Here is a 282753-nt window from a genome sequence, read left to right on the forward strand (position 1 = left end):
GGCTCCCAAGGAGCAGGGAGCCCGATGCGGGACTCGATCCCAGGACCCTGAGATCATGACCTGAGCCGAAGGCAGACGCTTAACCATCTGAGCCACCCAGGTGCCCCATAAATAAAATCTTTTAAAAAAATAAAATAATTTAAAATTAAAATGGATCAACAACCTAAATGTAAGAGCTAAAAACATACAGTTTTGGAGCTAAAACTCTTAGAAAACATAGGAATATCCTTGTGACCTTACATTAGGCATTGTTTTTTCAAACTATGACACCAATGCACAAGCGATTTAAAGAATAGATACTTTGGATTTCATCAAAATGAAAAGCTTTTGTGCTTCAAAGGACACTATCAGGAAAGTGAAAAGATGATCCCTGAATGGGAGAACATATTTGCAACTCACATATCTGATAAGGGATTAATATCCAGCATATATCCAGTATATATAATACCCAGTAACAATAAAAAGACAAGTAATCTGATTTTAAAATGGGCAAAGGAAATACACACTTCTCCAGAGAAGATACGCAAATGGAAAATAAGCATGTGAAAAGATGCTCAACATCATTAGCTGTCAGAGACATGCAAATCAAAACCACGCTGAGATACCACATCACACCCACTAGAATGGCTGTGATTCAAAAAGACCAACAATACCAAATGTAGACAAAGATGTGGAACAATTAGAACCCTCATCCATTGTTGCTGGGAGTGTAGAATAGTGCTGCTGCTATGGAAATAATTTGGCAAGGGACGCCTGGGTGGTGCAGGGGAATGAGATTGGTATCAGGGTCATAAGATCGAGCCCTGTGTGGGGCTCTGCGCTCAGCAGAGTCTGCGCATGACTCTCTCTCTCTCTCTCCCTGTGCCCCTCCCCTGCTCATGCTCTCTCCCTCTCTCTCTCAAATAAATAAATAAATCTTAGGGGCGCCTAGGTGGCTCAGTCGTTAAGCGTCTGCCTTCGGCTCAGGTCATGACCCCAGGGTCCTGGGATCGAGCCCCGCATGGGGCTCCCTGCTCCGCAGGAAGCCTGCTTCTCCCTTTCCCACTCCCCCTGTTTGTGTTCCCTCTCTTGCTTTGTCTCTCTCTGTCAAATAAATAAATAAAATGTAAAAATAAATAAATAAATAAATCTTAAAAAAAAGGGAAAGAATTTGGCAATTCCTCAAAAAGTTAAACATAGAGTTACCATATGACTCAGCAATTTGACGCCTAGATATATATCCAAGAGAAATGAAAACACATGCCCACAACAAAACTTGTATGGGCATGTTCATAGCAACAATATTCATAGTAGCAAAAGGATGGAAACAGTCCAAAAGTCTGTCAACTGATGAATGGATAAACATATTGTGATACACTCATTCCATGGACTATTATTTAGCCATAAAAAGGAATAAAGTACTGTTACATGGTATAACATGGATAAGCCTTGAAAATAAGATATGATTCCATTTATATGAAATGTCAGAATAGCCAAATTCAGAGGGGCAGAGAGTAGATTAGTGGCCACCAGGGATTGGAAGGAAGGGGGAGTAGGGCATGAGTGCTAATGGGTATAGGGCTTCCTCATGGGGTGATGCAATGTTCTGCATTAGACGGTGGTGATGGCAGCGCAACTTTGTGAATGTATTAAGAAACTGAATTATACACTTTAAAATTTAATTTGGGTGAATTTTGTGGTGAGTGAATTATATCTCAATTTTTTAAAAAGAACTCTGTAAGGTGACTATTATCTCTATTTTACATAAAAGGAAACTCATGTTCAGAGGCAACAAGTTATTCTAAGTTGCTGAATAAAATGTGAAAATTTGCCTTTGCACCTCCAAACCCTTAGCAGTTTGGTGTTGTATTTTCTTCTAGTCCTTTTTCAATGCACGGTGTGTGTGTGTGTGTGTGTGTGATATAAATATAAGTTGGGGCGCCTGGGTGGCTCAGACGGTTAAGCATCTGCCTTCAACCCAGGTCATGATCTCAGAGTCCTGGGATGGAGCCCTGAGTTGTGCCGGGCTCCATTCTCAGTGGGGAGTCTGCTTCTCCCTCTCCCTCTTCCTCTAACCATCCCCCCATCCCCGCTTGTGTGTTCGCGCGCCCTCTCTCTCTCTCTTTCTCTCAAATGAATAAATAAAATCTTAAAAAAAATAAATATAAGTCATCTTATGCTTATTGTTCTACACCGTGTTGGTTGTTTTTATTTTGTTTTGCTTTAGGAATCGGTCCATGAATGTATGGACTCTATACATAGAGAGACAGAGACAGAGACAAAGACAGAGGGACAGAGAGAATGAGAGAAAGGAGTCCTTAGTATTTCATAGAATGAACATGCCATAATTTAATTAATTCCTCTCTTGATGGATATTTCAGCCCATCTATTCTGTAAACATTGTGTTGATTCCCCAGAGTTTCATCTGTGTTGGCCCACCACTCTCCTCACTCCCATGCACTCTCCCTGGATTATCTCTCCTCCACTGGCATGTTACCCCCTAGCCAATGGGACCTACCTGGTACCTCTGTTTGACCTAGACAAGAGGACCCTGCCCTAGGTGATATACCTTAGCAGTCCCTGCATGTGCAAACATAGTGTAAATTAATTGAGGACTACCTAGGCACTATTATCATTCAGGATCCAGCACTCAGCAGAGGTACAGTGTGACCCATATCTTCAAACATCTTCTCTGCCAACTAGCACTGTTCAGGTCCTAGGGAAACACTTCTCCACATCGCTTGCCCTGTGTTCCCCAAATAAAAAGCAACTGCCTCCAGGTTTATGCTTCTGACAGTGGAGATGGATGCTGCTTCTGAGTTTGGAGGGGATTTGAGCAAGGTAAGTATTTAGACAATTTGTCAAATCCTTCTCAGACTGCATGAGTACAATAGGTTATTGCATAACAAAGCGTTTCCTGGTAGTGTGGAACATGATTTTCTTGCTTCTCTTCACATTCTAAATTGTGATTCTCTTGGTATTCACAATAGTTGCACAGAGTGCTGGAGGAACATTTTATAAATATTAAATAATATTAGTAATCATATATCCTATTATTTCATAGGATTATTTTAAATTTGTGTATATGTAGGTCTAGGCATAACATGTGTGAAGCTATGTAAATAACCCACCAGATGGCTTGTGGTAAATTGTTTGCAAAGATAGCTGCCAAGAATTCTTCCCGTCCTTGTCCACTCATGTCATTTCTCCCATCAGGAAGTGGAGTCTGGGTGCCTGGTGAGTTCGGTCAGTGGAGCATGTGACTCTTGCCCTCGGGGTTGTGAGTTCAAGCCCCATGTTGGGCATGGAGCCTAGTTAAAAAAAGGAAGTGGGGGTGCCTGGGTGGCTCAGTCAGTTAAGCGTTCAGCTCTTGATTTCAGCTCAGGTCAAGATCTCAGGGTTTTGAGATCAAGCCTTGCATCAGTCTCCGTGCTCAGCGCAGAGTCTGCTTGTCCCTCTCCCTCTGCTCTTCCCTGAGCTCGCACTCTCTCTCAAACAAAAAAAAAAAGTAAATAAAATCTTAAAAAAAAGGGGGGTGGTGGAGGGATGGGGTAACTGGGTGATGGACATTGGGGAGGGTATGGGTTGTAATGAGCTGGGTATTATATAAGACTGATGAATCACAGACCTGTACCCCTGAAACAAATAATACATTAAAAAAATAAATTAGAAAAAAAAAAAGGTGGAGTCTTTCTCTCCACTTGAATCTGGGATGACGTTATGACTCACTTTGACTAGTAGAACGGGGCAAAAGTGATGGTGTCGCTTCAGGAACTGGGCCTTAGACCTAGCAGCTTCTGCTTTCCTGTTTGGGATCCACCTGTCATGTAAGGAAGCTACATTCATTCAGACTGCTGAATGATGAGAAATCGAACCATTCCCTCAAAGGCCTCACATATGTGAATGAGATCATCTTAGATCCCCCAGCTCTAGCTGAGCCATCCCATGACTGCAGTCTCATGAATGAGCCCAAGAGAAACCAGTGGAAGAACCAGCTAGCCAATCCACAGAATGATGAGAAATTAAGAGATCATTATTTTTAGTTACTAAGTTTTGAGGTGCTTTGTCATGCCGCAAAAGGTAACTAAAACATGACTATTGCTACAGTTGATAATAATTCTATCTTGTTAAAAATATTCAATAAGATTTAAATTGTCAGAAAATTAAAACTTTCAACTTTAAGTAGTTTTGATTTAAATGGTTGATAGTAATTATAATTTGTCTTTTGCTTTTTAATTTTAATAGTTTTGAATAGTTTAGAAGAAAAGAACTTTGTAAAACTTACATGAATGATAATTTTTAAATTCTAATATTTCTTTGATTTACATTTCCAATGACAACTTATTTAAAATTTTGTGTACTTTAGGGACGCCTGGGTGGCTCAGTCAGTTAAGTGGCTGTCTTTGGCTCAGGTCATGATCCCGGGGTCCTGGGATCAAGTCCCGCATCAGGCTCCTTGCTCAGCAGGGGAGCCTGCTTCTCCCTCTCCCTCTGCTGCTCCCCCTGCTTGTGTTCCCTCTCTCTGACAAATAAATAAATAAAATCTTTAAAAAAAATTTTTTGTGTACTTTGAATACAGTTACATTTATTTTTTAACCCTTTGAATCACACTATCAGTTGCCTACAAATTATGTGAAAATCTTCATTATAAACATGATTGAAAATTGTGCTGAAATGAAGGCATGAAAAAGTAAATTTCATGGAGGAAATAAATAGCAATTCATGAATTGTGTGTATATTTTATGACTCATCCCAACTGCCAACCCATCAAGAGAACTCCCAAGGTGGCTTGGCCATTTTGCCAATGTTCAGTCATATAAAAGCCGTCGCTTTATGCATGTTTTGAACGTTTTTGTCATCATGAAGATATGTGTGTCAAGGTAAAAGGAGTCCAAGTATTTTAACAGTAAGTTAGTTTGACTTCTAACTTTTAAATATTTCGATCTATGCCCGTATGGTAACTTGTACTCTTGTCCTAGGCCCTGCAAATGTTAGGGGCAGGCCTGTCTCCGTCATGGCCTGTCCTTCAGCCACCTGACACACAGATTTGTCTCCTAGATAGCTCCCACTGGCTGCCGACAAGAACTTCAGTATCAGCTTGTCCAAAACTGAATTCACCATTTTCTCTACCAGACCTCCTCCCTCTTCTGGCGATTTCTCTGTCAGGCATCCAAGCTAGAGCCCTAGAAGGCATCCTGGGTTTCTTGACCCTGTCACTCTCCCTTTCCTTTCTGACTAATTCTCTCCGCTGCCCTAGTTTGGGCTGTGCGAGGCAACAGCACCTGGAGCAGTGCTGCTCGAGCTTCAGAGTTATCTGGAGCGTGTTCAAACCAAAGTGGCTGGGCTCTACCCCCAGAGTTTCAGATTCACTAGGTCTGGGGTGGGCCTTGATCATTTGCATTTTTAATAAGTTCCTGTTAGCTGTTGCTGCCGGTCCGGGGCTGTACTTGGAGAGCTAATGGCTTACAGGTTGATTTAAAATTTTACTCCTCTTATTTGCTGTGTGACCTTGGGTGAGTGAGTTTCTCCAGGCCTGTTTCTTGGTCTGTGTAATGGTGATAAAGGTCTTACCTTTGAGAGTTGAATTAAATGAGATAATACAGGTAAAGCACTTAATACAATAAGGCTGGACACGTGAGGGCTTAATGAAAGGTGGTTATTTAGGCCCTCTTCATCTTCTCCTGGACTCACTATGGGTCTTCTGCATCCCTTATCAAACTATCGGAATGATTCATCTCTAACTGACCACAATCTGTTCCGTTCTATTCATGCCTACCCAATAACATTTAAACATGTTCAAATTTCTTTCAATTTTTAAAAAACCCATAATCTGGCTTTGACTCCATTCCTTCCTTCAGCCACCCTATCTCTATCCTTTTCTTCACATCTAAGCATCTTGAAAAATTGTTTAGGATTGCCGTCCTTCTCTACTTCTTCCATTCAAACTCATTCCTTGGTGTATTATGGTCTGGCCTTTGCTTCCATAGTCCTCTAGGCCAGCTCTCTCTAAAATAACAAATGGCTTCCCCTCATCGCCAAATCTCCGGGATACTTGATCACTCTTTGACACCTAACACTGCTGACATATCTTCTGCAGGAGGCAGTTTGGAAAACGGATCCCAGTGATCTCCACCTCCGGCTATTCACTCCCTTTTGTAATGCCCTCCCCTGGTGTGTGGGCTGAGCCTGGGAACTTTGTTCAAATGAAGAGGGTAGGACAAGAGTGAGATGGGATGACATGGCACTTTTGAGGTTAAGTTATGAAAGACTTGCTTGCACTTTTCCTCTGAGTCTTCTTGCTCGTTTGCTCTGCTGAAGCAAGCTCCCAGGGTGGGCAGTAGTTGAGAAGGATCTGAGGCCCTCATCCTAATAGCTCTTAGAAAACTGAATCCCGCCAACGATTGGAACAGTTTGCTGACGGTTTGGAAGATGATCCCTTTCCAGTCAGCCCTTCAGATGAGACCACAGCCTTGCCTAACACCTTAGTTGCAGTCTTGTAAGATACCCTAAAACAGAAGACCCAGCTAAGCAGTGCCCAGATTTATGACCCACACAAAGAATGAGATATTTAACGTGCATTGTTTTAAGCCACCAAGTCTTAGGGTAATTGTTCCACAACAACAGATAACTACTATATCTTCTTTCTTCAAACTATTTTCCCACGGACTTTCACATCTCCTGGATTTCTTCCTCACTCCCTGGTTCCTCTTTCTCTCTCTGGTTCATGGGCTTTTCCGATGGTGCTGTCTCTCACCTCCTACTGTTTCTCAAAGTTCTCCTCTTTTCTACATAACGTTTTTTTGCCAGTGACACCCATTCAAATGCCATCTATAATCCAGTGACCCACTTTTGAGCACCAGGCCCATAAATGCAACTGCCTAAGTGTCATTCCCACCTGGGTGTTTGTCTCAAAGACACTTAGAATCAGCATGTCCCAAACTGAACTGGTTATTTCCCACCAAATCCCTCATCTTCCTGTGTTTCCTGCCTCGGTGAGTCACCATCCACCCAGTTGCTCAAACCAGAAAACTAAGAGTCATCTTTCATTTCTTTATTTAATAAACATTTTATGGGGCACCTACAATGTGCCAAGCAGTGTTACAGGCTCTAGGAGAGTTTATAATCTTGTGGGGAGACAGACAGTGAAGATAATAAATTATATACCATGTTAGAATGAGATGGATATCACAATAAATGCTTTTGGGGAAAACTGAGCAGGCAGAGCAAGGAATGTCATGGCGAGTGAATTGTGGTATTAGACGGGGTATTTTATTTATCATAGTATTTCTGGTATTAAATATAGTACCAGACATGCAGTAGTAATTTGGTTAATGAATAGGAGAACAAATATACAGGTTTCTCAAGGAAAGGAATGTCATTAACGCTCAGCACGGTGTCTGGCACATACTGGCCATTCAGAAAACATGGTTGGGTGACTGAAAGCAGCGAGGGCTGCTCCTTGCCCTAGTGACATTACTTTTTGTTTTGCTATTTGAGAGGTGGTCTCAGATTCCGGTCACACTATTCTCTCCTCTCTGCCCAGGAAGAGGTCATAAATGAGGTAAAATGTCTGTCTGTTGCCTAAGAAACTTTTGGTCCCTCTGGTGACAAGAGGATGGGGCTGGGAGGGAAAGCTACAGCACAGAGGGGATCTAGAGCCATATGCTTTCTCTTACTCAGGGTGAAGTAGCTATAAAGTCAATACTAAACATTTGAATTAATATTAAAATCCATACTCCATGCATGTTTTCAGTACATTTAATGTTATTATATACAGTCTCCCCACACTATCTGGAAGTGGGGCATTCCCTTGAAAACTTTTGTAAGCTGGAATAGCATAAAGCAAAGAAGCAATGACGATTAATGTATATGAAAAAAACTTTTGAGCATTCCCAGACCTAAAAACGACTTCTCTTGGGCCTTTCTGATGCGTTAGGACACATCTTGCTAACGGATGCCCAGAATAAGTTGAGATAAACACAGATGGTCATAGTTCAGAGCTGAGGCAGCTGGATGCTGAGATGCTGGGTGTAGTTCCCGGGGACGGAGCTTGGGGGTCACTCTCACTGCTTGGGGTGCATGCTGCCTCTCGGACAGCTCCCCAGCTCGCTGCAGAACAAACGCTGAACACTCTTTTCATTTTTGCCTTTTTTGATAAAAAGTGAGCATCCCCTTTGGATTTCTTTTGGTCACCGAAAACAGGTACTAATGTAGGTCTTTCATAAAAGTGAAGTGGCATAACATCAACCTTCAAAAAGCATGGATAATGGGGCACCTGGGTGGCTCAGTGCCCCACATCGGGCTCCCTGCTCAGCGGGAAGCCTGCTTCTCCCTCTCCCACTCCCCCTGCTTGTGTTCCCTCTCTCGCTGTGTCTCTCTTTGTCAAATAAATAAATAAAATCTTTAAAAAAAATAGCATGGATAATGACGCCATTATCCCTAATTTCTGAGATTCTACAACCTATGCAATTTTTAAGACTGATAGTAACAATGTTTCTTACAACAATGTGTGCCATACATAATAAAGGTTTTACAGCAACTAAATTCTACTCTAAGACTTTCTTATTCTTTTCTTTTCTTTTCTTTCTTGGCTCTACTATCTGGAATCTAGGGGACGATGGTATTTGGTATAAATGGAACTTCCAAATAAATTATATTTAATCTTATAAACAACCAAAATATTAAAAAACAAAAAACAAAAAAAAAAAAGGGAACTTTCCCAATACACTGCATACTTCCCTGGCTTTTGTAACAAAATGCCCCAAATATTAACAGTCCCATGCTGGCTAGGAGCTCTTCGATTGGACTCTAGGTTTTTGGATGCCATATCTGTCCGTGCTAGAGGTCTGGGGAGCACACATGCAGACTCAGATGATAGCGGGCCTGAGGCGAAACTGGTAATGACTTTAGCTGTGACATTGAAACATTTTCTTATGAACAGAACTAACCCCCAAATTGGCTGATTTCGGAGCTCTCCTCTTTCCCCATTTTTTCATAAGGGGAGAATGAAGCTTACTTAGCTATGTACTTTTCTTCAGGAAGTATAAAATTGTTGACTTTCTGCAATATCAGTTAGCGAATGAAAAGGTAACATAGCCTCCACCCCAGTACTTCATTCTTGTGTTCTTGTGACCTTGACTTGCAATCATGTCTTCCTTTGAATTCCTTCAAACCATAGTTACCTCAGAGCTGATGAACTTTAGGGCAACCCTGGACCTCTTTTACCTCTTTTGTTGAACCTTGCATGTGGGTTTGTAATCAACGTTTATAGAGAACATCGGTAGGCAGGAAAATGGTCACTTTTTGGGAAATGAACTCTTTCTTTGTGTTGGTCTCCACAATTGTTTAGCAACAGAGTAGGGTTGTTGTTGTTTTTTTAATGTACATTTATTCTTAACACATGGAACATATGGTATAAAGATTTTATGCTGAATAAATGATATTCATTAAGCCCCAAAAAAGGAAAAAAGAGGAATTTACATCAAGTTTTAGCTGCATTGTTTGAAATACATAGATGCAGATTTTATCACTGAAAAAAATCTCAGTTGTGTTTCTTCATCAGGAACTTCACCTGAACCTAGAGCTTTTTCACACCTCATTTAGAAAGAAAAGAAAAGAAAAGAAAAGAAAAGAAAAGAAAAGAAAAGAAAAACCCAGAAAAAAACCAAACTGTAAGTTGATTGTCTGCTGAGACAGCAAGGACTTTTTACAGAGACCCGTACAGCATTTCACCAAGAGGGGCGACGTCTGGAAAGAGATTAAATGGCTGTGTCTCACTTCCTGTAGGTCATCAACTTGTTAACATGTCATACTATAAAGGGGTAGCAGGGAGGGGGACCAAACGGTGGGGATCCAAGGTTGTGTGCAATGTACAACGTCATATGTATACATAGTGTAGGCATGGCAGCTACAAGTTAAAACCAGGTTTTTTTTTTTTAAGATTTTATTTATTTATTTGAGAGAGAGAGGGAGAGAGAGCGCGCTTGTGTGCATACAGAGCAGGAGGAGGGGCTGAGGGGGAGGGAGAGGGAAAGAATCTCAAGCAGACTCAGCACTGAGCGAGGAGCCCAGCTCCACCTCACCACCCTGAGATCAGGACCTGAGTGGAAACCAAGGGCCAGGTGCTCAACCACCCAGGTACCCCTAAAACCAGTTCTAAGAGGTGATTTTAGGGTTTTTCATATAGTCAAGGAGGAGAGAAAGGGGTCAGTGTGTTGTAGGTTCACACGTGATACCTCGGGGGGAAAGCCTTTTTTTTCTTCTCCAAGTTTAACTAAAAACATTTTAAAAAACTACAGCTTGCTGCTGACCCAGTGTTTTCTGTAGTTTCTATGTGAGACATTATCATTACAGTATGTTTATAGCACCAGGTGTTCAGTGCCCCACATGTGAAGGTCTACACTCAACTGCGCAGGCCCTCCAGGGAACAGGGTCTAGCAACGGGGTAGTTTTAATATTTTCTGGGAAGTCCAAAATTCTGACATGCTTTTTACTTAAATTATAAGAAAATAGCAAAAACAAGAAAGAAAACTTCATCTGGGCATTATATTGCACTATCTGGCAGTAATCAAATGTATGAAATCGTTGAAAGCTCTAGAATACTAAAAATTTCCAATTGCCCTTCTTTCTTTTTTATGAAAACCCACAGCTTTAATATATATGCATAGTTAACTTGTCTTCATTCTGCTTAAACTTTGAGAGAGAAGAGGTAGGAACTTGATTTACTGGGTATTGACTGAGTAGAAAATAGCAAGCATCTTCACAATAGACCAATTTCATCAGCCTTATAAGTAAAATTATTCAGGCAAAGATTATGCTCAGAAATAAATTCTTTGAATAATGTTACATATTTTCTCTGCAGCTTAATTGCTTAGTTTTTTCCTAGCTCCATCTAGCTATCATATAACCTTTTTATTCCCCATGCTAAACATTCTGTAAAATACTTTTCCACTTAAATCATTTTTGGGGGTACTTGTATAGTTTCTCTTTTCCCTTGCCTCAATCCACTTGTAGGAACTGACTTTTTTTCCCTATTAAATTTTGCTTTTAGGAAATTTGGTTCAGCACCATCCTTAAGTCCTTTTTAACAGTGACAACGACAATGACAAGAACAGGAATAATAACACCGATATTCCTCAGTTTACCATGGGATTAGGTCCTGATACACCCTTTGTAAGTTGACGATATCATAAATTGCAAATGCATTTAATGCACCCTACCTACTGAACATCATAGCTTAGCCTACCTTAAATGTTCTCGGAACACTTCCATTATTCTACAGCTGGGCAAAACCATGTAACACGACAGCTTAGTTTGTAGTAAGATGTTGACTATCTCATGTAATTCATTGAGTACTGTAGTGAAAGTGAAAAACAGAATGGTTGTATGGGTGTAGAATGGTTGTAAGCATACCTGTTGTTTACTCTCCTGGTCTTGTGCTTGACCGGGAGCCACTGACCAACATTGTGAGAGAGCATCACACTGCACACTGCTAGCCCAGGGAAAGATCAAACTGCACAATTCAAAGTTTGGTTTCTACTGAATACATATTGCTTTTGTACCACCATTAGGTTGAAAAATCATAAGCTGAACAATTGGAAGTCAGGGACCATCTGTAACTGCAACATATGGAACATTCAACTATGTGCCAGAAATTGTTCTAAATCCATGTATTAATACTTACTATTCTTTTTTTTTTTTAAAGATTTTATTTATTTATTTGAGAGAGAGAGAATGAGAGAGAGCACGAAAGGGAAGAGGGTCAGAGGGAGAAGCAGACTCCCTGCTGAGCAGGGAACCTGATGCGGGGCTCGATCCCAGGACCCTGGGATCATGACCTGAGCCGAAGGCAGTCGCTTAACCAACTGAGCCACCCAGGCGCCCCAATACTTACTATTCTTAACAACCCTAAGATGAAGTTGCTATTATTAGTCCCATTTTCTAGATGGGGCACTTGACAGCACAGAGAAGTAAAGTAACTAAGGTTGCAAAGGTAATAAATGGTAGAGGCAGGATTCAAACCCAGGAGGGTTTAGTTGCCATTGTGGACTTAACCACAAGGCTAACCTCTAGGTCCTAATAGAATACCTCATAATGTTGCTTTATTTTATTTTATTTTATTTTATTTATTTTATTTTATTTTTTTCCTTTCCCACTGATATGATTCTGCTACGAGGCCTTATTTTCATTCATTCTTGTGTTCTTTTCCATCTTGTCTTTTCTTTTTTAAAAGATTTTATTTATTTATTTATTTGACGGGGGAGCTGGGGGGGAAGACAGCGAGAGAGGGAACACAAGCAGGGGGAGTGGGAGAGGGAGAAGCAGGCTCCCCGCTGAGCAGGGAGCCTGATGTGGGGCTCGGTCCCAGGACCCTGGGATCACCACCCAAGCCGAAGGCAGATGCTTAATGACTGAACCACCCAGGCGCCCCTACATTTTCTTTACCTATTCATCTGTTGATGGGCACTTAATTTGTTTCCATATCTTGGTCATTAGTTTTAGAATATATTAATGATCTAGAAGTGTCCTTCAGTTCTGAGGCAGGAACTCAGGGGGAGGTGTCTCAGGAAAAGATGGCCCATAGGAACAGGAAAAGCCATGTTTCCCTGCGTCTAGTAGGAATGACAAGATGTAGTGGGGGGGCAGGCTCCTGTGGACCAGTCTCTGACAAAGCTATGGATTTGGAGCTTTGCAAAAAGAAGCCAAGTTTCCCCTTTAGGTAGAAGCAGCCTTGACAAAGCTCATGCTGCAGGCACCCACGTGGATAGAGAAGATAGTACGTCCACATACTCCTGAGCCTGAGAAGTCCAGGAAACTTGGAAGATGGTTGATATAGAAGGTTTGGAAGACCTGGTGAAGTCTTTGGGGACAAGAGATGGTACATTCCTCTCCTAAAGAAGCCAGAGGCACAAGACTGAAGAGGACCCTTTCCAGAACCAGAGGAAAGGAAGAAGGCCCTGGGAGGCACTGAGAATCAATCCCCTGTTGAGAGGCCTGTTGCCAGCCCTGTCTGGGTTAGTCCAGAGCAGACAAGATAGAATGATGGCTGTATGCTGAGTCTGACCCACAGACATGTTTTGTCTGACATGCTTTCCTGTTTTAAAGAAGTGGAATTAGTTGCCAACATTGATATTTGGGAGAGGTCACCCCAAAATTCAGATTCCTGATTTTGCTTAATTTCCTGATCTTCACATTCCCACTTGGAAATTATCAGCTGGAAATGAGTAGCGGCTGTGCCCTTCAGATTGGCGTGAGCTCTCTGGCTCTTCACAGTCCCTCCCACTGTCAATTGTCTTTGCATCTGGCCTGCTTCATCTATTCATGTTATCTGTTTGGCTTGTTGGGCATTGAAGTTTGCTACCTGTGGACTGTATCTGAGCAGCTTAGTCTAATGTAGATCATCTCCCAAAAGAAATTCCTAGGCCCACCTAACAGATGTTTCCTGGAGCTATCTCAAAAAGGGTGTCAAAAAGAGACATACACTATATAAGCTTAATATTTCAAGAAACTTTATAATTTACTCATGAGAGTTGTGTTTCTCTACAGCGATATGTGATGAAATCCTTCAACAAAAGGGGCCTGTGAGCTTGTTTAAAAGACTACCAAGGAAAGTAGGAGTTACAGAGATGCCTTATTCAGGAGCCAGTTTTGGGGAGAGAGAACTACATACCTATTAAAATAGTTAAAACATGGGGCGCCTGGGTGGTTCAGTCATTGAGCATCTGCCTTCGGCTCAGGTCATATTCCCAGGGTCCTGGGATTGAGCCCCACATCAGGCTCCCTGCTCAGTGAGGAGCCTACTTCTCCCTCTCCTTCTGCCTGCTGCTCTGCCTACTTGTGCTCACTATCTCTCTGTCAAATAAATAAATAAATAAAACCTTAAAAAAATAAAATAGTTAAAACGAAAAAGAGTGATAATACAAAGCCCTGGTGAGGATGGGGAGAAACTGGATCTCTCATACACTGTTAGTGGGAATGTAAAATGATATAGCTCCTCTGGGAAATAGTTTGGCAGTTTCTTAAAAAATTAAATACACACTTACCACACAACCCAACAATCATATTCTCAAGGCATTTATCCCGGGAAAATGAAAACTTAAGTTCACACAAAAACCTGTACACAAACGTTCATACCAGTTTTATTTGTAATGGCAAAAAAGTTGGAAACAACCCAACTGTACCTCACCCAGGGAATGAATGAACAAACCCTGGTACATACAATAGAGTACTAGACAGCCATAGAAAGGAATGAATGTTTGATACCTGCAACAATCTGGCTGGTCCTCAAGGGTATTATGTTTAGGTAAAAAACATCATTCTCAAAGGTTATATGCTGTATGATTCCATTTATATAACATCCTTGAAATGACAAAACTATAGAGATGAAAAACAGATTAGTGGTTACTAGGGGACAGGGATGGGATAGTGGGGTTGGGAGGGGAGATGGATTTGTGAATACAGGAAGATAGAGATAGCATGAGGGAGTTCTTTTGTGATGATGGAACAATTCTAGATCTTGGTTGTAGTGGTGGTTACACCAATCTATACATGGAATAAGACAGCATACACACACAGAAATGCAGGCTTAAAGAAAATGGTAAAAACTAAGTAAGTTCTGTAGTCTAGTTAAAGGTAATATACCATTGTCAATTTCCTGGTTTTGACATCTTACTAGAACTTTTTAAGATGTCACTATTAGGGGAGGCTGGGTGAAGGGTAAATGTGACTCTACTATTTTTGTAACTTCTTGTGAGTCTATAATTATTTCAAAACAAAATTTTTTAAAAAAAGGAATGTATGCTGAATGCCTAGGGCTGGCATTTGGGGAGGTGAGCAAGAGGAGCGTCGAGAAGTAACCTGGGGCTGAAAAATATTTCCAGAAGTTTAACCTACAGAAGCCTTAAACTTGGTCCCCATTATCACTCCTGACGTCATTACCTCTATGGTGCTTATTATTCGGCCCGTGTTAGGCAGTTGTTTCTCTACTGTTTCTGTTAAGGTGCTGAGCAGAGAACTAGAACTATTCCTAGGCAAACCAATCAATTTTAACCCACTGAGTGGAATCACCAGGTCTTCAATCCTTTTCAGTTATTAGTTTTCCTATTACCTAACATTCAGAGACTCTTTCTTGGCTGCCAGAGGTGTTTTATATTTTAACATCTGAATTCGATGCCATTGCAGATGCTAGAAGTTGCCAGAAGGCTGTCCTCCAGATAACAGTCTCTTGCTCTACCTTGTATCACTGTTTTGTTGCAATTAGCATTCAGATTATGCACTGTCATCTTATTAAAATGTGTATTTTTTAATGGAGAAAGCACATGGAGAGTTGGTTGTGGAACTGTGGCTTATCCATGCTCTTCTTAGTTACCTGTGTCTAAATTAAGCTGAACCTATGGGCCTTAGCTATTTCTAAACAGGCATCACGATTTACTAAGGTTAGTGCCTGGGGGAACATTAACCTTGCAGACACTAATCTAATTCAGTGCCATCACAAGTGCATAATGCGGGAGTTTGGAGTATCGCCAAAAAGCACTATTCAAATGAACATTCAGTTGGCAAGGGGTGGGAAGGTGGGCGTGGACAAGGGAAGGAGAACTCCAGAAATGGTTATATAGACACTGTAACGTCTTTCCTTTCCCTCTCCCCTCGAGGTTATGTTTAAGTATGCAGAGAGATGCTAAATAAATCTTCAGACTATTATGAAGAAATCGTGATTGTGTTTCATCCCAGGCTAAGTTTCTGATGCTCATAATCACTCAACATTCACTGAGCATCTTTTACGTTACATGACTGACCTTGTGCTAGGGTGGGGACACAAAGATGAGTAACTGTAAACCATCACCGCATGGGCACCTCAAGGCATCTAATAAATGTCAGTTGAATGAAGGCACCCTTAAAAAGAGGTCACAATTTGGCTAAGGTCACTTAAAGGGCCTCCAAGGGATGAGACAACCGTGCAATTCTAGGTCGGTATAGATCATTCCCAAGTCTCTACCATAAAGAGCTAGGTTTGGGCCCCAGGTGAAGCGAGAGGGAGAAACCTGTAAGACCTTGCGCAACAGGGTCCAGAAGAGTCTTTCTTTAGACTCACATCCTGCTTCTCAGTTTGCAGACACTAACAGGGTTTGCTGCTTTCAAGGGCCCAGGAGGGCCGTTTCCGGAAAAGATGGCACTTGGGGTGATAGAGGTCAACGACTGGAGGTGGCGGGGGAGAAGGAGGGTAGGAGAGAAGAAACGAAAAAGCCAGGAGATCCTGGCAGATAGGTCCTTCACCTAGGTCCCCGCCCCTTCCTTGTCCCCGGGCCTGAAACGCACCCGACCCCCGAGTCCTCCACTTCTCAGGGCGCTAGGCACTGAAGGCTTGACCCCCTGTCAAAGAGCTTTCCTCAGGGCCGATATTTCTCATATTGCTTTCCCCCAGGCCCGGCCCGGGGGATCAGCGGCTCGGGGCCAGCTTCCCCGGCCACGCTGCGCCAGTGACACGCAGGCGCCGGAATCGAAGCCACGCTGGGTCTTCCCAGCCTGGTCCCCGGGCCAGGGAGGGCCGGCGCCGCGGAGCGTTTCCCGTGTGCGAGGCTTCCCACAATGCACCGCGCCGGCTGTGGCGGCGACCGCGGCGGCGCTCTAGCCGCGGCATGTCTGCGTCTCGACTGCTCTGGGAGGAGGAAGAGAAGGAGGAAGAGGAGGAGGAGGAGGGGGAGGAAGAGGAGAAAGGCGCAGGGGTGGGAGCTGTTGCCGAAGCTGCCACAGCAAAAGTTCTCTCCCCTCCCCCCTTCCCCTCCTCTCAAGGCCCCTAGAAAGGTTGGAGCTGCCGCCGCTTGCAGTCGGTGACCGCGCGACTCGGCGCCCGCCCGCGGTAAAGCGCTGGGCCTGGCAGGCCCGGGCCCGGGGGAGGGCGGGGGAGGGGGAGGGGGCGGCGCGCGGGGGGAGCGCGCGGCGGTAACGGCCTGACCCCGGGGGGAGCGAGCCGTGGCGAGGCTGGGGGTGGCCAGGGGAGCGGCCGAGGCCGAGGGAAGCGCAGGAGCTGGCTGGGGAACGGGAGGAAGCAGGGCGCGGATGGTGGGTTGGGGGGTTGAGAAAGGATAATGACGGGGGTGGCGGAGGCGAGAAGGCGGCCTCCGAGGCCTGAGGCGGGTGTCAGAGGTAGGGAAGGAGGTGGGAGGTTTGCAGGGGGAGGCCGGAGGGTGCTGGGTGTGGGTGTGAAAAGGCTAGGGAGACACCAGTTCTCTGTCCGTCGTGCCTGGTGCAGTGCTTTATGCACCGCAGGCCTCAGTCACTGTTGCTGCCAGAGTGTGTTCTTTGGGAGAAGGGAAGGGCAGGGGTTGGAGAAAAGGGAATCCTTGCGGGAAACGTAGGGGGAGTGTGTGCAGGGAGCGGGAGGCCGGAGGGAAAGATGCCGGGTAGGTGGAGGAATGCAGAGGGTGGCTGTGGAGGAGTCTTGAGGAGTCCGGGGGGTGTTCATTGTGCAGATACATTGGGGATTTCGTTATGGAAGGAACTGAAGCGTTTCTAAGGAAAGGAAAGAAGGGATACAAGGAGTTTCCGCGAATAGAAAGGACCGCGTTTGAAGCCAGAGGAAGTGCTGAATACTAGAGACTATGAAGAGAATGCATGATAGAATAGACAGATGTAGTAGAATTAATAAATGTTGGCCCAAGGACTAAAGAGTTATTCCAGATGGGCCAGGATGGCCTAGTTCTGAACCTGTTTGGGCTCTTCTGTAGATGACATCTGGTAAGTGCGGTCCTGTAGTGGTTGGGGTCACTGAGAATTAGACCTTAGTCTGTAGTTTTGGTCTGAGACCTCTTAGACCTGCACCAGCGAATATGAGAATTTCTGAAACAGACGGTAAGAAAATGCCTGGCCTGCAGGGATCCCCTAAGCCATGAGTTTAGATTTTAGCAAATTTGAAGTATTGTCATTTATTAGAGGCCGGGTGAACACTAATGCTGGAATGGAAATTACTTGGCTTGGCGGTTTTCTTCACTACCCAGCTTATCTGGTCCAGGAGAACTGATGCCATATTATTCACCCTGGGTTGCAGTACACAGGGTTATAATTAATGGTGGGGGGAGTCCATGCACGGTGGCCTTTCTTTGGAGGCTCCATTTGGAGCTCAAATTAGTCAGACGGGATTGGTTCCGTAACTCTGGGGCTGGTGGGAGATCTTTTGCTATTCAGGGTTCCTGAATGTATACTCTCACTGAGGCATTGTGGTATTGAAGAAAATGCATCAGCCTGCAAAATGTGGGCCTGCAGAATGGAGGATCTAGAATATCTGTTTTGGTCTTAGGTTGCAAGGAGGTCAGGACTGGTTGTCTTGAGGTCTAGGGGAACCTGAAGAGACTGGATGATTCTAGAGCCAGGTTAGAGGGAATATTAGCATTTCCATATCAGGAAATGAACCAAGGCCTGTTGGATTTGCTGAGCTCCCACCAGACCAGATTTTCAGGAGGGAAATGTAGGCTAGAACCATACTCTTAAGATTTACCTGAAAATTATTCACTTTTTGTTATTAAGAAAGAATATTACAATGTACACATTGTAATATTAATTCAACTGAAGAGAGGGTAGTATAAAAAAATCTTTTTATGGAAGTAGAAGGTGGAGGGATTAATGGGGAAGATGGAAAGAAATTTGGGAGAGGGATGGAAAAACTCATTCATTTGTTTAGCAAATATATCTAAAGGAGGATGAGAATTTAGCATTAGAAATGAGAGGGGCTTTTATTAAAAAATTTTTAGTGGAAATAATCCAGGATTTTTTTTTTTCTTAATTTGGAAAACTTTTTATGTCAGTACACTTAGATTTACTCTTTCTTTTCAAGGGCTTCAGTATATTTCATAGTAGGATGTACGCATTTTTATTATCACAGAATGAGAGAGTCTTTTCTTTCCGCTCACCTGCACTATGTATTGTCACTTAATTTTTGTAGGTTTAATGGACTTAAATATAGTATGTCATTATTTTTCTTCCCTTTGAAATTGTATGAAATAACACATGTACATAATTAAAAAATAAAATTGTCCTGAGGGAGCTTATAACGAAAAGCAGTAGCCCCTGTCTCACCTGTCCATTGCAGTCCCACTTTCCAGAGGCTACTACTTGTAAGCATTAATTTTTGTAGTTCTTGCTTTTCTTCAGGTCTGCAGGTAATATACATGTACTGTTATTTCTTGATTGATTAAAATGACATTATGAAGGAGTCAGAAGACTTCTATGAATGGAAAGGGTTTGTGTCATTGGCGTTATCCCCATTCTCCTCCTTTCAAACCTTTGATAGTTATTATTTTAGCTTTTTTATTAGTTGTCTTTATATCTTTAAATAATATGCTTAAAGAGAAAGCATTTAAAATTAGACTGGAAATAAACTGGGTGAGAAGGTAAACGGAAGTTTAATGGATGGACCTGTAAGAAACACTAGGTTGTGGGAAACAACATCTTTGCAGCATAAGGGTTGCTGGTTAGAGAGAGGAGGAGTTGCTTGGCAATGATAGTTGTTCATCTTGGAAGTAGTTACCAGGTCAGTTGTGCAGTGTTCTTTGACAGTCTTCTGGAGAGTTTTAGAGTGGGGAATCTGGGAATGGATTAAAAGGACCCTTGACTGTTCATACCAGGCTTCTGTGGCAATTCTTATAAGAGTTTTTAGGAAGGAATGAATTGTTGTGGATAATGTGTTTCTTTTTTTGTGGAGGGAAGGAGGGATGGGGAAATGTGATAAAAGGGGGAAGAGGATGAAGGTCAGGGTATGATGGAGGTGGTGATAGATTTGTAGGAGGCTGAAGAAAGGGTAAAGAATTCTGAGGACATTTGGATATAGTTGATGTGAAGGAGATTTAAATTTACAGTGGTGAGACTGAGATTTGTGGCAGTTACAAGGAAATTTGTGTATTTAAGTCACTAATATGGTGGGAATGTGTGGAAAAAAGTAGGGTGCTCATATATTAGGATTGATTCGAAAAATACTGATTTTTGAAATTTGTGTATGAGGTTTAACATCACTGAGCCAGTAGACAGATGGGGAGAATAGAAAGAACTTGCTCCCTTTTTCGGAAGTCTTGTTTAAGTAACCTCACCTCTTGAGAATCTTTACTTTGAATAAGAACAGCGTTCACATGCAGATTATATACTGCTAAATCTTGTATTTGCTTTTGGGAATTATTCTTTGTTTTGCAAAGGGTGGCTAGACTGTAACCTACTCTGGAGCCAAGAGTTTCTTTAATCTCTGGGGAAATTCAAAACAGTTTGATTTTTAAGTGCTTAATAAATACCTGTTGAATGACTGATAGAAAGTAGTGTTCACTGTCAGTGATAATAGTGGGACTGTGTCAAATTGCTGAGTACTGTGGAAGTACTGTAGACAAAAATTGTGTGTGTGTGTGTGTGTGTGTTTGAGAGAGTGAGGGACAAAAGGGGTATCTGGTGAAGCCTTTGGATTTAAGGGAAGAAGACAGAATGGATTAGAATGGGACTGGAACAATCTTGCCAAAATATTGAAGGGGTGGGACCAAAGGTTCTCTTCTAATCTGAGGCTAGTTTAAGCTGAGTATATTATTATTGTTATTATTATTATTATTTTAGAGTTTATTATTTATTTTAGGGGGTGCCGGGGGGAGGGGGGACAGAGGGAGAGGGAGAGAGATAATCTTAAGGAGGCTTCATGTGGGGCTCGATCTCATGACCCTGAGATCATGACCTGAGCCAAAATCAAGAGTTGGACACTTAACTGACTGAGCCACCCAGGCACCTAAATCTGGGTAAATTTTAAATCTGGATCTAGAGTTGGTGGCTGGTTTAATTTGGATTTTCTTACCTAAATGACTGCTTAGAGATTTTTAGCTGTTTTAGGAATCTGTCTGATGTAATTCATTTTTGGCATGATAGTAAAAAAGCGTTAGGTGAAATTTCTTCCCTCAAGGAATTTATAGTATTTATATTTTTTTAGGGGGAAAAAGACAGTTATGAAGTAATTTAGTAACAGTTTAAGATTTCAGAAAGTTGATTTTTTAAAACCAATATCAAAAGTATACCTCCAGATGAGAATTTTTGTATTTTGGTAGTCATTTTCAGTAGTAGCATTCAGAACTTTTTTGGATCACCTTTTTTCTGAATTCCCTTCTGAGCCTCCAGCACATTCTGTACAATTTATCTGTTTATTAAGTACCTATTGTGTACTTTTGGGGGACTGGGCTTGTAAAGGTAGGTTAAACGTGGTCCCTATCTTCAGTGTTCATAATCCCTTCAGAATGGCAGAATTACAAATAGTATTAGGCATAATGTTATTCAGTAGTCTCATTGGTGACAAATCTTTTTAGTTTGAAAGATTTGATTTTTAGAAATGCTGAAGATCCGTCAATAACAAATAAGAGTGAATAAAGAATAGTTTTGGTTTAAATTCAGCTAGTCACAGAAATAGGAATGGTTTTCTTGGTTGACTTATTAACTGATTTTGGAAAACACTCCCCGTGATGAAGTCGGAAATATGTTGAACAGTGATGATAGCTTCACTTGTAGGTAGTCGAACACTAGATAAATGTTGGTTAAGTGCATCAGATGGTTGGGTGGATGCAGTGAATAAATGGATAAGTGGTAGCCTCCCAAGGTAACTATTTTAAAGAGGGCCTCACTGATTTTAACCAACTGAACCACCCAGGCGCCCCTAGGACCTCGCTGATTTTAATATGTAAATAAATTCTGGGTATATTTGTTAACAAACACTTTGATTACTGTGAACAAGGTGGTTTATGATTAAGATCCCAAATGAGTTTTATGGACAGTAAATGCTGTAGGAGTTCAGGGAATGGAGAAATGAATATTGGCTAAGGTTTGGGGAAAGGATTTAAGTGTACCATACTTTAGCTAGATATTTGAAAGGATTCCTTAGGGATCTCAGGAGAGGAACTAAATTGCTCCAAATTTCTCTTGCAGCCCTAGAATGAACCTAGAGTCTGGATCTATTTTTGTCTGAATGCTTTCTGCCTATTTCATTTTAGCTACTCCTACTGGTTTGTTCCTCTTCAAATTCTCCTTTGCTGGGTAGATTTTGAGCTCCTGGAACAACAGGGGGGGGGGTCTGTTTCCATCTATGTCTAGTGTAACTTTTAGTTTTTCCTTTTATGAGCCTGTACCCCACAAATTACTTGGTCTCTGTGAGTGAAGAGCATGAGTCAACTTGGCTCTGCTATCCTGGCATTTTCCTGCGTGCTTTTCTCAAAGCTGCTTTCTGAATTACAGAATAGAATAGTCAGAGAATTGAGGGCATATGCCTAGTAGACACATGCTTGTTGAATAAATGAATGAATGAGAAAGTATCAGATAATTTACAAGCTCTAAATGATCTATATGTTTCTGATTGTTTCAATTTATTTATTCATAACCTGCCTTTTTTCTGCAAAGGATTTATTGGGGCTGACAGAAATATGTATACTATAATATGAATTGAAATAAATGAAGTCTAGTTGAAGAGAAAATGAAAGAAAAATCTGTTTAAAGAATATAAGGTCTATTATTATGAATGCTAGAGAACTAGGAATAAAGTGGAAGATAACCAGATGGAGAAGGAAAGGTGTTATTCCACAGAAAGTATGATTCTGAAAGAAGAAAAAGATTATTGGTATATGGTAGGTTATGTTTAGTGGAAAGCAAGAGAAGATTGAAAGTGTAGAGGATTATTTGAAATGGTTATTTTGGGGAGGAAGATGGTAAGAATTCGAAGGATAATAGTAAACCAAAGTTTAGAATGTAGCAGAAATTATTTATGATGTGGATTTATAACAGTTTTCAGAGAATGATGGGGTGAGTTCTCTTTAGTCAACAGATGATGAACATTTGTTATATGTAAAAGCATTGTTAGATGTAGTTAGGAATCAATCCTTTGGGATTTATATTCTAGTATGAAGCTGGACTTGTGCACAAATAACTACACTATGATAACATATCTTAAGAAAAACGGAATGTTACTGAAGTTAAAAGGTAGGAGAAAACATTTGAGTAGGGGGAAACCTGGGACTACATTTAATGGCATGCAAGTGGCTTTTGAGCTAGTCTTTGAAGGGATGGATAGGATTCTGACTGGTAGAAATTACTGGAAAGAGAGCGTTCCAAGTTGAGGGATTAGCAAAAGCAAAGACTTGGAGGTGAGAAGCCAAGGATATGTGGGGAATAGTGAGTTAGTGTTTAATTTTTTTTTACTGTGATCCACAGTAAGAAATACATGTCACATCTTCAGCTAATATATGCATATTTGAATGTGTGTGTATATGTATAAAACAAGATACACCAATAACCATATCCCTTACCATGTTGGATGCACTCATATGTTTTCCATTCTGTTCTGTTTGGCAAAAAAAAAAAGATGGCTGTCACTCACAAACTGATTTCATGACTAACTAAATAATTGATCACAACTTGTAGTTTGGAACACAAAGAGAGTTCATGAATAGGGCATAATATGATAAAAGGTAGGAAGAGTCAGTGGGGTTGGATAGAAAATGGGTGGCCTTGAAAGCTAAGCTAAGTAGTTTGTGTTTGATATGATGTAGTGTTGTGCTTAGTAAGCAAACAGAAGCTGGGTTTTAGTTTTGGCCCTTCTATTTTACCTGTGCTATGATTATGGAGAGAATTACTTCCTTTCTGAGATTCCATTTTCTCATCAAGAAATTGATAATTATTGGGACTCCTGGGTGGCTCAGTTGGTTAAGCATCTGCTTTTGGCTCAGGTCATCATCCCGGGGTCCGGGGATTGAGTCCCGCTTCGGGCTCCCTGTTCACCAGGGACCCTGCTTCTCCCTGTGCCTGCCACTCCCCCTGCTTGTGCTCTCTCTCTCTGACAAATAAATAAATAAAATCTTAAAAAAAAAAAGAAATTGGTAATTATTATACCTTTTGGCAAGGGTTGAGGCTAGGATTTGAGGATTAAAGTATGTTAACATAGGATGAAAGTATGTTCACATATCATTAATGTATAGCTACTCAACTTTTTTGAGTAGAGAATGGAATAAAAGCCTGTATATTGAATACCTTAATCTGATGATAGCTGTACTGTACAAAGTAGATTGGCGGCAGTGTGTGGTAGAGTAAGATTGGGGGTGCTGACAAACCCAGTTAGGAGACTACTGGAGAAATTTAAGAAGGGCTTGGATTGTTTTGATAGCAGGATTAGAAATGAGGGGGTAGATTGTGATTGGATGGTGAAAGGAGGAAAGGAAATTTAGAGCTGTGGTAAGATTCAAAAGGCAGCAACTGAAATTGGAATACATGTTGGGGTAGTTTAGTGGGGTACATTAGGGTCAGTAGTTGCAGTTTCTTGCATATAGTAGGTCCTCAGTTATTTGAATGATTAAATACGTAAACTGAGGAAGAATTGCAAATGGAGACAGTAAGGGATAGGTTTGAGAAGGAGGGGTGAGATTGAAGGGTGCTTTTGAGGGACTGCAAGCATTTCTTCAGGGAATATTTTTGTATACTTACTGTGCACAATGTTCCATGGTAGGCAGTGTGAAGGATACATGTTTATATATGACACAGTTCATTTTTTTTAGGAGTTTATCCAGGGACAAAAATGTGTACACATCTGTTTATGACAGAAGTACTATGGCAGGTTCGACTTTGTAGAGAAGTTGGTGTGTAGCTTAGGCCTTGAAGGATGAATAGGATTATAGTAGGCAAATGGTGAGCGTTGGTATTCCAAAAAGAGGGAGTATGATATGAATGACAGAGAAGTTCCGGATGTGTTTAGGGGTTGGTGGTCTAGACTAGCTGGAATTTAGGGTTCATATTATGAATGGAGGGAAATAAGGCTGTAGAGGAAACATCTAAAAATCTAGACTAAATGGGTTTTAAAAAATTTATTGAGATATGACTTTATGTACATAAAGTGCTCAAAACTTGTTATAGATCAGTGAATTTTTGTAGGTAGACATTTATGTAACCACCATCCAGTTCAACATTTCTAACATGCCAGAAGGCTCCCTCATTTGTCACTTTCAAGTTGATGTTCCATTCAACAAAAAGTAATTAACCGTGACCCTTGAACAACATGGGTGTGAATCGCACAGATCCACTTACAAGTGGAATTTTTTTGATAATTACTGTGTTTTCTTTCTGATTTTCTTCATAACATTTTCTTTTCTCTAGCTTACTTTATTGTAAGAATGAAGTATATATTACATAAAACGTACAAAATATGTGTTAGTATACAGTTTGCTATCGGTAAGGCTTCTGGTCAACAGTAGGCTATTGGTAAAGTTTTTGGGAGTCGAAAGTTATACCTGGATTTTCTACCACTGCGGGGAGAGGTTGGCTCCGCAACCTCTGCGTTGTTCAAGGGTCAGCTGTACTATTCTGATCTCTAGCACAACAGGGTGGTTTTATGTTTTGAGTTTCTTACTAGTGGAATCATACATCTGTGTCTGGTTTCTTATGCTCAACACATGTCTGTGAGATTCGTCCATGATGCGTATAGCAGTAGTTCATTCTTTTTCATTTCTCTGTGGGATTCCATTATGAACATATCACAGTGTATTTGTTCATTTCACGATTGTTGGGCTGTTGGCAAGTTTCTATTTTTTGGAAGTCTAAGGACTTGACTCAGTATGCAGTGAGGAACCATTGATGAGTTTTGAGTGGGAAAATGAGATAATTTAAGAATACATATGTGGTGGCCTGTTTTTGTTATGTTGTTTTTGCAATGAAGAGAACCTAGGGACTAGGAGACAAGTCAGAAAGCTATGACAAGGGGCGCCTGTGTGGCTCAGTCGTTAAGCGTCTGCCTTCAGCTCAGGTCATGTTCCCAGGGTTGGGATCGAGCACCACATCAGGCTCCTTGCTCGGCGGGAAGCCTTCTTCTCCCTCTCCCACTCCCCCTGCTTGTGTTTCCTCTCTCACTGTGTCTCTCTCTGTCAAATAAATAAATAAAGTCTTAAAAAAAAAAAAAGAAAGAAAGAAAGCTATGACAAAAGTTTGAAGTATTGAGAGCCTAAGTTGCAGTGGTGGTAGTGGGAATAAAAGAAATGAGATACATAGAAGAAAGAATTGAGGGATTTGATGGCAAATGACTTTTGGAAAACTGGAGAAAAAGAAAAGGGAAACTCTGGGGGCTTTTCTTGGGTAACTTGAGAATGGTAGTGCCATTAATAAAAATTACTGGATCAGTTAGCAGAACTGTTTTGCTGGGGAAGAATAATTACTTTGGTTTTAAGACACATGACCAGTGTGTGGGACACCAATGGAAGTAGGCAAAGGGGAATTATTTAGCTAGATTTAGAAATACTGGATTCAGCTGAGGAAGGAGGTCTAATAGAGATTTGGGAATATGTACCTAGAGTTGATAATTGAAGCTACTAATTCTGGATTTGGTAGGGTGGTAATGGCAATGAAATTATTTGGACTGATAATTGAGGTATTAATTGAAGCAATAATTGAAGGATATAGGTAAAAAGAAATCATTATAGATTCTAGTTCCTAAGGAATAAATTAGATTGTAGCAGAGGGGGATGGTTTAAAGATTATTTTTGGGAGCTGAGGGTAGATATCCATATGAGGAATGAAAATGTAGAAGCAATGTTAAGGGATGAAATACCAAAGGGGAGAGAATTAGAGAAAGACAGAAATTGGGAAAATACCCATTATTTGGGCTAGGAAGAGGACCAGTACTTATTGGAGATAGAAGCAGCAACTAGAGAGACCACAGTAGAATCCTGTGGTACAGTGACATAAACCAAAAGAGGTAGTTCAGGTGTCATTACCAAAGAGGGGATAAGGATTGAGGTGGTGGGTCATATGATTTGGTACATAAAATTGTTTTTTGGTCTTCAGGAGAGCAGATCAGAGACCACAGTGCATGGGGGTAAAGGACTGAGTGGATTGGGAGAATATGGAAACATTGAATGTAGGAATTGTATTAAGTTTATTTTAAGAAGGAGGAACAGCTCTTTTTCCAAAACTGGAGGCAAGAAGTAACAGATGGATGAAGATACAGCCTTTTAGAAGCTGTAAAGAGGATTTGATTACAGGTGGAGAAGGTGTGATTTGAAGAAATTTTATGGAAGAGATTGAGGTTTTGATGGGATTAAAGATTTAAATCTGAAAATGACTTGGATTAGTCAACGAGATAGAGAATTGTATTTAGAATAAATCAGTTGTGGAAGACTTCATAGCTTTCTGGTGGTACTTAACACCCAGTGTGTGGGTGTGAAGAAAACAGATGGTGAAGATTGTCATTAGGGAGGTGCATGGTGAATATAATGGGAGGTCATGATATTCTGGAGAGGGCAATATTAAATGGCTGATGGACTGATTTAAATTGCATGGGGAAACTAGGGAAGCCAAAAGGAGGTAAAGAGCAGGTGTAGAACTATAAAGTAGTTGTTAAAAAAAAAAAAAAAAAAAGAGGTCTCTGAAGTTATAATCCTAGTGGTACAGCACTCTAATTGATGACCTATTTTCATTATATATGTGTGGGTGGCTGAAGTGCAGCTGAAGGTTTTAGGAGCTGAGAAAGGTCAGGGTGTAGAAAGTACTTCAACATCCTTGTTGAAGTTACTGAGAATAATGGCTGAATGTGGTACAAAGTAGAATTGAAGTCTTTGGGAAGGAAGGGGGGCGGTATTCTGGAACTTGGTAGATGTTGCAGATGGAATGGTTTAGTGAGTAATGTAGACTGCAAAGAGATTTTTTAGTAATAGGAGTGGCCCTTGGAGCAAGAAGCAGTTGGTCCTTTTAGCAAGCTGAAGGAGTAGGAGAATGGATAGCTAAGTCATGAGAGAAATAGGTTGTCCAGGAAAAGCCAAGCTTGAGATACCATGAAGGGGGGGTAGTCACAACAATCCAGGCAGGAGATGATAGTATCTGACTTATGGTGTGGGGATGGAGATAAACAGATTTGTTGCATTTACCCGTTTTTTAAATTCTTTATAAATTATACTTGCAAAATCCTAGCCATTCATATGCAAGGGAAAAAAAAGATAAGGTGGGGGAGGTATATATTAATATGAAAGGCAAAAGACATAGGGTAGTTTGTTGACAGTAGAACATGAATAAGCTGATAGAAGCTAGTAAAAGGGTAGAACAGAAATGAATGAGGAGGTTGGGGTTGACCTGAATAGGAATAAAGGTAAGAAGAAGAGGAGAGTTAAGTAACTTGTAGCAGAGAAAATATGGGGAAAACATAATGCTGTTTAGGAAATACCTAATGCCAGGAGCCTATTCCTTGTCTGCGCATAAGGACAGTCCTTGCCACCCATGATGTTATAAAAATGGTGCAGTATGCATTAAGTATTTGAAAAAATAGCATGATGATAGAGATACTGAAATCTTTTGACCTCTACATGAGTTCCTCAAAACCACATAAGTGTGTGGTGATAATTTGTATACGTAAAGAAAAAAAAACTGTGTGATAATTTGTATACATAAAGAGGTTCAGGTAAAAAGTGGGAAGAATGGGATGGGTGGTAGGAAGGGGATGTCCTAAGGAATCTAAAATGGCCTCTGTAGTTTTTTCTTTTCTTTTTTATCTATAATGACTTTTATCTCATATATTTCTTAGTGTTCTTAGGAGGCTGGTTGCTGTGTTTTCTCATTTCACTTATTACCTATATAGAGGTAAGTCCCAGATGCACAGTTCTAAATATGCTTTCCTGTCTTGTTTGTAGTTATCATTTATTGAACATGTCTAAAGGAGCTGTATTGCCAATTCCAAAAACAAAATATAGTTAAACTATTTGTTTCATTTTGATTTTTTTTTAAATCTCAGTGCTTGAAACCTTCATCGTTTTCCATTGATGATATTTAAGATCTAGACCAGGCCCTTTATTCTTTGGCTTTGTCTTTGCTCTCAAACTTTTGCTTGTCCAGTTGTGCAGAAGTGTTCATTTTTGTCAGTCTTTGTTGTCTGTCAACTTACCCCTTGTACTATCAAAGGCTTGACTCTCAGTGCTTACCTGACTGTGGTTTTTGAGATTCTCCATCAGTGCCTTGCTGTGGTCCCGGCAGCTGACATTTTAAACCAATACTCGCCCAATGCTGTGTTCTTCAGATCCTTTGTATTTGCATTATATTCCTTACATGATTAACTCATGCTTTCACCCTCTGAAGAAAGAATACTTCCTGATCCTGTTTTTGATGTTATCCATGTAACAGCATATTTAGTGGCAGTGAGAAAAATATGACAAGACACAAAATACATATTATTGGTGTTCCACCCAAGTGCAGCTTTATTCCAGAATCTATCTAGCCCCAGGTCATTCGTCACTTCCCCCCCCTCCCTTCTACATTTAGTCTACATTTAGTCAGTCACGAAATTTAATAATGAAGGACCTGTGGAGACCCAAAGTTTTGAAAAGCCTAAGAGGGACAAGGGAGGTCACTTTGCCCATCTCACATCTTTGCTGTAACCTGCCTGATTTGGTCTAGAGTTGTTTCCAGGACCTGCCTCTGACATAGCATGGCCTATTTGAGTGGGTTGTGTGGGTTAGATGAACCATGGATGTAAAGGAAGCTGTTGGGCATGATTGTAGTGGAAATGGTGAGAGAATGTTTTAATGGTAATTATATTAATTTAACAGATAAGTGACTTCACAAGATAGGGGTTGGATGCCTGAAAATCTTCGTTGGCATCAAGGAGTTTTCCTTTTAAATTTGAGAAGAGCCAATATCCAGGGGATTAGAATGAAATACACAAGTTGATGTTTTGTAGGGTCCTGTATATGTGTGTTTGTCAACATATGCACACCTGCATGTGTAGATATTAATGATAGACTTAATGTGTTAATTTGATTAGGTTCTATAATTAGAGTCTTTAGGGAAATGGTCTTGGTAGTCTTAAGAGTGATTCCAGTGAATTGGTAGAGAATGTTTGGAAAGGTCATTGTCAAATTACTGGGATTATGCTTGGGAAATGGATTTTTTCAGTGACTGTGGTGGCCTTTCTGGAATTGGTTCACAAAATTTGAGGGCAGTTTGAGGCCAATTTGTGTTAAGTTGGAGAGCCTTAGTTTGGAGGGAATGAGGGAACACACAAAATGCAGTTTTAGAAGGTTGTGAGTTGATTTGGTGGGAGTTGCTAACAAATTATAAGTTAATTGTGGAGCGGTTTTGAATAGGTAAGTGGGAGATGTTAATGGAAGGAATTTATAAGGAAGCTTGTTTATACTAGAAAAGTAAATTTCAAGAGTAAAATTGGAGAGATGGTTTAGGGAAGATTACTTTTTGGGGGAAATACAGCTCGTAGGGTAAAAACAGGAAGGTAAGGGAAAACTAAAACGAGTAAGTTAAGGTGTGGAGAATCAGAGTAAGCGGAAGGGTTAAGGAAGAGGTTACTGAAAATTTTTTATCGTGAGGAGTGTAGTGTTGGGTACTACTTTTGATTAGTGGTTCAGTCAGGGGAGGGGGCTCAAGCGTCCCTTGGTTTGTAGGGGTGGGGATAACTCAACGTAAGAGTTGCATTCTTGAGAAGCCGGGGCAGTCGCGAGCGGGGGGCCGGCTCGGACGGCCGCACGGGCGGGCTTTTGCCGGCGCGCCGCTGGGCGGTGGGCGGAGCAGCGGCGCGGGGCTGCGCGGTGGTGGGCCCAGAGCCGCCGCCGCCGCCGTCGCCGCCCCCCGCGAGCGCGGCCGAGCACAGTCGGGCGGGCGTTCGGCGCGGCGCTCCGCGCACCCGGGCCTCTCCGAGGGCGCTCCAGTAAGTGAGCAGGCCGCGCGGGCCGTGCAGTGGCGGCCGGGAGGAGGGGCTTTCCCGAGCGCCCCCAGCGGACCTCCGCACGCGGCTCGCACGGCTTCCTTTTGTTGTGTGTGTACGTGTGTGAGTGTGCGCGCGCGTGCGTGAGTGCGCCCTTGTGCAGGGAGGCGGCGGAGGAGCGCCGAGAAGCCGGGGCTTTGCCTGCTGGGGTGCCTCGGCGGGTGGCGGGGCCTCCCAACAGCCGTCTTCCGGGTCGGGGCCCGCCGCGCAGGCAGGGCCCCTGCTCCCAGCGAGATGGCAAACTTTGTGAGTGGCTTGTCGGCGGCCAACAAGTGTCTGCCTGTCAGCGGGGACTGCCGAATGTTAATTGACAACCCCCCCCTTCCCTCCTAATCCTGCTTTTTTCAAATGTTCTGTTGGACCGGGGTTTATTTACCGTCTTACGGTGTGCCGTAAGGTCAGACGGGTAATTTGGTATACTAGACAAATAGTTTTTTACTTGGTATCAAGAGCAAAAAGTGTACGCCAGGATCCGTATATTGGTTGCGCTAGTAAAACCTGCATGCTTAGTGGTAAGAACTGTCCTAAGGCCTCTCCGTAATTAGGCTATGGGGCGAACTTTTGCTCTCCAGACGTTGTGGAACACTTTTTACGGTGTCAGGAAAGAACTCCTTGTGTACTAGACTAACAGCTAGATGGAGTTAGGAAATGCAGAAGTTAAAGCCCTTCCCAAGAGCTTGAATTAAAAACAGCTTTTTTTTTTTTTTAACATAATGATGATTGTTTAGTTTGCATATAGAGTTTTGCAAAATTGGGCATGGCGTGATTTAAAAAAAGCAATTCTTACTAATTTAAAGGGGCAGTGGTAAAGGCACCACGCAGTTTTGAAATTTCAACTATGTTAAATGTTGCTATAAATAAAATCCTATTCAGATTTTTAGATTTAATATATCTAAAAATACGTTTGCAGTTGTCCTTTGGGTGCAGGAGGAAGTCCTGGGTTTCTCGTGCTTGTTTCTGGGCAGATTTTCAGTATTGTCAGCATGATACGGGTGTAGAACCTTAACCTGAGTGAATAATTTGCTTGAGATTACCAGTCTGTTTTGCAACTGGGAATAGACTCTGGGTCTCTTATTCCCAGTCTGGTGACCTATCCAAGAATAGACTAAGGAAACTGGGTATTTTTCTGTTTGGTGGAAAATATGGCTGAGTTGAGTTTGTAGTGAGTATTAAACAGCCAAAAAGTGAATGTGTGAACGTTTAATTTTCTGTTGCAACATTTAAATGTAGTTTCTCCACATGGTCTTTGGCCTTTCTTTGAATACAAAAGGGACTTTAGGGTATTCCTCAGTATTAACTTTTCATGGCATTTGTAGCACATTTACACTAGATTAAAATAGATGCTTATTGTAATTGTGTTTTTCATGTGGGTATTCTCTGTGGCTAGAGAATAGCAGATAACTTGAGAATGTTTAGCCTTCTCACAAATGCTAGGGAGAATAGGAATTATGTTAACTTCATTAATCTCTGATATAAAAACTTTTGGCTCTTTTTATTGAAAATGCTTAAAGAGGTACAGATGGAATACCTGTGGATTTTCTCCTCAGCTTTCTGTACTGTTATTCTCACTACTATTACTACTTAGCTACATACAACAATATTTGGTTAACATGTGTTTTGGTAGGCCTTTTAGAAAAGAGTACCTTTTCATAGTATATGATTTGCAGTTGAACTTTTTTGTTCATTTCTTAACCTTTCTTATGCCTTTCCTCCTATCACAAAAACAAAAACAGTTTCTTCCTCCTTCCCATCTCCAAAGAACCTGGACATTTTTATTTTAATACAGTAGTTCACCACCAGGGGTGATTTTGGCAATGTCTGGAGACATTTTTGGTTGCCATGCTAGGGGGTTCTGTTGGTATCTAGTGGGTAGATGCTAAACATCCTACAGTGCACATGATAACCCTACAACAAAGAATTATCCAGTGCAAAATGTCAGTAATGTTGATGTTGAGAAACCCCGACCTCATAATATTGAAAATAACATTCTCCCAAATAATTTAAATCTATAAAAGTTATTTATAATGTGATTGAAACATCTATCACATTGTTATGAAACTTTTTCCAGAGCTGTCATTAGAATGATCATGGGTCAAAAGTTATGAAGTATATTTTAGATCATCAGTACATAGGATTTTGGAGCTGCAAGATTAACAAGTTTAACTCTTTTAGTATGTAGATTAGGAAATGGAGTTTCAGAGAGATTGTGACTTACCCAAGTTCTTAGAGATAATGCAGAGCTCAGGTCTCTTGTTTCTACTATAATTTACTTAATTAAAATTAATTTTAGTACTGAGGGAAACAGTATTGGTCATTTTTGCTTGGTATACAAATACATTTAAATAACTGAATTAAAAAATAATTGCATGGTGAAAATCTCAGTATTTAATGAATTATTGTTACGTTTTCAGATTCCCATGTGTTTGTTGAATTCATCAGCATGGTTTTGTAACTTGTAAATTTGCAGCATCTGCTTTTTTTTTTGTTTTAAAGATTTTATTTATTTATTTGTCAGCATGAGAGAGAGGGAGAGAGAGAGAGAGCACAAGCAGGGGGAGCAGCAGGCAGAGGGAGAAGCAGGCTCCTGCCGAGCAAGGATGCGGGGCTCGATCCCAGGACCCTGGGACCATGTCCTGAGCCGAAGGCAGATGCTAAATGACTGAGCCACCCAGGCGCCCCAGCATCTGCTTTTTAAAAAAGTGTTTGAAAATTTAAAAAGACCACATGCAGTTTTTTTTTTTTTAAAGATTTTATTTATTTATTTGAGAGAGAGAATGAGATAGAGAGAGCATGAGAGGGGGGAGGGTCAGAGGGAGAAGCAGACTCCCTGCTGAGCAGGGAGCCTGATGCGGGACTCGATCCCAGGACTCCAGGATCATGACTTGAGCCGAAGGCAGTCGCTTAACCAACTGAGCCACCCAGGCGCCCGACCACATACAATTTTAAAACAAAACAATTCTAAGTTAATTATGATACATTAGGCAACATTGCAAATGCAGACCCAACTGGAATTGTTAAAACATCTTTGGGTGTCATGAATTGTGTGAAGATTGATCACCGTAAGGGTGAGTTATTGTGCTAATTGTAAACCTATTCTAGCAAGATCCTTTTGGTTTAATTGTAGAAAACGATATTGGAACTTTCAGGCGAAATTAATTGGGTGAAATAAAAAATGGGTATTTAAATGAAATATTTTCAAAGCAGTATATTGTCAGAGGAAGAAGTATCGGTGGGGTTCTTTTTATGTTTAAAATTTTTTTCGATAGTATTTTTTTATTTACTTTTTTAAAACGATTTTATTTATTTATTTGACAGAGAGACAGCAAAAGAGGGAACACAAGCAGGGCAAGTGGGAGAGGGAGAAGCAGGCTTCCCGCTGAGCAGGGAGCCCAATGCAGGGCTCGATCCCAGGAGCCTGGGATCATGACCTGAGCCGAAGGTAGACGCTTAATGACTGAGCCACTCAGGTGCCCCAATATTACTTTTTTTAAGTGAGTAAAACAAAAGAAGACAGGATTGTATGAGCAAAGATTTCTTTAAAAACTTTTAATAAAAAAATTTATAGAAAAAAATTTAAAATCCATATTAATGAAAAGAAAAAAATCAACTGGAGAAGCTGCTGTTAATATTTTGATATATGGCCTTCTTATATTTTCATTAACTTTTTAAAGATTTTATTTATTTATTTGACAGAGAGCGCACAAGCAGGAGGAGCTGCAGGCAGAGGGAGAAGCAGACTCCCTGCCGAGCATGGAGCCCAATGCAGGGGTTCAATCCCAGGACCCTGGGATCATGACCTGAGCTGAAGGCAGACGCTTAACTGACTGAGCCACCCAGGCGCCCCTTATTAACTTTTTATTATGGAAAAAATTAAATAAAAAATTGAATGGTATTATGAATCTCCATATAACTATGATCTAGCTTCAACAATCAGCAATTAATGGCCATTCTTGTTTCATCTATACCTCTACCCTGTTTCTCTCCTTTCATATTATTTGTTTAAAAACTTTATTTTGAAATATTATAGACTCACAGGAAGTTGCAAAATTAGTACAGTCCTGTGTATCCTTTACCCAGCTTCCCCCAGTGGTGACAAATTTTATAAAGCTCTAGTAAGACATCAAAACCAGGAAATTGACATTGGTACAGTACTCTTAACTGCCAGATTTATTCACTTTGTACCATTTGTTTAACCTGAATTCGTTTGTGTGTGTGTATGGTTCTTTGTAGTTTTCTCCCATATATTAGTTCATATAACTACCACCACAGTGAAGATACAGAATTGTTCCCTCACCACAAAGAAAACCCCTCTTGCTACTCCTTTATATTTGCATCCCACCCCAAGAGCCCTCCGTCTCATCACAGTCTTATTTTCCATCTCTGTAGTTTTGTCATTTCAAGAATGATATATTAATACATACTTCGTTGAATCAAAACTCATGTGTTGAAGGACTTTGAGTGTATTCACCATTTTGCTATTAAGAAATAAAGTGATTATGAACATTCACGTACAGGATTTTGTATACAGTTATGTACAGAGATAAATGCCCAAGAGTGAGCTTTTTAGGTTGTATGGCAAGGGCAAGTTTAGTTTTATAAGAGCACTCCAAACTGTTTTTCCAGAGTGGCTGTTCCATATTACATTCTCATCAGCCGTGTGTGAGAGAGCTACTTGTTCTGCATGTTCACCAACATTTGTTGTTACTATTTTGTGTTTTAGCTATTCTAATAGCTATACAGTGATACCTTATTGTAGCTTTAATTTGCATTTCCCTAATGGCTAATGATATTGAACACCTTCATATGTACTTTCTTGCTGTCTGTTCATGCCTTTTTCTCATTTTCTAATCAGAATATACGTATTTACTGTTACGTTTTTGAGAGTTCTTTATATATTCTAGATATAAGACTTTGTCAGATACATGGTTTGCAAACATTTTCTCAGTGTGTAGCTTATCTTTTCATCTTCTTCACAAGTTCCTTCACAGGGGAAATGTTTTTAATTTTGATGAAGTCTGGTTTCTTTTTTCTTTTCTTTTTTTTTTTTTAAGATTTTATTTATTTGACAGAGAGTGGGTGCACACGTGCATGCACAAGCAGGGGGAGCCGCAGACAGAGGGAGAAGCAGGCTCCCCGCTGAGCAAGGAGCCCGGAGCCCGATGTGGGGCTCGATCCCAGGACCCTGGGACCATGACCTGAGCCGAAGGCAGATGCTTAACCAACTGTGATCCACCCAGGCATCCCGAAGTCTGGTTTCTTTTATGGATCATGTTTTTGGTTCCAAGCCTAGGAACCCTTTTCTTTAGGTCCTGAAGGATGTCTCCTGTGTTTTCGTCTAAAGTTCTGTAATTTTATGTTTACATTAAATTCATGATCCATTTTGAGTTGTTATATAAAGTTGTGAGGTTTAGGTCAGACTTTTTTTGCCTTTGGATGCCCATTTGTTCTAGCACTGTTTGTTGAAAAGACTACCTTTCTTCCATGGAATTATATTATCTGTTGGGCATATTTATGTTGGTCTAGTTTTGGGTTCTCTCTTGCATTGATCTATGTGTCTGTCCCTCTGTCAGTACCACACTGTCTTGATTAATGTAACTGTAGGTTTTTAGTATATTCTTTAGGGTTTTATGTATGTAAGATGTCATCTGTAAATAGAGGTGCAGTTTATTGCTTCCTTTCCATTGTAAATGCTTTTTATTTAATTTTCTTGCCTAATTTTCCTTGTTAGAATGTCTAGTACAGTGTTGAATCAAAGAAGCGAGAGTAGGGGCACCTGGGTGGCTCAGTCAGTTAAGTGTCTTCCTTCGCTCAGGTCATGATCCCAGGGTCCTGGGATTGAGTCCCACTGGGCTCCTTGCTCAGCGGGGAGCCTGCTTCTCAGTCTGCCTGTTCTGCTTGCTGCAGCCCCTGCAGCCTCTCTCTCTCTCTGATAAATAAATAAAATCTTAAAAAAACAAACAAACAAGAGTGGACAGCTTTGTCTTGTTTCTGGTTGTAGGGGGAAAGCATTCAGTATTTCACCATTAAGTATAATGTTCGATTTTTTTGTAGATGGCCTTCATCAGGTTGAGGAAATTTTCTTCTATTCCTAATGTTTTGGGAGTTTTTATTGCTAAGGGGTTGGATTTTGTCATATGTTTTTCTTCCTCTGTTGAGGTGATCTACAAAAAGAATAAAGATTTTTGTCCTCTACTCTGTTGATAAGGGTGTATTATTTATATTACTTGATTTTCAGATGTTAATCCAATTTTGCATTTCTTTCTTTCTTTTTTTTTTAAAGAGAGTGAAAAAGTGTGAAAAAATGCATGTGTGCACAGTGGGAAGGCCAGAGTGAGGGAGAGAGAGACTCTTAAGCAGGCTCTGCACCCAGCGTGGGGCCGATCCCAGTTCCATGACCCGAGATCATGACCTGAGCTGAAACCAAGAGTTGGAGGTTCAACTGACTGAATCGCCCAAGTGGTCCAGTGATAACCTTTTAAAATCCTTATCTTGGTGATTTGTGTCTTCTCTGTTTCTATTAGTTAGTCATATTAGAGACTTAAAAATTTTGCTTCATTGATTTTCTCCATTTTCCTGTTTCAATTGCATTCATTTCTATTCCTTATTATTTCCTTCCTACTGCTTGCTTTGGGTTTATGTTTTTCTTTTTTCTTTTTTTATGTGTCTTGTGATAGGTAATTAGGTTATTGATTTGAGATCTTTCTTCATTTCTAATGTAAGCATTTAGTGCTATAAATTTCCTTCTAACTACTGCTTTAGCTGCATCTCACAAATTTTGACATGTGTTTTTATTTTCATTCATTTTTATGTATCTGTATGTTAATTTTTTCTTTGAGATTTCCTCTTTGACCCATGGACTTTTTAGAAGTGTTTCTCCCCCCCACCACCCCCCATTGTGTTACAAGGTTTTCCTGTTGTCATTCTGTTACTGTTTTCTAGTTTAGGTCCATTATGGTCACAGAATGCACTCTGAATTATTTTAATTCTTTTAAATTTGTTGAGGTCTGTTTTGTGGCTCAGGATATGGTCTTGGTAAAAGTTCCATGGGTATTCTGCTGTCATTGGGTGGAGTATTTTATATATAGTTGACACTTGAACCATGTTTGAATCGCGCTTGTCCACTTATATGTGGATTTTTTTACAGTACAGTACTGTAAATGTGTTTTCCTTATGATCTTCTCTAACATTTTCTTTTATCTAATTTTATGTAAAAATGCAGTATATAATACTCGTAATATATAAAATGTGTGTTGATGGATTGTTTATATTATCGGTAAGGCTTCTGGTCAACAAGTAGGCTTTAGTAGTGAAGATTTGGGGGCGTCAAGTTATACATGGAGTTTTGACTGTATGAGGGGGTTGTTCAGGGATCAACTGTGATATCAGTTAGATTCTGTTGGTTGTTTGTGTTATTAATATAGCCACTGTGCTTTTCTAAAAGATATTGTTATAGCTTTTTCATTCCTTTATTTTCAACATATGTTATCATATTTCTTGTTTGCAACATACAGTTGGGTCATTTAAAAAAATCTGCTCTGCCAGTCTGTCTTTTGATTATTTAGGCTATCTGCATATAAGGTAATTATTGATATGTCACCATTCATGTCTGCTGTTGTGTTTTTTTGGCTTGTTTTCTCTGGTTTTTGGATTTTACTTCTCTTTTGCCTTCCTGCAGATTACTGGAACAGTCTTTAGGATCCCATCTTTTGTAATGTGCAGAAGATCTATTTATAATGTTTTTGAGTCTGTCTTGGTGTAGTTTTTGCAGTGGTTGTTGTAGTTATTTTACAATATGCATATGTGATTTATAATAGTCTGTTGGTACCAATATTTTACAACTTCACCTGAAGTGTGTAAACTTCACTTCTATTTTACCCTTTACCTTCTCAACTTTTATTTAAAAAAAATTTTTTTTAAAGATTTTATTTCTTTATTTGACAGAGGGGTGGGGGCAGAGCGGGGAGAAGCAGGCTCCTCACTGAGCAGGGAGCCCAACATGGGGCTTGATCCCAGGACCCCAGGAACATGACCTGAGCTGAAGGTGGATGCTTAACCGGCTGAGCCACCTACCACCTATGCGCCCCACCTTCTCAACTTTTAAACATAATTGTCTTGGGTGTGAAATGGTGTTGCCATTTTTATTTCAGTCATCAAATATGATTTATAAAACTAATGATGGAAAAGATAATCTGTTGTGTATACCTATATTTCTTTTTTTCCTGTTGTTTGGAACGTTTTTGTCAGCCAGTCTTTATAAGTATGGCTGTTGGTGACACAGTCTTTTAGTTTTTCTTCTTTTGGGAATGCTTTTTAAAAATGGCCCCTTTGTTCCTTCTGTGGTCTGAATGTATTTCCCTAAAATTCATATGCTGAAATCCTATTGGGAGTTGGGTCCTTTGGGAGGTGATGAGGTCATGAGGGAGGAGCCCTCATGAATGAATTGGTGCTGTTATAAAAGAAGCCAGAGGAGCTCCCTTGCCCTTTTATGTCCTGTGAGGATACAAAGAGAAGTCTGTTACCTGGAAGAGAGCCCTCACCCAATCATACCGACATCCTGATTTTGGACTTTTAGCCTCCAGAACTGTGAGAAATAAATTTCTTTTGAGTATAAGCCACCCATTCTGTAGTATATGTTTTAGCAGTTTAAATGGATTGTTAAATGGATGTTTAATAATTCCTGAAGAATAGTTTCACTGGATATAGAATTCTTGGTTCGCAGTTCTTTATTTTTCTAGTATTCAAAAAATACTGTTGCCACTTTTCTTGGCCTCTCTGATTTCAGATGAGAGATCTGGTGTCATTTGAATTGTTGTTCCATTATAAGTAGTATGTTGTTTCTGTGTGCTGCCTTCCCAGTTTTTTGTTTTTAATTTTGAACATTTAATTGTGCTGTATCTTGGTGTAAATTTCATCGTGTTTATCCTGTCTTGGGTTTGCTCAGTTTTTTGGATCTGTAAGTTTGTATTTGCCACATTTGATCAGTTTTAAGCCATCATTTCTTCAAATACTCTTTCAGCACCTCTCCTTTCTTTCTGCAACTCCAGTGATACGAGTGTTGGACCTTTTGTTATCGGCCTATTGTTGCCCAGGACGTAATTTTTTTTCTGTTGTTCACATAGGGTGAGTTCTGTTTTTCTGTCCTCAAGTTCAATGATTCTCTTTCCTATCACCTCTATGTTTGTATTGCGTTTATCCAGTGAGTTCAAATTTTTCTGTTGTTGTATTTTTTTAGCTCTATAATTTTCTTTTGCTTCTTTTTTTAATATAAATTCTGTGTCTTTGCTGAGATTTTCCATTTTCTCACTTGTTTTGGGAAAATTTATAATTGATTGCTGAAACATTTTTATTATGGTTTTTAAAAATCCTTGTCAAATAATTCCAATGTCTGATTTCATCTCTGCATTGGCCTTAGTTGATGATCTTTCTCGCTCAATTTGTGACTTCTTGAGTCTTTTCTTTTTTATCTGTTAGGAGGCTCTGGGCCCCCTATTGATATTTTTATTTTAGCAGACAGACCCTATTTAGGTTTAGCGTACAGATTTTGGCTCACTTTTGTAGGCTGTGTTTCCATTGGTAGTTTAATTTTCAGAGCCTTTGTGGTCACCTTAATTTATCTGATGCTGCTGCTGGGCTCCCATTAAGTCCTTGCTGGTGCTGTCTGAGGGAGCAAAAGGGTTTTCCCCATGCTGGGCTTCTGGGTATCTCTAGATGGGAGGAGGGCATTGTGGTAGGATCCTCCTGCTGTTCATCCCATGCCTCCCCATTCTTCCCTGTCCCCCTGTCTTTGGATGAGGGAGGAGAGGCCTGGCCCAAACTGAGCTGCTTGCTCTGGTTGGATTCCTCAGCTTTGCCTACTTGTCTCTGTATCTCTAGGTGGAAAACAGTCTCAGGCCAGATGGGTAAGGAAAAATTTCTTCCCCTGTCTTTGTTGTTGGCTGGGCTTCCAGTTGGATTTCCCCCTTATACTGTAGAGGGACTCCACTTTAATTTGGGGGGAAGAATGTGACTGTCTGGTCTGCCTTCTGTTGCTAAGTTGGTGGTCGGGAAATGGCAGTCTGGGTTGCTTTTTTCTTTTGGGTGTGGGGACTAAAAGCACCCTGCTGCTCTTTTGTTTCTTGTCTTTTGGGCCCAAAGTGGGTCGCTGCCTTCTTACCATTTTCAGAGTTTTCCTCTGGTTGTCTCTTATATTATTTCCATGGTTTATAATTGTACTTAGTGAGGAGGAGCAGGGGAAAACAGATCTGCGCCATCTTGACTAGACAGGGAGTTTAAGTTCCTTAATTTTTGTGAACCTGCATGATCTCCAGTCAGGTTATATCAACTTTGAAAATAATGGTATATGGATATGTGTTTTGTGAAGTTTTAAGCACTATATAAATGCTTGCTTCGGTTATAAATCAGAGTATCAGACACCTAAGTTTTGGGGAAGTCTGTCCTAACCAGTTTAAGAGGGTGCCAGGGAATAGATACATGCTATTTTACTGGGCATCTGTCACATAAACAGAATTTTGTTATGTAGTTAATTAAAATGAGGTTATAAATTCTGAGTATTTTCTTCAGAGATGTGTTTGTTTAATAAATTATTTGCACTGAAGATGTTTAAGTACATTATAGTATTTTAATATTAATATTTTTCAAAACAGTACTGAAAGTTTTGCATTATGCAGCCAATTTAAACTGTTTCTAATTCATAGATTGAAAAGAGCAGATAAAATGTCTTGTCCTGCCTTTATAGTTCCTAGTTTTTTAATTGAGAATAAATTGGCCCAAATAAGAAAACGCCCATTCTACATTAGTGAAAGCTTGTGTTTCTAAATGATGAGTTCACTTGCTAATTTGACTTTTCCTGTTTAGAAAAAAAGTCTCACAAACATACTTCATGAATTGTTCAAACTTAATATAGTTACTGCAATTATGTTCACTAGGCTCCTTTGCAGACACTTTTTGAGGTATTCTCTGAATGACACTGATGGCAAATCTCAGTTTCCTAATCAGATTAAAAACCATTTGTTTTATGTGTGGGCATACCTCTACATTGTGCTGGTGTCTAGTTTAACTCTGGGCATGCATTCTAAACAGAAGAGGTAAGAATGATTGTGGTATTGAATAAGATGAAAATTGTCAAAAGATGAACTGGCTTTTTGTGGACCATTTGTATGTTTTTAAATGAGAGTTGTTAATGATATTTCATATGAGAAGTAATAATTCCAGTTTCTTCTTATCTTTGACCTTTAATAATATTTTAACATTATGTTTTTGTTCACAAAGAATTGACACTTTAAAAAATCAATGTAAATAAACTAATTTTTAAGTGGGTATTATAATTTTTTAGGGTTTCCTTAGTTATTAGAGTGGGATAATTTTTGTGTTAAATTAGGTGAATTTAATTTTCTCTATTTACATGGTAACTATCATAGATAACATTTTAATTTAAAATTTTATGTTCATTGATATTATACTTCAAATATTATATATGTACATATATATATAATTTTTTTGACTCCCAGGACATTGTTAAGAGTAGCGTTAAATATATTTTTAACTTGGGAAGGACTTGCATACTTAACCCCTTGAACCTCAGAGATAAACAATAATACCTGCCTAGGTAATTATAGGGGGTCAGGTGAAATGTGACAAGTGAAAGCAGGTTGTATACCACAAAGTACTTTATCAGAGTATGCTTGTATCATCTTTGAGGAGATTATTTGAAAATTTGCACGATCTTGATCATCATAGTATAAAATATTAATTTACAAATTAATGTGTATTCAGTAAAAATTTATGTACAAGTAAAAGTAAAGCAGCTTTCCCTTGAGTTTATTGGCTTACTGATCTTTTCTAAGAGAGAGAGTGCATGTGCACATGCGCGGGCGGTGGAGGGGCTAAGGTGGGGGGAGAGAATCCCAAGCGGGCTCCACGCCCAGCATGGAACCTGACACAGCGCTGGATCTCAGGATCCTGAGATCACCACCCTGAGATCACGACCAGAGCCAAAACCAAAGTTGGATGCTTAACTGACCAAGAGTGGCTTACCAATTTTAGAAATGAATTTCTGTTAGTAAATTTGGGGAAGGATTACATAGTTGCTTGATAGTTTGTCATAGTTTTTGGGAGGTGTCTCTCCTCAACAGGTAATTTAGGTTGAAAGGTTCAATATCTTTAGCAGTTTAGAGTCTAAGGAGTTTATAAAAATGCTTGTGGTGGGGCGCCTGGGTGGCTCAGTTGGTTAAGCGACTGCCTTTGGCTCAGGTCATGATCCTGGAGTTCCTGGATCAAGTCCCGCATCGGGCTCCCTGCTCAGTGGGGAGTCTGCTTCTCCCTCTGACCCTCCCCCCTCTCATTTACTCCCTCTCTCTCATTCTCTCTCTCTCAAATAAAAATAAATAAAATCTTTAAAAAAAAAAATGCTTGTGGTGGACAGTTGGTTTCTTGTTCGACAAACGTTTGTTGTTTAGGTGATTTGAAAAGGTCAAGGGCAGGTGAAAATTTTCAGTTCGTGGTTTTATTTCACTCACTTTGGTCAGTTTTCTTTTAAGAATTTGATTACTCCTTCGTAGGATTTTCATTTTCAACTAAGTGGATTAGCTACATTAATTGCAAAGTTTATAAGATTTTGGCCTGATGTTTGTTGAGAGTAGAAATGGAAAATAGTTCTAGAAAGACCTGGGCAGAGTAATTTCTGGGGTGGTTGGTTTGAATTTGTTGGGCTGTCATTCCTGCTTGGGAAAGATCTGGTCATGAAAAATATACTGTTAGACCGTCATTCACATAGAGTTCTAACAACTTTAATTTTTAATACAGCTCGTGTAAATTAAAGAACACCTATGTCTGTGCTTTGTTACTGTGTAGAAATTCTAACCATATTCATAGAAATCTTTTGCCTGGAACAAGTCCCCCCCACCCCAGACATTTAGAAAGCATCATTAACTTACAAAAGTAAAAACTAATGTAATACTAGAACTTGACTAACCTTAAAATGTGATCTAGTTAAAAGATACTAAAGGACTTTAAAAGATGCTAAAGTATTTTTTGTTTCAGATTCTTAAACCATATGTACTATTATATATTTTATTGCTTTGTGCTTTTCTTGATTACATTTAAAGGGCAAGAGGTAGTAGCCTTTTTTGGTAGTGCTTATGGAAGCATCAGTAGTTGAAATTTTGTAAGCATACACATTAGTGAAACTAAAAATGAGGTTTTAAAAGAGATAATTAACCAAGAATTATTGTTTTTCTCAATCAGCTTTCCTAGAATGGTTGTATTTGGAAGTAACATTAAGGTGCATGATATAATGTAATACTTATAAAACAGCTAAGTTTTGATTAGATTTTCTTATATTTTTATTGTCTTAGAAATTCATATTGACAATTTTTGTGGGGGTTTCTTATCTGGATTTTGATCATTAATTCATAAAACCTCATCTTTTGCAATCTTCTCTAGGCAAAGATGACAGTTGAAACAATTTGGTAGGCTGAAATACACCAAGCAAACAACATACAGATATACTTTGAAAATACTTGAGGTAGAAGTTGCCTAGGTTCGTAGAACTAAACATGGAGCATGTGAAATATTTGAAAAAAATTAGTTTCTTCTGATCTGCTGTAAAGTGCATGCAGCTTTTGTAGCTTTTCTAACAGTACTTCTGAAATTCGCTATTAGAACTCAACAAAGACTAGAAATTAGATAGGATTAAACGGTTTTTTACATTGCTAAGAATTATTTTTTCTATTTGATACAATGTTTCATAAATCTTATAGTAAATTCATCAGTAGGTTGAATCTCTTTATTGTTAAGGCCTTCAAGCCTTTTTAGGGAAATTTCCCAAGCTGAAGGGTAATGTTGCCAAAAACCTCACTAGGCTGGTTTGATATCAGGTTCTGCTGTTTCATTAGGTTAATGTGACTTTTCTAGATGCTTTAGTTTTGTTATCTGTGATTCTGTAATTGAGATAGTGTTGTGTGGTGGTTAAGCTTCTGGAGTTTGATTTCTCTGTTAAAGATAAGCTTTATATAATCATTTAAAAAATACTAAATATCTACAATGGGCAAGGCACTGTTTTAGGCACTTAAGATACATCATTGAACAAAACAAAATTTCTGCCCTTGTGGAGTTTATAGTTGGGAGTTAGAAAAACCTTAAACATCATAAACAAATAGATTACATAGTATGTTGAGAGGTGGTCCTACTATGCAAAATGTGTAACAGATTAAAGGGGGATTGGGTGAGTGTATGTATTTTAAATTGCATGGCAGGAAAAAAGCCTTTTAAATAAGATGATGATTGAGCGAAGACTTGAAGTAGGTAAAGGATTTACTTAGGATTATCTTTTGGAGGAAGTGTACCAGGCCTAGAACAGCCCGTACAATAGGCCTGAAGGCAGTAGCATGCTGGAAGATCTAGGGAGATAAGGAGGTCTGGCTAGTGAGGCTTATGTGGAGTGAGCAATGGGGAGAGTATAGAAGATGAGGTCTGAATGGTGGTGGTGGTGGTGGTGGTGAGGAGAGCATAGCACAACAGATTGTGGAGGGCCTCGCAGACCATTATAGGGACTTTGGTTCTGCCACTTACTAGTTTTATAACCTTTGGTAAGTTATTTAACCCTTCAGTTTTCTCTCATAAAATGTGAGTAATAATAGTACCAATCTCATAAGTTTGTTGTTTGGATTAAGTGAGTTAATAACTGCAAAGTCCTAGGAACACTACTGAGCAAAGTCTGAACCATATATTCATTGCATTTTTAAATGTGGAATCAACATTAAAAGATTACTTCTTTTTCATTTAGTAGCAAAGGAAGAATTGATTGCTCTCTGCTTTTTTAAACAGATTTTTAATATTTTACTTATTTACTTATTTAGAGAGCATGAGTGGTGGGAGGGGCAGAGTGAGATGAAGAGAGAGAGATCCAAGCAGACTCTGCTGAGTGTGGAGACCAATACTGGGCTTGATCCACCACCCTGAGATTACGACCTGAACCGAAATCAAGAATTGAATGCTTAACTGTTGCCTGAGCTACCCAGCAGCCTGTGATTCCTCTCTGCTTTGACTTTTTTCTATAATAAATTGCTTCAACTTCAGTTATAGCCCTTATCACATTATGTTATTATTACAAACATTATTTGTTATGTGTGTACTTACCATCTTTGCTAAATTATGAACTCCTGTGGGCAGAGGCCATGATGTTTTATGCATGTCTTAGGAATCTTAGGTAGCATGTCGTACATGCATATCAGGTGATCAGAGTGTTGACTTAGTTAATAACAAAAATGTTGGCTTAATGAATCAACCCACCTGCTGGGGTGTGTGTGTGTGTGTGTGTGTGTATGTGTATGAATTTTGCCAGTCTTTCAAAACTGAATAATGGAAGGACAATAGCTAATGGTCCCTGCAAAATATTTCATTTATTTTCTTTCTGTGCCATAGTTATTAAAATTGGTAATGGTAGAAAATCACAGTTATTAAATAAGTGTGAGGTAAATTAGAAGTCCATATTTACAGTGTAGTATGGATCTATTAACATCTGTCTTTGATGAAAGATAAGTATCTTTATTGACAGCAAAGCATAATACTCCTGCCTTAAAACATATTTTTAGTTTTAATTTCACTGTTTATATCTGCACAAGTGGTATAATGAGGGAATATTTAGCCAGCAAAATCTTAAGTCAGAGGAATTGCTAAGAAGGAATATTCACTAACTCCTGATGTGAGGGAGTGAAGCAGGGAAAAAGGAAAATCATAACTGACCTTTGGGTGGTTGTCCAAGTAACTTTATACCTCTCTTTTTGTACTTACAGGGTCTTAGTTTCCAGCTTGGTAGGTTCTTTTCTTCTCATTGTTGGGGGAGAGGAGTGGGAGAGAAGGAGGAAGGATAGAGACTTGGAAGGAGAAGTGAATTGGTAGATGATGCTAAATGAATTTAGGGTTCCAGAGACAGAGACTTTGTGGCAGGTGAGTTAGAGGGAATTGTGTTTCCATGGTAGAGGAAAGGTGGTGATGGGAATGATATTCCGAAATTTCTGTTTACAGATTTAGACCTTGAGGTTATATTATTTTAAGCATGCGGGGGTGTGTGTGTGGGGGGGGGGTCATGTTTCCTTTTCCTTCTTGCTTTACTGTTTTTTTTTGTTTCATTCTCCTTTAACATGTCTAGTTAATGTTCTTTGATGTATGAGAGCCTTAATTTAGGGCTTTCAATAAGAAGTGATGCAAGAAGATGAGTAGGCTTTTTGTGAAAATGTTTTCAACAGAATATTAACATTTCGAAAATATTTGTCCAGGGCGCCTGGGTGGCTCAGTTGGTTAAGCGACTGCCTTCGGCTCAGGTCATGATCCTGGAGTCCCGGGATCGAGTCTCCCTCTGACCCTCCTCCCTCTCATGCTCTCTGTCTCTCATTCTCTCTGTCTCAAATAAATAAATAAAATCTTAAAAAAGAAAATATTTGTCCAGTCTGTAGATTTTATCATATTCTGTGATGACATATGTAATAATGTCTTGATTGTGAAGTAAATATACCCAATCAACTTTGTAAGACTCCTAAAATATATAATTTGAAGACATTTTTATTTCCTGTGTATAGACTTTGCTGTGCTTTTTCTGTTCAACTTTACAATATAGCTTTAGAAATTCTAAAAGTTGAACATAGTGGATGAAGAACATAGATTAGTGAATAGCAGTATAGTGCAAATACAGTGTTGCTCTACTTGTTTTTAATAATGTCTACCACAATAGTATAGTTTTATGACAAATACATATTCAAAAATTGTTTTACGTAATTGAGAAGGTGGCATATATGCTCTTCTGAATTCTTGGAAACAAAACTTTGAGGCAGGCAATTAAGAGCTTAGTAGACATAAAATTTTTAAAATAGAGTTTTTAGTTTGTAACTATTTTAGCAACAAAACTGACTGGCTGAGGGACTAGAAAATGCTGTAGTGTTTGTGATCCCTAGATAAAATTATGTAAATACAACTTTGAATTAATATATTGGTTATTTTCTAAAGATTTAAAGTTATTTAATTGTTTTGCTTTTCATTTATAGCTTTTATTGATTTGCATATTTATTGAGCCCTAAAAATGTGTTAGGGCTGCTATATAAATGCTTTATTATTTCTGAATAGAAAATTATATTTGGCTTATTCTTTGTTTCTAATAAAATTTCAGCTTTCAGTCTTCATTACCTCCATTTCATATGGCAGAAAAAAATACTACAGTTACATAAAAGAAATTGTATGTGTCCAATATCGATGCAATATCAGTGCAGGATATTAACTTTCTATATTAGTCTCTGTTAAAAGGTTTATTACAGCATAACATTTAAAAATATATATAGTCTGTTCTAGTATTTATTTATTTATTTTTTAAAGATTTTATTTATTTATTTGAGACAGAGAGAATGAGAGAGAGAGAGAGAGCACATGAGAGGGGGGAGGGTCAGAGGGAGAAGCAGGCTCCCTGCCGAGCAGAGAGCCCGATGCGGGACTCGATCCAGGGACTCCAGGATCATGACCTGAGCCGAAGGCAGTCGCTTAACCAACTGAGCCACCCAGGTGCCCTAGTCTGTTCTAGTATTATTAAATACCTTTGCCTTGAAATTTTTAAATGCTTAATGTTTTTATGTTTTTAAAAACTATATTAATGTAGTTAGACTTTTGAGCTGAGGGAAATGTTACTTTGGGGTTTCATCAGGAAATCATACTCTGAATAATGTAGAGTAGCAACATAAGATTTTAATGAAACACATTTTGTGTTTATTTTCTTGTTTTTAATTTTTTTAAAGATTTTATTTATTTTAAAGAAAGAGCATGCACAAGAGGGGGGAGGGGCAAAGGGAGAGGGAGCGAGAGAGAGAGAATCTCAAGCAGACTCCCCGATGAGTGCAGAGCCCAACGAAAGGCTCAATCGCACGACCCCGAGATCATGACCTGAGTCAAAATCAAGAGTCAGACGCTTAACTGATTGAGCCACCAACCCACCCCTACTTTCTTTAAGTTATTTAAGATGATTCTGGGTTATTGCCGAGATTTTAAAGAAGGTAATTCTGGGTTATTGCCCAGATTTTAAAGAAATCTTAATCCTCAACTAGAAATTAAATTAGAAAAAGTCCAGTTAGTGTCTCCTCATTTCCTTGGGATATCATTTACTACTAATTTTATTTAATCTAACAGTATCTACCATGGAGAGAATATTGTTAGATTTGGCATATTTGGATATCACTATATTACTTGACTTTAAGAACATGTCTAATCCTGGTTCTTTTGGGGGATAACCTGTATTTTTGTACTTTTATAAGATAGAGGGGAGGAATTGGGAGCTTGGAAATTGCGCCAAGTAATCTGATAGGATGGACATTTGCCTGACATATTTTATAGAGGTAATCCAACACTGTTTTACTCAGTCTTTAATTTTTACCTGTGATAGATGCCCATGCACTTGTGTATGAACTGCACTGATGCACTGACCACAACAGTTGGATAGTACTTTGTATCTGTTGGATGATCTCTTTTCCTTTTATGCCTACTAACAGATAAGCATGAATTATACTTATCCATATATATATATATGGTGTTGCTCTATAGAGATAATGAATATCTACATTGAAAGAGTTAATGTTACTAGTTTTATAGGATGTAGATCTTTTCTCACTTAACTAGATTACTTGCATGTCTCTTTTAGGCCCCAGTTCCCTTATTTTGGGAAGATAGATGATTCTTTTCTTTTTGGCTTATGTTAGTACATATGTTAGGTCTATGCTTTTATCCTTCAAACAAGTGAAAGAAAGTTAAATATTTAACAGTTTTCAGGGTATTTACATATCTGTTAATGGCACATATTCTGATGTCAGTTGTTAATGATCATAAAAATTCTAAAGTTTTTCATAAATTTTGTTTTGAGAATTCCTTAAAAATGAGGATGTGAAAATAATATAGTGGCCATATTTTAAGATTTCCTTCTTTTTCCATATTTTTTGGTAATTGTCATGTTCAGCATTTATCATTCCTTATCCAGGTTTATTGCAAGAGGATACACACTTAGGCAGTAGAGAATGTTAAAAGGTTTAAAAAAAAAGGCTCTCCCCTTTCCTATTCATGGTTAACATTTGTGCGTATGTGTGTATCCTGTCAGGCATTTTCTATATATATGCAGACATATGTATACCTGTATTTACATATTCTTTACACAAATGAGATCACACCATACATATTACTTAGCAACATGTCTTTTTTGTTGTTAACTTCTATATTTTTGCATATCATTCCTTCTCATTTCATTCTGTGTAGTATTCCAGTATTTGGATATACCATAATTATATTAACTACTAACTTATTTATGGATATTTAGGTTTTTAGTTTTTTTTGCTATAATAAGTGGTAATATGGTGAAAAATCTTGGGCATGTCTTTGCATATATTTTTAAATATATCTGCAGTATAAGGGGCACCTGGGTGGGTCAGTCAGTTAAGCATCTGACTGTAGATTCTGGCTCAGGTCATGATCTCAGGGTCATGAGATCGAACCCTACATCGGCTCCACATGTAAAGTCTGCTTAAGATTCTCTCCCTCTCACTCTGCCCTTCCCTCCCAATTCCTGTGCGTGCATGAAAACAAAACAAAATAAAATAAATCTGCAGGATAAATTCGTAAGGGAAAAATTGTTGGGCCTAGGAGTGTGTACATTTAATAATTAGGTAGATATATTGCCTAACTAAAACATTATCCCAGTATCGGTAGTCTAGGAAAATGGGAATCTCTGTCTCTGTGACAACACGAGCTAATGTCAAACTTCTTAATATTTTTCAGCATTTTGTTGTTTAGTATTGCTTTCCAAAATTTCATTATGAGTGAGCTTGAGCATTTTCCCACTATTATTGGCCATATGTATATTTTCAGTGATCTCTTTGGTCATGTGCTGAGCCCCTAGCCATTTGTTAGGCAGATTATTCTCACTGATTTTTTTTTCCTTATCCTTTGATTTTGTTTTTGCCTTTATAGAAGTTTTAATTTTTATGATTGAATTTAGTGATCTTTTCCTTTATGGCTGGGGATGGGGGGGTTTCTGTGTAAAGTTTAAAAGCTCTTCGACATTGGTTATAGGACTCTTTTCTCTCTGTTGTCACATCTTGAATTATATGAATCCCTGGTTTGTCATAGTTTGACATTATTATTTTCTTTCTTAGTAACCCATAAAATAGCCATGTATCTTAAGATTGGTCGTTTTAGATTCAGTGAACTATGGTACTTGAAAAAGAGTTATACAGGTTTTCTATTACTTTTTATGGTTTAAATTGCTTAAAATCTTGATGTATGTTGAATATATTTGGTATAAACAGTAGATGTAGAGCTCTAGCTTTACGTTTTTTTCTGGCTGGCTAACTGGTTGTCCCCATTCCAATTATTGAATGTTGCATTTCTTTTCTACCTATTTGAAATGCCACATTTATCATATACGGAATTTCCATGTTTTTGAAGGGCATGTGTCTGAAATAATTTCTGTTCAGTTCATCTGCTTGCCTCTTTGTATACTGATAGTATTAAGAGAATTCAGTAAAGGAACTGGTTATAAAATTAATATACACAAATAATTTTTTTATACAAACAATAGGCATTAGGACTAATATTATGGAAGAAAAAGTATACATTCAGAATAACTAAAAATATAAAATGCCTGGGGACAGGCTACTTGAAGAAAATTTTGAAACTCTACTGAGGGATAAGAAAAAAAATTTGAATCAGTTCAGATTTTTGGTAGGAAGTCATAATACAAAGCCGTCATTTCTTTTTTTTTTTTAAGATTTTATTTATTTATGTGACAGAGAGAGACACAGCGAGAGAGGGAACACAAGCAGGGGGAGTGGGAAGAGGGAGAAGCAGGCTTCCCACCAAGCAGGAGGGAGCCCGATGTGGGGCTTGATCCCAGGACCCTGGGATCATGACCTGAGCCGAAGGCAGACGCCTAACAACTGAGCCACGCAGGCGCCCCCAGCCATCATTTCACTATAAAAATAAAATTGATTTTTGTTTATTGATTTAATATTTTATGATCTTGCTGAACTTATTTCTTGTGACCTTGCTGAACTCACTTATTAGTTTTCTTCCAGTTTGTTGAGACTTTTTATTGTGAATAGGTGTTGAATTTTTTCAGATGCTTTTTTTTCTATGTCTCTTGAGACAACCATGTGGTTTTTGTCCTGTATTCTCATAATATAGTGTATTACCTTATTTGATTTTCAGATGTTAAACCACCTTTGCATCCATGGGATGTATCCTACTTAATCATGGTGTATAGACCTTTTTAAATGTTGCTAGATTCAGTTTGCTAATATTTTGTAAGGATTTTTATATCTAATTTTATAATTGTAGACATTGCTGAGTAGTTTCATGTGATGTCTTTGACTTTGGTATCAGAGAAACTCTGGCTTCATGGATTGAATTGCAGAATGTACCGTCTTCCTCTGTTTTGTGAAGGAGTTTGTGAAGGATTGGTATTCTTTGAATTTTTGATGGAATTCATCAGTGAAGCCATTTAGGCCTGTTCTTTTCTTTGTGGGAAATTAAAAAATACTAATTCAGTTTGTTTATTTGTTATATTCAGATTTTTCTATTTCCTCTTTAGTCAGTTTTGATAATACATGTCTTTTTAGGAATTTGTCCATTTTATAAAAGTTGTGTAATTTGTTGGCATAAATTTGTTAGGATGTTTCTTCCTTTATAATTCTTAAATTTTTTTTAAGGTGTAATTAACATATAACTTGTATTAGTTTCAGTTGTAGAACTCTTAATTTTTGTGGGGTCAGTGTTACCATCCCCTTTTTCATACCTATTTTTTTGTAATTTGTCTTTTTTCTCTTTGTTCTTAGTTTGCCTAAAAGTTTGTCAGTTTTAAAAGAACCAGGTTTTTCTCTAATTTTCTGTTTTGTAGTTCGTTAATTTCTGCTCTGATCTTTATTATTCCCTTTTGTCTGCTTACTTTAGGGTTTAGTTTGTTCTTTTTCTGTTTTATTAAGTGGAGGCCTACGTTATTGATTTGAGAATTTTTTCCCCAAATATATAAAGTTATAAACTTCTTTCTAAGTACTTTTTTAGCTACATTTATGTTTTTTATTTTTTATTTATTTTTTTAAAGATTTTATTTATTTATTTGGCAGAGAGAGAGACAGCAAGAGAGGGAACACAAGCAGGAGGAGTGGGGGAGGGAGAAGCAGGCTTCCCGCTGAGCAGGGAGCCCGATGCGGGCTTGATCCCAGGACCCTGGGATCATGACCTGAGCCAAAGGCAGACGTTTAAAGACTGAGCCACTGAAGCCGCCTTCATTCTTACGTTTTTTAAAGATGTTGAGAGAAGAAATGAGAAAAATATATAGAGTCCTTTAGTTTAACTCACATATTTTCTATTTCTGGTGCTCTTCTTTTTTTCCTGTGTATTTGAATCTGTTGTCTTTTCCTGAAAGCTTGATGGATTTCCTTTAGTATTTCTTGTTAGGCAGGTTTGCTAGCAAAAACGTCTCTAAGCCTTTTTTGTCGGAGACTCTTTATTATGCCTTTATTATTGGAGGATAATTCTTTTGTCTTCTTGGTTGACAGCTTTTTTCTTTCAGCACTTTGTCATTCCACTGTCTTCTGGCCTCTGTTATTTCTGACTGAAAGTCAGCTGTTAATCATGTTGGGTCCCTGCACATGCTGAGTGATTTTTCTCTTTGTGCTTGCATTATTTTCTCTTTGTGTTTGCTTTCACCAGTTTGACTATGATGTGTCTAAGTGTGGGCCTTTTTGTATTTATCCTACTTGAGATTCATTGAGTTCCTAAGGCCTGTAGATTTGATTCCTTTTTACTAAAATATGGGAAGTTTTGGCTGGTATTTTATTAAAAAAATTTTTTTCCCTGTCCTTTCTGTCCTCTCCTTCTGGGACTCCAGAAGTGTTAATAAATTGGTCTCCAAAGCTCTGTTCAATATTCTTCAACTTATTTTCTCTCTCTTTTTAAGATTTTACTTATTTGACAGAGAGACAGCAAGAGAGAGGGAACACACGCAGGGGGAGTGGGAGAGGGAGAACCAGGCTTGCCGCTGAGCAGGGAGCCCAATGTGGGGCTCGATCCCAGGACCCTGGGATCATGACCCGAGCTGAAGGCACATGCTTAACGACTGAGCCACCCAGGCACCCCTCTCTATTCTTTAGATTGGATAATTTCAGTAGATAGTCTTCAAGGTCATTGATTTTCTGCCATTTTGAATCTGTCATTGAGCCCTGCTAGTAAATATTTTGTTTTAGTTACTGTTAAACTTCAGAGTTTCCAATGTGGTTCTTTTATGTAATTTCTGTACATTTATTGAGAATCTGTTATTTGTTGATTATTTTCATAATTAAAAAAATTTAAAATATGTGTTCTTTTCACATATCTGAAATAGATGTTTTGAAATCTTGTTTGCTTAAACCAACATCTGGGCATACTCTGGAAACTGTAGTGACTGCTATTTTCTGTTAATATTTAGATCACATTTTTCATTTTTTTGTAATCTTGTAATTTATTGTTGCAAACTAGGCCTTTATTTGGGAGAGGGGGAGAGTAAGAGAGAGCATAGGTGGGGAGAGGAGCAGAGGGACAGGGACAAGCAGACTCTGCTCTAAGCATGGAGCCCAACATGGGGCTTGATACCATGACCCTGAGATCATGTCCTGAGCTGAAAGCAAGAGTCAGATGCTTAACCCACTGAGCCACCCAGGTGCCCTAGGGATCTAATATTTTTAATGACTTATGGTAGGAAATTCCATAAACTCTTGAGTTTGTTAACTAATGCTCAGAAATACTGTTAGATTTGTTGTGTATAGCTTATGTTCTTCATTTTTATTTTTGTTATTTGGATATGGTATATCATCTTCCTGTGATTCATGGTTGATTATACTCATTGTCAGCTTTTCCTGTCAAAGGTGACCTGACTGATTGAGATTCTATATCTAAGTATTTAATGGGATTTTTACAACTGAAATTGTTTTTATTGTAAATAAATACATATTCTGTACATGACTAGTTCTGTTTGTTATTTGTAAGGCCTGGTATTGTGTTTGCTTCCCTCTTCACTTCATAGACTTTGCAAAGCAGATATGAATAGTACTATTAAGTGGTTTCTTAATCTTTGCTTTCTCTTTTCTAGCTTTTTAGGTCTGTAACCCTCTGAATTTCCCTCAGCATCACATATCTCTAAAGCTGTAGACTCCAGATTTAGTCAAATTATTCTTTAAAAAAATTTTTTTAAAAGATTAATTTAGAGAGAGAGCGAGAGAGCATGGGTGTGTGCATGAGTGGGGGGAGGGGCAGAGGGCGAGAGAAGCAGATTCCTCGCTGACTGTGGAGCCCGATGCAGGGCTCGATCCCAGGACCCCGAGATCATGACCTGAGCTGAAATCAAGAGTTGGCCACTTATCTGACTGAGCGACCCAGGTGCCCCTAGGCAAATTATTTTTTATAAGGCCAGGGTTATTTCACAGTTACTACTTACCACTATTTTATCTTCCTGGTTTCAGACTTAAAAGCAAGTCATTGTACTGGTCATTCAGGCATAGCTTCCTATTTGCAAAGAATGATCACTTGATTATTCATACCAGTTTCCATGTTGTATTTGTACAGTATCTTTTCCCTTCATAAGTAATGTTTTTGTTGTGTGTTTTTCTTTTCTTTTTTTTTTTTTGTAGGACTTGGATGGCATAAGTGATTAAAGTGGTGTTGAGGGTCTCTGAAGCTTACGAAAGGTAGAAACTCAACCATGATTTCTTTTTCAACTCTACAGCATTCCCTTCCTTGAAGTCTTCATTTTTACCTTAGTCTCAGGTAACGTCAACACTTGTTTTTCATAATCATGAATAAATTAATATTTTCAAATATGAAACCATTTTTGGGTGATAGAATTTCATGTTGATTTTTGTATTATAGTTTGTTTTGATGTTTGTATCTGTTAGAAACTTAGGATTTTAATCTTTTTTCTTGAGAAAACAGTGTTAAGAGAAAACTGAGGAGTAATAATATTTTATATTTTAAGTTTAGCACAGAAAAATATGGGTAGCTTATTATGTAATCTTAAGTGAAATTTAAGTGGGAAGATGTTTTTCTCTTTTAACCCTTTTTTCAGCAGGGTATTGTATTTTTTACCCACTTATCATTAACACATACAAACCCATGTTACATTTTTCAGAATTTCTATGGAAACTGTTTTCATACGTGGGAAAACTAGTTAAACCTGTTAATCAAATTTAATGGTGTTTGGCATATAATTTATAAAATATGAAAAAAACATACTAGTTACTGTACTTTGTATGTACTGTATGTTTGCCTAATCATTTATATTAGAGATATTCGTTAAAATATAGACGTGGCCATGGTGGCAGAGGCTTTAAAGGTAGAAATACATTATTTGAAAAGTCCATGTAAACAGTCTTGAGATTTTATAGAGGCTCTAGAATCATCATACCCTGGACATCTTTGTCTTGCTCTGCTGTTCTTAACAGGTGGCTTCTCCCTTGTGGTCCCAGTAGGTTACCATTATGTCTGTCAACAGGAAGAAGGAAGGACATTTTCCTTCCCTTTAAGAGGAGTTATGTATATCATTTCTACTTATATTCCAGTGGTTATAACATTGTCACATGACCACAATCAGCTGTAAAGGAGGCTGGGAAATGAGTCTTACCTAGGTAGCCATGTGTCTCACTTAATATTTTATTATTAGGCAAGAAGGAGAGAACCGATTGGTGGGGGGAGAAGGGGGAATTTGTTGTTTGTTATATTAGGGTTTGTGTCAGATTTACTTTCCATTAACTAGTTTGGATTAGCATTAAAATACAATTTTTATTATCCAAGACATTAACTCTTGGCCTGGGACATACTTTGGAAATTGTGCTTATTTGCATTCTGAGACAGTTCAAGTTTTGTGACTAGTCATCTTGTTTTTTTTTTTTTTTTTTTTTTTTTTTTGACTAAACACTGCTGGTCTTGATAAGATAGAATAAGGTATTAGAAGTTAGAATTGACTTGAGATAATTCCTCATTTTGTTTCACTGCCATTAGGGTGAAATGATTTGTCTATTATTATTATTTTTTTAAATTTTGTTTATTTATTTGACAGAGACACAGCAAGAGAGGGAACATAAGCAGAGGGAGTGGGAGAGGGAGAAGCAGGCTTCCCACTGAGCAGGGAGCCCGACTGGGGGCTCGATCCCAGGACTCTGGGATCATGACCTGAGCTGAAGGCAGACCCTTAACAACTGAGCCACCCGGGCGTCCCTGTCTATTATTTTAGACTCTAAAACAATTGGGTGGGGGCCTTGGATGGGAGGATCTTTCCAGATACACATAGAGCTAAAAGATCTGTAACTAGCTCCTTCTAATTCTAAAGAGTCTGTTATTCTAAATGTTTAGATAAGATCAGAACAACTTAATCTCAGGGACATTATACACTTCAAATAGTTCTTTTTAGATGGAAAGTATGTCATCATACATTGTATTTTATGGTTCTTGTCCTGTTGTAAATACTGTATTTTGAAACAAGTATCAAATATTATATATTCTATTATAGAATTTATTAAAGGGTTAGAAACTAGTTGTCAGTTTTCCACCATATTTTATGTCAACATATTTTAACCTTGGTACCCTTTTTAAGAGACTTGAATAACAGTTTTGATAAATTTATGTACTTGTATACAGCATTTATAGTAGTCCTGTTGACTTAAGTTTTATTACTGAATAGTGTAAGACATTATGGGTGTTTTTGGTATTGAAGGTGAAATTACATCCTTAGTTCTGTACTGAACAAATAGGGTTTGTATTATTAAAGTGAGAGCATTTATCTAAGTTTAAAAAATGTTGATATTAATAGTTAGCAGTTCTCTGTTCTGAAACAAGTTTTGGTTACTCTGTAGTACATATTAAAAATAACTTAGGTGTTTAATGTTCATAGTGTATAGGGAAGTTTGTTTTAAGAAGTGTTTTTGATGCTCCTTTTATTATACAAGACTGTAGAAAATTCATAGTTTCCTCACAGAATAAGTATTTTTAACATTAATGTTTGAATTGTTGATATTGGCATAAGATGTGATGTATGAAACAACTAGATCCAGCAGAATGTAGGGTTCTGTTTTGTTTGGATCTTTTTTTTTTTTTATCCCCCTCCCCCTTTTTCAATATAAATTACAGCTGTTTCTTAAACAGTATGAGTTGCCAAAAATTTGATGTTTTAATATTTATAGATACCACTATTTTCTTGTTGTCCCATTGTTTTGGAAGACTTTGGTGTTGAGTATTTGGAATACAGAATATGCTTAGATTCTGCTTTATTTGAGGGGGATGCAGGCATATAGAGATGCCTGTTAATTTTGACTTAATATTTACAAATTTTCTGTGGTTAAAAAAGGGTCAGATGTTTTTCTTGTTATATTGTATAAAATGATGGATCTTAGCCTATACTTTCTCTTATTTAATGTCTTTAACTGTTGCTAGCAATGATCAGAAAGACCATTTTGTCCAGTTGCCATCATTATAAATGATGCTCCTATTGGAATGTTTTGAATTAGTAGTAATTTAAAAATCATCAAGGAGCGTAGTTTACAAGATATACTTTATAGGTGCAAAATGGTAGTTATACAAAGGTATATCTGAAGGGGTTTCTGAATGTGGAATATGTCTAGACAAGAAGTAGACTTTGTTTTTAAATTAGCGATGAAGCATTGTTTGCATAGATAAAACTATTCTTTTGAAGGATGAAAGAGAATAGGAAACTTCTTAAGAATTACCAGTGGCAAATTAATTCCATATTGATCATGGTTTGCTTTGTCTAACCAGTTGATCTTGAGGCTGACTGATATTTGTGTTTCCAATGCTGATATTTTTTAAGGTGTAATTTCTTACTCGTACATGGGTTAGAAATGTTAATATCCAAATTAATATAACTGGCATCCTCCAGACAACAAGGAGTTTGCTGAAAATGCTTTGGGTCAGAAGTAATTTGTAAAACCTAGCTTTTCTGTTTCAGAATAGGTTCCTTTGAGTACTTTTCTTCTACATTCAGGTGAGGTTTATAGGTTGAATGGATTCTGGTACAAGGCAGGGTATTGTTGATTTGGGAGAATATTTTGAGTTGGAAATTATTCTTTTTATAGAAAAGAATGATGTTTAATTCTTAAGCTTGCCCACTATAATCTGTTTTGACTCATAATGTTGGAACCTCTACATTGTTCAATAAAAGTTGGTGGAAAATAATATACAACCAAACTAAATAAATAAAACAGAAAAGCAGTATCTTTAAGTGAGAAATATTTCTTTCATGTTTGAATGCAAGATTTAATTAAAGGTGATAAAGTGGCAGATGAATATTTGTGTACGTTCTGAAGGGGAACTAGGTGCTTTCAAAAATTTTGGAGGATTACGGCAGAAGTCTTCCAGATCTGTTTTCACCTTAAAATGTAGAGCCCTCTTTTCTTTGATACAGGTATATCTTTAGAACCACTCCTATATTAGCCACATTTAGGATTATTTTGTTTGATTTCCAAGTGAAAATGGTGAGGTAAAAGAGGAAGGGAGTTTCCTGAAGTAACTTGGTAAAGGTTTGAAGAAAGAATGGAAGGATTAAGACCGTGTATGTAAGCCTATGAAAAAAAGAATAACAGGAGAAATTTACTAAGGTGTGAGTAATGGGTGGAAGTGGGAAAATAGCAAATGTAGGAAGTGTCCATTCCTTCCAAAGGAGAAAAAGGGATTTTGTGTCACAGAGTTCTCCTGTGGTACCATGTGGTGGGAGTAGCCAGCTAAGTAGACTTGGATTGCTTTACCAAGCCAAGCAGTGGTGACAGAGTGGCCTCAGAGTAGGTGAGTGAGAAGAGGAGGAGTTCTGTGAGTTCTTAATGTGTTCAGATCCTTTTTCAAGATGGGAAGGTTTAGTATAGTGAGGCAAAAAGTGCACTAAACCAGCTAAGCCCATTTTGAAATCCCTCCTAGTGTACCTCATAGCTATGACTTGGGGTAAACCCCAGTTTCTTTATCTGTTAAATGGGGATATACTGTTATTGTCTTGAGTGTTACTATATGTGTTAAGTGATGTAACATATATAAATGTACCCAGCAGTGTCTTACAGCTAGTAGGTCCTCAACACATATTAGTTGTTCTTCCTCTCCAGGTTATGATAATCTCTGAACTTTATAATATAGACCCAAACCTATTAATAAATTTGGAAAGATATTTTCCTTATTAATTGCATAGAACTCCCTTAAAAAAATCAGTGGGCACTTTAAGTGCCTTGTAGAGTTGATTAAAAATGAGTAGTAGTGGCCAGCTTGTCCATATGTTATGCTTCTGTCAACTTTGTCTTCTGAAAGCAAGCCCAAACAGTCCCCTCAGTTTAGAAATAATTAACACAAATGCTTGTATTAAAAGCGCATGTGTTTAATTCCTTATTGAAAACCCTGACTCAAAGCTTATTTACTCCATTTCATCTTATAAATCTATAAAGCTTACTTTTTAATTGCTTGCACACATTTGATTAGAAGCATTAAATTAGAAGGTGATGACAAGGAGAGTCAGCTGTCCCTTCTGGAAGACAGGAGAAAGTGATGGCTAATAATTTATGTTCTCTTTGAGTAGAGCATTGCCATTAGGCTTAAATGACTAGGGGTTACCTAACTGGCCACAATTTGAATTACTTTTACACAGCTGAACCAAACATTTTTCAGTAGGAAAGGCTGGTAAGAAGTGTGTGGGAATCATTGAATGGAGCAGGAAACTGTATTGTGGCCCCCTAAATATCCCTGTTGCTGTACCTGTCAGCTTTTTTGACAGAGAGAGATGGAGATGAGGGAAGAATAAAGCTTGGAAAGGGGGAAAAGAATGCAGTTTGAAGTAATCTGCTAAAGGGAGATTTAGGAGAAATTGCCCCGAGGTGGGCTGGCTTCTTCCTTCTTTTCACTCTTTTGCTATGTTCTAGTTTTTAATGATTTGTGTTCTGGGTAACTCTAAATTTCAGAAGAAAGAGAGCTATCCCTTTAGCTGAATTAGCCCTAGGACATCATTGTCCATCTTGTCTCAGCTTTTTTTTTTTTTTAAAGATTTTATTTATTTGAGAGAGAGAGAATGAGAGACAGAGAGCATGAGAGGCAGGAGGGTCAGAGGGAGAAGCAGACTCCCTGCCGAGCAGGGAGTCCGATGCGGGACTTGATCCAGGGACTCCAGGATCATGATCTGAGCCGAAGGCAGTCGCTTAACCAACTGAGCCACCCAGGTGCCCATCTTGTCTCAGCTCTTAACAGCTGTGATGTTTTAAACTCTGTCAGCTGCCCAGGGTCCCTTACAAAAGAATGTGTTGTCATAAGGAACTCAGGGTGACTGGTTGCTTATTACTCCACCTAGCCCTTCTTTTTCCCCAGTTGGACAGAGGCTACTGGGAACACAAATTAATTGTTTATTTCTTTTTTTCTTCTAAAGCAGGCTCTCGTGTAAGTGACATGATTTAAAGGAACTATTATTTCTTTCTTCCTCTCTGCTGTGTAATATCCCTAACACCTGAATTTCCATTAATTGTATAGATGTTTGGGTCAAAAAGCATTAGTTTGCTTTTTGACATTAACAGGAAGAGACATTTAACTATTTGCATTTTACTTTATTTTTTTAAAGATTTTATTTATTTGACAGAGCACAAGCAGAGGGAGAGGGAGAAGCAGGCTCCCTGCTGAGCAAGGAGCCCATTGTGAGACTTGATCCCAGGACCTTGGGATCATGACCTGGGCCAAAGGCCGCCGCTTAACTGACTGAGTCACCCAGGCTTCCCTAACTATTCACATTTTAACATGGATTGATTATATCAGTTTCCTTTCTTTACTCCTGGCTGATCCTCCTTGGAAATAACTGAAACTAGAGAAGGGAAGTAGCCTATGTTAACTCTTGAGCATAGGACCTTTTGTTGTATTCGGGCTGTTGAATGTGCTGTGAAACACACGGGAGCTTTGACTGAGACCATGCAGGAGTTAGAAGGGGGAAAGTTAAAGATGATAAGTGCATGTTAAGAGAGTTTCAAGGACAATAAAAAATGGTCTTTCCTTATCATTTTTCGTGTAGCTTTGTCCTTTTTCCTTTTACTATATAGGCTTGGTGAAATTAATTTTATTGTTTGAGAACCTTATCTAATTTCTTGTCCAGCTTACTCTGCCCAGTTACTTGTTGAGATGTATGATACAAGTATGGCTCACTTTATTTGTCTGTGTATCTTCCTCTTGATTTTTTTCATGTAATGTATCTCTGAGAACTTCTCACCTGGCACGTACAGCGGCCTCATTCCTTTTAATGACTGTGTGTATTCCATTGTATGGTTGAATCATAATTAATTGAACAAGTCTTCTATCAGTGGATGCTTAGGTTGTTTCCAGTCTTTTCCCACTAAAGGGTTGTACCAGACATCCTTGTACGTACATCTTTGGTTAATTTTAATGAATTACTTTATAGGATTGTGTATATTCTTAGCAGTGAGGTTGCTGGGTCAAGGGTGCATGCAGTTTTCATTTTGATATTTCCAAGGCTTGCTTTAAACCCTTGTCAGAGCGGTGTTCACAGATACTGAAATCTGTATCTTGGTATTTTCTGGTATTTCAGGGAAGTTGTCTCAAAACAATTTCTCAGCTAGCCAATAACTCAAAATGTATGGATTAATTTGGGGTCATAGGAATAAAACCATACCTAAAAAAAAGGAAGAGAGATTCCTTTTTCTGTGTCTATGGCCTGTTTTCAAGCAAATTTTCAAAGAGGTCATATTTGTCTTACATTTAGTCTTTCCACTTCCTTTTCCATTTACTCCGTATGTATTGAGGTGTGTTAACTTCCTGTTCCAAGTCCCTCACCCTGGCACTTAATGTAAGCCTACCTTTTCTCCAAAATAGTCTCTATCCCTAGAATATTTTGACTTCCTCAGTACTTACTGTTTTAGCCTCACGTTAGGGATAAGGTTAGTAAAAATTATATTTTAATGTTTGTTTTCATATGTACATTTTATGTTAACAGTATTTTAGAGGTATAGTTTTAAATTGTATGCATATATTAGGATATACTATTTTAAGAAAATGATGAGATGCATGATCAAAAACAGTGGAGTTGGAGTTGGGGACCATTGCTTTAGGGAAATGTAGACCCTGTGTTGGGTTAACAAGTCAGCTTCAACTTTGGCTACTTTTTCTTTAAGTTTTGTCCTAGGTCAGTTTCTTTAAGTTGCCCTTTTAATGACTTCTACATCTCCCATATTCTTTAAAAGCTCCCCAGTTTTTTGTGTTTTATTTTTAATAACGATATAACAGCAGCTGTAGCAGCAATGAAAAATTGCAATAAAGGATGGCTTTGTGTAGACATAATTCCCTTTTAAATTAGGGGCTTTCCACATTCTTTAAGAAAACAGTAAATAGAAGAATATAATTGATTTGGTATGAACCTCCAAAGAAATGGCCAGAATAAGCAAATTTTAGCCCTGTAAGACTTAGGTCTCACTTACTTGTGGGATAGTTGATTTTCTAAGAAATGTGATAAATAGAATATTAGAAGAGAACAGTTATTTGGCAGTTTATTTAGAATCTTTGTCCTGTAGATTTTTTAAAAAGATTTTATTTATTTGTGAGAGAGAGAGAGCAAGCATGAGCGGGGGAGGGGGGCGAAGCAGACTCTCCACTGAGCAGAGAGCCTGATGTGGGTGGGGCTTGATCCAAGTTTGCTACTAAAGATTTTGAAAAGTAAAATCCGATTCTGGGTCCTTTGTTTTATGTGTTCTACACTGATAATACCTGGTACCAGGGAAGATAAGATTAGCAAGTATGAATTATATTTTTTGTGTTTTTTAACTTTGCTGTTTGTGTTTTTTTGAACTGTTCATTTAAGTACAAGTTTCTCAGTAAATGATAACCTTAGTAAATGAAAGAGTATTTAAATTTCGGTAGTGTGTTTGTTTGAATGTAACTGATCATTTATTTTACCTACTTGATTGATTTGGGAAGAGGTAACCAAACTGAAACATAGTTAATGCATTTACTACTTGTGGACCCTTCCCTTTGGGTAGGTTATGTATGTTAATTTTACACAGTCTTGAAATCTATTTTGAAAAACTTTGTACAAGTGCTTCCACCCTCTTTGAGATGAAATTTCTTTGATTTCATGATTGTTATGTTAGTTCCTAGAGTAACACAGTGGAATTTGAATTTATAACAAAGTTAGAAGGGCAGATTTAATATTGCCTGTCTTTTCTAAACAATGGAGTAAATAAGGTAATGTAATTATTTGATAGCATGTAGTTCTTATAACCTATTAAAGTTAATCATGCGCTGTTATTTAAGATTATATTAGTAATGGAAGTTTCACTTTTATTTCATTTTAACGCATTTAAAAACGTAAAAAATAAAATTTTATTATAGTAAGTTTTCAAATTAGAGATAAATATAAATATGGAGAAATGTAATTTAACCACCCAGTGGTAATGTTAATATTGTTAGCATTTTAGAAATCTGTACATTCAGACACACATTTCCTTTAATATATTGGGATATTCCCCCACATTTTCAGGTATTTTTCAAGAATATTTTTATTACTGCATACATTCTTTTTTGAGCTTCCAACAAACTTACTGAAGTATAATAACTGACAGAAACATGCACATATTGCAGATAAACAACTTGAAAACTTTACAAAGTGAGTACACCTGCGCAGTCAGCATTCAACTCAAGAAAAAATACTGCCAGCACCCGGACACCTCCCATTTCATACCTGTTATAAGCAGCAACCCCCACAGGGTAGCCACTATTCTATTTTATTTTTAAGAAAAACTGTGAGATATAATTTACATATAATAAAATTCACCCATTTTCAGTGTTCAATTCAGGGATTTTTAGTAAATTTACTGAGTTGTACAGCCATCAGTATAGTTTAAAACATATGTATGAATATATTTTAACCAGCTTTGTTTTATTGAATACATAGTGTATTACCATTTTTTTGTTAATGTAAACTTTACTCTGGTGATTTTTTATATATAACTTTCTATGCATTTTGTTTCATCGGGATAGGTTTCTTAAAGTATAATCACCAGTTCAAAGAATATGTGCATTTTTATGGCTTTTGTTGATACATAGTACCAGATTACATTTGAAAATAATTGAGCTGGGCGCCTGGGTGGCTCAGTTGGTTAAGCAACTGCCTTCGGCTCAGGTCATGATCCTGGAGTCCCTGGATCGAGTCCCTGGATCGAGTCCCGCATCGGGCTCCCTGCTCAGCAGGGAGTCTGCTTCTCCCTCTGACCCTCCCCCCTCTCATGTACTCGCTCTGTCTCATTCTCTCTCTCTCAAATAAATAAATAAAATCTTTAAAAAAAAAAAAAGAAAAAAAAGAAAATAATTGAGCTAATTTATTTTCCTATTGTTAGTAAATGAGTGTCTTTTTTTTTTTTTTTAACCTACCTCAACATTGGATGTATTTTTTTTTTTAAAGAGTCATACCAGTTTGGTGGATGAAATATAGTAGCTCTGTTTTAATGCTCATTTCTTTATTACTGTAAGTGACTATTCATTTTATATATATATATATTTTTTTTAGATATTTATTTATTTATTTATTTGACAGAGAGAGAAAGCACAAGTAGGCAGAGAGGCAGGCAGAGGGAGAGGGAGAAGCAGGCTCTCCACTGAGCAGGGAGCCCGATGTGGGGCTCGATCCCAGGACTCTGGGATCACGACCCGAGCCGAAGGCAGCCGCTCAACTGACTGATCCACCCAGGCGCCCCTCATTTTATATATTTTATATATGTAGTGATTTGCCTGATAGTGGTTTGTCAATTTATTTCTTAATGCACCTTTTTTATTTTTAAGACATTTTAATATATTACAAGATACGAATCCTTTGTTACAAATACTTTCCCCCAGTTTGCTTTATGTCATACTCATTTTTCATAATGAAATAGATTAAGATTTTATGCCTTAATGCCAAAAATGAAAATTTGTATTTTACTCTACTAGCCTTTGGAAACTTATCTTGGTAATTTTAAAATTGGAGATGATAATGAATTACATGAATAAAATTTTTCTGTTAAAGTGTGTACCTTTCATAATTGAAATTTTAAAAAGTATCAAGTAGACATATAAAACTAATTCATTATGCTTTGTTGCCAAACTTGGTCTTTCTAGGCAGTTATACTTAAGCATGAACATTGACGACAAACTGGAAGGATTATTTCTTAAATGTGGCGGCATAGACGAAATGCAGTCTTCCAGGGCAATGGTTGTAATGGGTGGAGTGTCTGGCCAGTCTACCGTGTCTGGGGAACTGCAGGAGTCGGTACTTCAAGACCGGAGTATGCCTCACCAGGAGATCCTTGCTGCAGATGAAGTGTTACAAGAAAGTGAAATGAGACAACAGGATATGATATCACATGATGAACTCATGGTCCATGAGGAGACAGTAAAAAATGATGAAGAGCAGATGGAAACACATGAAAGACTTCCTCAAGGACTACAGTATGCACTTAATGTCCCTGTAAGTAATTCCTTTATAAGATTAATATAACTTATAGTTAGAAACATAATTTTGTGTTAAGTAATACTTCAAGTCATTGAGGAAATTTTAGAAATTGTTTAAAGGCTTAAATAGTTCAAATGGGTGTTCTTGAATTGATATGCTGAATGTTGACAGAAATCACATTTGAAAAAGCAAAATTAAGTTTTTGTATTATATACATTTTAGAAACTTATCTTTTCCAGGATAAAATTTATTTCTCTGTCAGGATTACTGTGTATTAAATTTTAAGTGCTTCACTTTTAAAGATTTTGTTTTAACTTCTGGGTTTCCTTGAGGAGTAGAAAGATTGAATCTTGAGCATAACTAGAAAAAGATCAGACACTTTTGAGGGATTTTTCCTTCAAATTCTGTAACTTGGCAATTCCTGGTGCCTGTATTTTTTTCACTATCTTTTTAAAAGGTATATCAGCTCTTTAGTTTTTCCTTTTTATCTTAGATGTCGTGGTTTAATCACCTAAAGTATTATTTTGTGGGCATCCATAACTTTTTTGCCTTCTTGTGTTTTTATTTTTACCTGATGACCAGCAAAATCATAACCATAGTGTAATCTTCTTCTATTCTTTCTGTGATATTAAACCTGGATTTCTTTCAGTATATCTAATATACTGTGCTTTTTCTTTGCTTCAGAACCTTCATATATCCTGGTTATAATATTCCCCTCAGCCATACCCCCTCCCTGTTTTTTATCTAGTTAGTGGTTCATCATTATCATCAGCCTTCCCCTTCTATTTAGTCCAGGTTGAGTTCCTACAATAGGGACTTGTGGTTACTTGTTCAGTGTCTGTCTCTCTCATAGATTATAGGCTCTATGAGAGCATGAATTTTGTCTTATGTTCCATTGTATCCCCGGTATTGGCACATTGTGTGAATGAATGAATAATACTTATAGTTGTGTTCTAATACATGTGCTCACCAACTTTTATCTAGCCCATTGCAATAGCCTTGTCTTTTTTTAGCCTGTTCATGTGATGGATTATATGAATTGATTTTTGAATGGTGAACCACCCTTATATACCTACAATACATCCCACTTGGTTGTGGTGTATAATTCTTACTATGTATCGTTGGATTCAATTTGCTAATAAGTTGTTGAGGACTTTTGTATCTCTGTTCATGATACATATTGGTCTAGTTTTCTTGTAATACCTTCACATCTGATTTTGATATTAGAGTAATCCTGGTCTCGTAGAATGATCTAGGAGTATTCCTTTGCTTCTGACTTCTGGAAGAGACTGTAGAGAATTGGTATAATTTCTTCCATAAATGTATGATAGAATTCACCAGTGAGTACTTATGGTCTGCTACTTTATTTTTTGGAAGGTTATTAATTACTGACTCAATTTCCTTAATAGATGTAGGCCTGTTCAGATTGTTTATTTCTTTTGTGTGAGTTTTTACAGATTGTGTCTTTTAAGGAATTGGTCGCATTTCATCTAGATTATCAAATTTGTGAGCCTAGAGTTGTTCATAATATTCCTTTGTTATCCTTTTAATGTCCATTGTTGTTCAGCAGGTCTCTAGAACTGTTTCATCTTTCAAAACTGAATCTCTATGCCTATTGGACAACAATTCTCTGTTTTTCTCCAGACCCCAGTAGAGGCTTACTGATTTTACTGCTATTTTAAAAGAGTCAACTTTTGATTTTCTCTGTTGATTTCTAGTTTTCAATTTCACTGATTTCTGGTCTAATTTTTATGATTTCTTCTGTTATTTTGGATGAATTTTCTCTTGTTTTCTAGTTTTCTAAGGGGGAAGATTAGATGATTGATTTTAGATCTTTTCTAATATATGCATTCGATGCTATAAATTTCCCTCTAAGCACTGCTTTTACTGGATCCCACAGATTTTGATAAATTATATTTTTATTTTCATTCAATTCAGTATATCTTTTAATTTCTCCTCAGATTTCTTCTTTGATCCACATGTTATTTAGAAGTGTGTTGTTTAATCTCCAAGTGTTTGGGGATCTTGCAGCTATTTTCCTGTTATTAATTTCCAGATTAATTCTGTTGTGGTCTGAGAGCATATATCATATAATTTCTGTTCTTTCAAATTTGTTAAGGTGTGTTTTATGGCTCTGAAAGTGGTCTGTGAGTGCTCCATGTGAGCTTGAGAAGATTGCGTGTTTTCCTCTTGATGAAGTGGTCTATAGATTGCATTAGCCTTTTTAATAGGACTGACTGTCCTGTAAATATAGATTGACTTGTCCAATCTATATTTCATATAGTTTCTATAGTGATCTTTCTGAATGAGTTTTATATTTCTCACTCCCCTACGAAAACTTCTTCAGAGGTTCCTGTTGCTAAACAGCTAAAACACAGCCTAATGCAGAGGCAGAAAGAGCCTACATAATCAAAATCAGATCTCTTCTAACAACCCCTTAGACAGTAGTTCAACAGCTTCCCTCCCCCGTTTATACATGAAGTGTATCATATTACTTTATTTGCCCAGCTCCACTATGATTTTTTCTATTACTTCTGTATATGTTCTATACACTTGTAATATTCTTTGATTGGCAATCTACTTGTTTTTACTTCTCAGCTGAAAAGATTTCTCTTGTTTGATTTTCATTGTGATAACTAACATTTTGCATTTTTTTGCTTACAAGTCTATCAGGTCCCTTTTCCGGATCCTGCCTTCAACCTTTGTGTTCTCAATACCTGGGCTGTAGTAGGCAGTCCAATATTTTTTGAGTGAAAAAAACGTTTGTGTGTGTGTGTGTATATATATATATATATATATTTTTTTTTTTTTTTGAGGAAAATGTATGTGTATGTGTAAAGTGAATGCTCTCAGATGCTAAATTTAAAGTTCAGAGTTTAGACAACTGCATAGACTTGTATAACCCACAACCCATCAAGATACAGAATATTTCTGTCATCCTAGAAGGTTTCTATGTGTTTCTTCCTGATCAGTCCCTTTGAGAACTTTATGTAAATAGAATCATATGTAACTCTTGTGTGGGGCTTCTTTTGCTTAGCACAATGTTTTTGGTTTATCCATATTGGTTGAATGTATACATAAGTAGTTCATTCTTTTTTGTTGTTGGTTAATATTCTGTTGTGTTATTGTCCTAAAATCTGTTTATTCATTTCCCCTTTTACGGTCATGTTATCTCTAGTTTTCAACCTTTATGGATAAACCTGCTATGAGCTATGAACATTCTTTTTTTTTTTTTTTTTTTAAGATTTTATTTATTTATTTGAGAGAGAGAGAGAATGAGAGAGAGCACATGAGAGGGGGGAGGGTCAGACGGAGAAGCAGACTCCCTGCCGAGCAGGGAGCCCGATGCGGGACTCGATCCAGGGACTCCAGAATCATGACCTGAGCCGAAGGCAGTTGCTTAACCAACTGAGCCACCCAGGCGCCCAATTCTTGTACAAGTTTTTTTTCATTTCTTTTGGGTACTTCTTTATACAAGTTAAGCCATTTCTCTTGGGTTCTCATTTTATTTGATTGAGCTAGTGTCTATCTTTGCATCAGTATTACACTGTCTTGATTGCTGAATCTTGTATAGTAAATCTTGAAGTCAGGTAATATGGTCTTCCGATTTTGTTATTTTTCTTGCAAGACTGTTGTGACCATTTGAGGTTGTTTGTATTTTCATATAAAATACAGAATCAGCCTTTCAGTTTTTATAAAGAGAACCAGCTGGGATTTTATTGGAATTATATTAGTTCTACATATTGACTTGATAAAAATCAACATCTAAACAATAGTGGCTTCTAATCCATGAACATGATATATTGCTATATTTGTGTAGGTTTTCTATAATTTATCTTAGCCTTGTTCTTTTCAGTGTAGAGTTATTGGAAATATTTTAAGTTTATCCCTAAGTATTTCGTGTTTTGGATGTAATTGTAAATGGTATTTTGAAAAATTTCAATGTTTAATTGTTCATGACTAGTATATAGAAATGTAGTTGATTCTTTTTATATTGACCATGTGTCCTCTGACTGTTATGTATACATAAAAGTTCTAGTAGTTATTTTGTCGATTCCTTAAGTTTATTCACAGTCATATTGTCTGATCATATTGTTCATGCATTTTACATTTTCCTTTCCAGTATATATCTCTCCCTGCCCCCATGCCCCCACCCCCCACGGTATATATCTCTTCTTTTTCTTGTCTTATTGTATTGACTGGGGCCTTCAGTACAATGATGAATAGAGGTGGTAAGAGTAGACATCTTTGCTGTGTTCCTGATCTTTAGGGGACTCATTTAGTCCCATACACCATACATTACATCATTTAGTTTTTCACCATTAAGAATTATTTTAGCTGTAGATTTTTTATAGATGATCTTCATTACGTTGAAGAAATTTTCGTTCTAATTTGCTGAGACTTTTTTGAATAAATGAATTTGTACCTTCAAATGCTTTTTCTATGTCTATTAAGTGATAATGATTTTTTTCTCCTTATTATCTTAGTATGGTGAATGCTGTTGATTGATTTTCAAGTATTAAACCATCCTCATATTCCTGGGATAAACTGCACTTGGTCATGATGTGTCATCCTTTTTATACATTGCTAGATTCAGTTTATTAACTTTTTAAAATAATTTTTAAGTGTACATTTATGAGGGATATTAGTTTTCTTGCAATATCTTTGTTTTAGATGTATTAGCCTCCTAAATGAGTTAGGAAATATTTCCTACTGCATTTTCTGAAAGAGTTTGTGTAAGATTTGTACATCTCTACGTATTTGTTAGGCTTTACTACTAAAGCTAACCTGGGACTGTGTTTTCTTTGTGAGAAGTTTTAAATTCCAAGTTCAGTTTTTATTTATTTTTATATATATATTTTAAAGGTTTTATTTATTTGTTTGACAGCGAGAGAGGGAACACAAGCAGGGGGAGTGGGAGAGGGAGAAGCAGGCCTCCTGCCGAGCAGGGAGCCCGATGCGGGGCTCGATCCCAGAACCCCGGGATCATGGCCTGAGCCGAAGACAGTCGCTTAACTGACTGGGCCACCCAGGCGCCCCCCAAGTTCAATTTTTAAAACATATTTCAGGTTTCTCAGATTTTTAAATTTTTTTCTTGAATCCATTTTGATAAGTTGTATTTTTCAAGGAATTCATCCATTTCTTCTTGTTTAATTGAACAGAATTTTTCATAATTTTTAAATTTCTTTTTTTGTCTAAGGATCTATAATGATTTTTCTTTCTCATTCCTGATAGTGGTAGTTTGTCCTTCCCTTGACTAGTCTGGATAGTGGTTTATCAATTTTATTGGTCTCTTCAAAGAATCAGGTTTTGGTTTTATTGATTGTTACTATTGTGCATTTCAACTTTAACTCATCTTTATTATTTCCTTCCTTCTACTTACTTTATTTTTAATTTGCTCTTTTCCTAGCTTTTAAAAATTTTTTATTTTATTTTGTTATGTTAATCACCATACATTACATCATTAGTTTTTGATGTAGTGTTCCATGAGTCCTAGCTTTTAAAGTGGGAGGCCAGATGACTGTTACAGGCCATTCTTCATTTTTGATATACACATTTGGAGCTATAAGCTTCTCTTAACTTCCTTTGTGATTTCATTTTGACCCATGAATTAATTAGAAGTTTTTTGCTTAACTTCTAATATTTTGAAGTTTTCCAGGTATCTTTTTGTCATTGATATTTAATTATTGTGGTCAGAGAATGTGCAGTGTATGATTTCAGTCTTTTTAAATTCATTGAGACTTGTTTTAGGGCCCAGTATATGGTTAGTTGGTCCATGTTTTATACTCTCTTGAAAACAATGTGTATTTTGGAAGTTATTGGGTGGGTTATTTTATAAATGTCAATTAGGTCAAGTTGGCCTAGTTATGGTCTTTGACACTTTTTTTTTTAAGTTTTTATTTTAATTCTAGTTAGTTAACTAACATAGTTAATGCTAGTTTTGGTTATACAGTATACAGCACCATACATCACCTGGTGCTCATCAAAGTGCATTCCTCAATCCCTATCGTTTATTTAACCAGTTCTTCCACCCCCTGCCCTCTGGTAGCCATCTATAATTAAGCGTCTGTTTCTTGATTTGTCTTTCTCTCTCTTTTTTCCCCCCTTTGCTTATTTGTTTTGTTTCTTTAATTCCACATATCAGTGAAATCATGTGAAATCATTTGTCTTTCTCTGAGTTATTTTGCTTAGCATTATACTCTTCAGAATCATCCATGTTGTTGCAAATAGCAAGATTTCGTTCTTTTTTTGGCTGAATCATATTCCATCATGTATGTATACTACATCTTCTTTATCCATTCATCAGTTGATGGACACTAGGGCTGCTTCCATATATCGGCTATTGTAAATAATGCTGCAACAAACATGGGGGGGCATGTATCCCTTGGAATTAGTGCTTTTATATTCTTCAGGTAGATACCCAGTAGTGTGATTGCTGGATCATAGGGTAGTTCTATTTTTAGCTTTTTGAGGAACCTCCATACTGTTTTCCACAGTAGCTGCATCAGTTTGCATTCCCACCACTAGTTCATGAGTGTTCCTTTTTCTCCACATCCTCACCAACACTTGTTTCTTATATTGTTGGTTTTAGCCATTCTGATAGGTGTGAGGTGATAACTCATTGTAGTTTTGATTTGCATTTCCCTCGTGGTGAGTGATGCTGAATATCTTTTCATGTGTCTTGGACATCTGTATGTCTTTGGAGAAATGTCTTCTGCCTATTTTTTTATTGGATTATTTATTTTTTGAGTATTGAGTCTTCTAAGTTCTTATATATTTTGGATTGGTCTTTGACACTGATCCTTTACTGATCTAGTCTTCCAACAGTTAAAGTTTATTTGTAAAAAAGACCCAGTTGAAAACTACATATTGCATTAATTGACACGTCTCTTTAGTTTTCTTTAGTCTGCATTAGTTCCTCACTTTTAAAATTTTATGATTATACTTGAAGATTATAACTTTATTTTGTAGAATGTTTCTCAGTTTGGGTTTATCTGATTTTTCCTCTTAATGATAGTTAAATTACTATCTTTGGGAGGGATATCGCAAAAAGTGATGCTGTGTCTTCTCTGCATTGCATTCTAATAGGTGGCACATGATTTTTATCTGCCCCATTCTGATGGTTCACTTTGATAAGTTGATTAAGGTGATGTCTGGCAGGTTTTGTCACTGTAAAGTTAATCTCATTCCTCATCACACTTTTTAATTAATTTGTTTATTTATATCAGTATGGGCTTAGGAATTTTATTAACTGGGTTAAAATCTATTACTGTGATTGTTCTAATCCTTGACTTAAGATTTGGCCAATTGGATCCTCTGCAAGCTGACTTCTATGTTCTTTTGACATGTCCCATCAATCTTTTTAGCACATCCTTGCTTTCTGTCACAAGATTTTTAGGTCTGTCTGGTGTGTTTCTTGCCTCACCCCTGGAATCAGCCATTTCTCTAAGGAGGCCTAGTTCATTTTTGTGCAGAATGGCATTTAGAAGGCAAGACTGGGTGCCTAATGTGCTGCTCATTGCTGTTGAGGTATAGCTACTTTCAGGCCTGTCAGTGGACAAAGCCAGAGAATATATGTATGTATATAATTAAATACATTTATATGTATATATGTGCATCCACTTCTATCTGTAATTATCTCCATATCTTATCAGTATTATAAAACTATGAGTCACACTGATCCCTCCAATTATAGTCCATTACCACAGAGTACATTTTCATTTTCTCCCTTCTGTATTTTATAACTCCCTTCTTAAACAGTGAGAAATCTGGCTTTCTTTATCATTAGTGTATTTCCTTACTTGATCAGACCTCCCTCCCCCTCGTGCCATGTGTAAACCATTTGTCACCCCATCTTCCTGTGCAGATGCCCTCTTCCTCTACCAAGGCTCCTATACTGCATGGCAGTCCATACTTCCTCCCTGCATGTGCTTTCACAACTTGCACTGGACCTCATCACCATATGGAGCCCTCCTTATACACTGTGCTGGTCCACGCTCACACTTGGTATCCTTCTTACCCCACTTAGCCTCTGACACCTTGCTCCAGGCTGCCCTTCCCCTATAACGTAGATCCTTACGCTCCCTGGGTTCTGACACCTCACCCTTAGCTCTCTTCTGTGAAGAACCTCCTCACCCTGCTTACACTCTGACATCTTGCTTTGTGCAGCAGATGCCTGTTTATCTTGTCTGGGATCTCATACCCTGTTATGCTTCAGCTTATGCCTTTAGGAATGAATGGTTCATGGAGAGCGGGTAAATAGGGAGGGGCAGGAAGAGGAAGGGACAAAACTTATTATCCTTTTACTTTTGGTTAAACTTAATTTTGAAATTACATAGATTCATAGGAAGTTACAAAATTAGTAGAGAGGTCCCGTGTACCCTTCACCCAGTTTCCTCTAGTGATTAAATTCTACATAATTATAGTACAATGTCAAAATCAGGAAATTGACATTGCTATAATATGTCCAATGCTGTATACTTTATCACACATGTAGATATGTGTAACCACCACCACAATCAGGAGACAGAATGAATCCATCATGACAAAGATCTCTGTGGTGTGACCCCTTTGTAGTCACACCTCTTCTCCTACCTTTTCTAACCCCTGGCTATCCTACCCCTAGTTTATTTTCCACCTCTGTGTCTTTGTCATTTTGAGAATGTTTTATTAGTGGGCTCATACAGTATGTGGTCTTTAGAGGTTGACTTTTTTCATTTAACATAATGCCTTTGAGAGCCATCTGAGTTATTGTGTGTATTAGTAATTTGTTCCTTTTTATTATAGAATACTATTCTATGGTGTTGATGTACCACAGTTTAACCATTCACTTACTAAAGGACATTTTAGTTGTTTCTACATTTTGGATATTACAAATCTGCTATGAACATTCTTGCATAGGTTTTTGTGTGAGCATAGGTGTGTGATAAATACCTTGTCATACTCCCACCACCAGATACACACTTCTAACATTTTGGTATATATACTAATGTCCTTTTTTGATATGTATACCAGACATAGGATCATGTTGCTTTTTATTGACTGTTTTCATTTACCAGCATATTTTGAACTTTTCTTAACTTCTTATTCTTCTAATACTTATTAAATGTTTGTTTCATATTCCATATTTATGGATAATTTTAAATCAAGTCCTGCTACTCCTACTAGGTAATGATAAATTTGTCTCATACTATATACCAGAGGGCAGAATTTAGGATTTGTGTAACATTGCTCTGTAGTAGAACACAACAGACACAAATTATATCATTTTTTTCTTACTTAGGCATTCCCACTAATATGGCACAGTGGTGAAGGGTAAGTCTTGGGATCATGAATATATATTTTTGAATTAAAGAGAGGACATTGATCTAGAACAGTATGATCCAGGTCCCCAGAAGTAAGAAGACTTAAGTTACCAGGCCTTTCATCCTTTTTAGATTATGTGCTGAAGACTTTTAAAAATAGATATTGAGCATATTAATGATTTTCTTCTTTTATTTGCTCATTCATTTGGAAGCCACAAAGAACTTTTTCATATTAACTTCTTTTGTTAACTAAAAACTAGAGTTGAGTTTTAAGTTCTCTTAGATTGTTAAATAACAGTTTAGGTTCTATAGCCTCTGTAAACTCTCTAGTGTTTCGTGACAATTGAAGTAAAAGTTCCTCATTTGTGATAACTGCTGATTTTCGGAGTTTATCTTAACCTTATTCTAAATCAGTCACCCAAACTCAATGGCCCTACATTTTTGGCAGCAATCTCCAGGCCACCTTTTGAATGTCTACAGTTTACTCATTAGAACTTTGTTTTCTAATGTGTTAGAAACTTAAATTAAAATGAAATAAAACTAATTTTTCAGTTCTTAAGTCTCATTAGCCACATTTTAGGTGCTCAATAGCCACATGTAGTTACTGGCTTCTGTTTTGGACAGCAAAGATAAACAACATTTCTAACATTGCAGAAAGTTTTATTGGAAACACTGTGCTACAAAGCTTCATAACTCAGAAACAATTTATTTTAGAAATGTGAAAAAAGTATTTGGTTTATTCTTTTAATTCTTATATTTGTTTAGTAGGAATTGAGAAATCATAACTCTCTATGGGCTTTATTTTTCCAGTTTGATGGCAAGCATGTTGAAGAGTAAAGACATGTTTGTGTTGACAAATTGGAGCAAAATGTAATTCATAATGATATATATGCTACATTTGTTTTTTAGAAAACTGTTGGATTGTATCACTTGAGCAAAAGGATTTTATAAATTAGGAACTATAAAAAATGTTCTAGTCATATAATGATATAATAAAATGTGAAGTATTTCAGATATTCATAACTCCTGAAAAAATATACTTTAGCATTTTTGTAGCATTTTATTTTAGTCATGAATTTCTGTGCTATAAAACAGCATGAACAAAATTGTAGGAATACTTTCATGTATTTCTTATTTATGATAATTTTGTTCATGGCCTAGGAAACTCAAAATGTATTTGGCCATTGGCATAAGACCTTTATTTGGTTTTTTAGTTTTTAAATTTTCTTAAATCCTGTTACTAATTTAAGGAGGGCTGTATAGATATTTTCCCATATGCCTCTTGCTCTAGTCAGTAAAAACCTAACATGCTGATGCTAGCAATTTGAGTATATATCTTGTAATGGGTAACTTTTTCCCTTTTATTAAAAAAAGAGAAAAGAAAAAAATCAACCCTAACCCATTTCAGTGGTTTTAAGATATTTTTTATTTTTGCCACATATTTTGTACTCTGTTTTAATTCCAGAATTGGATTGCATTTATTGGTGACAAATGATCTTTCACAAGCATCCTGGAAGGTGACAAATCTGTTTGCCATTGTATTTATTTGCTTAAATAGTCATTGATAGGATATGTTTCTTTTTTTGGCTAACTCTCAGCTTGTTATCCCCATTACATTGTATACTTTAAAAAAAAAAAACAGAGCTATTTATAACTTGTAGCCAATTCTTAACTACCATTACATTTCTTTTAGAGTTCATCTGAGGGATTGAGAAGTAGTTTTGTTATGTTCATTGGCTTTTGGGGTCCTTGTCTTTTGAGGTGATTGCATTGGCTGTTATTAGGGCTCTATGTTTTAAAAAGGGTTTTTATTCTTCCCATTCAAATACTTTTTACTTCAGCATACTCTGGATATCTTTTTCAGAAATAGATCCATTAATTAAGCTTATTTTAAGGAGAAGAGATGGTAATTTGTATCAACTCAATTTTTTTTTTCTTAAACAAGATTTTATTCACATGCTATATAGACCTTAGAAAGTGCCATATTTGATAGGAATCAATATATGAGCAGAAAACCTGGCATAAGTAATCATGCTTCATAGTTTCTCCTGGTGTGAGTCATACTACTGCTTATTTATTATTTCAACTTACTTGATAAGCAGATGAGTCAAGGTATCTCTTTTAAGAGATTGTTTTAGGGCACCTGGGTGGCTCAGTCCGTTAAACGTCTGCTCAGGTCATGATCCTAGGGTCCTGCGGTTGAATCCCACATCAGGCTCCCTGCAGGCTCATCTGGGAGTCCTCATCTCCCTCTCCCTTCACTCCGCCCCCCCACCCCCCACCCCATGCTCACTCTTTCTCTCAAATAAAATCTTTAAAAAAAAAAGATTATTTCAGGGAGCTAACCCACAATGATCTATAGTTTTAGTATCCTTCCATGCTCTTAGAGTTGTTTGATTTAATTTATTTTCCCTTTATGTGGACATAAATTATTAATAGAAGATTTCTTTCTAGATGACTGTATTAACATAGCCAGTCTCCTAACACATTTAATTTAGTTCTGTGTGATCTTTGATGATCGACTGATCTGGAATTGTGAGGCAGTAGTACTGAATGAGCATTACACTCTCTTACTTAGGACAGTAGTACACAAACTGAAAATCATTATGGACAAGGGTATAGAGTCAGCCTAGCTAGATCAGTCTCAGAGATAACTACTTTGGTTTTTTCATAATGATATGATGTAGGTTATTATAAACAATTACATAGTCATTGTAAAGATTCAAATAGTTTAGAACAAAGTAAAAGGTAAAAATTGTTTCCACCACTTACCTACTTTAATTCCCAAAAGATACCTACTAATATTGATAGCCTTCTGGAAATTTTTAATTTATTAACAAATATGCAGAGTGTGTATGTGTATTTATTTCTATGTAATATGGTTTTAAGATCTATTATCTTATGAAAACATATGTTTTGTTTTCCATAGATTAGATGGTGCTATTTATATGCTTTTGAAATTAGCTATTTTCATTTAAAACACATCCTATAGAAATTTTGTAATTGCATATAAAACTTATTTTAATAACTGATTAAATGGTATGCCTTTAAGGCAGTATTGATGGATATTTATATTACTACTAGATTTGCTTGAATGAAGTAATAATGGTGAAAGGGTCATGCTTATATATATAGACATAGATGCCTATATATATGTGTATATATATATACACATATGTATATACATATATATATATGATCATGTTCCTTGTATTTATATCTATATATACCCACACATTTGTAACACTCTTTCTCTAGGTGTATGTCTTTTATTGAAATACAACATTTATACAGAAAAGTGCAGAAATTTTATGTGAGAAATTTTCTCAGAAGTGAACGTAATTGAGTAACCACTGCCCAGATCAAGGTATAGAACATTACTAGCATCTCAGAGGCCCTCCCCATCTTTTATCCATCTTAGTCACAACCCTTTTCTAATTCCTGAAGATAACAACACTTTTAGCATGGCCTAGTGGTTTTATCTGATTTTGTACTGATTATAAATAGAATCATGCACTCTGTAGTGTCTGATTTCTTTGGTTCAGATTGTGAGATATATTCACATTGTTGCATGTAATAGTTCATTCTTATTTCTTTTTTTTTTTTCAGTGATAGTTCTTTTTTTTTTATTCTTATGTTAATCCCCATACATTACATCATTAGTTTTAGATGAAGTGTTCCATGATTCATTGTTTGTGCACAACACCCAGTGCTCCATGCACATTCTTATTTCTATATAAGCATCAGTTGTGTAAATATATCAAAATGTATCCATTGTAGTATAATAGACATTTAGATTGTTTCAAGATGTGGGCTATTATGAAAAGTGCTGATGTGAATATTCTTGGATGTGTCTTTTGGTGCATGTACATACTCATTTTTGTTGGTTATGTACTTAGGATTGAATTTGCTAGATATACATATGGTCAGCTTTAGTAGGTACTGGCAAAAGCTTTTCTTAGTGGTTTTGCTAGTTTAGTCCATATCCTTGATATTTTGTATTGTCAGTCCTTTTAATTTTAGCCATTTTTGTTCGGTAGTAGTCTTGCACTGTGATTTTAGGTTTTTGTTTCACTGAAAACTAACAAAATTCAGTACTGTTTCACACTTACTGGCAATTTGGATATTATTTTTTTGTAAGGCACATGTTTATCTTTTGTCCATTTTTCTATTAGGTTTCTTTCTCTTACAGATTTGTAGTAGTTCTTTATCTGTTGGGGGTATATATAGAGATATATATACATCTATTTTTGTGTATATATCATCTTATCTATCTATATATCTATCTTTGTATATATATCTCATCTTTTCCACTCTGATTTGCCTTTTTACTCTTTTGATAAATAGAAGTTAATGTTAATAACATTCAATTTATAAGTCTTTTCCTTTTGGTTAGTGTTTTGTGTATCCTATTTAAGAATTCTTTGCCTACCCCAAAGTCACAAAGATACTTTGTTAACTTCTAGAAGCTTTATGGTTTTTCTCTCCCATTTAGATTAATAATCCATTTGGAATTGATTTTTGCTGATGATGTGAGATAGGGATCAAGGTTTATTTGATGGCTTTTTTTCCCACTCACCCATAGAAATTTTTTCAGTTTCACTTTGCTGGCTTAATGTTTTAGTTCTTAGAACAACTTAGTATGTTCAGATAATGATAAACAGGTTTTTCTTTGATTAATACTAGGGATTTATACTAACACTGGACTTAAGTATCTTTTTAAGATTATAAAGTAACACATACTTGTTGAGGAAATGTAAAAATTCTAAAACTGTAAAAAAGATAGCAAAAAATTGTTGTAATGTCACTATAGGATAATCACAACTAACATTTGGTTGTTAGCATTTTAGTGTTTCCTTTTTGTTTGTTTTTCTGTGTATGTATTTGTGTTTGTATAAAATTTGCTGCATATGTATTTGTGTGTTTGTATAAAATTGTAAAATATACCTATCTACATAATTATATATTTACCACTCAAACCATGAACATTTCATTATGTCATTAATATTATCCAAAACTAAGATTTTTTTATAACTGTATAATGTCAAATAGCTGTGTTGTAATTTATCTCAGTCTTTATTACTGGATGCTTAGACTGTTGGCACTTTTGTTTTTACTACCATAAAGAATGTTATGTTATATGTAGACATTGTTGCCATGTGAGATTATTTCTTCCGTATAGATTTCTTAAGACTCTTGATATATCCTGATCAATTTGTAGTCCGTAAAAGTTTACCAGTTATTCTTCCTGTAGTAGTGTAGGAGATTTCCTACTTAATATCTTCATAAATGATCTAGAGTAGGAGCTGGGAAATATAATTTCTAAATTTGTATATGATGTTGAAGGAAATAAAAACAAGTGGACTTGGTCTTGGGTTGGCAGTGGAGAAGAAAATTAAAAGATGTTTTTAAACAGGAGACTGAGGTAATATAGCATATTGAAAGGCAGGGAATTTGGAAGGAGGTTCTGAGGTGAAACACTGATTTAGATAATATGATGTCTAAGTGGAGATGTCCTGTAGAAATTGGTAACCCATCTGTAATTGTATGATAATTAATAACCATAAATATTTGTTTAGAACTTGAAAGTGTTCAAGGTGCTCTTGATGTAATCTCATTTGATTTTCTGTTGTGTATTAGCTGGATATTATTACTACCATGAGTAAGAGATGAAGAAATGATTATGATCATTAGTAGCATCAAGAATCTGTCTATCAACTGCTTTGTATTGTAGTTGATGCTTTACATATATAATCTCTTTTAACTCTGCAGAAATTCTGTGAGGATTATTTCCTCCATTGTATTGGTGAAGAAAGTTCCAAATGACTAAATTTTAGTTCAGCCTCAAACTGCTATTAATATTTTTTGGAATTAGGTTGTATTTCCTTTAACTCCCCACCTTTGCTTTTCATGTTTTTCCATACTTTTCCAGCTGGAAGTCAAATTCAGCCAGATAGTAATTGGAAGAGGTAGGATTGAAACTCAAGTCCTCTGCTTCACCTAAATATTGACAGTATTTTATCCACTTTGTTATTATTTATTTATTTAAGATTTTATTTATTTATTTATTTATTTATTTATTTATTTATTTATTTATCTATCTATCTATCTATCTATCAATCAGAGAGAGAGAGAGAGCGCGCGCATAAGCAGGGGGAGCGGCAGGCAGAGGGAGAAGCAGGCTTCCTGCTAAGCAAGGAGCCTGACGTGGGACTTGATCCCAGGACCCTGGGATCATGACCTGAGCCCAGGGCAGATGCTTAAACGACTGAGCCACCCAGGTGTCCCTCACTTTGTTATTTTTTAAATTATTTTCTCTCCCTTTCCTAGTAGCCATTCTAGAACGATTAGAAATTTTTTCCACATTCTGGCAGCAAGCAAACTGTAGTTCATATTTGGAAAAATAAAATGTTCGTGTAAAAAATTAATTTAAAATAAGCTTTAATAATTCAGATTTATTAAGAAGCTGTTATAGTAATGGAAATAACACTGGACTAAAAGATACAAGATCTTGATTTAAGTCCTAGTGTTGAAATATAGTAGCTTGGGTAAGACACTTCGCTGAAGTTTTAGTTTCCTTATTGGTAACATGAAGGTAGTAATTCACAGATCACAGCAGTTAAGATTTCAGTTGCTAGATTTGGAAGACTTGGGTTTAAATTTTGATTTCCTGTCTTAATTAATGGGATTTTAGACAAGTGACTTAACCTTTCTGGGCCTTAGTTTTCTTATTTTTAAAAGGGGATGAAAATAGTGTTGCTGTGAAACTGAGATGAACTGCAATAGACGGTATGAGTTAGGGAGCATGTACTGCCTGCCTCCCCCTTCCCCCATCCCGTAGCCTTAGCACCTAGGAACCTAGAACAGTGGACGGTGCCCAGCACCCAGTAAATGGTAGATGAATCTTTGTTTATCATGCTGAGGAGGAGAAACCACAAATTTATAGAAGACCATATAAATGGTAACTCTTTTAAAACAGCATTATTGAGGTATAACTGATATACAGAAGATCTGCACATATTGAATGTATACAATATGGTAAGTTTGGGATGCTAGGTATTTTTGTAGTTAGAAAAATCAAAATTTTCTTAACTTTTATTTTGTAATAATTTTAGATTTATAAAAAGGTTGTAGAAATAGTTTATAGAGTGCATATAAACCCATCACACAGCTTCCTCTCATATCAAAGTTTATTCAACCATAATACAGTTATCAAAACCAGGAACTTAATGTTGGTAAAACTGCAGACGTTATTAGAATTTCATTTGTTTATCCCCTAATGCCCTTTTTCTGTTCGAGGATTCAGTGTAAGATCCTACACTGCATTTAGTTTTTGCATCTTCTTAAGTCTCCTCCATTCTGAGGCAGTTCAATCTTTCCTTGTCTTCTATGACCTTGACATTTGATACTTGAAAAGTATTGGTCAGTTATTTTGTAGAATGTCTCTCAGAGTCTGATGTTTTCTCATGATTAGATTGAAGCTCTGCATTTTTGACAACCCCAAAGAAGTGGTGTTGGTACAAAATGTTGATATGTCTTATTACTGGTGATATTAACCTTGATTCTTTGTTTAGGTAGTATCTGCCAGTTTTCCCCACTATAAAGTCACTGTTTTTCCCTTTGTAGTTAACAGATATCTTTGAGTCTGTTTAAATATTTGATTTCTCCTCAAATTCCTACCTGCTGATTTTAGCATCCATTAGTGGACCCTGCCGATTGTAGTTATTAATGTGGTGTTTGCCTAATTGTGATTTTGTATTTTCCTCCTTCTTGCTGTATTTATGTTAATTGTAGTTATCTCTTCTCCCCTATTAATTTTTTCAGTTACTTCAATTTTTCTCAGCGTGGATATTCATTTTACTCTATGAGTTCCAATCCTGTACTGTCATTACTTACTTTGTTGCTAAAGTTGTTCCAGCTGTGCTGGTTTAGAGTTCCTCCAGACTTGTGTCCTTTGGACACGTACTCATCCTTTTTCTGGCTCTTTAGTTTCTGGTACTACAGGATATTGCAGGATCATTTTATATTTTCCCCTGGCCCAGCTCTGGAATCAGTCACTTCTCCAAGGAGCCCCAGTTCCTCTTATTTTGGTAATGATATTTAAGAACCTAAGTTCTGGGTGCTAGGTGTGTTAGATATCATTCCTCCTTGGTAATCTCAGTAGACAGAGCTAGGAAATACATGTATGTCTGCTAACTCATACATGCACACACATCTCTACTCATTTCTTTATGTTGGTAGAGTCCAGGTATCTCTATTAAAAGCGATTGAATGGAGAAGAGGAAGAGAACACAAAGTATACTTAAGATGTATCTAGGTCAGCAGCTCTCAAAATTTCTGGTCTTGCATGCAACCCTTCTAGTCTTAATAAATTTTGAATGCTCCTAACAACTCTTGCTTATGTTGGTTATATATATCATTATTTTATTTACCATTTTAGAAATTAAAACTTTATTAATTTGTAAATAACAAATCCCACTGCAAGTTAACATAGAACATACTTTTAAAAAATTATATTGGCAAATCGTTAGCTAACCTGTACCCACCAATTGCAGTATGTTTCTGCCTTCTAAGCAGAGGCTGTCTTTCTTTTTTAATTTATTTTTTTGTTGAAGTATAATTGGCACACAATCTCACATTGTATACCATTGTTTCAGGTGTACAACAAAGTGATTCTCGGCAGCTCTGTGTGTTATGCTGTGCTTAGCACAAGTGTAGCTACCATATGTCACCAGGCAACACTATTACAATACCATTGACTATAATCCCTGTGCTATATCTTCTATCCCTGTTACTAATTCATTCCATAACTGAAAGCCTGTACCTCCCACTCCTCTTGACCTATTTTGCCCATCCTCCCCCCCCCTTTCCTCTGGCAATCAGTCACCAGCTTGTCTCTGTATTTATGGATCTGTTTCTGCTTTTTTTGGTTTGTTTGTACATTTGTTTTTTAGATTCCACATAGAAGTGAAATCATATGGTATTTTTCTTTCTCTGTCTGATTTATTTCACTTAGCATAATATCCCATAGTTCTATCCATGTTGTTACAAATGGCACGATCTCATTCTTTTTTTATGGCTGAGTAATACTCCATTGTGCGTGCATGTAGTGCACATCTTTATCCATTTACCTAACATTGGACACTTAGGTTGCTTCCATATGTTGGCTGTTGTAAATAATGCTGCAATAAATATAGGGGTGCATATATCTATTTAAATTAGTGTTTTTGCTTTCTTTGGGTAAATAACCAGTGGTGGAATTACTGGATTGTAAGGTATTTTAGTTTTAATTTTTTTGAGGAGCCTCCATACTCTTTTCCACAGTGGCTGCACCAATTTATATTCCACCGACAGTGCATGAGGGTTTCTTTTTCTCCACATCCTCACCAACACTTGTTATTTCTTGTCTAAAGGTTCTAGCCAGTTTCATAGATGTGAGGTGATATTTATTTTTTTCATTGTGGTTTTGATTTGCATTTCCCTGATGATTAGGGAGCACCTTTTTTGTGTCTGTTGCCCATCTGTATGTCTTCATTGGAAAAATGTTTATTCAGGTCCTCTGCCCACATTTTAATTGGAGTATTTGTGGGGGGGGGGGTTGTTTTGTTTTTGGTATTGAGTTGTATAAGTTCTTTATATACTTTGGATATTAATCTCTTGTCAGATATATCTTGTGCAAATGTCTTCTCCCATTCAATAGGTTGCCTTTTCATGTTCTTGATGGTTTCTTTTCCTGTGCAAAAGCTTTTTATTTTGATGTAATCCTTATAGTTTATTTTTGCTTTTGTCCTTGACTGAGGAGATATATCTAGAAAAATGTTTCTTCGGCCAGCTGATGTCAAAGAGGTTGCTGCCTGTGTTTTTGTCTGGGGGTTTTATAGTATTAGCCCTCACATTTATATCTTTAATCCATTTTGAATTTATTTTTGTATATGGTGTGAGAAAGTGGTCCAGTTTCATTCTTTTGCATGTAGCTGCCTAGTTTTCCCAGCACTATTTATTAAAGAGACTGTTTCTCCATTGTATGTTATTTCCTCCTTAGTGATAGATCAATTAACCATATAATTGTGGTCTGATTTTTGGAGTGTCTTTTCTGTTCCACTGATCTATATGTGTCTGTTTTTGTGCCAGAACCGTACTATTTTAATTACTATAGCTTAGTAGTATATCTTGAAATCTGGGATTGTGATACCTCTGGCTTTGTTCTGCTTTCTCAAGATTGCTTTTGATACTATATGGGGTAGTTTTGGTTCCATATACATTTCAGTATTATATGTTCTAGTTCTGTGAAAAATAACATATAACATTTTTAATGAAATATAACCTTGTGCTCGCTTTGGCAGCACATATACTAAAATTGAAATATAACCTTGTTTTCTAAAACAAAAAATTTAGAGAGACTTTGTTTTACAGTTTTATTAATCTGTATATTACCTGGCTTACTGTAATATAACTGGATTCTCACATTCGCTAATACATTCACTCTGTGGTGACATCACATGTTAGCTTCTGAAAAATGCCACTATGTATTCATGAGAGGAGAGTGGGGAAAACCGTCATGATTATGGAAGCATTTCCAAGCTCATGGACAACCAAAAAGGGTGTCAGGGACCTTCATGATTTTATGGAAGTTGAAAGAATGGAATGTCCAGGTAGGATGGGGGGAGTCAGCACTGTCACAGATAAGATAACTTGATTTGAGCACTTCATCTACTTCATCTTATAGTTATCTAATTTATAAGTTGCTAGCGTAGCAGCCAAAATGCAGATTTATCATAAGAAATGTAGAGAAACAGACTAGAATATTTGCTGTGAAGTATGGATCCCTGAACCCTTCAAAATCAAAAGATAACTATGGACCTTGTCAAACCCTGACAAATGTAGCTACATTCAAAATTTTGAATGCAGTCGTGGGTCAGGCAGAAGGGAAGGTTATAGTTCATGAATCACACAAAGGCCTGTTCCGTCAGTGTGCTCCTTCCTCTCCTTGCCCTATTCTGTGACTTGGTGAGCTTGGAATTAGAAATATTCCTATTGACCAGCTACATTTAACTGTTCTTGCCAAAACTACCCTGGAAATACACACACACACTCTCTCTCTCTCTCTCTCTCTCGGTCTTAACTTTCTCTTTTCCAGACTCCAGGAATATTCCCCACTATTGCTAACATTCTTTCTTTAGGCAGTATGTTTACAGTACAGTTAATTGTGTTATATCTTTATTTTTATATTCAAACACTTGTTTTATTTAGTCACCTTGATTTTGTTTCCTAGATGCAATACTTTGAAACAGTTCCCTTCTAGTGATAAACACATCCTTTTTATATGACTGTGTGTACTACTTTTACTCTCAGGAATAACCATTTCTTTAAAATTTGGAGGCAGTTATTTTGTCAGTATTCTTATAAAAGAATTATTCTGTATAACAGATTATTCTTTGTAAAAGTTTGGCCATAAGAAGGAAATTGTTAGAAAAATTTTGGTTCATGAGAAATGATTTTATAGAGGAAATGTAAGTGTGCTTTTAGGCAGAGAAGATGTAGCTGGTAGAATAAGGAAGATTATTTTAGAAAGGCAGTGAAACAGATAGGTAGGAATTGAGTCAGTAGCACAGAGTAGAGAGGAAATTGAAAATTGGAAGGAACATATGGCTCTAGAAATAAAGAGGAGAGGTGGTAAGGACAGCTACTTCTGCCAAGTGACCTTTTCTTTTCTGTAAAGTGGATTCATACAGCATCTTGAAAGCTGAGCTGGGGAGAATATAATTGATACCATGGGCAACAAGGAGCTATTGTAGATTCCTCACTGGGGAGATGATAAGAAAACAGTTTTTTGTTTTTAAGATTTTATTTATTTGAGAGAGGGGGGAGAGAGAAAGAAGCGCACTCGTGCATGCACAGGACCAATGGGGAAGGGACAGAGAAGAGGGAGAAGCAGACTCCCTGCTGAGCAGGGAGCCCATTGCGGGCGGGGCTCAATCCCAGGACCCTGAGATCATGACCTGAGCTGAAGGCAGACGCTTAACTGACTGAGCCACCCAGGTGCTCCCAAAAAACAGTTTTATATTTTTTCATGGGAGAATATATGAGGGAGATGATAATGCCGTTAGGCAGCAAGGTTGATAAAGTTAATTAGAGTGAAATGGATTTTGCTGGATATGGATGTAGAATACTGAGAATGAAGAAAAGGAAGAGTCTAAAATAAACCTTCTTACCTGGGAGTTACGGGTAGAGGGTCGACTAAAATGTGCAACCCAAATGAAATACTTATTCATCATACACTATGTCTGGCAAATTTATTTTAGTACATTTCACATTTGTTATATCACTTATTAACATTATTAAGTCTGGAAGAAAGAAGTTGGGAAGGGTAGCAGGGTTGGAAGGAAAAAATAAAGGGATATGTATGATAAACCTGCAGCTCTGATTTTCTTATTTCATTCATGAAGCCTTTTGCGGTTATTTCCAATCTCATTAATTTTTCCTTTGATTCCTGCCCTTATTCCCTGTACCATTCATTTAGGTTGAACCTAACATGTACTATTACTTGAATTGCTAGGTGGTTTTTTTTGGTGGTTGTTGTTATGCATCAAAACTCCGCATGTACACTTTTAAGACCTTTAAAAAGGAGACCTTATATTTAGACTGTATTCTTGGTATTTAGAATTGTGCTCTGTACATATTAGAATTTTAGTAAATTTAAAGCTTTTGTTAAATTATTTTAGACTGAGTTTAGCACATTGCAGGCACTTAGTAGCTGTTGCACGAATAAATGAGTAAGGCTGTTATGGGAAATACCAAAGAAGAATATCTTACTTGCAGTTACCAAGATAAGATACATGTGCATGAAATAGTGAAATATAAAAGTAGGATAGTTTGTCTACTTTTGGGACAGAAATGAAATAAGTCTTAAAAGAGTAATTTTGGATTCTGGGCTCCCTTTATTAGTGATCATGGGAATCAAGGGAAGAGGTTTTTTTAATGTAGAGAGGCCTCTTTATATTTAAGGTCAGGAGAATGAAGTGAAAGAGATCAAAAATGAAGAAAACATCAGGATAATTAAGAGATATATTTTAGAAGTAGCAAGAAAGAACCAGCATGGGCTGTGGCAAGGGGTGAGGAGGTATGACATTATAGGTCTCTACCTCTTCTAAAGCTGTTGGGGAAGAAGTTAGAAGAGTATGGAAGGTAGATATAACATGGGAGTCATGCCTGACAGTTTCCCTAGTCTCAAAGTGAGAGATCTAGAGGGGGCTTCAGGTTTTAGGTGGAGAAATGCCTGGCTTTAGTAAGATCTTAGGAAAGGAAGGGTAGTTAGGCTGATTGATGGTTTAATGGTATTTCTGGGTCGGTAGTGAGAACAACATTGAAATTCAGGTATGTAGGCATGAAGTTGTATATGGGACATGGTGGAATGGTAAAGCTTAAGTGAGGAAGAAACCAGAGTCTTTGTTTTTTTAATCTGATTTATTTCCTAGTCTCTTGGTTTTCTTTTCTTTTTTTCAAAGATTTTATTTATTTGTCAGAGAGAGAGAACACAAGCAGAGGGAGACCAGCAGGCTCCCCGCTGAGCAAGGAGCCTCATGTGGGACTCGATCCCAGAACCCTGGGATCATGACCTGAGCCGAAGGCAGCTGCTTAACGGACTGAGCCACCCAGGCGCCCCTGAATATGTTTCAAAAATCCAGCAAACCAGTCTTTTCAAATATCATGTACCTGCAGATGCTGCTTTGATTAATTATACTTTGGTTTATTTTAGGTGAAAAATAACACTAAGAACTTGATTTTCTTGTAAAGACAGTTCTCAAGGAATGAAAAGACAATGTATAGATGAATTCTTGTCTCTTTTGTCATGATTAAGAGGTTTTCATGTTTTGGGGTGCCTGGGTGGCTCAGTCGGTTTCAGCATCTGATTCTTGTTCTCAGCTCCAGTCTTGATCTCAGGGTGATGAGTTCAGGCCCCATGTTGGGCTCCACGCTGGCCGTGGAGCCTACTTTAAAAAAAAAAGTTTTCATGTTTTTATAGATTATAGTTGTCTTCTTAAAGCCAAAGAAGACTTAAGTTTTCTCAGACTTTTTTGCAACTCACTCTTTCTAGCTGACTTACTATCATACCCATCCATCTCTTTATGATTTAGAGTTACCTCCATCTTTTCTAAGCACCTTAGGCTGGATCTGTGTACTTTAGTGTGTGGTTATGTTATATATAGAGGAGATTAATTTATTCCATTTATGGGTAATAAGCCTGTTGGTGCACTCCTGTGTGCCTGACATTCACAATGTTTTGATTCATTGATACTTCTGGGTTTGAGGCTGGGCTTTCATATGTTAAAAGTATGCCTTATATTTGAGAATGCTAGTACAAATACTTCTTTCCAGGGATGCCTGGGTGGCTCAGTCAATTAAGCGTCTGCCTTCTGCTCAGGTCATGATCCCAGGGTCCTGGGATCAAGTCCCACATTGGGCTCCATGTTCAGCGGGGAGCCTGCCTCTCCCTCTGCCTGCCGCTCCCCCTGCTTGTGTGCTCTCTCTCTGACAAATAAATAAATAAAACCTAAAAAAAAAACCAAAAAACACTTTCCATATATGTGGAAATAACTGAAAAGTTTAGATACATTTATTAATCTTTTTCACTGTTTACACATAAAGGCTCTTCCTTGGTTTGTGAATATCTGCTAATTGCAGAATTTGTGAATTTGTCTTATACTCTACTTGGCACTTTTGCTAAAAATAATTCCTCTGTTTCTTACTGCTGCATGCTAAATTTTCATGGTTTCTTTGCAATTTAGAAGCTGATGGAAATACTGGAACTACTTTTTGGTGCCCCTGCAAAATGGGACAGAGCAATTCAGCAGCTGCTTACATAGTCTGTAATCATCTCTGCTGTCTCATACCCAATCCAAGTTTTGTATTTCAGTACACATCACTTGAGAGGTGTTAACATGTCTGTATTCCAAAGCCTTGTTGGTGGTGATTTTACCATTTTATTTTATGTTCCAAATAATGATACCAAAAGAAGCCATAGGAAGGTTTGCTAGTACTATTCTATAACCTGATAGAAAGAATTATTAGCCTAGTAAATCATTTACATCCTGTTTTTGTGCCAAGATTCTTCTTGATTTGTGATTCTTATACTGCCTACACCTCAGGAATTTATGAAAGCTTCCAGTTCCTTATTTTGTCAGCCTGAAATCCCTGCCTTATGTTGCATTTTCCTCATGAACCCCTTCTACACAGCTGTCTTCCAACTTTACACTGTGAATCTGTAAGATGTTATAATGTTTTGCACCATTCTTTTTAGTGTATGTTTTGAAAAATGTAGCCACTACTACATGATACTTCCTGGATTGTTATTAAGGAGTTATTTATTTATTTTAGCTTATAAAGAACAGAGATTTATTTCTCACAGTTCTGGAGGCTGGAAATCTAGGATCAGGGTGTCAGCATGGTAGGGTGAGGGCCCTCTTCCAGATCGCAGACTTCTTGTTGTGTCATTACATGTTGGAAAGGTCACGGATGTTTAATGTGGTTCAGAACCTGTTGAGTTGAAAGGTTTTTTAGTTTTAAGATTCTTGTATTTTCATTTCAAGGATAGATGGAAAATGTACTATTAAAGAGCAGATGACTGAGTATCATCAGTTGTGATGAGAATTGGCACTACTATTACTGATCTAAGAACCTTCATGCGTTTCTATTTGTGTGTGTGGGGGGGTGGTTTTAGGACATGCATCTCATCTGTGAAAACAGAGATCTGAAGATGGGATAACATTTTGTAGTTTTTGTTTGTTGTGTAATTAGTATCCTGCCTTGTACATAACAGTGGCCTAACACTGTATGCAGTTCTATAAACATCTTTATTTGGTGATGGTTTTGTGTATAGGCCAGGAAAGTACAGGCTAAGCTAAGATATTGTCAGGGTGTTGAGTTTAAAGATAATTAAATTTTCATTTTTTGTCTTACCTTTCTTCTGACGTGATTACATTTTAGAATTTTGTGTTTCCTCATATTTTATAAATCAAGAGAAAGCCTACTGTGAAGTCTGAATACCCTTTTATTCCCCAATATTTTACTGATTTTTGGAATTTAAACCTCTTTTTGTGCTTTTAACTTCAGTATCAGTTTCCTTAAATGTGGGAGTGAAATTGATCTTACTTTGTCCTGACTTCTACTTTATTCTTTGGTCTTATAATCCTTTCCCATGATATCTTTAGTCTTCTTGTCCAGATAGATTTTTGTAAAATCTTAGTCTATTCCTTAGTTGATATACTCTTGACTCTTATTATTCTATTGCGTATTAATGAACTCTTCAATACACTGTTCTGCGCGCACATGCGTGCACACACACACACCATCATTTTGGAAGCACCTATATGTAGGTTGAGCAAAGGATTAAACATGTAATGGCTTTGTCACAATGGACTTTTTGTTTATTTCTAAAATTGGCTTTTTTTTTTAACAGATAAGTGTAAAGCAGGAAATTACTTTTACTGATGTATCTGAGCAACTGATGAGAGACAAAAAACAAATCAGAGAGCCAGTAGACTTACAGAAAAAGAAGAAACGGAAACAACGTTCTCCTGCAAAAGTAAGAGAATATATTAAGGCGGTGGTCCCTAACCTCCTAGTTCCAAACTGTTGGTTAATCTTATGGGCAGGAACCTGGCTGCTGGACCATAAGGCAAACATAAAAATCTCATGTGGCTTAGTAAAGTTGGAATGTTGTATCAGAATCGCCAGGAGGATGGGATGCATGTCTGCATGGAGGTGGCGGGCCATTGGTTTTAATTTTTCCACTTTTTTCACCATGTCTTTTTTCTAAAGACAAACTTTTCTTTTTCCACGTCTCTCTTTTCTGCCCTTGCTTCTCATTCATACTAGTTTTACTTATTTTAATATGATTTCAAGAAAATTCAACACCAGTTATTCACCAGGGAAAGGTTGTGGGATACCTGTACTAGAATGTAAGCTCCACGAGGGCAGGGACTTCATATTATTCACAGTTGTATCCCAAGAGCCTGCGATAGTAGGCATAATAGACCCTTAAGAAATACTTGATGGGTGAATGAATAGATTAGTAAATAAGTGACATACTAGTAGTAATTGCTGGCTTTTTTTCCTCTTTGGTATAGTAATAGTTGACTGTAGGTAGCATTTTGGTATTCCTAGGAAGTCTCTGAATTCTGAGCAGTATGTTTACATCTTTATAGTTATTTTTCATCTTTTGTTTTCCCTCATATAGTGAAGAAGGATTTTTTTTTAAAGTCATAATATAACATGACCTTTTAATTTTGATGGCTCCTTATTTTTACATTTGTGATTTAGATTATCATCATCATTATTTATATAATTAGTCTATTTTTGGACTCAGTGATGTGCTGAAGCCAGCTTGTATTGGCTTGCCAGAGCTGATTGCTAAATTTACAGGAATTTTGTAAGCCAGTGCTAAAATCATTAGTAACTTAAAATTAGCCATAGTGAGAATATTTATAACAAACACTTCCCACCACCTGACTCCTTACTCTGTTGGTAAGCATTAAGAACATACCACAGCTTTTGGGATATATATGTATAGCTACTATAGAAAAATTTGAAAAATAGAGACTAAAATAACCTGTAGTCATATTGCCAGAGATAGCTAACATAATTTTCTGCCATATTCCCTTTCTGTATTCAAATTTGTGTACATAGATTGATTGATTGAAAGTCCTGATTTTTTTTAACAGTGTGTAAGCAATTTTTACATTTAAAGTTATTAATGGTTTTTATAAAGATTTTATTAGCTGCATAATATATTATTTTTTGATGTATCACATTATATTCGGTGATTGCTGTATTGTTGGAAGTTGTGTTCTCTTTGCCTTTATTTTAAATCATGCTGCACTTAAAATATTTGTGTATAGATCTTCATGTGTTACTGAATCAGTCATCAGTCAGAGGGCATGAATTTTTCAAAAGTGTTCTTGACAGTGTGGCTCCTTCCAGAAATGTTGTACCAGTTACATTGCTACCTGTAGTGGACCTGAGGTGTGTCATGTCTGTTTGTACTTTCAAGTGTGAGACTTCATTTTCTGTAGCATAAGAGGGACATTTCATTATAGTTTAAATTTTAATTTCTTTAGTTACTGGCCATACTAAACTTTTTTTCTCCCATAATTATTGGCATTTTATATTTCATGTTTTGTGACGTCCCTCCCTGCCTTTCTCCTTCCCTTTGTTTTCTTGGGGTTAATTTTTTTCTCAGTGACTTATATGATACTTTTGTGTTGTTGTTTTTTTACATTAATGAATAAATCAAGTTTTTCATATATACAATACAAGGTTTTGAGAAAAAAATTATAATATTGTGATAGTGATTGTTACTTTGGATTTGCTGCTAATCTATGGGGAATAAAGTCTTTTAAAAAAAATGTACTACATTTTCCTTGGTATTTTATTGCCATTTTTTTTCTGGTACTATTCTTGAGTGTAATGTATCCTAAAATTCTGACTAAAACTGAGATTATTATCTTCTAGTAGGGTGTTATTTGGCATCTTTATTTGGTGCTATGTTCTAGGTGTTTCTAATACAGATCAGATTTTTAGAGGCTTTAAGCTATTTTGCTTGTCTAATTTGTAGATAAACTGATAATGTATTAAAATATTTCTAAGGGTATTATGTAAATATATATCTATGTAATGGCTAGATGAAAGATTTGGCCTATTTTAAGTATATTATATATAAGGAAATGTTTTGGGTCTTTTTAGGGAATTCCTAGGAGAGTGACATAACTAGAAATAATACATGGAAGATGAGGGTGTGAGACTAACAAAAACAGTTATTTTTAAACTTTCCTGACACATTAAATGTAACGGAGAATGGTGTGGACTGTTTTTAACACTGGTCTGCAGTCTCCAGATGAATGGTTTTTGTGTCTGGAGTATTAGAATTTGAGACAGAACCAGTGAGGTTTTTTTACATTTTCTCAAGCATGTTTTTAAAAATTAACACTTCATATTTTTCATTAAAGTAACTGTTTCTTCCTTTTTTGTAAGAAGAGAAAGAGAAGCTTATCTCATGTCTATAAATCAATGTATTGCTTGTTTTAAATTCCTTAAAAACAGTTTTAAGTTTCACAAAGAATTATAATTTATTATGCTGAGAAGACTCTACTCTCCCCCCAAATCTTTTCCAGATCTTGAATTTGCCATTATGAATATTTTGGGTGTGCGCCACCATTGTGTCATATTAGATTGGGGATCTATGCAGAAAATATAACTAACATGATAGACTTCTGGTTAAAATATTAGAGCTTACATATCCATATAAATAAATGTGACTCCTTTCAAGATCAGCTCTGTAGTGAGAAGTACTGTATTGTTATGTCATCTTTAGCTGCCATGGATTTTAAACAATAATTGCTTTCTAAGCCTCTGTCATATGGCAGAGGTAGATTTGATACTGAAAATGCCAAAATACATTTAGCAGCATGTCTGAAGAAGAGGATATAGTCAAGCTTGGGAATGTTGGCTAGGTCAAGTTATTTGGTGCTATCATGGATTAAGCTTGTTTATGAAAGTAAGTTTTCTACATAATAAAATCTTGTCCCTTTTAAATGTCAAATTTAATTTAATTTTAACAGCTTTGTCGGGGATCTTTAATGTGTTGTGTTCTTTTTAAGTATAGTGCATATGAACTATAATGTCTAGTCTAATGTCTGTCTATGTTGATGATGTAAACTTTTTTTTAAAAATCATATGAATTATAATGAAGCCCTTTGGAAGGACTGAGATATTAGAGCTTTCCCCGCCTCTTACCCTGAACGCTCCTGACTGGTAGACTTTAAGTGTTTTTTTGATGCTTATAATTGCTTCTTGTCTCATTCCTTAATGACATGCTATTCTTTTTTACATTGCTATACTTAGTTCCATCGCCCCTTTGAATCTCGCTTTGTTGTGGATTAGCACTATATGGAGAACTAAAGTTACCAGAAATGTGTGAAAAGTTTTAGTAAACTTAATTCGTTCTCCATGCATTCATGTCAGTGGGTTTCCTCCTGGCTCTCATTAGAGTCACCTATAGGGCTTTTCCAGTTATAAATACCCAGGCCCCAACCCTGGGGATTCTTATTGAGGGGATTTCCATTTATACTTTAAAAGAGTCCAGGGCGATTGTGATTTATGTTTACGCTTGAGAATCTCAAGTCTTAATACTAGAAACTTCTGGAATAAGAAGTAAGGAATGAGCTATTACCACTTGACTTTGATATTGACTTGTTAGGTGTATTAGGAGGTAACACAGAAGGTTTCTATGAGGATTATTGAGCCAAAGTCAACTCTTAAGATAATCTTTTTAAGAAAAGTATAATAATATTATCTTAATCCAGTATTGTATACATTGTATAGGTCTTTTCAAATGTCTCAGTGACTGAATGAGATAGAGCAGAGTACTTTTAATTCCTTACTTCTTATTCTGAAATGTATCTCCCTTTTCATCCCTCAGCAAACAGTTTAGATGCCTGTGATGTGCCAGCATCTCTTATCAGGTGCTGAAGAATGGAACTGTTTGTTTAATAGTTTAGGTGGTCCGAGTAGAAATTGATCATTCAAAGTTGTGCTGAACTCAGTAAGGATGAGAATATTCCACAGATCAAATAGATTGTAGATTATATAGAGAATCCTTTCTTAGCAATTTATTATACAGTATTGGTTTTCAGAAAAGATTTGTGACTTTGATATCAAAAAGATCTTAAATTATATAAATGAGGAAAACTTAATTAAAGGGAACAGAGAAATAGATATACCAGGCATGTGTCATACTTTCTCCTGTGTGTTGACTTGATTATGGAAGAAGTGGCTTTGAAGCTGAAGAACTGATTATAAGATGGGGAATGGAAGTAACAGAATAGTACTTAAGAGAAAAATGAAGATGAGTATTAGTAAAAGAATGTGTTAGTATTTCTTTCATTTATTTATTTATTTATTTAGATTTTATTTATTTGTCAGAGAAAGAGCACACCAACCAGGGGGGGAGTGGCAGGGAGAGGGAGAAGCTCCCCATCCTAGCAGGGAGCCTGATGCATGGGACTCAATCCCAGGACCCTGGGATCATGACCTGAGCCAAAGGCAGACGCTTAACCGACTGAGCCACCCAGGAGTCCCTAATATTTTATTTCTCTAATTTTCTCAGGAAGCTATGTGTTTTGGGTAAATAATTTTTCTCACAAAACTGAACCCTAACTTTAAAAAATATTTTGATGCAAACCTTTCTTTAAATATCACATACTTTTTTGCCTAATATTTAGGAAACCTAAGAGAAATGACCTTTTCTAAAGCTTAGGGTTATTATGCTGAACATTAGTTATTGTGCCATGCTTACAATACAGTGACTTTTGTGTTCTGGCACTGTCAAAAGCTTGTCATTTTAAAATGAAATTTGTAATGTATGAAGTCCAGTATGGACAGATAGTGAAAATTCTGAAGAATGAGAGTGACAGTGTGAGGGTGGGATATTAGAGGTAACTAGAAGGGTCAAGATGTTGTGCTGGTTATTGCTGTGGATGGTTATGGCTGTGTTATTTTGTTGTATATCTTTGGGATGGCACTATTCTGCTTCTGATTGGATTTGAAGAATAAAGAGAATTATAGAAGATCTCATTCTCCACCCCCCCCAGTTGCAGTGAACTGACTTACAATACAGGAGAAATTTAAATTATCTCTTCTATATTGTCTTTTGGGTTTTGGTAGTTTAGAAGATGCTTTAGGTTGATTTAAGAATATATGATAAAACCTATAATCATTACCTTAAAATAATTACAATTATTTTAAAATAATTTTAATAGTACATAACAGAATGGAGAAAATAATTTCTGCCTTTTAAGACAGCAAAACTTTTCCTCACTGAAGAGTGTTAGGTTGTTCAGTGGCAGTGACCTTTGAGGAATGAAAAATCTCTAAATTTAATAGAGCTTTGTTAGTGCTTTGCCTAATGAAAATTGATGTATTATTTAAGATAACCATCATATATAGTAGCTAGCTGGGAACAGATTTGGCTCAGAACAAAAAATAATGGACCATGAGATTAAGAAAGCAGATTAATTGAGTTCATTTGGTTTTGAAATTTTTTACTAAAAAATCTGTTTTAAATTTGTAAACAGTTAAGAAAATCAAGTATGTTAAGTATTGTTTAGACTGTTACTAATTTCACCACTCTTGATAAAGCCTTATTACTTGGTCTTTATAATATACCATATTTCTCCAAGAGTAGGAGTGACAGGAAGCAAGACAAATCAAATGGAGATACTATACCAGGCATTTTAGGATTTAAACCTTGAAATTTAAAATGTTTAGTTGTAATAGTGTTCATAAATTGAGGGGAAAAAGAAAAGCAGAAATATTTTATGGTACTAGTTAGAGTAGCAAGTGAGACTGCTAATCTCTAAGGCAGACACATTTAACTGGTAGATCACATTCTCCCAAAAGATCTTGAAAGGGTGTGAACAAGAACAGAAGCCATATCTATACCAAGGAAGAAAATTTTGCCTATATTAATGTGCAATTTCTTTTCCACTAAGGGCCTTTGTTCTTTAACATAGCCACGTCTCTGTGGCACTACTTAGTAACTTCGAAAAATTGAAAGGTATCACTTTTGGCAAAAATTTTTAAAGAGAATAAATTGGTGAGCCATGAGGATGTTTGGTATGGGTAGCAGTCAGCCATGTCATTAGACATTTATAGAGTCTAACTATGTTCCAGATACCATTTTGGGCACTGGGGTTATAGTGGTGAATAAAACAGACAAAATCACGTGGTTATATTGAAAACAGATTACAAATTGGAAGAGCCACTGGTGCTCATCTGAGGCAAGATGAATTTTACTCAGTGTCCTTTATACAAATATGTTTGTTATTCTGCCCCCCCCAAAAAAAACACAGAGAAAGAAATATTAAAATGTCCAAGAATTTGATTTTTCTGTCTTTGACCTTATAAATGTGCTAGATTTTTCAGTCTTCTTATTCACAAGCCAGTGTTAGCTGTTTCATCCATAAAATCCACCTTGAGTTAAGGCTTGAATGCACAGGGAAAGGCAGCATTACCTTCAGTGCCAGAAAACGATGACCTAGAACTCCTTAACTCTTCATAAAAGGGCTTTGTACAGTCAGGGACAACATCCGTTTCACATTAAGTAACTTGGGCCAGATTTGTTCCTTGCAGAGACTTCCCTTGCAGTTGCTATGCCACAGAAAGCTATTGAGCTGCCATGTGTTTTGGCACTTGGATCTTGTTATCAGCATATGTGGAAAAAATACCTGGTGCTATCTTGTTTTTAGTTCTGTTTTATATAAAATGTTTAACATCTTTTTGTTATTTGTTGTATGTTAGAAATATTTTGAATCTTCTTTGAAAAGATTTTGTGTTTTGTTTTGCATAGTGTTAACTTGCATATTATTTTGTGACTTGGAGGGGTCAAAAAATTTAAAGCAACTGGCCAGAGATGAAACTTTCTATTCTCACTGACTCTCATCAGGAAGCTGTGACACCCACTTCCATTCTTGTGCCAAATGTTTCTCTTTATGACTCTGGTGCATAGACTTTGAAGCATTGTTGACCACATTGGCAGTTTGCCCAGAACCCAAATATCCTGTATAATTTGCATAATAATTACCATTGCTTTACATACAGTACAGGCTGAGTTGTCTTCCAGAATTTAAAGTAAAAGAATGTTTTAAAAATTAAAGCCTTTTCCCCCTTACCTCTCCTGTTTTCTAGGTTTGAGAAGGGGGTCATAGCTGTGTGTTTACAGGCCCTAATCAGTTTCCACAGGCCTTTGTATTTTCTAAGATGTTTCCTAGATTTGTCTACCCTGTGTGGGACACAGTTTTGTAGCTCCTACACTGTATGCCCCCACTTTCAGTATTGTTTCCCTCTTACTTGCCATGCTCCTAGGGATCTGATCTCCTACTGGTTTTCTTTGCTTCTTATCTTCATGTCATATTCTGCCATGTCATTTCTAATCTCCTAAGTAATGAAAAAAAAAAAGATCATTTATTAAGATGAGCTTCTCTCCAACACTGTCCAGACCAGGCCCATAATATTCTCAACCTCAGGAAGCCCAGGAAGATATGATTTCTTTGTCACCTGTCTTCCTTCCCCATACCCACTCTTATTTATCCAACAGATGTTTTTAGGAATATGCTCAGTGACAGTTTAGTAGTCCTAGAATAAGTAACCTTAGAGATCCTAGAGTGAACCAGACTCCAAATTCTATGCTAGATGACTTAAAAACTTAGATTGCTCTTTTTCTCTGCTTTAACAAAAACAAGCAAGCAAGCAAGCAAGAACGAAAATGTAATAGGTAAGCATTTATGTGATTCAGAAAAGTATTTAAGTATAAACAATGTAGAGTCCCCCTCCCACTTTCTCCCCTCTACCCAGTTCCCCTGCCATCACAACCAAGGCTATGTGTGTTTCATGTGTATCCTTCTTAAATAGTTTTTATGCATATACAAATAAATATGTATCCTTCTATGTACTTTCTTATATATAAAAATTTGCAAAATTATGTACTGGATTCTAAACCTTGCATTTTTTACTTAATAAATCCTGGAGCTTTTTCCATATAGGTCTGTAGAGAGCTTTTCTCATTTTATTTTACAACCAGATAATATTAAGTTGCATTCACTTTCCATGATTTAACCAGTCCTATACTGATTGATATTTATGCCATGTCTGTCTAAAACATAAAACTTTCGTCCTGCATATGTGAGAATTTAAAATTGAAAATAAAGTTACACTCACCCTAGCAGAGAGCAGCACTTCAGGACTCTGTTAGACATCACCTTTGGAGAAGAGGGGACAGAGTGCTGAGATCTTACTTATACCAGCTTCCAAGGTTTTATTAGTGATTTTTACCATTCCGAGTCACATTGTACTTTGCTACAGTTAATCATAACCTTATTCTAACACCTTTTTCAAGATTAGGAAAGAAATTTTCATAATTTCTGGTGACCATTGTTTGCGTTAAAAGGCATTACCTTTTTTATAAGTTAGTATTATGTTTTTAAAACTTTTGTTTTTACCTTTTTTTTTTTTTAACTAGATCCTTACAATAAATGAGGATGGATCACTTGGTTTGAAAACCCCTAAATCTCACGTTTGTGAGCACTGCAATGCTGCCTTTAGAACGAACTATCACTTACAGAGACATGTCTTCATTCATACAGGTATTTCTTGAATTAAAATGGGCTTATGGCCATTATTATTGTTGTTGCTATTTTTACCTCGCATAAATGTCATTCGTTTCTAAGACTGTAGCTAACCTGGCATTTTAAATCAGAGATTTCCACAGGCCAGAATGTCAGAAGGAAACCAGCAAAAACTTTAAATGAGAAAACAATGAGCAATGATGTGTAAAATTAATTAGTCTTAATTGGACACTTACCTGGCTTATGTGTTCTTTTCAGCTAGAGAAACAATTAAATAATGTATTATTAAAAGCCTGTCAACATTTATTTTTCTCTGCAAGACATCCAGATGGAGTTTGAAATAAGAATTTATGAAATATGAGCTTCAAATATTAAAAAATGATATTAAAAATGATCACTAAGAACATGACATTATAGAGGGCAGACCTAAAGACTAATCACAGATCCTTGGGGAAACAGACTAGACACGTAGGTTAAATTAAAGGGTATGGGGTGGGGAAGATAGAGTAATAAGGTAGGTTTAATGAAGTAGGAAATAGAGTGTCCCAGAAGCTAAAAAAAGAGACAGTTCCAGGGAGGGTATGATCAGCAATGCCACAACCTTCAGAGAGGATAGAGAGGGGTAGAGAACTGAGAAGAAACCATTGGAATAAAATAGTAAAGAGATCACAAGTAGCTTTTAAGAAAGCAGAGTATAAGAGTTAAAGCACAAGTGGGTGGTGGAGAATTTGAGACATGAGGTAAACTACTCTCAAGGTATGATTGAAAAGGAAGGAGAGAAAGTAATAAGGTGGGAGTGTTTCAGGATTTCTGGGAAGTTTGTTTGCATAGAGCAGACCTCAAGAATACTTAGAGGTTCCAGCAGAGAAGGAATGATTGAAGAGTCCAGATTAAAAAAAAAGGAAAATGTTCGAAAGTTCTGAAGGTTCTGGAGAATATAATTGAAAGGGCATAAAGGGATAGTTAGCCATGGAGAACAGGGTGGGTGGATCTTCTTTCAGATAAAAAGAGAGAGGAGCTGTTTAAGACACACTAGATAACCCAGATCCTTTTTAGCCTCCTGATTTTTAAATTGTTTTGAATTGCTTTTTCTTTCTTCTTTGTTTCTCTCTCTCTCTCTCTCTCTCTCTCTCCCCCCCTCCCTCCCTCTCCCTCCCTCCCTTCCTTCCTTCCTTTTGGATATAGAGTGGATTTGATCTCATCTTTGTGTGATTGTGATAATGTGAATTTTATAATTGTGGGGGAAAAAATTGAGGAAATAAAATTCTTTTAAATTAATGAACAGTATAAAAATATTGTGTGGATAATTTGGAATTTTCCAGAATTTGGGCTTCTAAGATTTATCTTTCCTCAGAAATAGTAACTATAAACTGTGTTTTATCCAGTAACTAATTTGTGGATGTGAAATTATTTTAAGGCGAAAAACCATTTCAATGTAGTCAATGTGACATGCGTTTCATACAGAAGTACCTGCTACAGAGACATGAGAAGATTCATACTGGTGAGTGTTGCCACCCTTCCTATAGGGTCATTAAAATTACCATTCCAAATACAGGGAAGAATTTTTAACAAGTAGCAGCAACTTGTTGCCACTGTCATCAGTTTTGTTTCTTAAGAGTGTGTATCATATTTTTTCTTTGAATAAATCAGTCTTAACTGTTAAGACTTGGCTTTAATGTCCAAGCCCAATAAATTACTTTGAAATAGAGTTTCATAATAACTTAAAATTATTTGAAATGACAAAAGGAGATTTTTGTGAGATAGCGGTTTCCTAAGATGTTTAACAAGTTTAGGGTTAGGTAAAAGTATCATTCTTATTCATTAGTCTGGGGAAGAAACAAAGTGCCTGAGCCCTAAGATACAGATACCATTCTTTTTTCCCTTACTGTTTCATGTATATAGCTTACTAAATTAAGAGAGTTGTAATCCTGATAAATTGGAGACTTCCAGTTTTTCAGTTGTTAATGACTTAGAAACAAGTATTTCGGAAAATCACTTTAAAGGAACCCGTACCTTAAAAAGTTAAGTCTCTTTTTAAGCAAACATTTATTTGCTTTTATTTTATTTTATTTTTTGACAAATGTAAAACCAAGTGTTATATGTAACCTTGATTTAGTAGACTGTCACCTTTTGACTTTGATGTCTGTAAGCATGGTGAAAAGTGTTTCTTTAGAATTTATTTCTAGTGTTTTGCCTTTTTGTGATGGAATAAAAGCAGAGTTGGTGTATTTGTATCACTTTGATTCTTATATTTAAGTAGAATTGAGAGTGATGGTGATACTGAAAATATTGAAGTTCTTTTTTTTTTTTTTCTTAAAGATTTTATTTATTTGACAGAGAGAGGCACAGCGAGAGAGGGAGCACAAGCAGGGGGAGGGGCAGAGGGAGAAGCAGGCTTCCCGCCAAGCAGGGAGCCCAGTGCGGGGGCCCGATCCCAGGACCCTGGGACCATGACCCGAGCTGAAGGCAGACACCCGATGACTGAGCCACCCAGGTGCCCCCAAAATATTAAAGTTCTTCATATTTTTTCTATATTAAGTACTTAAGCAGGAACCTGCCCAATGTTATTTAGATGTGTTCTCATGGTACCTGCAGTACCTGTGAAAGGGGATCCTGGACAGTTTGTCCTATAAAAGAAGCAACTTCTTCTGCCTAATCATTTTCCTTTCTTTGTCCCTAACAAAGAAGCATGAATGTGGCTGGTCTCCTTAAATACAACTTCAACTGTGTAGCACATCTATGTGCTTTAAAGTTCTACTTTTCAAAGATGGTTACGCACAACAGCCATTTCAGTTTCTTAAGTAAACATTTATTCATCACTTCCAGATGGAGGGGAGTGTAATAGGCACTTTGGGAGAAAGAACAACTTATTGATCTTATGAGACTTACAGCTAAATTTTTATTTCTATACAGTAATAAAACCTGATCAGATAATGATAAAGTGGTTAAAATTTTTGTATGTTTTTAATACCTATTAGATTTTGATGATTTACTCATTCATTTAAAAAAATGTACTGAGCCTTCAGTATTTTTCAGGTATCAGAAATACAGAGATTAAAAAAGTAGTTTCCGTGGAATTTATATTCTAATGGGAGAGACATACATATAAACAAGCACAGCGTGATAAGTGTTGTAGAGTTTTGTACAACATGTTCTTGTGCCCTTGAGCAAGAGCCAGCTGTGTTAGCTGTTGAAGGTTACATAGGGAAGGCAACACAGGAAAACTGCAGCCGGCTTAGTTGAGAGAAACCATGTACGTGAGAGAGAGAGAGAGAGAGTGTATGTGTGTGTGTGTGTGTGTGTATCTGACAAGGATTTTTGAAACAGTACTTTCCCTTAATTGCACTCTGCTGTTTTCTGTTCTGTTTTAGTAAATTCTTTTTTAATGTGCTGGTCACAATTCTGTAATCTTACTGAAAAAATAACTGTGCTAAGCCAGGGGGGTATCTTGGATTTAAACACGTTATAATTGGTAGTTAATATTTAGAATTTACTAAGACCAGATATTGTGCTAAATATTTTGTTAAATATCTCATTTAGTTCTCACATTAATCTTGAAAGAGAGGAGCTATTACCATCCCCGTGTTTTAGATGAAGAAATAATACAAACACAAAAAGTTGAGAAACTCTTCTAAATTTATATATAATCTAATATACATATATGGTGGAGCTAAGATTCCAACCTAAGTCTGTGATTCCAGATACACATGTGAAATCATTAACTGCAAAATGAGACTAGAAGCATATAACAGTTATCTTTTGGCCGTTTTGAGTTTTTCTTGCTATGCCACTAAGTCATAACCGGGTTTAGTAATATGTAAAAGGAATGGAAGCAAGGGCTGCGGTTCTCATGATATAGAGAATACAGTTAGAACAAGAGAAGAAATTGAGAGGAACCAGGGCAAACCAGTCACTATGGTTCCTTAACAGAGAAAAGTTTCTTTTGAAGAGAGACTCACTTTTGCTTCACTGTTCACACTACCTCAATGCCCCAGGTGGAACTGATATAAAGGGAATTGATTTTCCTTCTTCATTTTCTTGGTTCCTTTTATGGATTCTTTCTGAAGACAGTAAGGTGTTTTTGTCTTATAACCAAGATACCTATAAGCTATACCTATCTGGGGGTATATATTTAGAACCACATATATGTTCTCCAACATTTATTATTCTGTCCCTTACTGTTCTTTCACGTTTTAAGTGGCTTTCATTTTTAGAGAGGTGGGTAATGCTCTACAGTTTGCCCATGTCAAGGCTTTCTCTCTGTACGTTCTTAGCTTAGAAGAATGCATCACATTAGTTAGGGCTGTAAAAGAGATTTTGCATATGTTTATCCATTTTTAAATTGTCAAGAAGGTAATGAGTCACGTATCAACTGATCCTCAATGGTCCTGTTGTGAGAAGAACTGCTAGTTCTTACAGGCTCCATTTTCCTTATAGCCTCCCTCATATTCTTTTAGGTCTCATTATACTGTCTCCTCCAGCCTCCCCAGCCCCCAGGCCTGTACTCTGCTCCATTTCCAACATGACTAAAAATCATTACCTGCTTGGCTACTCTTGCCACCAAAAGATAACTGTGACTTTTAAAAACCAAGAACCGAGCTTAATTTGGTTTTCAGATAGAAAATTTTAAAACTCAGCCTGGACAGGTTATCACTTAATTATGTTTCCAAAGTTTGGCTGAGCCCATGAAATATTATTTTGTGAGTACTTTTTCATCCAGAGGCTGATCCCTGAAATTTTGGTTAAAACTTTATCCCTTTAGCCTAAGGCACTGAGAAGGGTAAATATTCTTGAGACTGCTGTTTTTTTGGCAATTATGGGAGATTTCTATCTTTTTGTAAATGTATTATAGATCCTTATGGTATGTTTGGGGATGTGGGAGAGAAGGTGAAGACTTGAAGCCAAGGTTGAAGATGAAAATCTAATTGATCATTTTGTTTAGGGTCAGGTACATACCAGGGTTAAACATTGATTTTCAGTGGCAGATTTGATCAGGTGTTTTTATTTCATCTAAGGTGCCTTTTCCTTTACATCTTCAAAGGCATGTATAGACCACATGTTAGAATGACATATATCCAGTTGTGTTCTTTTCTAGTCACCTTGTCACCATTTTACCCTAAGAAAGTACCAGTCTTACTGCCATGGGACAGGAGGTGTGAGTTTGAGGAGTAAAGAACTTAATATAGTTTTCAATATTTTATTTTAATTTTATTTTAGTTCTCTAAATTCCTGTAAATAGTAAGCCACAGAATACCTATCTTGATATTCTGACTGTTTTAGCAAATTATGGTTGTATTTTATAGTGTGGCAGTTTTCACAAATTTTTTCATTTCATTAGTAAAAACTTATGAGCCATTTTGTATATAGGGAAAATTTTATAGAATGATCTTGCTCCCCAAAATGAAAAGTATTTTGAAAATAAACCAAATCATTCAGAGTTATGCATATTCATTAGTTTCTCCCCCCTCTTTTTAAAAAAGGCTTTAGTTTTTAATGCATACAATTCTATATATACAAATAGAGGAAGAAACACTGGAAAACCTTTACCCAAGTTAGCACTCTTTATGCCTAAAAATATGTTGATCTTCTTTTCCTCTTGACTATGACTTTTTTTCACAAGCATGTTAAAAAGCTAAACAATAGCATTTTTTTTTTTTTTAAACCAGTTGGGCTAGTGGAGTGGAGTAAGAATGTTGATTCACCCTTGACTAAGTTAGCTCAGCACTGTATTTCCTTCATTATAGTTGAGTTATTAATAAAACATAACAGTTTTCCTCTCATTATTTGAATCCCCAATCTATAGTTTATGAGCTTTAATGGAGAGGTCTTATTGAAAGAAAACGTTACAGACCTGGTTAGAGTGTATCTTATTGTGGAGATGGAGGAACTGAATACTGTTTGTGCTGCGGAGGATGTTGCCTGCACTAGTTGCTGCTGGCATTCTGATTGCTGAGCCAGATCGCGCTGGCATGGCCAGAGCTTGCCAAGAAAGATTAAGCAGGGAACTACAGATTGCTGTGACTGACATCCTCTGGTTTATTAACAAAGCATTCAGAAACCAGATATCTTTTTTCCTCTGCAAAACTGTTGATAATTCACACCAAAAGATTTGATTACACATAAAATACATATAAAAGCTTAACACTGTATAACAAAGTATCTCAGTAAAGATATAGAAGAAATCATACACCCTCACTTATGTGCGTGCACACACACACACAAAAACTGTGCCATACTTTTTTTGTTTTGGGGGATTGGAGAAGTCATTCTGAGAATCAACTCCATCTTGACATTATGCATTAGTACTGAAATAAAGAGAACAAGAGGCTATATAAAGGAAAGTTGCCTGGTTTTCAATTAAGTATATATGTTTTGTGTACATGACCTTTTCCTCAAATCCATAGAAAATGTTCTTTGTTAGTTCTTAGTGTCTGCAGTTTAAAAAAAAAAAAAATTATCATTTGTTTTGACGAGTCTCTAGTTTAACAAATGGGAATCTCTTGAAGTGGTTTCATTCTTATTTATGTATCATTGAATGAATGAACATGTGAGTGACATGACTCACAATTGGACACATTCTATACAAGTAGTACAGACAACCTGTGCTTTAGGTGTTCAGATGAAATAGACCAGTGAGGATTCAGATTGGTGGCTTCATGGAAGACATAGAACTTAAATGATCCTGTGAGGTTCGATTTAGACTTTGTAGTCCATGTGTTACATGGCAGTTAAGTGTCATCGTAGGAAGTATAGGTGGTAGAGCAGAAGCACAATGAAGCCAGGACCAGGAGAAAAATCTGGGGTGTACTGAAGTTGGGAATATTTGGGCAAGGATAGGTAAGCAGATATGCAGGTGATAAATTCAGGTACACAGAGAGAGTAGCTAGTTAAAAATCTGACAGATATCAGGACAGTTGCAGATGCTGGATAATATGATAGCAAGCAGTGTGTCATATATGCTAGGTTAAAAGAACCAGAAGGAGGCAGATACTTTGAAGTTAGTTAAAAAGCTAGAAATTCCTAAGAATTCAGTATCATCAACCTAATAATACTGTCAAATAAATTTGAGTACCTGTTCTGTCCAAGCACTGAATGAAACACAGTACATAAGTTATCTCACTTTACCCTCACAGTAGTCCTTCGAGGAGAGGGTACTATTTGTTATTCCCTTTTTTTTTTTTTTAACAGATAAGGAAACTAAAGGTAAAAATGATTAAGTACTTGCCCCAATGTGTGCAACTGGTTAACGACACAGTCCAGGTCTTCAAAGATCATGCCCTTAACCAGTATGCTATTGAAAGGGTAGATCAAGCACCCAGAAAATTTAGAGTTGGCAAAAACTTTTGTTTTTTTGTTTGTTTTGTTTTTCGAGAGGGAGAGAGAGGGCGGAGGGGAGAGGGAGAGAGAGAATCTTAAGCAGGAAATTCTTGATTGTTTTTTAAATCATTTTCAGTTACTTTATAAACTGTGGTTAGTCTAGAACAAGACAAGTTACTTTTTCACTTGTTAGTTTGCCTTCCTTTAATGTGTTTTTTTCCCTAACCCCCCGTACCCCCAATTATTTCACACTCTACGGATGATAAAGCATTAAGACAGTTGAATCTAGATCTGATGCTTTGGGGTTTTTTTTTTTTTACACGTTCTTTTGGAAAAATACCCAATTACTTCCTTGAATTCAAACACCTGGAGACCTTCAAGATTCTCCAATATTTGAAGCTGTCTTTTTGACAACTACTACTTATTATTCCAGAAGCCAGTTGAGTGGATGACCAACATTCATGCTTTTCACATCTTGAATTCATTAAGTTTTCAGATGTCTGGATTGGCTGACAAAACTTTTTTTTATTTGTTGATAAGTTTTTCATTTGACAGACTTCTAATGACACGTAGTTTCAGAATTCATATATTTATTTGGGCCTTTGGTGGAAGAGTGACTGGACTGTCTGGACACAGGATGAAGAAACAGGATTTAGATATTTAAGGCAATCTAAATTTACTTATCAAGGTCATTCATTCTTTTTTTTTTTGAGTACTTTTAAGATCCTTAGGTGTTATCTCTGAAGAGTTTCTGGTTTTCAAAAATTCTTAAGTGTTACTATCATTTTCAACTCTGATTTGAATTTTATGGAAGTGTTTTGACATTATTTGAAAGCAGCCACAGTAATAGTAACTGCTTCTCCCTATTTTATAACTTTGCTCTTCTGTAGATCTTTTGGAGAGAGTCGAACTTCATGATACTGTTAAGAAGCAACTGTCATAGGATTGACATCCTAATGTAGTTACTTATCTCCAGCTTCATCTCCTGTGCTGCTTTGATGCCGTTTGTGTTACTGATTATTGATGGAAGTACTTCCTAGTCTTTATTTCTTATAAGACTGTCTCTTGTCTCTTCCTCACAGCGTGTAAAGAAGCTGATAGACAGATTAACTAGAAGTTTATTGATTTCCCCCTCCCCCATATATTTTCATCTATCTGTAAATTCTTTACAGGGCTTAACTGATTCTTCTTTACCTACATTTCATTATCTATTTTGATTTTGACTTTCTAAGGGCACATAAAGAATAACTGCTGAGCAAGAACTTTCAGTGTGCATTTTTAATTATCCTAGAAAATATATTCAGTCAACTCTTAATTACCTTGGGGAATTGACTAAATTATAGATTTTTTTAAAGATTTTAGTTGTTTATATGAGAGAGGGTGTGAGTGAGCAGGTGGGGGGGGGCAGAAAGAGAGGGAGAAGCAGACTCCCCACTGAGCAGGGAGCCCAATGCAGGGCTCGATCCCAGGACTTTGGGATCATGACCAGAGCCGAAGGCAAACGCTTAACAACTGAGCCACCCAGGCGCCACGGATTAATTATTTAAAATTTAAAAAGACAAATACAATTGTGAAAAAAATAAAATGAATACTGGCACAAAAAGAGCATTACATATTGCTGTTGTTTGAAGTTGCATAGTATTCTATATATAGGCCTGTTACGCTTATATAATGGAAGAACTGTCTTCATCCTTAAAATTCAGTCAGGTATGTTCTTGTCTACATCACCTTTTAGTTCTGTATCATTGGATGGAGGGGAGGGACCTGGAGTCTGATCAGTGGTAACTCTATTATAGAGTTTTGAGGTCTAACTTTATCCCTGCAGAAAAATCTGCCTGTTAAGACATTTTATTTTTCTAATGTCAGATTTGGGAGGAAATGGAGGATGGACTCATGGGAACCTGGAACTGAAAGGTATTAATTTAAAATGTTAGGATTCAGTGAAAAATACAAAGGTTGCCCTTATGCAGAAGCCATGGGCATAAAAAATTAGGGACTGGGCAGGAGACATTTGAGGGGCCTTTATTAAGGAGGTGAGATGTTAAGCAGAAGTGGAGAACAGAATGATTTTTACAGGAAGAGGGGGTAGAGGTTACCTACCGAAAACATTGCCTGATGTTTCTGCTTAATCATTGAGACTTCTAGATTATTATTTAGTAGGAGAATTTGCTCAGCGGCTAACTGATGTATGTAGGTTTTTTATGATATTAAAAAGAATAAGATAGTAGCCAAGAAATAGACAATGGTAACAGACTATTTTAGCAGAATAATAGGATTTCTGGTCATTTCTTCCCTTGTATTTCATGTGATATTTTGTATTTCTAAGCTGTTACATTTGCTCTGCTTTTACATTTTGGATGAAAGTTCTTGAATGGTAAATATGTTCCTGAATATTGTGTATAAACAAAGTTTACATGAAATCATTACAGTGCTGAATTGAAAGTTGAAGCTATTGCTTCTATTAACAGTCTGGATTTATTTGCTCAGCATTGTTTGCGTTTTAGATTAATTAATTAGCTATTAAAGTTTTTGCCCCTGCAGGTAAGTAACTTATGAAACTAATGGCAATCTTTCTTTTTTCTCTCTCGTTGCAACAATTGCTTTTATAATGAGATTTCTTAGGAATACCACTGTCATACTCTGGCAAAGTAACGATGGCCTGAATTTATGAGCAAGACATTGACTAAAAATTGAATGAAATGGATATGAAGGATATTTTTTTTTTAAAGATTTTATTTATTTATCTGACAGAGAGCGAGCGAGAGCAGGAACACAAGCAGGGGGAGTGGGAGAGGGAGAAGCAGGCTTCCCACCTAGCAGAGAGCCCAGTGCGGGGCTCAATCCCAGGACCCTGGGATTATGACCTGAGCCGAAGGCAGACGTTTAACGACTGAGCCACCCAGGCGCCCCAGATATGAAGGATATTTTAAAGGATGATTAAGTATAGATGAAATTTAATAGCAGTTTAAACAGAAGCAACTAACAGTGAAAGTAGTAAAGGCTATTGGTTTTTAAATTTTTATTATGGTACCCTGGTTTTCAAATGAAACCCTACATGGAGCAATAGCAATAGTCAATTAGAAAACAAGGCAAGTGATTTCAAATGGTTTCCTTGGCTCTTGATGAGTTGACAGATGTTACCAATACTACCCAGTCGTTATTTATTCAAGGAGACCATGCCAAGTTGGAAGTGACTGAAGAATTAGCCATTGTGGAATAACTGTAGGCAAGAATATTTTCAAAATGGAATAATATGCTTTAAATGGTGGAATTACATGGTATGTGAATTAAATCTCAATAAAGATAGTTTAATTTCCTTAAAAAGAATACACGAGAAAACATTATTTCAGGATATAATACAAAGTGGAGTCCACTAAGATGTGTTAACACCTGATAATGGGAGAAGTATGTGTGGAGCAGAAAATAAGAAAATGTAAAGCATTTAAAGCTTATGGGCTATTCATTGTATTACATGAGCAATACTTTGTGGAAAACATTTGAATTTATTATGTGTCACTGAACCAATAGTATCAACAGCAATCTTCATTTGGTGTAATGGATTTAACCATTATTGCTCCCACGAATTTTCGTCTGAGACGTAAGTGAACATCCTGACTTACCCTACTGTATAGCAGTTTAATATGTTAGAATTGGTCAAGTTTCATTGGGAGTTTTTGAGTATAGAGCTGAGGTTTAAATTTTTCTGAATGAGAAGAACTACTCGCAACCACTATTTTATAGAACACTGGAAAATGGCTTTGGAAATTAGCTTTTACTGAAGACTTGAAAATGTTTCTTAGTTAATTAAACCTAATACTACGAGGGGAAAACAGTGCTTATAGTGAAACTTCTATTGTAAAGTTGTTTTGACAGCTGCTAATGTGGAATCATAAAATGCTGCTTTATACACTTCCCATGTTGTTACAAGTTACAACAAGAAGCAAAATCTCCCATTTCCACACACATATGGGGTAGATATGTTTTCCAGCCTCAAACTATATTTTCATCAGATTTTAGACCTTGATGTGAGTGCAAAAGAAATTTCCATATTTCATGACCGTTAAACGGTAATTCTACCTCCTCTTCAGTTGGAAGTAATTAATCTGCAATGTAATGGCGTGCAAAAGGCAAATATCAAGAAAAGAATCTAATAGAATTCTAGAAATGCCTTCCAAGTGATGAATGACACTTTAATTAAAATTATATTTTCCTGGATTAATGTCAGTATTTTGTGACAAAACAGTTTTAAAGAATATGTAAAATCTCATTACAGATAGATTAGCATTAGCAGATAAACATTTGTAATCAACTTTGACGATAGGGAACAACTAACTTTGAACCCCAATTCAGTGATATGCTACCTCCTCCCATAAAAAATAATTCCAGTCTTACCATTAATACATCTGTGTGGTCAAAGTTATATTCTATTATTCTGTTTTTCTGTTATTATTATTATATTATTATAAATTATATATTATATTATCATCATTATGTGTTGAATCTCATCAGTAAAAATATGTGGAAATTTTTCTCTTTTGTTATATGAGTATGTATGCAATATCCTTGATTTTACCTCTTTACCCACAAAGCTTAATATATTTACTATCTGGTTCTTTATAGACAAGTTTGCTGACTGCTATCAGAATTTATTCTTTGAATGTCCTACTCTCTCAGTTCTTAGACCTCTGCTTTGTGGATGATCTTGTCATTCATTCTACTTCACTCTTGGTCATACCTTAGGCTAATGGCTACCAAACCTTGATCTCTTCATGATTTCCAAGCATTGCCTCCTATCATTTCTGTTGATGCCTTCTTATACTTAGTTTTCAACAGTCTTTTGTCTCTACTAGGACCTACAATCCAGTGATTCTACCTCCCTTTCACTAGCATTCCTTTTCCTCATCTCTTTCCTTTCCAGTTTAAATTCTGTCCTCATTTATCATAATCACTCTCTTGATACACTCATGCTTTTTGCTCTCTCTCATACATAATACTCACTTGGCTAAATGACAACTTTGGGAAATTTAACTCCTTCCATCTCTGGAATAAAACAGAAAGCTGTGCTGAATTAGGGTCACCTTAAATGTTAAGCAGGGCCTTTAATATCTGCTGGAAAGCATATAGTTCCTTAGTCCATTCAGTCTACCACTCATCTAGATGGGATCCATATTTCAGCACATGGGCCAGTTCCATCTGCTGCCTGTTAATTGTAATTAAAATTGTATTAGAACGTAGTCATAGGCATTCTTTTTTTTTTTTTTTTTTTAAGAATTTTTATTTATTTGACGGAGAAATTGGGAGCAGAAGCAGGCAGAGTAGTAGGGAGAGGGAGAAACAGGCTTCCCGCTGAGCAAGGAGCCAGATGTGGGGCTCAGTCCCAGGACCCTGGGATCATGATCTGAGCCGAAGGCAGACGCTTAACCAACTGAGCCACCCAGGTGCCCCGTAGCTATATCCATTCTTTTATGGAATATCAGTGGGTGTTTTCTCCCTACAAGTAGCAGAGTTGAGTAGCTGTAACAGAGATTGTAGGACTCTCAAAGCCTAAAATATTTACTATCTGATCTTTTACAGAAAAAGCTTGCCTACCTTTCTCCCCAATGAATATTTCATGCCTTCTCCTTTTCATAAACCTCCAGCATTTCCTCCTACTCTCTCACTTCCAGCTGATTGCCTGATTCCTGTTTCATTGAGAAAATAAAAATAATCAAAGGAGAACTTCAGTTAGTTCCTAGTACCTATGTATTCATCAATTAGTTGGAAAGTTTTGATTTTTTGGAGGAGATGGGCTAATAATAGTGATTTATTTTATTTTGCAAAATAGCTGGGAATTTTTCTAATGTTTTGTATAGATACACATTTAAAGATGTTTAAATTTTCATTACCTTTTTCATCTTAAGGGAAATATGTTTTCTTGACTTCAGACTTCTTTTCATTATTTTAAACTAAGGTACAGTTTACATACAATGAGCTTTACTATTTTTAGTGTATATACAAATGTATAAACATACATTTGTGTAAGCACCACCACAATCAAGCTACAGAACAGGGAGTGCCTGGCTGGCTTAGTTGGTTAAATGTCCGACTCTTGATCTCAGTTCAGGTCTTGATCTCACAGTCATGAGTTCAAGCCCTGTGGTAGGCTCCACACTGGGCATGGAGCCTACTTAAAAAGGGAGGGGCGCCTGGGTGGGTCTGTTGGTTAAAGCATCCGACTGTTATTTTCACCTCAGGGTCGTGAGATCGAGACCCGTGTTGGGCTCCATGCTAGGTGTGGAGGCTGCTTAAGATTCTCTGTCTCCCTCTCCCTCTGCCCCCCGCCTTGTGCTCTCGCTCTCTAAAAAGAAAAACAGATATAGAACAGTTCCATCACTCCCCAAAATTCCCTCCATATCTTTTTGAGGTTAACTCCTCCCCAATTCCCATCCTTTGCCTCTTTCAGAATATTCTGTAAATTAAATCACATGGAAGGTAACCTTTGAGTCTGGCTTCTTCCACTTATCATAGTGCATTTGAGAGTCCTCGTTGTTGATGTATCAGTGTTTCATTCTTTATTTCTGAACATTATTCTGTTGTATGGATATACTGCAGTTGGTTCATGCGTTCTCCAGTTGAAGTATATTTGGGTTGTTTCTAGTTTTTGGTGCTTATGAATGAAACTACTGTAAACATTTGCTATAAAAATTTGCGTCAGCTTTTTTGTGAACATATTTTCACTTCACTTGGGAAACTACCTAGAAGTAGAATTGTGGATCATATCGTAAGTGTATGTTTAACTTTTATACCATTTTGTCTTTTATAGTAACTTATGAGCCTTCCATTTCATCTGTATCCTTGACAGCACTTGACATTGTCACATTTCTTTATTTTTTTTATTTTTATTTTTTAAAGATTTTATTTATTTATTTGACACAGAGAGAGACAGCGAGAGAGGGAACACAAGCAGGCGGAGTGGGAAAGGGAGAAGCAGGCTTCCCGCCGAGCAGGGAGCCCGATGTGGGGCTCTATCCCAGGACCCTAAGATCATGACCTGAGCCGAAGGCAGTCGCTTAACCAGCTGAGCCACCCAGGCGCCCCCCACATTTCTTTATTTTAGTTATTCTAACAGGTGTGGTTTTAACTTGCACTTCATTAAGGACCAAACATGTTGAGCATCTTTTCATGTGCTTATTTGCCATCTCTGTGCAAATACACATATTTGGGGGATGGTAAAGTGTCTCTTTGATTCTTTTGCCCATTAAAAAAATTGGATTGTTTGTTCTTATTGTGAGTTTTGAGTGTTCGTTATGTACTTATTTCAGATATGTGATATGTAGTTTTTTCTCCCATAAACTTGTTTTTTTGAATTAATAGAAAAATCTTTGTTTTCTTGAAAGACCTCTTGGTATTTTCCAAAATAATGTTACATTTAATTTCATTTTTATATACAATATTAACTTCATATTTCTAAGTGTAATATAAAATAAAAAGTAAAATGGCAATGATCTACATTAGTTATTTTTTGAAATATGCAGCAATCCAAACTAAAAATCTGGTAGAAATATTAGGCTTAATTTTTCTGCCTGTTAATATGGAACATAAGTTTTATTATATATTTCAAAGAATATTATGAATAACTTTTTGTATCTAGTAGATAATATAAGTGTTCTTACATAACCTCTATCATCTAAAAAAACTGGTTAAACTGTACTAATTTCACATTAGTGTTTAGTACCAGACTGAAGCACTAAAAGAATTTAATTTACATCATATGGAAAGTAAATTACTTTTGGAAAATATTTTTAACATGTAACTTATTTGTATTTATTCTAATTATATAGAATGCAATTTGTCAGATTCATGCTTTGCAGCAATTAAAGTGCTGTTACCACATTATGTATTAAATAAATGGCACAATCTCAGTAAGCAAAGATCCTCATTAGCAGTGAATAATCTAAAAATCTAAAAGTCCATAATGAAATTCATAGGGACTTGGTACTATTAGAACAGATTCTATAAAAAAATTTTAGAAGTACTATTGTAAAAGTATTGTAGTTGCTACTAAGTTTTAAAGCAGTCAGGCAGTTTGCTTGTCAACATTTTTTGAAAGTTAACAGGAAATAGGAAAGAGAAGCATTTCTTATTTTGAAAAGCCAGAATCTTGGGCTTGCTATAAAATAAACCCGTCTCAAATTGGCCTAACCTATTTGGGGATTTAAGTTATCAGCCCCTACACTAAGTGCTCAGAAGAAAGGGTGAACCCTCTTTAAAAGACATTAACATTAACATCATCCAGAACCTTTACAATTTTTCATACATAGTGTTTTGCATTCAGTGCATACCAAATGATAGGACAGAATCACAGAAAGGTAAGAAGAAAAATAGAGACAATAAAAACAGTCTCTTGGGTGGCTGAGATAATAAGAGTTATTTGAAAAGGACTTTAAGTTTTATTTATTTTTAAAGATTTTATTATTTATTTGACAGAGAGAGCACAAGCAGGCGGAGTGGCAGGCAGAGGGAGAAGGAAAGCAAGCTCTCTCCCTGCTGAGCAGAGAGCCCGATGTGGGACTTGATCCCAGGACCCTGAGATCATGACCTGAGCTGAAGGCAGACGCTTAACTGACTGAGCCACCCAGGCGCCTCAGGACTTTACATTTTAAACTGTAACTAATATGTTTTAAGAAAATCATAGAAAAGGTATAGAAAATAGGTAAAAAGATGGAGAATTTTACCAGAGAATAGCAGTCCATAAAAAAAGAAAACGAAAATTCTAGAACTGAAAAAATAATTGATATACAGACTATATATAAGATAGGCTTAATGGAAGAATAGAGATAATGAAAGAGGAGGTTAGTGAAATAGAAGATATCACTAGAAAATATCACAGAGAGGGGAAGAAAGACATGGGCTATAACCTTTTTCAGCTGGGATATAGAAAGCGCTAGTCATAATAGAAAAAATAGACAAATTGGGTTACATTAATTTTAAGACTTTCTGTTCATTAAAGACTCCATTAAGAAAGTGAAAACTATGCCTGACATGTACAGAATTCTTACTAGTCTATTATGGAAAAGACAAGCTAATAGAAGAGTGGGCAGAACTCTTAAGCAGTCACTTAACACACATAAAGGTTATCCAGATGATTAGTAAGCATGGGAAGGGGTACTCAGTTTCATTAGCCATAAGGAAAATTACTTAAGATTGTAATCTGATACCATTTGAACACACCCCAGAATGGCTAAAATGAAAAATACACACCGTACAAAGTACTTACAAGGATGTGGATCACTTGGAACTCTTATGTACTGCTGGCAGGTATGTAAATTGAGACATCCACTCTAGGAAACTATCTGCCAAGGCTGCAAATAGACAAACCCTAGGATCTGTCATTTTCACTCTTAGTGTTATGCTTATATAGTGTACATATATTAACCACGAGGCAAGTACAAGAATGTTAAAGCAGCATTGGTATTAATAGCCCAAAATTCCATCAAGGATTGGATCAATAAATCCCAAGTACACTCCTATGATGGAATACTAAACATGATACTGTGGATAAATCTTAAAAGCATAACGTTGAGTATAGCCAGACACAAAAGAATACGTATTGTATGACTCCCATTCATTTGAAGCTCATAAACAAGGCAAAATGAATTATGCTCTAGGAATCAAGATAGTGATTATTGATTGAGAGGGGGTAGAAGTGCTTCTGTACTCATAATATTCTGTTTCTTGGGTGGGTTGCTATTTACACAGGTGTGTTCACCTTGAGAAAATTCATTAAACTGAATTTATATATTTGTATGCTTTTGTGTAGGTATATTACATCTCATTAAATCTGTTTTTAGAATATGATTAGGGGGGTGCCTGGGTGGCTCAGTTGTTAAGTGTCTGCCTTTGGTCCTGGGATCAAGCCCCGCATCGGGCTCCCTGCTCCATGGGAAGCCTGCTTCTCCCTCTCCCACTCCCCCTGCTTGTGTTCCCTCTCTCGCTGTGTCTCTCTCTGTCAAAATACGTGAAAAAATATATATATATGATTAGGGTATTTTCTGAGTACTTTTTTGTATGCTTTAAGATTTCCATAACAGTTTATTAAAAGGCAAAAACTAATCTTTGGTGTTAGGAGTCTAGATAGTGGTTATCTTTTGAGAGTTTGGTGACCAGGTGAGGCTTCATGAGGTGCTTAGAAAATGCTAGTAATGTTCTATTTCTTGATTATGGGTACTGGTTAAATGAGTCAGTGGACTTTGTGAAAATTCAGTGAGCTTTGATTATGATTACTTTCTCTGTGACTTTTATACTCCGGTAAAAAGTTTGCTTGCTGAAAATAAGAAAGGAAGGAAGAAAAAAATAATGGGAAGAGTTAGATAAAATCGACTGGGTGTTGGTAATTATTAAAGCTGAGGGATGGGTACATAAGTCCTCTTTATATTCTTCTCTACTTTTTGTGTATGTTTGAAAATATAATAATAATTAACATAAACTATAGGGACAGACAGCAGATACTCGGTTGCCTGAGAAGGAGTAATGGAATGACAAAGAAGGGTGAGAGGAAGGGATTATACAGAGTAGCAGGAAACTTTGTGGTTTTAGATGAATTCATTGTCTTGATTGTGGTGATGCTTTCAGAGGTGTATTCCTTTGTAAAAACTTACCAAATAGCCAAATAGTGTGGAAAAAAAAACAACAAGAAAACCTAGGTTCCAACTCCTGTTCTTTTCCTGTAGTTTCCTGACACTGACAGACACTTAGTACTTGCTAAATGAATTGATGAATGCCTGGGGTGCAACTTGCTATATTATTGGTCCACAGTTTGGGATTGCTTTGAGATAAACCATGAGGTAGATGTATTTGTTGCCAAGATGGCTTTTCTGGAGATGAAAGAATGCCACCAGGGTTTGTTCCTAGGCCTGATTTATTAGTACTGTGACTTTGGGCAAAAGTTTCCTAGCCTGGCAAATGGGGATAATGTACTTAATTGACAAGAATAGAGTTGATTTAAGTGTAAGAGTGCCCAGCAAGTGTTTGGCACATAGTAGGTGCTCAATAAAATGTTAAGACTGAATACATAAATAAGACAGGTGTTCTAGGTTGAAATGCATTTAAGATGACACTTAAAAAAATAATGGAGTACTTGAGACAGACTACTTCATGCTATGTTCCTAGAATTGTGGTGCTTGTTTGTTGTCTTTATTTAATTGACGGCTGAAATCAGAAAAGACAGCTGCTTGAAATTTCACTAATTCTGAGTCACACTATATCTGAGTTTTTGCTTAAAAGTTCTGTTTATGCTCCTTGCCCACGTTAGAGAGCACCTATACCGTATTTCTCAAATGCATTGTAGATGAAATAAAAGTGTAGTTGCAGTTAATATGAAAAGGCAAATCATTTTATTGCAACAGAATAAGAGACAATTGTAAGGGTGGGCGAAAAGTCAAAAGACCCTGATTAGGGCTCAGATCAGGAAAACAGATTTTAGTGATGAAAAAAGTATATATATATATATTTTTAAAGATTTTATTTCAGAGAGAGAAGGAGAGAATGAGCGAGAGAGCACAAGCAGAGCAAGCAGCAGAGGGAGAGGGAGCAGCAGGCTTCCTGCTGAGCAAGGAGCCCGATGCGGGGCTGGATTCCAGGACCCTGGGATGATGACCTGGGCCGAAGGCAGACACTCAACCGACTGACCCACCCAGGCGTCCTGAAAAAAGTATATTTTTGAGAGAATGGTTCTTCATCTTTTGATACCATAGTTAATTTTTTTTTTTAAAGGGAAGAAAGCTGATGGGCATTTGTCCGGTCTTATATGAAGATAATACCATAAATAAGAAAGAAAATAAGCTGATGATAGGTTTCTTTCTTTTTATGCAGTGCAGTATATGGGATTCAATGTAGAGTCAGTTGATTTGGTAACCTCTTATGTGTTTAATGTAATCTTCATTGTTGATCTTTTATTCTAGAGCACTTGTTTTCAGGAGGTAGCTGGAAAATGGGGGTTTATATTAAGTTCAAAATCAGATTAACGTGTTTACAAAGTTAAGGTAGTGTTTACTTAGCTCACTGTTGTTTAAAATCTATTTTACGTTTTTAGATTTTTTTTTTTTTTAAGATTTATTTATTTTCGAGAGAGAGCATGAACAGGAGGGGCAGAGGGAGAGAGAATCTCAAGCAGACTCCGCACTGAGTGTGGAGGCTGACACAGGGCTCAATCCAAGACCCTGAGATCATGACCTGAGTTGAAACCAAGAGTCAGATGCTTAACTGACTGTGGCACCCAGGCACCCCACATTTTGAGATTCTAACTTAAATTTCCTTTTGGTATTTTAATTTTGATTTTGTACTGCCTACATGTCATCATTGGGACATCAATTACTTAGTTCTAATATGCTTAGATACTATTACAAGCTGTGTATTGGATGCACAGTATACAACTGATAGAAAAATAAGGTGTGGAAATTGCCATAATTGTATTGTGTTGTTTATTTTTAGAATTAGGACAGTGTTTGTTTGTTTTTCTCGTGATTCCTAGACCAACTCGTACTTAAATCTTTAAAATTGTGAATCGGGTCTGCCTGGGATGTTGCTCTTACTGGAGGTGATTGATTATTTTTCAGTGTTGTCTACTTAATAAGGCAGAAGTCTAAAACTTAAGTCAAAAAACAGCTCCCCACCTGTCATTTGCTGTTTCATCTTAAGGAAACTAGACTTAAAAAATTATAGTGCAAATGTATAATTTCATAGCTCCACAAAAGAAAAGAAGCCTAGAGGAGATGAAAGAACTTTTTCTTAATTTTCTTTTGTGGGGGAAGGTGATGACCCCAACTTGTTATTTTTTTAAAAGGGCAAACATTGATAATGTTTCTTTCTTTCTTTTTTTTTTTTAAAGAGAGAGCGCAAGAGCAGGGTTGTGGGGTAGCAGTTGGGGGGGGTGGGCAGGCTGAGGGAGGGAGAGAATCTTAAGCAGGCTCCATGTTCTCACGACCCTGAGATCGTGATCTGAGCTGAAATCAACAATAGTCCGATGCTTAAGCTTAACCGACTGAGCCACTCATGCACCCCTGCCAGTTTCTGAAGTTGAAAATGGCAGGAGTTGAAGTTTCTCCCTGACCTCCATTCTAGGGAAAGAAAGCCATTCTATTCTACTGCAAAGGTTGGTTTTAAAACTTTGCTACCAAGAAAAATTACTTTTTCTGTTAGTTAACTTAAGACTTCTGGTTTTTGTTTTTCTTTTTGTCAGTTTGATTTAACTGACATGTCTTCATGCTACTGTGGCAGCTTCACAGTTTTTATGTAATGACCTAATTTACACTTCATTGTTTGTAGTTTAGTCTCAGATTATTTCCTATAGAATATAGTTTCCGGCATAGTACAGGCAGCTCTGCATCATGCATGTCTGTTAGCGGCATTTTTCGAATAGCAGTTGCTCACTTCGTGTCCCTGTCATATTTTGGTAATTCTTGGAGTATTTCAGACTTTCTCATTATTATATTTGTTATGGTGATCAGTGATTACAATTTGCTGAAAGCTTAGATGATGGTTAGCGTTTTTTAGCAGTAATATGTTTTTAAATTAAGGGATGTGCTTTTTTTAGGCACAATGTTATTGCACACTTGATAGACTATAGTAGAGTATAAATACAGCTTTTATATGCACTGGAAAATTTAAAAATTCATTTGACTCATGTCATTGTGATATTTGCTTTATTGTGGTAGTCTGGAACTGAATCCTGCAGTATCTCTGAGGTATGCTCGTATATGCGTTCTTAGACTGATAAATGATCTTCATAACTTCCTAGAAGGACTGTATGCCAAAGATATATTTTCTAAATTCTCTAAAGTTTTAAGCAAATAACTGAGTATGTGATTACTAGCCCATGTATTTATTTCAATAATCCTCCATGTTTCCCTTTTCCAAAATCTATTGTCTAAGTTAAGGATTTTTTTTTTTTTAAACAAGTGATTTTATTATTTTTTAAAGATTTTATTTGAGAGAAACATAGAGCACAAGCAGGGAAGAGAGCGAGAAGCAGAGGCCTTCTTTGAGCAGGGAGCCCGATGTGGGGCTCGGTCCCAGGACCCCTGAGATCATGACCTGAGCCGAAGGCAGACGCTTAACTGACTGAGCCACCCAGGCGCCCCTAAATTAAGGATGTTTTAAACATTTGGGATATATAGTCCAGCCAGTGGGTTGTAACTGTACTCAATATGTAAATATAATGATAATCATTTATTTATTAGCCTCTTCATTTCTATTTTTAATAACTAACATTTATTGAGCTATGAAAGTGTACCAGGTTTCATTTTTAAATTAGTTCCCACAGGTTATCTCATTTAACGTTTGGTTCTGAGGTATGTTTTATTAATACTTTTACTTTACAGATAAGAATATCAAGTCTTAAGAGTTTAAATAACATGCTCAATTTCTCACAGTTAAGAAATGCTGAGGACCAGCATTAAAACCCAGCTGGTCTGGCTTTAGAACCTGTATTTTTAAGTACCTATAATGCTTCTCACAATAGTGCCAGATCTTTTTTGGTTAGTGTAATACTTATTATTGTTGTAAATTTTGTTATACCTACCCTTTTTTATGATTTACTAAAGATGGATGATTCCTTCTGTTGTCCAGTATGTATTACTAGATAGGCCGTGTGAACTTTGTCATAGGTCAAGTATTATCATAAGTATTTTTGACCTAGATTTTATGAAGACTTCATTATTAAAATAATTGCCGCTCTCATCTGATTAATCAGAACAGTAGATACCATTTCTAGAGTATATAGCACTTTGCAATTCACTATCATTAACAGAAGTGGTTTGGGGGAGGAATTTTAGGAGAAAATGATCCTAGAGGAGAGAAACATGATAGTTCTAGGAACTACAAAAAGGCCACTTTGATTAGAGCTCAGAAAGTAAAGGGAGGAATTGTGAAGAAAGATCAGACATGAGAGAAAGGCAGGACCCAGTTTTTGTGTTTTCTGTTTTTTTAATTCTAAGAACAGTGGAAGGCCAGGGATAGTATTTAAAGATGATTAGATTTACTTACATTAACAAAATCTGGAAGTGGTATGGAATTGTAAGGAGACGAGGGTGGATCCCAGAGAGACTGCTATTAGGAGGATATTATAGAATAGTCTAGTCCAGGGTATGATAGTGTCTTGAATTTGATTGATGACAGTGGGAAATGGAAAGAAGTGGGGAGATCTCGCAGGTATTTAGTAGATAGAAACCTTTTAATTAGTTGAATATGGAGAGGAGATGAAGAAAAGTTGTGTGGGCCTCTGGGTTGTGAAACTAGATGGATAGGAGTGCCATTCATTATAAATAAGAAATCTGGGGAAGGATTGGCTGGGGCTTGAAGATCACAGGTTTAGTGTGGGGTATGATTTATCTGAGATCCCCAAGTGTTATTGAAGTGGATTGTTTGTTCAGTACACAGCTTGGATATGTGGATTTGGAGGTCAGATTTGAGTATAATTAAAGCTATGGAAGTAGATGAGTTTCCCCTCTTGCCAAGGAAAAGAAAGAAAAAGCAAAAAACTTAAGAAGCCTTGAGGAACTAAAATATACCATGGTTGGAGGGAGGAAGGTGAGCTGGGAAGAGCACCAAGAAGGAATAGTCGGAGAAGCTGCAGGAGCATGGCTGCCATAGAAGTTAAGGGGAAAATGAGTTTAAAAAAAAAAAAGAAAGGGATCACTTGAGTTGAATGCTGTTGAGAGGTCTACTAAGGTAACTGAAAAGATTTGCAGGATGTGATGTGCAAGTACCATTTTGATGAAGTAAGTGCAAAAGCCAGATTGGAATATTTGAAGAGGAAGCAGCATAGTTGAAACTGCTAACAATCAGATTAGTATATCAAGCCACAGTGGGCTAGTTTATGCATAAAGACTATGTCCTTATCACTTGTATATAATTTGCCACAGTAATTACCCATATATTAGAGTAAGAATTCTTACCCGTAAGTAGCTCAATGTGAACAGTGTTAAAATTACTAGAGAGAAACATCACAGTAGGAAGAATTTGTGGTCTCAGTGGGTAACAGAAGAGAAACCCCAGGCTTCTTGGGTATTGGAGATTACCATTAGTGGAACACCTTGTTTTTTCCTCCCCATGTTACTGCTTTCCTGAATTTTAAGTAGTATTTACAAACTTCTTGTTATTTTTCAAGTAAGCTTTTCTTCTTGATCTTAAAATCACTCAAATGCTATATAGGTTTTCTTTTTAGTAGAGGGGCCCTGGCCCTCAAAGGGAAAAACAATAAAGGGATTTTCTTCTAAAGAAATTTCATTTAAGTGTTTATTTTTCTTAGTGAAATACGTATCAGTCATTTTATTTTTTGTTTTTATTCAAAAAAAAAAAAAACCCAAAGTACCAAAGTCAGGAATAAGATGTAGAGCACATTATCACTACTTTTTAATATAATGTTTGAGAATAGTAGCCAGCAAAAATACACAAAAATATTACAGGCAAAAAAACTATTTTTGCAACCAACATTATTTTATACTTGAAAAATCCGTGAGAGTCAACTGAAAAATTATTGCAAACTAATAAATTTAGTAAAGTAGAAAACCATATACTTTGTATACACCCACAGTAGAAGATAGAAGAAAACACCTTATTTATAGTATCAACAACAAGAAATATGGAAAATCCCATATGAAGAAATCATTAAAACACTGTTGAGGACAAGAAACCAAATTTGGGTAATTGGGAGGAGGGCATGTCCCCCTCCCTTTTTTGGTGAGAATGGTCAGCATCATAAAGGATATCTTTTTTGTAAGTTAACATAAACATTTCAGGCAGCACTCCCTTTCCCCCACCCCAAATACTAGACAAGATAATTCTGAAATAATATGGAAAGTGGGTAAACAAAACAAACTAGAAGAGCAATGATGGGGATTAGCTCTACCAGATGATAAAGTGTATAATAAAGTCATAAAACGTTTTCATTCTGGCTTATGATAGTCAGACCAGTGGAATAGAATAGAATTGAAGGTCTAGAAATAGACCCATGGAAATTATTAGCATATGATTTTGATGAAGACGTGATCACAAAAAGTAGAACTTCTCAGTAAATGGTGTTGGGAAAACTGATAGTCATCTGGACCTCAGGATGAACCCAAAATGTGTCAGATTTAATGTAAAAGATGAAACCGCAAATGGGTCTTGAAAATATGGGCAGATTCTCTACATCCATGCTATAACATTTGTGATTGTCTTTTTTATTTTAACTATCTTACTGGGTGTGAAGTGGTATCTCATTGTGGTCTTGATTTGCGTTACCCTAATGAGTAATAATGTTGAGCATCTTTTCATGTACTTATTGGCTATTTGCATATCTTCAGAGAAATGTCTATTCAGATCCATTGCCTATTCTTAGATTATTTGTCTCTTTAACGTAAGTGTTCATTTCATAAACTGGATGTACATACCTTGTCAGATATATAATTTGCAAATAATTTACCCCATTCCCTAGGCTATCTTTTCACTTAAAAAAAAATAACATGGAAGTTTATCATTTTCATCATGTTTAAGCATAGAATTTAGTGGCACGAAGTGCATTTACAGTATTGTGTGACCAAGTAAAACCTCTAACCATTAAACAGTGTAACTCCTTTCCTCCCTCTCCCAGTCTCCAGTAACCTCTATTCTACTTTTATCTCTCTGAATTTGCCTGCTCCAGGTACCTCATCTAAGTGGAATCATTCAGTATTTGTCCTTTTCATGTCTGGCTGCTTTCATTTAGCATAATTTCTTCAAGGCTCATCCATGTTGTAGCATGTATCAGAATTTTTATGACTGAATAATATATCATTGTATGTATATATCACATTTTATTTATGCATTCATCTGCTGATGGACACTGGGTTGTTTCCATCTTTTGGGTGTTGTGAATACTGCTTCTGTGAGCATTGGGGTACAAGTACCTGTTTGAGTGAGTCCCTGTTTTCTCTTGAGTATGTACATAGGAGTAGAATTGTTGGGTCATATAGTAGTAATTCTATGTTTAACATTTTGAGGAGCTGCCAGACTATTTCCCACAGCAGCTACCTTTCTTCCTTTTTACTTTCTTGATAGTGTTTTTTTTTTAAGATTTTATTTATTTGTTTGACAGAGAGAGCACAAGCAGGGGGAGTGGCAGGCAGAGGCAGAGGAGAAGCAGCCTCCCCGCAGAGCAGGGGGAGCCCGATGTGGGACTCAATCCCAGGACCCCGGGATCATGACCCGAGCCAAAGACAGTTGCTTAACCAACTGAGCCACCCAGGTGCTCAAAGAACAAACGTTTTTAATTTTTATGAACTACATTGTATTTTTTGTTTGGTTGGTTGGACTTTTGGTGTCATGTCTAAGAAATCATTGCCTAATCCAGGGTCAGGATATTTCTATGCTTGCTTCTAAATGTTTTATAGTTTTAGTTCTCACATTTAGGCCTATGATCTATTTTGAGTTAAGTTTTGTATATGGTTGAGGTGTAGGGGGTCCAACTCTGTTCTTTTACATGTGGGTATCAAATTTGCCCCAGCATCATTGTTGAAAAGAGTATTTTTCCCCCATTGAAGTGTATCGGCACCTATGTTGAAAATCAGTTGACCATAAATGTAAAGGTTTATTTCTGAACTCTCAATTCTGTTCTTTGATATATATGTCTATCCTTATGCCATTACCGCCTATCTTCCTAATTACTGTAGCTTTGTGGGTAGGTTTTGAAATTAGGAAGTGTGAGTCTTAGTTTTTCTTTTTCAAGATTGTTTTGGCTATTCTGTATCCCTTGCATTTCCAAATGAATTTTAGGATTAGGTTCTCAATTTCTGCTTTGAAATCTATAGATCTACTTGGAGAGTATGAACCATCTTAAACAATACTGAGTTTACTAGTCCATGAATATTATGCAGAATTAATTGAATTCTAATCAGTTCACTAATTTTCTCCTCTATCCTATACTACTTTTGAAAAATGACTGTAACTTCTGACCTTGATAAGCTCTATCATCTACATTCTCTATTTCAAAATATGGAAGTATTATTTACTTTTTTCTAAAATATAACCTGTACTCTCCCTTTTCATCGTAGGTCCTCTGAGATCTTGTTCTTTTGATTATTAACCATAATATTTCAGTTTAATCTAGTATTTCATTTCTCTTCTTCACTGGCTCCTTCCTTTCTGGCTTCAGATAAATCAGTTTCCCCATCCTTATCAATACTTGCTCTCTTGAATGGATTGCCTCCTAATTATTACTTCTCATCTCCTTTTCTTCATTTCTTTCACTCCCCAAATTTCTTAATAAGTGGTCTTCTTAAAAAAAGAAAAGAAAAGAAAAAGAAAGTTGCATTCTAAACAGAAAAAAAAAAAAAGTGTTTTTTTTTTACCAGCTTCCATTGCTTCATTAGTTATTCACTTACTAACCCTTTGGCCAAGTGCCTTAACTTTTCTGGACTTCAGTATTTTTTTGTGAAATAAGTGAATTGGTCTTGATTAATTATGTTAAGCTCTCATTCTAGCCTCTGAACCCCAGTATACAGACGTGGAACTATTCTGTCCTGAAATCTAGGTGGATGCTTAGAGCCATTTGCCACACCAACATCAGCCTTTGGGGTCTCTGTGGTTCTTTTAGCCCTAAAATTTGGTAACTCCATAGCAATTACAGAAGTCACTTTTTTTTTTTTTTTTTAAACAGAAGTTACATTCTTGAAAGTTTCAAGTAATTGTCACCAAATTAAATTCTCAGGCACCATTTCTCCTGGACATTTTATAGTAACTAAATTCTTAGTTTCTTTGTTATTTTCCACTACATTTTCTTTCTTTGGCTTTAATCACATACACAGTCTCTTTAAAAGTGTATTCACTTTAAATTCTAACACTTGCAAGAAGCTTTTCCAAATCATACCAGCTCAGTAACATTTTTCCCAGTAATAATCCACTGTAATAATCATTTATGCCATTCATTTGGCATTTAAAAATTGTACAAAGTATTTTGAGCTATGTAAAGATAATTTTGACTCAGATTTGGAGCAAGAGAAATGTGATCTAGTTGAATAGAGATGTACAAAATAATTACTGAGATGACAGTGATAGTAATGAGTGCTATAGAAGAGGCTCAGATGAAGTTCTGTGGAAATTTAGAAACGATACTTTTCCCCTGGAAGAGTAGGGCAAAGGATCCCAGAGGATATGGGTTGGGACTTGAAGGAAATGTGGCACCTTGAACACAAAGAGGTGGGCATTTTCTTTTTTTAATTTTATTTATTTCTTTTAGAGAGTTTATTGGGGGGTGGGGAGGGGTGGGCAGAGGGAGAGGAGAGAGAATCTCAAGCAGACTCCGCATTGAGCACGGAGCCCGCAGTGGGGCTCGATCCCACGGCCCTGAGATCATGACCTGAGCCGAAATCAAGAGTCGGATGCTCAACCGACTGAGTCACCCAGGTGCCCCTAGGTGGGCATTCTTGACTGAAGGAGCAGTGTGAATCTGCGGCAGAGGTAGAAAAGCACAAGATGGTAGGTATATTGATTTGCCTGGAAGAAAAGTTTTAAGAAGAGAGGTAGTGAGATCTAATGTTGTACAGGTAAACCAGAGCTGGACGTAGTTTTATTAGTTGTCTCTTTATAATGTGTGTATCTTGTTTTCCCAATAACATTATAAGCTCTGTGAAGCCAAGTAACGAATCTTACACTTTTAACCTCTACAGCAGGGCTATGGGTAGAGGGCAAGTATTCAGTAAGATTTTGTTGAATGTATGTAACGGTAGCTTCCCAGAAAAGTATTATTCAAGAGAACTTACTGTCACACCCTTCTGTTTACTGTGGTTTTATCAGTAAAAACTATTTTAGATCTCCACAGTAATGGTTCCTTATAGCTAATCAGTCCTTATGAAACTTTAAAAATAAAAAGGAGGGGATCGGGCAGGAGTTGTGTGTCTGATTAGCAGTACTCAGTTTGATTCATTCCCCAAAAGGACATGAGTAGTGCTGGTTTGAGTTGAGAAAAAGGATCAGTATAAACAAACCTTTTGAAACTTAGTCTCTAATTTAAGTTCTTTTTATGTTTTAATAAATTAGATTTTTAAGAATATTTCCTAGGATTCAGATTTCATTTAACCACAAATATTTGTTGAAAAGAAGTGAAGAATTGAAAAGGTGTACCCAGGAATTGTGTTGGACTATATATGGGTAACATTTTCTTTTTTCAAAAACTTTTCTCAAGTATTATTTGGTATGACTGAATAAAAAAGATAAAAAGCATCAGCTACTCTACTGAAACAGGTTCACATTGCTGTAAGTTCCTGGTACTCCTGGTCTCCTTGGATTGGAAAGAGTATGTTACGTACACACATAATAGAAAGGTAGGGAAATTGAGTATGCCTGCCTTCAGCCTTTTCTTTCCAATGGCATATGCCAATCTTTTATTTTTGTAGAGCAAAATATTTTTTGCAAATTAAATTGGAAGTTATATTTAATATAGGAGCAGAGTTTTTATCATTTAAAAAGAGCAAAGTATGACAGTTTTTAAGAGCCATTTATGTAGAGATTCTTGTAAAGTAATTCATTATTTTACAATATTTGTTTTGTTTTAAACTTTCTGTATCATGTACTAGGTGAAAAACCATTTCGCTGTGATGAATGTGGTATGAGATTCATACAAAAATATCACATGGAAAGGCATAAGAGAACTCATAGTGGAGAAAAACCTTACCAGTGTGAATACTGTTTACAGGTAAGGGGTGGTTTGAAATGTTTGTTTTTGGGGTTTTTTTTTTTTTTAAATCACTTTGTTGCAGTATGATTGATATTGAAATTCTTCTAATTAAATTATAAGATAATTCTATTAAACTAAATTAGAAAATGTTACTAGAACTGTTTGAAGAACTCCCAGCTGCTGCTGATTAGACTTACAATAGACACCTGGCTCAACAAATTAGTATGGAATTGCTTATATTATTATACTTCTATCTGTCTTTATATTAATTCCTTTTTTCTTTTCTTTTCTTGCTTGACGAAAAAACACAAATTAAAACAAAAAACTGACTGCCAAAATCTGAATTTGACAGTATTTTTCCAGAACAGATCGTGTATTGAAACATAAACGTATGTGCCATGAAAATCATGACAAAAAACTAAACAGATGTGCCATCAAAGGTGGCCTTCTGACATCTGAGGAAGATTCTGGCTTTTCTACATCACCAAAAGATAGCTCACTGCCAAAAAAGAAAAGGCAGAAAACTGAGAAAAAATCATCTGGGATGGACAAAGAGAGTGCTTTGGACAAATCTGACCTGAAGAAAGACAAAAATGATTACTTGCCTCTTTATTCTTCAAGTACTAAAGTAAAAGATGAGTATATGGTAGCGGAGTATGCTGTTGAAATGCCACATTCGTCAGTTGGGGGATCGCATTTAGAAGATGCATCAGGAGAAATACATCCACCTAAGTTGGTTCTCAAAAAAATTAACAGTAAGAGAAGTCTGAAACAGCCACTGGAGCAAAATCAAACAATTTCGCCTTTATCCACATATGAAGAGAGCAAAGTTTCAAAGTATGCTTTTGAACTTGTGGATAAACAAGCTTTACTGGACTCAGAAGGCAATGCTGACATCGATCAGGTTGATAATTTGCAGGAGGGGCCCAGTAAACCTGTGCACAGTAGCACTAATTATGATGATGCCATGCAGTTTTTGAAGAAGAAGCGGTATCTTCAAGCAGCAAGTAACAATAGTAGGGAATATGCGCTGAATGTGGGTACCATAGCTTCTCAGCCTTCCGTGACACAAGCGGCTGTGGCAAGTGTCATTGATGAAAGTACCACAGCGTCCATACTAGATTCACAGGCATTGAATGTGGAGATTAAGAGTAACCACGACAAAAATGTTATTCCAGATGAGGTACTGCAGACTCTCTTGGATCATTACTCCCACAAAGCCAATGGACAGCATGAGATATCATTCAGTGTTGCGGACACTGAGGTGACTTCTAGCATATCAATAAATTCTTCAGAAGTACCCGAGGTCACCCAGGCAGAGAATGTTGGATCAAGCTCCCAAGCATCCTCATCAGATAAAGCCAACATGTTGCAGGAATACTCAAAGTTTCTGCAGCAGGCTTTGGACAGAACTAGCCAAAATGATGCCTATTTGAATAGCCCGAGCCTTAACTTTGTGACTGATAACCAGACCCTTCCAAATCAGCCAGCATTCTCTTCCATAGACAAGCAAGTCTATGCAGCCATGCCCATCAACAGCTTTCGATCAGGAATGAATTCTCCACTAAGAACAACTCCAGATAAGTCCCACTTTGGACTAATAGTTGGTGATTCACAGCACTCGTTTCCCTTTTCAGGTGATGAGACAAACCATGCTTCTGCCACGTCAACACAGGACTTTTTGGATCAAGTGACTTCTCAGAAAAAAGCTGAGGCTCAGCCTGTCCACCAAGCTTACCAAATGAGCTCCTTCGAACAGCCCTTCCGTGCTCCGTATCATGGATCAAGAGCTGGAATAGCTACTCAGTTTAGCACTGCCAACGGACAGGTGAACCTCCGGGGACCAGGGACAAGTGCTGAATTTCCAGAATTCCCCTTGGTGAATGTAAATGATAACAGAGCTGGGATGACGTCTTCACCTGACGCCACAACCAGCCAGACGTTCGGCTAAGCAGATGTGTAAATAATACTGGCACTTTAGAACAGATTGATCAAGAGTGGGGTTACTCTGTGTAAAATGGAGTGCTGTACAGACTTAAGAGCAATGCGTTATAACAAGTTAAGCTGATAGGAATAGCACGATAATCCAATAACTGCATTTTGTTTGGTTAGTCAGCATTCTTTGAACTGCCTTACATGTTGTCACCTTTATAGAAGCAATGCATTACTTGTTTTAGAACAGAAACTTGCTATTCCACCTACACCGAGTTTAAAAGGAAAAAAAAGACTTTCGCACACTCGTTTCCTAACCGATAACGTTGTACATTCTGAGGAGATTAGTAATTGTGTGAAATTTACTCATACTGTTTCTAAGTTTTTCAGCATAGTCATTGCACTTCAGCAGGGAATCTGAGTATACTTTACAGACAGAGTGAACTTAAAAGTTTAAATGTCAAGAGATTATGGCTTAAATAAATTAGTGTGTCCTATAGGGGGGAAAAAAGAAACCAAGAAACCACCTTTTAAAAAGAATGATATGCCATATACCCTTGATTTTCATTTTGCATTATATTGACATGGTTTTTTTTTTTTTGAGAAAAAAAGTAATAAAAATCTGATAGTCTAAGACTCCACTATTTAAAGGCCTAATTACTTTTAAAATATGCATACTTTCAAAACTTTTACCAAAATACGTAACTGTTGAAGCATTCACTTCTCTATGGAAGTATGCATATTGGTGTCAGTTTCTTTGTACAGTTGTACTTAGATATTTTTTATGATTTTTCATGTGCAGGTATCAAGGTTTTGAAGTTTTAGTAAAAAGATATTCTGTAGATTACATTCCCAAGAACATAATGCTTACACAAAATGTATATTCCACGTTTTAAAGCTTAATTGTATTTTACTTTACATATACACTTCAGTTAACATAGAGCACTTAGAATCTATTTGGTATTTTTGATTTCTCAAAGTAAAAAAAAAAATTAGATTTTTAGGTTTGATATGGTTGTGTCATAATCATCTCATAATTGACTATTTTAATTTTTGGCAATAAAAGGAAATTGGGTATCTTTGGAACTGTAAAACCTGGTTTAATCCTTCTCTTTCTAGAATCTTGATAGATTGGATAATTAAACAGTATCCAGAGAAACTAAAGAAATGGGCATTTTAATTGCTTATTTTATCTTGAATTACTTTTTAATGAACACTGCTCATTACAATTTTACAAACCAAAAGTGTTTACTAATTCTAGTAACTACAATTTCTTTTTCAGCTAGATGAGTGATCGGAAACTTTTTGTTGCATTTCAAAATCTAAATAAACTACAGACTTTATCCTTATACCACGAATGTTTTTTTTTTTTATACTTTGTCTTAAAATAATACAGCATGGTACAATAAATAGTGCTTTTATATAAACACGTATATATACTTTTCTAAAAAATGACGGTTTGAGTTACACATGGACAGTTTTAATTTTTGGAAAATAACATTAGTTCTATTGATATTACTGTGCTCTTTAATTTGTTCCAACTTTTTATTTTAATTTCCAACAACTTTGTCACAATGCACATTCTGATGTAGCACCAGTGATAATCTAAAATTAATATCCTTGGAAGGTAAAACTTTACTGTTGCTAATTTCCACTTTAACTTTTATATTGGCCCTATAGATCTGCAGTCTTTATTTCAGTATAGAATGTTATACGTTTAAATTATTTTTTCTTTTATTTAATGTTATCCGAAGAGTGTTCTCATAAAGAAAGGGAACAAAGAAAATATCCACCCTTAACATCTTTTACATTTATTTTGAATATTTTGGTGTTTTATGATAATGAGTATAAATTATGTTTAATGTGGTTTCTCTGTACTTTGGTTATTAAGCTTTGCTTGAAATATTAATTTTCCTATTTGACAGCTTTCTTTGCTGCCAGATTTTTCAAGAATTTTAGACTTCTTTGAAGTAGATATTTAAGTTCTGCCATTATTGACTTTTAAGAATGGTGTGTGTTGTGTTACACATCACACAATTGCAAGAAGGCTTTGTTCAAGTGAGATGTTAAAGATGGAACTGTGCTCATCCTATTCAGGCATTTGTATTTTTCTCATACTACTATTTGATAATAGGCATTTATTTCCTGAGTTGGTTTTTTATTTTGAGCCTGATCAAAAATTTTGTTCTATTAACAGCTTTGATGTAGTTCTTGGTACAGTATACAGTTTGTTTGTTTTAACATCACCGGCACAGTTTTTAGAATGGGACTCTACTGCTGAGCAGTTAGGGTAAGCTAAGGAAGGAAGGCCTTTGCAAATGGTAGTTATGCAAGCAGAAATTCAGGTGTTGCATTCCTGTCTTCAACACATTTCTTTAAATCTACATAATGGCAGACTTTTCTACCACATTGTAAGCATTTTTGAGAAAAGTGATACTTCAGCATAACTTACTGACTCACCATTTAAGTTTAGTACTCATCGCTCTCTTAACTGTGAAATTCTAAATGCCTACCAGAGTTACCTTGTATTATCATCATATGATAAACATCTCAGCAGTTTGGGTTTCCCCACTTGGGTGTAGAAAGTTACTTCATTTCTATCCGGGCATTAATAGTAAAAGTAAGTAGCCTTTTGTGCTACTGTAGATCGGAATATTGAGGATATGAGATACCATTTTGCAATTTGTGTTTCTCATTTCTCTCAGTGAGCAAATTGTTCTATTAAAATATGCTCTTATGCCGTTGAACTTTTTGGTCTTTGTGAGTAAGGTATGCTTTTTTCACTTAGGACCTACTCTCACGTTTAAAGATTGGAAACAGATTGTGTTAGATGAGGTAATACCTGTTGAACATCTTCTAAAAGCCTTTTTTTTTTTTTTTAACATCTTATTGTACACATATTTCATTTGGTTCGGAATATTTGAGTGGCTCTTAAATCTTTTGGATCTACTTGCAGATCTTCTACTTGATACCGTAGAAACCCATCCTTTTAGCTCTGGCTAAGGACTATCAGTGGTCGGGTAATTTTCCCTTGCTGAGAGGCAAAAAAGGTCTTGTGCTCAGGGTAGGCTTTCATTTCCACAGGGGAGAGAAACTTGCAAAGTGCCAGCTAGATTAGATCTTTTGCCACTTCCTTCATTTTATCAATTTGAGTTTTTAAAGGGCTGTTAAAAAAAAAAAAAAAAAAGCCGGGAAACTTTAAAAGTAGGCATTACTGTAGTACTACATTTCTTAGACATAGAACATCTTAAACTAGAACTTGTTTTTTCACAGTATAATTACTTGAAGAAGCACTATTATAATCAATGAGAAACTTTTTGACACTGCAATTTAATTTAAACCTTTTCCGTTTCAAATTGCTTTATTTCAGGGAAATAATTTTCCAGTTGTTTTTGCTATATTCTGCAAATAAAACCGTATGTTTCCTTTTTTCACTTAAACTTTGGTAGGAAACAAAACTAAAGCAGACAAACATTTCTTGTTGTGTTTGTTGCTTTCTTTAATCCAATGGATAAAAAAGTAAAACCCTGTAAACATTATTTTATTTTTTTATGCAATACCATGCTGTAAATACGGTTCATCAAATAAGGATGTACCTATGATTGAATCTTTAATTCTGCACAGTTAGAGTTTATATATAAACGTGTCTTGACAATCAAGGACTTTTATGTGAGTCTTCCTTTATGATGTTTATTAATGTTATGCATTCCATTTGTTTTGAAGTGAGTACCAATGTGCTAATTTGTATTGTCTGAAAGTATGTAATGTTTTTACAGCTTGTTTTTAAGAATCTGTAAATATGTACAAACAAATCATAACTGCTTTATGTTAGAAGGCATATGATGTTGTACTGTATGTAAGCAATAATACATAGCAGTGCTAACTTTACAAGTAGCATCAGGAAAGTTCTAAAAACATTTCAGAGTTATTATCCTTATTTCATTTAATAATGATTATCTTTAATCAGTTTTTATAAGCAAATTCCATTGTTCCTCCTATTGGAACATAACACTGTTTACACAGCATAATTGAAGTTGCAGGGGAGACAGGCTAAATCTGACTTCATCTGTACTCACTTTCACTAAGCATTGAATGGCCTTACCACTCTTCTGCAAGATGGAGGAAGACCGCAAAACTTAGTGCCCATCACACTGAAGGAAGGGGGTGTGTTGTTTTGTTTTGTTTTTTTTCCTGCTTCTGTACTGCTACCTAACTTTGTGGTTTGCTTTGGATTTTAATATTTGTTTCTGTTTTAGATTCAAGCCCATTAAGTTTTGAGGTGACTTCAGCTCCATTGTGAAATAGTTCTCTTCATATTTCATAGCTACATTTCAATAATTCTAAACTACTTTCTACTTTGATTTTTAGATACTTATTTTTCGAGCTTGATTTCTCAGCTGATCAGATGAATTTATTCAACTTCAATACAAAGAAAGACAAACCTATTGTAGTTTGAATCGAGTAGATATTATACTGTACAGAACAGCTATTTGAACACACACATCACTGCTTTAGAAATAAAACCGCCAATTTATAAATGTATATGACCTACATTTTATAGGAGAAATGTTTTTAAATGCTAGTCATTTATATAATAATGTGCTTTGAAGGATTTGCTAGTCCACTTCTGTCACTTTTTAGTACACTGGTATCTTTTATATGTAATGTATGCTTTTTATTATTGTAGCAAAGCATTTCAGTAGAACGAATTTTGCAACAATATGGGGGAAATTTTTCATTGTTGGATTTGAATTATACTGGATTTTATCTGTGTAGTCTTGTCTTTATTTTAATGCTGTCTGGAAGGGAACTTGGTATCCAAATAAAGCAGGTAACCTCATTTTACTTCAAGGGCATACTGTGTAGTGCTGAATTTAATCTGGAAATCTGATGATTTTGAAAAGAAAAACACGTTTATAAAAATTGTACAGAAGAAATTAAATGTGTGATGGAAATCCTGATGGTGGAGCACGTTGAATTTTCTGATACATAGTGTTATTTTCCTGGGATCCCCTATGGCTTCTTTGTATTTCAACTAATAAAGGAAAAAACCCTGTCATTAAAACTGGTAGGATAATAGGATATTCTGATTATACAGTATTACTTTTCCTATCCCATTTTCTGACCCTTTCTCAGTCACTGTAAATTTTTATTTTCTATTTCCTATTGATAATTAAACATGTACATAATATAGACACTGTTGTGTAAAACTGAATGAATTGGGTTGTTATGCTTGAATGGGTAAATGGAAATATTATGGATACTGAGAATTCTTAATGTCAGAACAAATTTCCAGGAGAAAGGCATCATATGTCCTGGGAAGGTCACAGCAGCTGTTTCTTCAACTCCCTGGGTTATCTGTGTGAAAGAATCAACTCTAAACTCAGTATCTTCTACAAGTGGGTCTTTCCTTCCCCACCTCCCCCCAAATACATGAGCATTAAATTTCAAAATCTACTCAGGTGAAAATTGCTTTGCAATGGAACTTATCACATTGAAATTTTCACTGTTAAAGATACTTGTGATATTTTTAAATACAAACTTTCACATCAGTAGTCAGCAGCCTGACAATTGAAATCTGGTAAGTCAGTGTGTTTTAAAATATGTCTTACCCTCCAAATCGAATTGTTTTTAAACAGTCGGGAGGACTTGTTTGTTTGTTTAAATGCATTTTTTAATTGTCACTGTAAAAATAAAATCTTGCTTGACCCCATATTATGACATGAATGAATTGCTGAGCCTTTATAATACAATGGAAGCTCATTTCATGCATAGTTATGGAACATAGACATGTTCTTTAAACTGACGTATTCATTAAGTGGTTTAGTGAGTTTCACAGCTTCTGACATTGTCATGTAGTTAACCTTGCCACTTGGGGGTTTATAATACCATTTTATGTATTGTGATACTAAAGGAACCTGTTTTGTTTTATTTTTAATTGGATTATTAGACTATATTTGCAAATTCTGCATTTTAAATGTGGACACTTGGCTGTTTGAAAAATAAAAAAAAATACAGAATACAGTTTTATGAATAATTTTACTAGCTGAATTTTTCACAATATTCTGAACCAAATAACTTAAATGACAAATATTTAAAAACTGGTGCATAGATTTATATTAAAAAGATAAAAGGATGTCTATATGGAATTAACAGTTTTACACACAAATTGGGTAATAATTAGCAGGGCCTTGACGGTATGTAGTTTTGTGTAGAATGTATTAAGCAGTTCTAAAATTCAGGAGTCAAATGTATATCGGATGACTCTGATATTTGACACTTGAAATATGTTTAACATGGGGTTAAAAATTACATGATTTTTTTTCTTTATAGGTAAGATTCTTTTAACCCGTTATAGGTGGGGCTTGGGGTTTTTTGCCCCATTAGTGAAGATAGTTTTGTTTTTATCCATTTGCCACCTTGCCAGTCCCCTGTCTTGTGACCGGTGGGACACATTGTAAGAAAGCTGTCTGTGATCAGGAGTACAGTCCAGGTTCTTGGGACAAATATAAGCAAATTGGCCTTTGCAGAGAGATTAATCCTAGGACCCTGGCTTTATTAGCATGGTGCTTTAAGTAATGATACATAATACCACTGATAGTCTATTGATCCATTTCCTAGATCTCTGTTCTTGAATGATTAGAAATGGTAGGGAGAAGGGTGGGGAGATAACTCTACATGATGCTTCTACCTTTTCAAGATTACAAAAAAATGAAGTCACTTGAATTAATGCGTTGTCATTGAGTCTTACTTGACAATTTATCATGCACAAAAGGAGTATGAAGATTTTTATGACTATATGTTTGGATAGAAATTTAATTTTTTTTTTTCAGACTGCTGGCTATCCTGTCCCTCACCCTCACCCTCACCCTCACCCCCACCCCCACCCCCACCCGTGATCCTGATAAGGTATTAGGATAAATTATATCCATTTGGTGGATAAAAATCAATGGAGCAGAAAAGTTTAAGTGAACTGAAGGTAAAATTTTGGGTCTCAAAATTAGTTCTTTTTGTCATTTTTCTAATGTCTTTAAAAGGACATTTTATGCACACACCCATGCAGATGTATATGCGTATGTGTGAGAGCTAGCATGTGAAAAGTGGTACTGTAAGTGAGAATGACCATTTTCAAAGTGATTTTCTACTTTGAAAACTCAAAGTAGAAAAAACGGAAAACAAGTTTAGAAATGGACTTAAATGGTAAAATGGGGAACATTTTGAGTTTTTGCATCTTTACCCATTTATTCAGATGAACTTTTAAAATCATAACTTAATTTCCCCTAGCTTCTCCCATTCTTAATGAGATTCTGAAACTGATGCTTGTGTCAAGATGGTGAAGGGAGCTAAAGAAATGCATTATCTGTGATAGTAATTACGTTTCTAATGATGTGAATTCTTACTTGCTGGGGTCTAGTATTCATTGAGCATCGATCACCTGCTAAGTAACAAGCATTGTCCTGGATGCAAATAAGAGACGGTTGAGGATACTAACGTCTTTATTTGAGCATCTGAAAGGTATTTATAGTGGTATCAGTTGCAGGGTGCAGTGTTGTACTTTAGATTATGAAAGCAGATATTGAGTGTTAAGATGTGTTGGGTGTTGTACTGAGTAACATACCTCATTCCTCACCAAATGGGTAAGTAGATTAGGATAGATTTCTAGAAAACATAATTTTAATAAATTGCAGAAGATAGAAAATATATACAGGCCAATACAGTGGAAATAAAGAACATTGTTAAAAATATCCCCTAAAATACCAAACTTACGGATAAAATTCAAACCTGTACTGTGGAAATGAGACCATAGCCTTTGTTCAGAAGGAACTGACCTATTATTGGAGTGGGAGATAGGTGCTCTCTAGGGATTTTGCAAACCTGAGGGGTACCTACATCAAAGTAGGGAGTTGGAAATGGATGCTAGAGGATGCCTTTCTGGAAATAGAGCCAACCGAACCAGTGCTAGTTAGTCATTTGAGCACAATCTTCATGGAGTGGTATTAATACTAATTTAAATACATTGAAGTCCTACACTACTAGTCAGTACTCCCAGCTATGATTATGATACGCTTTATGTCAAATAACTTCCACTAACCCCTCATTATGATACTCTTTTCCTTGACTATTTTCTTCAGGGTGTTTGGTCCACAGTAAAATTTACCCTTAAACTTCTAATATGACAATTTTCCTTTGGTTCCTTATGGGAACTCCAGCACTGTCCTGCAACTTTTGTCATTGGCAACATGAGGGTTAAGACTGATTGCTAGAGCACAAAATTAAATGGCAGGAAGAGGATGCAACTGAGTTAACACATTCAGAACCACTCTTGGGTTTACTCACAAGAGACAGTTGCTGAGAGCAGTTGTCCCATGCAGTTTGCTGAGTTGGCCCTCATGAGTTGAGGGCAGATGATGGTACTCAAAGGCAGTGTAACCAGTGCTGCAAGGGACAGCTTTAAATGAACCTAGTGTGATCTTGTTGAGGATGATTGTGTGACGCAGGGCTGTAGGGTAGGGAGACTCCACCGGCCACACTGGCAGGTTAAGAAGCAGCAAAATGAGCAAGAGACTTAGAATCAAGAGACTTAAGTTGTGGCTCTCCCTTTGTGTAAGGTTGTTCAAGTCACCCTGAGCTTCAGTGTTTTGTCTGTAAGGTGGGGATTAAAGATTCCTTTCAGAATTGCTGTCAGTATCAAAGCATTTGAAATGATTTGTAAGCTGTAAAGCACTAAACATTTCCTAGTCATATTTTACAAGTGGGACAAAGGCAAGATAGAGCAGAATTGGACAAGGGTTTGGAAGCCTCATTTCATGTAAAGCAGATTTATTACATGTAATAAATTACTGACTTGCTGACAATATCATCTTTTCAAAAAATTGAAGGTAGGAGTGGGTTTGTCCGGATTTAATTGACCAGCAAGGGAAAACTAGTTAGTGAGGTGGAAGTGATTCCATTTTCAGAGACCCTGGAAGGGATGCAACATTTCGGAGAACAATGTATATTGTAGTGAATGTTAAAAAGTCAGTAGACTTGCAGGGTGGGGCAAGAGGGAGAAATCACACCCTACAAAAGTAGGAATGTATTGAACCACTCAATCCCAAGCTATTGGTTAATCAGGTACAGCAACCTATCTGCCCATGAGGCAGGTGAACACCATGGACAGTGAAGTTGAGATGCTGCAGCCAGCTTCCCCAGGCTGGAGGAGGGCATGTAGGTCTGTGTGTATGTGCTGAACCTGCTTGTTCATCTTTTTCTTTCACCACATTTTCTTTATTTTTCTTTCGCCATTTCTCTCCATTCTTTGCTACCTCCTTTGTTTTCTTCCTCCTGAAAGACTCTGGTATGTGCCACGGTGCGTATACACCAAATGGAAACAGCTGACTGATGGCATGTAATACCTGGCCTTTCATGCAAGTTAGGTTTATTTACTTCAAGTGATTTTAGTATTAATATTCCAGGAAAATTCAAAATTGTTCATCAAGAAAAGATTGTGGGACCCCTGGATTAGTTTGTATGCTTCTCGAGGGCATTTTGTTCACAGAATATAGAACAGTGCTTCATCCGTAAGCAAAAATAAATGAATGAGTGAACAATATTATGCAGTAAAAGAGGTATTAACAGTAGAGGTGTTAGAAGTGATGGTGGAGATTTGATGGTATTAAGATGATGCTACTATGATCAGGGAGCTTGGGAATACCAGATTTCTGTGCTTGGCCCCAAGCTTCCAAAGATTCCCAGAGGAGACATACACAAGGATCAATGGTTAGTGGGAAACATGGCATCTTATGTGTTGCAGCTCTTTCCCAAACCCTAATGTAGAAATGGGCCAAAGGATGTGGTCAGAACTACAGGACTTCTAGAGCCATTTCCTTCCCTGTAGCTCCTTACTACCCTCTGGCTGCAGAGAAATGAGAGCAAATTCATATATAAGAAGAGCAAACAGAGAACAGGAGGTCAGAATTCCATAAATGAAGAAAAGGTCCCAGCATTTCCCCCAGCCCAGTGGCATAGGAATAAAGAAAGGAAAAGAGGGGGGTGGGCATGTCCACATGTGTGGCCTATTGGAAAGTGACTTGTGCTCACTGCTGGGGCAGCTCAGTAAATGTTCTATGATATCAATTGGATGGACAACTCATGGTGGGCTGGACTTGTGACTATTTCTCAAATCCTTTTGAACCCTCCCTCCCTTTACCACAACCACAGCCACCCTCAAGTCTTGCCTGGGCTCCTACAAGTTTCTGCACATTGATTCTTGATGGCCTCCAGTCCTTTCTGCAGATCATAACCATGCAAAAACCCTTCAGAGGCTTCTCATTTGCTATTTGAATAAACACTAAGCTCCTTGCCTTGGCCCTGGTGGCTGCCCACTGCCCACAGCTCCCAGCCTCCCCCACAGTGAGCTCTCATCCTCTCACGTTTGGTCATGCCCACTTCTGCCACAAAGACTGTTTATACTCTTTACCTATTAACCCCCAACCCTCACTTCAGCCCCAGCATCATTTCCTTAGAAAAGCTTATCCTGATCTCCCTGCTTAGGTCATAGCTACCCTCTCCCTGTGCCTCCCCCTACCCAACTATTTCAGACCCCCTCCCCTTCATACAGTTCCTTCTAGCATAGATGGCTGTTTGTCATGACCTGCTTATTAGTGTGAGAATTTGTTTTGATTCCTGCCTGTCCAGAGCCATCTGGCTCCCCATTGTGTGTCGGTGTTGGGCTCAGTGTTTCGTGATGAACAGATACCCGGTGAACATGGTGGAAAGAGAGCATCCAGGCCCACGAGTCACACCTCAGGGTGCAAAGAGCTTGCAGGTGCTGCCGAGGAAGCACCACCTGGGACTTTGAGGCCCTCTAGATAGCAGCCGTGGGACCCGAAAACTGGTCATGTGAGTTTCAAAATGGGAGGAAAGATGGTGGATTTTGAAAACAAGGGATAGCTGCATTTCAATCCTCATCAGATTCCAGAATGTTCATAACAACTCTGTCAGGTAGGCTTGGCAGGCCTTATCATTAACTCCATGGTGCAAACGGGGAAGCCGAGGCTTAGACACAGTAAAGACCATGGCGGAAAAGAAGAACTGGGACCCAAATTGGGGCCTGACTTCTCTCATCCTGACTCTCGAAGGCCTGTCAGCGGGTCTTCCGTGTAGGGTATTCAAGCAAGTGCTGAAGGCTAATTGTACTGTTGCCACCGTCATTCCTAAGACAAACTGGACCCAGCTCATTAGGCTTCTCCCTGCACCTCCTATGTTCTCTGCTCCCACTAAACCCTGGCTCAACCCAGATGGCATGTGGCTGCTAGAGGGAGAATGCCTTCCTCCTGTCAGAGGGCAAACTCCCAGAATCAACAAACAGCGTAGATCCTGGAGGAGAAACAGGATCTCAACAGGAGCTGGGGACACCTGACAGCAGGAAAGTGGCGGCCCCTCCCTCTCCACTCAGCCCTGCGCCAGAAAGCCAGGGCGAAACTCTTCCTCCTGGGGTCCTGCCCCCACCTTTCTGAGAACTGGGAGATCTCAGCCAGTGTGAGGGGCTTGTGCTTGCGTCAGGTTTGAATTTCTTGAGTCGCCCCTTCCCACTCCCAGTTAATGCCTGCCAGTGCTTCAGACTGACGTCCTTCTTGCATCTGGGGCTCCTGGAAACACACCTCAACCTTCTTCTGTCTAATCTCTTCACCTGGATTAGAGAGGCTGTATTGTGTAGAGGAGAGAGCCTGGAACAGGAATCAGACCTCGGTTCAAATCCTGACTCCGCCCTCAGAGCCAGCAAACTTTCCTGAGTGTGTGCACAATTCCTGTGATTTTTTGAATAGACATGTCCCACGGAGCTGCATCACAATGACCGACTAGAAAGAAATATAGATAGACAATAAATTACTTGTGCTCTTTGAGTAATAGATTTCACAACTTCTCTTTGTCATTGAAAATTTTAACTGGGGCGCCTGGGTGGCTCAGTTGCTTGGGCGGCTGCCTTTGGCTCGGGTCATGATCCTGGAGTCCCTGGATCGAGTCCCGCATCGGGCTCCCTGCTTGGCGGGGAGTCTGCTTCTCCCTCTGCCCCTACCCACTCTCATGTGCTCTCTCTCATTCTCTCTCTCTCAAATAAATAAATAAATAAAAATTTAAAAAAAGGGAAAAAAAAAGAAAATTTTAACTGGAGTAGGACACCACTGTGGACAGAACATATTCTATCCCTTAAGTATTTTAAGAGAGCGGCAAAAACTGCTCCCCCCCCCCACACACACAAACTACTGAGCTAGAAATTCCATGTTTTTCAACCTTGGCTGTATCTTAGAATCACCTGAGGAATTGAGAAAATACTGATGCCCAGGCTCCACCCCAGACCTGGGTACTGCTGTTTTCTGAAACCACCCCCAGGTGATTGTATAGTACAGCCTGAGGAGAGGACCACCAGGCTAGCTGACCCCCGTCTTGTGACCCTTCTGACTCTGGTTCCAGTTCTGATTCTAGGCTTCGAGGTAATTTTGTATATATACATATTTATATCACAATTTAATGTTTTCAACCTGTTTTTACGTTTCTATTTTGGTTGACTTTGTCCAAGCTCTGATCCTTGCTCAGGGTTCAGACTTTATGACGGATGAGGTCCTTTTTCAAGACCTGCTTTCTTCTCCAGCCTCCACACAGAGGGCAGTTCTCAGCGCCAACCACTGGAAGGGGAAGAGATGAAGGAGCTTCTGCCAGCGGCTAAGCGGGGTAAGGCCCACAGAGCAGCAACGTCACTATTGTGAACTTCAGCTTGAGTTGAAGTTGCTACTGGATGAAAAAGAAATGAGTTTAAAAACAATATTATGATTTTTTATATAACAATGAAATGAATAGAAATAACCCATTTTTTTTTTACCTAGGTTGGATGCATTATGTATTCACTATCTATTGCTGAATAACAAAGTACCCCAAAACCTTGTGGCTTAAAACAACAATTTATTATGTCTCATGGTTTCTGTGGTCCACATTTCTGTGGACAGAGCACAGCAAGGACAGCTTGTCTTTGCTCTATAATGTCTGGGACCTCAGCTGGAAGAACCTAAAGCGGGGGACTTAGAATCATCTGAAGGCTGGTCTCACACGTCTGGCAGTGGATGCTGGCTACTGGTGGAACACCCACATGTGGCCTCCCCATGTGGTCCAGGCTTCCTCACAACATGGTGGCTGAATTCCAAGCATAAGTGCTCCGAGACCAAAGAAGCCAGATGGACTGCCTACTGCTTTTATATTCTAATCTAGGAAATCAATCGGTGTCATTTCTTGCATTCCTACTACGGGTTGAGCCAGTCACAAAGGTCCGTTCAGGCTCAAGGGTAGGGAACACAGACCCCATGTCTTTTGAAAGGAATGTTAATGTCATATTGCAAGAAGAGCATATGTTAGTGCATCTTTGGAATATACTGTCTGCCCCACATTGTTTGTTTTTTGATTTTCTTACTCATCTATTTTTCAGATTCCAAAAGTAATGTGCTCATTGTAAGAAAAAATATCTCATTAAAAATCCAGAATTTGTCAGGGCACCTGGGTGGCTCAGTTGGTTAAGCCTCTGACTTCCGCTCAGGTCTTGATCTCAGGTCCGATGGATCGAGCCCTGCGCCCGCTCCCGGCTCAGAGGGGAGTTTGCTTCTCCCTCTCCCTTTGCCCTTAGCCCTGCTTGTGCTCTCTTTCTTTCAAATAAATAATCTTTTTCAAAAATCCTGAATTTGTACACCTAGAAAGTAGATTTCTCTCCCATTTTACCCATTATCTCAATCCCACTCCCTAGAGATAGCCACTATTAACAGATTGATGTGTATTTTTCCATACTAACTACATACATATACACAGTGCTTTATAAAAAATAACTATACACATTATTCTGCAACTTGCTGTTTTTACTTATGTGATGAACAGAATTTCATATTAGTACATATAAAGACACCTAATTCTTTTTAATGCTGGCTGTCATAGCATGGCTGTACCATAACTTATTTAATCAACCTTCTATTAATAGACATTTGGGTTCAAATTTTTTTAACTATTGCAGACTAATGATGCAGTCAGTGAACATCCTTACACTAGGTCAGATAGGGTTCTATCTTAAAAATCGAATTGTTCTTTTCAAAGGATATGCAGGGGGGCGCCTGGGTGGCTCAGTCATTAAGTGTCTGCCTTCGGCTCAGGTCATGATCCCAGGGTCCTGGGATTGAGCCCCACATCGAGCTCCCTGCTCCACGGGAAGCCTGCTTCTCCCTCTCCCACTCCCCCTGCTTGTGTTCCTTCTCTTGCTGTCTCTCTCTGTCAAATAAATAAATAAAAATCTTAAAAAAACAACAACAAAAGATATGCAGGATACTGTTTTTCAATACAACAAAAGTGCATTTTCTTTTAAAATACCATTGTTATGAGGTCACTCTACATTAAGCAAGATACACTTTTTTTTTCTTTGAAAATGGGTGGGTTTCTCTCGCTTTAATACTAGGAAAAGAAACAAACATCTGTTCTTAGGTCTGAAAATGCTTATAAGCTTTGAAGGGAACTTCTCATTTATTTAAAAAGTAATGAGTGAGAGAGAATAGGTGGTTAAGAACAGTGGTGTGGATTTCTTTTTCTAATGTTTTTAACTCAGGCTGTTATGGAATTGAATGTGGATTCTTCAAAGTTCACACAGACACTTAGAGGATGGTTCATCAGAAGATGATGACAAACAGGAAACTAAATGGGGGCAAAAAAAAAAAAGTGTCATGTGTAATCCCAAAGTGAATAATAAAGATGAGTCTACTGGCCATACAGATGTAATGCATGGATATATAGTCTATTGCAATAATCTGACAGTATCATCCTGCCCACCTATCCATCCTTTGTTTACAGCCGGCTAATGTGTAATTATTCTGGAGTCTTTCCTCTTGCAGAGAAATGTCTTTGCATGTTATTAATTAAAAAACGTCTTTGCTGGGAATGAAGTTCTGACACATTCTACAACATGAATGAAACTTGAGGACATACTTAGTGAAATAAGCCAGGCGCAGAAGGACAAATATTGTGTGATTCCGCTTCTAGGAAATATCTTGAAGGAGCAAATGCATAGAGACAGAAAGTAGATTAAAGGTTATCACGGGCTGGGGAAGGAGGGGAGCGGGGAGTTATTGCTTAATGGGTGTGGAGGTTCTGTTTGGGATGACGAAAAAGATAGCAGTCATGGTTGCACAACAAAGTGAAGGTAATTAATGTCACTGAATTGTACATTTAAAAATGGCTAAAATGGCACATTTTATGTGATATGTCTTTCCATACCAAAAAACCCTTTACTGGAGCAGGAGATGTTGGGGCTCTGTCAGTGTTCCCATGGCTTTGCCTTCCCTTTTGTTTTTAAAAGAACAACCTCTATTTTTAGGGATTTTCACACAAAGGCTCATGTGGGTGTGGGAAGTACTCCCAGCTGCCCTCCTGTTTTCAGAAGCCCATATGGAAGCCTAGCAAGTTATTTAAGGATTAGGATATATGCCAGATTGGAAATGGAGATAATTTAATCTCTCTGTATGTTAATTCAGTTTTTTTTCCTGCAATCTGGGGCCCTGGAAATCTGAGTTCGATCCCTAGGGAAAGCCAGTTCTGAGTCTTGCTGAAGGTGGTGAGGGCAAAAGAATTCCACTTTCTTCCAGTGGGAGGGCCACCTGGTGGGGTAGCCAGCCGCACCTGAGGATCCCCAGAGCGGGCGCAGTCTCCTCTCCCGCCCAGAGGCTTCTGCACCCGCCCAGGGGGCCATGAGGCCAGTGTGGGAGTTGCGGGCTCTCTGGCTCCCCAACCTTTCTCACTCTTGTGTGCAGGGTTGGACCACTATTCTTTAGACCTGCAGTGGGTAGGCTGGCGTCCTGTCCCATTTCTCAGGGCTGGGCACCTCAGCTGGTGGCATTGAATGGGCCGAGAGATGCAGAGGCAGTGGCTGGTCGAGTCAAGTCTGGGGGCTAGTGAAGCCCCCACTTCCCCCCCCCTCCCCCGGTAACCCGGTCGGGGGTCCAGATTCCCGTCCTCTCCTCCCGGGCCTGGCAGCTCTGTGGGGGAGCTCGGAGCCTTCCTGGGCGGCGCTAGGTGTATGGACCCGACCCTGGGGGGGGGCGGGGGGCGGGGAGGAATCTCTGCAGCCCCTCCCTCTCCACCTGGCCCCGAGGCCCGTGCTGTGCAGGCCTGGCTGGGGCGACCGAGCCCGGGCGGGACCCGCCTCTCCAGCGGGACAGCTGGGACCCACGCAGCGCACACCTGGTCAGCCACGTGGCGGCGGGGCGGGGACAGGGCGGGCCCAGCGCTAGGAGCGCCCAGGCCCTGGAGCAGGTAAGGGTGGATGGGGCTGGTGGGTGGGGAGTGCACGAGGTGGTCCTGCGGACGGCTTCTGCCTCCAGGGAAGCACTGTCCAGTAGTACGGGGGCCAGGCGTCGCCACCTGCTCAGGTAATCCCCGCCTCTCCCGGGCCAGCGTCACCTGGAGCGCGTGTGCACCTGCGCGTCTGTGCTCGGGCACTCGGACACGCGCGCGTCTCCCGCCCGGCCCAGAAGAGGGCTGGTGGGTTCTCCCCAGGGTCCCGAGAGCCGGGTGTGGGCTGCTCCATCTGGGGTTCGCCGAAGTGGGGCGGGGGGGCTGACCGAGACGTGAGAGGGTCCGCAGACCAAGAGCCGGAGCTGCGGGGGTCGTGCCATGCCCAGCGCGCCTCCCCCAGGGCCCGCTGCTCTGCGCGTGGGCGGCGGGTCGAGGGGCGCCGGGACCTTTCCGGGTCCCCCTCGCACCCTGCTCGTCTCCGCAACCCGCCAAATGCTTGCAGTCTCCCTGCTCCCCAGCCCCCAACCCTTTTCCTCAGAATACCCTTGGGGCGCTTTCCCTTCCTCGCCTTCGCTGGCTGCTGTCATTGGTCATGTTCTTCTCACATGGCAGACTCTGCCGCCGTAGCTCCCCTCACTCTCCCTTTCCTCCTCCTTCCAATATGTCAAGAGCCCTGTCTCTGTCCCATCCCTATGCCGGGGAAGGGGGCACACCAGCGGCGCACAAGGTCCCTGCCCCAAGGAAAGCTGGCTCTGATGCCAAGGGCAGACTGCTCCTCTGAGGAGAACCAAGCCTTGATAATGATGCTCAGTCCTCTTTTTCTGGCCCTGCTCCAGAGGGGACCCCCAAAAGAACTTCCTAAACTCCCCCTCTCCCCCTCTGCTCCTGGTCCAATGGACATTCACTCACCGCCTGCAACCAGTTCTAGTGAGCCAGTGATGCCCGTGCTGTGGACAGAGGGGCTCACGAGCATGGGAGAGGAGTGTCCAACTGTGTCCTCGAGGACTGCGCAGCCTGGCGGCTGGCTCTGACCCCATACTGAAGGCGCTCAGGGAAGGAACTGCTGAGGGCAGCTGTGGCTGGAGGACAGCAAGGTTTGAGCACAGGGAGCTTCTGAAGGGTGTGCGGGATATAGTTGAGTACCAAAGAGGAAAGGGCTATTTCCAGATGGGGCGGAACAATGTCCCTTCCTCAGTCAGGGCTGTGTCTGGTGTATACAGGAAGGATGGACCATAAGGACAGAGGGAAGAGGAGCCAGCCTGACCAAGGATGGTGTTTACCTTCCAGAGGGGTCTCCCCACCCAGACTGCCAGGACCCCATTTCCAGGAGAACGGCCCAGATGTCTCAAGTGCAGGAACTCTTCCATGAGGCAGCCCAGCAGGTAGGCTTGCGTGGTGTGGGGGTCTGAGAGGGAATGAGGGGTCACCAGACAGGAAGCTGAATGGAAACATTACAGTACCCTATTTTAAAAGTAATTATCTCAGAAGTTTATTTTGGTATTCTGACTTAAGAAAATATTATGGCCAACTGTTAACCAGCTGTGTGCAGAAAATCTGGTATTTTTTGTAGTGGATTTTGAATCCTGGGCATCCCTCCCTGCCCCATGGAGGTTTTCCATGAACAGAGTGAGGACTCACATAATATAAACTCCTTTTCCTATTGAATCAAAGCAGTGTAAGAAGGTAAATTTATTTCTAAATAACTCATATATGCTGAAGCCAAGTGTGATGTAGGAGAGATGTTAGAGTTTGAAGCCAACGGCCAAGAAAAAGTTCTTGAGATGTCTTTGGTGCAGAAAGGTGGTTTTATTAAAGCACGGGGACAGGACCCGTGGGCAGAAAGAGTTGCACCAGGATCATGAGGAGTGGCCCATTATATACTTTCAAGTTGGGAGGGGGTTAGGGATATTCTCTAAGGAATTTGGAAGCAAGGTTTCCAGGACCTTGAGGGGGCTAGCTATTATTGGGCAAGGAAAAGGTCATTTATTACCGTCTAATAAAACCTTAGTCATGAGATCCTTCAGATGTATATCCACCAATAGGCCATATGCTTGGGCGGGGGGAGGTGTTGATTGCCAGCACGTATCTTGGGGGGTTTAGAATTAAAGGAAATTTCTAAAGGAATTTTTATATGTTAAAGTAGACTTACAGGACCCTGTGGGGGGTGGGTTGGGGTGGGTGGGGGGCGGCTAGAATTGTCTTTTGACCTTAGCAAAGTATTAACATCAAGGCAGTTGAGTCCCTAGAGGAATGTCACTCTGCCTATTTCAAGGACTTGTCAATGGGCTGTAGGTAGTAATGAAATTTAATAATTTTTCTTCTGCCTTGGTTTTCCACATCAGAATGGATTTCTGGATTTCCTGATGGCTGCAGGTTCTTCTTTTTTCTTTCCTCCTTCCCCTGTTGATCATTAGAGATAGTAAATATTCAACATAGCTATGGAATTGAAGTGGCTCTCTGCAGAAATACAGTGAATCCCTTAAAAAGTAAAAAGCCGTGCTTCGGTGTTTATCAGGAAACTACCTGCACCAGTCTTTGCTGTTGAAGGATCACTCAGCCTTGAAGTTTTCACTGTCCCTTCAATTTCTCTTATACTTTGTAGAAAAGGGCAGGAGGGTTTCTGGCATAAAGGGAGGAATGAGCCTGCTGAGAGGGGAGAAAATCAACTCAAGGCCTCACACAATTGCCAGAGAGCAGGCTCCAGAACCTGGGTGTCCTGAGCCAAAGGGCAGAGGCTGGTGAGGCAGATGGGGTTCTAAGTTGGTGGGGGAATCCAAACTGGCCAGTCACCCCCTCTTCAAGTTTACAGGTACATGGGAAAAATGCAGCATGGTGGCTGGCAGGTGGCGAGTACCCAGCACAAGGTACTGCCCCTCTTCTCCCAGGCAGGCCCCGGACTGTAGCCCCTGCACCCTCGTACTCAGCTCCTCACACCCAGCCCTGGAAGTTTCCATGCTGCTGAGAAGTGAGGGACTGGAGACTTGGCATAGCTCCTCAAAGATGTTTCAGAATGCCTGCCCAGAGCTGTTCGTTCTTAGTGTGGCCAAGGACCTGTAGAGAGACCTTGGTTAATCAGGGGTCTTCCATTTTAGTGAGCTTGACCAGCTTCTCACCATACTTGCCATGTGTTTTCTTTGGATATGTAAGACTGTACGTGAGTGTTTGCACACTTGACATGTTATCTGTGGACCACTTCCGGAATAGTGGCTGCTGTGATAGGGCATGAAAAAGATACCCAGATGGAAAACAGGAGGCTCTTGTCCCCAGGGAGTCCAAAAAAAGAGAGGAGTTAGACATTCTGGGTTCCCTCTGTGAGAGGGATCTGTGGAGGCTCAGCTGCAACCCTCTCTCCCCTGTTAAAAACTTTCAGTGGCTCCCTGTGTCCACCACCTAGAGTTCAACTCCTTAGCGTAGGCCCTGCACAGGTTGATCCTGCGGGAGTTTCGAGCCTGCATCTTCTCTGTGCCCCACACTCCAGACAGAGGTCACCACTGTCCGGGCACTGTGCTTGTGTCTTTCCCCCTCCGGTGGTCCTTGCTGATACTTCTCACTCAACTGATTGGTCACTGGAACCCTCCAAGTACCGAAGGCAGTGCCTGGTACTGTAGATCAGGTTGAACATGATGACTGTTAGTTGACTAACCAAATCAACAAGCAGCAGGTAGCCAAATGCAAGTTCAGTTACCATAAGAGAGGCTTGCTTTTAAAACTGTGGTGGATGCAAGCCCTCTGTATCACCTCTCTCTCCAAACACTGAGGGGCTGGACAGTGTTCAATGTCAAGGCCTTTGGTGTTCACTATCTACACACATTTGAAATCTATCCCTTTCCTCTGACTCCCTGCACTGTCTTGTCCAGGGCACCGTTTCTGGATTGGTTGATTCATACCCTCCTAACTTCTTTTTTTTTTTTAATTTAATTTAAAAAAATATTTATTTATTTGAGAGAGAGAGAGAGAGAAAGCACGGGCAGGGGGAGGAGCAGGGGGAGGGGGAGGGGGGGAAGGGGACAAGCAGACTCCCAGCTGAGCAGGGAGCCGGATGAGGGGCTCAGTCCCAGGACCCTGAGATCATGACCTCAAGTCAGACACTTAACTGACTGAGCCACCCAGGCGCCCCTACCTCCTACTTCTTTCTCCACATCACTACTTAAACGATCCTTTACTAAAGTGTGAAGCTGTGCATTCAACTCCTTTGCTTAAAGCCTTTCCGTGGCTTCTCACTGCCTTCAGAATTCAGCTCAAACTCCTTATCTTGGCCCCCAAGGCCTCCTGTCATCTGACTCAGCTCCCCCTGCTCGAGCTGCATGCTCTTCCCCTCCACACTTAACTGTGTGGCATGGAAACGGGCTGTTTCTCTCCTCTCTCCCTGAAGGCTGTGAACTCCTTATCCATTGTCGTGTCCTCAGTACCTGCCATTAGTGCTCAGCATCTAGAAGGTACTCAGTTAGTGCTGGTTCTACTTAATGGAGCTCACTGGGCTGCCATTTGCATTACGTGCTGAAGTATTGGTGGAAGCAGAGCACATACGTGGTGAACCTAGGAAACTTGTCCCAGGCTGAGCGGAGTGCACTTACTACGTAATGAGCATTTAACGTTGCCTCAGCTCACTTCATCTGCACAATCACATTCTGGAGGAAATAGGATGATTTGGGTTGGACAGATGAAAAAAACAGAGCCATTTGGAACCCAGGTGTGCTTGTTGCCAAGGCCCCAGCTTTAATCCTTTCTGCTCTTTGCTTCCAGTGCCGGTGGTAGAACAGGGCCACCCAGATAGTAAATCAGATGCCTGTGCGGAGAACAGATAGCAGGTTAGGTAACTAACATATGTGAAGCTGACCTCTGGGAGTGGCTGGCCCTCTGGAAGTTTCCTGTGAACCTTCTTCTACCTTTACTCTAGCCTCGGGAGTCAGGAATTCTACTAGGAGCTTTGGAGCTTGGAGAACACAGGAATAAGGCAGCCCCATGCCAAATCCTTTAGTTTGGATCTGCTCTTCTCTTGGTCACTGTGACTGGAAAGTAGCTCTCAAGAACTTTGGCCAGAGTAGGGATGCTTGTGAGTAAGGTGGAGAGGTGAATGGATGGGTTCTTGGTTCTGCTTTAATTGTCTCGAGACCAGAGGGAGTAGCTGTGTGTGCGTGTTGATCAGTACTAAGTGGACCAGCTGAGAAGAGGCTGTAGATCAGGTTGATAGTCTGGTGGTCAAGGGTACTGACTCTAACACTTTGTGACCTTAGACAAGTTATTTAACTTAGGTAAGCCTCTGTTTCCTCACCTATAAGATGGCTGCAATAATAAAACATACCCTAGGGAATTACAAAGATTAAAAGAGATAATTCGTGCTCACTCCCTCTCTCTTAAATAAATAAATAAAAATAAAATCTTAAAGAGATAATTCATGTAAATATTCAGTGTAGTGCTTGGTTCATAGTAAGAAGCCAGTAAATGTTGGCTAATAATAAAACTAAGGTAAGGAGTATGTATTTGTTCCATATTGTAGTAAAATAAGTAATCAGAAGGTTCAGTGGGGAAACCGATGCAGGACCTAAGTCAGACCAAGTCAGCCAAGATGCCCAAGTCCCAAATCCAGGGTGACCTAAGTCAGCCAAGACCTAAGTCCCAAATCCAGGATTATTCCAGTGGCTGAAGCCAGAATGTGGGACCTTGTCCAGGACAACCTGCTGGGTGGGTGTCCACTGAGGAGGACGGGACACTTTCTAGACCTAGATGGGTGCAGAGTGGCTTGAGAGTGTGTGTGTGCGTGCGCGCCTGTGTGTATGTGTGTGTGTGTGTGTTTGAGAGCCTGCTGAGACTCTGGCAGGAGCAAGTCTTGTTTGGGGACCCTCTGTCCTCGAGCATTTCACTAACATGAGGTGTGGTTTGGCAGTGGACTTGAACCTGAGAGGCTGGGTTCCAAAGTCTGACTGTGCCACTGGATGTGCTGGGTCCTTGGGCAAGTTATTCAGGGATCCCTGTCTGCTTCCACAACTGTGAGATAGGGAGGGAGCACCTGATATTCAGGCTTTTATGCCATATGGGGAAGGATCTGGCCCGGAACCTGTCACATGGCAAGCCGTAAATACTGTGTGTGTTTAGTGGCTGGATGAGGCAGATTTCACACTGAAGCCCAGTAGAGCACACTGTTTGTGAAGCATGGGCCTGGGAAGCTAAGGAGCTGCTGGAGCCAGAGGGAGGGCGATGGAAGGCTAACAGCCCTACATCCCATGCTTGTCTCTGCCAGTCCTTGGACAGAGAGGACTGTGGTGGCAATACGGTGTGTCGGGAAGATTAAGCTGGCAGGAGAAAGCATGTAGCCTGCAGGGAGAGATGGCAAGTTGACGTGCTGGGTGAGGTCTGATGTCCAGCAAGATCAAGTGCTTTTAGCACTGGGAATAGTGAGGAAATTCAGCCCAGCCAGGTATTTACTGAGTGCATATGATTGTCGGGATCTCCAATAATATCTATTGCTGGAGATCTTAAAACTGAAATATCAGGGCGCCTGGGTGGCTCAGTCAGTTAAGTGTCTGCCTTCGGCTCAGGTCATGATCCCAGGGTCCTGGGATCAAGCCCCATGTCAGGCTCCCTGCTCAGCGGAGAGCCTGCTTCTCCCTCTCCCTCTGTAACTCCCCCTGCTTGTGCGCTCTCTCTCTGTCAAATAAATAATTTTAAAAATAAAAAAATAAAATCTAAAAAAACAAACAAACAAACCTGAAGTCTCATAATTACTATGGAATAAAGAACGCCTCTAACTAATCTGAGGGTTCTTGTCTTCCTTCTCCCAGGGCTGGATGGTCTCCAGAGAAACCTAAAGGGAGGCTGGGTTATGCAATGGGATGTAAACAAGTCACCCAAAGCTGCAGATTAGCTAGTATGAGTGACTTGTATTCTTTCTTCCCCATCCAGCCTTCTTCCAGAAACTTAGCTCCTGTAGGAGTAAGTCCATGAGGACCCCTTTCTAGGAAATCTGGGTGCTAATGTCTGGCTGGCCTGAGCTAATCACGTGGAAAAGAGCCCGAAGCAGACCCAGGAAGTTGGTGCCCTGGTAGAGCCCATGGCAGCTGGCCTGAGTGTGGGAGGAGGTGTTCCCAGGCTGGTTTCCGGGGCAGCGGGGGGGTGGGGGGGCGGCACAGCTGACCTGAATGGGCCCCAGCATTGCCTGACTCCCTTGCCCTCCCTTTCCCTTCTCTGTCCTCTCATCCTTTGCTCTCTATCTCACTTCAGTGGCTTCCCTAGGTTAGCTTAGGGATGGTAAGAGTAAAGAAGAGAGTCTGGTCAAGTGTGGGAAGCTGGTGAGCAGGGAGGTAGTACCAGCACGAGAGGCAGAGGGGCCCGGAGAAACCTGTGGCCCAGCCGCCTTGCTCGGCAGGTCTAGAAACAAGGCCAGAGGTGTTGAATGGCCTGTCCGAGGACACATGGGAAGAGGGGCAGAGATAGGCTGGAGCCACAAGTGCTGATGGTAGTACAGCTCTGGATTGAGCTTAATGTGGCCTGTCTCTAGGTTATAATATTATTTTGAGCACTGCTGTTAGGCTTCATTGCCAAAGCTTTGCCCTTGTTTTCTGCACCCCCATTAGCCTGTGTACAGTTAAGTGCTGACTTTGCCATGCATTTGCCAGGCCTGGTTTGGAATCTTTAAAAGCCAATATGCAAAATGAGCCTTAGTGGCCACATGGGAGGTTAGAGGGTATTGCTTTATTAGTATGTAGAGAAATGAATATGGCTGAGGAGAAAGGAAAAGGGAACTTCAGACAAAACCACCCTGGGGCACCTAGGGCGCTCCGTCGGTTAAGCGTCTGCCTTCGGCTCAGGTCATGATTCCAGGGTCCTGAGATGGAGCCCCATGTCTTTGGGCTCACTGCTCAGTGGGGAGTCTCCTTGTCCCTCTCCCCCCTCTGCCCCGACCCCCCACTTGTGTGTTCTCTTCCTCAAATAAATAATAAATAAAATCTTTTTCTTTTTTTAAGAAACAGTGGTTTATTTTTCTAATGAAATTACCAAGCTGCTGAATCTTAAGGCCTCAACAAATGTTGCATCTTATTATTTTCATTGAACAATAAGACCTCCTATTTTGATTATTCTCCGTAAATAGCAATTTGGTTTCTGCAGTTGTTTCCATTTGCCAAAGTTATGACGGACAGTTTAATATGGTGGCTACTGCTTTCAGGGGATTCTATCAGATGAATCCTCATTTCCATCACAACACCTGCTGGCAATCTTTCATCAAAAGTCCATCCATTAGGACTTCTCTATCGTGGTTGGCCAAGAAGTCCTGCTTTGGCTGCCAGGGCTTCATTCTGCTGAATATGATATTCCTGAAATCTCATGGATATTCTTTGTGTCATTTTTAAATATTTCTGTTAGCAATGTTCGGAACAGGTGGTCTCTTCAGGTTTTACTTCTCTTGTTGTGAAGTCTTTAACGCAATCCCAAAAGCAGGTTTCTGTAAGTTTATTGTAGGTTCCAAGAAATTCCTTAAACTGTTTTATCTGATCAGATTCTGGTATTTGTGCAGCCATATTCTACTGGTATGTTTATTAGTCACCTTTCTGATGCATGAGTTTCCTTTTGTTCCAGAAAATTAGTTGTCCAACCTCTGCTTGAATTTTCCAATGACTGATTTCTTACTTAAGCATAGGCTCTCGCATCTGACACCAGTGCGAGGCTGGGGGGCTGTGCTGCCAGTCGAGTCTAGGAGCGGAGGGTCTGGGTCCAATAATAAATAAAATCTTAAAAAAAAAAAAAAAAGACAAAACCACCCTGTTAGCCCCTCCTTTTACAGATAAGGAAACTGAGGCCCGGAATGGTTGGATGGAAGAGAAGGGCTCACATCAGAGGTCCCTGGACCATGACCGTCCTTGCCCTCCCAGTTTTTCTAGAGTATGAAGCTTGTCCGATTTTAGAGATTGTCTTTAGTTAAAAGATACAAATTACAAATACGAAATTAGGTGTAATCTTTGGAAGGGACTCCATGCAAGTGAAGGGTCTTGAAGCTTCAGTTGGTAGCTTCACTGCCAAGCCACCAACGGTACCTGGACAGAACCAACTTTTGGAGATGGCAGAAGAAAAGAGGCTTATGGTCCTGGAATCTGGGAGAGAAGAAGGGACAGAGCTGAGTCTGAGGCTTTCGTGTGGACACTGTCACCCTTCCTGCTCTCTCCTCTTTGTTGTTCTCCCTTTCCATTTTATAGCCCTGTTTGCAACTCCCAAAATGACAATTGGGCCAAAAATGCTGCCCATTTGTAAAAAGGGGAATGGAGACATTTTATGAATGAAGGTGCCCTAGAAACTGGAATGGAAGTGATTCTTCACTGAAATGAATTAAGTGGGATCCTGTCTCGTTTGTACCCATAGGATCTTCATTTATGGAGGGGAATGCATGATGACATGAAGAGGTCAATGACATTGAAGGAATTTGCTATCATTTCCCAGAAGAAGGGGGGTGGGGATCCCACACCACACATGACCACAGAGAAAGCATCAGGTTCTGGTCAGGAGGGAGAAGCAGGAGCAAGGGGAAAGCCTGAACCACAGCTTTATGGGGCTTTCTGTGGGAAAAACAGGGCAAGGGAGTTTAGGATTGGCTCATTGGAATAGTTCTGGTGGGCTTTGGGCTATAGCCGTGTTCTCTAGTTGCCTAGTGCCTGGCCCTGGGACAGTTTAGACAAGGGAAACATTGGCTTAGTGTGTGAGAGTTAGATAAAAAGGGGTGATTTGGGGGACAGATTCAGAATTAGTTGGTTTTCATATGAAAAGTATGCTCCTGGCCAGCCCTCTGCTATCTCTAAGAATTGGTTAACCCCTGGGGGTGGGGGTGGGGGGTGGTGTCAATCTTTCTTCAGCACACAAGATTTTTTAAGATGTTAGAATATCGTAAGATATAGAAAAGAAAAAAATATGATTAATACATTCTGCCTAGCTGTGAACGGATTGACTAGGAGACTTGAAAACTTCTTACTGCCTTAGGGTGCTTTTTATCCATGGCCAGACACAAAAAATACAGTCCTTGCCATCTTGTAATAAATAGATCGGGGCTTACAAGGAGAATGCGCTGAAGCACTATTCTTGTAATTTGAGGAAGGTGCCACTAGGTGGTGCTTACACCCTGGTCTGGCCTGATTGAACGTCTTGACTTCCTATGGGGTGGATATTTTTCCATTCATTTTAACCTTTCTCTGGCCAAAATGTATCTCATCGGGATAACAATTTAAACACTAGATAGTTCTATATTCACAGAATATTAAATAATTGTAGTAGGACTTAAAGAAATATATATGCCCAAGTATAATTCATTCTCTTTTTGCTCTTCAATCATTATCAAGTATAAGTGAATCTGATTCTTAAAATTTTTTTTTCTTTGTGAGTTTTAATACCTAATCAAAGGACTATGCTGATTGTAGTGATGGTGGTGTGCTTTAGAATAGTTTGGCAAAAGTCTTCAATAGGAAACGCCAGGTGTTTTTACTTCTCAGGAGAAAGGTCCTATTTACATTTCCTTTGTTTTTATTTTGTTGTGTGAATATTTTCTTCTTCACAGACATAAAGAAAGAGAAAAGATAGTGGTGTAAAAAGCCCTGGTCTGTGTAAAAAAAGTCTGCTGTGTTCTTTTCCTAAACAGTCCCTGGGAGCAGTTATAGGACTCAGGTGCTTTCTGATGAACTGGAAGGTGGTGGTGGCCTAGGAGCCCTCACTAGTTACATCTGATGCAGCTGAGAAATTTGCTCTAACATGAATCCCAGTGTTTATAGAATTTAACTTAAAGCAGAAAGCCACGACTCAGTAACTTTCCCTGTTTATTTTAAGCAGTTATCAGTCAAGAGCAATACAAAGCAAAACCAAATTTTAATTTCTCTTAGAAGATATATAGATTTTAAAACAGACATTAATTTTATGAAAGGCTTCACTCTCTTTAAGTAACCCGTCCATCCAACACATTTAAACTGTGATCGAAACCATGGGCTTCTCCTGGCACTGCAAAAAATGAAGATGAGTTAAAAACAGGATTCCTAACTCTAGGTCAGCACAAAAACCCATTCTATTTTTATTTATTTTTTAAAAGATTTTATTTATTCATTTTAGACACAGAGATACAGAGAGAGCATGAGCAGGGGAGAAGCAGAGGGAGAGGGAGAAGCAGGCTCCCTGCCGAGCCAGGAGCCCAACGTGGGGCTCGATCCCAGGACCCTGGGATCATGACCTGAGCCAAAGGCAGATGTTTAACCATCTGAGCCACCCAGGCGCCCCAACCCATTCTACTTTAAAAATATTTCTAATAATTGTTAATTGTTTCTTTACATAAAAAATAAGTTAGTATTTTTATCACAGAAGTACTCCATGCAGTAAAAAACAATTCAAACAATTAAGAATGGTATAAAATTTAAAGCCTTCACCCACACTTTCCATAGATATTCACTGCTTATGATTTCTGGTTTTCATTTCCTTTAAGTCATATATTTGTACCTCAATTTCTTGACCAAGTTATCCATGTATTAATCATTTACTTATTGCTTCCTGAGCTGAAAAAAAGAAGACATTGGCACATTTACTCTTCTATCCATTTCCTTCATTTCGTTTCTCATTTTTTGTTGGTTGGATTATTATTTTTACTTTGTCGAGGTTTATAAAATTTATATCTTTTTCTGTAATTATAAAGAACATTTCCACATTTGTAATGGTTGGTTATAAAAATTTAAAACCTAGAAATAGCATTTATAACAGTGAGGTGTGTGTGTTTAACTGAATCACCAAGTGATGTTATTGGACTCGTGGAGAAGAAAACATCCTATTAAGTTATTAAAGCTTTGCTGCTTGAGCAACAGGGTCTTCATTTCTTTCATGGTTCCTTTCTTTCTTCTGGCTCTTGTGTGGCTAAAGCTGTTTCTTTCTTTCTTTCTTTTTTTAAGATTGTATTTATTTATTTGAGAGAGAGAGAGAGGAGAGAGTGCATGAGGGGGGATGCAGAAGGAGAGGGAGAAGCAGGCTCCCCGCTGAACAGGGAGCCTGACGTGGGGCTCAATCCCAGGACCCAGGGATCATGACCTGAGCCAAAGGCAGCCGCTTAACCAACTGAACCACCCAGGGGCCTCAACTATAGCTGTGTCTTATGTCGCATGTCCCCCTGTTTTGTGATTCTCATCTTTTGGGTGGCAGTCATTTTTTTCACTTATGGACCGGTGGTAGTAAATTACTCTTGCCTTGTCTGACTGTAGAACTGTGGGAGGCCAAATTTTTGTCATGTATTCGAAAAACAATACTTCACAACAGATAGAATGCAAAAGTAGATAGGTGGATCCAGCTGTCTTCTATCAGACCAGACATTAGAATGATCTGCAAAATGTATAACAAGGCCTCTTTTTATTAAATGTTTTTGTTTTGGACAGTAGTTATTTTTCCTGAGAACAGGGCATTTATTTGAACAGATAATGAGGTTATTACTGTGATATTTGAGTGATTAATATTTAAAAGTAGCTCCCTTTAAATTTCTGATATGGTAAATATTGATAGATATAACACACACAAACAAAAGCTCTTTGGGGTCCTCAGTGATGTGAGAAACAAAGGCAAAAGAAAAAATTAAATTTCCTTACTGCCTACAGCCTATTGACAAGTCCTTGAAACAGACAGAGTGACTTTCCTCTAGGAACTCAACTGCCTTGATGTTAATACTTTGCTAAGAGCAGAAAGCAGTCTTAGCTTAACATTATCCTGACCTCCGGGATCCTGTAAGCCTGCTTTAACATATAACAATTCCTTTGGAAACTAACTTTATCTCTACCCCCTCAAGATATATGTTAGCAGTCATCCTCCAAGCACATGGCCCACTAATACACATCTGAAGGGTTTCATGACTAAGGTTTTACTAGACAGTGATAAATGACTCTTCCTTTTTTTTTTTAAGATTTTATTTATTTATTTGAGAGAGAGAGAGAGCACAAGCAAGGAGAAGGGGAGAGGGACAGGGAGAAGTAGTCTCCCCGCTGAGCAGGGTGCTTGACGCCTGGCTCAATCCCAGGACCCTGGGATCATGACCTGAGCTGAAGGCAGATGCTTAACCCAATAAATGACTTTTTCTAACAATAGCTAACCCCCTCAAGGTCCTGGAAACCTTACTTCTAAATTCCTTAGAGACTTAACACTACCCCTAACCCCCTCCCACCTTGAAAGTATATAATTGCCTCACAACCCATTGCAGCTCTTTCTGCCCGTGGGTCCTGTCCCTGTGCTTTCATAAAACCACTTTTTGCACTGAAGACATCTCAAGAATTCTTCCTTGACATTCGCTCCAAACCCCAGCATTTCCATATCACTCAATAATTTTTAAGAATGTAAAGGGGCCTTGAGACCAGGAAGTTTGAGAATAGCTGCTCTAGGGATTAAGTGCACATTTCAAACTTTTCACAGTTTATTTAGCATTAATACAGTACCACGTCCATGTACGATGTAGAAACTGAGCAACCCCAGAGGCCCATTTACCACCCCGCTCTTTGGTGCTGTAAGTGCCCCGTATGTTACTTCCACACACATGAAGAAGCCTTCAAGACAACATTTTGCCCAGTGGATGCCCTGCCCATGTCCACGCCCTGGGTTAGCTATCTGGCTCTGAACTTGGAGCTTCTCAGGTTCCTTAGAAGACCACTCTTCTCTCAGCCGCCCTGCTTCTCCCTCCTTTGCTTTGTCTTCCCCCGTCCAAGCCCATCTGTAGGAATTTCCTCAAATGTCTGATCTGCTGGTGGTACTTGTTCTTTTTTCCCTTCCAGTTATAAGTATAGTTTTATACTTAAAAAAACCCCACATCTTTTCTGTCATTTTATGGTAATTTGGAAGGCACAGAAGTGCTTTTTCTGCCATCTTAAAAGAGGTACCTAATGTTACTTTCTAAAGCACATTTCTTTCATTCATTCAGCTAGCTCACATTTAGTAAAAGTTTCATGTTGGGCACAAGAGTGTACAAGCTATGTTTTTAAATAAGTATCTGGGCTCCTTGCATAAAATATAGCTTTTGTTGAACTTATTATTTATTTTTAAACTTTTGACATGTTGGTAAAATTTCACAATCATAGAAAGTTGCAATAGTACAAAGAATGCCCATATATTCTCTCTTTTTTTAAGGTTTTATTTATTTATTTGAGAGCGAGAGAATGAGAGCGAGTGCACAAGTGAGGGGAGGGGCAGAAGCAGACCCCCCACTGAGCGTGGAGCCCCTATGCAGGGCGGGGCTCCATCCCAGGACCCTGAGATCATGACCTGAGCCAAAGTCAGATGCTTACCTGACTGAGCCACCCAGGCGCCCCAAGAATGCCCATATATCCTTGACTCAGATTGACCATTTGTTAACATTTTTCTTTTGGCTTCATCATTAGTATGCTCTCTCCATATGTTTCTATTCCATTTGTGTTTATATTTGTCTATATATTCTAATATATATTATATTCTGTATTTTTCCCCTAAGCCATCTGAAGGTGATTTGTACACATCATGTACCCCTATCCATGAATTCTTCAGTGTGTGTGTCCTAAGAACGAGAATTGTCTTTTACCTAACCACAGTATATTTATCGAGATCAGGAAATGTGACATTGGTACATCCTATTATCTAGTCCTCGGTTCCACATTCCAGTTTTGCCAGTTATCCCCCTCACATCCTATAGCATTTCTCCCCAGGGCCCAGGGTCCAGTCCAGGATGACACATTGCACCTAATTGTCCTGTCTCTACTCTTCTTTAATCTGCAACTGTTACTTAGCCTTTCCTGGTCTTTCATGATGTTTTTTGAAGAGCACAAGACAGTTATTTTGTAGAACACACCTCAGTTTGGGACCCCTCATGATTAGATTTAGCTTTTGTATTTTTGCCAGGAAGACCCTAGAAGTGATAGTTGTGTTCTTCTCTAGAAGGTACAGGATTTCTGTTTATCCCATTATTGGTGATGCTAACTTTGGTTACTTATTTAAGGTGGTGTCTGTTACGTTAATCCACTCTAAAGTTACTGATTTTCTCTTTGTAATTAATAAACAGTTTGTTGGGGATACTTTGAGACTAGGGAAGTATCCTGTTCCTCATCGGTCTTTCACCCACTGGCATTAGTATCCATGGAGATGATTCTTGACAGAATCAGTTATGACTCTGATGGTTGCAAAATGGTGATTCTTCTGACACCATCACTCCTTCTACAGATGTTAGTTGGTGTTCTGTAAAGAAGGACTTTCCCTTCTTCCTCATATTTTAATTTATTCATTTATTTACGTCTGTATGGACTCAGATTCTTCTTTTATTACATAAATATTCTATTGCTATTATTATTTTGATGCTCCAGTCAGCCCAGAGTTGGCCAGTGGGGGCTCCTTTCAAGCTGGCTCCTTGCATAAAATATAGCTTTTGTTGAACTTATTATTTATTTTTAAACTTTTGACATGTTGGTAAAATTTCACAATCATAGAAAGTTGCAATAGTACAAAGAATGCCCATATATTCTCTCTTTTTTTAAGGTTTTATTTATTTATTTGAGAGCGAGAGAATGGTCATATCCTCACCATTTTTTTTTTTTTTAGCACTTTCTTGCTTTCCGGCACAAAATATTCCAGGCTCATTTTGTACTTTCTCTTCCCCAGCCCTGAATTAGCCATTTCTCCAAAGGAAGGGTCTTGATTCCTTAAAATGAGGAATGGTATTTAAAGACCAAGACCTAGGTGCTAGGTGTGTTGATGGCCATGGGCTGTCTTTGCTTACAGAGCCTGCAGGTGGACAGAGAGGAGGCATGTAAACACACACACACATATCCAGTACTGTATTTTTCTATCTATATTAAAAACCACACATTGAAACTGATACTTCTCCTTCCAATCCATCACTCCAGGGGTCATTCTTCCCCTCATTCCTCTTTCTTTAGTTGTAATTCCTTTCTCCAAAAGTGAGAAACTTAACTCATATACCTTTACTTATTTGCTCAATCCTACAATTCACAGAAGGTAGATTTAGAATTGATAACTCCTATCCCTGTAAAAAGAAACCCAAACCAAACCAAACAAAAAAAACCCCTTTCTATCTAGCATTGAATATTTGTAGTTATTTTTGTCTTTAGACTGAGAGCACACAAAGAACCATATTCAAAAGTTATTCTGGTTCAGTTCTTTTCCCACCTTCAGTGTGGTTATGTTATTCCTTTGAAATACAGTTATGCTAACTTGTTTCTCTTTGCAGTCTAATTTTTCTCTCATCCTTGTTGATTTGATTTGACTTAATGTGATTCCAAAAGTCAGAACTGCGCAGCACATAACATTTCTTAAACGGATATAATATTGGCTGATCTACTGAGGCACCCAGAAGGATAAGCCTTTTGCAGTTGATTTTTTTAGCTGGTTTGCCTGGTACTGAGGAAGGGCATTGGGGTCCACATTGCTCCTCGTGATGTTAAAGTCAAGTAGCAGTGGCAGCCTGAGTCCTGCAAGAAAGGCTCGGCCCTTTTGCTAAGGAGGCTGGGAAGGGCAGGGAATGCTCTTGTTTAGGTGGCCATGGCATCGCTGCCGTGGGCTCCCGCCACTTGTGGGATGGTATCAGGTGCCCAGAACACTGTGTCTCCGGGTTCTGAGTCCTGCAGGCAGTAGTGGCTATCCTGGGGAAGAATCCGCTGTGTGGTCCTAGGAGGCAGAACCATCAGCAAGCAATGTTTGCACGGCATCTGAAGCTCTTGCCCCTCCTGGGGCTCTGCAGGGCGGTGACCAGGTTGTGCCTTGGGAGATTCTCAGCCTTGGACAAGGATTAGTGTGTACAGGCATGGAAAAACCACAGAGCAAGCACGCAGAAACTCCTGGATGTAGACCTTGGCTTTTGAACTAGTTCTGTGGCAGAGGAGACCCACATTGCCATGAAAGTCTCCCATTTCTAGCAACACTTAAATCAATATTGACCAAAGGTGCTGCCCAGATTCGAATCCAGGGAAATCAGACTTTGACCACACGGTCCTTCCCTCCTCTGCGGCAGGGCCATTTCCATTCCTCACGTCGGTCGGGGTGACAGAACCCTCCCTGGCTATCCATGCTGGAAGGGCCTGGCTCTCCCAGGCCAGGGCTTGGGAGGGCAGCCTTCACGGCTGAGCTATAGAGCAAGCATTTCCCTGAAACATGACGACAAGTTAGGTGGGGAAGATAGAAAATGCATGGTCCAGAAGCCCTCTTTCCTTACTCTTCCTCCCGATTTCCCTGAGGGGACCTTCACCCACATTTAAAATGGTCTGTTATGCTTCCTGCTTACAAAAAGCTTTCACAATTATCATCTCATCTAAACTGCACAGAAGCCCACGATGCAGGTATGTGGCTGTCTGCATCTTAGGCAGGCCCCACACGTGGGCTCTGGCCCACGGAGCCCCCCGCCCAGCTCCTGCCTGCGGCCCGTTCAGAGCCAGGGGAGGTAGGCGGTACCCACTCGGTGCACCGCATCACCGTTCAGCGGCAGCCTGGCATACTCTCCGATATGTAATTAATAAATAATTAGCTTTCAGAAAGCAAACTGCTGGCTCATGTGTGTATATTCCAGGCAGAAGCAGTCTCTGCGGATGTACTTTGTCTGCAGGGATGGGACAGGCCTTGTCTTGCTCTGACCCTCTCCTGACCTGGGGGGTAGAAGCAGTTTCTCACCTGGTTCCTTTTCCTCCTGCTGCCAGAATAGAGAAAAGGTGTCATCTCACGTGTCACCTATGTTCCTGAAGGCCTGGCAGGTGGCCTGCTGGAGGCAGCTGCAAAGGGCTCCTGGGGAGGAGCTCAGATCACTGCCTGGGGCAGACATTGCTTGGCGTACTGAGTGCAGGAAGCTGAGTGTTTCCTCCTCTGGGCACATTTCAGGGACAGTTTCCCTGCCTTTCTAGATGCCCTGCTCAAGTGTGGAGATTCTCTAGTCAAAGGAGAAAGATGTCTCTCTCTGAACTAAGACACCCAGCAGGCAGCCGTGGTGTGGCCAGTGTGGGGTGCAGGCCCCCGGGCTTGGAGGGCAAGGCCTGGCTTCTTCCCAGTCCTGGGAGCCATGGAAGGAAAACTGTTGCCAGCACAGAGGGGCATGTGCCTCGGGGCCCTGCCAGGCTGTGGGGCCCCAGGAAAGATAGGCACTGACCCCCGGTCTGAGGGGTTTTGTTTCTTACTCATCTTTGTGTTCTCAGTCTCCACCTCTGCTTCCAAGTGGATGCCATACCAGGCACGGCCACTTCCCTTCCCCACAGCCCATTACGTCTGTGTCAGAGAATGTTGAGTGAGACTTTTGTTATTCTGGAATTGACGACTGGGGCCCAAATCTGAGGACAAGGAGATTCTAAGAGAGTTTTCCATTGCTGGGACCAGACCTCTCCCCTGGGGGCTTAACGAGATGGCCCAGAACTGGAGCGGCTCGCCAGTGGGCCAGGCAGCCCTGGCCATCATGACGCACCTTGGCCCAGCCGGGCCAGAGCATCTTTCTGTCTCAGGTGGTGGGCAGGAATTAGGCTGTCACCTGTGTCACTTACCATGGAAGAAATAAGGAAGATAGCTGTTCAGCTGCAGAGACCTATAAAGACTGAGTGGAATTCCCAGGTGTTCTTTTTTTTATGTTATGTTAGTCACCATACAATACTTCATTAGTTTTTGATGTAATGTTCCATGACTCATTGTTTGTGCATAACACCCAGTGCTCCATGCAATATGTGCCCTCTTTAATACCCATCACCAGGCTCACCCCCCACCCCCGAAACCCTCAGTTTGCTTCCCGGAGTCCATAGTCTCTCATGATTTGTCTCCCCCTGATTTCCCCCCCTTCATTTTTCCCTTCCTTCTCCTAATGTCCTCCATGCTATTCCTTATGTTCCACAAATAAGTGAAACCATATGGATAATTGACTTTCTCTGCTTGACTTATTTCACTTAGCATAATCTCCTCCAGTCCCAACCATGTTGATGTAAAAGTTGGGTATTCATCCTTTCTGATGGCTGAGTAATATTCCATTGTATATATGGACCACATCTTCTTTATCCATTCATCTGTCGAAGGGCATCTCGGCTCCTTCCACAGTTTGGCTATTGTGGACATTGCCGCTATAAACATTGGGGTGCATATGGCCCTTCTTTTCACTACATCTGTGTCTTTGGGGTAAATACCCAGTAGTGCAATTGCTGGGTCATAGGGTAGCTCTATTTTTAAGTTTTTGAAGAACCTCCACACTGTTTTCCAAAGTGGCTGTACCAACTTGCATTCCCACCAACAGTGTAAGAGGGTTCCCCTTTCTCCACAACCCCTCCAACATTTGTTGTTTCCTGCCTTGTTAATTTTTGCCATTCTAACTCGTGTGAGGTGGTATCTCAATGTAGTTTTGATTTTAATTTCCCTGATGGCTAATGATGTTGAGCATTTTTTCATGTGTCTGTTAGCCATTTGTATGTCTTCTTCAGAGAAGTGTCTGTTCCTGTCTTCTGCCCATGTTTTGACTTGATTATTTGTTTTTTGAGAAGTTCTTTATAGATCTTGGATACCAGCCCTTTATCTGTAGTGTCATTTGCAAATATCTTCTCCCATTCTGTGGGTTGCCTCTTTGTTTTGTTGACTGTTTCCTTTGCTGTGCAGAAACTTTTTATCTTGATGAAATCTCAGTAGTTCATTTTTGCTTTTGTTTCCCTTGCCTTTGGGGACATGTCTTGAAAGAAGTTGCTGTGGCCGATGTCAAAGAGGTTACTGCCTATGTTCTCCTCTAGGATTTTGATAGATTCCTGTCTCACATTTAGGTCTTTCATCCATTTTGAGTTTATCTTTAGCATGGCATTAGAGAATGGTTGAATTTCATTCTTCTGTATATAGCTGTCCAATTTTCCCAGCACCATTTGTTGAAGAGACTGTTTTATTTTTCCATTGGATACTTTTTCCTGCTTTGTCAAAGATTAGTTGACCACATTGTTGAGGGTCCATTTCTGGGCTCTCTATTCTGTTCCATTGATCTATGTGTCTGTTTTTGTGCCAGTACCATGCTATCTTGGTGATCACAGCTTTGTAATATAGCTTGAAATCAGGCAATGTGATGCCCCCAACTTTGTTTTTCATTTTCAACATTTCCTTGGTGATCCAGGTGTTCTTTTCATCTATTTCCAAGGGGACATTGACAACATAGTGGGTGATCACTTCTCCATGGCTCTGAGCCATGTCAAGAGCCCCCAGGGTTTGAGCCCTTGAGCCAGAGTGAAGATGTGATTCTGAGGAATGAGAGTGACATGCCTCCAAATCAGTGGTGTTTCTCTTCTCAATGGACAAAGCCATAGACAGAGTATCTTTTGCCTATGGTACCACCAACTGCAGCTTGAATGGGCCTGGTCCCATGGCTTTGGATCAGTACCCAGTGTCCTGGGCAGGGAGCCCCTCCATTCCGTCTGGTGAGCTGTGCCATTTTCCCTCCCTAGCCAGGCCCAGCTTCCCAGAGCCTGGGTACTCTCACACCTACTCCACTGGGCATGTGGTGCCCGAGTCCCAGGCCCATGGGAAAGATGAGACCTTCCTAAGTCTCCTCCAGGAAGACATTACCTGGCCCATCCTCAGGAATCTGCAGTGTGGGAGGATTGCAACTCTGGCCAGATTGCTGGAAGCACAGGATTCCTCTTCAGTCCGTCTCCTCGCTCAGCCGGCTGGAGGGAAATTATCTCCCCCCAGATCGTGGACCTGCTAGTGCCAGTGTTGCAAGTGCAAAAAGCCAGTCCCCACAGAGAAGAAACCTGTTCTTTTATTAAACTTCAGTTTCAAGAAGAGAATTCCTTTTTTTCTAACCTTGCTCATGGTTTTCTACTGTGAATCTAGACGGGTCTAGAGACTGCACCATCCTTGTCTCTTTTCACCATCAAAGAGGACTGGGTCAGGAACAAGTTTCTGTTCCCCTGAAAATTGTGCATTCCCTTCCTTGGCACCAATGTCCCATGGCAGGGCTTCTCAAACTAAGGGAATCCCCAGCATTTGGTTAAAACTGCAGTTCAGGGGTGGGGACCATGGAGGCTTGCTTGTTCATTTCACCCTCCCTGCACAGACTGTCCTCCCACTTAGAAATCACAGTCCTCTTACCCTCTACCTGCAGGGTCTTTCAAACCAGGACTGACCACGTGGTATCCTATGGGGTTGTCTCATTTTGCCAACTGGGTGGAGATACCAGGAGCAGTCTGAAGCTTCGTGCCTTACCCAGACTGTGGTCAACTTCACTTCTGCCTCTACCAAAACCAAAATGAAAGTGGGATGGGCAAGACCCATTGAGAAAAGGTTGAGGCTGGGCATTCCTTGCATCCTCAAAGTCAGGAAAGAGACTGAAAGTCTCAGAAGCCCCTCACAAATGAAACACTGTCACTTGGAAATTTTGATGCTTCAGTTCTAAAAAAAAAAAAAAAAAAAAAGTGATTCCAAATGGAATTGTTGAGAAATCTAAGATCTAACTTATTGGAAGTGAGTTAGCAAACTGCCCCATCCTAAGCTGGGCCTAGAGTAAGTTCTGTGCCCAGAGCATTTCTGAGATGCATGAGTTTCTGTCTGCCTCACTCTGAGGATGAGAACTCTGGCATCTGACACCCCACAGATGTTCATCTGGACTTTGGCAACACCTTACAGCCTTCCACAGGGGGGCCCAGCTGGCTTCTACAAACAACGTAACCTTTCCTTTAGCTATCTAACTGTTAAGTGACATCTGGGAACTCTTAGCTTTTTTTTCTGGCACAGAACTGTTGGGGCCACCCATGTGGATCCCCACAGCATCTCAGGCAAATTGGAGATGAAAGACAAGACTTGGTCCCTGACATGGCAGCAGGACCTCCCTGCAAATGGTCCCAGAGAAAATGACAAATTTCTCCAAATCATCCATTTCTCCAGTCTGGTAGACAGCCTTATGTCCCATGTGAGCATGGCACTTAGTCTGGGGCAACCTCAGGGGCCCCCCTGTCGGTGTTGTGCATTGCAGCACCCCACTTGCTTCTGTGGAATAGCTCAGAGGCTGAATAATAAGAGTACTTTTTTGTACTTAAAAAAAAAAAAAGCTAGCTCAGAGCTGGTCCAGTTGTCACCTGCCATAACCCCAGCTCTTCTGCATCCTCCTTCCCCCAGTGATAGAAATGACCAGGTAGAGGGCAAAGGGGGAGTCTGTGAGTCATGGCCTTTGTGGTAGGGCATATCTGAGATGGGAGGGAGTTGGGTGTGAGCTTCCAGAGCGTGGGGGAGAAGCTGACCTTCTATTCCCCGGTTCGACGTCTGCTTGGGCTGCCAGCCTATGGCGCTGCCGTCAGCCTATCTGAGCAGAAGCAAAGGGGAATGGGAAAAGCTGGCAGGACAGAGAGGCAGCAGGGTTATAGCTTGGTATGGGGGGAAAGCCACACATCAGGACTTGTTTCAGAATTGTACCAGCTGTGGGCCAAGCAGTCACTCGCGAGGTGGCTGGTTTGAGTTGTCTAGCCAGTAGTCTCCGGGAAAGTCTGCCGTGGGGCAGTAGCAGAGGCTGGGGTTGGGGAGAGGCACCCCTTCAGTGGAGCAGCTTCAGGATGTGGTGGAGGGAGAGGCGTGAAGGATGGACACCAGTGCCGCTCCTATGTAGATGCCCAGGACAGCACGTCAGTGCAGGGGGCCTGGGAAACAGCCCTTGGCATCTCTATGTTACCTACTTAACAGTTCCTTCCACGGTTCCCTGTCTCATCCGCTTTCCCTTTTTCTGTGCTTTTCTTTCTTCTTCCTTCTCTCTCTCTCTCTCCCTGGACTTTTGCTGGTATCTCTCTAAGAACATCAGGGTTGCAACCTTGGGGTCAAACGCAGGTTCTTCCTACTGGTCTCTGACAAGCAAGCGGGCTCTGGGAAGACTGAGTTGCATTCTTTTGTCACTTGGTAAAAAAAAAAAAAAAAAGGTAGGCACATTCTCCTAAGCATCCTGAGAAGCTGTCATGGTCTGGCCACCAAACTCATTTTAAACCATTTATACTTTCATTCTCAGGGTGCCGAGTCTCCTAAAGTTTCTGCCTTATTTGGGAACCCCCTTTCAGGCTGATTTAGTCCAGTGGGATCCCGGGAGTAAAAGGTTCTCGGATGCCGTTAGGTTAACAAACACGGACACAAAGCAGCCTTCAGGGTGGACAGGCGAAGTTGGCATGGAAGACGAATACAGTTTCTAACTTCCCGGTGGGAGACCCATGGGGAAGGCAGATGCCTGCGTCATGAAGCAAAGTTCAGGGTGTTAGAAATGGGAACCTAAAGAATTGACTTTTAGGAAAGACAAGGGCAAATCACCGGAGGTGCAGGGCTAAGTACATATGTTATAGTCCGGCGTGGGGGATTCAAACCCAGCCGTGGACTCCCGGCAGTCCCAGCTCTCCTCCCAGCGTCCTCCCTCCACTCCACACTGGGGCCCTCTCCCTGTCTGCCTCCCGGGGGTGTTATGAGGATCAAAGGAGAAGGTGGGTGTGGAAGGTGAAAGCACTCTCTAAATTGCTAAGTTGCTGAGAGCTGCCATTGTCATTGCTGTTTCTAATAAAGAACAGACCTAAAACAGGCCATGGTGGGAAACTGAGCCCAAGTAGAGACGGGAAGTTGGGCCAACTCCTGATTTTGGAGATTAGGGTTCACCCAACTGGTCCCGTGGTACCGTTTGTTCAAGGATGAGAATAGGTCAGCAGAGTCTTCGCTCTGAGCCACGATCACTGTTCTCACATTTGTTGACTTTCAGGAGATCCCTTGTCTGTGGCTTGTGAAAGAAGGATGGACAGGAACACGCACAGATAAAAGGAGCTCCGGCTGGCCTCGGGGACGGGCAGGGGATGCCAGGGGGTCTGAAGTCTTGACTGACGGCCCTGATGATTTTTTGAGGCCCTTTCTTGATCTGTGAGGGCATGATACAAGGAGAGAGGAGGGGACGGGCTCCTCTCCTTTGGTTTTGACCCAGGCCAGTGGGCCTGAGCCTTTGTGCTCGATCGTGGGTGCCTCCATTGCTCTCAGCCATTCGGGAGCCAGGCCCCAGTGACTCTTCCCAGACTCTTGATTTTTCTGCCTTCTCACTGTGTTTAGAGATCACCCACATGCTCGGTTAGACTCCCTGCGCACACAGCTTCAGAGTTGGGGCCCCCCCGCCCCTGCAAGGTGAGAGTCCTTCGTCCCTGCTGTGGTGTGAGGTGCTGGAGGATTCCTGACGTGTGTATGTGCACCGCCAGCCCTGAGCAAGAGTGGTTCCCAGCGCCGGCGGCTACTAGTTGTCTTTAAGCCATTTTAGTATTTCCACAAGCTTTAGTTTCTTCAGCAGAGTTCCCATTCGAGGGTTTTGTTAAAGTGCCTTTGTTATTTCTGAACTGGAAAAATAAAGAAGGCATGTGTTTAACCACTTATAAAGCTCTGATTCTAAACAACTGCCCAATGATGCCTTAGAATCCTGGGGGTGGGGTGGAGGGGGCTCGGAGGTCCCTGGGACAGCAGGGTCCAGTCAGGAAAGCGCAACTGCGCCAGGTGTTTTAAACAGAGGGGATTCAATAGCAGAATTCATCACGGCGGTGTTAGGGACAGAGACGCAAAATGCCAAAAGTCAGTCTAGCTGAAGATGAGTGACTGCTGGAAGCTGCTCCCCCCACCCCACCCCCCTGGGACGGGAGGACTGAGAGGGGGAGTGTTATACGCAACTAATGAGTCGTTGAACATTATATCAAAAATTAATGATGTACTCTATGTTGGCCAATTGAATAAAAAAAGAAAAAAGAAAGAAAGAAAGTGGCCCTACCCAGAGCTCATGACCGCTGCCTGAGCTGGAGCCCAGGATCCCACGCTCGCTAGAAGCACTCCTACCTACCTTCCAGAGGCCAGAACGGTCACCTGGCCACACCCACCTGCAAAGAGGCTGGGAGGTGTAGTCTGCTGAGTGGCTGGAAGGAAAGGGAACCGACCTACTGGCCAACTCATCTCTGCCATGTGGATAGAGGAGTCACCGTCAGGAGAGAACAGAAACCCTTCGGCAGCAACAGCCTCTAAGACCCTGTGCGTGCGTGTGCGCACACACACACACACACACACACGCCTGCCCTGCACAGTAAGGTGGGCGGATTGGAAAGCTGGGTTCCGCTAGCCCCCTCTGTTCCACTGCCCTTCCCTTCCCCTCGCTGGCGCTCTGCAGTGAGGCTAGCTGAATTCTGTGTGCTCTGTTTTCAGGGGGCCCTGGCCCAGCGCCAGCCCTGGTGGAAGAGCCAGCTGTTCGTCCGGGAGCCAGTGCTGTTTGGGACCTGGGATGGTGTGTTCACGTCTTGCATGATCAACATTTTTGGGGTTGTCCTTTTCTTGAGGACTGGCTGGCTGGTGGTGAGTGACAAGCTGGTGGCCCTGCAGTTTCTCGCGGGCCCGTGACATGGAAAGCCCTGTGCTCTTGGTCATTCCGCAGCTCAGGCGCCAGATTCCCGAACCACGGATGCTCCAGAGCACGAAACAAGAAGCAAGCACATGGCATAGTTAGCACTGCTATTTAAACGAGAATCCTGAGAACCTAGGCCTCAGACAAAGGCTCCGAGGGAAGCTTCACCATGGATTTCAGTTATAGGAACTCAGAAATAGAAATAGAGCACAGAAGTCAGGGCACATCATGGATGGAACTGGGGGTGGATCAGAGAAGGCAGACTGGTGGCAACTTTGCCTCCAGTTGGTGACCCTCTCCAGCTTTCCTGGTGTTCTTTAACTTGACTCGTGCCCTCTTGGTGGCACCAGGTCCTCCATCCACACGGTCACCTTCCCCTGCAACCACAGACCCCATGTGTAAGGCTGCACATAGCCGTGCTGGGTCAGAGGTGCGTGAGATGGGGGGGGGGGTGCAGTTTGCTTCTTCCATACAGAGAACAAAGGCCTCTTCTTTGTGTCTTCTGTGAAGGCATCTTGGGACCTTCCGAGCAGATATGTGTCCTGAGCAGGGGTCTGAGCCCTTCACACGGGGCCTTTTCCCTGGGACTTCTGTAAACTAAACAGGCTGCTCGAAACTAAGTGTAACCAGTCAGGAATTACGGACGAGCACCTGCTGTGTTCCAGGCTCTACTATGTGATTACAGAATAGAAGGCCCTGTTCCCCACCCTGGTGAGCGAACAGCCCTGCTGGGTAGATTTCACAGCAGGAATCCAAGTGACGTCTCAAGGCCGTGTGGGCTCCCTCAGGAGTCGAACAGGCTGTGAATGTATGGTTGCTAAGGGGTTCAGGAAAGTTTCCTGGAGGAGACATGGTTCCGCCAGGCTCTGGAAGGTGAGCTGGATTGCACGGGTGAAAGAGAAAGCAGGCCATTCAAAGTGTGGAATGTATTAGTCAGGGTTCTTCAGAGAAACAGAGCCAGTACCAATAGGAGACATATATCTGTAAGAGATATATAGGACATCCTATATATGATTGTGGGGTCTGGCGAGTCCTAGTGAGACTCAGGTAAGAACTGAGGTTGCAGGCTTGAGGCCAAAGAATTTCTGTGTTGCAGTCTGGCTACAGAATTCTTTCTTCTCTGAGAAACCTCAGTCTTTGCTGTTAAAACTTTCAACAGTTTGGACGAGGCCCACCCGCATTAGGGAGGGTAATCTCTTATATCTAAAGCCTACTGACTGTAAATGTTATTCACAGCAAAAATACATTTACAGCAATATCTAGACTGCTGTTTGATTAAACAAATGGTCACCATAGCCCATCCAAGTTGACACAGAAAATTAACCATCCCATGGGCAAATTCTGGGGGAGTAAAGGTGCACTGCAGAGGTGTATGTGGTTCTCAGCCTCTCAGGAGGCCTGGGTGTTGCCACACCTTCCTGAGCTCTTGCTCCACTCTGTACATAGGTCCTTAGCTCAGGGTTCAGCCTTAGTCATGGCCTGGGTGGGTCTGAATTTTTTTTTTTTTTTTTTTTAGCATATGGAAAGCTTAAAGTAGAATCAGCAACCTCCCTAGCATGGATGTTAAGAATTCAGGCCTCTTACATCCCTCCCAAACTTACAGGGGCTCCTGCTTACAAAAACCCAAAGTCTCCAGCTTGGACTCCTTGTCCTGCAGGCAGATTTAGGCATCTGGGATCCACCTCTGCTTTTGTCCCTTCCTAAAGGCCACCTCACTGCCCAGAACCTCTCCAGCCTGCGTCCAAGGGAGGCCCGTCAATCTGACTGCTGTGGCAGAGGAAGGCCCGGCCAGTGACAGCTGGGCCTCTGGTCTCTGCTTCATGCAGGGGGTAGTTATGGAATGGTAGAAAGAGAAAAAGTTAAGCTCTCTATTTTTTTTTAAGTATGCTCCACATCCCACGTGGGGCTCAAACTTACCACCCGGAGATCAAGAGTTGCACGCTCTACCGACTGAGCCAGACAGGCGCCCCTAAGCTCTCTATTTGGATTCTTAAGTCTTTAAGGGCCTCTTCTTAACCCTCCCACTGGGCTATTTTTTTTGAGAAATGGCTATCCAGAAATGTCGGTCCCATCCCCAAAGTGAAGGTACAAGTCGCGTTACATTTTCTATTGCTGCATAACACATGACTCCAATAACTAGTAGCATACGGCAAAAATGTGTATTATCTTATAGTTGCTGTGGTCCAGGGACCCAGCTGCAGCTTAGCCGGGTGCCTCTGGCTTGGGGTCTCTGCTGGGGATGCCGCCAGGCTGTCTGTCAGGGCCGCCATCCCACCTGAAGGCTCTGCCTCCGAGGATCTGCTTCCAAAATCACCTGCGGGGCTGTCGGCCCGTGGGCCTCTTCCTAGGGCTGCTTCCCTACCTGCAGCTGACTTCCCGGGGCTGAGCAACCTATGAGACAGCGTGCACCCAAGACGAGAGCCAGGGTCTTTTAATACCCTCATCTCAGAAGCGATTTCCCTTTACTTCTGCAGTGTTGAATTCATCCAAAGTGAGTCACCAGGTCCAACCCCAACTCGAGGGGAGGAGATTACACAGGGCATGCGCGCAAGGGGCTGGGGGGCTCGGGGGCGAGGCGGGTGGCCTGACTTGGAGGCTGCCTAGCACACAAATACATCGGCTTGCCCTGAAGTGATCTCTGTTTGTCGGCTCTGGCATTCATTTTACCTGAAAAATTGCATTTGATCCTGGAAAAAAAGGCAAATGTGAAATGGCAAAAATAAGATAGAACTTCTAGAAGGTGGCATAAAACTCGAGTCAGGAGACGTCATGCCAGATGATTTTCAAATCGACAATGTGAACCCTAAAGAATAATTTGGCAGCTCGCTTATGACTTGGAAAATGTTAAAGTGGCAGTTTTGGTATGAAAACTCAAAGATTGGTGCAGGATATCTTTTTTTTTTTTTTTTTTTTAAGATTTTGTTTGTTTATTTGAGATGAGAGAGAGCACAAGCTGGGGGCAGTGGGAGAGGGAGAAGCAGACTCGCTGCTGAGCAGGGAGCCTGATGTGGGGCTCGATCCCAGGATCCTGAGATCATGACCTGAGCCGAAGGCAGACACTTAACTGACTGAGCCACCCAGGTGCCCCACAGGATATCTTATTATCACATGCAAACAATTTGAAAGCATGAACAGAGAAAGAAAATAGTTATTCTATAATTTCATTAAAAAATATAAAATCCGCAAAAGAAGAAACTGAATAAAGGCTAATAAAACATCATCCCGCTCTCATGGCACTCCCAGCGCAGAGGTAAAGCTGGGCTAGGAAGCGGACCCAGTATGATAAGTACTGTGGTACTTCTAAGTACCTGGATACTTATAAGAGTACTGTAAGAGCCGGAGGAAGCCCCTCACTACTGAGCCTTAAGTGAAGCTGTCAAGGAGGTGGCGTGAGCAGGAAAGGCATGGTGAGGAAGAGCATGGGACTTCCGGCCAAGGCATGGGGATGAGGACTGGGGGGTGGAGAGGGGCGGATTAGGAGGGGCCTCGTGAGTGCCCTATTGGTGGTGGGGAGTCATTGAAGGGCTTGAAGCAAGGACGTTGTCCTTCATCTGGAATTTCTTCCAGGCCTCACTCTTGTGGACTGCCTCAGTCCTTTCCCGGTGCCTCACCTCTGCCCGGCTCTTCGTCCCCCACCCCTGTGGCAGCCCTGGGGGACTTGGGGGGAGGTGGTCAGTGCTCCTGGGAGGGCCTCCTGTCCTAAGCCCTGACCTTGCTGCTTGCTGTTCTGTTGCAGGGAAACACAGGAGTGCTCCTGGGCATGTTTCTGGTGTCCTTCGTCGTCCTAGTGGCCCTCATCACTGTGCTGTCTGGCGTCGGTGTCGGGGAGCAGTGTGGTGTTGGCAGCGGGGGCGTCTACGCGATGATCTCCTCGGTCCTCGGCGGGCAGACCGGAGGCACCGTTGGGCTGCTGTACGTGTTCGGACAGGTGAGCCTGGGCAGCTGGGGCAGGGGAGCTGGGCCCGGAGGCCATCAGCATGTGGGATCTGTTGCCTGGCTTGGCTGTTAGCCACCATCTTCTCATCCACATTCCCGTTGGATCTGGGGAGAGGCAAGGTGGGGCAGTTGCCCCCATTTTATAGAGGGGCAGATGGGGGCTCTGAGAGGAACTCAGAGAGCCTCGCCCTCTGTCCAGGGCCCTGACCCAGAGTCCGGTGCTCCTTCCTCCCCACCTCTGGTGCCTCGTGCAGTCCTGATTTGCCCTGGAATGCAGGGCCTGTGCTGGGACTGTTCTTGCTGCCTGTTCTAGGGAGGGGAGTGCAGAACAGTGGCCAGAGCCCACGTGGCAGCCAGGTAGCCCCATCCCTGGGGCACTTCCGTGCTGAAGAAGGGACATTTTACCTTCCTGACTTCCCTGGAAGCGGGCACTTCTCAGATGAGCTGGAGCTCTGGGCTCATTGATCGCTTGCTGGCCTTGTGGGGGAAGGCCAGCCGAGAGCCCCTGTGTGGGCGCCCTGTCTGAGAAGGGGGATCCTAACGGGGGAGGTGGTGTGGCGGGACGCGGGCTCTCAGAACACCGGGGAGCGGGGAGCAGGGAGAAGGGCGTGCGGAGGCTTATTTAGCTGAAACACAGGGGCGGTGACCTAATGCTGAGGACACAAAGCACAGGCTTTAAGAAGCGGCTCTTTGTCAGCACTTGTTGGCTTGAAAAAGGCTTTTATGTTGGTGCAAAGGGTGGTGGGTGGTTGAGAAAACAGTTTAAAGGAAAGAATTTGTCTAAGTAAGAGTACAAGAGTCTCCTCAAAGAAAGCATAGGTTTTATTTCTTTTATTTTTCTTTTTCAGCAGCAGGAACAGGGTATTTTAGCCTAAGTACATCTGATTCTCCAACAGCACAAAGGTGTGTGCGTGTGTGTGCGTGTGTGTGTGTGACATGCCTGGAAGGCAGAGAGATTGTCACTGCGCTCTTAAAAACCACTTGCCTTTTTACGCCTAGTAGTTTGGGAGGTGAGTGGTAAATGCCCAGTTTACTTTATTACCCTGGGGATTTGTCTATTGGATTTTTACTTCTGTGCTATCTCATAGGCAAGCAGGTTGTAGCCCCACTCTCTGGGGAGACCAGCTTGCCCGTGGTGGCAGCAGATGCCAGGACAGGGGACCAGCGGGAGGTGGGAGGGGGAGAGGGAGCTGGGATGTTGAGTGTTTTCCCTGTGCTGGCAGTTGCTGTTTGGGCCTTTGGGCCTTGGTCAGAAACACTGCGCCCCTGTGGTCAGCGTCCTCAGCATGCCTCTCCTTCGCCTGCAGCTGACCTTGGGCTGGGCTATCTGATCAGGGTGCGGGTGCTGCATAATCCCTTTTACATGCTATTGCATTCAGTTTGCTGGGGTTTTGTTGAGGAATTTGGCACATGTATTCATGAGGGATATTGGTCTGTAGTTTTCTTGTGATATCTTTGTCTAGTTTTGTATCATGATAAAGCTGGCCTAATAGAATGAGTTGGGAGGTGCTCCCTCCTCTTCTGTTTTTTGGGAAGAGTTTCTAAAGGATTGGTGTTAATCCTTCTTTAAATGTTTGGTAAAGTTTAGTGGTGAAACCATCTGGTCCCAGGCTTTTCTTTGTAGGAAGTTTTCTTTCTTTTTTTTTTTTTTTAAAGAGTTACTTATTTGAGAGAGAGAGAGAGAGAGTGCGTGAGAGCAGGGGAAGGGTGGAGGGAGAGGGAGAGGGAGACTCTCAAGCAGACGCCCTGCTGAGTGGGGAGCCCCATGAGATCATGACCTGAGCTGAAGTCAAGAGTTGGCCGCTTAACTGACTGAGCCACCCAGGCGCCCCTGTAGGAAGTTTTTGATAACTAATTCAATCTCTTTACTTACATAGGCATATTCCGATTTTCTATGTCTTCCTAAGTCAGTTTTGGTAGTTTGTGTCTAGGAATTTGTCCATTTCATCTCAGTTATATAATTTATTGGCATATAATTGTTCATAGATTCCTTATAATCCTTTTACTTTTTGTAAGATTCGTGGTAGTGTCTTTCCTTTCATTCCTGATTTTAATCATTTGAGACTTTTCTCCCTTTTTTTTAGTCAGGCTAGTTAAAAGCTTGACTGCAAAGAAACAATTTTTGGTTTTGTTGATTTTTCTATTGTTTTTCTGGCCCCCAATTTATTTCTGCTCCCGTCTTTATTATTTCCTTCCTCTTGCTTCCTTTCGGTTTAGTTTGCTCTTCTTTCTCCAGTTTCTTAAGGTAGAAGGTTAGGTCATTGATTCGAGATCCTTCTTCTTCTGGGTTGTGGCTGGGGTCTCTGAGGGTCCCTATTTGTGGTTCTTACTAACCTCTAACCTCCCCTCGTCAATCCAGGGCATGAATACATTCATTTTATTTATTTATTTTTATTATTTTTACATTCATTTATTTTTAATGATTGCCAGAGTAGATTGCATGTTTGCCCTAGAGCACGGCTCAGGAAACTTCTACCATAAAGGGCCAGATAGTAAATACTTTAGTTTTTATGAGCCATACATCTCTGTCACAACTGTTCAATTCTGCTATTGTAGTTCAAAAGGGAAGGGTGGAGGGAGAGGGAGAGGGAGACTCTCAAGCCTTAGACAGTAAGAAAAACTGGGCATAGCTGTGTTCCAATAAAACTTTATTCCCCAAACAGGCAGCAAGCAGGATTTGTCCAGCAGGTTAAAGTTTGCTAAACCGTTGCTTTAGGCGTAACAATTTAGAAGAGATGGGGCGCCTGGCTGGCTCAGTCGGTAGTGCTTGTGACTCTTGATCTCAGGGTTGTGGGTTTGAGCCCCACGTTGGGTGTGGAGATTACTTAAAAATAAAACCTTTAAAAAAAAATTTAGAAGATACAAATGCTTAAAATAATTATTTTTAAAGCTTACAGAATCTTTTCATTGCCCCGCATCCTCCCAAATCCTCCTCTTCATCTATCTGAGGTATTGGTGGCTGGCCTGCCGGGTGTAAGACCCCTTGGCTAGCAGGGGAAACGGACCTGGAGCCCCTCCTTACTTGCTGTCCTTCTCACTTTTGTGGGCCTGAGCGCTTCTTTGGGGTTGCTTACCCTGGATACCAAAATGGACAGCTTTAGCCTGCACCGCTTGTCTAAAAGCATTGATTACTGGCTTCCAGGCTCTGTGCTGGGTTCTGTGCACAAACAGTGGAGAACCAGAGAACTCTCCAGACCCCGTAGAGGCTGGAGTTTTGTTTTGGGAGTTAAAATGGAAGTCAAGCAGCTCGAACCTTAAAGAAGGATTTCGTGTCAGAAGGGGAGGGTGTGGAGGGCAGCTCTGGTCTGCCGGGTAGGTACCCAGAGATGAAAAGCCAAATGCCCTTGATTGTGAAGGTGCAGTTGTGGTATCCCAAATACCTTGGAATGGAGGTGTTCCACCCTGAAAGAAGGGCACATTCTCTCTGTGAAATGATGGGTGACGCCCCCTGCTCCCTGCGGCAGAGGGTTAGAAGTTTCTCCGCAGAGAATGAAAAGGGGAAAGGGATGTCTGTGGTTATGAACTTTAAAAGGTGATAAAAATACTTAAAAAATATAACAAACTCTGAGGGTGTTTATACATTAAACAAGTCAACAGGGATGTTTTCCAATGAAGTGGAGTATTCGTGGTTAGAAGAGAGGGTGGCTGGGCTGCTCTGGGGAGGGCCTGCCGTGCTGTTGTCCACACCCCTGCGGGGTACGGTGTCAAGCTCACAAGCGGTGTTGGGGGAGCCTTGCATCCTAGACGCACAGTGCTCTCTGCACCCAAGTGTAGTGTTTGCATATACAAAACAGTACTCTTCATATGTTTGTTTTTATTTTTCCTTTATAAAATTCTTTCATGGGGCACCTGGGTGGCTCAGTAAGTTAAGTGTCTGCCCTCCGCTCAGGTCATGATCCTGGGGTCCTGGGATCGAGTCTTGCCTCAGGCTCCCTGCTCAGTGGGGAGCCTGCTTCTCCCTCTCCCTCTGCCCCTCCCCCTGCTTGTGCTCGATCTCTCTCTCTCTCAAATAAATAAATAAAATAAAATAAAATAAAATTCTTTTAAAGTTACAAAATGATGTTCATTGTAACCAGTCAACCTACTGGAGATAATGTAAAGAGAAAGGTCATTTCCCTCCCCATCCTGAGTTAACCAGTGTGAACACCTATCCTCCTCTTCCATCACTTTCCCTGTGCTCATGTATATGAATTTATGATTGTTGAAGTGCTTGCTTGTTTTTACAAACATGGGGACAGAGTTCATACTCTATTCCATGGCTTGTATTTCTCACTTAACAGTAATTCATAGTTATTCCTCAAGGTCAATCTTTATTTTTTTTAATTTAAATTCAATTAGCCAACATATAGTACATCATTAGTTTCAGATGTAGTGTTCAGTGATTCATCAGTTGCACATAACACCCAGTGCTCATCATATCACAGGCCCTCCTTAATGCCCATCATCCGGTTACCCCATTCCCCCAACCCCCTCCCTTCCGCAACCCTCAGTTTGTTTCCCAGCTTAGCATTGCATAATATGAATGTACCATAATTCATGGCACATTCATCTTCTCTATTCATGCTTTTACTCTCTCTTCTGTAAGAGTAGGTGTATTTCTTTTCTCATTGCTAAAAATCTGTATTTTTTTCATTTTTTCTTTTCTTAATCAGATTGCCAGGTGTTTATGTATTTTATTTATCTCTTAAAGGATTAGCTTTTATTTTTACTTTTTTTTAAGGATTTTATTTTTAAGTAATCTCTATGCCCAGCATAGGGCTCAAACTCATGACGCTGAGATCAAGAGTTGCACGCTCTACCTACTGAGCCAGCCAGACACTCCTTAAAGGATCAGCTTTTATTCTCTGTATCCTTTCTTTGCTATTTCATATTTCCTTTTATTAAATACCTCCTCTTACTATCTTTTATTTATATTGATCTTTTTTATCACATCTGAAGTTAAGTATTTTATTTTTTTCTGCCTTTTTCAACTAATAGAAATATTTAGGGTTATACTTTGTTTTTTCCCTTCTGAATGCAGGATTAGTGTGCCTCTCAAGTTTTAGAATACAGTATTCTCCTTTTCATTACTTTCTAGATAATTTGAAATTTAAAAAACTTCTTATTTTGTCAACATGGTTCAAATTTATTTCTATTATATTTTTCCCCCTTGTTGATTTGGAAGTTCTACTTTGCTTTTTGATCTGAGAATAGTCATAGTCCACCCTTAGAAAAGCCGTAATTATACTTTTCCTGTAGTTCCCAAACAAGGAGCCTTGCTTACTATGTTCCTCCACCTAGCAAATATGAAATCTCTGTAACACTTTTACTTACCCAGATTCCATCAATACCCTTACCTCTTATCCCCAGGCTCTTAGATTTTGAGAAGACAATTTAATTTGGGGCTGTTACTGTTTTCCCTCAAAGTAAGTCTCTTTGGTTTAAGAATCCTTACTTACAAGTTACTTTGCAAATTTCCAGTGACATTACTGTCATGTATTTAGCATTAGCAAAATATTTTTTTAAAGATTTATTTATTTTAGAGAGAGAGTGAGAGAGAGAACGCAGGAGGGGCAGAGGGAGAGGGAGAGAGAATCTCAAGTCGACTCTGCACAGAGTGCAGAGCCGGATGCGGGGCTTGATCCCACAACCCTGAGATTATGATGACCTGAGCCGAAACCAAGAGTCGGACGCTTAACTGACTGTACCACCCAGGCTCCCCAAGCGTTAGCAAAGTATTTTATGAAATTCATGGCTAACTACTGTTTCCTCTTGTTCAGTAGCTAATAACAATAGAGTAAGAATGATAATGCCAATAGCTAGTATCTCTATAACTCCAACTATGAGCCAGATATAGTCCTAGGACCTTACATGAATTATATATATATAATTATAAATAATCCTCACAATAACCTTTGAAGCAGGTACTGTTATTATTTGTGTTTCACAGATGAAGAAATGAAGCACAGAGAGCTTAAAACACTTTCCCAAGCCCCACAACTAGGACTGGGAGCCACAGGGTCAGGCCCTCATCAGCTCTCACAGTCCATGCCCTTTCCCACAGCCTCCAGAGGGCTTTTCTGGTTGTTTTGTTCCTGGCCACTTTGGGCTAAAAAGTGATTTCACATGGAAACCTGAGAGAGGATACCCTCTACTGGAGCTACTGGAAACAAAAGGCGGGCTTTAGTGCTTGGCCCACTTCCTGGGAGCAAATTCTGTGTTCACCAGTTAGGAAAGCCAACAGTCGGTTGGGAAGCTCCAGGTGTAAATGGTTGCATTCAAGTCCTGGTGTCACCTCTGCATGTTCGAGACCTCAGACACCTGGGAAGGGGATGATCGTCCCTGCATTGTTATCATTTGGTTTTTCAACTCTCATATATCTGACCATGAGGGGTCCTGTTGGCCACATACTGATGGAATAGCATCGTTATCGCCAGCACGCTCTTGGTATTTAGTCAAGGGTAAGTTTGAGTCGTGAGGTGAAGGCAGGAAAACATACAAGTCTCTCTCTCATCTCCCTCTCAGGGCTGACTGTCTTTCTCCTACATTTATTGGGCTTCCCCCCTCACCCATATATAGCCAGAAATGCCTCCTGTAAGTTTGGGGAACACGGACGATGATGATATGTCTAGTTGCAGAATGAGCTGATCTTATTGAAGAATGGGGCCTCCTTTGTGAGTGTCTCTCCAGTATGGAAATTACATCGCCCTTCTGGTCTTAACCTAAAAGAGCTGGAAATTAATGGTGCCTGCTTCCCAGAACACTTTTCATACAGTCAACATATCACAAAGTATTTATTGAATGCTTGCAACATAGTTAGGAAATGCAGGGGCTTTGAAGAAGTGTAATCAGCATAGAAATTTTTGTTTTTTAGAATGTTTGCATTCTTGGTGGCTTGGGGTAGGGGACAGACTTAAATGCATGAAGTAAGAATAGACTATGGAACCAGATAATTAATTGCATGGTACTGGCAGTAAGCATAATATTTATTCAGAAAAAAGGGATGAGGAAAGGCTTCATGAAGAAGGAGGAACATGACTGAGGCCAGAGAGGAATTTGTCGCCTGAGAGAACAATGGGAGCAGAGCACAGTGATGACCATGACCCCCTGGCCTGGGGGATGGGGGAGGATCAAACCTGACAGAGAGAAGGGGCCTGAGGAATTATGGAGCGTGAGGTTGGTGTTACTCTCAAAGATTTATTTGAAATTGAGTTTTAAATATTTTTTTTAAAAGGTAAAATCATGACTTTCAGGCAAATAAAAATATACACATGCCAAAGATTTTATTTGACTCATTAATTAATGGAGGAGCCCGTAAGATGTTAAAGAGCATTTGAGAAGCTAGGTATTGATTACCTAGTTCCTGGTTAAGCAATTTCATAAATAAGTGTAAGGATTGAATTGCTGAACGAAACTGGTTAATGTCTTACAAGATAACAAACCTGAATGTTTTGGGTTATCTGTTCTACTGGATGGAAGTTATTTGCATCTCTGGTGGAAAGAAATCTATAAATTGACAATAACTTCACAAAGTCTGGGACGTTTAACACGTTTAATCAGTAGGAAACAATGAGTAGAACTAAGTACATTCACCTAGATAGTCCTTGTGTAGCCTTTGTTCCAGATGACATTGAAAGGATGTGCTGCTCACTTTTTTTTCTTATTCTAAGTTTTAGGTAATTAAAAAAAAAATAATAGTGACCTACAAAGAAATGGAGGAAAAAACTGGGGTTTGCTTCAGTGCCTTTCTAAGGCCCTGAGATGGGACCCCCTGTGTGCTTCTGTTCTCTGTTTAGCTTTTTTTTTTTTTTTTTAAGATTTTATTTATTCATTTGAAAGAGAAAGTGCATGAGCAGGGATGGGGTGGGGGGCAGAGGCAGAGGGAGAAGCAGGCTCCCCGCTGAGCAGGGAGCCCGATGCGGGGCTCGATCCCAGGACCCTGGGATCATGACCTGAGCCGAAGGCAGACGGTTAACGACTGAGCCCCCCAGGCGCCCCTCTGTTTGGCTCTTGAATAACTCCGACAGAGAAGTTCCAAGTGCTCTTTGGCCCAGGGCCCCTTCTCCTTCCTCCTGTGATCTTCTCATCATAGTTACCACTGACTGGCGTTCGTGCTCCCCTCAGGAGGATGGGAGAGACGTAGATGAGAAGAAATGGGGGCCCGAGGCAGGGGTCATGGGCAGGAAGGGCTCACTGAACCCTCATGGTGGCTCCCAGGTGCTGAGCCCTGACAGGGGTGAGTGGGGCCCCCGTGCCGGGCAGCTCTGACCTGTGGGCTCCGGATGCTCTATTCTCCTGCCAACGCGAATGGTCTGTCAGTGTGTCGCAGGTGCCATGTACATCACCGGCTTTGCTGAGTCCATCTCTGATTTGCTGAGCCTCAGGAGTATCTGGGCAGTGCGAGGAATTTCAGTCGTGGTGCTTCTGGCCTTGCTGGGGATTAACCTAGCAGGTGTCAAATGGATGATCCGCCTCCAGCTGTTGCTGCTCTTCCTGCTGGCTGTGTCCACACTGGACTTCGTGGTGGGCTCTTTCACGCATCTGGACCCGGGTAAGACTTCCAGGGGTCTGCACTGCTCTCCAGGCGTTCATAGGGGTGGGTTTACAAGGCTACCCCCCAATGAGCATTGCTTACAGGAGCGTTCTGTTCCTGGAGCGGGTGAGTGGGCGGGTCCTGGCTGCAAAGGCCTGAAAGCCCCTCCTCGCATAGGCATTTGCACTTAGCACATTGTCCATGTTGCTTTTTATTTTCTTTCTGTTAAAAAAAAAAAAAAAAAAAAAAAACCCACAAGAACGTTTAGCTAAAACAAAGAATAAAGTGGGACTGGACTAGATAAAGGTTAAATTCCTAACAGTGACGGGGAGAGTGGTAGGAAATGGATCTGGAAGTAGGGAATAAAATAGATTTTAATTTCGTGTGTCATATTGTATTTCTTTTTTTTTTTAAAGGATGCAAATATAACAAATGTTAACAATTGTCATTTGTGGGAGATGGGGGCAGATATGGGTTGATTACCTACAGTTTTTTTTGTAGCAGATTTTTTCCAAAATAAAAATATGAATCCATTAACTGAGCTAAAGAAGGGGAATAAACAACAGGCACACTGTGCACTGTTCGGAAATGGTGTTTTATGTTGGTAACGAATGGATCCCTGTTTAACCCTGAGTTTTCCTGGGCTTGGATGGTGCTTGGCAACTCTAAGCCTAAATCCTTGCACTTTGAGTAGGATGCTGTTATCCAGAGCATCTGTAACTTTGTAGCTTTGTGATCTGGGTTGGTTTGGCATCTGAAGTCTTTGTTCCTCTCCAGATTACAGGGCTGGTCGTAGGGTGCCGGAGAAAAAAGATAACTGCCTGATATTTCCCACCTCGGGGACTCTGGCTTTTTATGGTGTCTGCATTGGAAAGGGAAAGGGAAATGGGGCCATCCTCTGGGTTAGAAAAGAAAAAAAAAAGACCCACAGCACAAGCATCTCTAATGGTGGGAGCACTTGCCTTTTTTTTTTTAATAAAGATTTTTATTTATTTATTGAGAAAGATAGTGATAGAGAGCATGAGAGGCGGAGAGACAGAGGGAGAAGCAGGGAGCCCGATGCAGAACTCGATCCCGGGACTCCAGGATCATGACCTGAGCCGAAGGCAGTCGCTTAACCAACTGAGCCACCCAGGCGTCCCGGGAGCACTTGCTTTTGTGCCAGGCCTTGTGCGGAGCCCCCGTGACTTACCACGTGTCATCCTTATCATAACCCCATGAGAGAAGAACAGTGATTCCCATTTTACAGATGAGGAAACTGGGGGTTATACCATTCGTGGTGATGCAGGGCAGAGCTGGGAATGAAACTGGATCTATTCAACTCTACGGCTACGCCCTTTCTGAGCTGGGAAGCGGTGCCTGTCTTCACACTCCCAGCTGTCTTCTTGTGATCGTAGCTCTGCTTTCCCCCACGAAGGCTGCCCGACATGTGTTCTAAACACCCTCGTCTTTCGTAAGAAACAGTGGTTGCAGGACATTCAGAATTCAGTTGGTACACACTACTCAGGCCTCACTAGTTTTTCATAGCTTAAAATTCTTCTGTTGGAAACTCGTCACTCCCCTGAGCTCCCCGAGTGCCCCCTACACTCTGGCATCCTGATCCCTCTCCCAGAACCTCCAGACTGCCCAGGACACAGCATCTGAAGGGTTAACCCTTGTGCAGGAGGGGTGCCCCCAGGACCCGCTCCAATGCTAAGGGCCAGTCAGTGCAGTGTCCAAACCATCCCTTGGCTCCTGGGCCTTGCAGCTTGCTAAACATTTGGAGTATCTCCATTGGAGGGGAGGAGTGATTTGTTTCCTGGCTTTGCACCAAATGTAGAGACAAGCCCACATCCGGAGGGAGACCTGCTGGCTGCTTGGCTGTCAAACTAACTGTCAGTGGAGGCGAGGGAGTCTACCTCAGTCCCCCATTCCTGGGTGCTTTCTCCCCCCATCCGCGTGGTTGCTGAAAGAGCATAACTCATTAAATTGCAGGGTGATACTCCTGGCCTCTTTGAAACCTCGCTAGGCTGATGTGTTTCCTTCTCGTTTAGAAGCTATCTTGGCTGCTCTCCTGTTACTCCAAGTATTTCTCCTTCTTTCTGGTCAGTACATTAGCAGGGTGTAGTGTGAAGTGAAATGTATTTTCAATCATTTCCATGGCAACTGGCCCCTCTCGGATCTGTTTTTGGTATCACTGATGTTTTATATGTGCTACTTTCTTTGCAGTTAAAAATCCAAACTAAAACTAGACCATAAACCTTCAGAATGGATTTAGCAGAATGATTTCAGCTCTTTGGAAAAATGACATGCAAACAGACTGTCTTTTTTCCATTGGATATTCTTTTCTGCTTTGTTGAAGATTAGTTGACCATAGAGCTGAGGGTCCATTTCTGGGTTCTCTATTCTGTTCCATTTGAAAAAAGGTTGGAAAAAGGACTGGAAGGAACTATGCCTAAGTGTCAACACAGACTGTCTTTCTGCTGAGATAATGGGTGGCTGTGTTATTTTATTTCTACTTTTCTGTCAGTTGATTAGCGCTGCTTAAAAAAATGAATAAACTGTATTTTGTAGAGCAGTTTTAGGTTTATAGAAAATGGAGCAGATGGTGCAGAGTTTCCCATGTCTTTCCCCGCTCCTATTAACATCTTGCATTCCTGTGGCATGTTCATTACAGGTGGGGAACCAATACTGATAGCTTAGTATTGCCTAAGTCCATGGTTTAGATTAGGATCCACCCTGCGTGTTGTGCAGTGCTGTGAGCGCTTGCAAATAATAATGACGTGTATCCACCATTACAGTATCATACAGAACAGCTTAATGCGCCAGAACTCCTGTGCTCCGCTTATTCACACACCCCACCCCCCCGCCCACCGAACTCTTGACAACCACCGATCTTCTTGCTCTCTCTCTTGTTTTGCCTTTTCTAGACCATCACAGTTGGAATCATACAGTATGTAGCCTTTTCAGACTGGCTCCTTTCACTAAGCAGTATGCATGCAAGGTGACTTGATAGCTTATTTTTTTTGTAGCTGGCTTCTTTTATTTAGCATAATGTTTTTGTTTTTTAAATTTTGTTTTCTTCTGGAGGGTGGGTGGATGGGTTAGCCTGGTGATGGGTATTAAAGAGGGCACATTCTGCATGGAGCACTGGGTGTTATACGCAAACAATGAATCATGGAACACTACATCAAAAAGTAATGATGTAATATATGGTGAGTAACAGAAGATAATAAAAAAATTTTTATTTACTTCTTATTTATTTGTTTATTTATTTAATTTAAATGCAACTAATTAACATATAAGTATTATTGGTTTCTGAGGTAGAAGTCAGTGATTCATCAGTCTTATATAACACCCAGTGCTCTTTATATTACATGCCCTCCTTAATGTCCATCACCCAGTTAACCCATCCCTCCACCCCTTCCCCTCCAGCAACCCTCAGTTTGTTTCCTATGATTAAGAGTCTCTTATGGCTTGTCTCCCACTCTGATTTCATCTTGTTTGATTTTTTCCGCTCTTCTCTGCTCCTCTGTTTTGTTTCTTAAATTCCATATATGAGTGAGATCATATGATAATTGTCTTTCTCAGATTGACTTATTTCACTTAGCATAATACCCTCTAGTTCCATCATGTCATTGCAAATGGCAAGATTTCATTTTTCTGATGGCTGAGTAATATCCCAGTGTGTGTGTGTGTGTGCATATGTGTGTGTATACACACACACATATGCACACCACATCTTCTTTATCCATTCATCGGTCGATGGACATCTGAGCTCTTTCTGTAGTTTGGCTATTGTGGACATTATTGCTATAAACATTGGGGTGCTGGTGCCCCTTCAGATCACTACATTTATATCTTGGGGTACATATCCAGTAGTGCAATTGCTGGGTCATAGGGTAGCTCTATTTTCAACTTTTTGAAGAACCTCCGTACTGTTTTTCAGAGTGGCTGCACCAGCTTGCATTCCCACCAACAGTGTAAGAGGGTTCCCCTTTCTCCACATCTTCGTCAACATCTGTCATTTCCTGACTTGTTAATTTTAGCCGTTCTGACTGGTGTGAGGTGGTATTTCATTGTGGTTTTGATTTGTATTTCGCTGATGCCGAGTGATGTTGAGCATTTTTTCATGTGTCTGTTGGCCACTTGTATATCTTCTTTGGAGAAATGTCTGTTCATGTCTTTTGCCCATTTCTTGATTGGATTATTTGTTCTTTGGGTGTTGAGTTTGATAAGTTCTTTATGGATTTTGGATACTAGCCCTTTATCTGATAAGACATTTGAAAATATATTCTCCCATTCTGTTGGTTGTCTTTTGGTTTTGTCAACTGCTTCCTTTGATGAAGTTCCAGTAGTTCATTTTTACCCTTGTTTCCCTTGCCTTTGGTGATGTATCTAGCAAGAAGTTGCTGAGGCCGAGGTCGAAGAGGTTGCTGCCTGTGTTCTCCTCTAGGATTTTGATAGACTCCTGTCTCACATTTAGGGCTTTCATCCATTTTGAGTCTCTTTTTGTGTATGGTGTAAGGAAATGGTCCAGTTTCATTCTTCTGCATGTGGCTGTCCAATTTTCCCAACACCATTTGTTGAAGAGACTGTCTTTTTTCCATTGGACATTCTTTCCTGCTTTGTCGAAGATTAGTTGACCATAGAGTTGAGGGTCCATTTCTGGGCTCTCTGTTCTGTTCCATTGATCTATGTGTCTGTTTTTGTGCCAGTACCATACTGTCTTGATGATTACAGCTTTGTAATAGAACTTGAAGTCTGGAATTGTGATGCCACCAGTTTTGGTTTTCTTTTTCAGCATTCCTTTGGCTGTTTGGGATCTTTTCTGGTTCCATACAAATTTTAGGATTATTTGTTCCAGCTCTGTGAAAAAAGTTGATGGTACTTTGATAAGGATTGCACTGAATGTGTAGATTGCTCTAGGTAGCATAGACATTTTCACAATGTTTATTCTTCCAATTCATGAGCATGGAACATTTTCCATTTCTTTGTGTCTTCCTCAATTTCTTTCATGAGTGTTCAATAGTTTTCTGAATATAGATCCTTTGCCTCTTTGGTTAGGTTTATTCCTAGGTATCTTGTGGTTTTGGGGGCAACTGTAAATATGATCAACTCTTTAATTTCTCTTTTTCTGTCTCGTTGTTGGTGTATAGAAATGCAACTGATTTCTGTGCATTGATTTTATATCCTGCCATTTTGCTGAGTTATTATATGAATTCTAGCAATTTTGGGTTGGAGTCTTTTGGGTTTTCCACATAGAGTATCACGTCATCTGCAAAAAGTGAGAGTTTGACTTCTTTGCCAATTCAAATGCCTTTTATTTCTTTTTGTTGTCTGATTGCTGAGGCTAGGACTTCTAGTACTGTGTTGAATAGCAGTGGTGTTGGTGGACATCCCTGCTGTGTTCCTGACCTTAGGAGAAATGCTCTCAGTTTTTCCTCATTGAGAATGATATTTGCTGTGGGTTTTTCATAGATGGCTTTTATGATATTGAGGTATGTACTCTCTATCCCTACGCTGTGAAGAGTTTTGATCAAGAAAGGATGCTGTACTTCGTCAAATGCTTTTCCTGAATCTATTGAAAGGTTCATATGGTTCTTTTTCTTTCTTTTATTAATGTATTGCATCACATTGCTTGATTTGCAGATGTTGAACCAACCTTGCAGCCCAGGGATAAATCCCAGTTGGTTATGGTGAATAATCCTTTTAATGTACTGTTGGATCCTATTGGCTAGTATTTTGGTGAGAATTTTTGCATCCATGTTCTTCAGGGATATTGGTCTGTACTTCTCCCTGTTGGTGGGGTCTTTTTCTGGTTTTGGAATCAAGGTAACGCTGGCCCCATAGAAAGAGTTTGGAAGTTTTCAGCTCATATCTTATTATCACTGGATAATATTTTATTGTGTAATGTAACTCAGGTTTGTTTTTTTTTTTTTGTATTCATTCATCTAAATAAAGGACATTTTGGTTGCTTCCAGTTTTTGGCAATTATGAATAAAACTTGTGTAAACATTTGTGTGCAGGTTTTGTGAAGATTTAACTTTTTAACCCATTTGAATAAATACCTTTCTAAGAAACTGCCAAACTGCCTTCCAAAGCAGCTGTGCCATGTTGTATTCCCACCAGCAACTAATGAGAGTTCCTGTTGCTCCACATCCTCGCCAGTGTTGGCTGTTGTCAGTTTCTTGGATACTAGCCACTCTAATATGTATCTTTAAGAGTAGCATTTCCTTGTTTTAATTTGCAATTCAATAATCACATATGATAGTATGCATCTTTTCATATGTTTGTTTGATATCTGCAGATCATCTTCGGTGAGGTGTCTGTTCAGGTCTGTTGACCATTTTTTAACCTGGTTGTTTTCTTATTGTTGAGTTTTAAGAATTCTTTGTATATTTTGGACACAAGCCCTTTATCAATAGAGGTCTTGCAAATACTGCCTCCCAGCCTGTGGCTTGTCCTTTTATTCTTTTAACAGTGTCTTTTGCAGAGCCGAAGTTTTTAATTGTAATGAAATCTAACATCATTATTGTTCTTTCATGGATCATGCTTTTGGTGTTGTACCCAAAAAACTCATTATTAAGCCAAAGGTCATGTAGAATTTCTCCTATGTTGTCTTCTAGACATTTTATAGTTTTGTGTTTTACATTGAAGTCTATGATCCATTTCCAGTCCATTTTTGTGAAGGATGTAAGGTCAGTGTCCAGATTTATTTTTGCCTGTGGTTGTCCTGTTGTTGCATCATTTGTTGAAAAGAGTGCATTCATTGCCTTTGCTCCTTTGTCAAAATCCATTGACTATACTTGTGTGTGTCTATTTCTGGGGTCCCCGCTCTGTTCTAGAGCTCTGTTTGTCTTGGTTACCGTCGCTTTCTAATGAGTGCTGAGGTGGTGTGGTGGCAGGCCTGCAACTCTGTCCTTTGTCATTAGTGTTACTTTTAAAATCAGGGAAAGAATGTTTTAAAAATACACTTAAGCCTCACTTTATTTCTATCCCTTTATTTAGATATAAAAGACTAAAGAAATCTAAACAGGCCTGGAATGTATAAAGTAAAAATGTGGAAAGTAAGAAAACAAAGTTTCCTCCTTCACTTCGTTTTCACACTTCTACCCTCCCCAGGGAGCTTGGTGCAGGCATTAGCTAGCTACTGCTCTGGAGCAAATCACCCCAAAATGTAGTGGCACAAAACAACAGTAAACAGGTACTATTTCTTGCCTTTTCTGTGGGCCAGGGATTTCGGTATGGCGTGGCTGGTGGTCATAGTGCTGGGTTTGTCGTGAGGTTCAGTCACATGTCAGCAGGGGCTACAGCCGTCTGAAGGCTGGACAGGGGCTGGAGAAGCTGGCTGGCGAGCCAGGCGGTGGTGGTTGGTGGGAAGCCTCCATCCCTCTCCATGCAGTTTTTTCCCCGAGAGCTGCTTACCTGTCCCCAAGTCATGCAGTGGCTGGCCTCCCTGAGAGCAAACAATCAGAGAGCACGTGCTCTATCCTTCACATGATCTAGCTTCAGAAGTCACGTAGCCACGCTTCTGTCACAATCTCTTTGTTAGGAGTGAGTCACTTAGTCCGGCACTCATTTAAAGAATTTGAAGACACATTTTTAAGCTGCAACAGTTAATTTTAAAATCAGAAAAAAATTTTAATACTTAAATGAAATTATATTTCCCCTTTATTTCAGAGACAAAACGTTTAATATTATAAGAATTAAAAAAAAATACGGAAATATAAAATAAAAAGTGAAAGTGCCCTCCCTTACTCTATTCTCCTGCTCCTATTCCCCAGAGGGAGAATGGTAAATACCTTTCCAGTATATTTTCTACACACATACAAGTACATGTGCACATACATAAACACATACAACATAGTTTTTTGTAAAAATGTAATTAGATTCTATTGTTTTGCTCTTCTTCCTCTCCCACTCAATGATATATCATGGGCATCCTGTGATGTCAGTACATTTAGGATTCCCTCATTCTTTTTGATACCTACATAATATTCCATATTACAAATCTAAAATACTTTATATTTATTTATTTATTTTATTTATTTATTTATTTTTTTTAAAGATTTTATTCATTTATTTGAGACAGAGAGAATGAGAGACAGCATGAGAGGGAGGAGGGTCAGAGGGAGAAGCAGACTCCCCACCGAGCAGGGAGCCCGATATGGGACTCGATTCTGGGACTCCAGGATCATGACCTGAGCCGAAGGCAGTCGCCCAACCAACCGAGCCACCCAGGCGCCCCATAAAATACTTTATATTTAAACATTAATTTATTGATGGCTATTTAGGTTTTTTCCCAGTTTGTTGCTATTAGAAGTATTGCAGACATGACTATCCTTGTGCAAAATTTAAAGCTTATTCCTATAGGATCAAGGCTTATAAACAGACTTAATAGGACAAAGGTCAAGCACATTTTAAATTTGTTAGGTTCTGCCAAACTGCCTTCTGATAAAGTTGTTCCATTCTGAACTCCCACTGACAGTATATAAGAGTTATTGATTCCCTGTACCCTGTACAATACTGGATATGTTCAGTCTTCTAAATTTTTGCAAAGTGATGGGCAAAACTTTTGCTCCTTTTTTAAAAAAATGGTTTTTCTTAAATCATTAATGAGAATTATTTTATTCTTATTTTTTTTGCCACTTATATTTATTTTTCTTCAATTTATTTATAATCTTTCCCTATTTTTCCTTTGTGCTATCTTCCTTTTTAATGATCTGTAGCACTTCTACCTTAACAAGTAATTCAGAATAAAACAAATATTTATTTAGCTTTTATTAGTGTTTGTTGTATATGTTGAGAAATTTTTTCTAATACGTCATTTGTTCTCTTAAAGTTAATTTTTATATGTAATTGAAGCATAAAGATACTCGCTTTTGAGCCAAATTGCATACTCTGATGACTTTTTTTTTGTATATCTTTCAGCTTTTCCTGAAATTGAGCTTACTCTGCGTATTAGTTTCCTAGGGCTGCTTTGACACATCACCACGACCTGGGTGGCTTAAAACAGCAGAAACCTAGCAGCTCACAGTTCTGGAGGCCAGTACTGGGAGAGCAAGGTGTTGGCAGGGCCACGCTTCTCTCCCTCAGGAGAATCCTTCCTTGTCTCCTCCAGCTTCTGAGGCCTCCAGGCGTTCCCTGGCTTGTGGCCACACTGCTCCCATCCCTGCCTCTGTGGTAACATGGCCTTCTCCTCCTCTTGCCTCCCCTTGAGTACCTCATGCGGACAGCTTGTCGTTGGAAATAGGTCCGATTTGGATAATCTGGGATGATCCCATCTTCAGATCCTTTACTTAATTACATCTGCAAAGACCTTTTTTTCCACACTCACAGTTTTCTAGGATTAGTTTGTGGACATGTCTTTTTGGGGCCCACCATTCAATCCACTGCACTGTGGGTTTTGTTTTTTTTTTTTTAATTTACTTTATTTTCTAGTTTATAAAAATCACCATTAAAAAAAAATCCATCCAGCTTTTAAATACGTACAGGCATTTTTTTCCCAGTTCTCCCTGTGTCACATTTTTCTCTTGGAGACCCTATCCTCACCTCTCTTCTGGATGGACGATCTCAGGCCAGGCCCACAGCTGTTGTGCTGGTACTTGTCCTCACTGCTCCCAGATGTTGTCCCCACTGTCTAGGTCCCAGATTATCCTCTTCTGTCTCTTAGGCAAAATGTCCCTTTTCCACTGCCACGTGTGATTAGTAGGAGATAGAAAAATCTAGGCTGAAAATTGTTTCCCTTAGAATTTCGAAGTCACTGCTCTACCTTCTGGCATTCAGCGGAATCCAGGAGTCTGGTGCTATTTGGATTTCTGCTCTGGCTAAGTGACCTCTTTCTCTTCTTCAAGTGCTTTAGGATCTTCCCTTTTCCCTTGAAGTTCTAACATTTCATAATGAAAATTGCTATTCATTGACCTGGGGTACTTTCAATCTGGAATTTTCCATTATTTCTTTGACAATTTCTTCCCCTTTGTTTTCTCTTTTTTTTTTTTATTCTTATGTTGTGTTTTCTCTTTTTTTAATTTTTTATTTAAGATTTTATTTATTTATTTGAGAGAGAGAGACAGAGACAGCGAGAGAGAGCATGAGCAGGGAGGAGAGGGAGAAGCAGACTCTCCGCTGAGCAGGGAGCCCCATGTGGGACTCGATCCCAGGACCCTGGGATCATGACCTGAGCCGAAGGCAGATGCTTCACGGACTGAGCCACCCACACGCCCCTCTCTCTTTTTTTTAAATTTCTATTTTTTTCCTTGAATTCTGATTACTTGGATGTTAGAACTCCTGGCTTGAATCTCCTGTTATTATTATTTTAATCTTCTCTCTTCTCTAGCTTCTTCCTTTTTTCCATCCCTACTTTAGGGGAGAGTTCCTCAACTTTATTTCTGATATACTGAATTTTTCATTTTGACTAGCCTTAATTTCCCAGGAGCTCTCCCTTGTTCTCCAATCGTCAGTTCCAAAATCATAGCCTGTTCTTGTTTCATGAGTGTAGTATCTCCTTTTGATTCTTTCAGGCTATAACTTATAGGAGTTTTATTTTCTTGCAAAATTTTCTTCTGCTGCCTACGTTGTCTGTTTTTTCTGCGCTTGTTTCTGTCATTTTGTTTTGTTCTCTGCGTTAATTGCTGCGAGCTTTCTTCAATGTCTGATAGTCCCTGGCTGTCCGTGCATGCTTAATGAGAGGGCACCGGCCAGCCGGCTGGTCCATGGAAGTTCTGTGTGCAGAGGAGGGAATGGCTGTGACGGGAGGCGTCACTGTGGGATGGTCACGTGGCGCACTGGGCTGTTTCACCTGAGACTCCCCGCTGCCAGTTTCTGTAGGCCTTTCCTCTGGTGCAGGTAATGTCCTCCAGAGAACTCTCCTGCCACGGGCGTGCCTGGCTGCCACAGTGCTGGGAACAGGACGGAGGTAGGGGGGAGAAGGGGTTGGGGGTCTCACGGTCAGGGTGCAGACTTTCATTTAGTCTGATGTCTTTCACCTGGCACACCCTTCCCTTCACTCAAACCCCTGGGTCATACCTCATCCTTCCATCCCAAGCCACTATGTCGTGTCTCTCATTTCGTCTCCAAACTGCTCGTGGATCTTACTCCTTGCCTCCGTTTCCCGACCTCTCGTCTCCCCGCTCCCATCCGGTCTCTTCCAGAACAGCATCATTGCACAAGGTTCCCTGGAGACACAGCTATATCACTGTGAAAAGCTAAATAGCATGGCAACTTAATTTAAACAAGGCCCTCTCAAACATTTGTTTGGCTTAAAGCTCCTAAAATGCCATTTTGTTGGATTATATTTTCATTTATGTAAGATGTGTGTCATGCCAAAATGATTTTATTGCCATAGAAGTCAGGCAAATATAGATAAAATACATTTTAGAAAATAAAGTGACATGTGGCACATTTTAATTCTATGTTCTGCATTTAAAAATGAAATTATGCATCTCCAAACTTCACTTTTTCGTTATCTAGAAAGACTCTGACTTAGTGTGGGTCTGTAGTCTCCAGCCTGGCTCCCTGCACGCTCTGCTCTGCCCTCCGCGGGACATGCCTCTTGCTCAGTGCACAGCAGGGGCAGGCCTGGGCTCTTCTCGGCCAAGTCTAGTTGGGGGGGGATCTGGTTCTGCCTTGTACTGGCTGTAAGAAAACCAGCTCACTGTTTGGGAGCTATAAAAAGATCAAGGGTCAAGCGTGCCTGCCTTGGCCATCTGCTGAAATTGCTGTACCTGAGGTCCCCCTGACCTTTCAAAGCCAGAACCTTTGCTCATTTCTTACTCTTTTTTTTTTTTTTTTAAAGATTTTATTTGTTTTTTGACAGAGGGAGACACAGTGAGAGGGAACACAAGCAAGGGGTGTGGGAGAAGGAGAAGCAGGCTTCCCGCAGAGCAGGGAGCCCGATGTGGGGCTCGATCCCAGGACCCTGGGATCACGACCTGAGCCGGAGGCAGACGCTTAACGACTGAGCCACCCAGGCGCCCTGCTCATTTCTTATTCTTGACCCCCTTTGTGCCACTGACCACTGTGTCGGTCCATTCAGGCTGCTACAACAAAATACCTGAGCCTGGGGGGCTTCTAAACAACAGACATTGATTTCTCACAGTTCTGGAGGCTGGAAGTCTGAGATCAAGGTGCGGGCAGATTTAGTGTCTGGCAAGGGCCCGCTTCTTGGTTTGTAGTAGGCTGTCTTCTCACTCTGTCCTCACGTGGTGGAAGGGCAAGGAAGCTTTCTGGGGCCTCCTTTAGGGGGACACTAATCCCATTCAAGAAGGCTCCACCCTCATGTCCTCATTACCTCCGAAGGGTCCTCCTCCAAATACCATCGCACTAGGGATTAGGATTCAACATACGAATTTGGGGGGACACGAACCTTCAGTCTACGGCAACCACCTGTGCTGATTTGCATCAGTCTCTTCCCATTTCCTCTCCAACACAACGCTGCCTTGGCTCTCTTCTTAGCCTTCCTGTCCCTGGATGCAGGCAGGGGACCACGGGTCAGCCGACAAGGCCACTTTAGCCTGTGCACCCTTCTCCAGACAGATCCTTCCGCGCCGCTCGTGCTGCTCAGGTCGCTCTCATCTGCTTCTCCAGCTTTCTGGGACTTAGCTCCCATGTCACCAACTGCCATTCGATCTCTCCCTGGATGTGTGAGCATCATCTTGAATTAAAGACAAGCAAAGCTGAAGTCTTCGTGTCTTCCTCCTCCCTTTATTTACCTTCTTCTCCTTAACCCCACCCCCCAAGCTTAAAAAAAAAAAAGCTCAATAAGCAAATAACTAGTTTATCTCCCAAATGTCTACCCCATTTCTCCAAGTCTGGAAAGTTTGGAGTGAACTTTTATTTCTCTGTGTAGCTTAAACTCTCCTATCCTTTTCAAACCCCCAGCTCTCGCCTTAGAAGCCATTTCTTTTTGGGACACTTAGATGATTTCCAAATCTGAATTTATCCTTCCAGGAGCTTCCCTTTGGTTGACTCTATCCATCTCCTATGGGCAACCCACCCACTGAAGCCAGATTACTTTTCCTAAAACAGTGCTTTGCTTATGTTACTCTCTAGCAGCCTTCTTCTTCTTCTTCTTCTTCTTTTTTTTTTAAATTTTTATTATATTTATTTATTTGACAGAGAGAGAGAGCACAAGCAGGGGGAGCGGCAGGCAGAGGGAGAGGGAGAAGCAGGCTTCCCATGGAGCAGGGAGCCCAATACGGGACTCGATCCCAGGACCCTGGGATCATGACCTGAGCCAAGATGCTTAACCGACTAAGCCACCCAGGTGCCCCTCTCCAGCAGCTTTCTATTGTTATAGGACAGAGTCCAAACCCAGTAGGTTTGCATTCATTAGCCTAGCCCCAAATTACTTGTTTGGTTGTATCTCCAACTCTGCACCTTCCTGAACCCTCTTCTTCCCAGAAACATATCCACTCACTGGGTCATAAATACATATGAATGCAGCCCTGCTCCTACTTTTGGCATTCTCTCTACCACACTCTGTTTGACCTAAGTACTCTCTCTTGGATGAAATAGTAGGAATTGTACATGAAGCTTTGTCTGAAATCTGGGAGCTTCTGGTGGTCTCGAGCAAGGATATATATTCTGAACCTCAGTTTTCTCCTCAGTGAAAGTGAGGATAAACATGTTTACAACACCAGGTTGCATTCCTGTTTGGGTGATGTGGCCGCCAGGCCCGTGGAGCTTGGTTGGGGCGGGCAGCCACAGCGGGGTGCTCAGACCCCCAGGGATGTTAACGAGGGCATTAGAGACTCTGGTTCCTTATTAAAAATTTTAAAAATGCACTGATGAAATATTTCTAATATATATGAAATAAGATAACAGATTCTCATCTATCCATCCCCCAAATTTAATGGATGATATTTTACCGGTTTTGCTTCAGAACTCTCTTAAAAATAAACATGTATAAGGCATTATAGATACAGTTTAAGCTCTACTTTCTTCTCCACTCTCTTTTCTCCCCCAGGGGACCACGATCCTGAGGCTATTTGTCCTTCCCATGTGTTTTGATTTTTCTAACATATGTAGATACCATATGATCTCTACTATTGTTTAGTGTTTGAAAGTTTGTTTTTTTAAGATTTATTTATTTATTTTGGGGGGTGTTGGGTAGTGGGGCAGAGGGAGAGGAAGAGAGAGTCTCAAGCAGATTCCATACTGAGCGTGGAGCCCGACTTGGGGCTCAATCTCATGACCCTGAGACCATGACCTGAGCCAAAATCCAGAGTCAGACGCTTAACTGACTGAGCCACTCAGTGTCTGAAAGTTTTACATACATTTTGTCATATTGCATGGACCCTTTCACTTGGTAAATATTAAATAGTGGATGAATAAATTATTTTGCAATTTGCTTTTTTCACCCACTGTATCTTTGAGATTTGTTCACACCGTTTCTTTCATTTCAACTGCTTACAGTGTCATAGGAGATCCAGACAAGTAAACAGTTACTAAGTAGTGACAAGTCCTGTGACAAGGGTTTCCAGGGGGACTCCCAATCCAGCCTGAGAAAGGAAAGGTCTTCCAGAGCAGATAACCTCCGAGCTCTGAGTGTTAAGGGAGTATAGGATTTAGCCAGAGGAAGAAGAGAAGGAAGCACATCTTGCAGTTTATGCAAAGACTCAAAAGGCTGCTGTGCTTGGGAAAACGAGAGAGTGAGCCTGGAGTGTGAGGAGGGGCAGGTGGACCAGGTGGAGACAGCTCCTGAAAGCCTGGGCTGCCACAAGACAGGGCCTAGGGCTTTATCTTGGGGCAGTGAGAAATGTGACATCAATTTTATATTTTAGAAAAATTGCTCTGGCCACAGTATGGACAAAATCAGAGGCTTGAGATAGGGATGGAGCGTGGAGGCAGGAAACTTCTTTGAGAGGCTGTTTGGGTGACTCAGGAAAGCAGTGATGCTGCAAGGCCTCTGGGGATGGGACAGAAGGGGCAGATTAAAGACAGAGGAAAGGGCGCCATGCGATGTGCACATGGGGCAGAGGGAAGGGACATGGCTGCCATGAGGCTGGCTGGCTGGTGGCAGCGGGCCCTGGGGTCTGGGAGGAATCTGGCAGCAGGCACGGATGTGGGGGCGAGGGAGAGATCAACATCAGAGTTCAAGCAAGGTGCCGGTGGGGCCGATGAGGAGGAGGCCACGGATGAGGAGGAGGCCGCGGAGCGTGGTGGCCCAGGGCTCCGGGAAGCGGGGAAGCCGTAGGGCCTGGAGGGAGCTGGAGGGAGCCTGGGAGAGCAGGCCGATTCCGTAGGCATCGGCACCACACTTACTAAGGTGGAATTTAATTCACGAGAGGAGGCATTTTTTACTGGTCTGTATTTAAACAACAACAACAACAAAACACCTCTTCTCTGACAGAATTCCTAACATACAAAGCAGGTACCCTAAAATTAATATTCTTTACCCAAGAATACGCCCCAGAATCTTTTCTGCTGTTTCCTGTTCCATTCAGGATATAATGAACACATGAATGTTTTGGCTGCTTCTCTGGAACTCATAGTCAGCCCGCCCTTGTGGGGACTGAGGACAAGGCTTAGGGCCTCCCTGGGATGCACAGAGCCTGGCATATAGCAGGTGGTCAGTAAGTATCTGTGCAGGGATGAGCACACCGGGTGAAAGATGGTGAAGCCAGACTGTGACCTCCTCTGCCCCAGCAGGTGAAGAAGGCGCATCTGCAGATGCCCCCGCTGTGGAACATCTTCCCTAGGGCCCCGTTCTCCTCCTGAGAGGAAGACAGTGGCCCAGCTACCACCGTGACCCTATAGAATCATCTTCCCGAGCCTTCCTCGTGGGCTCCCAGCCCCCTGTGGTGGGAGGGGCCTCTCTGCAGAGCTTTGCCGGGAAGGGTTTTCCAGGCCGGTGAGCAAGGCTTGCCTGAAGGCCTTGCAGTGCCCAGGGTGGCCTCTGTGTGGAGTCATGATTCTGGCTGTTTGTTTTCTGGCCTCTGAGGGTTCGGGAGGCTTGTCCCAGGGCAGCTTGCTCAGTTTCCTCTCTGCCCACAGAGGTGCTGGGAGGAAGCATGACTCCTTTGTGTGGAATGGTCTCTGGTGTCCTGGCATTGGCATTTTACTTAGGGGGTGAAAGCCTTCACACCCGGCCCCTCGCGTGACCCTCACAGATGACCCTGTCAGGGAGGCTGGGCAGGGCTCTTTTCTCCATCTCACAGATGCAGGAACTGCGGCCCAGAGAGGAAGTAATTTCCAAGAACCCAGGCCTCGGTACCCGGCTCTCCCTGGTCCAGCAGAGAGGAGCAAAGTCTTCTCGGAATAGCTGATGAGACTCCAGCCTCTGATCCCAGCCTCTGTCCCAGGGCTTCTCAACCCGGCCAGTACATAAGAAGCACCTAGGGTGCCCCGCCCCAGACCAAGCCAGTCAGCACCCCTGGGCGGGGCCGATTGGTCTGTATTTTCTAGCTCTCCAGGTGATTCTGCTGTGCACCCAGGGTTGAGGACCCCTGTCCTCATAGCATCTGTTTTGCTGTCTAACACAGACTCAGTGGAGTAAGAGCCGAGCAGTGGTGAGGCCACGTGCCACCCTGCTCAGGCTGGCAGAACCCTGGAGAAAAGACCAGAGAACTCACTGCCCTGAGAGCAGGCTCAGGGCAGAGACTGGACCTCTTCAGTTGGCCCCTAAAGGCAAGGACTGGCTCTTCCTCGGCCTTTCTCACTTGACTAACACTCAACACAAAACCTGCTTATTTGTGTGTGTGGATGTATGCAGAAAACGTGTAATGAGCACCAACGTTGTGTCAGGCACTTTACATATATTATCCTATTTGATCCTTGAATCAACCTAGTGATATGGGTGAGATGGTCATTCCCATTTTACAGACAAGAACATTGAAGCCCCCAGCGTTCTGCAACTTTCCTGAGATGGCATACGAAGTGGCTTCGCCAAAATGTGAACCCAGAGCTCCTGACTTCAGAGCACGATTCCGCGGTGCTTCCGGGCACTTCCTGGTCTGGCATGCCCTCGGAGGAGGGTGGTGGAGGCGTCCTCCTCCACCGAGTCCGTTACTGCTCCCCTCTGCCTTTAGATCCAGGGGGTCCGAGAACTTGCCAGTCTTGGCTGGGTCCTCCTATGCCTGGTCAGACCTTGAAGGGGAAGGCAGGAGATGAGCCAGAGGACTGTGAGGCAAGGTCAGGAGCCAGAATCAGGTATACTGAAGTGGTTCCTGAATGCCACAGGCACGGCGGCCATAGACAAGTCAGGGCAGGGTATGGTGTCTATCAGGACAGGAGCTGGTGCTCCCTCCTGGGTCCGCAACCCTCCCCCCACTTCCTGGAGAGTGCTGGGCTGAGGCCAGTCTGGGAGCCAGGCTACTTAGCCCTCAGCCCTCTACCTTGTTGGCCTTGGGCCATCTGACCCTAGCAGGCCTGAGAGGTTTTGCACTTTCTCAGGTGACTCCTTGGAAAGTCGTGCTAATTCAGAAAGGACCAGGACCACAGGACCCCTAGTGGGGCCAGCAGACCACCTGCTGGAATTTGTGGCCATGGTAAAAGGGATGGGAAGCAGCCTTCTTGCAGACTTCTAATCTTCTTTTCCCTCTCCCCGGTCCCTTTCTGACTCCTTTCCCCCCTCCCTCATTTCCTCATTTCCTCCTTTGATCTTCTCTCTTTCACTCTACATCTATTCATGGCTGGATCCTTTGAATGAGCTACTCTATTGGGGTTTCTGGCCCAGCCTGGGGTCCTCATTACTGCCCTAATCCCCCTTTGCAGAACACAGATCTTGCCATGATGAATAAAAGTTAGTTACTATCCAGTTAAAGACTTGATCCATTGTAGATGTAATGAGCAGGCTTTTGGAGGCTTTTTGCAGAATCGGGCAGCATTGATGATTTAGGCTTGTAAAGTTTATGTATGCACTAGATCAGAGCCCAACATATATGCCAATTAGTGTGGCCAACCTTCCAATCAGTTGCGACAAGACATGTTCTTGGGACCAAAACGCAGACCTAGATCCAGAAGCCCTTGCTGGCGCTCAGGGAGAGGTGAGGCTCAGGGGGCCGTATGATCTACTGCCTAGACCCTTACCCAAACCCTCCCTTGCCCTGTTTGTCATGATGTTATCTTAGGGACTCTGCTGGCAGAATCAGCGTGGGAGTGCAGAGAGATGGTTTCCCTGGGGGCTCCAGAGGAGTCTGAGGTGCCCAGGGCTGCCCCTGCACCACCTCCACCCCCACCCCCGCCCTGCCAAGTGGCCTATTGCAACAACAGAGGTGCCTCTGGAGACAGGGATACATCTCAGTCCCCTTTTGTCCCCAACTCCAGAACAGGACTCTATATCAGCAGGTGCTCAATATGTTTGTTGAGTGACTAAATGAAGAATGAATCCGAAAGATTGAGTGTACAAGGGAAAGGCTCTGGAATGTAACTGGAGGTGTGGAAAGCCTTGGCCTCTTCATCTCTTATCTGCAGTCACCTAGGAGACGGCTACTCCCCAGGCCTCCATGCCGAAGGCGCCGACCTTCCTGTTTTGGCCACAGTTCTCAGGTATTCTGTCTGCATCTGGCGGGAGGAACGACAATGCTTGTGAGGAGGGCCCGGCCCAGGGTGGGGTCCGGTTGCAAGTTCAGTCAGACGTCTTGGAAAGGAGGAAGGAAGGAAGGGTTGCAGCTGAGGAGAAACTGGCTTTGAAAGTTTTCCTCCTGGATTTTTTGTTTACAAGGAGTGGAGATGCTTGGGGAAGCATTAAAGACTTGACCAAAGAGCAGAGATGAATCCCTGGTGCAAGTCAGCATGCAGGTCTCACCTGCAGCAGGAAGCAGGGATAGTTTTGTCTGGGAATGCCTGCATGCTGGAAGGACGCCATGGGCTCTGGTAGTAACAGCTCCGTAGCCCTTAGAAAAGACAAAAAAAAGAAATTTTTTTTTTTTTTTTTTTTTTTAGAAAGTACATGTGCTTCATATTATGCATATCCACGGAGCATGTGGGTCCAGATGGCTGGGACAGGAGTCTCCTGACCCATTCTTTCCGACTGTGCAGGTTTGAGAGAAAGACTGGGGATCTGGCAAATGTTGGTCAGAAATTCCTACAGGTCAGCTGGAATCCGGTTGGGGATTTGCTGATGTGAAACATGCATGGACAGTCAAACGCACAACAAATGAGTCAAAGAGCAAAGCCAACTTGACCTTGCACAAGATCTTCCTTTGCTCCTGAACCACACACCAAGCAAGGCAAATTAGGGGGTATGGGAATATGGATTCCTATTTGTTAAAAAATAGACAATTGTTTTTCATTAGGCTTTCCAGTTACAACACATAGGATTGCAGTGATCTCATTTTTGACCATTGGCCAATGCATTCAACTGTCTGATGGAATAATCTATTAACTGGGCACCTGCCAGTTGTCTGCAATAGGAACTAGTTTAGGCATATGTTTTAGAAAGTGATAACATTGTTACAGGCTCTGCCTAGACATGGGGATGGAAACCCAAGCAGGCAAGCACCAGTGCTGAAATCAGTTTTGGATGATGGGCTGTGTTTTCAGAAGCCTCACTGTCCCATGACTGACCTCCCTTTCCCCCTGCATGAATTCAATGGTATTTAAGGCCAAACCGACATGCGCTTAGATTCCCTGAACTTGGGTATGTTGAATCTTGCCATGATGAATAAAAGTTAGTGGCTATTCAGTTAAAGACTTGATCCATTGTAGATGTAATGAGCAGGCTTTTGGAGGCTTTTTGCAGAATCGGGCAGCATTGATGATTTAGGCTTGAAAAGTTTATGTATGCACTAGATCAGGGGACGATGTGCCTGATTCTGTGGGTGAGGAATAGCGAGGTCGAGTGGCCTTTGCTGAGTCACACAGAGCCTCAGTTGGAAGCCACTTCTCCCAGTGTCCCATCCAGTGCTGTTTGCCCCGTACCCCGTTGTGGCCCTGAGTCTCACGTGCAACCTGTGTTTACAGTGAGCCATGGCTCACACCTGTGTGCTGACGCGGCCTTGGGGAGGCTCCTTATGATGCTAGTTGGTGAGGGAGGCAGCTCTGTCGTTCGACAGCCCACCTGCAAGCCAAGCTTGCCATTTTTAGGGAATCATGTCTCAATCCTGAGTGTGAAAAGGCTTAGATAATTTCTTCCAAACACCACCTGCTTCATCTCCCCCTCCCCACCCCCCGCATCTGGGAGCAGCGGCTGATTTGATGATGGTGGTCATTGGTCATTGCGGAACACCAGGAGGCCATGAAGAGAAGGACTGACCACAGCGAGTCCCTGCATCCCTAGACTCTTTGATGGAAATTAACTTTTTTTTTTAAAGATTTTATTTATTTATTTGTCAGAGAGAGAGAGCGAGAGAGGGAACACAAGCAGGGGGAGCAGAAGAAAGGGGGAGAGGGAGAATCAGGCTCCCCACAGAGCAGGGAGCCTGATGCGGGGCTCGATCCCAGGACTCTGGGATCATGACCTGAGCTGAAGGCAGATGCTTAACGACTGAGCCACCCAGGCGCCCCGGAAATAACTTCTTTTGTAGAGAGATCGCTGCCAGGCAGAGTAAGACAGGTGCTTATCTGTATAATAGTAATAATAATAACCAACATTTATTGAGCACTCAGTATACATCAGGCTTTGGTTTGTGTATTGGACGTGTGTTAGTGCATTTACTTCTTACAACGAGAGGTAGGTACTATGGTTATTCCCATTTTACAAATGGAGAGGCTGAGGCTGTACATAGTAAGCACCTGCCTACAGTTGCCTTGTTGGTAGAGGTGGGACTCAAACCCAGATAGTCCAGCTCCAGAGCCCAAACTCTCGATCCCTACACTTGATGCCTCCTAAGACTGTTGGGATTCCAGACTTGGGCCTTCAGCCAGAGATGGGGGACTTCTGGTTCTTGACTTGATTTCATCAGGTCTTCACATCCTTTTTTGAGGTGATATAATTTATGCCTGGAACTGTGAATATGCAAAGGAGATTCTCAAAGTTTTTGCGGAAGGTGTACCCACACCTCACAACATGGATCTCTAACTTCATAAAGATAAACAATTATGTTTTTCTCTGTAAAATGAAGTGCAGCACTTTGCAGAGAAAGAACATGGAAGGGGATATCTCTAAACAGGAGGGAGAACATTAATGCTTCCAATATTTACATTAGAATTACCTCCTTAAAAGTTATTTTATTCTAAAACATATTGCGAAAAAAGAGTATATAACACATACATGCCGGTTAAAGAACAGCAGAATGTCACTAGTGCCCAGGTTAGGAAATAGAAGGTTGCTAGTCCCACGAGAGCTCCCTGCTGCTCCTCCCCAGGTGCATCTCCCTTCGTCCTCACCAGAAGTAATCAGTCTGACTTTTGGTTCTTCAGGTCCCTGTCTTTCCCAGGGTTGTGATATGTGTCAGGTACTAAATATCTGGAGGGATGCTTTGGGGGACAGAACCGCTCTCCGTTTCTATGTCTGAGCTCCTCATTGTCATCCTTAGCCCTTGGCAACAGGTCAAACAGAACAGTTCATGGTGTGACGCAGTAGGCTGAAGAGGGGAGAGCAGCAACTTCATGATCAAGTTCATGGTCAAGGTGAACCAAACACATGACTCAGAGAGGCTCATCCCAGTGTTCTGACCTCAGGTTAAAAATTAGGTGCGGTGACTCCAGGGAGCTTGGTGACAAGGGCCCTCAACATGTAGTCACATTGCTTCTGTCTAGGTGGTCACCCTGTACTCATGAGCACAGCTGTCAGCCCGGGATCTCCATTCACCCTCCTTTATCTTTCTTCTCTGTTGGATCTCCTGTTTCTGAATCCTATGTCATTCTGATCAGCTGTCTCATTTTGATGGAGGTCATCTTCTAGTAGCTGCTGCTTTTTTTTTTTTTTTTTTAAGAGAGAGTATGAGTTGGGGTGGGGGACAGAGGAAGAGAGAATCTTAAGCAGGCTCCACACCCAGCGAGAGCCCAATTTCATGACCCTGAGATCATGACCTGAGCAGAAATCAAGAGTCAGATGCTTAACCAACTGAGCCACAGAGGCTCCCCATCTTCCAGTAACTTCTTGAGAAAGAGTGCACGGGAGATAAATGGTTTGAGACTTTCTGTGTCTGAAAATTCTTTTTTCTGTGCTCACACTTGATTCATAGTTTGGCTGGATATCAAATTCTAGGTTGGAAACTCTTTTCTCTTAAACTTCTGATTGCTTGTCTCCTGGCTTCTAGTATTACTGTTGAACCATCCATTCTGATTCATAATCTTCTATATAATCTATAAACTGGTAGGAAGTTCTTTTTGTTTTCTGAAATTTCAAAATGATATGCTTGTATGAGGTTCTGTTTATATTATGCTGGGCACTGGGTGGGCCGTTTCTGGTCTGGTAATGTATCTTTCAGTTTTGGGAAATCATCTTGAATTATTTCAATGGTGATATTTTTCTACACTTTTTGTTCTCTCTTTCTGGTACTTTTACTATTTGGATATTAGTTTTTTATCACCTTATTTTTATCTTTACTTTCTGAGAGATTCCGTTTGCTCAGTCTTCCATTCCTTCAATCAATTTTCTTATTTTGCTGAACTGTTTTTAATAATAAAGACCTTTGGGCTCCTGGGTGGCTCAGTTGGTTAAGCGACTGCCTTCGGCTCAGGTCATGATCCTGGAGTCCTGGGATCGAGTCCCACATCAGGCTCCCTGCTCAGCAGGGAGTCTGCTTCTCCCTCTGACCCTCCTCCCTCTCATGCTCTCTGTCTCTCATTCTCTCTCTCACAAATAAATAAAAAATCTTAAAAAAAAAAATAATAAAGACCTTTTTCTTAGTTTTTTTAATGTAACATTTCATTTTATTGTTTTAATAACATCGTTTTTTTTGGGGGGGGGTTGTTTCACGGATGCAATACTTTTTCTTAGCACTCAGAGGATTTGTTGATCTATTTTTCAAAGTTTTCTTACCTTTGCATAGCTTCTGCTTCCCCTGAGCTGCCTTTTTCCTTTCATTTGGGTCTTTATCGTCCATATCAGAGGGATTTATCAGATATCTGGTCATTCTTGGCTTTCTACTCCTGATTAAAAGTAGAGGAGAAAAGGCTGATTGGAAGTACTGAGTGCACAGCTGGGTCTGGTCAGTTTTAAGCTGGGTAAGATAGTCTGGGTGGACTAGGTGTTGGGGACCCTCTTCCAGGATCATCCTTTTAGGTGGTTTGTGAATTGTTTTACTTTCTCCAAAGAGGTGTCTTCTGATATGCTTGAAGGATGAGTTGGGCCACCCTTGTTGTGGGAGTTGAGTTGGGGGAAAGGATTGGGTAGTCAGGATTCAGTAGACATCGGCTTGATTTCCTCAGCTGGGCCTGGCACTGCCAGTCTATGCCGTTGGTTTACCCTCTCTGGAGAATAAATCGCAGACTTGTGGGGGAGCACCCAGTGCCTGGGAGCATGAGTAACTTCCCAGAGAGCCCACCCCAGTCTTCCTGGTTTTAACCCACCTCTTCTCTCTCCCAAGGCCAGATACCTGGGGCTGGCCATTGGAGACCTTAGAGAATTTTGTGGGGTAAACGAAGTTGGTTTTCAGCGTCCCTTTGCTGACTTAAGATTCCATTTTCTCACATCTGATCTCAGTACCACTGGACCATCCACTACGTGTTAGCTTCCAAAATGTTCTTGCCATTTTCCCCATACTTAGGGATTGATATCCTTTAAAAAACCTCTTTACTATTAGCGGGATTTGGGGAGGGATCAAAATTAGGTACATGTATTCAGTCTGCCATCTTACCCCAGGTCTAATGTTAATATTTTTAAATGACGAACCAACCATATTTAAACATTTTTTTAAATGGGAGAATTTTTTTTTTTTACCCTTTTTCTCTCTAAAAATTTGCCTTTTTCATCTGTAAAGGAAGTACATCTTTTTGGGAGAGGTCATTATCTCTCCTGCTCTGGCACTCTCTGAAGTCTTGTCTTTTGAAGTGCAATCACTGGCTGGATTATACCTCCGATTTGGGGAACCGTTGGTGAAAACCTTAATGATGCTTTCTAGACATGATGTTTCTGAGTGTTTTTGAAGTTGCTTGGGCTGATATTGTAGAAGAGATATGAAGAAGGTATTTTCTCTTGGTGGATTGCTACATTGTGATTTGTGACCTAGGGTCACAATAAATGTTTGTGAATACTTATCTCCAGTGGGTGTGACCTTCTGTGTTGATACTTCCTCATCCCAGGCAGAAACTGTGAATTAGCATTGTGGAAACCTCCCCAGGGACTGTAAGAACTCTCCTCCCCCACTTCTGAGAGTTCACCAGCGATAGGGAAACAAGTGTGAGGTGTCGCTCTGAGGAAAACAGCGAGTCTGTGCTTGACATATGTGGGAATAGTATCTAAGGATAAAAGCTTAAATTGTCTACAGAGGGTTCTATAATGGGCATCAGGGCTCACTAGGACTGAAAATAAACAGAGAAATAGTTTACCTAGAAATGAAACCTTAGCTCAAAATGGGGAAATGCCTTTATTCCTGAAAAGATTTCTCCCTGTGTGTTTTAAAGTTGTGTCTTGCTGATGCCTCGTCTTTCCCTGACCCCTTCATTGCCACCTTGTCCTTCCCTTGCCCTTTGTCTCTTTATCTGTTTCTCGTTGTCCCACCCCAGCTTTATTTCCCCATCTGTAATCAACTCCCTATAATCAATTAATCAAAACCCTTTCCTGAGCACCGCTCTGTGCAGACCCAATGCTAGAAGTTTAGTTGATGTGCGAGGATAAGGTGCAGTGTCTCCCCTAACCAAATAATCACCGTATGGTGGTTACGTGTTATAAAGGAAAACACACCGGTGGTGGAAGAGCTTGACCTTGGAGTGTCAGAGAGGTCTTCAAGGAGGAGGTGACATTTGAATAGACCTTGGAGGTTATGCGGCAGCTCCCCTGGTGCTAAACTAGGAATGGTGATCCCAAGGAAAGGGAACAGTATATGTGAAGACACAGAGATGAGAAATGCATGGAAAATTTCAGGAAGTGCAGGAAGTTAGGTGTGCTGGAGCTTAGCATGCCGGGGCCAGGGCTCGGGAGGAACTAGAAGGAAATAAGGCTCCTTCAAGTTCAAAGAGCCACATCCTGAGGTGACTGTGGTTGAATGTGAGGAGACAGAGAGAAGCTCAGGAAACTCAGGGCTGTGTGTCGCCCCTGTGACTCCCAGTGCTCCCGAGATTAGCTTGTACTGCAGGCCTTGGTGAGCAATAGAACATTAGCTCGTGGGGCGCCTGGGTGGCTCAGTCGTTAAGCATCTGCCTTTGGCTCCGGTCATGATCCCAGGGTCCTGGGATCGAGTCCCACATCGGGCTTCCTGCTCGGGAGGAAGCCTGCTTCTCCCTCTCCCACTCCCCCTGCTTGTGTTCCCTCTCTCTGTCAAATAAATAAATAAAATGTTTAAAAAAAAAAGAACATTAGCTCGTCTCTGCTGAGATTACAGTGGTCGCTGACACCTGCCATCCCTACTGCCTTCTCTCAGGGTCTGCCTCTTCATTCCTGCCGAGACAAACACCTGGTTGGGCAGGGTGTCCTGGGGAATCTCTTAGACAGTGGACTCCTTCAGGATTAGCCTGTGTGGTCCCCTTTGGCTCAGGGTCCCATCTCTGGTACTGAGATTGTGTCCAGGGAATCAAGGCCACAGGATCCAAGGAGATATTGGTGCAGAAATAAGTTCTCATGACCCATATTCTCAAAAGATATAAGCATGGCAGGCACCAGGGTGTCCTGGATGGTCTAGTACAGAGGCCGGGTTTCATCTGTGGGCTAAGAGGAGCTAGCCAATTTGAAAACTGTGGCTTAGACATCAGAAATTAATTTTCTCACAGTTCTAGAGACCAGAAGTCCAAGATTAAGGTTCCAACTGATTTGGTTCCTGATGAGCAATGTCTTCCTGGCTTATAGAGGTCACCTTCTCTCTGTATCATCACATGGCCTTTCTTTAGTGTGTGTGTGTGTATGTGTGTGTGTGTTTGTGCACGTGCAGTTTGGAGGGGGAGAGAGGAAGAGAGAGAGAGATAAGGAGTTTGGGAAAGGGTGTGTAACTCACTAGCTCTCTGGTGTCTCTTTTGATAAGGACACTAATCCTGTCTGATCAGGGCCCCACCCTTATGACCTTAATAACCCTAATTACTTCCTTAGAGGCCCGGTCTCCAAATATAGCCATACTAGAGGTTAGGGCTTCAACATATGGATTTGGGGGGCTAGGTGGGTATACAAATATTCAGTCCATAACAGATAGTATATACTCAATTATAATTCTAATTTATTTTTTATTAAGAATAACATATTTAATTTTAAAATATGAAGTGTAATTATTAGTCTTTTTTTCTATCTCCCTTTTTCTTACATAATTGGGCTCATACCATATATAGTATTTTTAAAGTTAAGATTAGGGCGCCTGGGTGGCTCAGTTGGTTAAGCGACTGCCTTCGGCTCAGGTCATGATCCTGGAGTCCCTGGATCGAGTCCCGCATCGGGCTCCCTGCTCGGCAGGGAGCCTGCTTCTGCCTCTGACCCTCCCCCGTCTCATGTGCTCTCTCTCTCTCATTCTCTCTGTCTCAAATAAATAAAAAAAATCTTTAAAAAAAAAAATAAAGTTAAGATTAATGTAGCAACATTCAGAAGTCCCAGATGGAATGTAATATAAACATAGGCTTGATGACATGTCTTATCTTGAGGATTTTCTTGGTCTTTCTAGTTAGAAAAGCAAACAGATAAACAAACAAAATAACTAGGAATAACTTTAGAGCCCCACAGGAGTTTTAAAGAGGCAGAAATCATAAATACTGAGCAAGGTCAGTGGGTTTTTCTTTTGAGTAAGGAAGTGGCAGACTCAGAGAGACTCTTTGAGGGCCCTGCCTGGGGTGGGGGTGGGTGCAAACGGTCAGGGGTAGGTGGTTGCCAGGTCAGTCGGGCGGCCGCTCCATTGTAGCAAACACAGCCTGCAGGGACAGGGGTGGTGGGCTAGAGACAAAGCCCAGATGCAATTTGGGAAAACAGTTTATTTTCAGAAAACAGTTTTGTGATGTCATTCTCTTAACTTGTTTCTAAATACCACTTTATTTTTTCCCTCCCTTCCCTCTGCACCCCACCTCCCACTCTGTCTACATTCCACCACCACTACCATCAGGAACAGACACTCCTGAAATACGAGCAAATAAGATTTATTTTAATTTGATTGGTTTTTTCTCTCATTAGTCTATGATCCAAAATAATAAGCAAAGTTCCCAAGATCCTGCCATAAATATTTGTCCTGCCCCACATCACTGGCCGTGTGAACGCACACACGCAGCAGCCTACCCAGGGTCGCACACACCTCTCACCTGGCCGCCTGAGACGCTCTGTTGAAAGCACCCAGCGCAGTGCCTGCCACACGAACCCAAACACTTCACGTCCTCCCATAAATGCTGGCCAGCCCCATCCCTGGTTCAGTGACTAAAGCCTTCTCCCTTGGAACTGAACTCATTTGCATGGTTTCATGCGTGTGGTATTTTTCATCTCTCTGGCACGCATCCTCTCCCGGTGGACGGTGGGCTCCCTGATCAGGCACCAGAAGAGAAACCGGGGCGGGGCTGGGGTCTCTGCCTGTCCCAGGCCGGCACTGGCGCTCGACGGGGCCATCACATGCCTGGGAAAATAAGGTCTGCCTCACAGGTCTCCTTCACCCTGAACACACCGGGTCTAGAGATGTGGAGGGAAAAACTTGCTGTGATACTCCAAGAATTTATGTCACTTTTCTGCAAAAGTGAAAATATTGAGTTAGGAAGTTTTTTTGTTTTGATTTGGTTTGGGTTTTTTGTTTGTCTGTTTCAAAAGAAAGCCTAAAGATAAAGTGTTCATAAAGTGGTACCTGCTCTTATTACTCTCCAACTGATCTCTTAGAGGCCACCAGATTTTTAGGTCGTGTGTCTACATTAGTTGGTGCATTAGAAATCTTGTACCTTTGCCAGACTTTCTTTACCAAATGGCCCGGATACAATAAATACTTTTTGAAACACTAAGTATATTTCTGCTTGTAAGTAGAGAAAAAAATAAAGTGAAATAATTTATTCAGAAGAGAAAAAAAGTGGTGGGTCCATCCACATTGCTATAGATTTGTTGAATATAAGATATGACGATAGCATAGTGACCGAGCAAAGGAATGGTAGCTGATGTTTATTGAGTGTTCCCTGCGGCTCAGGCACTGTGCTGGGCATCTTACCTCTCCTTTCTCCTTGCAGTATCCATGGGGTCGATGTGCTGTTATTGTCCCTGCCATAAAGATGAGAAAAGTGCAGGTCACACAGCCAGCAAACCATGGAGCCAGTGCCAGACCTCAGGCTCCATGTCCTTCTTAACTATCCAGCTCACACTGCTCCTAGCCATGCTGTTGACTGAATTATGACACAAGCAGTACCCACATGGCGTGATACATCTGAGAAGTTGTTCAGTAGTAGAAAGGGGACGATGGTTGCAGCGTTTGGCACTGGGAGACGTGAGGCCAGGGTCCTCTCAACCACTGCCTAGACTCTGGGCCAGGACCCTGCATCAGTTGCCTCATAATAGAACTTGATTTTATTTGATTTTATTTTTTAAATATTTTATGTATTTATTTGAGACAGAATGAGAGAGAGCGAGCACATGAGAGGGGGGAGGCTCAGAGGGAGAAGCAGGCTCCCCGCCGAGCAGGGAGCCCGATGTGGGACTCGATCCAGGGACTCCAGGATCATGACCTGAGCCGAAGGCAGTCGCTTAACCAACTGAGCCACTCAGGCGCCCAGAACTTGATTTTAGACTCATCGTTTGTTGGAAATCAGTGGGCTCTGGTCCCTTCCTGCCCTAAGCCCTCATCTGTTGGAGCGCAGAGCTGGTGTCGTGGAAGAACACCAACCCAGGGTAGCAGGCGCCACCAGCAATGAGGGGAGGGACTTTTACCTTCCGTTTCCTCACCTGCAAGACCAAGGGGCTTCTTCCACTCCTGACGCTGGTTCTCCCTGTCACAGCCATCTCACAACTCAGCAGAACTTCCTGTGACACCGCATGCCTAACTCCTTGGCCTTCTCTGTGCCCGCCAGCATGTGAAACACGCCCTGAGTGAAAATGTACAAGAGAATGCCAAAAGGTAGAGAGTAGAATTGCAACTGCGCCTTCCTTTGATGTCTGCGAAAACAACACAAGTCATCAGAAATAGCAGAAGTGCTGGTGAGGCCAAGAGAGCTTGGGCTCTGAAGGGCGCAGAGCTCAGTAGGGAGTCCCAAGGTCATTGTGTCCGGCTGTCCGGGCCCCAAGGACAGGGACGGCACCTGACTGCGTTTTCTGTCTAGCGTCTTAGGAAGTACCTGGCACGTGGCTGGCACTCAGTTCCACTTGGCTGAGTGACTGACTGGGAAAGGAACCAGAATAGGTCGGGCTCCAGGATGGAGATGGACATAGTTTTAGAAAAGACGAATTAGAGCAGCTGGTGGAAGTGTGGTAGCCTTTGTAGGAGAATGAAGCCGATCACACAGATTGTCAGAGCACAGTCTTCAGACAAGTGGAATGGAGGGGTGGAAGGGGCACCTGCTTGAGGGGCCCTCGCACTGCACGCTTACCCCGTCCAGCCTCCCTTGTCTTCCTTTCATCCACCCACCAGGCAGCAGCTATTAAAGCCTACCAGGTACCAGGAGTCAGGCTCCAGCATCCAGTGGAGGATAAAACAGAAATGGTCCCTGTCCTCAGGAACCATGGGGATGATCAGGGAAGGTCATTGTTAATGGCAAGATATGTGCTTTTATGATTAGTGCTCCCAGAACCCAGGCTCCTTACTAGCTGTGTGACAGTGGGCAACACTGAGACCCTCTGAGTTTGCTCATCTGAAAAATGGAAATAAATGCCTCCCAGGGGGGCATTTTTAAGGATTAGCAATATTATATATCAATCGTGGCTGTGTTTTTCTTTGAGCTACCCCCCCCCCCCACTGCTTTCAAAAAAATGAGTACTTCCTGAATATCATGGAAAACAACTTTTTGGTTTTATTATTCTTTTTTTTTCCATGCTATAAAAATATTTAATAGGGCACCTGGGTGGCTCAGATGGTTAAGCGTCTGCCTTCGGCTCAGGTCATGATCCCAGGGTCCTGGGATCGAGTCCCGCATCGGGCTTCCTGCTCCTTGGGAGCCTGCTTCTCGCTCTGCCTCTCTCTCTCTGTCTCTGTCTCTCATGAAAAAATAAATAAAATCTTTAAAAATATATATATATTTAATAAAATCTTGTAAGAAACTTAGAAATGACTGATGATTGATAATTCTCTTGAGTAAACAGACTACAGTAACATTATAGTCACTGGCTAAGTTCCATCAGTTTTTTTTTAATTCTCTTTGATTTTTTCTCTTGGTCTTCTGTTATCCTTTCTGCAGGTCGCTTCTTCAACCCCTTCATTTTCCTGGTTTGTAGTTTGCTTAGGTCTTGCTTCTGCATATGAATCCTTCCATAAGTTGTATCAAAAGTATCATGGGAGACGTTTTTCTTCTTCTTTGGCTTAAGCGCTTTTGGCATTTTCATAGATAATTTATAAAGATCATCTGATGCCAGATGTGTCCTCCTCAGAACCAGAACCAATGAGGGCGCCATCTGTTCCAATTCAATCCTTGGTGTTCTACTACCAGATTTCTTCAACAGCAACTTATAGCTTCGAAAGTAAATCTTCCCATTCAATGTGGTGAAGTGCAGAACATACTCTAAACCAGCCAGGTGGATATTTGGTACTGTGGGGCCTCTGAAGAAATCAATAAGAAGACTTTTTAGCCTTCTGTAGTCTTCTGTTACATCAAAATCATCACCAGCAAATATTAACATGGGTTTTGTTCCCTCGGGACATTTACTATTCTTAATATCTTTTAGAGAGACAAACTTCTCGATACCCAATTCAATCATATCCAGCACATGGTAGTCATACATACGACCTATTACTAGATTATTTGGCTGCTTCTTATTATGGGAGCCAAACATAAATAAAGAACAATCTGACTTCTTTGAAAAGAATTCCAATGATGTCTGATCCTCAAATGGTTTTGTAATGTTTTTCTTTTTATACAGAACTCCATACAGTTTTTTCAGTGCATACACATCTTTAAGAACTTGTGTCACCATTGAATTTGCATTTCCCCCTTTAATCAGCATAGCATTTTTAATATTTTCACTGAGTTTCGGTTCTCTCTTCTCAAGGAATGTCTTGGCTCTTTTCGTTTTGGGCTTTACAACTCCATCCAAAGCATCCATGGCTACCGAAACGCGATTCCCAGGAACGCACACGCACGGCGCACTTCCACGAGATAGGCCAGTGTTCTGGAACCTGGTTTTATTATTTTGATGATGATTTCTTCCATTAAACTTCTTCCTGTTCCTCATAAGCTGGCAGAAAATGCTAGATTTCTTAAGGTACAACACCTTAAATTCCTGATTGTAAGAAGTCATTAGAAACATTCAAAAGTAGGGGCACCTGGGTGGCTCAGTCGGTTAATCGTCCAACTCTTGATTTCAGCTCAGGTCATGATCTCAGGGTCATGGGATCGAGCCCCATGTCGGGCTCTGTGCTCAGCACAGAGTCTGCTTGAGACTCTCTCTTCCTCTCCTTCTGCTCCTCCCCGCCACCCTTGCTCTTTCTTTCTCTCTCTAGCTCTAAAATAAATAAATGTTTTTTTAAAAGATTCAAAAGTAAATAAAATAGTAGATTCAAGCAGGAGATCTGTCACTGCCATCCAAATGAAAACCATTTTAAAATTAAACATGCCAAATGTGATCATTATAGGAATAGTTCTGCATGATACCATCTTAAGTTCCTGAACTTTAGTCATGGCCTAACATAAACAATAGCAACCAAACAAATCCTATCTATTTTTCTATTTTTTCCTCAAATTTCTATTTGAAGTCAGAGGAGAATCACTTTTTGCTTTCATGTGCCACAGTGACTCAGGCAGGAGCCACTTTTCAGACCCTTCTCCCCTAGCAATGACTCCAAATCCCCAGTTCCTACTGTGTGGGCAAAGGTGCTCAGCAAGTGTTGGGAAGGGGACCCTGCAAGACTAGGTGCCAGCCCTGGCCCTATCACACCCTCGCTCTGTGACCTTGGGCAAGTCACCTGTCTGTACATCAGGAAAAAAGAGGATAATGATACCCGCCTCATGGCTCGCTTCAGGGTTGCACGAGGTGATAAACCTTATTTCCTCCCTTTTGAAACACCATCCATTTTAAGACACACCAACTTTTCAGGTGGAAAAACCCATCCCACTAAGTCTACATGTTGATTGTAAGACATCCAAGTTTCAGGAAACCAAAATGAAAAAAAGAAAATCACAATCACATTGAGGAAATACAATAGAAAGGCGTGCCTTGCCATTGGGGGATTCTAGACACGCGTAAGGTGGTCTTATTGGTGTGGACGTGCTCTCCGAGGTGGGGAGCGGTCGCGTGTTGTGCGGGAAGGAAGCGTCCCGTCCCTGCCACTCTGTCCAGCAGTCTGAAATTTGGCTGTGTTTTCAGCATTTCTCTTGGTGCCCCCCTGCCCCCACCCCGCCAATCAGATGCCAAGCCCAGTGTGGATCAGCTTGGGCACATTGTGGCTTCCTTCCCATGTGGAAGTTCCATCTTGTAGACACTCAGAAAATATGTCGGCATTCTCTTCTGGACCTAGCCAGTGGTCTCCCCCCGCCCCGTATGAGTCTCTCTGACACTGACCTGGTGCCTCCCAGCCATTTTCATGTCACTGCACAGCCGGAAAATGATAATATTTGTCTAGTACTCCTGGGTAAGGGGAGGGGCAGTCAGGCCAAGAAGCCAAAATCTTCACCATCTGGAACCCATTTGGGGCATCCCAGCGTGGCTCACCTTCTCTAGTTAGTTTCCACCATGAAAAAGAAGACAGAGGAGGAGGAGGAAAAGAGAAAGAGAGAAGGCAACCCTGGTAATGTTCACTGTTTTGTTTTTTTGCTGGAGGATTTTTAAGGGCATTTTCGTTTTTCAAAGCATTTTTACAATAATCGTCTTGTGTAAGGGTCTTATATCTTGATCCACATCCACTTGGGCCCGTGGGTACAATGAGCAAACAAGTTTCCATACCTGTTTGTGTGTCAGAACAACAGGGAAACTTGTTATTGGTACAAATATATATTTCCTAGTAGCCTGAGGCCTGAGAATCTGAATTGTAAGAGGTACTCTGGGTGATTCCTTTGTGCCAACAGATTTGGAACCTCTGCCTTAAGGCCCTTGGAGAGTTAATGGCACAATACCTTTTATATCTTGCATTGTTTATATCCTTTCTTACCCTGTGATCCTGCATTGTTTATATCTTTTCTGATGCAGTGATCCAAACCTAGTCACATAGTACGGTCCCTTGCATATATGCCTAGTCCTGCCCCGATACGTGAGGAGGACCCTACAGTGAGCAGGGAATCTGCTTATCTGCTGGCCCAGAAGCTCAGCCTCCTGGGCTTGCAATTTTCTACAAGAACATTGTGTTTCAGAGTTTGGTTTAGGGACTGCCTGCTTCAGAATCACCTAGAAGCTCATTAGAAGAACAGTCTGAATCAGACTATCAAATTTCAGACTAGTAATCGGTTTTTTTTATTTTATTTATTTTTTTAGAAGATTTTATTTATTTGTCAGTGAGAGAGAGCGTGCACAAGCAGGGGAAGCTGCAGGCAGAGGGAGAAGCAGGCTCCCTGCTGAGCAAGGAGCCTGATGTGGGGCTCTATCCCAGGACCCTGGGATCATGACCCGAGCCGAAGGCAGACACTCAACCCACTGAGCCAGCCAGGCGTCCCAGTAATCTGTATTTTAAACCAGCACAATGGTAATCTTTAATGCGCATTCAGATTTGGGACCTACTGCATTTGGGCGATTTACTATAATCCCGTTAGTCTATAAAGGGTTAATTTCCAGGTCAGTACAGACATTGTTACCTGGGTCAAAGGCAGACTTTTTACTGCATTAATAACTATCGAAGACACACAGCTGGCCCCTTAAAGTAACCAACCTTCTTCTGGGACCACTGTGGGGCTAGTAACCAGGGAAGGATGTTGGGGTCCATAACAGCTCGATGTGATGGCTTGAACACACATAAGATTCAGCACATCCTGCCCTGGTTTGACCTTCATCTGGTAGTTGGGGTGTTTTTGCTCTGGCCATTGTGGGCCTCCCAATCAGAGTGGAACTTTTAGAGGAAGCAGATTGTAACTTAGGATCCATGAGCCCCTGAAACTGCATGCAAAATCTGACATGAAAGAGTGTATTTTTCTAGGAGAGGGTCCAGAACTATTGCCAGATTCGCAAAGGCATAGTTAACCCAGAGCAGGGAAGATTAAGAATTCAAACAGAGGAATTTTTAAAGATTAGGACTGTGGAGAATTGTAAACAAAGGCTCCTGTCCCGGGAAGGATTTCTGAACTTCAGCACACAGAGCCAACAGCGAATCGTGACCTCCAGCATTCCTTACCTGGCTTCTCTCCTCTTTCCATCCTGCCTCATTCCTCCTTTTAGGTTTCTCTCTCTCTGGTTTTCCTCCCCACCTTGAACTTGCTGCCCCATCTGGACGGGGTGCCATCCCTCCTCCTATCCGGTCCTTCCACCCTCCTCTCCCTTGCTGCCCTAATTAAGAAGCAGAGCTCGTTCTTTGATTTGTTCTACCTATGGAATAGCATTGCGTGTTGGTCGTTCTTGTTTTTAAAATGGGATGAGTTGAACATTTAAGATTTCTCTGGGAGAGGGAGAAAATGATACCTTAGGTACCCTGAATTCCTGGCTTTTTGGATCTAACCCTTGATAGAAGGTTTTCTGTGGGCAGAGGTCCTCACTCATCCTTGGCTGGAGGGAGGGCAGGAACAGGCACGCCCCAGGCCTTCCTCTCCTTCTGAGTTTGACTCTGATGAAGAAAAGGGTGACTGGCCAGACTCCTAGGCCCCCCAGCTCCGAGGCCCTCCCGCTAGCTGGGATTATTTTTCATTTGCCGGCTTTGGCTGTGCAAGGCAGAGAAGCAACCCTTAAGCTGAGGAGGCCGTGGGGACAGTCAAGGCTGCAGAAGGAAGTGAGAGCTAACACTGTCCGGTTCTACCCCTGTGTCTGCTCCAGCTCTGTGAGCAGGAGGGGGTCTGGGCTGCTGGGCTCCCTGGCCAGTGTTCTGGGGATGAATGCCTGAAGCATGAAATCACTGGCTTGGGAGGGCCCTTTCACACTGCTAGGCCTGCCTGCCTCAGCCTTGAACAGCTGGGAGTTCCAAGGAAGTGGACGGCGACTCCCTGAGGGATGGGCTATATACACACACATATATATGTCCCGCCTGTGCCCCAGCTCCCCTCCCTGCACACGGAAGGAGTCCTCTGGCTGTGGGAAGTGGGCAGAGACCTCCCTCACTTCTGTAATGGCACTTCCCGGCCCAAGCATTTGGGGGGCACCTACTGGGTTGAGAGGCATTGCAGTGGGTCTGTGAGAGACATGAAGTCAGGGAGACGTGCCCTCAAGTCCCTCACATTTGGGTGGGGAATGAGGCGACCACCTACAGACACAGAACCAGATGGACAGTCCCAGCCTGAGGGTAGGTGGCGCAGAGAGGACCAGCGGAAAACCAGGCTCCCTGAACTGGGCCTGCCTCTGTGGCCTGAGGAGCCTCTGGATGCTGCTCGGAGGGGAGTGTGGAGTTTGCCACAGGAGGAGTTGGCTGCCTCCTGGGGGCTGGCAGGAGATGAAGCCCCAAATCAGAATGGGGAACTGAGCGAGCCTCCCCTTTACCCTCACTCTGGCCCTGGTGACGTCAGTGCTAGAAGTTTCTGAGCTCGCGGCAGAAGTGGCCCCAGGCCTGCTTATCATCTAACTGATTTGTCACTCCAGCACTTAATGCTCACTGGGGGCCAGACCACGCCCGTTCATCTTCAGGGACTGTTTCTGAAGAAATAGTGAGCCCTCTGCCACCGTGTTAGCCCGACCCCAGCACACCGGGGCTCAGGCCAGCACCGGGCAATGGGGCAGCCCCTAAAATACCTCCCTAGGGATTGCATTTGTCAATGAATTTCTAGGCCCTGTAGAGTGGACAAGTGGCTGTAACTGCTGGCCCAATTTGAAACACTTACAGCAGGTGTCAGAGGCATGGCTTTGGAATCAGATTCCAGCTAGCCTGTAAGCGGTGGCACGGGCTTTCTGACTGCTGGCCTCATTTCTGAAGAGCAGGTGATAAGGACTGCCTTGCTGGATTGTCTGAGCATAGAATCCCGATAACGCACAAGTGTGGTAGCTGGTACCACGTGGGCGCTCAACACATTATCATTATCGTTATCATGGTTTATCCTGGAAGCATAGGTCCCCGAGGGCCCCTGGGTTATAGACTTCAAGACTCCAAGCTTCTCAAGCTTCAAGATCTGGGAATCTTGTTAAAATGAAGATTCTGATTCTGCAAGTCTGGGGGTGGGGAGGGGAGAGGAGAGAGCTGAGATTCAGCATTTCTTTCTTTTTTTTTTTTTTTTAAAGATTTTATTTATTTCTTTGAGAGAGAGACACAGCGAGAGAGGGAACACAAGCAGGGGGAGTGGGAGAGGGAGAAGCAGGCTTCCCGCTGAGCAGGGAGCCCGATGCGGGGCTCGATCCCAGGACCCTGGGATCATGACCTGAGCCGAAGGCAGACGCTTAACGACTGAGCCACCCAGGCGCCCCAGATTCAGCATTTCTAACAGGCTCCCCCGTGATGCTGATGGCACTGACCTGGTCCTGCCTAGAGGAGTGTCCTCCTTCCTCCTTTCTCTTTGCTCTCTGCCCTGTGGTGCCTCCCCTGCCCCCTGAGGCAGCCAGCCATCAGAAGACTCCCTGCACTCTATTGAAAACTACTCTCGGACAACCTCACAGGCGTTAGCTGGGACTGGCCCAGGCTGGATATAGGGTTGCGCCTGTTCCCACTGAGCACCCACAGTTGTGGCATCCGTCTGGGGACGAGGAGAGGATCCTGAGAGAGGAGGGAACTTGTCTCTGACTTTGAGGAGCTCCTAATCTGTTGGAGACGCGTGCAAACACACCTTGCTGTCCATGAGAACACTGCAGAAAGGCATGCAAAGGCTTGCAAAGGAACACGCAGGGTGAGGAACCTGCCACAAAGTAACACATTGGAACCAAGCTGCGTCCTCTCTGGGGCTCCTGCAGCAGGGGAAGGGGGCAGGGACCCTGTCCTGCTGCCCTTCTCAGAGCCAGCGGGCTGAGGTGCTGAGAGCAGAGCACCTCTGGGAGGGGTGGGCACAGCATGGGCACTGGCTTGGGGCAGCCCAGGTTAAAAGGCATATTCATCCGAGGCTAGCTCTCATCAAGTGAGACTTGTGTTAAATGCTGCTCCTGGGCCTTGGGTCTTAGTGACCATGAGATTCTTGAAAGTGGGATCATGTGCTAACGGCAAGGCTGGGACAACAGTGCCCCGGATTTTGCTGAAGTTTTTGGTGGGAGCTGGTTATGGTTGGTATCGAGAAACTGCATTCTGTGCTTCTTGACAGCTTTGCCTCCAATCCTCCCCCATCGCCCGGTCCCCCGATCCTACTCACCACCCCTGAATAAAACCCCGTAGATTCTAGCTTGAGCAGAGGGAGCCCTGGTTTCTGCCTGAACTCCAGAGAACACGGTGCTTTCTTCCGAAATCCACCCACAGGAATGGTGATCAGATGGCCCAGTGGTGGGCTCCCACTAGGTGAGAGTTGGAGCTTCCATCCTTATGCCAGAGGAGCCCACGGCTAGGAATGGTCCGAATCTGGGGCTTTGCCCCTCACTTTCTGATCAGCTTCAGCCAGGAAGCTCCCTTTATTCTCTATTCCGCATTTGCAAAGCCGAGAGGAGCCCCGGCAGAAACAAGGATGAAGGGGTGGTCCCTGCACAGGGCGCCGTGGAGACAAATGACTTGCTTATTTTTCATTCTGGTGAAACATACATGACATAAAATTCGCCATTTTAACCATTTTTCAAATGTACAGTACAGTGGCATTTATTACATTCCTCACTTTATACCACCATGCTGACTATCTGCTTCTAACACAATTTCGTCACCCCAAATAGAAACTGTACCCATTAGGCAATAACTCCCCGTCCCTCCCCCGTAGTCCCTGGTAACCTCTATTCTATTTCTGTCTTGATGCATTTGCCTATTCTAGGTATTTCATATGAGCGGAATCATACCGTATTTGTCCTTTTGTATTTTTTTTTCACTTAACATAATGTTTTTGAGGTTCATCCGTGTTATAGCCTGTGTCACATTTCTGACCTTTGTATGGTTGAATAATATTCTGTTGTATGGATATACCACATTGTGTTTATCCATTCATCTGTTGATGGGCATTTGGGTTGTTTCCATTGTTAATTTTTTTAAAGATTTTATTTACTTATTTGAGAGAGAGAGGAAGAGAGAGACAGAGAAAGAGAGAGCACGAGTGGGAGGAGGGAAAGAGGGAAAGGGAGAAGCAGGCTCCCCACTCGGGGCTCGATCCCAGGACCCCGAGATCGTGACCTGAGCTGAAGTCAGATGCTTAACTGACTGAGCCACCCAGGGGTGCCCATCCATTGTTAATTGTTAATATTTTATAGTTCTTGTAGGTTCCCTGGGTCCAGACAATGGAGACACACCAGGAAATAAGATAGTTCTTGTCTGCTCTTGGCAGGTAGCCAGGCAGGGACAACAGAAAGATGAGTGCCATCACAGGACCTGGGGGGACTTACAGGACATGCTGGATGGGGGCTTGGCCACACTGGGTTCTGTCTTGCCTGACCAGCTGCCGACTGTGTGGGGTTCTGCTTTTTCAGGCCTCAGCCTTCCCATCTGTAAAATGGATTTGAGGCTAAAGACCCCTGTGGCACTATGATGCTGAATCTTCTGCTATAGAATTCTAGGAGACCATCTCTATTTCTTTCTTGGGTATGGCTGGTGGTGGGGAAGAAGTTCCTGTGGCTGTAGAAGTCGGGGGAGGAAGGGGTGCCTGGGAATTTGAATATTTCCAGCATAGTGCCTGGGAGGAGGGTGGCCTTGCTTACATAACTGTGATTGCCTTGCTGTCTGCCCCCTGCAGGGGGCACCTTAACGTCCTTCCCCCTTCTCAGTCGCCTGCCTGGGGAGGGTGTCCAGGCAAGACTAGGGAAGGGGAATGACTCCTAGGTCAGAACTCCTGACCACCACAGGGGGCTAGAGTTGTATAGGGGCAGCCCACGTGGAGGACTACTAGTTGGGTTAGGATTATTTGGGGGGTCTGGGGGCCCGGAGTTTAAGTAGGATGGTAATTGGGATGCCAGAGGCCAGGACAGCCAGAAGAAGGAGTAAGTGGTGGCTGGGTGGAACCCAGAGCCAGGGTGGAGATTTCCTGTCAAAACAGCCACTTATCCTGGCGGGAGAGTGCATTCCTTTACCCGAGGAGATAAGAAGGCCCTGTTTTCCTCTCAGGGTTCCTTTGAGCCGCGGGCTGCTTTGGGCAGGCTGTTGGAGGCTCTGTGAGCTGGGGTCTGGTAGGACTTCTGTAGCCCCCCGCCCCGTCAGGCCCCTGCCTGAGCAGCTCGCGCTCCTGGCTCCCCTCCCAGACTCCCTGCATCCTTGGGCGAGCACCGACCCCAGCAGGGGCAGCCAAGCGTTCAGTTCGGTCTCCTCTGTGCTTTGACTTCTTTACCTGAAGAACGCACCTATTTTGTAGGGTTGTTGTAAGCTAATACACCTGATGGGCTTGGCACAGTGACTGGCACAGAGCCCTGCTCCGTGTGCGGCGGTCACTCTTACTATCCCAAGCTACCTCTCTGTTTCCTGGGCCCAGGTGAGCCTCAGTTCCCACCCAAGTCAGGGCCCTGTCACGTTCTGGGCATTTGACAGTTCTTTTCTCTGTAGGCATCTCCAGGCAAAAACCTCATATCTCAGCTTGCTGACCCCAAAGGCCATTATAAGAAAAGGTTCATTAAGCATGCAAAATAGAGCCACGTCAGCAGATGGAACAGTTTCTTGGGTATTAGAACAAATCCTTCGTCAAGAAAGGGCTCGTCCTCACTTTCACAAGGGAGGAATCCTTTGCTCAGAAAGAGCTTCTGAACTGTCCATCGTAGATTGGCAGAAGCCTCTCTGGTTACGGGAAACTTTCAGCCACCCCCTTCCAAGGGGGCCACCCTGACACCCCCTCCACTCCGGCCCTGGGGGCTTTCCAGCTGTTCAGCCAGCCGGTCTTCCCGGAGGGCGGAGGCCTTCCCCAGGGGCCCGGAGGCTCCAGGCTGCTCCGCCCAGTGCCCTCTGGGCAGGCACAGCCCCACTTCAGACTTCCCTTCTGGCCACTGCTGGAGTGCCTAGCCCTCCCTCTGTGTATTTTCTCTCTGGGTGGGGGCCTGGGAGCTGGAAACCCTGCTCACATCCTCTCCCCACCCTCTCTTCGGAGGACCAAACTCCGAAGAGGCTGGAGCCCGAGAGGAGGCTGCGGTGTGGGGCAGGCCACCAGCTGGCTGCCCAGAACTCCTGTGGGGAAGGAAGACTGCCGTGGGTGGGTGCCTCGGGAGACTCCTCCAAACCTATCATCATCTCCCTTCTGTCTCTCCAGTCCGTGGTCAGTGTAGACCAAATCGATACAGCCCGACCGAGTTCAAGTTCAACACGCTTCTGTGGCGTCCCTCTAATGGACGGGCATTGTTGTGACCCAGTTCAATGGGATAGCCCTGTGGGCTGGGCCTCAGCACTGTGTGGGCCCCGGTTGGACTCCTAGCGAGGGCTGCCGTACCACCGGCCGCTCTCAGGCTTTGCGGAGCTGGCTGGCATCTCTGAGCTCTGGGTCCCTCGGTTGTTGAAATGGGCCAGTCCTTCGACCTTGAAGGTTCATTATCTGCATGAATGGAGGGCACTGAAGACACTGTAAGAACAGAAGATCTAGTGGCAGTCCTTGGAATTCACAGTTGCTTGGTCTCATCAGCATGTCACGAAATGTGGCGGCCAGCTCATCCCCCAGTTCCGCATGTTGTGTCACAGCCACGGGGAAGGGGGGAGGGGTGGCAGCGAGGTCGGGGGTGGTGCTGACACGTTCTAGAAGCCAGTTCGGGATTTTACGTCTGCCGCTGGAAATCAGTGGTGTCACTGGAGGCTGGGTGCTGAGTGTTAGGAACGGGCTTCTGGCCGGGCCACTTTCAGAATTAGAAGGGCTCTGAAGCATCACCTGGTCCCCTGCACCTGCGCCATACCTCGGTGCTCAGTAGGGGTGCAGAGCCTTGGGCTCATCCCAGATTGACAGTCAGAATTTGCATTTCAAAAGGAAAAGGGACTCACCTTCAGTCCCCCAGGAACCAGGGCACCCACCCCTGTGTCTAGACTCTTGTTCCTGACACCACCCTTCCCCTCCTCCCCAGAGATCTTCAGGATGCTCATGCCAGGAAGGGGCCCCTGTGCTCCACCCAAGGCAGGAGGACAAGAGCCTGGCTTCTCCCAAATCCATGCTCTCTGGGCCCAGGTCGACTGCCCCCACCCCCACCCCCTCTTTTGCAGCTCCCAGGAGCTAACAGCACAGCGCAGAGGAGGGAAAACTCCACTGGCCAATGCAAACAGCCAGAGGCCTGCAGGGTGAGCTGCCCATGTTTGTCCGCCTTAGAGCATCTGCGGTCGGGCAGTGTCTGAATAAGTTGAGGGGTTGCTGCTTGGGCAGGAGCTCCGTGGGGGACTTAGTGGCCAGATGGGTCCTGGACACTCTCCTTCTTCCCCTTTTCACTGACCTCTCTTTGTCAGGCCATTTCAGACCTGTTCCCTCCCACAAGCTGCAGATCTCTGTCCCCATGCCACGACATCCCAGAGTGGTCCCGGCAGGGCAGACCCTTAGGGCACCATTCCAGTGCCACCACCCTGGAGGACCCGAGGAGGGGCATGTGTGCGGCACGATGTTTGGCCCCTGGGAGAGGCACCCAGTTCATGATTCCCTTGCTGCATGCCCTACTGTACTTCCTCCTCGTCTGGGGATCCTCAGCTCGTTCCTCTCTTCTTGGCCTGGTCCCGGTCCCTCCCCCACCGCCTTGTTTTGGTGTGTGTCCCTTCCCAGAACCTCGGCCTCTCCTTTCCTTTTCCTTGCAGAGTTGCTCTTCCTGTGATTCCCTCAGGCCCCAGCCCGCCGCCCTCTGGGGCCCTCCCTGCCTTCCTCTCTCCCAGGCCCTTCCTCCGCTCTTTCTATTCCTGGTTGGACCAGCCTCTCCCATTGTCCATTCCCAGGAAAGGGCTGTCTCGCTGGTCCAGGGGTGAGGGACTCGAGCCAAGAAGAAAGCCAGCGCCGGAAGCCCCTGCCCTCCCGGGAGCTCGGCTCCCAGCAAGGTGCCCCCACCCCAACCCCGTTGCCAGTGTCATTTTTAGAAATCTCGCTTTCTAAGTTAGTCAGCAGTAGCAATCTGACACCCACATGTGGGGGCTGATGACTTCCCAACTGCCTCTTGTAACTTCAGCAGACCCGGGGGCGGGTGGGGGGAGCGGCAGGTGCCTCAGAGAGCTTCCCGGCAGCCACCTGACCGGTGACCAGGGCTGACTGCCTTTGGCCAGGGCAAGATGGGTGGGGTGCCACGAGGACTCTCTGAGAGCAGACCATGGACCCTGTGGAACACCCGGAGAAGCCGTGTTCCCCAGATTCAGGAAAGAAAGGCCAAGCCTTTCTGCAGACAGACCTTTAAGTATCTTCCCTCTGCCTGTTCTTGCCTGGCTTTTGTCTTGATTTGTTTTCTCTCTCTTATGTCCCCCCACTCCACCCCTGCCCCGTGTTTGTTTTTCCTAAAAGCACATGGCTCAAATGGGGCCAAAGTATTTTTGGTAAATACAGAAACAGATGTTCGGGTCAAACCCAGATACGTCCACGTGTGGCGGCTGCAGGCACGGGGCATCCCAGGCCTTTCAGGGTTGGAAGATGTCAGCTGAGAAGGCCCCATACTGTCTCCCTGTCGTACCAGCAGAGGAACTGAGTGGTTCGCAGGGGCAAAGACCCAAGCGGTAGGGATCTCTGGGGAAACAGCTCGGGATGAATTACAGAGAGACAGCACGATGGTTGGAAAATTTTGAATTCAGACAGATGTGGAGGCCAGGCTAGGCTCTGCCTGCTCCGAGCTCTGCAAGCCTCCACCAGTCATACACCCCTAGGTGCGTGGCATGCCACAGGGGAGGCCCCCTGTCAGCCTCCTGCAGAACGAGAGGGGGGGATGCCGTGAGCTCTGTGGGTGTCTCCTGGGCTTGATGAGGACCTGTGTTGCAGGCCTTGGCCCCCCCCCCAGAGATGTTCCCAGAAGAGTTTGTCCCACAGGCCACAGGCCCGCCCAGGACCAAGGCCGGCCCCCTCTGTGGGGGAGGGCAGTGCCAGGGACCTGGGGACTAGCCTCCTGGAAGAGAGGCAGTGGCCGTAATACAGGCAGGTCCGGCTGTGTGACCTCGGACAAGATTCTTCACCTTCCTGAGCCCGGGTGTCCTTCCCTCTGATCTTGCAGGGTGGCTATGAGGATCAAGGATGACACTGTAAAGGACTTAGTGCCCAGGAACAGGCGCGTAGGAGGTGCTCAATAAAGGGCCGCTCATTGTTATGTTCGGAAGAGAGGTTGCCCTGTGATGTCCTTGGGGAGCCTGCACAGTCCTGCGCACAGAGAAACTCCTCGTGGCCTGGCAAGGACAGTGGTATGACACACCGTCGGCTGCGGTCCGTCCACTGCGAGGCCGGGCATGGTGGCAGGCAGGGCAGGGGACGCCGTCGGGGTATGCCGGGCTGGCACAAGTCTCAGGTGCAGGGGCAGCACCTAGCGTGGGAGTCCTGAACCTCAGGGCGCATGCCCCTCCAAGAGGCTTCAGAGGCCTGGAACCCCCAAATGATGTGCAAAATGTGCTATCCATCGGGACAGCTTTCATTGGATTCTCCAATGGGGCCATAACTACAAAACTTAAGCACCTCTGTTCTGGACGTCAGCATGTCCGGCATGAAGACCCACTGTAAGAGGCTATGGCAGGTGCCCTGGATGCGTGCAGCTGACCTCACTCTATGCCTCAGCCAGCAAGTCCAAGCCCATCAGGGACATCGGTGCCTGACCTGGGTATCCACCCTGCCATAAGCTCAAGGTTCAGCTGGACCCGGTTTGGGGTGTGGGGGAGAGACCAGGGCCCAAGAAGTTGGGGTGAGGACCAGAAGGGCCAAGCCTCATTGGGGCCTGGCTGAGGCCTGGGGACCTGAGGTGGTGGGGTTTTTAGGGGGTGGAAGCCATAAGGGCCTGGGAAGGTTAAGAGCAGAGGAAATGAAGAAGTCCACCATGCCAGCCTCCAGAGCTCCTTCTCATCCACTGGAAAGTGGCGCATAGGAGGGTTGGGCCCTACGGTCTGTCCCTGCCTGAGTGGGCTGGCCAAAAAGTCATCAAATGATCTCTCTAGGTCTTGAATTCTAGTAGGAGGGTGATCGTTGCAGGATCTTACCTCAGAGCCTTATGCAGAGACCTTGGGCTGTGTCTCATGGAGATGAGGCTGTGGGTACTCTCTCTCTCTCTCTCCATTTCTTTTCTTCTTTCTGTTTCTTTTGGTTCTTATTTTATCTGCCCTATCTTACTTAGGTGTTCCTCATAAATCACTTAAATCATTTTGCGGAGCAGGTAGAATATAGATGGAAAGAAAAAAAATTAAAGAAACTTGTTTACAGAACCGTGATCTAGACAAGGTAGGCTTTCAGTCCTGGGATGTTCTGTTTGTCTTTCTAAAAGATGTTATTTTGTGTTGGTAAGTCGATTTTGCTTGTGAAAGACAATGTGGAAAAATTGTATATGTGCTGCTGAAGCGAGCACGACAATGTGGAAAACTTGTAAAAAGAAAAAAAGAAAGGAGAAATTGCTCATAATTGCATTATCTAGACATCCATAGTTAGTACGTTTCCTTCTTTCCTTACATGTATAAATTAAAACTTTCTTGGTATTTGTACTAGAAATGGTGTCCGGTTTCCTTGCTTCATGTGTATCATACATAATGTGGACAATTTTCTGTGGTATCAGAAGTCCTTTCTAAACATTTAAAAGACCTCGGCCCCCCAGAGTTAGAAATGTAGACTCCCCATTTTACATCATTATAAATAAAGCATTGACAGTGTTTTTGTCCCTAAAGTTCTTTTCGAAGTTAAGATGATTGCCTTGGGAAAGATTCAGAAGCACAGCCGAAGGAGAGGGCTGGCCCGGCAGCGTGTCAATGTGAGCGTGTGCTCGGCGAGGTGTGGGGCTGCATTTGCAGAGAGAGAGGGGACGAGGCAGGCCTCCTGACAGCCGCCCCGTCCGTGAGATCCAAGTGACTTAGGCTGTCAACCTGCGGATCTTGTTGGTAGGGTGGACGGAGAGAAAAATCTTCCCAGTGACTCATCCATGGTACCTGGGCAAAGCCCTCGGGCCTGGTGGCCGAATACCCACCTCCGTCGGAGCTGCCGTGGGGACCACCGAGGTCAGTGGAGCCCGGGGAAGCCTGCCCAGCGTGCCCACAGCCCTGCGTTCAGATGTGCTTTCAGACCTGCGCATCATCCCAGCTTGGCCGAACTCTGCTCCAAGGCAGGCTGGGCTGGGTTTTCACCTCAGAAAGGCCAGTCAGTGGGATCAGCCAGCGGATAAACTCAAGTTAACTCAGCCATTACTGCTTTTTTGTTAATGAAGGGAAGACCAGCTGTGAAGATGCCAAACCTTTCAGAAATGTTGCCCAGTACTTGGGATTTAATATCTTAGGGCAAATTCCGTGTTTGGGCAGAAGAAAGCACTTGACAGTGATTTTAAGTCCTGACCGGACTCCCCAGGGTCCCTTGTGCTTCACTGAGCTTTCATTTCCTAATTTTTTTACACAATGTTTTTCCTATTGAGTTGTGAATCTTGGAAGCTGTGAAAAGCGCTGGCAATTCATTGGACTCATGAGCGAGCAGGAGCTCTTCTGTGGATGGAAGCTCAGGGGGAAGCTACGCCCCGAGGTAGGTGGAGGGCAGTTGGGCAGGAAATTCTGTCACCACAGCTCTAGGGGTTGGCTGGAGTGATGGCCAAATGCCTATCCTATGTGGTTGTGCGGGTTTCGGGAAAGGGAGCAGGGTTGGCTGCTCTTAGACTACAGTGAACAGGACCAAGCCAATTCCTTCTCAGAGATCACATTCAAAAGCAGCAGCTGGATAGCCTCTCCCGGGTGTTCCCGAGCCTAAGAACACTTGGCTTGGATCTGCAGCTTCCACAGCCCACTGACATGTCCACAGACGCTGTTCAAAGTGACCTCCTTTGACAAAGAGGCAAAGTAGGCTTGAAACTACCTGAAACATTTTATTGAAGTCAGTGTACAAATGTCTAAAATGCTTTGAAGAAATCGGATCTGAGATGTTCCTGCTATAAAGTAGCCTACGAACAAGTCAAACGGAAAGCATGGATGTGAGATGTGCCCACAGCCAAGATCTGAGAGAAAGATTCTTCTTAACGTGACCCGTGTTTGCAACCAACCTCTTGTGTACCAAGCACAGCGCTTGACTCTGGCGGACAGAGCTATGTAAGCCTGGATTCCTTGCTCTGAGGAGTCTAGCTGGGGAAAGACCTAATATGGCCAGTCACAGTACTGAAAGCACTTAGAAGGAATTGATACTGATTCAGGAGTTGAGGCAAAAACCCAAAGGAAGTAGCATTTGAGATGGGCTTGAAAAGTAAGCATGGCGTTGATGCTTAGAGAAGTGGGAGAAGGGTCTGGAAGGCAGGAAACACAGGGATGGGTATTACTGGTGTTCTTGGGGAGAATCATCTGCATGACTGCCGGGCAGAGAAAAGCAGAGGATGAGCAGGAAGCGGTGGGTACGGTGCCCGGTTTTCACGGGCTTTGATTCTCATCTTAAGGAGTTTGGGCTATGTTCTGCAGCTACGAGGGACCCATGGGAAGGTGTTTGAACAGGGAAAGTAGCTTAATTTTTTAAATTAAAGGAAAATACATAAATACATGCTCAGTGAAAGATTTCAGCTATCAAGAAAAAAGAAGAAAAGAAAGAAAAACAGAAAAGGAAAAAAAGAAAATGCTCCCCTTCCCAGAAGTAACTACTGTTCTCCTTCAAGTAATTTCATCTACTTGTCTCTAGAGATACAGATACACGAAGTCAGACTTCCTCCTCTCTCTCTCTCTCTCAATCTCTCTGTCACACACATGCCCCTATATTATAGTATTTAAATTTACATAAGATAGGTCTGTAATCCAGGGAAGCCTGCATGCTATATCTTATCACTCAGCTCATTTTTTTTAACTTCTTTTTTTTAGATTTTGTTTATTTATTTGAGGGAGAGAGCTCTCGCACACACACACACACACACATGAGCTGGGGGGGCAGAGGCGGCGGGAGAGGGAGAAGCAGAGAAGCAGACCTCTCCCCGCCCCCCCCAACCCCCCATGCTGAGCAGGGAGCCCGAGGTGGGGCTCGATCCCAGGACCCTGGGATCACTACCTGATCACTTGGCTCATTTTGCTCTTTGTGTTATTTCAGAGCACGGTTTTGTGGGCTACTCACGGGAACTGCTCCAGAACAACACTCTGCCAGATTACAGCCCCGGGGAATCTTTCTTCACTGTCTTTGGGGTATTCTTCCCGGCGGCTACAGGTATAGTAATTTGGGTTCCTTCCCACTCCCACATGAGGGGTACAGATGCTTGGTTTCTGAAGCTCAGTACTATAAGTGGCCTGAATGTGTCCCTAGGATGTATATCTATGTCTGACTTTAGAGACGGCTTTAGCTTTCACTAAAAATCTCTTAACGGAGTTTCCTTGTTCATAATTCCTGAAGGCCTCCCACATTATTTCATCTTCCTTATTCTCCATACCTATGTATTGAAACCTGTTGGCCTCGTTAATAGAGACACATTCCTCTTTAGGGCTGAACAGGATGGATTCCTCAGCAGGACAAGCTACCCCTTCCACCCCAGACCGAGTGTAAAGTTGGTCCCCAAACTCCCCTTGTCTCTACCCCAACCTGTGTGTCTTCTCCCAGGGGACAGAGAGATGCTATTGTCCTCTCACTGTACTGGGTGTGGGTGAGACCAAGGTCCCGCGGGCAGTGAATGAATCTCCTTACCCCACCTTCCCCATTTTCTGGCTCTCCAGTGGCCAGGGAGGAACGTTCCAAAGCTGAGGTCCCTCTAGGACTCTTGTCTTAGGCTTTGGGCCCTGGCCTGGAAGGTAGTAAGCTAACATGTAAACCAAATATCTGTAAGAAATAACCATTTGCTAGTGACTGGGCTTGTCCCAGAGCACAGACTCAGGGAAGCATTTTACTCTTGATCACGCAGTGTGGATACCCTGGAGTGTGGCTGATTTTATCTCCTTTTCTGCCTCCCCTCCTCCCTCTGCCTACATGTGGCTGTTTCCTTGCTCATTATCCTCTCCTCAAATAGGATGGGGATAGAAAAAGAGGAGAAGCTACTAGAATGTTGAAAATTTAAAAGGCTGTCCATGCTAAGTGTTGGCAAGGATGTGGAGAAATTGGAACTCTCGTACACTGCTGATAGGAAAGTAAAATGGTACAACCATTTTGGAAAACTGGACGATGATTTCTTAAAAATTGAACAGTCTATGGCCATACCACCCTAAATGTGTCTGTTCTTGGAAGCTAAGCAGGGCTGTGCCAGATTGGTATTTGGATGGGAGCCACCTAGGAATACCAGGTGCAGTAGGCTTAAAAGAAAAAAAATTAAATATACGCCCAGCCATTCCCACTGCTGGTTATCTACTGCAGAGAAATGAAAACCTGTGTTCATCTAGACTTGTGCATGAATGTTCAAAGCAGCTTAATTTGTAATCGTCTCAAACTGGAAACAACTCAAATACCCGTCAACAGGCAAATAGGTAAACAAATTAGGATATAGCCATGCCATATAAAACTACTCAACAATAAAAAGGAATGAGCTCTTGGTACGTGCAACAATATAGATGGTCGCAAAATAATGATGTTTCGTGAAAAAAGTCAGACAAAAAAAGAGTACCTTTTTAAAAGGGTAAAACTGTGTAAAACTCCACTTACGTAAAATTCTAGAAAATGCAAACTATGGTAACAGAAAGCAGATCAGTGGATGGGGAATAGGGGTGAGGGGGGCAGGAGGGAGGGACAAGGAAATTTCGGGGCATGAAACTCTATTCCTGACGATGGTGATAGGTTCACAGGTATATTCATATGTGAAAACATTCCAGATTCTTACACTTTAAACATGTGCCGCTTATCATGTGATACTTACCCCTCAGTAAAGCTGTGCAACTGAAGAAAATGAACAACATTAATCACCCTAGCCAGCTTTCCTGAATCACCCTCCTGCCTCTAGCCGTGGTGAGTTTTCACTCCTCTTCACTGCCAAACACCTGGGCTTTGTCTGTGCTCCTGTGTCTCCATTTCCTGCCTCCTGTTCAACTTGTCCACTCTCTTCTTTTGGAAGTCCAAACCGGCCTCACCACTGAAATGGCTCTTCCCAATCTTCCGTGGCTGCCATGCTACTCAGTTCAGTGAGCATCTCTAACTTCTCAGGGCATTCAAATGGGCCACATCCACTTCCTCCTTCTTTCCTCTTGCCTCCCATGATGGAGCGCCCTCCTTGTCTGCTTCCTGCGCCTCTGACTTGCCTTTATAGGTACATCCTCTTCTGCCTGCCCAATAAACGTGGGGGTTTTTCAGGCTACGCCTCGGCCCTCTTCTCTTCTTTCTCTGTTTCCTTTAGAATCTCATCCATGCCTACTGTTCAGTGGCCGCTCACAATGCTGATGACTCTCAGACTTGTACCTCCAGCCCAGACTTCTCTAAGCTTCATACCATATACTCGGTTGCTTACATGACATCATCTGTTGGGCATCTCAGACCCAACATGTTCAGAACCAAGCCCACCCCACCCACCCATCCTCCAACTGGTTCTTCTCCTTTACTCCTGATCTCAGGAAAGGGCACCTCCATCCGGACAATTGCTCATGCCAGTAATGGGGAGTTATTCATGATAATGTCCTCTTTCTTACCAGTACCCTCCAAGTCCTGCCAATTTTTCCTCTTAAAGGAGGGTCTTCTATACTTCCTACTTTTCTCCACTTCTGCCACCTGACCACTCTGGTCCAAGCCTTATCTCTCCCTGGCCACAGAAGTGAGTTTCGAGCCAGGCCTCAGTAGCGGCAGGTAGACTCTCGGTCCACAAATCCAGATGTGCCTGAAGTAGCACATCCCTTTCATTCTTATGAAATGCAAAGGGTTAGTCTCTGACTCTAAGCCTTCATTCTGCCAGGATGACTGAAAACTGATGTCAGTCGTTCATCATGCCTCCATCATGCCCTGCCAGTTTGTTCCAGGGTCTTAGGGTCTTACCAAGTCCCAAGGCATGTCTGGCTTTTCATCACTGGACACAGAGCCAGACTCTCTTATTGTCCTGTCTGCATATCCCTTCAGGTACGTGCTCTCTGCTGCTTCTGGACCACTTCTGAGGACCAGAAATCTGAACCCAGGAGCCCTGTGCTTAGAGTCTATGCACTTCCCAGGCCCTCCTTTGTAGGGTCGTATGGGGTCCCCGCCAGTGCTGGCAAAGAGTGGGCCCCAGGTCCACACTGTTCCCGATCCTGTGCGACCTTTTCTCCCTGCCTCCAGCTCCGGGGACAATCTTCTGTAACAGTATGGCGGACAGTCTCATCCAGGGCCAGCCTTATGGGCACACGCCTATGCATTCACACTGGGTCCCACGCTTAGAAGGGCCCCGTGCTTGGTTTAATGATTTACGGTTGCTAAAATTCTTAGTAATTTTTGAACAAGGGATCTTGTATTTTTATTTGCACTGGACCCCGCAAACTATGTACCAAAGTCTATTCTGGTCCCCCCATGCTGCGGCTTCTTTTCTACCTCCTTGATTCTTTAAAATCTCCTAAGTGCTCAGGCTTTGGAGAAACAGATCCCAAAACAGAGTCCCGGCAAATTCTGCTTCCTCCTGCCTTGTATCTCCCTCAAGGCAATACAGTAGAGGTCAACTTCCTCTTGAATGGACAGAAAAGGCAAGGGGGAAAAGAAATAGAGGGAATTTTTTTAAAAAGCTAACATTTGAAAATATTGTCCAGCCCTCCCTCCCACACATAGGAGGAGCACACATTCAAGAGGCTTCCCACCAGAGCATTTCCTTGGGCCTGGCAATGAGTCCTAAGGCCAGGTCAAGAAACCCTGGGCCCAGATGCCAGGTGGGCAGTCACACCTGGGGGGGCAGGGGGGCTGTGGTCCTCCTTGGCTGGCAGTACTCCAGGGGGCACCCCTAGGAGGTTGTGTCAGTAATGTGACCCTGCTGGGCCCCCTCCACACTGCTCCATGGTTCCCCTCCTTTGCCTCTCCAGGCCCGGTGTCTTAGAAAGAGAGGGTATGCCTAGTCTGAGAGGGGGCAGAGAGTGGTGGGCCCCGCTTCAGTATTTTTCCCTCCAGCAAGGAATTAGCAGCCTGAGGTTTGAAGAGCCACACAGTAGCCCTGGGTCTGAGCGGGACTCACATTTGAGATCAGCAAGTTCAGCAGCTCTCAACTTTTTGTCTTTTTAACCCATATTCTTTTTTTTTTTTTTTACACGTTAACATTCTTAGTTTATTGATCCTCTCATGAAAAATCTGCACAACCAGATAAAGCCACTGCAGCATCTTTACTCCTTCTGTTGTCCAATCTCCAGCTCACTTTTTGCCAGCACCAACATTGGCTTTTGCAGTCCCCCTGACTTTCTTCATTCTGTTCTTGCGTTCCTTTCGCTGTTTTCTTGATGTCTTTTTCTTCTCATACAGGCCATGTCTTGCAAGTCTGTGTTTGGGTTCATTTTTCTTTGCATAATCCAAGGAATCATATATCATGCCAAAGCCGGTTGTCTTGCCACCACCAAAATGGGTTCTGAATCCAAACACAAATATGACATCTGGTGTGGTCTTGTACATTTTGGCTAGTTTTTCCCGAATTTCTGTCTTAGGTACTGTTGCCTTTCCGGGGTGAAGAACATCAATGACCATCTGTTTCCGCTGAAGTAGTCGGTTAGTCATGAACTTCCTGGTCCGGATAGTTACTGTGTCGTTCATGATGGCGGCCAACCCATATTCATTTTTGATAATGATACTAAAATCCTCACCTACACTAGAAATTCTGATATGCGCCCCCTGGACCAGAGAAGGGTGTACTTGTCCTTCCTTTGAGACAGATTGCTACCTAAGAATATTAATCAAGTTTTATATTCTATAGCTTAAATTATGAAAATCTTATTTTATAAAATTCCAAATATAAAATTATAATATTGAAGAAACTACACAAGCTTTTTTTTTTTTTTTTTTTACTGCACCCCTGTTAGGAGATACTCTTCCCGGTCCTCCCACCACCCGTTGGCCCAACCAGGTTGAGAATCACTGATCCTTTATGTGAGCACCTGGGGAAGGAGGAGCAGAGAGAGACTTATGAAGGATTGCTAAAGGTTACCCAGCTAATTAGTGACCGGGGTTGGGCCACCATTCTGCTATGGAGCATTGCCTCCCGGGCTCGCTCTCTGTTTGCCAGGGGCCCCAGTGTAAACACGGTAGGCAGGACGAACAATTTGTATCACTTGGCTTCCCCTGGCAGATGTTCTGTTAAGCTATGAAAAGCATGGATGATTGGCAGTTTCCATGGTGATGGATTTGCCAAGGATTAGCTCTGAGTGAGTCATGGCCGGGGCTCCCTCCAACACCATCCTCTTCTGGAACAAGAGAACCTCCACGCTGTGGAGAGGGGAGAGGAGTTTGGAAGAACAAACACAAGTCCCCCCCACTCTGTCCCCACCTCCAGTCAGAGACATATTATTTTAGTTACTTAGATATTTTATCTCAAGGGTAGGACAATTCCTGTAAGGATCAGTTGAAAACTAGGTTTCAGTGGCGTCTCTGGATTTATGAGGCCTGTCCCTCTGTCCTTCTCCCTGCAGTCGGCCACACCCTGTGACACCCTGTGGTAGTGGCTACAGGGTGGGGCTGGGGCCTTGGAGGAGATTCTGCATTTGCTTTGTTTCTTTAAGTGCTTTCCTTCTCCAAGCTACGCTGCCAAACTTGCCCTGAAAAACCAACCTCGGTGCCCACGGGATTCTCTCTCTCCCTCTGTTTCTCTCTCTCTCTGTCTCTGTCACACACACACACACACGGCCACTCCAGGGATCAGGGACCACAATACAGGGAAGAACTAGGAGATGGAAATTCACTGAGAATGGGGTTCCCAGGCTTAAGGAGGAGAGAGCCTCAAGTAAGGGCAGGCTGAAGCTGGGGCTCACCCCACTGCATTCTTATGAGCAGGAACACGAGAAAAGGAAGCTTTATAATTATTATACATTTTTTTAATTCTATTTATCGAATTAACTTATAATTTCATCAAAATTATTATAAGTATCTATACTAATCCTTAGTATTACAACAGCCCACTATGCGTGGCGCCGTGCTGAGCACTTTACACTCGGTCTCTCACTTCGGCCTCACCACACAGCCCCTCTGCTCCAGTGAGGCGCAGACTTAGCATGACGGTAATGAAGCCCAGGCTGAGGGGTCCCTCCCTTGCGGGAGCTCCTGCTAAAGCCCTGTTCTTAATTTCATATTCATAAGTCTGTATTGTTTTTAAAGTGTCAGACCCCAGAGAACTTGGATCCTTCCATGGGTTCGGTTATTATTGCATTTTACAGATGAGGGAACAACAACACAGAGAGGTCAGCCGGACAGTAAGTGGTGAACCGCACTGCTTCCCATTACTTTGCAGAGGATGCTGGAAGGGAGAATGCACAGGCCTGGGGAGCTGCCAGCAAGGCCAGCGAGGCTTGCCTGAATCCTGGCGTTTCAGTGTTCCAGGAGACGCCATGTGTCTCAGCAGAGTCTCTCAGGCATGGAGAGGGTGGGGCCTGACAAGTTCTGCCTCCAAGAATAGAACCCAAGAGGAGAGGAAAGCTTCCTGCGGGAGCCGCTAAACAAACCAGCCAATAAGCCAGGTGTGCGGAGGGAGTGGGTTTGGGAATCAGGTGGAAGGTAAGGAGGGACGGCCAGGGTCCTTAGGAACCCAGGGGATTTCCAAGTGAGGAGGGGAGCCCGTCTTTCCTGCGTGGACATTTATTCAGCACCTACTAGGTGCCAGGCACCGTTCCTCCTAACTTTACAACGGCCCCGCCAGGTAAAGCGTCTGATCCCCGTTTGCAGATGAGGAGCCTGAGGCTCCGAGCCACACTGCCCCCAAACAGTAGCAGACTGCTTCCTTCAGCACAAAAGGCAACAGACAAGGTGTGGGAACTTTAGTGCATGGATATTCTGCCTTCATGATAAAGAAAAAGAATAAACTCATGAACTTCAAAGAAGAGAGAAAATAGGCAGCAGAGAAACAATTAAGGTAGAGCTGGAGGAGAAAATTAAAGGTTTCTAAGGACACAGATGTGGATTGAAAAGCTCCCAGGAGGAAGCTTGGGAGCTCCTTGAGAAAGAGTAAGTAGTCCTTTAATGAACAACTAACAGAAACCAAAAAAGCCTAGAAAAACTAGTAGGCTTTTTTACCCCCTTTCTAATTTTCATTTTCAGCAACAAAGAGGAAAATAGGGTAGGAAGTGGGATTGTGATGAAATGCAGCAAGTAAAGGCTTTGATCTGTGTGAGCGGGGGTTGACTGGGGGCAGAAGGACACGGCCACAGTCTCGCAAATGTTGTAAGCAAGTGGTTACTTGACATTGATACTGGATCTTTTAACCGCAGGCGTATTGTTGAGATGTAGAGGGGATGAGTTTCTCTCCCGGCCATCTCTGCCTGTTGTTAGGTCTGACCTTGGCGCTGTGGCACCAGGCCCAAAGCCCTGTTCACCTGGTGCCACCCACCCAAACTGGAGGCATAATGTCAGTGCCCAGGAGACTATGGGTGGCGCTGCAAGTTTAGCCCCATAAACCTAAGCGGGCAAGGTGCTGGCCGACGCCATGTTACATATATATAAAAGCCGAGACAATAAGCATCTGCTAAAAGGCTGCGGAACTAGGGTAGAAAACCAAGTCAGAAGACTTAACCATATGAAGGAAGCTGTTTACCGAAGTCACGTGGTAACAATGCATGGACTATATTGTCATCCTGATGCAGAGAGAAATGTGGTTTCGGGTAAAGCGATTAACTGCTTCCTGGAACTGGAAGTTTAAGACCTACGAGGAGGGGAAATACCCTGGAGAGGCACAGACTAGTGATTTGGAACTGGTGATGAAAGTACCTGAGGGTAAACCAGTGTGTCAAGTGCTGATCATAACTGATAAATTCAGCCTTCTCATGGTGGAGTAACCCCAAATGAATCATACAGTTTCTCTGTTATAAAAGGAAATCCGAGAAAAGTATGGGTGTTAGAAACCAAGAAACTCTGTGACATAGCGGAAAGAACACTGATTTGAGATCAGGAGACTTGATGAAACTTGGGCAAAATCACTTCTTTTGGGGCCTTGTTTTCCTCATCTGTAAAATAAGAGGTTGGAGTAGATGACCTCTAGGACACCTTCCAGCTTTAAGAATTGTTATTCTAAGTAGCCATTTTAAGCGATTTTAGGAAGCCTCCCAAGAAAAGCATAAAGATTAAATAGTAATTATAAAACGGACACAGTGTTTCCCAAACTGTGTTCCCTTAAACACTAGTAATGAATAAAGTTTTTTATTTAAAAAAAAAAGTGTAATATTGTTAAATAAGTTTTGGGAAACACTGTGTGTTACATTTCTTTTCTTAGAGTGGACAATGAAATTAGCATATTGTAGGCACTGATAAGTCCAGCAGTAAACACCTCTCTAATCTTGTTTAATCAAGATTTTCCCAAGCTTTTTTTTTTTTAAGATTTTTTTTATTTATTTATTTGAGAGAGAGAGTCAGAGAGAGAGAGCACAAGAGGGAGGAGCGGGAGAGGGAGAAGCAGACTCCCCGCCGAGCAGGGAGCCCGATGCGGGACTCGATCCAGGGACTCCAGGATCATGACCTGAGCCGAAGGCAGTCGCTCAACCAACTGAGCCACCCAGGCGCCCGCCAAGCTTTTTTTTTTAATACCTGTAAAACATCTGGATACTAATGCTCTGAGAAATAGTATTTGTTATATTACACCCACTAAATCCAGCTCTACCATTAACGATAATATCTTAAAATGGCACCAGAAGCAGATGGAAAGCCAAACTAGAGAATCTCTGTAATACTTGACAAGCATGCATAAAGAATTACTAAATCAAAATAATTTTTCTAGATCCAACTGACAAGCAAGAAATTTCTAATTCACCAAAACTGGTGATCATCTGCTCAGGAATCATGTAGTCACACAAGGGCGAAATTCTGCAAACGACAGTATCAGTGTGCAAACCAATCTAACAGGTGCGCACAGAACACCCACATCAGTCTGCCCACGTTAGCCTAACAGGAATGACCCGCCTAGCAGGCATTTCCCTGGCTTTGGTGCATTGTGTTGGTGGTACTGACTACCTCCCTTCTGGCTTCTCTGTTTTGTCAAAGAACAGAGCCAACAAAGCCAACTTCCTGGCTGTCTGGGTCTGGCCCATTCCTGAGGATGGCCTTGCCCATATCTGTTGTCTCTGCTCCCACTGACCAGGATCCCAGTGCACCCCACACCAGGCTAGCTAACAGACCCTGTGATCAAACGTTGTGTTGTCGACTGTGTGAGGGATTCGTGGGAGAAGAAAAGGGCTTTTGTTACGGATGCAGAACCTGTTTGCAAGCAGGAAGCAGTTAGGATTAATCAATCACTTTCCTAGACAGAGCATATATACCAGTGCAGTTCTCGTGGGTCTTTGTAAATGATCTGATGGAAGATGCACAAATGTGCATCTATGTGACGAACTATAGGAGGTACTAAAATGGCAAAGAGTAATTAGCAGTATGTAATCTCACAATGCTGAATGAATGGGCATAAAATTGCTAGGGGAGTGGAGGGGGGTGCAGAATGAGGCTGTTGTCAATGGTGGGAAGGAATGTGGCCAGCCAGGTGAGGTACCAGTAAATGTGGTGACAGGTGGGAACCTTTGCAGGGGGTCAGAATTTAGGAGGTCCAGGAAGGGCTGCTGTTAGTGGATGAAGTTAGTGGGGTCTGGGAGTCAGGTGAATGTGGAGATTTGGCCAGGGATGCCCTTGGCACCAGATAGTTCTGGGAGCGAGCAATGAAGCCCTAGCCTTTGAACAGAGCCTCAGTGACAGGATCGGATCCTAGGAACACTGGTCAGAGTGAGGCAGGTCCTGGGCATCCTTTTGTGATTCAGATAAGTTCTGCACATGACAAAAAAGAAAATCCTACAGAAGTGTTTATGATAGAAAGCAGTAGTCTCCCACCCCACCCATCGCAACCCCAGATAGCCCATTGGGGCAACTGCTTTTAATCATTTTTAGCACTTTGGGAGCTAGCTGTAGATTACCAAGCAATAAGCTTGAACCTGTAACTTGATTAATGAAAGACATAAACTATTGACTCCATGTTAGGAAATGGAGTTTCACTTACTTACATGCTCCTCCATCCGCTTCCTAATTTTTGATAGTTACATTGCTTTCTTGTTGTTGTTACCTTTTTAATTTTAAATAATATTCTTAGATCTCTGTTATTTTATCAGTTTTGAGCTACATCCCTTCACTCTTTATTATTGGTGTGGGAAATTGAAATTCAGTGTTGTGTTTTAAGATTAATGTATTAGAGTCATATTTATTTTATGTGTAAAATATTTTTACAAGGAATACTTCAGTTATCTTAAGGGAATCCCTAGTTGGGAGGAATCTACACAATCCTTCTATATTTGCGTTTTAGAACAATATGAGAGAAGCCATAACGAGTTGACAATTAGCGGGCGAGTAGGCAAAATGCCACGAAAACTGTAGCTACAACTTTCAGTGAACAAGCACAGTTTCATACACACACACACACACACACACACACTCAAATCTATTAAAGTTTTTTTATCTTAAGTTTATAAGTTAACAATCTTTATAACTTCAAAGACAAACTGCTCAATATTCTTGGAAATTTCTTTGCTCTTTTTAGCAAATGCTTAGAAATTCTCCTTTATGATAACAAGATACAGAAGAAGTTTAGAATTAGTTTAAAATTTATTGCAACTGGTATATATTCACTAGCCTTTTCTTTACCTACTTTCCAAATGTAATGGCTAGCTTGAAAGGCATTATTAGAATCATCTTTCAGGTTTTCTTATTTAACTAATTGAAGCTTGTAAGGGCCAATCCAGACCTGAGTAAAAGGTCATGGGACAAATATTTTTGTTTTTCAGCACTACTAAAATGAAGATATTAGTGCTTTTTACATTCCCTCTACTTCTTCTTCTTCTTTTTTTTTTTTTTAGTATTGGTTCCTAATACCAGCTTCACCTCTACATTGTTGAGGTAGATGATATTCATATTCTATTTTATAACTAGAGCTATGTCCTCTGTGCTTTGTCTATAGTCAATTTTTAGAAGTTAAAAAAAAAACAAAACAAAACAGTAAACATGTACACTGTTATGACCAGGTAGCTGTCATTCGGTGAAGAGTGAAGTAGTAGCTAGAATTCCATTTCTTTTGCTTTGATTCTGATGCAGTCCTTGTGCCATTTAGGAGAGAATGTTCCTCATATCATGGTCAAATGGGTTACTTTTTCTTATATTCCATTAGTTATGTAAAATCATGTCATGACATTTTAGTTTGAGTCATATTTAGACATTGACTTTCTTTTTCACTTTTCCTGGAGTTTCAATAAACTTTCTTTTCTCTTGTTGCCAAGATATGCAGTTTAGCATGTCTTTAAAATCATTCAGCTTGTTACTCATACTGTTCATTGGGTTGAATCCAGTTCCTATCCAGAGGCACGCCTCCTGGGGCCTCCAGCCTTCTGCCTCAGTCCCTGCTGGTTTCTACGCAGTGACGATGGTGGTTCTGGGACTTTACTCCATCCCTGAGTCATCACCACTCTTTTCTCAATCTCGTGTTTTCCTCCTTCATTTTGCTGGAGTACATGCTTTAGTAGCTTCCTCAGAAATGATATGTGGAGGTAAATTTTTTGAGCCCTTGTCTATGTAACTTTGCTTTCACTTAATTGGTAATCTGGCTAAAATTGTAGTTTCAAATAATTTTTCCTCAGAATTTTAAAATCGGCACTCCATTGTTTCCTAGCATTCACTGTTGCCAAAGAGAAGTCTAATTTTTGTTCCTTTATAAGTGTTCAGTTTTTTACCTTTGGAAATATTTAGGATTTTTCCTGAAATTGCACAATGCCACATTTAGGTATGGGCTTTTTAAATTTTGTTCTTTGTGCTGTCTATTCTATGGGATATTTCAACCTGAAGACTTGTGTCTTCTTCAGTTTGAAGACATTTATTTCCGGTTATTTATTATTTAGTTCTGGTTTATTTATCTGGTTATTTCCTTCATTTTCTCTGTTCTCTCTTTTGGACCTCCCGTTAGTTGGATGCTGTAACTCTGAGATAGCCCCTCTGTTTCTCCCAGGCTTTGCTCAGTTTCGTACCCCTTTATCTTTCTGTTCTCAATTCTGGGATACTCGCTTAACTTTATCTTTCAGATCTTCTGTTGCATTTTTAATTTTAGTGATCATGTTTGTAATTTCCAAAAGTTCTTTTTTGTTCTTGGATTATTTTTGTTTTCCTGGCACCTTGCTTTATAGAGAGAATATTCTTCTTGGATGTGTCTGGAGCTACTAATTGTATTTTCTTCAAAATTCTCATCTGTGTTCTGATTTATATGTTCCTTCCAGCCCAGGTTGTTCTATTTTTATCATGCATGCATTCGTTGCTGGTTTTCATCACACCCCTGGCAATCTTGGGTTGCTGGCATGGCTTCCTGGCTATAGTGTGTGTAGGTCTGCATCCCTGAAGGGGACTTGACTGTGGCTCATTTGTGAGTACGGCCAGTCCTTGAGGAGGGCTTCGTTGGGGTGCAAACATCTACACTAGCAGCCCTGGTTTTCCTTGGGTTTATCCAGATCCTCTAGAGAAGTTTTCTAAGGCTTTCCTTTCCTCCCCTTTCACGCTGGGTCATTTTCTCCATTCTCTATGTGCCAGACATCTGTAGCAACCTTTCTTCTACTCACGGCTCCCCGTCCCAACCCTCTTTGCTTATAGGCATGGATGCATTTCCCCCTTCCTACCCTTTAATAGGATCTTGGGAAGAAGGGAAACAAGAGGAAAGAGAAGATGCCTAATGTGGCATTTTAAACAAAAAGCCCTTTAAGAAGCCCCCATTTCAAAACAATCACTGTAGAAAATTGGGACAATAAATCTAAGCAAGAAAATGAAAAATGATCTGTTTTTCCATCACCAACACATTTGAAAATGTTTAGCATTTTAAAATATGTCCTGGTTCCTTCCCCCCGCCATGCATACATTTGTCTGTTGTCTTTTTTTTTTTTTTTTTACAACAGTGGGATCATACCACATGTTCTGTTTTATAATATGTATCTGAAAATGAAACAATAGCTTTTTAAATATCTTTCTGTGTCACAACATATGTCCGACAACGCCGAGCCCTGGTATTTAGTGAAAGATGTATCATCACTTATGTAGCCAATCCCCTACTTGTAGATATTAGGTTGTTTCTCGTTTTCACTAGTATAGACAAGCATTTTTATAAACATTTTTGGCTACACTTTACTCATATCCTTGACTGTTCAAGGTGGAAGTCCCAGGAGTGGAATTGCTGGTCAATGCGTGTGCAGGTCCCAGTGCGGGTCCCCCATTCAGGGCACCCTTGGAAATAGGCCCCCGTTAACTCTCTGCCTCCACATCTTCACTTCACCCCCATTTTACCTGCACTTCTGCAAGCGTTTTAGCAGGGCTGGTTGGAACAGAATTTTCAGAGTCAGACAGACTGGGGTTGAAGCCTAGCTTTCCCACTTAGTAAATGTGTGACCTTAGGCCGCTTTAATTAACCTCTCTGAATACTAGTTTCCTTTTCTGTAAAATAGGGGAAATAATTCTGCTTTTCTGACGTGGTTGTTGTAAGGATTGAACAAGATAAAAAATGCATGGAAAGCATTAGCCCAGGCACTGTCAGGTTGAAGGTGTTCAACCCATAATGATGGCGTTAGACCCATCTCTCTCTCTAAGCCTATGTAAATCTTCTCACAAGGCCACATTTGAGATGCACCCGCCCCTCTGTGAGACCTTCCTGACCAGGGCTGTAGAGCACCTGTGGGCTGGACCCGCTTTTGATGTTCAGAACATATTGTCTTATTGGTTTCTTCTGTGGGTGAATACGGACAGAGGTGATGACCCCTCTCACCATCCCACATGGTGTCCTCCCTCCCCATCTTGACTAATTATGACTTTTCACAAGTGTTCGTGGGGAATAGAGGCAATGATGGAGAGGAGCTTGTGACTCAGTGTTGGTAGCATCACGATGGTTCTTTGGAACTTGTTTAGAGCCCCTTGGTCTCTGGCCCTGGCTATTGGATGGGACCTGCTCCCAGGACACCTAAACCCCAGTGCAGTCAGTGGGCAGCAGAGGCAAGGAGCTGAGTGGAGGAGGGGGCAGCAGGTGCTTTGCTAAGGCTGAGCCTCCCCAGGGAGTTGGGGGAGAAGGGGGTGGCAGAGCTCAGTATGTGGCCACAGGACCTTTGTGCAGCCTGCCAGATGTCTCACTCACCCTCATTACTTTGCACTGGGCCACAAGATGCTTTTGTAGCCAGCAGGGCTTTCCTCCCAAGCATCATCCAATCCACAAAGGTCCCTTTCATGCCCCACAGATGCCTCCCCAGTTGCCAGGGGAGATTGAGAAACTCAGTTGCCAGAACTGCAGATGGAAGGGCTTGCCATGGGATAGCTTCCAGGAGAGGGCCCTGACGAGGGGAAGGTGATTCATGGAGTGGAGTGCACTGCTCACCCCTCTCCCCTGTCTGGGTGTCTTTCAGGAGTCATGGCCGGTTTCAACATGGGGGGTGACCTCCGGGAGCCCGCTGCCAGCATCCCCCTGGGCTCCCTAGCAGCTGTTGGCATCTCGTAAGTAAGTTCCCCTGGTGGCAATCCACTGGAGAGAAGGAGAGAAAACCCGAGGCAAAAGAGGGGATTGCCCCTTTTGTTCTGAGAGTGCCCCAACTGTGGCCAATCTATTTCATATTCCAATTCTCCTTTTAACACTCAGCCGGCTGGAAAATTCACGTCTGGTGGGTTTAGACCCCCTGCCTGGGAATGCAGGAGGAGGAGGATGAATCCTTTCTTTCCTTTCTCCTCAGCCTCCTGCCCCTCCTCCTCCCCCACTTCCATTTTGAACTTGGGGATTTTTTAACCATTGACTTTCCAGGATTGTTGGGAGGAACAGAAAGGTGAAGAGTTCTGCCGTCAGGTTGGGGTTTCTACCCCAGCTCTGCTGCTGGGGGGCTGGGTGATATGCTGAACAATGTACTTAGCTCTCTGAGCCTCTGTTTCCTTCTCATAAAATGGGGATAATGGGAACCTGTGTACCCCAGAGACTGTGGCGCAGCCTCTGTGTGCGAAGACACGTGGCAGGCTGGCCTCCCCTCAGCTCACCTCCCCGGCACCACCCCAAGGCTCTCAGGGTTTTAGTTCCCACCGCGCCACCTACACGAGCAGACTGAGTGGCCTTGGAGCTGCTTCTGACCTTCCAGAGTCTTCTGTTTTACTCTCTGTGCCCCAGGAAGAAGCTTCTCTGCCTTCACTGTGTGGATGTGAGAGGCGTAGACGTGCCGATGACTTGAGAAGTGAAAAGTGCCTGTGTTACTTTAAGTGTGGTACTTCGAAATACGACTATGTGCGTTTCATAAACGCTGAATTTGCTCTCAGCTTATTAGAGTGGCCCTACTGCGTCGGGCACACAGCACCAGTCCGATGTGTGTTAAGTAGGGCTGCATGCTGGCAAGAGAACGAAGGCCACAGAGAACGCTCGGGTGTTGGGAAGGACAGAGAAGAAAGAGTCCTGCCTCATTTTGGGGTCAGAGCTGGGAGGTCCCGGGACGGACCTTTGGCCCGTCCTTTCACTGCCCAGATGGGAATGAGGCCGCGGGGATCATGTGACTTATTCAAGGTCACAGGGCATCTGGGGCAGAGCCAGGTCACCGCTGCCCTTTTCACACTGGGCCCAGCTCTCTGTCATCCGGGATCCAAGGAACGGTGGGACTAAGAAGTCTGCAGGGGTGCAAAGGGGGGCTGTGGGGTTGCCGGTCACCCCTGCCTGAGTCCAGGCAACCTGGAGGCCAGAGGGGTCTCCTGTTCCCCACTCCCAACACCCTCAGTGCATCTTTCTTCTTTAATGTAACAAAGAGACAAAACAATCATACATTCTTTGGCAAGAGATATGCTAGAGGGGAAATAGTGCTGGGAGCCCCCTCAGACAAGCCAGAGAGGCTTCATGACTGGCCTTTCTCTTTCCTTCTGAGACGGGTCCCCGCGGGAACCCGGGGGGCTGAGTGCGGTGGGTTGGGATGTGCTTGGCTGAAGTCGGGGGGGGGGGTTGTAAGCTCTGCTCCACTCTTGGGGTTTTTGCAGGTGGTTTCTGTACCTTGTATTCGTCTTCCTGCTGGGCGCTGCCTGCACCCGAGAGGCCCTTCGCTATGACTTCCTGATAGCAGAAAAGGTGGGTGAGTCCTGCTCTGCCGACCAGCTCAGTCTGCTGCGTCTTGCGTTGGCTCCCATCTACTAATAGCTGCCCCCCGCCCCCTGCAGTCCTGCCTGGGAATCCAGAGAGGCCTGGGCCAGGACTGAAGTGGGGGCTGAGGGGGGCAAAAATACGGAAAAGGTACAGATTTTTCTTATGGGTCAGGGGACTAAATAAGAGGAACAAAAGTATCTCTTCCTGTCAAAGATCAGGACAGAAACAAAGAATGCCCTGAGCGCAAACCCCGAGCTCAACCAGTTGGCCCTTCATCTTTGCCACTCGCGTCACCTTCCGCCATGAGCAGAAAGGGCTGCTCACTGGAAGCAAGTAAAGGAGGAGGCCGAGGGGTGGGAAGGAGGCAGCAAAGTGGAGGGAGCTGGAGGAGGTCCAGTGACAGGGGGAAGCCCACCCTGCCCTCTGCAGACCTTGACTCGATGGGCTCTCCCCAGGAGTGGGCTGGCTGTAACACCTTTGTTTCTAGAGCAGTGGACCCTGCCAGAAGCCGATTAGCAAATTCCTCACATTCCACAGCTGCCCCTTAACAGGCTGGAGGTCAGGTGACAGTGAAGGACACTCATTTGGCATCTCTAGAACCTAGGAGAATAAGATTCCCAGATGCTTTTCTGGAAATCCCCCAAAACTCCTACCTTCCCTTAAGTTCTTGGAGGAAAAGTGGACCCTGAGATTCCTGTCATTTATCAGAGAAATGTAGAAGGCTAGGAAAGTTTTCCTAGTTAACTCCCGAGTGTTTCTGCTCAGATTTTGGGAGAAAGTAGCACTTTCTCTCGGTGTGAGGCTTTGCAAAGCCACCTTGCTGATCTTCACAGAGGACCGCTGACTGGGGCAGCCTGGGGCAGGAAACTCTGAACTCTCTTTTTAGAGCTACATTTGGGCTTGGTTTCCACATTAGCACAGGTTTCTTTTTAAGATATGTAGGTGACAATGTAAAGATGATCTATGTTTTCAGGGGTCTTGACTCTGAAAGCAGGTTTTGAAAGGGGGAGCAGCTCAGGTGGTGAGGGCACTCTCTCCACGCCCTTCCCGGGACCAAGGTCTTAGACCCCCAGCGAGACACCTCCTCTCAGGGAAGGAATCTGCGGCCCTCATTTATACCTCATGCAAGCTTCCATCTTGAGTTTCATCTCCCACGGGCCTTTTCTCTAATCGTGGAATGAAAAGCTTGGCTGCGTCAGAGGAATTAAAGGCCTCGGGGAACAGCTGATGCTTTGACCAGGGGGTCTGCCTGCTGTGGTCTGCTACTTGCCAGTGGCTAGCTAGCTCAGCCTGCCTCTAAAGCGGGTTCCTTTCTAGTAGATTCCCTCACAGAGGTCCTTTCAACCATTCGAGGCTCTGATATGGATGGAATAAGGCAAATTATGCCTTGGTCTGGGGGCTCCTCTCTCCCCTCCTTCCCCTCCTTTGCAGAGAGAACTAAGAACAGGTATACGGGAGGGGAGGCAGCCTGTATCCAAGGAAGGCCACCACAGGAGAGTAAAAACATCTCCACGGACAGCTCGGGAAAGCCTTTGTGGGTGGAAATTCCACCACTAATAATAGCCACCTGAGCTGGCGGAAGCTTGTTTGGAATGCCACCTGTCCTAGGCGTTGAAACAGGTAGGCGAACATTTAGCCGGTGGGGGCACCTGCTAAACCACGCTGGGCACTAATGTGTGGGAGTGCCATTGTGTGCACACCAGGCGGAGAGGTGGAGGGTTCGGGCTTTGGAGGGGGATGGACCGTTTCCTAGAAGAGGCGGTTGTAAAGGCTGTCAAGTCAGGAAAAATACTGCTCTTGGTTCTCAGTAGCAAACAGGGGCTGGTACAGCAAGTAAGTATACAGTGGAAGAACCCACCAGGGCAACTCCAGAAAGGGGCACTGTGCTGAGCTGCTGCCCCCCGGGCTGCCCCCTGCAAAGGGGACTGCACAGGATTTACGCCCCCCCCCCCCCCCCCCCGCCGCCGGAGCCTCCAACCTTGGCTGCCCTCCCTTTTTGCTCTCTGATGTCCCTCCTTGGGACGGACTCGGCTGCAGTAGCAGGTCTGTACTCAGCAGCGAGCTGGGCCGCGAAAGGTTTCACTAGCAGCGCCTGGGGAAGGGGGTGGTGCAACAAGGTACGAGCGCACGGTCTCCTCCGTGGTCCCTCGACTCGGCTTACCACCCTCGGGGTCACTGTTATCTCCGCTGCACATCTTAGCCGTGGCCTGGGTTCTGAGCCAGCCCATCTCTGAGCTCTCCTGGGCCCTGAGGAAGCAAGGCCTCCTCAGTCTGGTCTGTGTGTCCTGAGGGTCTCACCCTGGGGCAGAGACCAAGCAGGCCTCCAGGACGCTCCCCTTGATGCTGGCTCTCAGGAAGCTCCGCCGAGCACTTCTCGGTCTTTCTGTCGGGTGCTTTCTGCCAGAACGCTTATCTTCAGTGGCTGCTGGCTGCCCTGAATTCCTTTCCACTGACCTGCAGCTGGTCGGTTCATCTGTTTCTTTTTTGGTTTCCGCAGCTTCTCAGATCTATTTCTAATGATTTGTCTTCCCAGCCTACGGTTTCTCTAAGAAGTTTCTTTTTTGCTTTATATTCCTACCCCACATAAACTTTTGCCTGGTTCTTGGGTGTCAGTCTCCATAGTGTTATGCTTTTTTTTTCTTTTCTTTTTTTTTTTTTAAGTAGGCTCCACACCCAACACGGGGCTTGAACTCACAACCTCTTGATCAAGGGTCGCCTGCTCTACCGACAGAGCCAACAAGCTGCCCTGTAGTGTTACGCCTTTTCAAAAGTCTTTAGAGCAAGGAGCCCGATGCGGGGCTCGATCCCAGGACCCTGGGAACATGACCTGAGCTGAAGGCAGATGCTTAATGACTGAGCCACCCAGGCACCCCTTTTTTGTGGTGGCTCTGAGGTAATCTATGTAAAGCACAATACTTGGTACACAGTAGGTGCTTATTAAATATTGCCTCCTCTGAACACTCCTTAATGGGGATAACCTTATAGGTAGGACATATTTTTTTCCTACAAGTCCACCATATTTAACTGGATAGGAAAAAAAAAGTCAATCCCAATATTATTCAGTTATAGAAAGAGGAATTGTATGAAGAACAGGTATTAGCAGAGGTAAAACTAAATAGATTAAATAACTGTTTTGGAATAAACTTGTATACAGTCCAGGAAAAAAAGAAATTTATTAAACATCAAAAAGACCAAATACTTTAGGAAGCCTGGAGCTTGCCAACCAGCAAAATAAGAACAAACTAAGTAGGAAAAGTACCCCCAAAGCATCGTTGTTAAAAAGGAGGTATCCCACCAAGTAAACTCTAATCATTCTTAGATTTGACAGTCATGGTTTCAGGTGTTCAGGAGGGACCTGGAGCGCCCACGGTGGAGGGTGGGGGCGTCGGGGGGCAGGGTTGGCAGCTGGTGAAGGAGGAAGCTGCTCAGCCTTGCCCATCCAGCCCAGCCTGGCTGTCCTCTGCTCTCCCTCATGGACACAGAGCTGTCTCTCAGGAAGTAAAGCCACCTTTATTTCCTTCTGGAAAATGGCTATCAAGTGAGAGAAAACTTGACTGAAAGTTGAGATATCGGTCCTTCTGTGAAGCTGGGCCAGTTTGAGGAAACTCTTGTCTGTGGAAGTCTGATGAGGGAGAAAACTAGGGGACCATGAGACAATTTGGGACTGTAAGAGCTTCCGGATGTACTCCTCACTGATGTCAAGGGGCCATAGGAATCGGATGAGGCAGGATGAGCACCTTGCAAATGACTTTGAATGCGATCCTTCAGGAGAAAGGAACGGCCGGTGGACAGGTGAGATTTCTTCAGGACTGAAGCTCTGATGGTAGCTGGCATAAAATATAAAAAGCAAGGAGATGGAATTATAATTTTCATCAGGAGTTACTGAAGGAAGAAGTTAGGGTAGTTCATACCTCAGATAATTTTGGAGAGATAGATTTTTGCTCAAACAGCTGTATGACAGAGGGGTACTTTTTTTCCCCCTAAAAAACTGTTGACACACATCTGCTCAAATAAATGCTCACTTCATCTCCACGGGCATAGTTCGTAAGCTCACAGTTCCGTATGAAGAGAGAAAGTGATTAAATTCTACAAGGGCTGGAAGCAAAGCTGTGTAGGTCACTGTTGTACCTATAACGTCTTACCCTGTGCCTAGCGCTGGGCCAGGTCTGTCACCTGTCCTCAGCAAATGCTCCCGTGGATGGATGACGGGAAGGAAGGGACAGGATACACGTGGGAGAGAGAGAGAATGGAGTTTTTATAATTGATCCACACACGACAACCAACATTTCATTTATTTTTCAGAAAACTGACAGAATAATAGTTTTATATAAAAGATTGTCGAGTGAACAGACCATTGTAAACACAGTTGCCACACTGGACATAAACAAGTCACTGTGCCTGGACAGTCCCGTCTCTGGCCCCCAGCCGAGAGTTTCTGCAGGAGTCCCAGGGAGTGTCTGTGGGGAGGCAAACATGGGCATCTCTGTAGCACCTGGAACTAGAGACTCCAGTTTCCTGGGTCAGCCCCACACGAGGAGGAAGCCAGACTAGGCAGTCTCACTTCCAACCTGAGTAATGGACAGGCTTTCAATGAAAACAAATTTTTTTTTAACACAAATATATATAACCTTTTGGATAAGAAGCAATAAAATTTCTGCAAGGAGATATCATGTCTCCTGGAGAATTCTCTGAAGGGACAGTGCAGTGGTTCCGATGCACCTTGCCCAGCGGTTCTCTACCCTGGATGCACATTAGAATTGCCTGGAGGGTTTTTGAAAAATCAGTGACGTCTGTGCCCCACCCAACACTGATAAAGCCAAACCTCTTGGACTGATTCTTTGGTATAGCTGGAGTGGAGAACTCCTAGTTGCATTTTCTAAAAGCTTTTGATAGGGCGCCTGGGTGGCTCAGTTGGTTAAGCGACTGCCTTCGGCTCAGGTCATGATTCTGGAGTCCCGGGATCGAGTCCGGCATCGGGCTCCCTGCTCGGCGGGGAGCCTGCTTCTCCCTCTGACCCTCCCCCCTCTCATGTGCTCTCTCTCTCATTCTCTCTCTCTCAAATAAATAAATAAAATCTTTGGGAAAAAAAAGCTTTTGATAAAATTTTATCACAGAGTCTATGTATTTTTTTTTCAATGTAATCTGTACCCACAATGTGACCCCGAGATCAGGAGTTGGATATTCCACCCACGGAGCCAGCCAGGCACCCGAGTCTAGGTATTTTTAAAACTAATGAATACAGGATGCGTTTGGTCGCGAAAACAGAAACAAACGTTCGAGGTGAAGAACTGCATCCCAGAATGGATCAGGGGTTGATAATGGAAGCAGTTTATCTAACGATTTTGTGAGGCCTCCAGGGCATGAGTCGCGAAGCCTCACGAATTTCGTGGGCACCACGAAGCCTGTGGTGTGGTGGGGCAGGGGCAGGACGCACGAGCGGCAGGAGCCTGTGTTCTACGGCAGGAGAACCCCCTCGTGTCACGGACTACATCACAGGTGGGGGTTACTCTGGTGTCAATGAAGAAAATACACAGGGGACATTCACTGGGGATGAGATGAGGTCCTGCATTTAGGGAAAAGTAATCCACACTGAAATGAGGGACAAGTTAGGCTCTGTAGTGGACCTGAGTCATGTCCATCAGGCCCCTGGCATCCCTGACCGTTTGGGGGTCATTCCACCTATATATGATCTTGGAGGGAGTGAGCCTCATATAATATTACAGAAGCCCCTCTCTTGCCCGTCCCTTTGTGGCCCTGTTAGGGCATGTGATCTAGATTAGACCCATCAGATGCTCCAAGTATCATGAATGAGGCAACGAAGAAGGGATGATGGGAATTCATCCGCAGGACAGCAGGGTGCTGGTAACTTCCTGGCCAGAGCGTTCCTCTTCCAGAGTCCCAGTTGCACCTCTGGGCTTGGGTCTTGTTCCTTTCCACACCTGATCTTTCAGCCTCGTGATGTGAACCTCTAGTGTCCTACAAGTATATTCTTTTAAAAATATATTGTTTCCTGGACGCCTGGGTGGCTCAGTCGGTTAAGCGTCTGCCTTCGGCTCAGGTCATGATCCCAGGGTCCTGGGATCGAGTCCCGCATCAGGCTCCCTGCTCCGCGGGGAGCCTGCTTCTCCCTCTGCCTCTGTCTCTCTCTCTGTCTCTCACGAATAAATAAAAAAAATAAAATCTTTAAAAATATATTGTTTCCGATCAGGAATCCTGGCTGGTGCAGGTTTTCCATAATTTATGAGCCAGGAAAGAGGTCTAGCCAGAAGCTGGTATCCCGTGTAGCTCGATGCCACTGAGCCAGTGACGGCTAAAGCAGGGGCATAAAAAGTGAGGTGAAGAAGCTTCATCGTGAAGGATGTGACAAGACCATGCAAATTAGAGCTAACCCCTCTGTGATAGCTGGACAAATGAGCAGTACTGGCCGCCGTGCCTATAGGAAAGCAGAATGGAGAAGGGCACCTCAAATAATCAGACGGCAGGGCCACTTCCCAGGGGGTCCAGAGGAGGGCCGGCTCAGGAGGGCGGGGCGGGTTTCTGACCCACAGCCTGGGGCCCAGCTGCGTGGCCAGCAGCGCTGATCTTTGCAAGTCAACACTAAGCGGAACAACGGTGCCCCCTCTTACTCTGTTAGTGACTTGTGGGCCACGTGGGTCATGGAGCTCATTCATTCATCCATTCAACATTTGTAGCTCTGCGTTGGCACCAAGTATACTAGGATGGGCAAGACAGGAGCCCTGCAGAGATGAGGCCTCTGGGGCCACTAGAGGAGACAGCATGCTAGGTGCGCCCCAAACTCAGGCTGAGGTGCTGCGGGGCCCTAAGGAGCAGCCACTGCTGTGAGGGTCTGCGGGAGGGTCTCATGGCGGAGGAGGGGATTGGGCTGAGTCTTAACGCACACCTGAGTGTAACAAGCATGGACAGAGGGTGGCAGCAGGCAGGGAAGTGAGCTGACAGAAGTCCGAGCGTGTGGCACATGGGGCTACGAAGGTCACAAACCAGGAAGGGCTGAGGGTGCCAGGGCGGTGGGAAGCCACTGGTATTTTTGTGGCAGTGGCATTCTGATCAGGTTTGAGTTTAGAGAGGTCACTCTGGCGGAGGCTTGGGGACAATTCAGAGTGGGTGGAGCTTAGAGGCGGGAGGCCAATTCGCATTGCAGTTTGCTAGTGGTCCTCAGAGTGTGCTCCCCAGACCCTCCGCATCAGCATCAACGGGGAGCTTGTTGGAAATCCAAATTCTTGGGCCCTTTCCTAGACCTACTTAATCAGAAACTCTGAGGTGGGGATCAGGAATCTGTATTTTTTTTTAATTTTATTTTATTATGTTATGTTAGTCACCATACAATACATCATTAGTTTTTGATGTAGTGATCCACGATCCATTGTTTTCATATAACACCCAGTGCTCCATGCAGAACGTGCCCTCCTTAATACCCACCACCGGGCTAACCCATCCCCCACCCTCTCCCCTCTGAAACCCTCAGTTTGTTTCTCAGAGTCCATAGTCTCTCAGGTTCGTCTCCCCCTCCGGTTCCCCCTCCCTTCATTTTTCCCTTCCTTCTCCTAATGTCCTCCATGCTATTCCTTATATTCCACAAATAAGTGAAACCATAGGATAGGTAACTTTCTCTGCTTAACTTATTTTTAGCATAATCTCCTCCAGTCCCATCCATGTTGATGTAAAAGTTGGGTATTCATCCTTTCTGATGGCTGAATAATATTCCATTGTGTATATGGACCACATCTTCTTTATCCATTCATCTGTTGGAGGGCAACAAGCCCTCTAGATGAGTCTAGTGCATGCTCAATTTGAGACCCTGTGTCATCCACACAAGAGGTGATGGTGGGCCAAACTGAAACAGTCATGGTATGAATGAAGTGGGGTGGGCCTGGGAATGTTGGAATCCTATCCAAGAGGTTGAATCTAGAGGACTAATGATCGATGGGGTGCAGATGGGTGGGTGCTAGGGGAGCAGAAAGGGACAAGTGGATTCTGGCATTGGGTAATGAAACTGCTTCCTCATACAGGTGTCCCTGGTAGGCTTCCTGTTCCTTTTGGGCTTATACATTTCATCCCTGGCCTCCTGTATGGGAGGACTCTACGGAGCTCCCCGGATCCTGCAGTGCATTGCCCAGGAGAAAGTCATTCCCGCACTGGCCTGTTTGGGGCAAGGGGTAAGTGACCTTTTTTTTTTTTTTTTTTTGAGAAAGGGACCTTTTGCTGTGAACCTGATTATCAGCCAGTAAATTGCTTAAGTCTCTCTGATTAGAGCCAGTAGTCAAGTTCTTCAGAGTGGGAGAAATGAGAATGCAAAGGTCATTCTCTCACCCCTGTCCTCTGGCCGCCTGAGGTTGGGGCCAGTTGGACAAAGCATCTGTCAGTGTCACAGCCACCAGGACCCCTTAGCACTGGGTTGGCTAACTGTCATCGTGACATCTGGGACCCTGAGCGGCAGGGAAAGGGAGTATCACATCCTTTAATAAAAACAAATTCAGGATCCTTTAAGTTCAGGATAGAAGGAAAAAAAATCTCTCGGTGAGGAGGGGAGTTGGACCTTGCTGCTCTAACTCTGCCCTTGAGATTCACCTTCCCTTTGGGGTTGCTCTATGACGATTTCCCACCCTTTGGGCCTCTGGGCCCCCGGGTCCCCATCGGTCCTCATTACCTGAACTCTCACTGATATAGTGTAGCTTGATTGAGTCATGGAATGATTGAATGAGACATTCCTAAAACCTAAGGGATGACAAAAGAGAAATAGAGAACCCCACTTCCCAATAATGTGGTTTTTATGCGATCGAGTTCATTTCTATCTTATTGGAGCACCACAGAGGCCCTCCCCACCCCCTTTCCACCCCAGACCCCTCGCTGTTAGGGCCAGCAGTCCTCCCTTACCATCCTCCTCTGCTTACGCATCAGTCAGCATGGGCCAGCTAGGAGCTCTGACTGTCACGTCTGTACCTTCTATGTTGTCTATGCCTTTTCTTTAATTTCATGTATTTTTATTAGGTAGTATATACACAGGGCTCAAAACCAAGAATGATATAAAAGGTATACATTGAGAATTTTTGCTCCTGTCACGAATCTTTTATCTCTTTCTTCACCTGCACCCTTACCCTATCAGTAGCTGTTTTTATTAGTTTTTTATGAATCCTTCTATTTTTTACACAAAGATAGTATTCTAATACATTGTTCTGTACCTTGCTTTTTTTCATTTAATATGGCTTGGAAATCATCTTTTCATATGGATGTTGAGAGCACTTTTTCATTCTTTTTTCATCGTGTGGATTTACCATAGTTTATTTAACCTGTTCCTATAGATCAACCCTTGTGTGGCTTCCAGTAAACAGTATTACAAGGAATAATTTTGTATGTGTGCATGTGTAATTATTTTACGTGCAGATGTATCTGTAGGATAAAGTTTCATAAGTGGATTTGCTGTGGCAAAGGGTAGATGCATTTTTAATTTTGATAGATCTTGCCAAAACACCTTTCATAGAATTTGTATCATTTTGTGCTTCTACCAGTAATGTTTAACAGTTCCTGCATCCCGACAGCCAGCATCACTCTTAGACACAGGACAAACACCCTGCTTTCTAGGACTCTGTTCTGGTCGTTGGCATAAGAAGTTCATGAGAACAAGGGGACATGCCCACCTGGATCCCATGCCCCGCTTCTGGATAGCCTAGGTGTGCTGCACTGATCATTTGCACTCTTGCCTGGAATTCTCTGCCCAGATGTTCTACAACCCACATCCAGGGTCTGCAAGGGCCTCTTCTCTGGGCCTGTCCTTTCTAGGACCAGGGAATGGGTCACAGTCCACATGTGGGTGTGAGGCCCCCACGGTATGGTCTGGGAAGGGCAGGGGGGGAGAGCTGCGGGTAGCCATCCTCCACTGGGGAACTCTGAGGAGTGCAAGGATTCTAAACTTGAACCTGGCCTTCCCCGTTGTCCTGAAGCTGTATTTGCAAAGGAAGGAGGATAGAACACGTTTGCTTTAACAGTCTGTTAGCTTGGTTTGTAATTGTGAATATTTAGACATAGGGTGTGTAGACCGCTGTTTGCCCTGGGTACCACATTATTAGCAATCATGGTTCATTGTCAGATGTGAATTTTTGCCAGTTGTGTAGTGAGAAATGGCATCTCAGGATCCTTGTGGTTTGCATTACTCTTATATGAACAAGGTTGGACCTCATTTCCTCTTAGAGTCATTTATATTTGTATGTTTTTAAGTTTTTAATTAAAAAAATTTTTTTCTGTAATTGTTGGTCTTTTTCTTCTCAGTTGCTAGAAGCTCTTCTTTTGTTAGGGAGGGTAACTCTTTGTGATATGTATTACAAATGTTTTCTCTAGTTTGTCACTTGCCCTTTAACTTTGAAATTTTTTCCTCCCAAAAGCGTCTTTACGTATGATTAGATTTTATTAGCACATTTTCTTTATTAATGGGAGAGATAAACTTTAAACTTTAAAAAATAAACTTTAAAAAAACGTTTTGAGGGATACCTGGGTGGCTCATTCAGTTAAGCGCCTGCCTTCAGCTCAGGTCATATCCCAGGGTCCTGAGATTGAGTCCCGCATTGGGCTCCCTGCTCAGCGGGAAGCCTGCCTCTCCCTCTGCCTGCAGCTTCCCCTGCTTGTTCTTTCTCTCTCTGACAGATAAATAAATAAATAAATAAAATCTTTAAAAATAAATAAAATAGAAGTGTGTGGTATAATTTTTTTTAAACTTTAAAAAATAAAAAAATTTTTGAGGGGCGTCTGGGTGGCTCAGTCGTTAAGCGTCTGCCTTTGGCTCAGGTCATGATCCCAGGGTCCTGGGATCGAGCCCCACATCGGGCTCCCTGCTCAGCAGGAAGCCTGCTTCTCCCTCTCCCACTCCCCCTGCTTGTGTTCCCCCTCTCGCTGTGTCTCTCTCTGTCAAATAAATAAACAAAATCTTCAAAAAAAATTTTTTTTGAGAGAGGGGTGCCTGGGTGGCTCAGTCAGGTAGCGTCCAACTCTTGATCTCAGCTCAGGTCTTGATCTCAGGGTCATAACTTCAAACCCCATATTAGGCTCCACACTGGGCATGGAAACTACTTAAAAAAAATTTTTTTTTAAAGATTTTATTTATTTATCTGAGAGAGAGCGCGCGAGAGAGAACACAAGCAGGGGCGGTGGAGAGGGAGAAGCAGCCTCCCCACTGAGCAGGGAGCCCAATGCGGGGCTCGATCCCAGGACCCTGAGATCATGACCTGTGCTGAAGGCAGACGCTTAACTGACTGAGCCACCCAGGCGTTCCCCCACCCCCATTTTTTTTTTTTTTTTTTTTTTTTGAGGGAGAGATTCAGCATACAGAAAAGAGCATAGGACCAATATGAACGGTTTAAAGAATAACTGAAGTGAAACTCCCAGCCGCTGGATGCCACCCTCCACATGCGCTCTCTCCTCCGAGCCCCGTCCCTCTCCCCGTGGTAGCTATAGCTCCTGACCTGACTTCTGTGATCAAAATTTCCTTGCTTTCTTTATGGCTTTACCCAGGAGTGGGCAAAATTTTTCTGAAAAGGGCCAAATAGTACTTCAGACTTCACAGGCCCTATGGTCTCTGTCACAACCATTCAACTCCGCAGTTGTATCTCAGAAGTAACCACAGGCAGACACACCTGTTGCGGTAGGTGTAGCTGTGTTCCAATCCAACTTTTTCATGGACACTGAAATTTGAATTTCATGTGATTTTCGTGTGTCTTAAAATACTGCTCTTCCTTTGATTTTTTTTCCCCCAACTGTTTAAAAATGTAAAACCTTTCTTAGCTCGTGGGCATGCATAAACAGATGGTGGCCAGATGGCCCGGGAGCCATAGTTTGCTGACCCCTGGTTTGCTTGCTACATATGCATCTCTAAACAGAATTGTTTGATTTTGCCTGTCTTTAAACTTTATATAAATGTGGCATGCCTCTTTCACTCAACATTATGAGAGCCATCCACATTTTTGCTCGGAACAGCAACTTGTTTCTTATCATCCCTATCTAGCATTTCCTCATTTGCTAGAATTTATTTCTCCATTCTGCTGTTGATGGACATTTGGGTTGTTTCCGATTTGGAATCGCTACAGACAGTACAACGAACATTCTTATACTAGTAGACAGGTTCACAGGTAGAGGTCTTCCAGACTATATACCCATTATTGGAATTGCTAAGCTATAAGGTATGTATATTTCCACTTACTAGATAATACCAAAGTCTTTTTCCAAAGTACTTGTACTAATTCACACCCCTATCAGCGGTGGATAAGCGTTCCTGTCCCTCTATGTTTGTTCCAGTGCTTGATATTATCATACTTTTTAATTCTTGCCAATCTGGTGGGGTTTAATGGAATCTCCCTGGGGTTTTTTTTTTTTTTTTTTTAAAGATTTTATTTATTTATTTGAGAGAGAGAGAACACATGAGAGGGGATAGGGTCAGAGGACAAAGCAGACTCCCTGCCGAGCAGGGAGCCCGATGCGGGACTCGATCCAGGGACTCCAGGATCATGACCTGAGCCGAAGGCAGTCGCTTAACCAACTGAGCCACCCAGGCGCCCCCTCCCTGGGGTTTTAATTTGCATTTCCTTGATTACTTAATGAGGTTGGGTACCCTTCAATATGTTTAATAGACATTCTTTTGCTCGTTTGTTTGTTTGTTTTTTAGTGGATTGTCTGTCTTCTAATTATTTTGTAAGGATTCTTTGATATTCTGGGTTACCCTTTGTCAGCTGTTTGTGTTGCAAATATCTTTTCCCATTCTGTGGCTTGTTTTTTCATCCTTGACGATGTCTTTTGGTCACAGAAGTTCATGTTTGACTGTTATTAACACTTCACAAGCTGCCCTTATCAACGTCTTGGCCTGGATCATTAACATTTCCTTCAGCTTACATAACACCCTTCTTTTAAGTTCTCTGCAGTTTCTAAGGATTTACTTTATTCTTAATAGTTTTATTGTTAGAGTATGTTGAACAGCTGCAGCAAATCTACCCAAAAATGTAATCCTCAAAGTCAGTAAAAGTGTATTTTTACTTCTTATTTTTACCTCCCAGGATTTTACTCTGAAGCTCTTGGGCAGGTGTTTTGGGTCAACAGGGTCTCTGACCCTCGGAGACTCAGGCTGATGACTTTGCTTTCATCCTGTGATTTCCAAGGTTGCTCTCTCTTCTGACCGTCAGGAAGGGGGAATGCACCTGGAGGAACACATGTGGGGGGGTTACAGGTCTGATCTGGAAGTGGCTTCCAGGTCTGCCCCTCCCCTTGCAGACTGTTGGCTGTAAAGGAGGGGAGAGCAGTGGTGAGATCCCATATATATCTAAGGATAAAGCTGACAGTATTTGCTGATGGAGATTGAGAGAATGAGAAAAGGCATCAAGAATTTTGCTTGACTGAGAAGCCGGAAGGATGGAATTGCTATTTTCTGAGACAGAGACTACAGAAGAAGTAGATTTGATGGGTGGGAGATTGGGGGGTGAGCAGTTTGGTTTGGAACATTTGAGACCCTATTAGACATCAGCTGGAAATGTTGAGTAGACAGTTGAATATTTAAGTCTAGATTTCAGGAGAACATTTCAGGCTGGAGATTCAGATGTGGGAGTTAAGAGCATAACACTGGTATTTAAAGTCAAGAGCCTGGTTGACATCACGTAGGAAGGGAATATAGATAGAGAATAGAAGGGGCTCTAGGATGGAGCCCTGGGCTACTTTTTATTTTTTATTTTTTTAGATAGAGGGAGAGGGAGAGAGAGAATCCCAAGCAGCCTCCATGAGCTGAGCCGCTGAGATCATGACCTGAGCTAAAATCAAGAGACGGATGCTTAACAAACTGAGTCATCCAGGTGCCCTGCCCTGGGCTACTTTATTTATTTTTAAATTCAATTAATTAACATAGTGAATAGTGTAAAATATAGTGTAGAGGTAGAGTTCAGTGATTCATCAGTTGCATGTAACACCCTGTGTTCATTACATCACGTGCCCTCCTTAAGGCCCATCAATCACCCTGTGACCCCATCCCCCTACCCTCCTGCCCTGGGCTACTTTAAATGTAGATTTCAGAGATGTGGAGAAGCCAGTCCTGGAAACTAATGAGGAGGGAGGCAAATCAGGAGAAGCAAGGCAAAGAAAGTCTTTCAAAGACCAAGGAGTGATCAGCTGGGGCTAATGTAGTTCTTAGGTCAAGGAAGATGAGGACCCAGAAGTGATTATTGCTTTGGGCCCAAGAACCATTTGAGTGCCTGTGATGAATAGTTTCTGTGGAGCGACAGATTCTATGGAGTTAGCGCGTATTTACCACTCCTGTTCTCCTGCAGGTCCCCACACTCACCTCCATTAATAACAGACGTGTGTGAGTGCGTGTGTGGGAGCATGTGTATGTTTAGTTTCACAATTTCCCCACCACAGCCACCGGTGATTCTGTCCCATCTTCCAGACTCTGCCATTCCCCTTCAGGCCCTTTTCTCCATTATAATCTGGGAACTTTGCACCACTTTGATTTCCAAGACTGGTGCTAAAACCCAGTGAAAAACAAAAGGAGAAATATTTGGGAAGTCCAAGTTCTATATGGTAATGCCCCATATTAATAGTTACAAATACAACCAATATCCATGGTGTGTTGGGAGCCAGCTGTGTGTCAGTGCTGTGTCGAGCATTTTATGTGCATTAGCTCTGATCTCCCAATAATCCCATGAGTTGAATATTATTATCCCAAGTTTGTAGACAGTTATTAGCTGATTGCTGGAATCACAGTCGAAGTGGTTGGGCCATTATGAGTTGTATTTCTGTCGTGTAATGTGATTTTCTTCTGAAATTGCATAGTCCTGCATGTTATTTTTGTTTCTGCAGAAAGGGCCGAATAAGACACCTGTAGCTGCCATCTTCCTGACCAGCTTAGTGACCATGGCCTTTGTCCTTGTGGGCCAGGTGAATGTGTTGGCCCCCATCGTCACCATCAATTTCATGCTGACGTATACTGCAGTGGACTACTCCTACTTCTCCCTGTCCATGGTTCCCTGCAGCCTTCCCCAGGTGTCTGAGTCAGTGCACAAGGAGGGCCCAGGAGCTCTCCGCTGCTCTGAGCACCTGCTCTTGGAGAAGGCTCCCAGCTATGGCTCTGAGGGCACGGCCCAAAGCCTCCCTGAGGGCACTCTGCTAGAAGTCACTGGAGACGTGGATCCGCTCCTCCGGCTAACCAGGAAGCTTGAGACTAGCCGGCCGAGGCAAGGAGGCAGCGACGGGATCCCAGAAAGTAAGAAGGGGAACCACAAGAAGGCCACCAAGCAAACCCTACAAGATAGCTTCCTGTTGGACCTCAAGTCCCCAGCTTCCTTCCCTGCTGAGGGCTCTGACAGATTGCCTACTGCCTCCTGGGAGGGACAGGAGGCCTACTGGAATAAGCAGAGTGCCAGGAGTGAAGGGGTTCTGCCTGGAGGACCATGTACTGAACTTGTCCCTGAGCCGAGCAACCAGCCTGTCCCAACTGGAGAAGGTGAGTGCCTTGAAATCTCATTAGGGCCTCCTCATTTGAGATGACCACCTGCCTGGTTATCACAACCCCTTTTCATGCCCTTAGCCAGTTCACTTTATACCTGGGTTTAAAATCCTTGTCAATTTTTTGTGATATTTATTTTTTAAAGTTATATGCAGGGGGTGCCTTGGTGGCTCAGTCGTTAGGCGTCTGCCTTTGGCTCAGGTCATGATCCCAGGGTCCTGGGATCGAGCCCCGCATCGGGCTCCCTGCTCGGCGGGAAGCCTGCTTCTCCCTCTCCCGCTCCCCCTGCTTCTGCTCCCTCTCTCGCTGTGTCTCTCTCTGTCAAATAAATAAATAAAAATAAAAAATAAATTAAAAAATAAATAAAGTTATATGCAAACATCAGCTGCATTTGTAATTCTACTCTGTTACAGTTGATTTTAAACAGAAATTTCTGTCTACTCTTGTACAGTAGAGCTGGGAGCCATGGCTAATAATTGAACATTAATTTCATTTTACTCAAAAATCAGCTGAGATATAATATCAACACAAGTGAGACCAATTTTTCCTTTCAAGAGAAGTGGAAATGTAACAAACTGTCTGCCTTAGTAGGTTTTGTCTGTGGAAGATGAATCTCCCAAACCAGGCAAGAGGGGATGGAGAAAAGATGGCTAAAGGAACACAGCTCTGCTTTGCTTTCTCAGATCTACAAACATGGAAGCACAGAAAAAGACTCTCAAAGAGAGGCTTACAGGTCATGAGAAATTCTGAGAGAAAGAAAGAATTCATAATTTTGAGTCTTCCACATTTTAGGTGCTTTACATATGTTATTTCATGTAATATGATAGATATTACATTTTTCCATTTTACAAATGAAGATCCCGAGGCCCAGTGAGGCCACAGAGAAGTCTCAGAGCTCATACTTTGCACAGCCGGGTGTCATACCCAGGTCCACCTGTATTGGAAGCCCATTACTTTTCTCTCTATTACCTGGCCCCGTGAGATCTATATTGACAAGTGTGAGCAAAGAGGAGGAGACAGAGGGACATAGACAGAGATGTCTAAAAACAAATACTTTACATTCTCCCATACACTTGCTTTCCTTCTTTCCCTCCAAATTGGTGGGAGGTTTTTAATGATAGGAGCATTATTAAAATTTTAAGAATTATTTTATTTTCATCAAAGCAATAGGTGTACAGTTTAATAAGCCAAGTGGAATTAGAAGTAACCTAATTGGGGTTCCTGGGTGGCTTAGTCAGTTGAGCATCCGACTCTTGATTTTAGCTCAGCTCATATATCTCAGGGTTGTGGGATCAAGCCCCACTTTGGCCTTTGTGCTTGCATGGAGTCTTCTTGAGATTCTTTCTCTCCCCCTCTCCCTCTGCCCCCTCCCTGCTCACGCACCTGCGCTTACACACACGTGCGCATATGCTCTCTCTCTAAAATAGTCTTAAAAATAAAATAAAATATCTTTTTAAAAAGTAACATAATCAGAAATAGTAGCCCCCACTCTTCTATACCATCCCTTGTGCCCTGCTCTGCTCCCTAGTCCCACTCCCAGAAAACCCCCCTTTCTTTCTTTCTTTTTTTTTTTTTTTAAGATTTTATTCATTTATTTGACAGAGAGTGAGAGAGCACAAGCAGGGGGAGCAGCAGAGGGAGGGAGATGCAGGCTCCCTGCTGAGCAGGGAGCCCAGTGCGGGCTTGATCCCAGGATCCTGAGATCATGACCTGAGCCCAAGGCAGACGCTTAACAGACTGAGCCACCAGGTACCCAATCCCCCTTTCAACCAAAAAGTTGCTTCTTCCATTAACCTTCATGTTACTAAATAATATATTTGTATTTCTACTTCTTGATATGTCAGTTTCAGATGTCATCTTTTGACTTCCTATTACGGTAAATGAAGTTTTAATTCATTTATGCCACTCTGACTTCTCATCCAATGTCCCAGAGTACATATATCACGGTTTTTGATTAACTTAATAGCTAATATTCATGTGATCATGATTAAGTAAATATTGCTTAACTCTGAGCCATATATTATACTATGATTACATTTTCTTTTTGTTCAACTTTTTCTATTTCCTGGAGTTAATAATTGCCTTGTTCTTAATTTGATTGGTTTTCTGTAAAATCATTTTTCTCTAAATGCTTGACCAGATATATCAAATACCTCTTAATGTTATTTTCCAAGTGCTCAAATTCTTCAGAAATTTAACATATTCATTTCTTTTTTTCCCTTTGTTGTATGGCTCTCATCCTATTCCAGTCTAGACTATCTGTTCTCTAAGCCTGCTACAAAACTATTATCTTGGAATTTCTCTCTTTATCACACTTCTATGTCATATCCAGGGAATAAGAGAGTTTTTGAGATACAATATTATACTAGATTTTTGCTTTTTTTTTTTTTTTCCAACTCAGCATTGGATGATCTTCCTATGTTTGAAGAATTTCCAGTGTTATAAATATGGTGAGAGGCAAAACAAGCCTTTTACACTCAAAACTGAAGATGTCAGATACTCAGTTTTCCAGCCTCTCATATAGCTAAGAGTTCAGGCATGAAGCCAAGGCTCTCCTAATCATATGAGCCCCCTTATACCTGGAATTGGGACCTAGAAACCTGAATAAATGGGGACTTCAAGGAACTCTCTGAAAGCCTGATATTAGCTGCAGGATGACTGCATTCCTGGCTCCAGTGTCCAGGGATTTCAGAATCAGAATCAGGGCTTTCAGAATCAGCAGACTTCAGTGTCTAGACCTTGGTGCCTGCCACAGTAGTGTCCCCCCTAGACTGCTCTGACATATAACTTTGAGTGTTGTTCTTGGCCGAATAGCCCTGAACTTACTTTGCTAGCCTTTCTAGCTATTCTCAGAGGAAAGGCTAGGAAGTATGTTTTTACCTGATCATTTTGCTACTTCATATGAAATTGTGTGGGTTTTTTTCTAAGGAAAAAGGGAGATTGGGTAGCAACAGTCTATGCCACAATTATCATGATTTTAATTTTTAAGAGCTTTTGGTTTAACCCCAATTTGTCCTTATGCTTTTTTTTTTTTTTGAGATTTATTTATTTATTTGAGAGAAAGAGAGAGAGCATGAGCAGGGGAAGAGGTAATGAGAGCGAATCTCCAGCAGACTCCCCACTGAGTGTGGAGCCTAACGTGGGGCTCAATCCCAAGACCCTGAGATCATGATCTGAGCTGAAATCAAGAGAGTCGGGCGTTTAACCAACTGAGCCACCAGGCGCCCCACCCCCCACCTTTTAAAATATCTGAACATCATCTCATTCTTGTTTTATGAGTACAACGGCTTATGTTATCTCTCCAGTAATATTATTTATTCTCCCTCTAGTCTTTTTCTGCTCTTTTTACTGACCTGTGTTCTCTAGATCCTTTTCTCTTTGGCTTGGTCTTTCTCTCTCTCTGATATTGGAGGCTTTACTAAAATGTCTGTTGATCTTTGATTTCTTTTCCTACTTAGAAGTGAAATACTAAAAAGCTGTTTAGAAGACCCACATACTGGTCAGTGCTTGTTGATTGGGCACCTCACTGTAGAATGATTAGGGGGTAAGCTAGCTTTTTCATAGGAGGACCCCAGAAGACCCCCAAATGCAACTCTGTAGAGGTTTTCCTCTGGACTCTTTAGTTCCTCCAGAGGAGAGTCCTTTAATCTGTTGCCTCACCCAGATGGCTGCTTGCATTCAGGGAGCAGGGGGAAGTAGGGGAGTTAGGGGTATCTTACTGTTTAGGATACAGACTTTCATTTAATTCCTTAGTTTCTAGCTCCATTCACCTACTCTTTGCTGTGCCTAGTGTCCCAAGTTCAGGCACTCACTGGCTTGATTTCTTCAGAGGAAAGGGGTCAGGCGAAGAAGGAGTTGTTACCTAGCTCTGTGAGCAGAAGAAGGGTTCTTGGTGTCCAGCTGTTTCATATACAGTCTCACAACCAAACCTCTGCCCCTTAGCACTTCCCAGGGACATGGCATTGCCTGATCTTGAACTTTGCTGGGGTCTACCAGGGTACATTGGGCTGCTCCTTGCCAGTATCCTCTCTGTAGGCCCTAGAGTTCATTCTCATCTGCTCTGCTAACTCTGTTACCATTCCTCTGTCACCTTTCCATCTTTCAAGTCTTGTTTTTGTTTTCTCTCTCATTCTCTAAAATGTCTGTGTTTGTGGGTTTATGCCTATTTAATTTTTTTCTGTCTTCTCAGTGCATTTTCAGGAGAGACATGTGGTCAGTTTGTAATGTTTAGTCAATGAAGTGCTCGCTGCCCAGTCACCCAATTGTAAAATGTCATAGCTGTTGACCACTCCCTCTCTTCTATCCTCACTGCCTATACCTTGGTGCAGACCTTTCCCATCCAGCACCCAGTCTCTTGTTAAGTCTGCAAACTAGACTCTTGCCTCCAGATTCTCCCACATCCTGTTTCTCCTTCTCATTGCCCACTGAATAATCTTTCTAAAATAAAACTCTCATCATGTCTCTCTTAAAAACTTTCAGTAGAATCTAATCTCTTCCATCTAAAGTCCAAGATCCTTGGTTTGATTTGCAAGGTTCTATTACCTTTTTGGCCATTTTTCTCCTTACAGCCCATACTCTGTATTTCCAGTTACACTTAGACTAGTGCCCCAAACACATCTTGTTCTTTATTCCTTTCTGTCTTTGCATATGCTGTTCTGTCTTCATAGTTGCTTCACCTCCTGCTTCTACATTTGGAAAACTCCAATTTATAGTTTAAAATCCATCTGACTTTTTATATCCATTTATACCCCCTCTGAGAAGGCTTTCCTGATTTCCTCTCCTATGTAAGCATAACATTTGATCCATGCTAGTAGTATAAAGAATAAACACATTGTTTTATGCATTTAGATCAAATTTGTTTACACATTTGTTTTCGGGCCTACATGTCTGTTTGTCTTAAGGAAAAGAAATATTAGTTTCATTTCTTTACCCCTACTGTGGCCTTTCTTTAGTCACAAGCCATGTCTTTCCACCTTATATTCATCACAGTATTCCTGCACAGTACACAGCATGCAACAAATGCTCATAAAAGGCTAAATTGATGCACAATTGAGAAAACATTAGCTTAAAAAATGAAACATTGATCAATAGAGTAGAAAGAGTTATACTATTGTAAGAACCTAATCTGTGACAAACCAGATGTCATACAATAATAAGAATCAAATCACTATTGAGTAAACATTGTTGAAATCAAATGGATCAAAAAGATTAACCTGGGCTGTATTTTATACCTTATATAGCCATGAATTCCTTATTTATAACAGCTGTGCAGGAGAGATATTTCTGACTATTGAAGACATCATCAAAGACAAAGAGGATCTGATTAAGTAGAAATAAAAGACATTTGTACAACACAGTGTCACAGAAGGAAACAATTATGCTGACAAGCACAGCTGATAAATGCATACCGTCCAATGCATATTATTTTTAAAAATAGGAAGGTCAAACTCCAGATTCTACTAAAGAGAAGTGTGTAGATGAATATGCAGTTTACATTTGAAAAATCAATGCCCAGACTCGTTCATTGTTCATTCAACAAACTTTTATTGTTAATTGTTAAATATCGTTGGTAGCTAAAAATAGCCAGCATTTTTCAAGCTTGTCCATGTTCTTGGCACTGAGATAAGCACTTAACAGATTATCTCATGTAAGCTCAGAGTTCGGCATTGTTATTATCTTTTTACAGAGGCTTAGAGAAGTTAAACGTTTGCTCAGGTTATGAGACAGCCAGATTTTGAAACCAGGTCCTTTTCACTTTAGGTCCTGTGCTCTTAACCACTACACAAAACGTATGCTACTTGCTGATAGTACCTACTATAAACTAGGCCATCATATTAATTCAAAGAACACAAATTAAACCACCTTTAAAATATCATTGCACATCTATTAAGCTATCAAAAATTTAAATAAAAAATAGTAGGTCTCTGGTAATCAGGTATATGTACACATTGCTGGAAGCAATTCCAGTGGATTCATTCCTTCTGGATCTGTTGATTAAAGTTTTTCATCAAATTTGGGAGCCATTATTTCTGCAAATATTTATTCTGCTCTTCTCTTTCTCTCCCATCTCTATAGGACTCCAATTACACATTAATTGGTATACTTTACATTGTCCCCCAGGTCTCTGAGGCTCTGCTCCTTTTTCTTCCGTCTTTTCCTCTCTGTTCTTCAGTTTGGATAATTTCTACTGATCTATCTTCAAGTTCACTGATACTTTCTTCTTCCATCTCAAATCTGCTGTTGAGCCCATATAGTAAAGTTTTTATTTCTGTTATTTGACCTTCTAACTGTAGACTTTTCATTTGCTTTTTTTTAGATTTATTTATTTATTCGAGAGAGAGAGAGTGTGTGAGCGTGTGTGTGTACGTGAGAGTGGATGGAGGGAGAGGGACAAGCAGACTCCACGCTGAGCATGGAGCCTGACTCATGGCTGGATCTCATGAGATCATGACCTGAGCCAAAATTAAGAGCCCAACGCTCAACCAACTGAGCCACTCAGGTGCCCATCAGTTTCTTTTTTTAATGTTAATATGTCTCTGTTGATATCCCCTATTTTGAAATAACTGCCATCATATTTTCCTTAAGATTTTATTTGTTTATTTGAGAGAGAGAGTGAGCAGGGGAGGGGCAGAGGGACAGGCAGTCTCCCTCCTGAGTGGGGAACCCAACATGGGGCTTTATCCCAGGACCCTAAGATTGACCTGAGCTGAAGTCAGACACTTAACCAACTGAGCCACCCAGGAGCCCCTAAGGTTGTATTTTTATTTAATTCTTTGAATATATTTATCATACTAGCTGCTTTGGAGTCTGTCTGCTAAACCCAGCATGCAGGCCCACTCACTCAGTTTCTTTTTATTGCTTTTTCCCCAAAGCAGGGTCAGTTTCCTGTTTCTTTGCAAGTTTTATAATTTTTGGTTGAATACTAGACAATTTAGATAATATAGTGTGGCAACTCCTGATTCTGGTATATGTTTCCAAGTTTTTGTTTGTTTTAGTAAATTTCCCAGATTTGAACTATGGAATTTCTCTCCTCTGTGGTGTGTGGATTCTGATGTCCTTACACAGTTTTTTATTCTTATTTTTAATTTTTAGCTTGGCTTCCCGGGGGTTGCCCTTGAGTCTATGTGGCCCATGAGGCTCCACCTTCTGCCAGTGGATCTGTGTGTAGGTTGGGAAGCAGTCAAAGTTGCAGCTGGTTCTCCAGTCTCCCCTGGCTTTTACTTTTTGCCAGTCTCTCTTTGGTCTTCTCAGGCAGGAGCAGTTTTCCAGTCAGCCAGGGAAATATGGGGAGATATAGTTCTATAGTGCTTCTGTGGCTCTCTCATTTCTAGATATTTCCATTAAATTTCTGGTTGGTCCACGGCTTGCCCTAGCTGGGTCCACAACCTCAGGCTAGCAAAGCTGAGGACTTTTCCCCTCCCAGTTTCCTATTGTATTCACCACATTTAGCTTATAAAGGCACAACTCACAAGTTTGCCCCCTCTGACAGCAAAACTGCCAGTTTCTGACTGGCTCCATGCTGGTAAGAACTGGGATGGGGATGGGAGGCCAGGCCAGAGGCTCTCACTGTTCTCACCCTCAGTTCCAGCAGTTTTTGAAAAATAAATACTTCTTAATTATTTGTCTCCATTTGGTTTCTAGAGCCCTGAGTGATTGCTTTTTATTATTTTGTCTAGTTGTATACTTCTTGTGGAGAGGATTCACTGACCTCTTCATATTGCCATAGCTGACAGTCCCTCTGGTTCATTCTTCTTTTTTTTTTTATTTTTAATTTTTATTATTGCTGTATAGTTGACATAACATCTCCAGTTCATTCTCTCTAGAGAATGATCTTTCATGATGTAACAAGAAATATAAAACTATTTAATTGCTCTGACTCTCTAAATTTATTTGGGGGAATTGTATATCAAGGAAACAACTCAAAACCAAACAATAAACCATAAGATGTGTTCAAGATTTTCATAGCTACATTGTGTTAACAAAAAATTAGACATAACTTAAATGTGCAACATTTGGAAAGTGGTTAAAAGAATTGTATTATCAACATAATAAAATACCACATGGACTTGAAATATGATCCTTTGTGGACTATGCACATTCTTAGTTTATATATATTAACTAGAAGTATGTGTTTATTTATTCTGATAAAGATATGGAGTATATTTTCAGAGATGGTTTAATATTTATTTTAAGTGCCTTCTATAAAATTACTTAATTTGTTATTTTTAAAATTGACATAATTATGTTTATTATATTTGATATTTTTAACATGCCTGATGCATGGTTTTGTTTACCTGTTTGTTTTGCAAATAAGGCATGATAAAGTAAAGTCGCTTTCTTGATTACTATTCTAGAATTTATAACATGAGAAACTGTCCCCTCCCACACTAGTCTGTAAGACTTTCTTCTTTCAGCAAAATCCTTGACAAGAGAAAAAATTCTTTTAGTCATTTTCAAAGGGTTTTGAAACCATAGTTGTGCAGAATTCTGAATAATTGTCTGCCTGCTTTATTGTGCCTATTCAAAGTAGTTGAGCATCCTTGCATGAATTTTCCCTCACATTGCTGATGTATAAAACTGCATTGTGCTTGCCTGGAAGGCACACCTCTTTCTTCTGTTTCCCCCCAGGTTCCTCAGAAAACATACACGCACATACAGTTTCCTTAGGTACAGTGTAATTGAGGTTGTGTGAGATTGAGATTAACTGTGAAAAGGTGAGCTTAACATTTCACAGATCTCAGAGAGGCAAAAATCTAAGTCCTTAACCAATACCGTTCCTTCTTAATAACCAAGGGGGCAACTGTATTTCACTAAGCCTGTGATTGGAAAAATGAATCATGCCTCGGGCATGTTAAAATTGTACAACTTAATTAATGGCAATCAACAGTATTCCTACTTTTTTTAAAAAAAGGTAATAAAGTCATTAATTCAAATCAATCATAAACTTTGGCAAAGTTTATTTTAATCCACAATTAAAGAGGAGACATTTATTGAGCACTTCCTATACACAAACTTCTAAATGCCAAGATTTGGCATTTAGAGATGTAAAAAGACAGTCATTGCCCTCAAGGTATGGAGATACAAAAGATAAGTATGATAGTTGGAAGCACATGATGAAGGCAGACAGATGCTGAAAGGATAGAAACTACTTTGGGGGCTAGGATGGTTTCTTTATTCATTTAACCACATGTATAGAACATTTCCTACATTTCAAACGCTGTTCCAGGTGTGGGGGAACATTCTGAATAGACACAGAAGGTCTCTGCTGTCCTTGAGCTTGCATTCTAGGAGGGAAAGACACATACTAAACAAGCAAACAAATATATACTGTAACGTCAGTAAGTGATAGCTACTATGATGAAGAAGTGAAGCAGGGTAACAGGATAGAGAGAGGCGATGGTGGGGAGAAAGGGTACTGTTTCAGATAGGTTTGTCAGAAAAGATATCTCTGAGAAGAGGATTTTTTTTTAAAGGTTTTATTTATTTATTTGACAGAGAGAGAGAGAGAGAGCAGGAACATAAGCAGGGGGAGAGGGAGAGGGAGAAGCAGGCTTCCCACCAAGCAGGGAGCCCGAAGCGGGGCTCGATCCCAGGACCCTGGGATCATGACCTGAGCCGCAGGCACTTAATGACTGAGCCACCCAGGCGCCCCAAGAAGAGGATATTTTAATGGAGAATCTAATTGCATAAAATAGTGAGCCATGGAAGTATGTGGGGGAAGAGTTCCAGGCAGAAGAAATGGCATGTATAAAGGTACAGGTGAGAATAGGATTGGCAAGTTCCAAGAACAGCAGAAGTCCAGCAGTAACTTGAGAGGAGTGGGCTAGGGGAGAGAGGTAGGAGATGAGTACATGAGAAAAGTGGAGGTCAGTGCACTGTAGGGCCATGCAGGCCAGGGTTGTGATATGACCAAGTTCAGGCTTTAAGAAGATCACTTAAAAAAAGAAAAAAAATCACTGGCTTTGTGAGGAATGTATTGTATAGAGTGAGGTAAGAGAAAGAGCCAAGCCTGTTGGAGATATATTAAGGCAGACTAAACTGCTATAATAATAATAATAAATAGTGGCTCAAACACAATGGAAATTTATTTCTTACTTGCATTAATAGTCTAGGAAGGCTCTCCTCCATGCATTGATCCTGGGACTCAGGCTCCTTCCATTCTTTTGACTGTATTATCCCTTAGTACCTTGTCATATAAAGTCAAGACTCAGTCACCATGTTCAGATTTACAGGCACAGAGAAGAGGCATACGTGTTTTCTCAAAGACCTTGGTGCTGAAGTGGTACTTACCACTTTTGTTCATATTCCACTGGTGAGAACTTAGTCATGTGACCACACTTCACTGCAAGAGATCCTGGGAAATGTACTATGACTGTGGTCTCTACTATAGGAACACACTACAGTAAATCAGATGAAAGATGAAAGTGGCTTGGATTAGGATGGGAGCAATGAAGGTGGTAAGGAGTGGTCATATTTTGGATATATTTTGGGGGTAGAATCAACAGGAATTACTGATGGAATAGACATATTTGTGAGGAAAAGAGGGATTAAGGATAAATCTTCAACAGTTGAGTGAATGGTGGTATCATTTATTCAGATAAAGAAGACTTGGGGAGAATAGATTTCTGCTTTAGCCATGTTAAAGCTTGAGGTGCTTGTTAGCCGGGTAAGGGGAGATATTAAGAAGACAACTAGGTATTCAAAACTTCAGTTCAGGGGAGAGGTTGATGATGATGTCTACTTGGAACATCAGCATGTGGATAGTATATAAAGCCATTTGGGACTAGATGAAATCTCCTAGAAGTGAGTATATTTGGAAATAAGAAGAGTGCCAGGGACTGAATAAATGCTGGGATACTCCAGTATTTGAGAGTTGGAAGGGGGTGGTAATCCAGCAAAGGAGACTAAGAAGGAGTGGCCAGTGAGAGAGGAGGAAACCTAGGGGAGTAAGGCATCCTAGAAACCAAGAGAAGAAAGTGTTTCGATAAGAAGAAAGAGATCACATGTGTCAGATGCTGTCTGAAAGGTCCAGTAGAATGAGGACTGTGGGGCGCCTGGGTGGCTCAGTTGGTTGAGCGACTGCCTTCGGCTCAGGTCATGATCCTGGAGTCCCTGGATCAAGACCCGCATGGGGCTCCCTGCTCAGCGGGGAGCCTGCTTCTCCCTCTGACCCTCCCCCCTCTCATGTGCTCTCTCTCTCTCTCATTCTCTCTGTCTCAAATAAATAAAATCTTTAAAAAAAAAAAAAAAAGAATGAGGACTGTGAATTGACCATTGAATCTGAAAAGTTTCAAGTCACTGACAACCTTAGGAAGAGTGGTTTTAGTGGAATGTTATATACAATCTTAAGAGTGGGCTGAGGAAATAATGGGAGGTAGAGACTGTATAGGCAATTCTTATGAGGAGTTTTGCTATAAGGAAGGTAAATAGAGCAGTAACTAAGGAGTGGACTGGGAAATATTTGTTTAAGTGGGAGAAATTACAGTGTATTTGTATTTGATGGGGATGATTTGGTAGAGGATGGAGAAATTGATAATGTGAAAGCAAAGCCCTTGAACAGGGCACAACTGGAGGGATTTGCCTTAGGTAAGAGCTGGGACTGTTCGTCCCACTGTGAAAGGAGGAAAGGTAGAAGAGAGGGTACAGATGCAAGTAGCCTGGTAGACTTGTGATGAGAGAATATAAAAGCTCCGTTTGAGAGGAGAAGCTGTAAATTTGTTACATCAGAGAGTAGGAGAATGAGTTAACTAAGTACAAGACTGCTGAGGAATGCTGAAGTATGGAAGAAGGTGAGGTAAGCAAGGGAATGCTGCTAGTCTTACAGAATCTTAGCTAGGTAAGAGGGTAGTGAAAAGAGGAGGTAGGTAATAGAAAGCAAAAACATACTAGGGCAAATTGACGGAAGATTCCTTTGTAGGCTATGAATAGTTGGGGTAAGAGACAGCAGAGTAAATTTTTTTAAAAAAGAGGTGATAGGCAGAGGTAGATGGATTGAGATCATGATTTGGGAGATGTAAAGTTACTCATAAAGCAAGCCTTAAGTGTGGTCAAGGGTTGAAGTGAATGGAAGTTGTTTTTTAGGCTGAGCTACAAAATTGGAGAAGAGGAATTCATAGGTATTTGCTCATAAAAATAGAAAAGGGTTTGGTAACAAATTGGTAACCAAGGATTTGGCTCATTTATTTTTTAGATTTCTTCCTAAAGTCTACGCTCCGAGAACAAGATATCCAGAGATCAACTTCCTTCTACACCCACGTGTGCAACCCCTGGGTCTCCCTGTTAGGGGTGAGTAACTTCATTTTTATCCCAATTGTCCTTGAGAAAGAATTCAGTTAGAGATGTCAATCTAGGAGGCTGCATAGGGGAGAGGAGAAAGGAGAGTCTTAACTAGGAGTAATGTGATTTAAGTATGTTACATTAGAGTTTAGATGAGACTACAAATGGCAAGATTATATTTAATGAACCACTTATTTTAATCAATGGTTTACTTTAAAAATAATTAAGCATCCGTGATAACCTCTGGGTCACTAAATTTCTAGCTATAGCAAATTAGCATAATTTCACTCTAATTTGTTTCTTCTAAGGAGGGGTAGGACAAGGAGCTAGGGTAGAATATCTATTTATTGATGGTTTTGATTATAGGGTACTTTTGGGTGGATGTTTTCTCAAATATCTGCTTACGGGAGGTTTTGAATTACACGTGAACTTCAACTATTCAGAAGTTATAGTGATCAGAGGTTGATGAGAGGGACTGTTGTTTCTTACGGCCCTGGCCTTGTGGCTTGCTTACCATGTGATATACCATTAGATGACTTGCCCTTCCTACTCTGTTTCCACAGGCTTTTGGGTCTCTTCTCATCATGTTTGTGATCCAGTGGGTCTACACCCTCATTAACATGGGTGTTGCTGCTGTTGTATATTTCTACATTGGTCGGGCCAGTCCAGGGCTTCACCCTGGTAAGCAGCAGAGTCTTTTTGCCACCATCTTCCTTCTTCTCTTTTAGCATTCATTGAAAAAATGTGTTTTGAGCACCTATTAAATGCCACCATTGACTCAGCTATGAATCCCATTTTCAAGTAGCTTATAGTCTAGGAGGAAAAATATAACATGCACACAAATGGTAACAAATAAAAAATAATAACAACTTGTTGGTTGCCATAAGACATATGGCAGTAAAATTGATAACAATAGCACAAGGGCCAGGAGGAAAGAAATGGAAATATACTGTTTTAGGTTTCTGATACTACTGTGAAATACTATAATATTACTTAAAGGTAGACCATGATAAGTTAAAAAGGTATACTACAAACCCTAAAGCAGCCACTAAAATAATACAACGAAGAAGTACAGCTAATAAGCCAATAAAGAAGATAAAATTGAATTTAAAAAAATACTCAAATCGAAATAAAGCAGGAAAAAAGAAAATGATAATAAAGGGTATATGAGACAAACAAAAACCAAATAGCATGGTGGTTTATATAAACCTAGCCATAGCAATAAACATACTAATTATAAATGGTCTAAACATTCCCAATTAAATGGTCTAAACACTGATACTGTCAGATTGAATAAAAAAGCATGATCCAACTATATGCTGCCTACAAGAAATCTACTTTAAATATAAAGGCAAATATATATTAAGAGCAAAAGGGAGGGAAAAGATAATCTCATGATAACATGAATCAAAACAAAACTGAAGTGATTATATTAACACCAGACAAAATAGATTTCAGAGAACAGAATATTATCAGAGATAAAGAGGGTCATTTCAGAAAAGTAAAGGGAAAAATTCATCAAGAGGACAAAACAAACCTTAACACTTACGCACTTAGAAACAGAGCTTTAATAACATGATGCAAAACCTGACAGACTTGCAAAAAGAAATAGAAAAGTTCATAATTATAGTCAGAGATTCCAATACCTCTCTTTCAATAATTGCTGAAATAAGTAGGCATAAAATCAATAAGGCTTTAGAAGACTTGAAGAACATTGTCAACAAACTTGACCAAACTGACATTTATAGAACATTCCACCTAACAACAGAATATACATTCCTTTTGAGTATACATGAAACATTTACCAGGATAGACCATAGACTAGGATTAAAAAATCTTTAATAAATTTTAAAAAGTTTAATAAATTTTAAAAAGTTTTTAAAAAGGTTAAATAAATTTAAAAGCATTCAAGCAAATTCAAGAACAAAGTATGTTCCTTGACTAAGGGGGAGGTAAGTTAGAAATAAGTAATAGAATGATATTGAAGGTATCAAAATATTTAGAAACTAAAGAACACTAAATAACACTAAATGACTAAGAACACTAAATAAACTAAAGAAACTAAATAACTGATGGCCCAAAGAAGACATAAAAAGTGAAATTACAAAGTATTTTGAACTGAACAAAAATGAAAATGTAACATCTCAAAATTATGGGATGCAACTAATGCAATAGTTAGAAGGAAATTTATCACATCAAATGCATATATTAGAAAAGAAGACTAGAAACCAATATTGTACTGTATGTTAACTACCTAAAATTAAAAAAAAGAAAAGAAGAAAGTTCTGAAATCAATGACCCCAGCTTCCAACTTAAGAAACTAGAGAAAGAAGAAAAAGGAAAAAATAAAGATCAAAGTAGAAATCAATAAAAATCTTATATAGAGAGAATGCAATGAGACAAAAATCTGGTTATGCGAGATCAATAAAATTGACAGGCCTCCAGCTAGACTGATAAGTATAAAAGGAGAGAAGGCCCAAAAATACCAATATCAGGAATGAGAGGGATGATATTACTAGCATCTACGGATGTAAAAGTAAAACAAAGAAATATTACAAATAGCTATATGCCAATAAATTTGGTGACTGAGATAAACTGGACAAATTCCTTGAAAGATGGAAATATCAAAGCTCACTCTAGAATATAGGGCTATTTAGGTAATCTCAATACCTTGTCATTAAAAACCTGCCCACAGAGAAAACTCTAGGCCCCGATGGCTTCACTAATGCAAACTGTCAAATATTTAAGGAAGAAAGAATATTAATTCTGTAGAAACTCTTTGGAAAACTCTACACCAATATCCCTCATGAATGTAGATGCAAAAAATTCATAACAAAATTTTAACAAGTTGAATATAAAAATGTATAAAAAGGATAATACATCATAACAAAATGGATGTACCCCAGATTTCAAGGTTTAACATTCTAAATCAATTAGTGTAATATTCACAAACTACAAGGGGAAAACTACAAGCATTTCTGAGAAGAAGTTAAAGAGGAAATTAAAGAAATAAATGAAGAGATCTACTGTGTTTTTGAATCAGAGGATTCAATATTCATAATGTCAGTTCTCCCCAAACTGTCCTATAATTCGACACAATCCCAGTCAAAATCTCAGCGGCTTGTTGTGGAGCAACTGGCGAGCAGATTCCAAAATATTCACATGGAAATGCAAAAAACCTATAGTAGTCCAACCAGCTTTGTAAAAGAACAGAGTTGAACTTACATTACCTGATTTTGAGACTGATTATAAATTAAAGCAATTGAGATAGCACGGTATTGGCATCAAGATAGACAAATCAGTGGCCAAAGTAGAGAGTCTAGAAACTAGCCCCTACATACGTGGTCCATTGATTATCAAAAACCGTACAAAGGCAATTCAGTGGAAGAAAAGTCTTTTTAGCATACAGTGCTGGAACAATTGGAAATCCATATTCAAAAATTAAGCTGCAATTGCATACATCATACAATACAAAAATAACTCAAAATGGATCATAGAACTAAATGTAAAACCTAAAATTATAAAATTTCTAAAATAAAATGTAGGAAACTGTGACTGAATGAGGCAGATTTCTTAGATACAAGACTCAATGCAGGAAAAGAGTTGATAAATTGAACTTCCTCAAAATTAAGATCTCTGATCTTCCACTGGTAAAGACATGCAAAGGTCGGGGTGCCTGGGTGGCTCAGTCAGTTAAGCTCAGGTCATGATCCCAGGGTTCTGGGATTGAGCCCCGCATCAGGCCCCCTGCTAAGCAGGGTGTCTGCTTCTCCCTCTCCCACTCCCCCTGCTTGTGTTTTCTCTCTTTGTCAAATAAATGAATAAAATCTTAAAAAAAGAAAAAAGAAAAAAGAAAAAAGAAAACGCAAAGGCAAGCCACAGACTGTGGGAAAATATTAGCAATTCACATATCTGATAAAGGACTTGTATCTAGAACACATAAAAACTCTCAAATTTCAATAATAAGGAAATGACAACAAAAACGGGCAAAGATTTTAAATAGATCTCATCAAAGAACATAAATGGATGGCAAAATAAGCACATGAAAAGATGCACATGAAAAGATGTGAGTAGTCATTAGGAAATTCAACTAAAATTACAACATACTACTATACACCTATTAATATGACTAAAATTAAAAGTACTGACCATGTCACCTGTTGAAGATATGGAGCAACTAGAACTATCATATATTGCTGGTGGGAATGTAGATGATACGATCACTTTGTAAAACAATGTGGCAGTTTATTAAAAAGTTAAACAGGGGAGGTGGATGGGGCGATGGGTGAAATAGGTGATGGGGATGAAGGAGTGCACTTGCTGTGCTGAGCGCTGGGTGATGTAGGGAACTGTTGAATCACGATATTGTACAGCTGAAACTAATATAACACTGTATGTTAGCTAATTGGAATTAAAATTTAATAAATAAAGACATTGATAAATAAATAAATAAATAAATAAATAAATAAATAAGTAAGTAAGTAAGTAAGTAAGTAAGTAAGTAAGTAAGTAAGTAAGTAAGTAAGTAAGTAAGTAAAGTTAAACATATACCTGCTATATGAACCTGCTACTGGACTCCTAGTTATTTACCCAAGTGAAATGAAAGCGTATGGCCATAAAAAAAAAAAAAATGCACATGAATATTCATAGCAGCTTAATTTGTAAATAGCCCCAAACTGGAAACAACTCAAATGTCCACCAAGAGGTGACTCTATAAATGAATTGTAGTATAACCATACAATGGAATACTACTCAGCAATAAAAAGAAGGAACTTTTTTTTTAAGAATGGACTATTGATACATGCAGTAACATGGATGAATCTCAAAATAAAGATGCTGAGTGAAAGAAACCAGACAAAAAGAGTACATAGTGTAGTATTTCATATATGTATAACTAATATATTTTATATATAATTTATATATAAACCAGACAAGAAGAGTGCATAGTATACTATTTCATATATATGTAATTACTGAAAATGCAAAGTAATCTATAATGACAGCAGATCTGTGGTTGCCTTTGGATGGGGTTTGTGGGTGGGGGAATACGTGGGAAGGAGGTCTTATGAAGCAGCTTGAGGAAGCTACTGGAGGTGATGGATACGTTCATTATCTTGTTTGTGGTGATGGCTTCACAGGACATACATGTGTCAACACTTTCCAAATTTTACACTTTAAATACATGTAGTTGTTCTAAAAATGTACTAATTTGTTTTAATTAGTAAGATTAAACAGAGGCACAGAAATGGTAAGATACACACACACAGAAATGATAGTCACGAAGGAAGAAGTTTATACTGACAGATCCCTAGAAACAGGAGGCATGGCATGCCACTCAGGGCCAAGTGGGGAAGGACAAGCGTTGGTCAGGAGGCAGAAGAGGAAAAGAGGAGAACATGGCTCAGAGCCATTACTGAAATTTTAATGGGAAGGGATGGGCAAGGCAGGTAGGTAGCTGACACATTTAGGATTGGATAGTTTGAGTAATTTTGGTGGGCTCTGGGATATAAAAGTGGTCACTGGCTACCCAGTACCTGGCTCTGGGGTGATTTAGGGCAGGGGAGTATTGGCTTGGTGTGTGGGAGTTTAACAAAGAAGGTAATTGGGGGTGAGGGCTCTGGATTTGTTGGTTTGTACATCCAAAGTATGCTCACAGGGGAGTTGTTTGCTATCTCTAGGAATTACCTCCCACCTCCAGGATTAAGGTCACAAATTCCAGAGCATCAAGAATCTAGAAAGTAAGAAAACACAATCAGTACTCTGATTGTATTCCGTTATTCCACAATAATAAAGCTGTTTAAAAAAGTACAGTTGAGAGCCCTTTTCAGCAAAATACTATGATGCCCCAATTTATTTATTTATTTATTTATTTATTTATTTATTTATTTATTTATTTATT

The 282753-nt window shown here is 41.2% G+C and overlaps 4 protein-coding genes and 2 pseudogenes across 5 annotated transcripts in view; 3 read left to right on the forward strand and 3 right to left on the reverse strand.

Moving 5' to 3' along the window:
* Positions 1-16657: 16657 nt before the first annotated feature.
* On the forward strand, positions 16658-136569 carry ZNF148 (zinc finger protein 148). 2 transcript variants are annotated; one of them, XM_034999979.1, is made up of 8 exons: positions 16658-16834; positions 55390-55525; positions 65876-66224; positions 91971-92096; positions 100587-100710; positions 102110-102193; positions 129576-129694; positions 130029-136569. In XM_034999979.1, the coding sequence occupies exons 3-8, from the start codon at positions 65892-65894 to the stop codon at positions 131625-131627; spliced, it is 2385 nt and encodes a 794-aa protein (XP_034855870.1). In that variant the 5' UTR covers positions 16658-16834; positions 55390-55525; positions 65876-65891; the 3' UTR covers positions 131628-136569. The 2 variants fall into 2 exon arrangements, with proteins under 2 accessions (XP_034855870.1, XP_034855871.1); XM_034999980.1 differs by lacking the exon at positions 16658-16834 and adding an exon at positions 28562-28578 and having other exon boundaries at positions 130029-131627.
* A 19503-nt stretch (positions 136570-156072) lies between these two features.
* On the reverse strand, positions 156073-156453 carry LOC118000568 (annotated as a pseudogene).
* A 9925-nt stretch (positions 156454-166378) lies between these two features.
* LOC118000850 lies at positions 166379-168676 on the forward strand (annotated as a pseudogene).
* A 2602-nt stretch (positions 168677-171278) lies between these two features.
* The window catches only part of SLC12A8 (solute carrier family 12 member 8), a 124579-nt gene continuing 13104 nt past the window's right edge, over positions 171279-282753 (forward strand). Inside the window, exons 1-11 of the mRNA XM_034990787.1 lie at positions 171279-171297; positions 172854-173176; positions 176962-177153; positions 185460-185691; positions 233011-233124; positions 247401-247488; positions 248992-249079; positions 257122-257268; positions 263933-264575; positions 276769-276863; positions 277418-277535. Of these exons, the coding sequence (XP_034846678.1) occupies positions 171279-171297; positions 172854-173176; positions 176962-177153; positions 185460-185691; positions 233011-233124; positions 247401-247488; positions 248992-249079; positions 257122-257268; positions 263933-264575; positions 276769-276863; positions 277418-277535 (2059 nt within the window). The remainder of the gene's footprint in view (positions 171298-172853; positions 173177-176961; positions 177154-185459; positions 185692-233010; positions 233125-247400; positions 247489-248991; positions 249080-257121; positions 257269-263932; positions 264576-276768; positions 276864-277417; positions 277536-282753) is intronic.
* LOC118007001 (ribosome production factor 2 homolog) lies at positions 215843-216839 on the reverse strand. The gene has a single exon (XM_034999981.1). It carries the CDS (start codon positions 216818-216820, stop codon positions 215882-215884), a length of 939 nt encoding a protein of 312 aa, XP_034855872.1. The 5' UTR covers positions 216821-216839; the 3' UTR covers positions 215843-215881.
* On the reverse strand, positions 237080-237580 carry LOC118007002 (40S ribosomal protein S24-like). Its single transcript, XM_034999982.1, has one exon. The coding sequence runs from the start codon at positions 237571-237573 to the stop codon at positions 237181-237183; it is 393 nt and encodes a 130-aa protein (XP_034855873.1). The 5' UTR covers positions 237574-237580; the 3' UTR covers positions 237080-237180.

The sequence above is a fragment of the Mirounga leonina genome, unplaced genomic scaffold (genome assembly GCF_011800145.1).
Source record: "Mirounga leonina isolate KUSES-001 unplaced genomic scaffold, KU_Mleo_1.0 Mir_115, whole genome shotgun sequence".
Lineage (NCBI taxonomy): Eukaryota > Metazoa > Chordata > Mammalia > Carnivora > Phocidae > Mirounga > Mirounga leonina.

What these genes read in the sequence shown, in the direction of transcription:
- ZNF148 (XM_034999979.1), top strand. Translation starts at nt 65,892, where the DNA reads ATGAACATTGACGACAAACTGGAAGGATTATTTCTTAAATGTGGCGGC. An exon ending in AGTATGCACTTAATGTCCCT is followed by an intron (nt 66,225 to 91,970) that starts GTAAGTAATTCC and finishes TTTTTTTAACAG; the next exon opens with ATAAGTGTAAAGCAGGAAAT. An exon ending in AGTGTGAATACTGTTTACAG is followed by an intron (nt 129,695 to 130,028) that starts GTAAGGGGTGGT and finishes TGAATTTGACAG; the next exon opens with TATTTTTCCAGAACAGATCG.
- LOC118007001 (XM_034999981.1), bottom strand. Translation starts at nt 216,820, where the DNA reads ATGGATGCTTTGGATGGAGTTGTAAAGCCCAAAACGAAAAGAGCCAAG.
- LOC118007002 (XM_034999982.1), bottom strand. Translation starts at nt 237,573, where the DNA reads ATGAACGACACAGTAACTATCCGGACCAGGAAGTTCATGACTAACCGA.